The following is a 288358-nucleotide window of genomic DNA, read 5'->3' on the forward strand; positions in this document are numbered from 1 at the left end:
GCAATGGGCATTTTTTCAATTTACCCCCCTCCCCAAATTTCTACTGGATTATTACTGCCACATGGTATATGTCAGAAGGCATCAACATGTAAATTGACGTGAAGCTAAAGCTTCCTTTGTGAAATTACAGCTCAACAATAGCTGCTGCTGTTGTTGTTTTAATAATGTGGCATTTCGTAGAATGTAAATCTCCAGTCTGTGCAGAATACACCTGAAGGATAAGTTCTTTACAGAATGACACTTGGCTCCTCATTTGGGGCATTATAAACAGCAGTGCTTGTAGCATCTGAGTTGATTTACTAAACTCATCTTCAATTTCTAACAAGTCAATTTTAGCTTTGCGAATGATGTTAATTACCCGAATGTGTCGAATCTTTTGTTCCAGATGGTATAAGCACCATCTTGCAGTGTCCACATTGCATAATGAAAACCACTGTTCCTTATGTTCACTGTGCATGTTTGTGCAGTTTAATTGTTATAGTTCAATGGGATATTCTGTGCACTCTTTGTTATTTACCATCTGCTCTCAAAAGATCTTGTTCATTATCTCCAATGATAAATAAGGAATGAAACGTGATTGGGAATACTACAACGGCCGCAGATAAAATTGGTCATTCACAGGAACATAGGAACAGGAGTAGACTATTCAGGCCCTCGAGCCTGCTCGGCCATTCAATTAGATCTGTATTTCAACTAATCCTGTCAATTCCAATTTCCCGCTTTCTCCCCATATCCCTTGAAACCCTGATCTACCAAAATCTATCAACCTCACTCTTGAAGGTATGGATGGATCCAGCATCCACTGCCTTTTGGGGGAGAGAATTCCAGATTTCTACCACCCTTTGAATGAAAAAATGCTTCCTGATTTCACTCTTAAATGGCCTAGTTCTAATTTTAAGACTATGCCTCTGTTTTGGATTCCCCACCAGAGAAAATAGCTCCTCTGTATCTACTCTATCAAATCCCTTTATCATCTTAAACACCTCACTCAAATCACCCCTCAACCTTTGAAGCTCAAGGGAATAGAATCCAAGTTTATGCAGCCTTTCCTCATAACTTAACCCTTTAAGGCCTGGTAACATTCTGCTGAACATTCACTTCATGGCTGGACTTACTTAAAAAACAGCTTGATGCTTTAATGGGTGGACATTAGGGTAGATATTCTGGAGGGATGAGATCAAATGGGCTGAATGGCTTTCTTCACAAATCTTATGATCATGTGATCTTGTGACATGGAATTACGGAATACTGCAAGTTAGATCCCACCTTCCAGTCTTATTTCAGGTTTTCAATATTTGGTGGAGAACTGAAATAAAACAGCATTGCCTCTAAATCGCCACTGCCTTCCAACTTTAAAAGTCTACCTCAGCTCTTTGGAACATCTTCCCATTGTGAAAGGCACTAAATATATGCAAATTGTATTGTATTTTCAGTTTTTCCATTTACTGCACCTCAGAAAAAAGATCACAAATCTTGTTTAAAATTAAGCAAACTATTATTCTGATTAACTATGTAGTTGGAAATAGTTTATATTGATTAATCATATGTACACCAACCATCACATTCTGCAAGGACCCTTCTTACCTAATGTCAGAGAAGCTTTAAGTAAATGTCAGTACACAAAGCTACAGAGAGAAGTCCTTTGAAATGAGTTACTCTTCAAACTTGTCAAAAATCCCTGTAAAGCTGATTATTTCATGGTGATTTAAGAGTGCATGTTAATGCATGTTAATATGAAGGCAGGGCTTTTATTTATTCACCTCTGCATAATTAATGAACAGGTGTAGTACATAATTGTTGTATTCCACTTTGACAATAACTTGTTGGGAAAATGCTGCACGCTGTAAAACCCACAAAAGATTATTGGGTTAGCTGAGAATTTCTAAAAGAAGAGGTAACATTGCTGCACTTGTATATTTGACTAAATAGAATGCAACTTCCTATACCGATCTTCACATTTACCACTACTTTTACAAATAATCCTTGCATTTGATAATATAGTTTCTTTCATATCAGGAGAACATTTCAAAAGTATAGTGATTGTATATTTTGTAGTCAGCCAATATGTGCATAACAATGTCCCACAACGAGTCATGAAGCGAGTTACCAATTTATTTGGGGATTGTTGACTAGGCCTCATACTGTTCATGTGTTGTACTTTTAAGCTCTACAGATCACTTGTTGTCTTCACTGTAGATCTTAGAGGTGAAAAGCACACCACTTTTTTGACAGCCTGGTGATAATAATAATCCTTGCATTTGATATAGCGCATTTCACGTCTTCGAGACATCTCAAAGCTCTTCACAGAATATACTGTAAAGTGAATTGACTGTATATTTGTGGGTGAATCACAGCAGCCAATTGCGCACAGCAGTGTCCCACAAACAGTCGTAGATTGAAGTGACCAATTTATTATTGTTTTATTTTCTTTAGGGATTATTTGTGTCAATCATGTGCTACACTTTATAAGTTGAGTTAATATGGCATTCAGAGACATAGCACTGAAATGCTGACTTTTGTTTTGCTTTGCTTCAACAACAACAACAAGATTACATTTGTATACTGCCTTTCACGTTGGGAGGACATCCCAAGGCGCTGGATAGAGTATAGCATTTCAGACCCGAGCTGGGGTCAGGGGGGCAGAAGGGACGGGAGGGGAAGAGGGGTGGCCAATGGCATGGTCGAAGAGGAGGGTCTTGAGGCGGGACTTGAAGGAGGCAAAGGAGGGGGCAAGGTGGAGTGACAGGGGGATGGAATTCCAGAGGTTGGGGGCAGAGTGGCTGAAGGCTTTTACGCCAATGGTGGGGCGTGTGGATCGGGGGATGTGGAGCAGGCTGGAGCCGGCTGAGCGGAAGGAACGGGCGGGTTGGTAGGGGGTTAGGAGGTCGCAGAGGTAGGGTGGGGCGAGGCCATGAAGGGCTTTGTAGGTGAGGACCAGGCTCCTGAACTGGATCCTCTGAAGCATAGGGAGCCAATGGAGTCGGGCGAGAGTGGGGGAGATGGGGTCACGGAGTTTGGTGCGAGAGAGGACATGGGCTGCAGAGTCCTGGATTATCTGCAGCCTATGGAGGGAGGAGTTGGGAAGGCCGACAAGCAGGGAGTTTGCATAGTTGAGCCTGGAGGTGATGAAGGCATAACAAGAGTTTCAGTGGCCTGAGGGGTGAGGTAGTGGCAAAGTCGGGAGATGTTACGGAGGTGAGGGAAGGCAGAGCGAGTCATGGCTTGGATGTGGGGAAGAAAAGACAGTTGAAGGTCGAACAAGACACCTGACTGGCTTGGTGAGTTATAGTGTGCAACCATGGAGATCGATGCCCCCAGAGCCTGAGGTGCTGAGGCGCTGGCACGCCCAATCAGGAGGACCTCAGTCTTGTTCACACTGAACTGTAGGAAATTTGCCCTCATCCAGGACTTGATGTCCGACAGGCAGTCTGTCAGGACAGCAGTGGTCCTGGAGTTGAGGTGGAGGCTGAAAGATAGTGTTGGGTGTCATCCGCATACATGTGGAAGTTGACCCCATGTCTGCGGATGATGTCACACTTCAGCTTCGATAGCACTGAGGTTTGCCATAAGAAGATTTCGGGGTGGGTGGGGAAGTTGTTCAATCATCAACTAGATCAGGGATGCCCAACATGTGGCCCGTGGGCCGCATGCAGGCCACTTTATGCATGCAAAAATTGTCACGCATGTCGCAATTTGGCCATCTCTGATCCATAATCTGATAATAATACTCCTTGCATTTGATATAGCGCCTTAGCACGTCTTCGAGACATCTCAAAGCGCTTCACAGAATATACTGTCAAATGAATTGACTATATTTTGTGGGCAATATGCGGCCACCAATTGCACAAGGCAATGTCCCACAAACAACAAGAACAAGAACTTGCACTTATATAGCGCCCTCCACGCTGAGCGGCGTCTCGGAGCGCTTAACAATTGTGGAGCCCGAGGCTGAACCAGGGGGAGGGTGAAGGGGACACGGTCGAAAAGGAAGGTTATCAGGCACGACTTGAAGATATTATAATATAATCCTTGCATTTGATATAGCGCTTTTCACATCTCGACATCTCAAAGCGCTTCACAGAATAGACTGTAAAGTGAATTGAATATATATTTGTGGGAGAAACGTGGCAGCCAATTGTGCACAGCAGTGTCCCACAGACAGTCGGGGATTGAAAATGACTAATTATTGTTTTGTTTTTTGGAGGGATTATTATTAGGTGTGTGGACTAAGGAAACCTTGCTCAAGGTTTCGCCCTGCCTGGAATTGAACCTTGCAAGGCGAGTGCTCTAACCACTGAGCTCCAGGACTCCAAATGGGGAAGGAGGGGGCGAGGCAAATGGGTTGAGGGAGGGAGTTCCAAAGTTTTGGGGCGTGTTGGCTGAAGGCACGGCCACCAATGGTGGAGCGGAGGATTAGGGGAACACGGAGGATGCTGGACCTAGTAGAGCGGAGGCAGTGGATATTGCTGTGAGGAGAGAGGTTAGAAAGATAAGGGGAGTGCCGAGGAATGGAGGGATTTAAACACTAGAGTGAGGATTTTGAAGTCTATCCACTCTGTGACAGGGAACCAGTGGAGTTTGGCAAGGATTGGAGTAATCGGGGTACGAAGTTTGTACTCAAACAGTTGTGGATTGAGTGCCAAATTTATTATTATGTTATATTTTTCGAAGGAATTAAAAGACTTTTAAAGGTTCAGCGTCAACAGCCATTCATTGTAAGGCATTCTACATTCTAACCTCTTGTAAAAAAAATCCATTAGCTGCAAAGTCAGATTTTTCCTGCCACTATATCCCAGTGCATCTGCCAGTGGCTGGTACATATGTATTTATACCACTATGTCACCTCACATCTAGTTTAAATGCACATGTACAAAGATCAGCAACAAACAGAGTCATTTCTATTTAAACCCATCCATTTGCATCTGTAATAAAACTTCAAAGTATCCATTCATTGTAAGCTACTATGATTATTCTTTTCAATGTTCCATTCATCTTCCGGACTGAAGAGAGCGATCAAAACATCAGACACAAAATAAGGGAAGCTTCAGATGTATGGTACAAAGAAAAACAAGCTGTCATATAAAAGTTTTAAAAACATGTCATTTTCTCTGACTAAACTGCAACATTTCAGATTGCACGGTTTATATTTAGGTCAGCTTTAATTAATGAAATGACGTTAGGTGGTGGAAACCTTTTCATCTCTTCTTCCTTTCTCCAGAAACAAACAAAAAAATACATTAGCTTTTCATTTAGACCATACTTAGAATGAAAATTCACCAATTTACCTCCAGGTTATATTATACTTTGAAGTACAACTAGAATTAACTCTGATTCAATCTTGAACAGAGTTGATGACAAGTGAAACCTGATTGAGAAACCCATTTAGGATGTAGGCAGAGAGCTTCAGTTTTGCCTGTGGCATTAATGCTGAAATTAATAATTCTGCTTCTTTCTGCAGGAATATATTTGACTTCTGCGCTGGACTGTTCACTTGTTAAATCGTAAAAAGAATGTTCAGTGATTGTGACAAATTTCTGAATTGAATGCCATCTCAAACTAATTTAACAATCGATAGGCATGATTTATTTTTCTGGACTGTTTGAATAGTTCTGATGCACATCTGGAAAATGGGAAGGGGTCAGAGATTCTCCCCACTCAGCTCCTCTTAGCCCTGCAAGCCAAAGCCCTGACAGGTATTTCTAGCTAGACAAGAGGTGGGGAGCTTGCTAGACAGCGCTATCAATTTGCAAACTTACCTGGTTAATTCCAGTAATACCTCAATGCATACTCTGGAGTCCCCAAACCTTGGCTCTTGCTAACCTGAGCCTGATATCTCCCTATATGCATTCCATTTCAGACACAGGGACATTTCCAAGTGTAGACGGCATACATTTGTTGAACTCTCAGTCTGCTTGGGATACTCTTAAACATAGTGATGGGTTTCTGCTTCTGTGTCAGACCTGACTGACCAAACGGAAATCCTCTGGAAAACTGGATGGGTTTTAATATTTATTTTGCAGAAATACACTTAAAGCTGTAATTCTCCCAACTGTTTAATTGAATTGTTTGACTGCAATCCAAACTGATGGCTGTTAATAAACCTCATAAAATGTCCTATATTTTATTAATATCTTTTATAAAACATCATTTATGTTTCATATAGTGCCTATTACATCAAGAAAGCCTCAGATTGCTTCACACGTTTTTACTATACAATGAAGTGTCAAAAAACAGCTGTCATCATCCCCACCCTCAAAAATCTTCCCTTGACACAACTCTTCCCTTCACAAACTGCAGATTATTTAGAACTCTGCAGCTCTTGTCCTCTCCCCCACCAAGCTCTGTGAGACGATTACTCCCATTCTCACCTGACTTCTCTGCCTCCCCATCCCCCAGAATATCGAGTTCAAGATCCTTGTCCTCACCTTTAAAGCCCTCTGTAGTCTTGCCTCCCCCTACCTATGTGACCTGCTAAGACCCTACCATTCTGTCTGCAACCTCCGCTTGGCCTGCTCCATGTCCCCCACTCTGCCCACTCCACTAGAGGCGGTTGTGCCATCAGCCTTTGGAACTTCGTCCCGGTGGCCCTTCACCTCACTCCCTCCCTTGCCTCCTTCAAGGCCCGTCTCAAGACCTTCATCTTTGACAGGGTCTTTGGTCACCCCACCCCCTTTCCTTCCACCCTTCTTGATTCCAACCCCCAGCTCGGTTGCAAACCCTTGACTGCCTAACACCTTGAGGCATCCTCCTACAAGAAAGGCACTATATAAATGTAGTTTGTTGTTATTGTTGGTATTGTACTGTACTGTAAGGTGTCTAAACCCATTGTTATAGCTTAAGCTGAGAGTGGACGGTATTCAGCCTCGGCAGCAGAGTTTTTCTTATACACAGAAAATTGTTAGAATATTGGAATGCTCCACCTAGATTGATGATTGAAGCAAAATCAATATCCGTGTTTCAGAAAGAGGGAGTTAGATAATTATCTGAATTATCAACATAGAAGGGCATGGAGAATAAAACAGCAGAATAGGCCAATTACAGGCATGCTGAGCTGAATAGATTCCTTGTATGCTCTAAATGTCTCTGGCTCTATGATTGCTTGAGCTTCAGAAGCAAGAAAATGAGACTTCAGTTTTGGAGGTATGCAGCAACAAAATAGCCCTGAACATTACTAAACCTTCCTGTCCTAAAGAAAATATATCCCATCAGAAATACTTCAGAACAATGAAGCTGGTATGAAATACTGGTAGATGCCATGGATTGAAGAGTTTCAGTGTCACTAAACAGCACACCAGAGGCAGGCTGGGATCTCAGGAAATGACATTGAAATGCTTAGCTCCATAGTGAAAATAGTGGCAGCCACTAGTTGTATATGCCAGCTATGTGCCAAACGTTCAACACACTGAATCCAGGAGTGGAATTTCACGACCAAAGAGCAGAGTTCCAAACTAACCTGCTGAAACCTGCCGAAGCTGCATGATCTGCTTTGGTCATTCCACACGCCTCTGTTTATCTCACGGTAAATAGAAATGCGTTTGTTAGTTGATTGGCAGATCTCTTCCTAAAGGTAATAACCGCTCCAAAAAAAAATTGGTCACTCGCTCCATGACCGTTTGTGGGACACTTCTGTGCACAATTAGCTGCTGCATTTCATCCACAAAATACAGTCAAATTCCCTTCCAATATATTCTGTGAAGTGTTTTGAGACGTCTCAACGACGTGATGACAATCTATCAAATGCAAGAATTATTATTATTAAATTAATTTCATGGCTGTTTGTGTGTCATTGCTTTGTGTAAAGGGATATGGTGTTTGCCTACAAAATACACAGCCACCAAACTTTACAGTAAATCTTACAAAGCGCTTTGAGACACCTGCGAAGCGCTTTGAGGATGACAGGTTCTATATCAAATTAAAAGATTATTATAGTATTATATAGGAAAAATAACTACAATGTTTAGGTTACAAATTATAAATTATATGACTGAGCCCAAACGTAATCAATACTTTCTCTAAAATCTTGTCTGTAAGGCCTGTTTGTGGAGTCTCTCTGAATGGATGTGATTAACAGGAGAGTTTGCTTTGAGAGGTTTGAGCTAAGACAAAAATCCACAGCATGCAGTCAGAATCAAATCAGTCACCGATGCCAATGCAGCTTGGTTCAAGAGTAATGTAATCTTTCCTCTTGTTCAGAAAATATAAGACATCTGCCAAGACAGGAGAAAGTGATTAATGCACCTCAGTTTCAACAGACTGGATCACTATTAACAGAAAAAAATCAATCCATGGGTATGAAAGATAGAGTGGTTTAAGATTATTTATTTGTTACTTTGAGACCAGCTGGATGGACCAGTTAGTTTCAGTAGTGAACAGGAATTAATTTGAAGGTTGATTCCATGAATATGGACTCAAAATACCATTCTCAGAAGCTCCCACTGACCAGTCCACATCACGTAAATCCATCACATAAATCCATCTTCTAAAGCACGAGCATATATTTTAACATGAACTATTTCTTAGCTTTAAAATAGCTTGTGTTATTTTATTGCATTCATCTTTTCTGGTTCAATGCATTACTGTATCCTCTGTTAATGTGCTATACCACAGTAAATTAACTCAAAGAAAGATTTGGTGAATTGGATCTGCATATTTTCAGATGAAGCCAAATCCAACTTTACAGAGCTGTAAAATAACCCAGCAAGTTAGATATGAGAGATCAGCGGAGCTCGAAACCATCCATCACTGAAAGCTTTAAATTTGTCTAAGTTATAGAAGAATTTGAGATTCAGGACAGTACATAAGTCTCTGGAAGTCTTGGGAATCACTATCGAACAGCTTAACCAACCTGTACAAGTCAAATGAAGCACATGTTTCATAGTACCAGAACTGAGACTCTTCAATACATTACTTAAAATCCAGGAACTACTTGAAGATGCTGTATGTACAGGTGATGTGATTGAATATCTGTGTAAGGGAAGAGAATTCTGAGCCCTTTGGGATCAAAATGAAGCTTGGACCATTTCTCAACTATGAAAAGTGCTAAAGCTTTCAGTGTATGTTCAAGTATGTCTAGTAAACCTATTAAATATTCACATGTGATCCATATATCAAATCAGTTCCATACATCTCATTCATAAAATGGAGCATTTTTGAGTGGTAAGATCAATAGACTACAATAAAGAGTGTTAGAGAGTATCTGGCAGAGCTAATTGAACATAGGTGTCCAATGTATACCTGATGGAGCTAAAATGGAAAGGATGAGTGACATTCTAGAAGCAATTAGGCTTCTCCAGAGAAGAAAGAGAAATCCATTATAAAATTGTTGCACAGGGAAATATTTTCAGCAAGCAGTGGAAACAGTGGGACACTGCTGTGTGCAAAGTAACTACCACATTGAACCACAAAGTGCAGAAATTGTACAATTGATACTAAATCCTGTGAAGCGCTTTGTGATGTCCTCCTTACTTAAAAGGCACTAAATCAAGTGCAAGAAGTTTTATCAAAACTGTTGTTTACACATTAAGTTGGCTTACAGAAAGCATGATATGAGCATCACTTTTAAATCGTTGAGTATGATTGTCTCTTACTACTGGGACCTTGGAAATATCACCTGTGAAAAGCAAACATTATAAAAACCTGAAAGTTAGAAATCTGTAACGAAACTTGAAAGCTTTAGAAATGCAGAGACAATAAATTGGCATGTGTAAGAAAATGGTACGTCAATGCTACAGCTGTGACCCTTTTTCAAGAACTGGCAGTGAGACAGTTGGAAAGCAACTAGAATAAATAAATATGTAAAAGTAGTTTAATCTGGGTAGCTGTAGTGAATAGAGCTGCAAAGTATGGACTGGGAGCTAGCCGGTTCAAATCCAGGTCCGTGTTGAGTTTGGTGGTCTCAAGCAGCTGCAATAGGGAGGCTAAATTGGTCCAAAGTTTCCCATAGTTAGGGAAGGGAAAATGAGCGAGGGGCCTGGTCCCTTTACCTAGATACCAAAAGTTCAACACGCTCTAACAGCAGTGTGGCAGCTAAGGGAGGTCAGGCTCTGCTGTGCTGCTCTCTTCAGACAAGTGGTCTACTGACACTCAGTGCCATGGTCCACACGTGAAGACTGGAGTCCAGGAGCAGAGACGTGTGCTAAGGAGAAGAAAATTAGAAAAATTCTNAAAAGAAAAAAAAGATAGTTTCATGCTTTGGAAATATTTTTGACTGCTGCATGTGATAACCATGTGATTTAAGAGGAAAACTCTGCAGAACTTTTCCTCAGGTTAAATGTGTTTTTTTCAATAGTTGCTCATTTACGTGGAATAGGAACAATTTGCAAAACAGTCCTGTAATATGTTCCCATGCAATGTCCCAGCTGCCACATATATTGTGACCATTTCTACCCTATCCAGACAGTATATATCCGACACTAATCCACCAGGTCAGAACCACAAAACCATATAAATTTGTGACAAGAAGAATTTGTGACACATGCAGCCCATCATATCTGTGTCGGCTCCCTCAAGAGCAATCCTTTCAATCTATTTTACCTGCCTTTCCGGAAACCCCTGTAGCTGACACTTCTTAAGGTATTTGTCTTGTTCCCTCTTGAAGGCCAATATGGCCATTTAGGTTAGAGGAATTCCTCTTATATAGCAGAAACTATGCAAAAAAAACACTTACCTTCACTCCTGTGATGTAGGCTAGGGAAATCTGAACTCTGAATAGTATAAATTAGACCAATTTCAGATCTTAGCAAAAAATAACTTGAACATGTTTTATTTCTTGGTTCGGCACTTATCCATTAAGCCTGACAGTGTTCAGGGGTATGATTTTCTGGGTAATGATAAATTTACCCATTGGTGGAAAATCAGACACTCACAATCACTTCATACCAATGAGCACAGAATTCCCTTTAAAATCTTTCAATCAATTTTGTACCTCTGAAAGTATACAACTCACAAATAATTTACGTTTGATCAGTTTATTGCAAACTATATATTATTGTATTACTGATTTGATTAACACTGAATAATGTGTATGCAGTAACGTAGAGGTGAACTGTATATAATGTAGTAATTGTATTTCTGATCACCATACGAAGAAGAAATATTTTTGTTTTTTGTTTTTTGTTGCTTTTATATTACAAGCAGCTTTGATCTAGGAAAGAGTAGGAAAAGTCTTCTTTCTGTTACCTGCTGTCTATCTAATATCATATACCAGGCCTTTAATAATAAAATAACATTTGTCTTAGATTTCAAAACTCTGATAATTATAAAATACGTTGTTTGCAATTTTGTGAATAGAAGAAAAATATTTTTGCAGCCTTCCATTTAAAATCTATACATTACTTTCTTAGGTTTACTCTGTTTATCTGTAAAGCAAAACAAAAAACAAATTCTGCTTGCAAACAATAATATGCAATTAGTTGCATAATGAGTACACTAAGATCTTCAAACGACTGCTAAATGAGGGATAACAATGACTATAAAAATACAAAACTTAAAAATGTAATTAAAGTGCTTTGCTTGTCAATTGCTGTGCATCCTTTCTGAATTCAGGGCTCACTTCTTTTATAAAGCCTGCAGATCACATTTACAAACAATAAACGCAGTTCGTATAACCTTGACGACCAATGTATCTTTTAAATCACTGGTACAGTTAATGTGTGTCAGAATGCCGCATTGATTTTCTCCCTTAGTAATCAATGCTTTCCATACCGTACATAATCGGATTTGTAATGAAAAGGAGAGATAAATATTTTGTTCATTTGTCCACTGTGCAGTTTTTTGAATCTTCCTTTTGTCTCATGAGGGTGGTGAAGGGGATGAGGCAATTTTTTTTAATAGATTCAACCCGCTGGGGTTGAAGACAAGTGCAAATCATCATATTCCTCAGTTGGTAAAGCTCAGCAAGATTCTGCATATTTGGTTGCAGATCTCAAGAGGCTATCTGTGCAAGTAACTACACACATCATTACCCTGAATGAAAGTGACAGTGCAAATATTAGAAGAGAATTGAGATGCAGTTTCTGAGCATCTGCAACAGCTGTGTGTCCTTGGATTTTCGTCTGATATGATGACAAGGGGAGTCGGGAGTCATAATCACCATGAGGCCTGATGCTTTTATCTGCTATGGCTTAAATACATTTGGTGAGGACAAGAGATATCATCCTTCTTTGTGAACAATCAACAGTTTCCATCACTTCTCAACATTTCTTGATACGTAGAATTTATTTTGCTGCCTTGTAAACATTTCCTCTGTTCCTCATGGGGCTACGCACACGTAATCTGTCCCTTATGGGATTTAGCTTGAGTTTTCAATATTGTTATCGATTTTTCTCAAAGTGAGGGCAGGAGGAGTGGGAAGGGAGGGGAGTTCGGTGAGAAGTGGCAGAGGCTGGGGTAGATTCATGATGAATTGTGTGTCAAGGCTCTTTGAGACTGTTTGCAAACACTGATTTTCTCTAGCACTATCTTGACACAAATGATTTCGGGAAGAAGGAGAAACAGAAGTGGAGAGGGGAAAGAAAATCAGAGAGATTAATTTGTTTGCTGTTTAGGAGCAAATTGAACCATGGATTGGAGCATTTGCTCAGGATAAGCTTTAGGCCGTATGGAGCTGCTAGAGATGATCTGTTGCAGATTATACTGGTATTAGTCATGCTGTGGATCCACAGAGTCATTCGTTTTGCATTTTTGGAGGTCAGGGGTTTTGTTTGCCGAAGTCGCAATGTGGTGTTGACCAAATCTGGAATAATATCTTCGAATGTTGATTTACCTTCCAGCTTTAAGGAGCTGCAGAGAGAAAGAAAAAGACAAATTGTACTAGAGTCATGACATGTCAGAAGTAAAATAGCACAACACAAAGAATATAAACTGTGACAAGATGTCCTGTTAATGAACAGAGGCATTTGTGGTATTTATCTTAGCTCACAATTCAGTGCTATATATAATATGTTGATTTATTTGGTGAACTTTTTGTGCTCATCGAGGTGAGAGATGTCAGTGGTAGGGCTGCCAACTGTTGCAATTGACACAAACTCATAACACCAGCAGGGTCAGGGCCAAAACTAAATTGTTCTTACTGTATCTCAGAATGTGAATGTTAACAGCCCATCATTTAATACCCATCCCTGGTACGTTGATAAAGTGATGGTGGGTGTTCTCTTTAAACTTCTGATGTTGGTCATCTTGTTTCTTTAGGGCCCTCTACAGTCTTGCTCCTTCCTACCTCTGTGATCTGGTAACCCCATACTCCCATAATCCCTCACTTGCCTCCTTCAACGCACATCTCAAGATCCTCCTCTATCCTCCCTGCCCTCCAACCCCACGTCCCCCACAACCCCGATCCCAACCTCCTGCTCCTCAGGTCCAAATCCATGACTGTCCAACATCTTCCAGGCAGGGCGAAACCTTGGGCAAGTTTCCTTACTCCACACGCCTAATAATAATCCCTCCAAAAAAACAAAAAACAATAATAAAATTGGTCATTTTCAATCTACGACTGTTTGTGGGACATTGCTGTGCGCAATTGGCTGCCGCGTTCGCCCACAAATATACAGTCAATTCACTTTACAGTGTGTTCTGTGAAGCGCTTTGGGACGTCCTCCCGACGTGAAAAGCGCTATATCAAATGCAAGGATTATTATTATTATTATTATAATATTATTATTATTATTATTATATCTTGGGATGCCTCCCAACATGAAAGGCACTATAAAAATGTCATTTGTTGTTGTGCTCTTCCTCAATCCATCTTGCTGTGTCATTTATCACTTTTCATGTGCTCCTCTTGCTCATACCCTAGCTGCCCATTGCCAGTTGTTAGCCTCCATCACTCTTGCTTTATTTTGTTTATGGTTTATGCCAGTCTATTATTCCTCCCCTTACCTGTTCTTCTCCAACATCCACTCCCTCAGGCCTCCCTTGATCCACTCCTATCCCTCTTCAGGTGGTTCACTCCTTCATCTCCTTGACCCTTTATGGTCTCATTTTACATTTCAAGCTTTCTCCTGGCTCTGCCGTTCCCTGTCTCTGGACTCCAGTCCCAACCAGCCATCAACTAAGTTTTAGCTTGCCCAAGCACTGTGCCTTCAACCGATGGAAGCAGAACAGACTTAGACTGGGGAAACTGGCTGCTATTGACGACCTCATTTGCACAGTTCCACTCAGTTGATTGTGACTTAGTACTACTAGTAATAATAATAATCCTTGCCTTTGATATAGCTCCTATTGATGTCAAATTATCTCAAACAATTCACAGATTTTACTATACAGTGTGGTGACTGCACACTTGCAGGCAAATGTGGCAACCAATTTTGCGCAAAGCAAAGTCATACAAAGAGCAATCCTAGGGTATTGGGACATTCTCCTGACATGAAAGACACTATGTCAACTTAAAATTGTTGTTGCTGGTGTTGATTAGTGCGCAGAGCACTGGAATAAACTCCCTTCTATTTTTGAATAATGTCATGGAATCTTTACCGTCCATCTGAACAGGCAGACGGGACCTTGGGTTCATGTCTCATCTGAAGCATGGCAATGCAGTGCTCACCTCTCTTCACCATGCACTAGAGCGGCAACACAATCTCAATATGGGGCTTGAACCTGTAACCGGAGGCGAGAATGCTAGCAACTGACTCAGGCTGATTCCGGAACATTTGCAATGTGAAGGAAATAACAAAGCAGCTCCGTTCACTGTGCATGACAGTCAGGCCCATAAGAAGTTTCTTTTAGATAAAGGGAGTTCATTTAAGATGATGACTAAATATATATAAGTTCCCTATATATTTAAAATAGATTTCCTGTTTTTAAGTGTTGTTGAAAGGCCGCTATTTTTAGCAATTAGTAAAGTTAGACCTCACTATTGTTCTCTAAATATGGAGGGTCATGCCTTCAAACAGCAGAGGATTCCTGCATTGAATTGGTTTCCGTGTATGTCAAGCACACAGCTGACCTCCAGTTGCAATGTCATTGCTATTTCTCCTCAATTTTCCCCCAGTGCCACCTGAAGATGTTGATCTATGCTAGTGCTTGGGCACTGCCCAGCCTCTAGAATATCACCCAAGTCATCTTTGTCTTTGTTTAAGTCAAGACAGAGTGGATTGATTACTTTAGGAAAAGTGATACAGACAAGCTGAGTCTGATTCTGTCGTCATAGACTTTCCAGAGATATCACTGGGGTGAAATTTGAGATTCTCCTGATATTGATCACATGGAATGAGGCTGATGGCCATCTCTGTTGATGTTATTCTCAGTGGAGATGTGGAAAGAGCCAGATCCCTGGTACTGGATGTCCAGTTTGTGGCCAGTTAGCAGGATACCAGCATTTTAGCAAAAAAAACTCAAACAATCCTTTATCCCTCTAATTTGACATTTCGGCGACATGATAAGGTGCTACAGCAATCAAATGTAAGTATTATTAACCAAAGTTCACAATTTTCAAGCCAGCAATCCAATGCTACAACTTTGCTTTGTGCACTTCACCAATTAGAACAGTGAGGGAGTGGGGAGTGGGTGGGAAAATAAGTGTTGGGTTCCACTTCTATTCGATGTGATGAATATCATTCACCCAAATAATAGAAAATCATATGCCTCGCTTGGGGAAACTGTGGTTGCCGAAACCCCACTGGTTCCCTCAGTATGGCATGCGATGGCTCAGCAACAACAACAACAAATCACATTTGTATAGCGCCTTTCACATCAGGAGAACGTCCCAAGATGCTGGCACAGATCAGGATTGAATCTGGGGTCCTCTCCTGATCTGTATGGGAAAAAACACAGTTAGTTTACCATTCACCTCTAACTGATATTTGTATTGAAAAAAAGGCTTAAAATCCCGCTAGCATTTTATTATTTGGATGAATGCTGAATTTAGGTTATTTAACAACAATGACAGGAGTAAAAAGGCTGTTTGTTGCCAGCGCACAGGGAAATAATTCAAATGAGTCTCTGCAGCCAGAAAAGGAGACTAGCTGCAATAGTAACCATAATTAATTTGTACAGGCAGTAAGTACCAGCATTCACTGAGCAGTGAATTCAGCTTCATGCTTTCTCAATTTATTAGAGTGGTTCTAAGGGGTCCTGTAAAACCAAACATGTTCGCAATAAAAAATATATTTGTATTGTTTGTGAGCAGCCCAACAGTGCTGTTATTTTTACACCTCCTCTTACTGTTTTAATTACAGAACTATGCGGTACAGAAAAAAACGCCTCTTTACAAAAAATGTATACTGTAACATGTACTGAGATAATTGCTGTGGAGGGTGGACACCCTAACACAAAACCATACAAATTTACATTTATATTTATACAGCGCCTTTCACATCAGGAAGACATCCAAGGTACAAAAGAATACTGGCCTGACAGCCAAGTTAATGCTGAAGCCAAGGGAGATTGGGAGGGTGGTGATGACTGAAAACATAGTCAGAGGTAGGTCTTGAGACAGACACAAGGTAGCAGAGCTAGTCACCCATGGTTGGACCAAACTGCAGAGCCCAGGGAGATGGCAACAGTGTCCTAAGGGAGGGCTCCAAGATATTGGATACTCCTGGCAGCAGGAGATTGTAACCAGATTGAAACTCATGATCGAGAGAAACATCCACGTCACACGTATCCCTGTAAGTTGTTGTGACTGTGTACTTGTAGGCGAATGCAAGAGCCAGTTTGCACACAGCAATGTTCCACAAACAGTTAACATGAAGTTAATAACCAATTGTATCTGAGTGATTTCTGGTCAGAATATGGAAAGAACCTCCCTTCTCTTTTTCAATATTACCACGGAAGCTTTAATGTCCACCTGACAGGCAGACAGGACCTTGCTTTAACATTTCATCTGAGGTTCGGCACCTCCGACACTGCAGATCTCCGCGAAACCACTTTATTCAGTAATAGCTGTGCGCAATTGATTGCCGCGTTTTATCCACAAAATCCACAGTCACTCCACTTTATATTATATTCTGTGAAGTGCTTTGAGACGTCTTGATGACGTGCTGAGGCGCTACATCAAATGCAAGGATTATTATTATTATTGTTTCAGCCCTGTGAGCCCAAACTGCAGAGAGTTTATCTGGTCCATGGGTGGAGTTATGTAACTTCATAGCCCATTGTTTTATACCTCAACTGACTCGGGCAAAGAGCTGCTAAGTAGCCTGACATCTCTAGAGCTGTGTTCCTTTATCATATGTTCAATTTATTTTCAATTAAACTCTTCATGTCTTACTGAGGATGGAAGTTAACACTATCTTAAACACCACATCCTACAACAATGCTAAATGGTAACTGTTAGTCACATACTTCAGGTAACAGGTTTTAAAATTGCATAAAATCTGAAATGAAACTAAGAAGAAACCTGGACAACCTGGTAAGTACAGTGCTCGAACAGTGATCTATCAAACAATATCAAAGGTGCAGTACAATGAAAATTTTTCAATTAACTGAATTCAGTTGCTCATATTCACACTGAATTGCAAGTCCCACTCGACCTGCAAGCACATGTATTTATAATATTTTCAGAATTGTATTTAATTGTTGATTGACAAAGGACCAAGCCTGGTGAATGTCCACATGTAACTCATTCACCACTAGGTTGGACTTACTGAAAAAAAACACATCTAATTCAGAAACAAGATGGTCGGGTTATTTCTGGTAGAATAAGATGAAATTTTGCAATAGATCCAAACTCCGTTTTGTCACCAAATCCAAACCTGACCTTAATCCCTGACTCCAGTTAACAATTACTCTTTAGCTTCCATGTATATCTTGCTTATATCTAGGTCCAGTGCTATATGTAATCTGGGCTCAGCAAACTCATTGCATCCATGTTGATATCAATGGAGCTTCTTTGTTCTCACGGGTTGGCAACTCCACTGATAGTTGTACGTGTGCTTCTTAAAAATATGTACAGTAACTACATCTTCTTGCACTTTTTGCTGGTATAAACTTTGGCAAACATTAGGGGCCACTCATTATACAGAAGGGCAGACTCAAATAAATACTTCTGTTTTATACACAGCAACATGTAATTTATTGGTAAGACTGCTACCTATCACAGATACTAAACATCACCATCATTAAATATGTCTCAATTAATGTTTCTCCATTGGCCAAGTGGGTAAAGGCACTATATGTTGCACCATACAGATTTATGCTGTATATCAAGAAATATTCCATCAAGAAAAAACTAAAAACACACTACCGATCGAACATAATAATTATAATAATCCTTGCATTTGATATAGTGCTTTTGACGTTGGGAGGACGCCCCAAAGCGCTTCACAGAACACACTGTAAAGTGAATTGATTGTATATTTGTGGGCGAACGCGGCAGCCAATTGCGCACAGCAATGTCCCACAAACAGTCGTGGATTGAAAATGACCAGTTTATTCTTATTGTTTTGTTTTTTTGGAGGGATTATTATTAGCCGTGTGGAGTAAGGAAACTTGCCCAAGGTTTCGCCCTGCCTGGAATTGAACTCAGGTCTCTCACTTGCAAAGCGAGTGCTCTAACCACTGAGCTACAGGACTCCACAATCATGCACTTACCTAGAATTGTCCAAAGGTTCGGGGGGAGGGGGAGGTGGGGGGCGGGGGAGCACTTCTGGACCCAGAGCCATAGGTTGACCACCACTGACCTAGATGGTTGCCAGTTTTGAATCTCAGTCTGTGCTGAGTTAGCTATAAATGACCATAGACACAGCTGGATTACAGAGGGGATAATGAGTCTGGGTTTCTGTTTGATTGTTATCTGCCTATTCAGGGAGACATTAAAGATTCCATGTCAGTAGTCAAAAAGAGAAGGGAATTTCTCCCATTGTCCAATATGCAACTGATCATTCAGTTTTTGACTATTTGTGGAATAATGCTGTACATAAATTAGCTGCAGTGTCAAAGTACAGTCTCTACACTTCACAGTAAACTGAAGTGCTTTGCGATGTTCTCCAATGTGAAAGATGCTGTATCAAATGCAAGCAAATTAATTATTATTGTCATTTAATTTCCTCTCCATTCACTAGACAGTAGATAGACTAAGGAGTAACGGATGGATTTGATTTTAGGCAAATATAAAGGTGTTAATATACTGGATCAGAAGCATGTGGCCTGATAATGTATGGAAGGAAAGGGTTTCGGGTGTAAGTGTGAAGCTTTAATTGGATGTGTCCAGTTGACATGAAACTGTTTGATAATAGTAATAATCCTTGCATTTGATAAGCGGCTTATCACGCCTTCAAGACATCTGAAAGTGCTTCACAGAATATATTGTAAAGTGAATTCACTGGATATTTAGTGGCTGACAGGGTATGTATCTGAAGGCCACCTGACGATAACACGCTTTGGTCTAACATTTAGGCAGTTTGACTCTGAAAGGATATTGCAGCATTGGAAGTTTAGCAAAGAACAACAAAGATAGTTATTGAAACTAAGGCTTTAAGCTATGAAGGCATATGGATAGGATTGAACTTGTTCTCACTAAAGGTTGAAAGGAGACACAATCCTGTCTGTTTCTTAAATTGCTGAGAGAAATGGACAATAAAAATGCAGATAGGTTGTTTATCTTGGATGGCGAGTGCAGATTTAGGAGAAATGAGCATAATGTTGTGTTTATAGTGCATGCTTGGTGACAAATCACTGCAATTGTGGAAGCCACCAAACAGTATAAGCTGTTTCAGGCGATGCGTATGAATCACCCTGGAGCTCTGCTCCTCACGCTGCCACTTGTAACTGAGTCACCACTGTCAAAAACAGGTGGTTCAAAGTGATTCCCAACCATCCATAATAAACATAGCAGGAGTAACTCACACTGCTCTCTACCCCCACCCCTCTCCACTGGCTCCCACCCACTCGTTCTCCCTCTGATTTATTTTCCAGCCAACTTGAAAGCAATGTGGAGCTGGTAGTAATATATTAATCTTCCCACTTCATTACTACCAGAATAAAAATAGTATAAAAAATTGTGTTTAGATAGCATCTTTCGTATCAAAGCACATTACAGACATTGTACAGGACAGCAAGCAGGTAGAGTGGGGAGTGAGTAAGATGGAGATGAATGTAGGCATGGTTGAAGAAGTAGGATTTTAGAAGGCTTTTAAAGATGGATATAGGGGCCAAAGTAGAGTAGGGTCTAGAATAGTATAGTTGCTCCATCATTGATGGTGAGTGGAGAGGGTGAAGAACTTGAAGCAGATACTGAGCGGAGCTTGAAAGTAGGAATATTTTAATAAGTTTCAAGGTAAAAATAATGTTTCCCATCGAGAAGTGAATTTGTAGAATCAACTCACAGCAAAATCATCCTGCACTCAGATGAGAAAAAACCTGGATGAATATCAGTAAAATAAAATTTACACTTTATGCAGAAATTTCAAAGCGCTTATCTGGCTAGTAACAGGATTGAAGCTGCTATGGATAAATACAGATTTAGATGATAAAACCTTTTGCAGAACAAGTTGAATCCTGAGTTACTGGGATCTTGGAAACACCACAGATGTACAGAAGGCTATAAAATTAGGTTATTCGGGAGATTTGGGGCACTTACATTTGAAGGGAAAGAGGGAAACCTTTCTGAATGTTTCCTTTGCAGGTTAAAGGGGTCGAAGTTCCCGGAGAAAAGCGTTGCTAGAGTAAATTACCATTTGGTTGCGGATTTGGTCAGAGATTGTGTAGTATAATCAAATTCGGTGCATTGCATACTTTACTGAATGCAGCATGTGGCAAGTCAGTGGCTGCTGAGCCAATCAGGGGATCAGAACCAGCTCAACAAGCCCTTTAGTCATAACAACCAAAAAGAGGAGAGCGACTACGGCAGGTTAGAGAGCAGAGACATCAAGCAGATCTGGGAATGCCTGCCTCATTATATCACAAACATGGGCACATAGGGGGTGGGGCATTCTTAGACTCACAGACCCACACCTTGTAGAGTTCCGACCTCATTCAATGTGATGCATCTCAAAAACAGTCCTAACCCCCAGCAAAGCCTGTGCAACTCATGCTGGTTTCCAGAGCAGAATAGTAACCCATCCTATGAGAAAGATGAGACAGTTTGGTGCAGTGTATTGATCTTTTATCAGAGCAAAGGTCAACATAAATAAGTCAGGACATGAACTATTATTGTGTTTTATTGGATGTCCAACAGTTTTAAGTTAAGCTAGCAGCCTCAAATCATTAGCAGTTCAGTAGGCATATAAGCAAATGAAACACTGCTAGTGGTTGAGTGCAAAAGAACATAACAGATTAAGAGGTTTATCCAGACATATATCGAAGTTTAAGCCTCATTGGCCCCAATCCCACTAAACAGCATGATACCTACAGTAAATACATATATGACCACAAACGGACATTTGGAAAACTGTAAACACAAGCCCTGATCTGCTTAGCTGAAGGCAAATCTAGTTATAGATATACGTTCTTTGGTTACCTTAAATTAATTAAAGCATCTTAAAGAAAAGAAATAAGGTTACACTCTCACATACCAAAGTAAAACCCTGCAGGCCATTATTACAATCTAGACAAAGTTCAGCTAGTCCGTTTAAACAATGGGATCTACACTCTCAGGAAACCTTCTTCTAATGTAGGTGAGGGTCACCATCATCAGGTGGGCATTTGAAGTCATCATTTCTGGAAAGATCACTCAATTATAGACATGAGTCACACATGCCTGAGCATGCTGCAGGGAAAATCAAGATTGACGGGCTTGTGGCATCTGTCTATCAGTTGTGCTTCAAGCTGTTGGCTAATGTTGCAATGCAGCTGCAGTAAAGCCTAAGAAGTGGAGGCACTACAGGAACGGCGATGTACCTTAAGCCATATAGTCCTTGCCAGCTGTTATTCAAAACATTTTGTACCAGCATCTCAGGGCCTAGCATTCTTCAGAGTAATTTAAGAAGAATAGTCATGGCATTCACCTCAATGATGGTAAATATCTGGCTTGTCATGGCTGCATACAGCATTGTCTTTCTTTGTGCAGATGAAACATTGAAGTTAAAATTTCTACATGTGTTTATTTCCTAGTATCATCCTCTGCATTTTACTCCATTTCATTTACAGTTGAAGGCCACAACAAACTCATCAGTTAATAACAACAACAACAACTTGGATTAATATAGCACCCTCCACGCTGGACAGAGTCTCAGAGCGCTTCACAGTAATGGATCCCGAGGCCAAGCCTGGGGGAGGGAGAGGAAGGTGACCAAAGGCACAGTCGAAAAGAAAGGTCTTCAGCCAAGACCTGAAAATAGGAAGAGAGGAGACGAGGCGAAGGGAGTGAGGAAGGGAGTTCCAGAGCCTCAGGGCATAGTGGCTGAAGGCACGGCCGCCGAGGGTGGAGTGGAGGATTCGGGGGAAAAGGAGGAGGCCAGTCTCGGTGGAACAAAGGCAACGGGCATTGTTTTGAGAAGAGAGTAGGTCAGAGAGGGAGGGTTTGCAGAGGAGTGGAGGGATTTGAATACAAGGGTGAGGATCTTGAAAACTTGCATTGTTCTCCACTTGGAGGAGAAAAGTATAAAAGTGCTTTACAAAGAGAGCTGTTCACTTGCTTCAAACCTATCATAGAGAAGGAGGAACAGAAGGAGGAAATTCAGCCAATTAAGTCTGTTCCACTAGTTGACTACATCTTGCCAGATCTATAATCCCAATGCCCTAATCATTTACCATATCCTTTAATACCTCTACTGCTCAAATAGCTAAGCATTTGTCAACAAATGCTTCTGGGTAGATGCTGTATGAATAATGTATTCTTCACTTTCTTTGGCCCTTAGCTGCAGTCTCTTGCTGCATCCTTGAGAAGAGTTGAAGATATTGCACAGAGCTAATATGAGCAGCTGCTTTGATAACTCCTGATCTGCTCCTGAGCTACATAAACCTAATGCTATCGGTTCCTGGAAAAAGTTTCTGCGTAGTTTTGCTGCATTGTGCTTTTACAGGGTCTTCCAGGGCCTCACTGTATGGCATCTTAGCCTGCAGTAAACATTATGGACATAGCAATAGAAACAGAATTTAAGGAATCCAGGAACTTTCAAGAATTGCTCCTAGTTTAGACATGATGGGCCAAATGGCCTCCTTCTGTGCTGTAAATTTCTATGGTTGAAGGGCGCAGTATAAATGCAAGTTTTTGTTGTTGGTTCTGGGTTTAATTAAGGGTTTCAGTGCTGCTACCTTACATTGTTGCGGGGGTGGGCGTGGGGGCGAAAAAAGCAAGTTTGACTTTCCAATTGAATTAACACAGTGCATCACAAGTGCAATCCCCACATTAAAGGCCATACTCTAATAATAATAATAATAATAATCCTTGCATTTGATATAGCGCTTTTCACGTTGGGAGGACGTCCCAAAGCGCTTCACAGAACACACTGTAAAGTGAATTGACTGTATATTTGTGGGCGAACGCGGCAGTCAATTGTGCACAGCAATGTCCCACAAACAGTCGTGGATTGAAAATGACCAATTTATTATTGTTTTGGGTTTTTGGAGGGATTATTATTAGGCGTGTGGCGTAAGGAAACTTTCCCAAGGTTTCACCCTGCCTGGAATTGAACTCAGGTCTCTCACTCTCATACTCTATCAGCTTAACAGCAGAAAATTAATCCCCAAGTGAGTTAGATGTAATTCAACAATGAGCAAGTGAGGAAGACTCATTTTTTGGATCCCTTCTGACTAAATGAATAAGACTCACTTGCTGGACTCCATCCATGAGGGAGATTCACTTGAGAATGAGGGAGATTCACTTGTTGGTTTTATAGAGCTACAATATTTTATGAATACCCACAACGTAGGACAGCCAAAGCTCAAATGTTCATTTAATCGCCACTCATCTGAGTAGATCAAAATAACTCTTAATAAGATGTGAAAGGCTTAGTTGATAAACAAGCTGTATTTCATACACTACGTACACATTGAAGCTGTGCATCTCATACAAGTCACACAAGTCATGTGCAGTGTGAAAATAACAGCATCTGAATTATTACTGTAAATTAATTTTGTCATCTTAAGTACAATTATAATCAGAAGTGTTACTGTAATCCGCTAATAACATTTTACTTTGGTATTTATATTTAATTATGTGATTTATGTGATTACTTCTGACACTGAAAAACACTTATATATAATCTCATTTTCTAATTAATACTGTAGCCAGTGGGCTTCAAAAGGATGGTTCACAATTGCAGTTTTGATAATTACTGACATCTTCCAGCTTCTAAAGGCTACTCTTCATTAAATGCCTCAAATGTTCACTGAAGTTGTGCTTTGCTGATCAAACCATTCCAGTACTGTAGCTCTTTGATAAACAATTCAATCTGCCATCATTCCAATTGGGTTTCTCCTTTCCAGCTAATGTTTTAATTTGAGTAGTACCTGGCAGCGTTTGACGCCAAGCATGACACTGAGGACAGCAGGAATGCAGAGCCACTGGCAAAATCTAATTTGTCTGTGGAGGAGCAGTAGGGATTGCAACATAATAAAATTTATATGCAACAGTTCTGGGTGAATTGCTAGCCCTCACATATCAATAATATTTTTCAATATATCAATAATAATCCTTACATTTGACATAGCACCTATCATGAAAGGAGGACGTCTCAAGATGCTTCATTGGATATACTGCAAAGTGTACCTTTGTAGGCAAACACGGGAACCAATTTGTATACAACATTGTCTCACAAACAGCCATAAAATGAATGATTAACCAATTTTATTTTATTTGTTGGCCAGGTCACTGTGAGAAACTGCCTTCTTATCTCACATAGTGCCATGGGATCTTTAATGTCCACCTGAACAGACAGGTGGGCAGATGAGCTGCCCTCACTGTTGTAATAGGCACCAGATGCTGCTGGGTATTGAGGATTTGCTACTGGAATTAAAATATTAGCTGGAAAAGAGAAACCCAATTGGAATGATGGCAGATTGAACAGTTCATTAACGAGCCACAGTATGATAATGGTTTAGAACCACAGAACATTAGAAATTTACTGCAAAGAAGAAGGCTGTTTGACCCACTGTGTCCGTGTTGGCTCTTTTAGCTCAGTGGTTAGAGCACTCGCTTTGCAAGTGAGAGACCTGAGTTCAATTCCAGGCAGGGCGAAACCTTGGGCAAGTTTCCTTACTCCACACACCTAATAATAATCCCTCCAAAAACCAAAACAATAATAAATTGGTCATTTTCAATCTACGACTGTTTGTGGGACATTGCTGTGCGCAATTGGCTGCCGCGTTCGCCCACAAATATACAGTCAATTCACTTTACAGTGTGTTCTGTGAAGCGCTTTGGGACATCCTCCCGACGTGAAAAGCGCTATATCAAATGCAAGGATTATTATGATTATTATTATAATACTCTCAGTTCCATTAGCTGCTCTATCCCCATATCCCTGTACAGCAAAGTACTACTATGAGCGACTGCTCATCTAAGTGGGTGAGTTGTCTGCTTCCCAGGGAACTGCACCTCCTAACATGAGCCACCACTTCAAGGAGAAAAGACCAAACAAACTTAGATCAAAATCCTCAACAAAGGATCAAACTGAATTATTATTTTTGAAGTCCTGGGATATTTTGATGAATGATACTCATGGAAGAAGCAGTATAACTAAAATTGTAATCTTGGGATTTATGGACCTGGACGTTTAAAATAAAAACTCCGTCATTGGTTTGAGATCATTTACTTTGAGATCACCTGCTTCAAACCCACCCCTTATAATTCATGATATGCTGTCTACATGCTGGCCTGATATTGACCATCGATTCCGGAAACCTGTACGTGCTGCCATACATTACTGGAAAAAAACATATATTTCAGAAAGGACAACTTTGAACACCAGGGAGTGATTGTAAAAAGACAGGACTGGCAACGCCACAATATCACACTGTTCACCATTGAAATAACAATGTAGTCTAGCCCTCAGCTTGTAACACGGCAGTTATGTACTCCAGAGCACACTAGCCTCTTTTTATAACAGAGGACTTATGCAATGCTATGTTTAAAACACTCCAGGACATCAAAGGGCAGAAGAGGCCCTCTATGGTGATGCATTTTGAACACCGTAGGGTATCTAACAGGAATAAAGGAGCTAAGTAATGTTACAGTTAACCTCCAGGGTATAGAATGGTAATGAAGAACCTATGTGATGTTATGATTTGAACACTCCAGAGTATCTTATGTAATGGCTCATGTGCACAAAAACATGTTTTTGGTCAGTGTTTGATTCCCATGGGTCGAGAGAAAGATTTTATGGTTTTATCCAGATGTAAAATAGTCATATCTCCCTCAACTAGAGTAAACACCTCTCTATGGCATGCAACCCCTTTCAATATAATAAAAGTCAATATACAAGTTCAACTAAGTTTCATTACAAAATCAACTTGAAATTTGACATAAGGATGTTTATTGGGAGCCACAAAGCCTAATTTGATTGAAAAATATTGTAGCTAATAATAATTATTGCATTTGGCAAAGCGCCTTTAATGTCAGAAGGATGTTTCAAAGCGCTTGACAGGATTTATGTAAAGTTTAGTGATTGCATTTTGAAGGCAAATGAGGCATCAATTGTGCACAGCAATGTTCCACAAACAACCATGAAGTGAATTTTTATCAAAATTAAATGCATGTCACTCTTAAAAAAATAATCCTAGTCACAGATCTTTAAATGAATTTACAATCTGGGTCACTCCAGCTGATCAGAATTCTCATTCCGAATATATCCCAGATATAGCCGGCTCTAGGTTTTCTCATGTAACTCAAAATTAGTCCTACATTTTTAAATCTTAAGGGAAGACTTATTGTTCTTTTGGTCAGCTGGGTCAACTTCATGCGGAACCCATCACCATGTTTAAGAATATCCAAACTAAACTGAGAGTTCAATGCATCCCACTTATACATGAAAATTCCAAAGATATTTATTGGAATGGAACACATATTCTCACTTTGGAGGGATGCATCCTGCTTACCTAATTCCGGAGAGTATTAGGTGCAGGTTGGAAAGAGCCAAAGCTGGGTTACTGCTAGAATTTAACAGGTTAATGCTGCATATCACTCCCCGTCACACCAGTCCTTTCAGGCTCCACTGGCCCGCAATTTCTGAACGGATGAATTTTAAGATCCTATCACTTGTTTTCAAATCCTTTCATGCCCTCGGACCTCCCTATCTATTTGATTTGCTTAGCCCCTACTCCCCCACCCGCTGCCTCTGCTCAGCTGGCTCCCACCTCCTGTTCATCCCTTTCTCTCTCCGCTCCACCATCAGTGACTATGCCTTCAGCCACTACGCCCCAAAACTCTGGAACTTCCCTCAATCCCTCCAGCTTCCCATTCCCCTTCCCGCCCCTCTTTCAAATCCCATCTAAAACCCTTCCTTTTTGATCGTGCTGATGGACGCCTCTCGCCTTCCACTCCCCCTGGCTGGTTGTCAGACTCCACCACTGTCAAGCACTCCGGGACGCTACCCTGAATGAAATAATAATCCCTCCAAACAAAACAATAATAAATTGGTAATTTTCAATCCACGACTGTGGGACACTGCTGTGTGCAATTGGTTGCTGCGTCTCGCCCACAAATATACGGTCAATTCACTTTACAGTCTATTCTGTGAAACGCTTTGAGACGGCGAGAAGACGTGAAAAGCGCTATATCAAATGCAAGGATTATTATTATTATATAAGGGCATTATATAAATGCAAGTTGGTGGTGTTGTTGCCTAGCTTGCCATTCTCTTCCCACAGCACTACCCGCTGCCTCCCTCTACTAGGTCTGGCCTCCTCCGCATCCCCCGAATCCTCCGCTCCACCATTGGCAGCCGTGCCTTCAGCCACCACGCCCCGAACCTTTGGTACTCCCTCCTTCAACCCCTTTGCCTCGCCCCCTCCTTCCCCATCTTCAAGTTGGACCTGAAGACCTTCCTTTTCGACCGCACTACGGTCACCATCCCACTCCCCCTGGCTCGGCCTTGGGCTCCACCATTGTTAAGCCCTCTGAGATGCCGCCCAGCGTGGAGGTCGCTATATAAGTGCAAATTGTTGTTGTTGTTGGCATTAAAAGCACTGTCAAACAAGCTTACCCACTGCTCATCCATTTAGGAACACCCTATCTGCAAAGGCTTTGGCTTGCATGGTTCACAGGAGCTGAGTGGGCAGAATTCTCAGCTCCTTTCATTGTTACCATGGAAGCCTAATTTATTAAAGTAAAATACAAAATGAACCTCATTCAACACTTTCAAATACCAATTATTTGTTACCATAGTTCCAGTTTTTATTAAATACAGCAATGGAATCACATTTTATAACACATAATGACGTGTTTTTTTTAAACAAATCAAAATCGATGGGGAAGAAATCCTGTCCATGTCTCATTTTACGGAGAGATCAGAGATTGGAGAAGCTGGGTCTATTTTCATTAAACTGGTGGGCTGGGGAGGGAGTGTGGAATCTCATAGTATATACAAAATTATGAAGAGTTTTGACAGGGTAAATAGGGAGAAGTTATTTCCTTTGATAGTGGAGTCAATGATTAGGGGACATATTTATAAGAGAGCCACAAGAACAGTGAAAGAGAGCTTAGGAGGATTTTTTTCACCCAGAGTGTTATTGGGAGTGTTGTGTCCTTGCTTCCCCACATCCGGTCCCTGACCAGGACCACTTTCCTCCACCTCTGCCACATTGCCGATTCTGACTGTACCTTATGCAGAAGCAGCCGAAACACTCGTCACCTCTCAACTCGACTTCTCAAATGTCCTCTTTGCTGGTCTCCCCATTTCCACAATGCACAACATCTAGCTGATCCAAAACTTCACCCCCCCACCCACATACTCACCCACACTAAAATCTGTACCCCTATCACATCAGTTCTGGGCAGACTCCACTGACTCCCTATTGCCGAATGGATTGATTTCAAGATCCTCACACTCGTTTTCAAATCCTTTCAGGCCCTGGCACCTCCCTACCTCTCCGACCTGCTTACCCCACAACCACTGCCTCTGCTCAACTGGCTCCTGCCTCCTGCATGCCCCTCGTGTTATCTGTTCCACCACTATGCCCCGAAACTCTGGAACACTCTTCCTCTATCACTCCACCTTGCCCCTTTCCCCATCTTCAGATTATCCCTGAAGACCTTCCTATTCAACCGTGCCTACGGTCACCTTCCTCTCCCCCCAGCTCGGCATCTTGCTCCACCACTGTCAACCACTCTGGGATGCTGCCCTGCATAAGAGTGCTATAGAAATCCAAGTTGTTATTGTTGTTGTTGGAATGTGGAAAGCCCTACCTCTCCGGTCTCCCCAGCTCCATTATTCAAAAGATCCAGCTCATTCAGAACTCTGCCTTCCGCATACTTACCTCCTGGACCAAACTCTGTACCTGCTCGTCCCTTACACCCTCCGCCCCATTATCAGAGTTCGCGCTTTCAGCCACTACACCCCAAAACTCTGGAACACACTCCCTCAATGCCTCCGCCTTGCCCCCTCTCTCCCTTCTTTCAAGTCCCACCTGAAACCTTTCATCTTCGACTGTACTTATGGCCACCTCCTCCCCCAGCTCAGAGTCAGGCTCTACCACTGTTAAGTGCTCTGAGACGCTACCCTGCATTGAGGGTGCTATATAAGTGCAAGCTGGTATTATTGAGTACAGTGATGGAGCTACAGTCCATTGTAGTTTTCAAGAGCAAAGTAGACAGGTATATGAAAGAGAGGGACTTGAGGGGTTGGGGACAGTGGGGGAAGGGGGTCTCTGTGAGCCAGTGTGGACTTAATGGGCTTCTGCGCTGTAAATTTCTTTGTTTCTATGTTTCTACTCTATTTTGTATTTTAGAGCTTCCAAAACATGGCAAAATCTTAAATACAGCTTTAATTTTGAGGCTGGTTTATTGTAAGTTCTTTTAAGAGCTGCATAATAAGTGAACCTATTTAGTTCAATAAACAGTTTAACTGCTTGCGTGTCCCCATTTAGATTTGTTCCGCACAAGGTAGATTTTTGTAAGACAAAGTCAAATGAGTGAGAACCTGGACGTAGAGCATGAAGAACAAGTGTGTGGGAGGGCTCGAACAAGAAATCTTTATTTCATGCTGGCTCTGTGACATAGAGTGTCTATGTGTGCAAATCAATGCATTCAGAGTCTGAGGTGAGAAGGCGCTGACGGGAGTTGAGCAGCAGAGTCTCAAATATCTTATTAACATTTAGCTGAAGAAAATTCAGGAATCTGTCAAATACACCAAAGAGGTTGAAGAAAGGGAGAAAGAAAGCCCTGGTCACAGAAATGTAGCCTGTATGATATTCATTGCCATACTTTTCCATGATGCCATCAGTTGAGAAGCACAATTCTAACATTATTATTCCACTTATTTATTACTGTAGTAATCCTCTGTGGACTGAGTGTCCTTTTCCTGTTTTTTAACTGACAAGGATGTGTTCTATTATATAATTACAGAAAATGCACAAAGGATTTATGAGTCCATTGAAAGCAAACTATTAAAAGCAGAACGTGAATGACATACAATTGTAGGCAGAACATGTCTTTTTTTTCTATTTTGGTGCATAAATGTTACTGCAGTCCCCAGAGGAACACAAATTAATTTAAAACAGAAACAACTGCAGACTGACTCAAAAATAAGCAATGTCTATGTTGAACATCTGTTTAGAACATGGATTTATATTTGATTCATCATTCAGCTGCCTAACATAAATGTTTCCTTCTACATATTTCTTGTGCCATCAGCTCCCGAGTTTGCCTTCTCACATTCTCTAATGCCTTTTCATATTCCTCTACTGCAAAGAAAATCATTCTATGTTGTACTTTCTTTTCTCTTGGCTCAGTGAAAGACACATCTCCTGTGGGCAAAACAGTAGATATGTGATCTACTGCTAGATTCTTGTTAATGCCACTCCTGGAGCTAGCTGTTAAGAAGTGTGCAAGAGAGGTCATTGCAACTTTTTATGCTTGTGGTACAGTTTCTACTTCTTCCTGTTGTCATTCCTTGCTATCTCCTGGAGTCCTGTAGCTCAGTGATTAGAGCACTCGCCTCACAAGTGAGAGACCTGGGTTCTATTCCCAACAGGGCGAAATGTTGGGAAAGTTTCCTTACTCCACATGTCTCTGTTTACCTAGCAGTAAGTAGGAACCCGTTTTTTAGTCGATTGGCGGATCACTTTTCTGGGGATAATAATCCCTCAAAAAAAACAATAACAATTTGGTCAGTCAATCCACTACTGATGTGGGACACTGCTGTGCACAAATGGCGGGTGTTTCGCCCACAAATACACAGTCAATTAACTTTACAATATATTCTGTGAAGCGTTTTGAGACATTTCGAAGACATGGTAAGGCGCTATATCAAATGCAAGGATTATTATTGTAATAATTGCTGTTGCTGTTGTATTCAAACCAAACTGAGGTTTCCATGTATCCCACTTACACATGGAAATATGTATTGGAATGCAATCAGATGTGAGCAGGCATCTACGAGGCATCGTAAAAGAGGAGCAGACTGGAGAGAGTGCTCATGGGAGCTGAGTTTAGAGCAGTCAGAGCGGAGACCTCAGGTGAGCCAAAGAGGCAGTAACGAGGCAGTATTCCTTTTTATTTTGATTCCTCACCTCTTCTCTGACCTCCTCCTTTACCTCTGTACACCATCCCTCTCCCTCTTTGGCTTTGGACCAAACATAGCCATAAGCACCATCCTCCCTCTCTCCCTCTGTGCTCTCTCCCTTAGCCCCTGCCATGCCTGCGGGTTGAGGATGCCCCCCTGACCGTTCTGCTCTGGGGTGCTGCTGGAGTCTAACCAGCTAAAACTAGGTTATCATTGAAAGCAGCAAGCTTTCTTGCTGCTTGTCCAGATAGGACCATCCTAACTTTAGCGCTTTGGCTTGCAGGGTTAAGGGGAGCTGAGTGGGAAGAGTCCCTGCTCCCAATAACTGGTCTGTCCTTCTAAGTCTTGCTGATAATCCAAGCTGGCTGGACTGTCATTAGCAGTGCCCGGGAGTACTGTGGGGTCATCTGCTCAGGAATGGACTACCAAGAACTCCACAGAGGGTTGTCTCACTTCTGAAATTCTACCTGGCTTTGCCAGGAAGACTATTTTGTCTTAAAATTTAATATCTTTCAGAATTGTGGAAAATTAATAAAATTAATTTGGAAGCTAGTTGTCTGCAGTTCTTAAAAATAACTAGCTTCCAAATTAATACTGATCTGAAGAATTTGTCACAATTCTGCACTTTCTTAAATTTCCAAACAAATGGACTAAAATTGGATTGATTCAGGCCTATGCAGCTTTTGTTTGCTTGTATAAGGATATAAGGGAGTTCCTGTACAGGACATCCTCTTGGGATGTAGATGGTTGGCTTTGGAGTTTGTGGACGGTGTGGACTTGGTGGATTAAACAGATTTCTTCATCCGAAACCTCTCTTGTACATCACATTTATTGTTGTGCGAACTACAGTATGTAAGAAAAACTAACTTGGTAGAGATTTTCTCATAAAAATACAATGGGGTTGATTTTGCAGTATTTCCTAACATATTTCTTATGAAGAAATCTGCAAGTGCATGTTGCTGACTTGTGGAAGGGCTGCTCCAGCTTAATCTATTTCCAGAGCAGGATTCCCTTGAGTCAGAGTCATGTGTGTGACATAGTCCAGTTAGCAACATAGATTTCATCTTGACACATCCAGCTGACCAGCATAAATGTTTCCCCTCTATATTTTTTGTCTCATCAGATGCTGAGTTTGCAAACAGCTTTTTTATATTCCTCTTCTACAAAGAAAATCATTGTATCTGAAATATTCAAACCAGGGAAATGGATATACATCAGATCCAGTTACCAGAAGGAGCCCCACTCTAATGTAATTAAGAAATCTATTAGATAATACAGCAGCTGCTGGTTTGGCTTGGTTGGTAGCACTCTTTCCTCTGGGCCAAAGATTCTGTGAGATCATAATCTAGGGCAATCACACCAACACAGTGCTAGGAGAGCATTGCATTATTGAAGGTACCTTCTTTCAGATGAAAGATAGCAATTTTATATAAATCCAATATAATAGAATTCTACAAAAGTAAATATTTTCAAGGATTGCATACAAAGCGATGAATACTATGGATTACAGTGACTTTGTGTAAGTGTGTATGTATGGGTGATGTGTATGTGTGTGCGTACGTTTTATGTGTGTGTAAGATTTATAAGAAGGATGGTTTGCACGTAATTAAATTTCAGGACAGATACCAAGTATTTCTTTACAAATCATGCCATAATTGGCCACTGGAATGGATTATTAAGATGGATAGTTGAGGCTACATTGCTGAACTAATTTAAGAAATAGCTTGATGCTATGATGGGAGGACAGAAAGGTGGCTATTATGAAAGCATGAAATCAAATGGGCTAAACAGCTTTCTTCATCCAAAACCTCTCTTGTACATCACAAGTATTGTTGCGCGAACTACAGCATGTAAGAAAAACTAACTAAACATTGGCAAAATAAGCAGCACTACCTGCATGAGCAGTTATTTTTGGCACATGATCGATCATAAGGAGCCAGTCCGGAGGTGGGGGTGGGGTGGGGGGGGTTTTAAAAACTAATTCTCTTTTTAATATTCAAGTTATATGAAATGACTGCTTACAGAAGCAAAACAGGGAAAGCATAGGGTTGGATCCTTTCTGGATGACTAATCATAAAACACTTCTGAGATTGCCTACACTGTAAATCATGTTAAATCTAATGCTCATGAACCATCCTAGATTCCTTGAAGAACTCTGGTAAGTTAAATGCATAATCCGGTGGCTGACTCAGTATTGGGAAAACAGATATTAATTCCATCGATCTGATAGGAATATTGAAATCCAGCAGCAAAGCTTGGAGTTCTCACATAATATCAGTGAAATGTCTTACACTTGTTGTGGGACTAGTAATTTGACTGCTAAATTTCGCCCACAAAATATAGTCAATTCACTTTACACTATATTCCGTGAAGCGTTTTGAGATGTCTCAAAGATGTGATAAGGCACTATATCAAATGTAAGGATTATTATTAGTAGTAATACCATGAGTGCTGCAGCCAGCACCAATTGACAACCACATTAAACAGCCACTACATCTGTGACTCGCATGATATTGCAGCAGATAGGCTAAAATAAGAATGGATATTTAATAGCAAATGGAAACCATTCAAGAAGATACCAAAGGGAGTTCAATAAGTGTGATACTATGTGGGCTGATAGACATTGATGGCAATTAGGAAGGGGGAGAGCAATTAAAGGCTGACAGACGGGAATGAAAGTTGAAAATTCCTAATTACAGGCACTTAGAAACAAAGCTAGTTACAAGGTTAATGTCACATTGCCAAAATCAAGACTGCGATGGCTGTTGAGAGATCATAGTGGCATCGCCCCAGAGACCCGGGGGAAGTGAGAGATTCAGATGGTCTGACTTCTTCTAGTCAGAATATTCATAATAACAATTGGTCAACCAAGCAGAAAATAGAAGGAAAACAATAAAGTGTCTTTCATAAGCTCACTTCTAACTGACCTTATCGGTGGCATCCCGGCTGTATAAAGAAAACATTTCACTATTACAGTGCCTATCAAGTTAAAACATCTTATAATACTTCACAAGTAATTACCACCACATGTAAAGACTGTTTTCGTATGAAAATGTGGCAGTCATTTGCACAAAAAAGCTCCAACAAACAGCCTGAGATGAATGAATAGTTAATCTGGAAGATTGTTGGCTAGGACACTACGGGAAACTAACTCACTTCTCCTTTTGATTTTTTTTTGGCCAGCTGGGTGTCTGACAATGTGGAAACCAATAGCCATGCTTATGAGTGTCCAAACCAAACCATGCATTCCATCTACCCATGGAAATCCCAGAGATAGATTGTTGGAATGGAATGCACACTCTCTCCCTGGAGAGGTGTATCCTGCTTACCTAATTCCAGATAGTATTAGGTACAGGTTGTCAAGAGCCAAGGTTTGGGAACCCCAGAGTTGGGGTACTGCTGGAATGTAACCAGCTAAAACTGCAAAGCTTGCCATTGATATCACTGTCCAGAAAGCTTTCCCGCTACTTGTCCAGCTAAGACCACCTGTTAAGGCTTTGGCTTACAGGGTTTAACAGGAGTTGAGCAGGATCACTCCCTGCCCAGAGTGACTGGTCTGTCATTCCAGGTCCTGCCAATAAGCTAGTCTGGCTGTGCTGTCATCAACATTGCCCTGGAATACTGCAGACCGACCTGGCTCATGAGCTGCACTACCGAGACCGCGAGAGAGGGCTGCCTCGATACCGTAATTCCATTGTGAAGCATGTCCCCTTGGAGCCAGTTCAGCTTCATGGAGACACTGCTTACCTCCTGCCCCCCGCCAGGAGGATAGTCACTAGTTGGTCGTCTGACATCCAGCAAGTGCTGGTTTGAGCCTCACTAGACGGATGTTAGGTACAAGGAACTCCCTGCGAGCTTCCCGGTGGGCAATACATCACAGCATGAAATGCATGAGAGCATTGCCACCATCTTCCTATCTGCAGCTCTCCTTTTGAATAATGTCATTGTACCTTTAAAATCTACCCGAAGAAAGGAAGATAGAATCTTGGTTTAACACCTCATTTGAAGTACAGACTATGACAAAGCAGTGTGCCCCTCCACACTGAACTGGACTGTCAGCCTAGGCTAACTTCTGATGTTCAGTTGTGGGACTGAGAATGTTTCTAACGTGTAAGTACGTCTTTGTAATAAGAAATCCAATTAATGAAAATAGTGACTTTGAAAAACAGAAATTTACAGCACAGAAAAAGGCTATTTTGATTAATCATGTCTCTCTCTTTTAAGAACAACCCTCTCATTCCTATTTATTTGGTCTTTCTTCATACTCCTGTAGTTTATTCCTTTTTAGGTATATATCTAGTTCCCTTTTGAAAGCTAATATGGATTTTGCCTCATTCACTACTCCAAGGAGAATTTTGCATATCCCACCAACTCTTGTGTAAAAAAAATCTCCCGACTTCCCTGTTTGCTTATTTGCTAACTATCTTAAACTGATGCATCTGTGATCGATTGAAATGCTAATGGTAAACAAAAATATGTTGCATCAATCCAAGGGAACATTGCACTAACATGAGTAGAGTTCCAGTTGGTTACCAGGAATTTAATAGGATTCCTGAGTAAGGCATCTTATGGATAAATGCTGCATATTAGATCTCTATACTAAATGCAAATAAGGTAAATGAAAATAAGGATTGTGATCCTATCGGTAATGTTCCCCACAGATCCAGCTGCTGATAGGTAATGATTGTTTGTAAAACAGCTCTTATTGAGCTCAGTAATGGAGCTGGTGTGGTGCATTTTACTGACAAAACTGTTATACTGCGGTCTTCAACTTTATTTACATTCTTCAGAATATTTTAACTGGTAACAAGTCATAGAGTTGGAAATTTAAACTAGAACTATTCTATTTATCAATCATATTTAACTGCTGGCTATGGCACTTATTCATCCATCCATATCTCTCTCTCTCTCTTACATGGCTATTTACTCTAACAGCTATTCATCTCTCACTCTCATTTCCAGTAAAATACCAATTATCTGTACCAGGGCAATTCTCTCCACTTGAAATAGTATTCTCCGATAAATAGCACAGCGCTACACATTCAGTGTTTATTGAACTTCTGTTTAACTGAGGCTGGCTGCTAACTCTATCATGTGATTGAACTCTAATGTGCTGCTGCTGTTTAACAGTACAAGATCAGTACAGCACATGTATGGCGTAATAATGAGCTGACAGAGTATAGCATCATGCCATGTTAAAGTATAACACTGAGAAGACTGAGTACAGCCTGTCTTAATGACATAATAAGGTGCTTTATCAAATGCAATGATTATTATTATCCCAGCACAATGCCAGGCATGTACAGTGGGGAGACTGAGTACAGCACAGTATCTCACATGTACTGTATAACAATGTACTCAGTACAATGCCAATGCCAGACATGCACAGTATAACGCTAAGCAGACTCAGTACTGGGAGGAAGAGTTTTAATTAAACTTGCTTTTGGAGCCACCTTTCTACATCATCATGGTTTAATACTATGTTTTACTGCCAGATTTAAGATGTGATTGACATTCTCCTAGTTACAAATCAATCATTTAACACTTGTCTTTGGAATAAGTAATTTCCCTGTCCCTTTAGTCCATCAAAAGCAGGATTGCCAGGGTAGCTCACTAATACCAGCTGGAGTTCATATATAATGTGAACCACAATATCAGAGGAGCTTTAACCCTTCCCCTGGGCTGGCAAACTCATGGCAGTAACTAACATTGAGAGCATGTGTGGTCCATCAAAAAAGACCACACAGTGTGAATGCTTCAATTTCCTCTGTACAGCAACATCAGACAAATGAAACAAATTGTATTTTTATAGTGCCTTATCACATCAAAACATTTAAAAGCATTTCACAAGTAGTTCCTGCCAAGTACAGTGAGTGTTTTTAGGCAAATGTTTTTACAATTTGCAGCAGCAATGATCTCCAAATAGCCATGAAGTGAATGACCAGTTTGGAAGGCTCTTGAACTACAATTATCAGAAGAAACTCCCTTTTCTTTCTGAATGGTGTCATGGGATCTTCAACGTCTTTGAATTAATATTTCATCCCAAAAGATTCCATATAGATTTAACCATTTATCAAGGAGATATTACTATCCATGGTGTATATCCACAGATTGGATTTGCTGCAATTGTAAGTTATCCCTTCACACTTGCCAGAGGACTGAGACAGATAAATGGCAACTGTTAAATGTGAAGAAAAATTTTGCTCTCGACTATTTTAACGTGAGTACGGTTCAAGTATTTTAACATGAGCACTGTTCACCGTTTGTCTTGCCACCATTAAAAGGGCAAGACAAGTTAAAGTGACGCAAAAAGCCTTCAGTAACTGATATTCAATTTATTGTTCTTTGAGCTGCTCACAAAGAAAAAGTCTGCAAGAAAACACAAGTGACCCACCAGCTCTTTATGCTACCCCACCAATGTTTGTGGTGTTAAGCGCTATTTCAAATGCAAAGATTATGATCAATTTGCACATAGCAAAGTCTCACAAACAGCTTGAGGTGAATGATCAATCTATCTGGAGATGGTAGGTCCAGAAACTGGGAGTTTCTCCCAGTACTTTTAAAAGACAGGACTACAGCAATTTATAGCACCCTTCATGTAGGGTAACATTTGAGAGTTCTTTACGGACAGGGTTAGGCGCCGGGGAGAGCCAGTCGCCTTAGGTGTGTTCACAGAGTTAGGATTGGGGGTGGGACTTAAAGACACAAAGAGAGGAGTGAGATGGAGCGATAGAGAGAGGGAGATCCATAGGTTGGTGGCATAGTTTTAATGGCCCATTTGAGTTTTCACAGCTACTCGTTGAATTAACTGATTGAGTATTCAAGGACAAGGGGAGAGTTTGGTTCTTGACTCCAAGCAATGGAAAGTCATGCTATCTTTAAGATAAGACTATTGAAATGAGGAATTCTATTGCTCTCCCTGTTACAGTATTTAGTATTTCAAGTACTCCTGGCAATGCCCAGCTATTTGTAATCACATCAGCAATAGCCAGCAGGGTTTTGTCAACTAGACTACGCAACACCAATGAACTCCCACATCTGTTCTCCCTCTGATGATTGGAAATTATAAAATCAGCCTGCTGCAAAGATAAAACTTGATTCAATCGCAGCCCAATACTGAACTGAATTATGAAACTGAATCAATGGAAACATTTACAAATGATGTGAACATGAGTGACAAGCAGGCTCCTCCATAATGTCTTTCCTTGTTACAGATTGATGGGAATGCGAGACGTAGTCTACTGGTGCCTCAAACCTCATGTCTGCTCTGTTTCCTTCATGTTCCTTGCCAAACTGTGGGTGCCCAGAAACTCTTGGTAAGGCAGGAAATATGAGGCCTGGTAATTTATAGAGAAATGAATCACAGCTGTTTTGCCCGCAGTTTAAACACAGAGCTTTCATTGAGCGCAGGAAAATCAGACGCTGTAGCAGTACAAATTATAAGATGCTGCAATTCATGAGGCATTTTGTTAAGATCTATATATAGCTTTGTGGCATGGGGATGGGAAAGGAAAACAAGTGGAATATATCTTTTGTGAAAGGTATTCTAAGTTAAAACTGTTCCATGTGTCCAGTGTGCACCACAATACCTGTAGTGTTTTGCTTCAGTATAATAGATATGACCTTTCTAACTAAAATGTATGTATGATAGTGGGTTGCTGTGAGGAACCATTGAGGAAACATTTTCCTCTCAGCAGAATGGAACAACTATGTTCTAACAGCAGAATGAATAGGTCTCTCAGTATAGTCGGTAAATCCTCCCTCTCCCTCCGAGAAGCAATGCATTGAGATGGGCTTTGGATTTTGTGATTCATAATAATAATCTTTACATTTAGTAGAGTGCCTTAACATGTAATTGAGATGTCTCAAAGCCCTTCACAGGATATACTGTAAAGTGGATTAACTGTATTTTGTGGACGAAATAATAAAAATCATCCTTGCAATTAACATAGTGCCTTTCATGTTGGAAGAAGTTCTCAAAACACTTCACTGGATTTATTCTAAGGGATTGTTGGTCAGGATACTGGGAGAAGATCTCTTCTGTTTTTGAATAGTGAAGGATCTTTAACATCCCCATCGCTGAGTGCAAGATCAGATTTTGGTTCATCTTCTCATTCAAGGACAGCACTTTCGACAATGCAGCATTCCTCCTGGAGTATCAGCCTACTAAGCTGTGATTGCCTTGTTTGCCTACAATGCAGTCAATACTTGAGATCTATTCCTTGTGAAGAGTTTTAAGACATTGCAAAATTGTAGATGCCATAAAAAAAATACAAGGGTTATTATACAGATCTGCAGGAAGGTTCGAGTTTCCTGTTCGTGCTGAGTTGATGTCAGCTAGGGGATGCTAAAATTAGTCTCAGTCTCTAGAGTTAAGCAAAGGAAAAATAGCTCAAATTCCTGCTCCTGGGCAACTTTTTAGGAACAACAACAACTTGCATTTATATAGAGTCATCCATGCCGGGCAGGGTCGTGGAGCACTTAGAGCCAAACCCTCCTAAAATCCCCTCTCCCCTAGCTCAATGTTTCATTTCACTGCCATTGACACTCTCCCAAATCATCAAAGAGGTATCAATGAATTGCTAAGCAAATTTTGATGAGACAATTGTTGGCGGTTGGGATCAGGAGGGGTGGAGGACGGGGAGGGTAGGGATAAGAGGGTGATCAAAGGCACGGATGAAGAAGAGGGTCTTGAAATGGGTCTTGAAAGAAGCAAGGGAGGGGGCAAAGCAGAGGGATTGTGGGATGAAGTTCCAGAGTGTGGTGGCAGAAAGGCTGAAGGCCCACCAACAGTGGGATGGACAAGGCAGGGGACGTGAAGCAGACCGGAGCCCGCAGAGCGGAGGGAGCGGACAGTTTGGTAGGGGGTTAGGAGGTCACAGAGGTAGGGAGGAGCAACGCCCATGGAGGGCTTTGAAGGTGACAACCAGGATATTAAATTGTATCCTCTGAAACGTTAAACCAAGGTTTTTGTTTTCTTACAATTTGAATCCATCTGGAACACCCTGCTTTATTATGGTAAAGAATGTTAAGCAGCAGGTTACCAAAGACCACTGAGAAAAGCATTTGCTATTGTTCCAGCAGACCTGATATAAACCATTGTCATGCATTCTATCCAGTTTATCTCTTGAGAGAGGAAGACATTGAGAGAAGATAAGGTTGTGCCGTTTCTTCTGTACTCCCAAATGTAATCAAGCTAAAAAGGTTCAGGAAATTGAACTATTATTATAAATGACATTATTCAACTTGGATCAGTCTGTTCTTTAGATGACATTTCCATTATCCTGGCAAGACAGAATTCAGCATTCTACAGAGAATTTCTGCCTCTACCTTGTCTTATCATTTTCATGTCATTCTTAACTAGTAAGTCATCCAGCTCCTCTTTAAATAATTACTTCACAAAAGATGAACTGCTGTTGAGGGCTCTCTATTCCAAATACCAACTTCTTGGCCCCACCCTCTGGAATTCCATCCCACAGTCCCTGCACCTCACCCCCTGCCTCGCCACCTTCAAGACCCATCTCAAGCCCCTCCTCTTCGACCGTGCTCTCAATCTCCCTGCTTCCCCCCCTGCCCTCCATCCTACCCGACCCCAGCCCCCAGCTCAGGTCCGAAACTCTGTCTGTCCAGCACCTTGAGACGTCTTCCTGATGTGAAAGGTGCTATACAAATATAATTTTTTTGTTGTTGTTCTTTTCGAGAGAGTTAACAAAAAAATCGAGATTCTAGTCTTGCTCAACACTTGACCGTTTTACAATTTAGCGTTGTTCCCAAATCCATTTGTTTTATTGTCAATAAATGAGGTCAGGCTAAATGGTCTGTAGTTGCCAAGTATGGCTCTCTCATTTTTCTTGAATATAATCACAGGATCACAAGACTTGTGACTTTGTGCGCATATCCTGTGATGATATTCAAGAAAGGTGACACAGCCATAATAATTAACCATTATAGACCATTTAGTACAGATTGAATCAATCAGTGGAAGTGAAATAGAAGATTATCTATGCAGAAAATAAGCTAATGAATGATAGGTAATAAAACATCAGAAGGGGAAGACCTTGTTTGACCAAACTCATAGGACAGTGTTGAGGCAGTGGCGTCATAATTTGACAGAGAGAAGCCAGGTGATTTAGTATATCTATACTTCTGAAATGCTTTGAAGACATACCACATGAGAGTCTGCTTTACGTATCACTGTGTACAGGTAATAAGTGTAAGACCTTAATGTGGACAAGTAACCAGTCAAATTGAAGGAAGTAGAGAGAGATTATAAGTGGAACATGATCAAAATGAGGAGAGAAGTTGAATATGCTGAGCCTCAAAGGATCCGTGTTGTGATTCTTCCTATTACCAATATATACAAATGATCAGGATTTGTAGACCTTGTGCAAGACATTTAAATTCTAATCTCCTGATTGCTGGTAGGTCTATGGGGACTCCCGTCCTGTGTGCTGCCGGATTCTGACAATTTTCTGCTCACAAACTGCTGCTGAAAACAATATCAATATTATAGTAATGAGTTACTCAAACATCAGGATGGCTTTTTTTTTACTGAAACATAAACCCTAACCCATAAAAAAAACGCATTCTCAGCATGAGAGAGAGAGGCCCAAGAGTGGAGGAGAGAGAAAAAAATACAAAATCAGGATCAAAGTGTTATGGAGTTAAAGGAAATATGGAATTGGTGTTCAGAGAACCTATGCAGCATTGGAATTTCAATGCAGTGTACAATATGGTAGTGTTGATAACTTTATGCAGAATTCATGACCATGACAGTCAGTTGGAAGCACCTAATAAGCCTTACAATTGCACCTAATCTTAGCCTTAAAACCATTTTGTCTTAAGATTGAAGAACATGCTTCAAAGTGCAAATTTTTAAATTAACAATAATAAGTATTATATTTGATATAGCCCCTTCCATGTTAGGAGAATGTCTCAACGTACTTTATATGATTTACTGTATTGTAAAGTCTAGTCAGTGTGTATTTTGTAGGTGAATGTGGCAGCAAGTTTGCAGCAACATCTCACAAACAGCTATGAAGTGAATGATCAATTTTATTACATTTTGTTCTAACTAGAAAACCAGTTCTCTGAAGTTCTTCAAATTAAGACTAAATATAGGAGTTTTCCATAATTCTACGCAATCTGAAATTTTAAAACAAAATTTTCTGAACAGGTTAAGACTCGGACAAAGAATATCCACCTGGGTCTGGGTAGATTCTATTTACGTAGCATTTCAGAGAAACCAGAATTTGTTAAATTCTTAAATACAGTCTTAATTTTGAAGCTGGTTTTCTGTAAGTTCTTTTAAGAAGTACAGGTAACCAACTACAAACTTCAGACTAAATTCAACAATTTGCCAAAAATTTGGACCGAGTTTACATTTCTCCCCCTTAGAGCACTAAATGGCAGGAAAGAAAGGAGCAGCTCTGTAGCTTAAAGTCTCCCTGGTAATGGCAATGACAAAGGTCCAGATGTAACGGTTTTATCTAACCAGTTAGTCAGGGAATGGAGTGGAACGTGTGCAACACAGAGAGAAAAATGATAAAAGAATTGGCAAAGAATAAAGTTTGGAATTTGGTTGTTATTCAGCTCTGTTTGCTGTTTGCAACATCAAAGATTTTCTAAAACCCCCTGTTTTGCTGGCAGCAGTCCTCTGCTTCCAAGCAAACACATTTCAGACAAAGCAATGGAAAATTTTCTACACAGTCAAGATGATGGGACTGTGCTCAAAACACGTTATTGTTCAGTTATCACACGGACAGACACAGAAGTGCTCATCTTCAATCTATTTGGAAGCTATTATCTGAACAACTGTCAGCTGCATTGGTGGAATAAGTCATTCAATGTACACATGACTGCATGAGATCATCACTGGTCTACATTGATCCATCACAGCAGCCTGAAAACAAATGTTGAATGTTGTAAAGAATTTTTACAAATATTTTTTTCCCCACAAATGATTGATAGGAAACTTTCTGATGGCTGTCAAGACATTTAGGATATTGGGATTGAAAAAAAACACTCATTGGGTCTATGGATGTGTAAATAGTACCACACCACTGAAAAAATCAGCTAAGGACATAATGTGTTTACGTTTACAGTATTTGGGCTTCTAAGCATTTTGAGGCTTTAAATCATATCAATCTTCAATCTTCTTTTTTCAAGGAAAATATGTTCAACTCTCACAATTTAAGACCTTAAATGCTAAAATCATCCTTTTTTGAATCCCAATGCAATGTTGAATAGTAGATCTGTGGTACAGGCTCCCTAGGGAGATGGTTGAAGCAGGAAGTGTTGATTCTTTCATACACAGATTGGATAGATTTCTTTTAGGAAATAACATTACGGGTTATAATACATAGGTAGTTTGGGACATGTGAGCACCAGGAAGGTGGAAGGCGAACTAAATGGACCTTGGTCTTTTTTCATCTAGTATTTCTTATGTTCTTGTGCTAATGTCCTTTTGAATGTAGTGTCCTCAAAATTTGTCATCCTGGAACCAAACAACAATCCAAATCCGCAGTTTTTCCACCATCCGTCAACTCCTTCGTGCAACCCTCTATCTTCACATCAAATGACAAGTGCGAAGACCTAGACGTCTTTGCCTCAAAGATTGAAAACGTCTGCTTGGCTGCATCGTCCTCCACCCCCCCCACCCATGTCCTCTTCCACCCACCCAGACCATCCACACCGCTTTCTCCCTCTGCCTCGGCTCCTGCCACTCCCCCCTCCTTACACTCCCTTTCCCCCATTTCTCCCTCCTCCCTCTCAACCACAAACACACGCATTAAATTCACCACCTGCTGCATCGACCCACTCCCCATCCAGCTGCTGGTCACTCAACTCCTCCTCCTCTCCCTACCGCTTGCCCACATGGTCAACCAGTTTCTCTCCTCAGGCTCTGTTCTACTCACTGAAAACTGCTGCTATCACACCACTCCTCAAAAATCCCATCTTCAATCCCTCTAATCTCTCAAACTGGCTTCCTATTTTCAACCTACCCTTCCTTGCCAAAGTCCTGGAACGCATTGTTGCAGGTCAACTTCGGTCACACCTCTCCCTCCACTCCCTCCTCGAGCTGCTGCAATCTGGTTTTCACCCACAGCACAAAGACAGCGCTTGTCAAAGTCACAAATTGCATTCTCTCTATCTGTGACCAGGGCTCCCTCTGTCTCCTCGTCCTCCTGGATCTCTCTGCAGCGTTCGACACAGTCAACAACACCATCCTCTTCCACTACCATTCCTCCCTCATCCACCTTAGAGGGACCGCTTTTCACATAATTCGAGTCCTACTTAACCAAACGCCACCATTTCATCTCGGCAAATAGTTTCTCTTCCGCCCCCACCCGGTTACTTACCGGGTACCCCAGGGCTCCATCCTTGGCCCTCTTCTTTTTCTTATCTATAAACTCCCGCTGGGTGATGTCATCCTCAGACATGGGGTAAACTTCCATATGTATGCGGATGACACACAAATCTATTTTGCCTCTTCCAATACCGACTCCAGGCCCGTGAATGTTCTATCAGCTTGTCTGGCAGACACCAGGGCAAACTCTCTACATCTGAATGTGGACAAGACAGAAGCCATACCCCCTGGCTCCCGTCAACGTCTTCACTCCCGTGGATCTAAACTCCTCAACCTCCCTGGGCTCTCCCTCACACTCACCGAACCAGTGCGCAATCTAGGTATCCGGTTCGACCCCCAGCTGTCTTTCCTCCCCCACATCAGGTCCCTGACCAGGACCACTTTCTTCCACGTCTGCCACACTACAGGGCTCTGACTGTACCTTACCCCAAATGCAGCTGAAATCCTTGTGCATCCGTTTTCAAATGCACTCCTCGCCGGTCTCCCCAGCTCCAATATCCAAAAGATCCAGCTCATTCAGAATTCTCCTGCCCGCATACTTACCCACATCTTACCAGTTCTGGCCAGGCTCCACTGACTCCCCATCACCGAACAGATTGACTTCAAGATCCTCACATTTGTGCTCAAATCCCTTCACTCTCTGGCATCTCCATACCTCTCCGACCTCCTCAATCCACCACCCGATGCCTCCGTTCAACTGACACCGGCCTTCTGCTCATCCCTCGCAACCTCCACCCCACCATCGGAGATTGGGCTTTCAGCAACTACCCCCCAAAACTCTGGAACACTGTCCCTCAATCCCCCCACTTTGCCGCCTCTCACCCCTTTTTCAAGTCCTGCCTGACTTTGGCCGTGTATTAGGCATTAAGTAAGTGGGGTATAATCCATGGTTGGGTTGATTGCACATCATGTGCAAAAGGAACAATCTTTGTTAGCCGTTGGAACTTCATTTGTTCCATGTTTTCTTATGTCCTGTAACTTCAATCTGTGGCGGTTTCTCAACCACCTTTGTGTTAATCTACACGTATGGTACAGAAATCAGGCAGCAGATGCTTATGCAGATAGCCTGAAGCCATATCAAATACATTGTGGGATACAATTTGCAGTGCTGCTTATTCAATGCCAGCAAACTAACCATGGCTCACTAGATAGTGGCGCACCCCTCCGGCTGCTTTCTTTTTAGCTACCAGTTCCATAATAATAAATATTTCATGTTGAATAATGGTCAGCCATTATTCAAGCTCTAAGATCATTCCTCTAAAACTTTAATTAACGCAGATATTAATTCCAAAGGAGCTGATAGATTGTGTGTCAGCTTAGTGCAATGGTAGCACTCTCGCTTCTGATTCAGAAGGTCGTGGATTCAAGCCCACCTTGGGACTTGGAATCATATAGTTTGAACTGATGCTCCACTGCAGTGCTGGGGGTGTGCTGCATTATTGGAGGTGCCATCCTTCGGGTGAAATGTTAAACTGAGGTCCCATCTGCCTGTTCAGGTGGATGTTAAAGATTCCTATTCAAAAAGAGAAGGGCGTTTCTCCCGTTGTCCTGAGCCAACACTTCCCCAAATAAAATTCATCATCTTTTCATGGCTGTTTGTGTGAAATGATGTGCACAACTGGCTGCTGCGTTTTGTCCACAAAATGCACAGTCACTCCGCTTTACAGTATATCGTGTGAAGCCCTTTGTGATGTCTCAATGACGATATAAGGTGCTACATCAATGCAATCATTATTATTATTATTATTATTATATGCAAAGAAGAGTCACCAAAATAAAACAATTAGAAAAAAAACAGATTCAACGCCAGTCAATTTGATTGCACATTCAATATGTATCATATCCAATCTACCTGGATTATGACAGAAATAGCAATGGCCTCAACACAATTCTCAATGGGGAGGTCTGTAAAGCAGACTCATGGTATTGGACTTCTGGCTCGAAGATCGTAGCTCTCCCCAATGGGTTAGCTGTGTATTATTGGCATACCAGAATTTTATTAAACAAAAACCCACAGTAGCTAATATCGGCTAACCAGAAAAAAAGACATTTTCCACACCCCAATTGAGTATAGCATCAGGGGTTCATCTCCAGCATATTAAATGTGATAAATATTGAATGAGCCATTAAATCAACTCCAGTAACCATTTGTAGCCTGAACCTAAATGAGCCATAAAAGGCAGGGAGCAACACTGCTCTTGAAAGCATGCCCAGGCATTTCCTGTTGTTGTGCAGCTTTCTCTGTGTGAGTCCCTAGTTAGTTCCTGTGTAATCCAATCGTAAGTGAAAATGACCAGAAAAAGTATGGGGACAATTAAACCGCTGATTACTAAAAGCATGTAATATAATAAGTTTGTTCCAAAAAAATTGAGTGGTTCCTGCAGTTTTTAAAGTTTCTTTACAGCTGCGTTGGAATTGGACATAATTGAACTATAATGTTATTGATTTATGTTAGCATTAGTTTTATTCCTACATCCATATCACAAATGTGAGGGAATGGATGGTAGCCATGCTGGAAACAATTAATGAGCAGCACTATTCTCAAGCCCATATGATTTCATGTAATTCTACCTGAGATCACAGGACCTTGACACCAGTGGGTAAACAGTTTGGTTTAATTGGCAGAAGTCTGCGTCAGATCGCAACACTTCATCTCTGAGAGAGACCAGGAACATAGCCGGAGATTAAGCAGAGGCATACTTATTATAAAGGATTCTATTGCTAAGTCCTTATTAAAGAATCCCATTGAAAAAATACTGCAAATTATCAGTATCAATTTATTATTAACTATTCTCTCTACACCACATCAGTGCCATGACCCACTCTGCCTTCCCCACCTCTGCAATATTGCTCGGCTCCGCCACTGTCTCACACCACAGGCCGCTGAAACCCTCATACACGCATTCATAATACCGAGGCTTGATAATGCAAACTCCCTGCTTGTCGGCCTCCCCAACTCCTCCCTCCATAGGCTGCAGATCATCTGGAACTCTGCAGCCTGTGTCCTCTCCCACACCAGGCTCTATGACCCTATCATCCCCATCCTCGCCCAACTCCACTGGTTTCCCATCACACAGAGGATACAGTTCAAAATCCTGGTCCTCACCTTCAAAGCCCGCCATGGCTTGCTCCCCACTACCCTGCGACCTCCTAACCCCTACCATCTTGCCCGATCCCTCCACTCAGCAGGCTCTGGTCTGCTTCACGTGCCCCACCTCCCAGCCCCACCATTGGCCGGCCGGGCCTTCAGCCTCCCTGACCCCCACCTTCTGGAACTCTACAGGCTCATTGGTGATCTTTAACATGAATAACCCACATTTTATTTTTACTAGACTGAGTAATAGTCAGATAGATTTCAACTAGCAACCATCACAAGGGTAGCAAATTGATCCAGAACAAAGGAACGTGTTACACATGTACAGATGAAATGTTAGGGTGAAAATTGTGAGGTGTGAAAGTTGATGAAATTTGCAGTCAAAGCTCCCCTTCCCCATCCAACATTGGCAAAGCTATTGGATTAGAATTCTCCATTAGAGTTACTGGTGTGCAGAGTTACTGTTTTGATGTGGCTCAACAAAAGACCTGAGTTAAGCCAGTATCCTGGAACTGGGAGTGAATTGTCATATTCCCACCCTGTAACTCCAAACGTGGCTCTGCATGGCTTTGGATCCAATCACTATAACTTGAAGAGTGGGTGGGCGGGAAGCCAGACGGAAACAAGGGGCTACCCACATGGATTGTGGACAACCATGTGGTAATCACATCTCACAATTTTCATCCTGTTATTCCTTTACGAGGAAAGCAGGCCAACAGCATGTTGTTAAGAATAAACCAAAAATGACCAAGTTTCAGTTAACTTCAGGTTGATATATATACAATATACATACTGATTTATGCAAAACTGATATACCTTGCCTGGGATAAGTCGTTAACACCACATAATGCGTCACTCACTGAATATCCCAGCTGTTTCCCATAAGTAATATTAATTATGATCCTCTGATAACTAATCACCTGGATGTCTCATAATGTCAGATTTTTGCACTTTTACGATGGTGTTTCTATGTAAAATACCTCTGATAACTCGTTAATTTATTGAGTCTTCAAATCAAGCTATTTTCCTTCCCTTAATGAGTCTCACTACAAATACATTTGTTCGGCAATTAAATAACCTGCAGAGAAACTTCTTTTAGAAATCATCTTTAAGGTTCATACTTCTGAGAAACCCATGAAAACATAGACAAGTTCACAAATATACATTGAGTGTTCATTGAATGAAATTTTAAACATTTCACAATGTGTTTTCTGTGATCACAAGTAACATGAAAGACTGCAAATTTCATCCCTATAAGAATCAATCCAGGTTTGAGTGGCACACTTGAGAACCAGAGATGTTCATGCCTTCATCATCTCCAGGCTCGACTATGCAAACGCCCTGCTTGTCGGCCTTCCCAACTCCTCCCTCCACAGGCTGCAGGTGATCCAGAACTCTGTAGCCTGTGTCCTCTCCCGCACCAAACTCCGTGACCCCATCTCCCCCATTCTCACCCAAATCCATTGGCTCCCTATCCTTCAGAGGATCCAGTTCAAGATCTTGGTCCTCACATACAAAGCCCTCGATGGCGTCACCCCACCCTACCTCTGTGACCTCCTAACCCCTTACCAACTCACCCGTTCCCTCTGCTCAGCTGGCTCCGGCCTGCTCCACGTCCCCCGACCCAACCGCCCCACAATTGGCGGGAGAGCCTTCAGCCATTCTGCGCCCAACCTCTGTAATTCCATCCCCCAGTCACTCCGCCTCGCCCCCTCCTTAGCCTCCTTCAAGTCCCGCCTCAAGACCCTCCTCTTCGACCATGCCATCGGCCACCCACTTTCCCCTCCCCTCCCTTCTCCCCCACTGACCCCAGCTCGGGTCTGAAATGCTGTACACTGTCCAGAGCCTTGGGACGTCCTCCCGACGTGAAAGGCGCTATACAAATGTAATTTTGTTGTTGTTTTTGAAACAACAATTTATTAAAATTGGATTGCCGTCTATAGCTTGATTGGAGTCCACCAATCCCCGTATATATTTTTAAAAAAGCTCATTAATAATGATAAAATAAGTTAACCTCCATTTAAAGCAAACAGTAAGACCCCACCAAATACGTACACATCCAGGCAGCGGACTAAACTACTGTACAACTGCACACAAGACTGTTTCAAACAGCCAGAATCATACAATGCATGCAAACTCGAAACAAGGAATTGAAGCATTTTTGTACACCAGAGAAATCCTTGCATCCACAGAAATGCCTTCACATAAGCACAAGGTCAAGGAATTCTATCATTTTTTCCTTGGATTTTTTTTTGCACAGGATATTTATAGGGAACATGTCATGGACTTCACTGAGATATGTGTGGCTGACAGCATGTCAGGACATAGCCCTGATAAACACCTCCATAAATGAAACTGATGGAAAACTCATGAATGGCAGTTTCAACAGGTTTTTTGTCAACTCCATGAGTGAAAATGTTTATTATATCACACAGCAGACCATTCCATATTTTATAATAACGTAAAGCTTACTGAGGACGGAAAAAGGAGACTTGCCTAACAAGCCTGTTCTGTTTGATGAATCTCAACCCGACCTGTCTGCCTTCTCAACATATCAGTCAAACTGTTCGCTTCCTTCACACAACACATCTAGTTTGTTTTTGAACTCACTGTCTGTTTCATATATTCTGTTGCTCTTCTTTTCAATAAGTCTTTTTTTCTTTGCTTCCTTTACTATCACACTAATTATTGTCCATATCTTTCAGACTAAATCAGATATAATAATAATTATCCTCTTGCATTGATATAGTGTCTTCAAGTTGGGAGGCTGCCTTAAAACGCTTGCCAGATTCACTGTAAAGTGTAGTGACTGCATATTTTGTAGGCGAGTGTAAATCTAATAAGACTTACAATGGTTTCCATTAAAAAAACATAAAATCTTAATGTATATTCTTTCAATGCTCATTACTAAGATTGACTTTTCCACCTCCAGAACATTGCTCACTTATATACCTTTCTCATCTCCTCTCCTGAGGAATTCCTCGATCGTGAATTTGCTACCTTAAGGAAATATCTCCTTGCTCTCCTCAGCATTCTCTCTATTCCCCTCACTGGCTTCTACACTCTCCACGGCCATCTCAGTTAATACAATTTGGAGCCAGGAGGGTCTACATTATTCCAGGGTACTGCTGATGACAGTCCAGCCAGCCTGACTCATTGTCAGGACTTAGAAAGGCAGACCAGTCACTGAGAGCAGGGATTCCACTCACTCAGCTCGTGTTAACCCTGCAAACCAAGTGGGGTGGTCCTAGCTGGATCAGCAATGGAACACCAGCCGGATAGCAATATTGATGGTAAGCAGTGCAGTTTTAGTTCCTTAAACTCAAGCAGTACACCAACGCGCATTGTGGTGTCCCCAAGCCTTGATTCTTGCATCCTGTACCTAACATTCTCCAGAATTAGATAAGCAACAACAACAAATTCCATTTATATAGCACCTTTTGCATGGCGAGGACGTCCAAGGCGCTGAAAGCACTTAGCAAAGTGTGCATTCCATTCCAGACAAAGGGAAATTTCCATCATTTCCATGGTGCTGGGATTGTTCATTTGTCAGACCAAAAACGGCAAAAATGTTGTCACAAAACTCATTATCATCAGGTTGAAGGCACGACCGCTGATAGCGGGGCGAGCCGGGCGGTACATGGAGCAGGCCAGAGCCTGCTGAGTGGAGACTGATGAATCTTTGAGATGTCAGTCTGTGTTTGCAAGTTCAGATCTTATTAAAGTTAGGTTCAAGATGTATAATGCCGTGGAGTACTTTGTACATTCTGGTAGCCTTGACATAAGGGACAGCACAGCTCCCAGAAAAAATGCAGATGACAGCATCAAGGCTGATACCTTGTTGTTAGATGGATACGTTCTTTCCTTATACTCTCTATATTTTCTCAAGTATCCAATTATTTTATAAATGCTGTTATGAACTACGCGTCAGAAGTCATTTGTGGTAAAGCATTATATATTTTTTGTAAAATCATTTGTTTTAACCTCTTCCCCTCCATTTATATTCCGGTAAGAATCATTTATCCTCATTCCGTTTGTTACTGACTCGCCAATCAGTGGAAATAGTTTCTCTCTTGTTATACGATGAAGCCTTCTGTTACATTTCCCCTTAACCTCCTCTGCTCCAGTGCAAACAGTGCCAAATTTTCAAGTTTCTCAACGCAAACAATAATCTTTCATTCCTTGTACCCTTTCCACTAATGCAAAATATTTTCTACAATGAGGTGCCTGAAACTCAATGCAATTCCCCTGTAGACAAACCAATTTCTTATATAAATTTAACATTACTTTCTTGCTTTGTATTTAATGCCCCAGTATATAAAACGGAGAATTACATTTCTGTTTTGATTTTCAAATCTGTCAATCTTTTACTAAAGTCTGGGCAGTGGTGAAAACACACTGCAGCAGAAGCAAATCTGAAGATTTTCATCAGTTCCGTTACTGTTCTGTCCAGTGGCCACGGTTATTGTTGCCCGGTTGTTTCATTGTCAATCCATGGGGTATTCACTCCACTGCTGTTTGTGGGACACTGCTGTGCACAAAGTGGCTGCTGCATTTCACCCACAAAATACACAGTCCAAATCCACTTTACAGTATATCCTATGAAGCGCTTTGAGATGCCTCAATGACGTGATAAGGCTCTATAACAAATGCAAGGATTATTATTATTACTGTCTTAATTCAATCGTTAAACTGGTATCACAGGAACATGCCTGAAACCATCTGCTCTGGCATGAGCAACAACAACAACAAAAGCAGGAACCAAAATAGCGGCAATAAAAATGGGGCCTTATCATTGTGCTGAAATTGCAGGGAGCGAGTGGCCTGGGGTTGGGGGTTGAACAGGGATGGATTCCATACTCATGCACGATTTTAGTAAAATATTCAGAATTGATCCAATAATCCTTGGATTTGATATAGTGCCTTTCATGTTGAGAGGGCATCTCAAAGCACATTGTGATGTTTCTTAATAAACTTCACACATTTTTTTTCATATTTTTAGAGGATTCTTCACCCATTTTGTATTTTTTCCTGTTTTTAGAAGTTCTGATTCTTTGCATCAGAGAAAGCATGGAATGTGTTTTTTTGTTCAGGGTGTTATTCTTTTGACTAATTTTTTTCTGTTGATTTTGTGCCTGAGCTTGTGCTCTATTTTTATTGTTTCTTTTCATCAGTACCCACCCCCCCTCCCTCATGTCAGTATTTTTCTGTCAAAAAGTTTTGCTTCTATAAGTTTCCCCTCCCTTTCACTGCTTATTCGGATTTATCTACATTTTCTTTTAACCGTTGTTAACTCTCTATGAAAATATTATTTTGCTTGCAATATGTTTCTATGAAAGTATTTTTCCTTCTCAAGATTTTCTCTTCCAATCCATCTGTTTCGTTTGCCCTTTAAAGGCATTTTGTTATTTATAGCTGATATCGTTATCCTGTCAAAACTATTTTTTTGCTTCCAAATTTATTTTTAAACTTTTTTTTCCATTTCTCTTTCATTCCTGTCCCAACTAAATATTTTTCTTTCAGAATGTCCCCATCAAGTATTTTGTCTATTCCTCTTTTGGTTGTCTCTCTGACAAAACATATTTTGCTTTCAGACTATTTTGTCTTCTTTTCTAGTTCAGTTTCTGCAAGCTTTCTGTTGAATTTCTTGCCTTATTCATCAATACTATTCTGTTTCTCTGTACCATTTTTTAAAGATTAATGAAACTCCATCATGCTCCACATACTTCACACTGCCACACACTCCCCATCACATGCTTGCATGCAGTGATCAAATGGTTTATTAAATATTTTAAAGCATGTGTCAGCCTGGCTCAGTTAGCAGCACCCACGCCCCCAAGTCAGAAAGTTGGACGTTCAAACCCAACATTGAAACATAGAACTCTTGTACCTCAGGTGGACATGGCAATTCAATGCTGGGGAACGAGGATGATCCCCAGTGTTGGAAGAATGAGCTAAGAGCAACAAAGTGGAGCTCTTTGGTCTTAAGAGAAGGCGAATCAGAGAGGCATCATAGAGATGTACAAAATTTTAAACGAGATTGAAAAAATAAACCCAGATCAATACTTTAGGATGCAGCAAGACAGTGGAATATGACGACACAGGTTTCGAGTTGTAAATGGTAATTTCAGACAGACATCAGGAAGTTTTTCTTTACGCAGAGCAGGAAAAAAACCAAAATTAATTACCAGGAAAAGTGATAAAGGCCAGGACACTGGAGTCATTTAAAAAAACAGCTTGACACAGTGATGGGGGGATGGTAAGGTGGGTTTTCAAAAGGGATGAGATTCCATGGCCCAAAGGTCTTCTTCATCCAGACTAATCTTGTGATCTTGTAATCTTGTGATCTTGTAACCTTGTGATCTTGTGAGTGGCTGCATTGTTGGAGGTGCTCTCCTTCAGATAAGACATTAAACCTGTCTGTTTGTTCAGGTGAACATTAAAGATTCTATAGCACGATTCAAAAGGAAAAGGGAATTTCTCTCAGTTGCAAAAGAGAAGTGAGTTTCTCCCAATGTCCTGGCTAACAATGTCCCAGATAAAATTATTTATTCACTTCATGGCTGTTCGTGGCATATATTTCCACCTAGAAATACACAGTCACTACAGTTTACAGTAACATCCTGTGAACCACTATGAGATGCTTTAACAATGCGATCAGGCACTATATCAAATGCAAGGATTATTTATTATATAATACCTAATTACATCATCAAAACATCTCAAAATGCTTCACAAGTATTACTGTAAAATATAATAATGTGGATTTGTAAGAGAAACATAACAGCCAATTTACGCATTGCGATATCAAACAAACAACAACAACAACAAAATTGCATTTGTATGCGCCTTTCACATTGGGAGATGTCCCAAGGCACTGGACAGTCAGTATTTTAGACCCGAGCTGAGGGTGTAGGGCAGGGGGAGACGGAGAGTAATCGAAAGCACAGTCAAAGAGGAGGGTCTTGAGATGGGTCTTCAAGGAGACAAGGGAAGGAGTGTGGCGGAGGGACTGTTGGATGGAGTTCCAGAGGGTGGGGGCAGAGTGGGTGAAGGCTCGCCCGCCAATGGTGCAGGGGACATGAAGCAGGCCGGAGTCCGCTGAGCCAAAGGAGCAGGCGGGTTGGCAGCGGTTTAAGAGGTCGCAGATGTACGGGGGAGCAAGGCCAATCAGGGCTTTGAATATGAGGACCAGGATCTTGAACTATAATAATAATAATAATCCTTGCATTTGATATGGCGCTTTTCATGTCTTCTCGACGTCTCAAAGTGCTTCACAGAGCAGACTGTAAAGTGAATCGACTGTATGTCAAAATGTATGGAACTCACTACCCCAACAACAACAACAACAAGATTCCATTTATTGAGCGCCTTTCACATCGGGAGGACGTCCCAAGGCGCTGTACAGTTGGGTCAGGACCCGAGCAGGGGGGAAATGGTCAGGGGGAGGGAAGGGAGGGAGTGAGGAGGGGGTAGAGAGTCGAGAGGGGAGCTGAAGGCACGGTCAAAGAGAAAGGTCTTGAGACCGGCCTTGAAGGAGGAGAGGGAGGAAGCAAGGCGAAGGCACTGGGGGATAGAGTTCCAGAGCCTAGGGGTTGAGAGGCTGAAGGCCCGGCCACCGATGGTAGGGCGGTTGGGGCGGGGGATGTGGAGCAGACCGGAGCCAGAGGAACGGAGGGTACGGGCAGGTAGGTAGGGGGATAGTAGGTCAGAGAGGTAGGAGGGAGCAAGGCCGTGAATGGCCTTGTAGGTGAGGATGAGGATCTTGAATTCGATCCTCTGGGGGATGGGGAGCCAGTGGAGGCGAGCGAGGGTGGGAGTGATGTGGTCGCGAAGCCTGGTGCGGGACAGTACACGAGCTGCAGAGTTCTGAATGACCTGCAGCTTGTGGAGGGAGGTGGCGGGAAGGCCGGCGAGGAGAGAGTTCCCATAGTCCAGCCTTGAGGTGATAAAGGCGTGGACCAGTTTCAGCAGCGTGAGGGGTGAGGTAGTGCCATAGTCTGGCGACATTCCGGAGGTGATGGAAGGCGGTGCCAGTTGTGGTGCGGATATGAGGGAGAAAGGACAGCTCAGGGTCGAACAGAACCCCGAGGTTCCTGACCGGCTTTGAGAGGTGGAGAGTGCAGCCTTGGATGCTGATGCTGTCAGCACCTGAGGTGCGGAGGCGCTGATGTGAGCCAATCAGGAGGGCCTCAGTTTTGCGCACGTTGAGCTGGAGAAAGTTATCTCTCGTCCAGGACTCGATGTCGGACAGGCAGCTGTCAGGACATCGGTGGTCGTGGAGTTGAGGGTAGACGAGGAAAGGTAGAGTTGGGTGTCATCTGCATACATGTGGAAGTTAACCCCATGTCTGCGGATGATGTCACCAAGGGGGAGCATATAGAAGGTGAAGAGGAGGGGACCCAAAGGGCTGTTGATGCTCAGTCCTTGAACATATTCAAGACTGAGATAGATAGATTTCTTATTGCAAAAGGGATTAAAAGATATGGGGATAAGGCAGGGTTAGGTTATTAGCTGGAGTTAGATTGGAAGATCAGCCATGATTGAATGGCAGGGCAGGCTCGAAGGTCTGAATGGCCTACTCCTGATCCTACATGTTGTGTATATTTATGGGTGAAACACAGCAACAATGTGCACAGCAGTGTCCCACAAACAGTCGTGGATTGAAAATGATCAATTTATTATTTTATTTTTTTTTGGAAGGATTATTATCAGGCGTGTGGAGTAAGGAAATTTGCCCAAGGTTTCACCCTTCCTGGAATTGAACCCAGGTATCTTGCTTGCAAGGCGAGTGCTTTAACCACTGAGCTACAGGACTCCACAATCCTCTGTATTCTCTGTGCGATGGGAAGCCAGTGGAGTCGGACGAGAATGGGGTTGATAGGGTCAAGGAGCCTGGTGTGGGGGGAGGGGGTGCATGGGCTGCAGAGTTCTGGATAATCTGCAGCCTATGGAGGGAGGAAACAGCAATGAAGTGAATGACCAATGGCAAATGGAACGTAAGAATATGAAATAGTGGTTCACTGATACCACACTTGGGTTTTAAAAGCCGGTCAATTGTACGAGAAAGGAAAGACGTGGGAGGTAGAGATATCCACAATTTTGAAGTACTAGAACAGACTGAGTTGGAAGCAGTTGATGTGACCTAATCATTGGGTAGAATAGTTTAACATAACATTTTAGAGAGTTCAAATGTAAAATTCCTAAATACAGCCTTTACTTTTAAAGCTGCTGTGTTGCAAGTTATTTTAAGAAACTACAGAAAACTTCAAAGTTAAAACTGAATGCAACCATTTGCCAAGGTCTGCACAATCTGAAATGCTATGTTTAATGGAGTAAATCCAGAGCTGGGTGGAATTTTACCTACACGGTTTTAAGTGTTTTCACAAAAAAATACATCAGTGTAAAAAATACAATGACTGAACATTGCAATCCAAAACAGTCTGTAATTATCAAACCCTCTGAGACTTTGGCACAGTGTCTGAAACAGCTGGTGGTTGCCATTGATGTTGTTGCCTGAATAGTACATTGGTTAAGTGCAATTGTACGGATAACTCTAAGTTAACTAAGACTATGTTCGTCTTCACATCAGATGAAGCACTTCCCTACAGGCGGCAACAACAATGATGATCACCAGCAGCTTTGGGTCAAAACAGAATGTTGAAGTCATGGTAGTGAGGTGTCCACACTCAAACAATAATTAAAGACCATTTCAGACAAATACGTTCATTGCCGGGGTAATTTATAATTACCTCATTATGTATCACATTTTGAACCCCATCTATTTGAAATACTTTTTGATAAAGACCATTCAGATTCATCCCAGCAGCTCAGCAAAATCTTAATGAACAATATGAACAGTCCTCACTACGGGTCAATTTGACCTTTTTTATTATTATTATCCTTGCATTTGATATAGTGCTTTTCACGTCTTCTAGACGTCTCAAAGCACTTCACAGAATATACTGTAAAGTGAATTGACTTTCTTGACTGACAAACAGACATCTCCACTGCATCCACTCAGCAAACTGCAAGTGTCTCCTGCAGCTCGACTTTAGTCTTCACTATTGGGAAGCTTTGGTGCTAGCAGCATTAAAGAGAACCAACCAGCCAGACCACCGACTGGAGGAATCAAGTTAAGACATTCCATATAAATAAGTAAAGTATCCTTACATTTGTTATAGCACACCAGGAGGGTCTCAAAGTACTTCACACACAGGAGATAGCGTAAAGGAGAGAGACTGTAAGCAAACACAGCAGCCAATATTTACACAGCAAAGTCCCACAAACAGCCAGGAAGTGAATAATCAATTTTATATGGGGAATTGTTGGCCAGCACATTAGGAGAAACTCCCATTTGTTTTCAAATAGCAACACAGCAAAGCAGTAAACACAGCAGCTACAGCACTAACAGTTTGTTTCACATTAATGAGACCAGATTAGGGTTAATAGCTTCAGTTGCACTCACATTATAGGTGACTTTCAAGTCACATTGTGCCTGGGGTCTTACAAACCAGAAGTGTATCCTTCCTTGATGGGTTTGAATAAGCAAAGATTCATTTGATTCCGTACAGCTAGTTGTTGGAATGAATATTAAATCAATTTATTCCACATGTAAAAATTTTAGCCAATCCATCATGTACTGGATGCCGAATCAACCATGAAACAGCAATTCACTGAACCCATTCAATGATCTCAAAAAAAACCCAAGCTGATAGATCCAAAATAGAACAAAAACATATTTTAGACAGAACACAGTTTCAATTTTATTCAATGGGGAACATCAGCATTTGAAATCATATAATAGCATGTATTAACTCCAATATAAATTTTATGTGATTCATTTTCGTTCACCCCCTTTGTGGGATTGTCTCAGGTTTTTGTTTACACAGCTCTCTGTTTGTGTCCAGAGGATTTCTATTTCAGTGGAACACCAGTGATGCAGGGTGAGGGATTCCCATCACAGTGAATCTGTTGGTGACAATGGGCTGTCCACCTCTTTCCCATGTGCATGCTGGATGAGATAGAACTTGATAAGGGAAAAGTTGAAAGAGACCTAGGGCTATTAGTAGGTAACTTTAGGCATGCCATGAAGAAGGATATGAGAGCAATGGTTCAGGGTTGTGAAAGGCAATATTTTGACAGACATTAAGAAAAATTTCTTTACATAGCGGATAATTAACAGCTGATTACCAGATAGTTTGAAGGAGCCTGTGTCATTTGACTCATTTGCGAAATAGCTTAATAATATTAATAATACTTTTATTTGATTTAGCACCTTAATATGTCAGCGAGATGTCTCGGNAAAAAAACTATGCAGAATACATGTTAAAATATTTATACAGTGTATTTTGTGGGTGAACATGGCAGCCAAATTGTGCACAACAGTGTCTCACAGCCATGGAGTGACTGACTAATTTTATTTATGAGATTGTTAGCCAGGACACCAGGAGAAACTCTCTTCTCTTTTCAAATGGTGCCATGGGATCTTCAATGTCCCCCTAAACAGGCAGATGGGAACTTGGTTTAACGGCATCTCCTACACCCCACCCTGAGATAGTACTTCACCCTATATCAAACTGTAAAAGGGATCTATAACTCAGGACTTAAAAAACAACAACAAAGGAAACAAAAAATGTAATGACGCAGCATTTATGTTGGGATACTGTTTCCATTGGAACATGAATCCAACAAATGTTAGCCTCTAAAATTCATTACAAAATGCTGCACACTTGTCAAATACAATATTGATACAGCTCTTTATGGAAGCCGTTAATGCTCTGTTGGTTGACTTCTTAAAAAAGATGTTTGGTTTGGATGGATTGAAGATTACAGGAACAACATTTGACAGATATCATCAAAATTCTCCAATGACCATTTGGAGGAATACATGTTGCTGGATAAGAATCATTTAAGGGACCCACAGCTGTATTTCTATTTGCACTCAGATGACTGAAAGATCCCGTGATACCATGATAAGGGACTTTCTCCCTGTGATCTTGGTCAACAATCTTCCAGATTTATGAACGATTTACATCATTGTTATCTGTCAGATCTTTGTGGTGCAAGTGACTTACCTACAAAAACGTCACTACACTCAACAGCAGTTATTTGTGAAGTACTTTGAGACATTTCAATGTTTTAAGGCACAATAAGAATGCAAGTTTTTAATTATGCAGAAATTTATTGATCTGTATAATGCTTACGAAAGGTCATTATTGCCCTACAAATACATCACCACACTTTGCAGAAAAATCTCTATGATCCACTTTGAGCCTTTTCAATGTGATAAAGAGCTATGTCAAATGCAAGGATTACTATTATTACATTTACAGATGGCAATCTGGTGCAATGATACTGGGGTGTGGATGGTTTCTTATATAGACACATAAATTCTCCTGATTTATCAGAAGTCCACAAATAACTGGGTTGAATAGACTTTAGAATATTTACCTTAATGTTTCCAAGAACGTTTCCAGCAATGAATAAAGGAAATATATTTCATTTTACTGACACAAATTCAGAAAAGTTTCAAGTACATTATCTTGTTCCACTGCTCTGATAGTGAATGGGCCTTAATCTAATGCACAAAAGATTCCAAGGCATTTTTTATTGGTTGTCTGTTATCTGGTGAAATAGCACTCGATTTGTTTTTGCTTCAGATCCTCTCAACTGAATTTAGAGTGAAGTGTATAAAATACATTCAACTGAGATTTAGGAAAAACTGCTATTGTTTTGCATCACTATTAACCAACAAGTTCCTCCCATTTGCTTCTCTCCTGAAGGTCTTGACTCTTTCCTGGACTCTGATTCCATAGGAAATTCTCCAGTGTCTTGCCAATGTATCAATTCTTCATGTCTGAGTCTTGATAGTTGTGCAGGTATTTGACTGCCAGTAATGGGAAATCACAATGGAACTCAATTCTGTCCTTACTATATTGTTCACAATTGTTACAGAAGTTAATGTATTGTGATCAGGAGTAGGAATTCTCTTCTCCTTAATCCTTAATTAGATAATTATTTGGGGAGGACAAGTTTGCAGGGTTATGGAGAGCGCAGGGGAATGAGATTGATTTGGATAGCTCTTTTCAAAGAGCCGGCACAGATACGATGGGCCGAATGGGCTCCTTCTGTGCTGTATAATTCTATGATTCTATGATAGTTCAAGGGCACTAATACCAGTGACATAGTCTCGACCAGAGTCCCAGCTAAAATCAGCTAGCTAACTAACACCTGGCTGTGATTCAAACTTGAAACACTTTCGAATTTAGAAATTCCACTTGGTCTTAGCCTGTTAAGACAATTTTGGCTTCAAATTTAAGATCACTCGGAATTGTACCAAATTCCTCAATTCAGTCTTGATTTGGAAACTAGCGGTTTGCAATTATTAAACGGAATTTACAATTTTGTGCTATCTCAAATTTTAAAACAAAATAGTCCTAAAGATTAAATTTGGGGCTAGTCTGCGCTAGTTCTATATTGCTCAGTTATAAATTGGGTGTTGACTTTAGCAACTCAGTCATCAGGACAGCAGTGGATTCTATTTGATTTTGTGGTGGGAAAATCAAACATTATTTATATTTCGGTTAAAGGAAAACGTCCCTTTTGTTCTGTATCCTTCAGATATAAAGCTGCAGGTATATACTTCTATACAAAGTTATGTTTAAACTGTGTAGAATCAGGCAATTTAATTGAATAAAGAGAGAGTTTCTCATAGTGTCCTGGCTAACATTTCCCCGGATACAAAATTGATCATTTACTTCATGGCTGTTTTGTGGGACAACGCTGTGTGCAAATTGACTGCTGAGTCCACCTATAAAATACACATCCAGTGCACTCTACACTAAATCTTTTGAGATGTTTTCAAGACATAATAATAAGTTTGCTTTATCAAATGCAGTGATTATTTTTATCAGAAAATAATATCCATCAAGAAAAAATATCCACAATATAGCAATATATTGGTGGGGTGAGGACAGCTCTGATATATTGTGAAATGTAAAAAAAGAATCCCTTTAGCAATTGTATTTTGACCTTTCAACTCGATTTGACATCACCCCAGACTGAGGAGATCAATTGTCTGTAAGGAACCTACGAGAATATAGTTTAGGAAATTTCAACCCAGTACCCAATGGCCTTGGAGTCACAAGACAAAACTACTAGATTGTCAATATCGCCCATTGGCAGGTCATGGCAGGAAATTGAAATAGGAGGGTGTTTTTCTGTGATTGGGGATGAAACATATCGTTGGGGTACAGTTGACAAGAGCTTCATTCTGCATCTAACTGTACAGCACCTGAGCATTTGGTGCTAACCCTGGGTGCTAGGAATCAGATGATTGTACATCCTTCACCTCAGTGAGAAAGAAACTCTGTTTTTTTAATTAAAATAGAGCAATAATCTCCATGGAATGATGAGTTTAGTGCACTTTAATGCTCTTGCAATGGGATTTCCCATTATCCACACATCAAAGTGTTATTACAGTTTGCTGAATTTCCTGCCATGTGGAACATCCACTTCCATGTGCTTAGACAGCTTCATCATCCTGAATGAGGGTTAACAGCATGTGGAGTCAAAGATGTTTTTCAGTGCTACTATGTCATTTCACATCATATCTAAGTACAATCAGTAATTCTCCATTTACAGTAGCTGACAGGCTAACAAACATCTTAAAGGATAGACGCTTTCTTGGTCATTTTCCAAAAGTCAGATGAAAGTAAAAGAGAATCCCTCCTATTTCAGAGCATTGCATAGCACACCATTTTCATACACTATACCTCAGTAGTGCACAAGTATTCCCGAAAGACTAATTTGTTTTCAATAATGAGGTGAAAATGGAGCCTGTCAATAACTAAAGACATTAATTGAACTGTGGGAGTGATGCCTCCCAATTCTGTAACAATGGTTGGATCCAAGCCAGACCTTGGTACCCATCGCATTTCCATCTACAGATGGATTTGAATAATAAATAATCCTTACATTTGCTATGGTACTTTACCAAACTGTCGGAACATCTCAAAGCTCTTCCCAAGTTTTGTTTTAAAGTGTAGGGACTATGTATTCAAGTAATAATAATAATCTTTACATTTCATACAGCACCATTCAAGTTGGGAGGATATCCCAAAGCATGTCACAGGATATACTGTAAAATGCATTGACAGTGTTTTTTGTAAGTGAAAAGTAGCAGCCAATTTGCACACAGCAATGTCCCACAGATAGTCATGGCATGAATGACCATGTTTTTTTCATTTGGGAGACTGTTGGTCAGGATCGCGGAAGAAACTCCTTCCTCTTTTCGAAGAGTGCCACAGAATCTTTATCGTCAACCTAAACAGGCAGATCGGGCTTCATAGGCAAATGAGCAGGATATTACCTTTACTGAACAAAAACAAATTTTCCCCTCTAACTCACAATCCAGTGTGCACTGCAGGCCAGCTTCAGGCCCAACCATTGTGGTGGAGTTGGGGGAGACGAAAGGCAGTAGCTGTTCGAATCAATTTCAAGATAACATTTTCAATGGTATGTTAATTATTACATCACAGTTTTCAACCTTTACCCAAATAACTCTTCAGTACAAATTTAGTGGGTTGGACATCCAATAAAACATCCACATGAGAATTTCCTTTTCTTTCCCTTACAAAGACAAAGATACTATCAATACAATTTGCATTACATTTATTTATGCTGGGAGGACTCACACTCGTGTTCAAATCCCTTCACTCTTTGGCACCTCCCTACTTCTCCGACCGCCTCACTCTCCAAACCACCACCCAGCGCCTCCGCTCGACTGGCATCGGCCTCCTGCTCATCCCTCGCACCCTCTGCCCCACCATCAGAGGTCACACTTTCAGCCACTATGCCCTGAATCTCTGGAACACTCTCCCTCAATCCGCCTTGCCCCCTGTCGCCCCTTTTCAAGTTCAACCTGAAAACTTTCCTCTTTGGCCATGCTTACGGCCACCTCCCCCCTACCCGGGTCGGATTCAGGCTCCACCACTATTAAGTACTCTGAGACACTACCCTGCATGGAGGGCACTATATAAGTGCAAGTTGTTGTTGTTGGGTACGTCTCAAAGCGATGTTGGCTGGGCACCGGAGCTGGGGTGGAAATCAAAGGGGGAATGCAGGAAAAAGACAACCAAGGGCATGGTAAAAGAGGTACATGTTGAGTTTGTCCTTGAATAGATGAGGGAGAGAGTGAGTCAGAAGGACTCCAAAATGGAATTGCAAAGTGGTGGCAGCAAAGCTGAAAGCTCACCCACTGATGGTGGTGTGGATTGGGCGGGGGATGAAGCAGGCCAGTGTTCCCTGTGTGAAGAGAGCAGCTAGAATGGTAGGGTTGAAGGAGGTCACGGATGTAGGATGGGGCTTGAGGGATTTGAAGGTGAGAGCAAGGATCTTGAATTCAATTTGCTGGAGGTTGGGGAGCCAATGGAGCCAAGAATGATAGGCTCACAGAACTAACATCAAGCAGAAGATAGTCATAAAGATGTAAAAGCCAAAAAGGAATGTAGTAACTATGGCAATGGATAGAATACAAAGTAAAGTACATTTCCAGACCACAATAATAGATTATACTCTGAGCCTTGAATGTTTTAGATTCTTTTTGCCTCATGATTATTGTCTGTAATTGAAAATAGTTTTTATAATCCTTGTATTTGAAAATAGTTTTCAAAGGAATATTTAGACTGCATCCAAACTAATGCTGTGAAGCTATTGAGGTGGCAGTAGAGCAAGTTAAATGACTCATCTAATTATTGCTTTGATAGACTTTATTACAAATCATTCAACTCTGGATCATTTAATCCGCTTCGACCTGTCATCTTTAAATTGCATATGAACTGTTTGTTTCAATCAATATGCTTCTGTAATGTTATTACTATTATATAAAAATATATGCTGTAAAAGGTGGCAGGATATAAGTCACATCTTCATGTTTGTTTTTATATCCTCCAAAGACACAGTTGTAAATATCGAAAATCCAGGCATAAAAATAAAGGAGTATTATGTACTTGCATTATTTTGTGTTTATTTTCTATGTTTTGTAAACGGATAGCATTACATGTAAAATACTTAAATACAGAATTGTAGCAGACGAGTCACAATATTTAAAAATGGTGGGATGGGGGAGCAATGGTGAACTAAAATCCACAGTGAGTGCAGTTATCTTTAGAATGGATTTTGTCTTATGAACTTTAAATGTCTGTGAAAGCCGAAGGAAAGCTGCGCTGCAGCATTGATACATTAATACGTACGGTTGTCACAGCACTAATACAATGTACGAGACAGAAACTGATGTGCGCAATTGCAACCCTGATAATGCAAAAAAATTGAAGAGTTCTAAGCAGTAACTAAAGGCACTTACCATGATTTGTTCTGTGTCACTTCACTGCAGAACACTGGGTATAATGTGTTTTGGCTCTTTATTGCTTGAGTAGAAAGTGCTCAATTCATTCGGATACAAAACAGTTTTCAAGATCTTAGCATCAAACTGTTGTGGTGGTCGACTTCCTCAGAATAGTTTTTTGGGGTTTTGGAGCTGTTGGTGGAGGTGTGTTTGTGGCTTTTAATGTTGGAAAACTATTGGTAAAGTTACTCCCTGATCCTCCATTTTCGAGAGGAGGACACTGATGAGGTGGCTTTCGTTTTGTAAAGCTCACTTCCCCATGCAAATGCACGTCTCTGTTTCTCATATCATATTGAACATCACAGTCAGGGCAATAGCCATGATACTGAACCTCTTCATTGAATCGAACCCTTTCCCGCGTGACCTGGCCACATTTGTCTTTATCAACTCTCGACACCACTGGCTGCTTGGGCAATCTTTCTGGATTGCTACCAGGGAGATTACACACATCTCCATTTGGCATTTTTTCTGTTTTACACAATAGTGCTCCATTGCGAAGCAAGGCCCCATTGGTCTTCATGGAGTTTACGCAGTAAGGGGGTCTCTTGGGCTCCTCACATCGAACAGGGGTCAGCCGTGGAGGGGGAGGTGGGGGGTTGGTCCTCTTTAGCACAGTAAGGATAGCCGAAGAAGTCAAAGTTGTCTTGGTAATACATCCATCTGAGGATACTTTGACCTTGTCCAGACTTGAGGCAGTTGTACTGCTGGAGGTGCTGTTTAAAGTGTCAGTCTTAGAACTGTCCGTCATTTCCTCCTCCAGCTGCAGGTCACAGGTCAGATTGTCTATTTGATCAACTACCTGCACGGAACAGGAAACAGCAGTGAGCATCTTATAAACAGGGCGGATTAGTAAGCATTGTAGCAAGGCAGCTGAGCCATCAATCAACAAGCGCACCACACACACACACACACACACACTCAGCAAGCAACATATATGTCTTGAGACAGCAACCCACTGTGCAAGTGTGGCCATTCAAAAATAAAACACTAAATGGAAATGACTCATTGATCTTTCAAAGTGTTTCAAAATGTTAACAGGCTCAACATTTAAACTTGTCTTTCATTCCGCTTCCAGTCCAGTCCTGCACTGCATCTTCCTGATAAAACACAATTCCTGCAGTAAAGAGCAGCATTAAAATGAGCTTTATTCAGCAGGTTGTGCCAGGGAGTCGTGGCATCTCATTCAATGGATGGGCTTAACAGAAGCCACACACAAGACCTCAGTCTTTTATCTCTACCTTATGTCTATATAATATATGTATCCAAGTGCCTCACCAGAAATCTCTCCCAATATTTTGCTCCAAAAAAATCCACATCAGAAAGAGCAAGGCCAAAATTGAAAATGTACCATTAAAACATTCTTTATGAGCGAAACATTCTTTATCAGCATCAGTGCTACTGTATTTCTTCGTAAATTCCTTTGCAAAGGATTGGATGTTGGGGAGGGAGGGAATGTAAAATTTGCCCCCATTGTCAGTCAGTTTTTAAAGATATGTAAATTAAGTGGTAGTTTGTGCAGAAGCACAGCTGTGCATTGATGGGAGGTTTTGGAATCCGACCTATGTGCCACTCTCCGTTGCTCATTTTAAAGTGGTATTTGTGGACTCCTGTATCACCTGGGATATGTTTGGGATATCACTTTGCTAGGTTTTTGTTACCATTATGTTTCAGAAGCTCCAGCTCTCAGCTGCTCTTATCCAAATGCTGCAAACTAAGAGGTAAATCAACCCTACAGTTTCTCAGTAAAGTGACTCGAAAAAGGCCCATCTGCCCCTATTAGAATATAAGACTTCTTCAAAGGCCCCAAGTCTCTTAGCTCAACTTCGAACTGCCAATGACATAAAATACATGAGCTCCTACTGAGCCAAATAGCCAGTTTGTACCAACAACAGGGCTTTGCTAAGTACAAGTTTTTAAAACAGCTTCTCTTTCTCCCTATAATAATAATCCTTGCATTTGATATAGCGCTTTTCACGTCGGGAGGATGTCCCAAAGCGCTTCACAGAACACACTGTAAAGTAAATTGACTGTACATTTATGGGCGAACGCGGCAGCCAATTGCGCACAGCAATGTCCCACAAGCGGTCATGGATTGAAAATGACCAATTTATTATTGTTTGGGGTTTTGGAGGGATTATTATTAGGCGTGTGGAGTAAGAAAAGGTTTCGCCCTGCCTGGAATTGAATTCAGGTCTCTCACTTGCAAAGTGAGTGCTCTAACCACTGAGCTACAGGACTCTTGCAAGCACTATCTTATGTGTCAGCTTGGCTTAGTGTTAACACTCTCATCTCTGAGTCAGAAGGCTCCATGTCAGGACTTTGAACTCACAATCTAGGCTGACACTCTACTTCAGTGTGCTGTATTGTTGGAGGTGCCATCCTTCAGATGAGACATTAACCCGTGGCCCTGTCTGCATGTTCTTGGGGATGTTAATGATCCCATCAGCACTATTTGGAAAGAGAAGGGAGTTTCTCCTGCTGTCCTCCAGATAACATTAGTCATTCACTTCATGGCAATTTGTGGGATATTGCTGTAGGTAAATCAGTTACCATGTTCACCTACAAAATACGCAGTCCCTACACTTTACAATAAATCCTGTGAAGCACTTTGAAGCATCCTCCTGGTGTGAAAGGCATTATGTCAACGCAGGGAATAGTATTAATACAACTGCCCAAATAATATCAACTAATTCAGAGTAGATCTGAGACTTAACCTGGTACTCACTAACTCTGTATGATTCCTTTTCAAACTAAGTAGTAATTTTACCAAACAGCTATATACAGAATTTACCCAATATTTCATGGAAAACAGAAGCATTAGAAGTCAACTGAATAAAAGAGAACCTATTATTGTCATAATTAATTTTATATAAATCACATTCAGAAATGAACAGTCATGGCACATCATAATTAATGTGGTAATAGCCACCAGGAGTGCCTTCACAATACAATAATAATTACATGATAACGTTTACATCAGGAGAATATCTCAAAGCATTTCACAGTGCTGGATGGGCAGCCAAGCAGGGGATTGGAACCAAGTGAAATAGTGAGGGGCAAGATAACCAAAAGCGCTATTCTTCCTTTATTGAAATCAAAAACTGATTATCCATTTTAGCCGATCATCCATGGATTTAGCTGTTAGGTCCACTCATCTAATCAAGTCTAAATGAGTGGACCTAATAGTCCACTACTGCAAAATACCTATCCACATATCTTGAGTTGTTTCTTTGTGAACTGGTGCCTAGAGTAGTTGAAAGAACACCTAAGAAAATTCACTGCACGTGTGTGATTTCACAGGAGGCTCCTTGGATTTCTGAACACCTTGGACTTCAGCTTCGCAAACACTCTGCTAAGTACTTGTAACTACTTGCAAACCATTGTGTGAATAGAATTGTACACTGACTCATTTATCAAGGTGTGATTGCATAATCGCTAACCAAAAACAATTCTCGATGTACTATTTCTAATGAAGATCATTATTAAAATTGGCAAGGGGGATGCTGTTAGCAAGAGCTTCCTGTTCACCACATATAGCAGCACAGAGCTTCCTGTCACTATCAAACAATCACCTCTGAAAGCAAAACTATTCCCTTTGTGTTTCAGATTCTGGTACATTAAACTTTTCATTTGCTGAGTATTGCAATTATATTCAGGTGGCCTCATAAACTAACTGTAGAGGAAATTAGGATTTTTTAAACTTCATTCAAATGGTGTTGGTGCTGAGTGAATTCATTATATCTGCAGTTTCTGCAAATTCAGCACCTTGACACAACAATAGGCACATTTATGACCCATGGGGGGGACTGCTGTTTGCTTCAATTTTCCAAAGCTCAGTGGAAAACAATTATACTCAGCAGTCTCCAACAATTTCTACTTGACTTAGGTTATACAAAAGCATTGAATTTGAAGTATATACATTGTTGACTTTTTCCACAGATGTGGCATACAAAACTGAGTCTACCCATTACCCTTGTTATAAGGGAACAGAAAATTGAACTTTGCAAAGAGCAAAGAGAAATAAAAGTGTGATGTAGAGGAAGTGTGGAAGAAGTCTTTAAATATATCCCTCTACAGCGCTTAAACAGAAAATCCATCCCATCCCAACCTTACCTACCCTCCCTTTCAAAATTCCCCTGAATCCCTTCTCTCCAAAACATAGAAATTCCATCTGGCATTAGACTTAAGAATTTTCTGCTTAAGATTTTAGCATGTATACATCCTGACATTTTTGAAATTCAGTCTTAAGTTTGAAATCAGTCTTCTGTAACTCTTAAAAGAACCACCGACTTCCTAAGTAGTCAAATTTAAGAATTTTCGACAATCTGCACATTCTTAAAATGCTTTACAGCATATCCTGTGAAGTGCTTTGAAATGTCCAAAGTACTACATCAAAGCAAGGATTATTATTATAATTTCTGATTTTATCATTCTTTGTTCCCAAACTGATATATCAAGGGCCCATTATATCATGTCATCTCAGCTTGCCAAACCATTTTCTCCCAAAATTAAAGGTGGCACAGAATTGTGGAAAATTCTCAACAAGACTCAGCATCCAAAATGAAACTGAAATTAAGAATCCTCTACAATTTGATGGACCTTAAATTGTATGGCAAAATAGTCTGACAGGCTATGACTGTATGGCTTCCTGCTTTAAAGTAATTTAAAGTAAAATTTGCAGGAGGACACAATCATTTACCGCATCCTTGGTATTGTACTTTTTCAACTAAAAATATGGGAGACTGCTAGCAAATCTTCAATTGATGCCAGTTCAATAGAGCAGTGTTGGAAAATAGGGTTCAGAAAAATGAGATAGAAATAAAGTGTTTACTTCTCTTATCTCTTGTTAACAGTGTGCTCTTTACCATCACTAAATCCAGATTCCAACAATGCTGAATGCAGTTTCTCACGCTCAAATTCCTTTTTAATCCTAATACAACCCTGTAATAAAGTGTTCTTTACAAACACATCACACTGAATACCAGTTTCACACTCAGTGCTAAAGTATCAAACCTCTCTTCTCCTGACTAGTGAATCAATACTGTCAGCTATTAGATATAAAACTACAGTATGATGCTAATTATCTGAATGACTGAAATAATGGGTTGAGCTTTTCCTAAAACTAAGGTGCCGAGTGTAAAATATTTATTTTGGGATCTTTAGCAACTTGCCATCAACACTGGAAAACAAGGTCAATATATGTTAATGTGGGTATTAAGCTCTCGATTCTAAGAGTTTCACAAGAGAATATCCTTGATTTGAAGGTGATGAGACTGTCAGTTGACGTAGGTAAGACTTTAAAGATCCCTTCTTGGTAAATGTACTAGGATTAACATGAGTCACAAAAGAGAGATAAGGATTTTCTTACTTCAGCCCTTTTGCCATTAGGAATTACTTTTTTTCTCTCTCCTTTTATGTTACTGTGACCAGGATAAAAGGTTGAGAAGATTAGACCTTTCTTGTTAGAATCTGTATAGATACCAATGCAGTGAGAAGACCCTAGCATTGCACTGGAGTGTCAGCCTCGACTATGGGTTTGAAGTCCCCCAGTAGGGGTGGAACCCACAACCTTCTGACTCAGAGGCAAGAATGCTACCAACTAAGCCAGGTCAGACTTAATTGTGTAAAACAAAAACAGAAGTCACTGGGAACACTCAGCAGGTCAGGCAGCATCTATGGAGAAAGGAAAATGAGTCAACATTTCGGGTCCACGACCCTTCATTAGAACATTCTTGGATGAGTCCAGCATTCTGACCTCAGCTACCTTCCAGTATCCTGTTTCACTTGTTATTTACCCTTTGGGTAAACAAATACTTCTTAATGTCTGAAATTGAACCTGTGACCTCAGCTGCCTTGGCTTATCTGAAAATATTGTTCTGGATTATTTTCTTAATCCCATTTAGAATCGTATGTGACTCTCGGAGGTCTCCTCTGGCATGGCTTTTCAAAGCTGAAGAGCCCAATCTTATCTACTTGTTTCTCATAGCTCACCATCTAACACAAAGGATTATCCTTATTGTTATGATTATCCTGTGATCTAGGGCCTAGGCAGCTACCTTGTGTTGTAGCAAACTAACAAGACTGACGCCCGCACCCCTCCTGCCTGGCTCCCATCAACGCTTCCATACCTCGGGCCCTGACAACAACATCCTCCATGGATACACTCTACACCTCACAGAGCCAATACAAAACCTTGACATCCTGTTCGACCCTCAACTGTCCTTCATCCCCTACATCCATGCCATGACCCGCTCTGTCTTTCCCCACCTCCACAGCATTGCCAGGCTCCACCATTGTCTTTCACCGCAGACCATCCTCATCAATGTATTCATCATATCCAGGCTCAACTACTCAAACTCCCTGCTTGTCATCCTCCCGAACTCCTCCTTCCACGCTGCAGATCATCCAGAACTCTGCAGCCTGTGTCCTCTCCTGCACCAGGCTCTGCGACCCTATCACACCATCCACGCCTGGTTCCACTGGCTTTCCATCACTCAGAGGACCCAGATCAAGATTCTGTTCCTCACCTTCAAAGCCCTCCATGGCCTTGCTCCTCCCTATCTCTGTGATCTCTTAACCCCCTACCAACTTGTTCGCTTCCTTCGCTCAGTGGGCTCTGGCCTGCATCACGTCCCCGCCTTGCCGGTCCTATCATTGGTGGGCCGGCCTTCAGCCATTCTGCACAACCCTCTAGAATTGCATCCCACAGTGCCTCTGCCTCGCCCCCTCCCTTGCCTCCTTCAAAACTCGTTTCAAGACTCTCCTCTTCGACCATGCCTTCGGTCACCCTCCTACTCCTACCCTCCCTGCCTTCCACCCTTCCTGATCCCAACCACCAGCTTGAGTGCGGATCCCTGACTGTCCAGGGCTTTGGGATGTTCACCTGACATGAAAGGCACTATACAAATATAATTTGTTGTTATTGTACACAGCATTCTAGGTGTGGCCTGACCAAACCATTGAAGGGCTTCTGTGTATCTGAACAACAACAAATTTTATTTATATAGTGCCTTTCTCTTCAGGAGGACACTCAATTAAACTCAAATGATTTGGCAATTTAGCCCAATATTTTGCTTGCCTTGGTTATTGAGGTCTCACGCCATTTTAATATAGTAAGTGAGAGTCAACTCATATTCCTAAAATTCTTTAAGATTTCAACCTGGCAAGCTACACTTCATTCATAAAGTACATCTACCTCCTATTATATATCTTATATGCAATACCTTGCAATTATCTGCATTGAATTTTAGTTAACTTTGTTACCCTCTCTTTCTAAGACCTTTGCTGCCTCTGCTGATTCCACATTCGCCCCCCACCCTCCACACACACACACACACACACTTTGATTCGACACCTGAGAAGTATTATATTGCAACTACAACAAGGTTCATTTAAATAGTACCCTTCAAGCAGGGTAGTGTCTTGGAGCACCTAACAATGGCATAGTTTGACACTGAGCCACCGAGAGAGGAGAAATGACCCTGAAGCACAGTTGAAGAGGAAAGACTTCAGGTGTGGTCTGAAGACAAGCACAGAGGGAACAAGGAAGGGAGTCTCAGAGAGTTGGAGTCCTGTAGCTCAGTGGTTAGAGCACTCGCTTTGCAAGCGAGAGACCTGAGTTCAATTCCAGGCAGGGCGAAACCTTGGGTAAGTTTCCTTACTCCACACGTCTAATAATAGTGCCTCCAAAAACAAAACAATAATAAATTGTTCATTTTCAATCTACGACTGTTTGTGGGAAACTACTGTGCGCAATTGGCTGCCGCATTCACCTTACAGTATATTCTGTGAAGCGCTTTGAGACATCTAGAAGACGTGAAAAGCACCATATCAAATGCAAGGATTATTATTATTATTATAATGGCTGAAAGCATGCCTGCCAATGATGGAATGATGGGGTGTGAGCAGGTCAAAGAGGTAGACAGGTGTCAGGGTATGAACTGAATTATAGGTGAATGTGAGGATCATTAAATCAATCTGTTCTGCGACAAGGAGCCAGTGGAGCCTGACAAGGACTGGTTGATGAGGGTCCAGAGTTTTGGTGCAGGTGAGGATACGGGCAGCAGAGTTTTGAATTATTTGGACTGTACCAATGTAATTCAGTGTCTCCCCCCATCCCGCCCCCCACCCGAACATCCACATCATCCAGGCAAGCCTGCACCAAACAAATGTGTTATTTCCAGTAGCTATGGAGCCATGATATCCATGGCTAGAAAAAATCAACAAAGAAATATTTATTTTGTATATATATATTGTGCTAGAAGGGTTATTAAGGGTTATGTGGAAAAAATGGAAAGTGTGACTAAAACATATAAGACAACTCAATGAAACAAATACAAGTTGCAATGACATGATGGGTCAAATGGCTTCCTTCTGTGTTGGAAATTTCTATTTGTTCCTCTGGGGGAATTGCTCCAAATTTACTTGAACTGTGTGGCAGTCATTATAATCTGACTCTTGTCAATTGTAATGGCAGGACAGGTAGTGTACAGAGGGAATGCAAATCAAGATGCTTCCATTCAGATGATGCCAGTTCCACATCATGAAATATACACATATCATGTATCAGTGACATAGCTAGCAATAGAAATTCAGGCGGGCTCCAATTTATGGTAGACAATAACCAAAGAGTGAATAGGTCTCATAGATCCCACAATTGATAGATTGTGTTTGGTCTGCAGATAATAATATAATAATAATAATAATCCTTGCATTTGATATTGTGCTTTTCACGTCGGGAGGATGTCCCAAAGCGCTTCACAGAACACACTGTAAAGTGAATTGACTGTATATTTGTGGGCGAACGCGGCAGCCAATTGCGCACAGCAATGTCCCACAAACAGTCGTAGATTGAAATGACCAATTTATTATTGGGTTTTTTTGCTTTTGGAGGGATTATTATTAGGCGTGTGGAGTAAGGAAACTTGCCCAAGGTTTCGCCCTGCCTGGAATTGAACTCAGGTCTCTTGCTTGCAAAGCGAGTGCTCTAACCACTGAGCTACAGGACTCCACGATGTGCACTCTTCCCATTGCACTCCGCTGTACCTCAGACCTCCTACTTCAGGCTCTCTTCCCATTGTTCAATGAAGCAGTATGGAGAGCGACAGGAAGAGAACCAGAACAGAGGTATGAGGCAGAAAAGAGGGCGACAGGTGAGCCTGGGTGCTAATTAGGTGGGCCATGGCCCACCCAGATCCTCAAATGTCAACACCCCTGCTACGTATTGCATTAATATCAACATTAGTCTTAAATCCATCATCTTGAAAATTATGGCTGTGCAGAGTTTTGGAAAATTCTAAAATTCTGTCTCTATTTGGAAGCTGGTTTAAAGCCATTCTAAAAAGCAGAGGGTCAAGAATTTAGGTTTTATTGCTGTTCAGTTTGACATTCTGCCCACAGTCCATAGAGTTCAATGGGAGACTGTTCTTGCATTAATATCAAAAGGACAATCTGAAAGAATCTTGAAGTATGAGCAGTCTTTTCTCTCCTTCGCTTGAGGGATGGCTCATCACTGTTACACTGCTGTTAGCAAATAGAGAAGATCCAGCCCAATGTCTTGTGGAAAAGCCAAAATGGCTAAGTGAAAAGTTTTTATTTCCATTTATTTTAAATAATGGATTCCAGTCTACGGAAATTTCTAATATGATTTGTTTATTTAGTGAGTGAAGGCTCCTTCTGGTAACCAGAGATATACCATACACATCACACTGACCTTCCCAGTCCTTCAATAAATAAGGAATCCCATTAGAAATTGCTATAAGATTCAATAAGCTAATTGTGCATTGTGAAACTAGGCAAATTGGTCTCACTACTGCAAAAATCCAGTTTCTCAAGTCATCTAACCTGTGTGAGGGTACAGCTGGCGCATTAGCTTTTATAGCCTTTATTTCATTGCACTGTTTATTATTGCTCTCGCAAGTATTGTTCAACTTGCAAAGCTTCAAAATCATAAGATTGTATGATTGTAAATAAATGAGTTCTCCTTGAATCAGAAAGAAAAACTCTCAGCAGTCAGAACCTTTTATCTCCCAGTGCTCTCAACTTCTGTTTTATTCAAGACTCGTTCACTGTCATGCATTCTTTGGGTGGCAGCCAGGCAGTATGTTATGGCAAAGTGTGCAAACCCCCTTAAGTTTGGTATTGTGTGCAGCTTCCGTTGTCTACCCGGCTTTGCAAATATTTGTAACAAGTCTGAAAGTACAGAGTATATTGATTGGATGTGGGGATGGTTAATTCTAACTTGATTCTTTGGAATGAATGCATGATTGTGAGGTTTATTATGTACGTAAAGTAATATCTTCAACCAAGGACATTTGCTTTGAGCTTTCAATTTACCATCAAAATCTATGTGCAATTTTCATGCTGAAAGACTGTGCTTAAGTTTAAGCTTTTCTATCTTGTAAGATTTCCCCTTGAAATTTACAGTTAATGCCGTTCCATTTTGTTGATACTGTTTTTATCTTCAGCATCTTCTAGGTTCAGATTTAAGGGCATTAAAAATCCAATGAGAGACTTGAGGAAAGAAGATATAAAAGATTATGGGGAAGAGCAAGGAAATAAGATTAGTAAGCTCCAGTAAAATAGGATTAGTTCAGCATAAGTACAGTTCTGTACTGTCCCATCCACAACAACAACTTGCATTTCTATAGCAGCCTTCACAGGGGGTAGTATCCCGCAGCACTTGATCCATGATTTATTTGAAGGAATACAATGCTCTTGCACATAAAATGATTCTTTTGCACATATGTTCTCTTAATAAATGTTATTTCTTTAATTAATCTTGTTTCTTCCACATTGTCTGATATCTTTCTAGACCGCAAATGCAGAGAATGACATCAAGCAGAGGAGGAGATTATAGCCCACTTGAGAAATTTCCAACATTTCAACAGACTTTGCCATTTTGGGATTCACGATTCTCCGTCTAGCAAATCTCACAATTCATGTTGCTCACCTGGAAGTCACAAATTTTGGTTTATGAATCAATTTTCAACCCAAGTTTAAAAGGATATGGGAAAAGAGCAGGAAATGAAAGTAATAATCCTGCACCTTTAATGTTGGTTGGGAGGACCATTCAAAGCGCAGGATTTACTGTGCAGTGTAGTGACTGCATATTCCATAGGCAAACGCAGAAGCCAATTTTTCCACAGCTATGTCCCACAAACATTGATGAAATAAATGACTTTTTTATTGAAGGGATTGTTGGATAAGACATCAGGAGAAATTGTCTTCTTTTTCAAATAGAACCATGGGATCTTTAATGTCTACCTGAACAGGTAGACAGAACTTCAGTTTAAGGACAGCATCTCCAGCAATGCAGCACAATCCCAGTACTCCATTATAGTGTCAGGCTGACTGTGTGAGTTCAAAGTCTTGACGTGGGGCTTGAACCCACAACCTTTTAACTTAAGAGGCACGAGCTAGGCTAACACCTAATATGTCAGCTCCAATGGAAGAGTTAGCACCATTATCGACCAAAATGTTTCCTTCTGTGCTGCAATTTCTATGATTCTATTGTTCATCCTACCAGAGTGCTGCTTCTACAATGTTCATCATGTTGACAATATTATATTACAGTAATTATTTGCTGGATTATCTGGTCTATCCAGAGATGACTGATGCCTTATCATTCAGAAGAAATGAAACAGTACTATCTGATTTTGTCTCTTTCATGAAAAAGCCCAAAACAGAAACATCTTCATGTCTGTGTCACCAAAGCCAATCCATGGGCATTTGCAATATCATCAAAACGCATTGTGCTTTTTTAAAAAAAAATCTAAGTCTCAGTTTTGCACTTTACAGCTAACTTTTTGGGAGAGGTCATCCTGTGTGCAGTGATGATTATTCACTGATAGCACTTAGCAGAAAATTGGCTTGGGTGTTAAGTCTATTTTGTCCATTATTGCTGCTAAACTGGATTTGCACTGAAAATTAATCGTAGTCATAAAATGTCACTGGCCAAGTAGAAAGTCAGCAATTAAACTGATAATTAAGCATTGGAATAAAACAAGTAAAATTCTGCATTACTTTCTTGAACACCACACATGTGGGTAAATGAGGTGAAATCCAAGTAAGGTTTAATTCATCCCTGGGTGCGAGTAATGCAAAGGGATTCAAATCAGCTGTATTCTGTTTTTGATAAGCTCGTCGGTTTCTAATTTTAACTGATCAAAGCTGAGATAATTTGGGTTTTTCAATTCTAATTGAATAAAATGGATTGCGTTAAACTTTTCAATGTATTTGTTTATGATTTTGAACTACAAAAATGGCGAACTGAATTGCAAGGTCCCCTATTGACTTCACCATGGACATCACTTCATGTAGGAATATTTAGGATCCATAGGATCTTTAGCATCCAACAGAACAGGCAAATGGGACATTTGTACAATTTCTCATCCAAAGGATGGTAATTCTGACAATGCAGCCCCAGCATTGCACTGCAATGTCAACCTAGACTACGGACAAAGCTCAGTTGCATAATAATAATTCTTGCATTTGATATAGCATTTTATCATGTAGTTGAGACAACGCAAAGCTCTTCACAGAATATCCTGTAAAGTGAATTGACTGTATTTTGTGGGTGAAACATAGCTATTTCCAAATCAAACCAAATCCCAGACTATCCAGTGGTTTGGGAAGTCTTTTGTGAAAATCGCTATACAAATGTAATTTTGTATTGTATTGTATTTAAGGGAGTTTCTTCCGGTGTCCTGGCCAACATACCCAAAATAAAATTGATCATTCATCTCATGGCTGTTTGTGGGGCAAAAATGACTGCTGTGTTTGCCCACAAAAATACACAGTCACTTCAATTTACAATATAATTTGTGAAGGATTTGGAGACATTCCCCCGATGTGAAAGGCGACAAATCAAATGTAATGATTATTATTATTATATAATTGTTAGTCTGCCAGGTGGTGTATAGAAACATCTGATTTTGTGGGGTGACCAGATCTACATTTATTTACTTAACAATTTAATGCTGAGTATAATATTATTACAGTATATTAATTCCCAGTTGACATGGAAAAGTGCCTTTTTGACCGAATGAAATCTTTTTCATATTCATATATTTTTTCACTAAAATATTAAGTTCATGTTCATGAGCTGTGGTTTATTGTTTAATAGTGTTTTGCAAGCTATTGCTGCCAGTGGAAATAAAAGTTGGGATATAACAAAGGTTGACTCAGTCCTTTCCTATTCTTCAGCAGATTAATTTGCATGATTACATCTGCGATTCCATTGCCACCAATAAAGCAAATCATTAGCAGGGTAAATTAAGTTTGAGAGTTCAAGTAATACTGTGATAGGGTATACTAATATGCTGGATTGAACATCCAAATACTCTGAATGCCTTCATATTGCTCAATCCCATCCCAAAAAGTCCCATCAGTTTACAAACGACAGTAATCAGTGAAAGTCCACTAACTCAGAAAAAAAATCTTCTTTTCTCTACTCTTTCAACCATCTAGAGCAGTGGTGGCCAACTTGTGGCCCATAGGCCAGAAGTGGCCCACGGGCTCGTCAAGAAGTAACCCCCCCCCATCCCCGAATCCCCAAATATTCACATTAGTCTAGGAATGCCCGTGTTCGATCATAAAATTTGGCCACCACTGATCTAGACATCAACTTTAATTCCAGATTGTTCACTTTTACATTGATTCTCTGACCCTCACCCAACTCCCCTTTCTCATCGGAAGTGAGTCATTCTTTGTTTATGTGGACTTTTTCTAAGAACAGGATAAATTAGCGCATGGGACAGCAGTGCCTCTGACAACAAGGGAATATTGGTTTTCGTTTGTTGCTATCAGGAAGGCAGAGAGAAAACATATCATTAGCTTTCACATCTGAGGATAGCAGCTTGTTCTCCCACTCCCAACAGATGTCTAGGGATGATGATATAAAGCCAAAACGGATGCTAAAAGTTCACCTTTCCACAGCTGTTGCACTTTTATTCAGCAGGTCCTGGAAATCCAGAAGACCTTCTCTTGATTTGTCTGCCACAAACAGTTGCTCCCCTCTTTATTAAAAAGTCTGAAAGTCAGAGTCTCAGGTTAAGGTCATAGTTGTCTGCAGTTCTTAGCAACTGTACCTTGTCCATGTGTCTATTTTTCTTGTATGATCCTAGACAATAAGTGCCAGCAAGCTATCAGAATGATTTGGGGCAAGAAAGCTGATCCTAACCCTATCTTCTCCTGCACACGTTCCAGCATGATTCATTGGATAGTGATCAGGAGCAAGAACTCCTCACTCATACTTCTCCCATCCCCAACCAGAGAATACTCACAAGATCATGAGATAATATAAATTATATTATTTATTATAATATCATGAGATCACAAGATCAGCTTGGATAAAGACTCCTATCTTATCCGTCCAGAACACTTATCTTACTATCCCTCACTCCCCTACCCTTCCTCCCACCCCCCATAACAACATCAAGCTGCTTTTTAAATGAGCCTAGTGTCTTGGCTTCAACTATCCTTCCTGGCAACCTGTTGCAGTCGTTTATTACCATCTGAGTAAAGAAAAGCTTTACAACTCTAAACCTTCGTTCTTTTGCTTCCTCCTACCTCTCCGACCTACTATCCCCTTACTTACCTGCCCGTACCCTCCGTTCCTCTGGCTCCGGTCTGCTCCACATCCCCTGCCCTAACCGCCCTACCATCGTTGGCCGGGCTTTCAGCCTCTCAGCCCCTAGGCTCTGGAACTCCATGCCCCAGTGCCTTCGCCTTGCTTCCTCCCTTTCTTCCTTCAAGGCCGGTCTCAAGACCTTTCTCTTCAACCGTGCCTTCATCTCCCCTCTCGACTCTCTACCCCCTCCTCGCTCCCTCCCTTCCCTCCCCTCACCCTGACCATTTCCCCCTGCTCGGGTCCCGACCCAACTGTCCAGCGCCTTAGGATATCCTCCCGACGTGAAAGGCGCTCTATAAATGCAATCTTGTTGTTGTTGTTGTTGTTGTTTTATTCTAGTTTCTGTGTGCATCCTACAGTAGTGTGAGGGTTTTCATTTTGAATCTATTTAAAATTTTATACACTTGAGGCCAATCATAGTACCCAACTCCAAACCCAGCTGAGATCAGCTAACTTACACAGAAAACAATAAAACCTAGGTCCTTCCTGCTTTATGGCTTTGTTTCACGATAGATAGTGACTTTACCAATTTAAATCATCATTTCAGCCAATCAGTTATAACATTTGGTAGATCTTGTTCTCATAGTCAAAAGTCCATGAGTAAATCTTTAATGTGAAGCAGAACATATGACATTTTGGAATGACCTAATAGTTAGATGTATCCTCAGCCTAGTTGAGTTGGTGGTAGTTGTGTTATTAACAATAAAAATAATAATCATAATGATCCTTGCATTTGATATAGCACCTGTCTTGTCGATGAGACGTCTCAAAGGATTTATTGTAAAGTGTATTGTACACCTGCAGGATGTGTAAACTCTCTGCTGCTGAATGTGGACAAGATGGAAGCCATACTCCTTGGCTCCCGTCAACGTCTTCACTCCTGCGGATCTAAACTCCCCAACCTCCCTGGGATCTCCCTCAGACTCACCGAATCAGTGCACAATCTAGGCCTCCAGTTCAACCCCCAGCTTTCCTTCCTCCCCCCATCTGGTCCCTGACCAGGACCACCTTTTTCCACCTCAGCCACATTGCCCACCTCAGACCGTACTTACCCAAAATGCAGCCGAAACCCTTGTGCATGCGTTTGTCACCTCCTGCCTGGATTACTCAAATGCACTCCTCACCGGTATTCAAAACATCCAGCTCATTCAGAACTGTGCCGCTCGCATACTTACCCTGACCAGACTCTGTACCCACATCTCACCAGTTCTGGCCAGGCTCCACTGGCTCCACATCACCGAACAGATAAGACTTCAAGATCCTCACACTCGTGTTCAAATCCCTTCACACTCCAGCACCTCCCTTCCTCTCCGACCTTCTCATTCCCTAATGCACCACCAGCGCCTCGGCTCGACTGACACTGGCCCCCTACTCGTCCCTTGCATCCTCCACCCCACCATCGGAGGTCGCACTTTCAGCTACTATGCCCCGAAACTCTGGAACACTCTCCCTCAATCCTTCAGCCTTGACCCCTCTCTCCCCTTTTTCAAGTTCTGCCTGAAAACTTTCCTCTTCGACCATGATTACAGCCACCTCCCCCCCAACACCTCCCACCCCCCGCATCCTCTGGGTTGGAGTTAGGCTCCGACACTGTTAAGCACTCTGAGATGCTACCCTGCATGGAGGGCACTATATAAGTGCAAGTTGTTATTATTGTAGTGATTGTCTTTTCGTAGGTGAAAGTAGCAGCCAATTTGTCCACAGGAAAGTCCTGCAAATAGCCATGAAGTGAATAAACAATTTTAATTGGGGGAACGTTGGCCAAGACACCAGGAGAAACTCCCTTTTATTTCGAATAGTGCCCTGGGATGGTATTGCCTTCAAAACTATTGCCTTACTCACTGCCCTGCCATTGAGCTCTTCATTTCAGCTGTAATTCATGAGGAGACAACCACCAGGAAGACTCCTTACAGCAATTCAAGCCTGAAGTCTCTACCAAACTATTCTTGTAAAGCTACTAAGGACCATAGTCTGAAAGCAGCCACTCAACCACACAAGCTCCATGGCCTAAAAGAGGAAAACAGCAAATGGGAAAAAGAAGGATTGTACCCTTAAGGGTTGTATTCCATAGAGTTTCAAACCAAAGACAGATCTGAGATCGGCTAAGCCCATCATAACATAAGAACATACTGCATTCAGTGAAGACACTTACTGCTAATTCACTTTTTAATTACCATACTGCAGCGAAATACCATGATGCAGAACATTTGAAAAGTGTGCTTAGGAAATCTGACACTACAGCATTAACCATTTCTTAAAATCAAATCACCATGTAAAAGGTTCTAGATGTTTAGAATTTCAGGACTATGCCCAAGTATCAATGATGTGTCTCTTTCTTCTACTATTGTATGATTGTATTTGCGGAAATAGGCAAACTGTTGTTTTCAGGGGTTTGGTGCAATTTTTTATTATAGAATTATAATGATGTGTTCATCTTAATGGGAGGTGGAAAGCATTTTCTCTCTAACATATATAATAAATGCAATAAGCTCCAGAAGAACTGGGAAAGCTGCAGCAAATCCCACAGAGTGAATGCTGAATCCCCAGCAGTGATGGATTTAGTCAAATATGTGAAAATCACTAAATATGATCCAATTAATTCTTAATATCGAAATTCACCACCCAATCCATTTGGGTTATTTGCAGAGTCAATGGGAGCTGAGTGGGAAGAATGCTTGACCAAGTGACTAGTCTGCCAATGAGACAGATTGGCTTGTCCGTTACCATTATTGTTGTTATCAGCAGTGCCTTGGAGCCCTGTGTACCTGCCTGGCTCATAAAACAAACAACCGCCACAGAGCATTGACTTGATTCTGGCATTCTGTTGGGCTTGGAGCCAGCTTAGCTCCAAGGAGACCCGCTTACCTCCCCCCAAGAAGCATATTGCTTTTTTAGTCACTGACTGGGAGATAAACAAATGTAAGGCAAAATGTGCTTGAGCAAGTCCAGATTTTTATAGCATGATCAATGGCTTTTGCACCACATGCCAGCAAATTTTATATCTTATGTTGTGTTCCTAGCCTGGGTCATACCCCACCATGTATACTGTTGAATTTTCAGATGTGAGAAAACTTGCATTGCAGATGTGAAGGTTCTATTCCCACATTATCTTGATTCATGTTATTATATTTTACAATCATAGAAAGTACAGCACAGGAAACCGTTCAGCCAATTAAACCTTTGCAATGCTAAACCTTTTTCTGGAGCTCCATATTCTATTCACAATTTCCTACTCTGTCCTTGCACCCTTTTATATCCAGTTACTTATTCAATTCCTTTTGAAATGTTGTTATGGTTTTGGTTTCAATTTCTTAATAATAATAATCCTTTCATTTGGTGTAGCACCTATCAATTCAGGAGGATAGTTACAGAATATATTTCTAAAGTGGAGTGACTCTTTGTTTTGTGGGTGAGTACAGCAGCCAACTTGTACACAGCAATGTTCCACAACAGCCATGGATTAAAAGACCAATTTTATTTAGGGGTTTGTTGGCCAGAACACCGGGAGAAAATCCCTTCTCTTTTCAGACAGTAGTGAATAGAAGTGATTGTAAAGGGCGGCCTGAGAGCACTCTGTTCCACATTTCAGTCTCAAGGTATGAAAAGAAAACAAGGTGCCTCGCTCCAGCAATGGAAGTGGAAAAGAAAATCAGGTTGACTCATTCCCACATACGTCCTAAGTATTGACTGAAGTCTCTGTGTGCCTGCCTGCCCTTTCCAGCTTTTAGAGATATTTATTATCCTTGTTTGACCCAGTTACCTTTTTCGCACATGGAAGTGAGGAGGAGTACAGCTTGCCATGGACTATTAGTTAGAATTAAATGAGGATTTGAGGCTCAGTATTATCTATAAGGACAGAAGCAACTAACAAAAAATGTTTTTTAAGCACTGGTCTGATAAATTTAAAGGGGCACTATCCTCTGCATGATACATGATAGACTACACTTTAGTATACATGCATTCTTAAAATAGAGTCATGGGTGTCTATTTTAAAATGGAGTGATAGGTGATATTTTACACATTGTGTAAACTTGACTTACAAGTATTTGCGCAACGTGCACAATGGAGCCATTTTCCTTGTCAGAATTCTATGACAGATTGTATGTACAACAACAACTTGCATTTATATAGTGCCCTTCACAAGGGGTAGCATCCCGGAGTGCTTCATGCATATATCATTATAAGATGTAAGCCTAGTTGTTAGGACTCTTGCCTCTGTGTCAAAACATTGTGGGTTCAAGCCTCGCACTGGGGCTTTGAGCTCATAGTTCAGGCAGATACTCAATACAGTGTTGGGGGAATGCTGCCTTGATAGAGGTGCCATCTTTCAGATGAGACATTAAACCGAGGACTTAACTGCCTGTTCAGATAGTCTGTTAAAGGTTCTGGGATACTATTCAGAAAAGAGAAGTGAGCTTTTCATGGTTTCCCAAACAACAAACAGCCAAATAAAGTTGGTCATTCATTCCATGATTGTCTGTGAGATATTGCTGTGTGCAAATTAGCTGTTGCAATTATTTACAATGACAAGGATTATTATTATATGAACTTGAGGTCTTATTTTGATTCTCTCATCTGCTCCTTTAAGCTCCCAATATCATGCATCATCCTTACTCCCGGTCTCTAATAATACTATGTTGAAGCTTGGACATTAGAAAATATGCATAAGAAAGCTGATTTCTCCTCTCAATGTTTAAAGTGTTTGTGCGCTACCCACTGTCTCCCCACAGTGAAAATCAGTTTGTATGGGCCATGAACTCACGTTCTACTAATGCATGGGAATCTGCAACACTACATCACCCTTACAGTTAGACACCTTAACCAAATTGATAAAATGACCAGAAGATAAAGGACCTACTTTGGAAATTACAAAGAGATTACAAGTCCACAAGATTTGTCTGGATGAAGAAAGCCCTTCAGCCCATCCGATCTCATCTCTCCAGAGCACCCTCCCTACTATCCTCCCCATCACTACATGCCTTTTAAGTCAATGTATTTAACTTAAAAAGATAATTTAATAAATACGTAAAGACCATGATGAACCAAATGACCTCCTTTTGTGCTGCAAACATTGCTTGGATCTATGACTATTGTGATGACTGCTTAAGGGACAATGACGTGCGCAAATTGGCATTAGCCTACAAATACAGCACACTTTACAGTCACTACACTTTTCAGTAAATAATGTGAAGCGATTTGATGTCTCGACGACATGATATACCATTTAATATTATTATTATCAAGAATTATTACTATGTTTCTATGTTACTATATTACTATCATGTGTATTACTTGCTGCATTACTTTTTCAGCAGCGTAATTCCGGTGCGGAAACTGCTGCCCCCCCGCCCCACCCCATTATGCCACATTATTTTGACACAGGCTCACAATAATCCATATCTTGCATTTTCTCAGTCACCTTGTGCCTCTTGTTGGGAGGACCAAGGTAAGAGCCTGAAAAGAAAGGAAGCCTGGAAAAAAAAACAGGGGTAGGGCCCCTCAACCAGAGGAGATAGTAGGGGTTAATATGTGCTGTTCAGTGACACCTGTTAACCTATTGTTCCACATTGTAATGAGATTTTCCATTATAAGTGAGGAACGAAATGTTCAGAATTACAAAAGAGTGGCTTATACTGCACTAATAGAGTGCAAATAAATTACAAAAATAATCAACCAGCAAAACAGAATAGTCAGCAAATGAATGCTGACACATCTAGAAAAAAACACTGTATCACTGCCAAACTCCTCTTCAGCCAGTTTCTGAAAAACTCTAAAACACTTGTTTTTTAACAATAAATATTTTAAAAATGAAGTTTGTACTTGTTGTGGTTGAAATAAGATATAAGAAATGATCTCATTTCTGAAACATCAACTGTACTGAGGAAATGTTTCCAAATTATATCCAACAAACTACAAAAGAAAAATATTTAAAAAATCAGAATGAGATATTAGAAAGAAATCACCTAAACAATATTAAAGCTAACAGAGCCTCTTTTTAATCAGTTACGTCTACAGAACAGCTTCTCATAGTAAGACTTTCTTTTTAATAATATAATTTCACAAGTTAGGCAGAGCGTATAAATCATTTGAAATTCTCAGGGGTTTTGTTGAGGGTTTGCTGTTGGGGAAACTGCAGTTTCACAAAGCAGCTGGAACATGGAAAAACATTTTTTTAAACATTAATTTTATCCTTAAAACATTAAGAACCAAGCTAAGCTGTTAACAATGCAATTCATCCTTGCCAATGAGAGATGTTCAGTCACAGCCCATGGTGAGGTGTTTACTGCTGAATGCTTGTTCAAAGAATGTTTACAGCACATAGGAAGGACATTTGCCCCATTCCATCTTCGCTGTCACTCACTCCCCCAAATAAGATGGGTTTGAACCAACAGTCAGTGAGGACAACAACTAACCATTACATAGTGCCTTCCAAATAGAAAAATGTCTGAAAGTACTTTGCAGACATGAAGTGGGAGCCTGAACAGAATAGCAAATGGAGGTTGGAGAGAGGCGACTGAAAGCAGAGAGGTAGGATTTTAGAAGTGTTTTGAAAGCTGAGAGAGAGGGTGTGAGATGGAGTTCTTTAGGGAAAGAGTTCCAGTGAGCGAGATAAATTGGATGAAAACTCACACATCAATAGTGGGTTGAGGGGACAGGGGATTTGAAGCAGACCTGAGTTATCAGATCAGAGTTGTTGGTGGGAGTAGACCTCAAGAGACAGAATAGATCATAGAATTTTATAGTATGGAAAGAAGTCAGTCACCCATCAAGTCGGCACCTGCTCTCAGAGCAAGCTGTATTTTCAATCCTGCTGTCCTGCCCTATCCCCATATCCTTCAAGCCTCTAACTTTCATATACCTGCCTACTTCTCCCTTGAAGTTCACAATAAACTCTTCCTCTACCATCTTACTTGGCAGGGCATTCCACATTCCAACATGTCTCTGTGCCATTGTAGGCAAGGGTGGGCAAGGCCATGAAGGCATTTGAAAGATAGAATAAAAATCTTGGAGTCACTCCGCCAAAGGAACATTACCAAATGTAAAGATTATTATTATTATTATTATTATTAAAAGGGCAGACCAGCTAAGCCAAGAATTTGTCCCCAATTCTCCAGCAGTGGGTTTCACTGTAAAAGGAGAAGGGTGGGAATTAAAATATCAAAACAAAACTACAGGCTTGAAAACTAACTTTCAATGCAAGGCAAGTTCTGAATGCTCACTTGCAATGCAAATAGCTAAGGCAATGATAGGAATAAACTTGATCACTATTTTAAATGTCAAAACATATTATTCTTCCCAACTAATCTGCTGAGAATTAATATCAATGTAAAGCCTGGTCTATCTAGAGGGAAGAAGAACAAGGACATCTGGAATGCACATTTTTAGAGATGGATTTGCACACAAGGAATGGTTTCAGAAAGCTTGATTCATTACAAAGGGAACTTAGCTGCTCAACAAATAATTTAAACAGCTTGATAAAGATCCAGGAAGCTGCTTGAATGCTGAGAAATGAGGTTGGCCACAATAGCAATTTCTTTATATAAACCACTCTTGTTGGTCTTGCTTTATAGTTAGAATAATCCACAGAGTACTTCTCCTAACAAACATTCAATAAATGCAAATACTAATTTAATATTGGTGCCAAGCATCCAATAATCTATATTTCAAATCAGAAAAATGCTTCATTTACTCCCCAAACTTGAGTTTAAACATGTCTTGAGTTCATTGTCTGCTTGACAAGCTACTCTCCCTATGACCCCCCACGTTTCTCAAACAAATGTAACTGGTGACATCGTGCTCCTCTCCGTTAAGCACATATCCCGTGCTTTGCCTTTTTTATATTTTGGTACATGAGGAAGATGTTACAGCATTCTGGAAAATATTGTTTTAAACTTGATGCCACAAAATTACATTTGGATTAGAATTAGACTAGTTTAAGATCATGCATATAGAATCCAGCTGCCTCAGTTGATAGCAGACTTGCCTCTGATTCAGATGGATGTGGATCCAAGCCCTACCTCAGGAGTTTGAGCTTATAATAATAATAATCCTTGCATTTGATATAGTGCCTTATCACGTCTTCGAGACGTCTCAAAGCGCTTCACAGAATATACAGGTAAAATGAATTGACTGTATATTTCATAATTCAATCCAGTGCAGGGCGAGCACTGATTGCCTGAGGTGCTGTCCTTTGGATGAGATGAGTCCTGTAGCTCAGTGGTTAGAGCACTCGCTTTGCAAGTGAGAGACCTGAGTTCAATTCCCGGCAGAGGGCGAAATCTTGGGCAAGTTTCCTTACTCCACACAGAGCCTAATAATAATCCCTCCAAAACCAAAAACAATAATAAATTGGCCATTTTCAATCTACGACTGTTTGTGGGACATTGCTGTGCGCAATTAGCTGCCGCGTTTGCCCACAAATATACAGTCAATTCACTTTACAGTGTGTTCTGTGAAGCGCTTTGGGACGTCCTCCTGACATGAAAAGCGCTATATCAAATGCAAGGATTATTATTATTATTATGAGGGTACATCAAGGTTCAGTTTGCCTGTTCAGGTGGGCATTACAGATCACATGGCCCCTTCGAAAAGAGCAGGGATATCCTGCAAAGTGCAATGACTGAATATTTGGAGAGTATTCTTTCCAAACGCAGTGATTTTGAACAACGGACTGGGAACAACAATGAATGGGGCAGAAAATGCAACATTTCACAACAGGTTTGGTGAAATGATTATCACATTCAATGAGTATTGAATTGTCACATTTTGTATCCAAAATGTTTTAATTAAATTTTCACTAGCAAAAGGTAATGTATCCCCTTAAATAAGTCTGTAAATGATTTATTTATTTACTTCAGGAATGATAAATGTTTTGTCAAAATCTTCACTGGACCTATCCCTCTTTCTAATTACCAGCCCATCTCCAACTTCCCTTTTCCAAGGTCCTTGAAAGAGTCATCGTTTCTCAGCTTCGCTTCTTACTATCCTACTACTCCCTTCACAACTCCCTCCAATTGGGTTTCCGAACAGCTCACAGCATGGAAACTGCTCTGGTCAAGGTCACAAACAACATTCTGTCCATCTGTGACCAGGGTTCCCTCTGCCTCCTCGTCCTCCTCTCTGCTGTTTTCGATACCGTAGACTTCTCCATCCTCCTCCACAGAAATTTCCTCCTTGTCGGCCTCCCCAACATTTCCCTCCATGAGCTGCAGATCACTCAGAACTAGCTGGTGTCCTCTCCTGCACCAGGCTCCATAACCCCATTAGTCCCACCCTCGCCCGGCTCCACTGGCTTCCCATCCCTCAGAGGATAGAATTCATAATCCTCGTCCTCTCTTTCAAAGCACTCCATGGCCTTGTCCCTTCCTACCTCTCTGACCTGCTAACCGCCTATCAATCTGTCCACTCCCTCCGTTCAGCAGGCTCTGGCCTTCTCCATGTCTCCCACACACCCTACCATCGGCAGCAAGGCTTTCAGCCTCTGCCTCCACCCTTTGGAACTTCATTCCTTGCCTCCTTCAGGGCCAGACTCAAGATCCTCCTTTTCGACCGTGCCTTCAGCCGCCCTTCTATCTCTCTGCCCTTTCTCATCCCAATCCTGCCTCCACACACTCAGGTCCTGATCCCCGACTGTTCAGCACCTCGGGACATCTTCCCGATGGAAAGGTGCTTTACAAATGTAATTTTGTTGTTGTATGAACAAATATCATTATGCATGAAATTTGTATAAATTTATTAAGGACAATGTCATTGCAGAAGACTTAATGAGAATTGCCACAATGGAAGTTCTTATGTGTGAATAATTTAATAATATGTATGTGCCATTCACTTACTAGAGGTAGAAGTGGAATGGAGACATTGGCTTTTTCACTTTGAAGACTAAAAGGATTTGGAATATTTTTTCTGGCTCAATAAAGATTATTTTTGTTGGAATGCCACACTGCTATGTTTCCCTTGTCCCCTGTCTGCCTGCTCAGATGGATGTTAAAGATCTCATGCCTCTATTTGAAAAGAGAAGGGAATTTCTCTTGCTGTCCTGACCAAGAATACCCCAGATAAAATTGGTCATTCACTTCATGACTGTTTGTGGGAATATTGCGGTGTGCAAATTGACTGATACATTTGTTTACAAATACACAGTCACTACATTTCACATTAAATCCTGTTTTGACAATATGATAATGCAGGGATTATTATAAATTATCATTGCACTTTCTTCAGTCTTTAGCATTTTTAAATATGTCCATAGGTTTGAGCATCTATTTCACAATGATTCACAGCTGAAGCATTTTGATGGGTCCCAGTTATGAGTGTTCCTGCTTTGCTTCCAAAATATACTACGGGGAAGCTTCATTACAATCCAATGGGTTGGGCTCAATATCTGAACTGATGGCCAGTGCACAAAGTCAGTGAGTCAGTGCTGGAAGCTTAGTGTACCAGTTAGCATGGATACACAGTAGACTTACAAGTATAAGTCAGACAACCTGACAGAAGGGCAGTGTATTGTTTAGTTTAATATATAGCTCCATTAAAACATGCAGTTTGGTCTGAATGACTCATGGTATGCACTGTATCTTTTCTTTAGTCATCATTTTCCATTCTTCTTTCAGTGGGCTATAAGCATAATCGTTTGCACAGATCAAGTGACTCATCATTACCCCTTGTCAGAGAAGTAACTTTGAACAATTTCAACTGTTTTCCTGTTTGTGACTCAGCTTACTGTCAGTGTAAAGCAATAGTACATTACAATGGCATTAGCAGCTCCACAGTAAATGTAGATGGTTAACACCCAACAGTTCAAACATAGGCAATCTGAACATAGAAGCTATAATCACTGTCCCTCTCTATCTCTCTCTCTCCCTCCCCCTCCCGCCACCCCCTCTAGAATTCGGGGTTCAAACATAAAAAATCACAACTGTTCATACAGTGTCCACAAACATGCCTTTGTTTACCTGGTGGTAAGTAGCAACCCAGTTGTGAATCGATTAGCGGATCGCTTTATGAAGTAAAAATCCCCCCCCCCAAAGAAATCAGTCACTCAATCCACGACTGTTTGTGGGACACTGCTGTGTCCAATTGGCTGCCATGTTTCATCCACAAAATACACAGTCAATACACTTAACAATATATTCTGTGAAGCGCTTTGAGACGTCTCAACAACATGATAAGGCGCTTTATCAAATGTAAGGATTATTTTGATTATCATTATTTCTGTGTTAGCCACACTCAGAACAAGAAGCGTAGAAATTTATAGCATAGTAAAAGGCTGTGTGAATCATTGTGCCTGTGCTACCTCTTTGAAGGAGCAATCCATTCATTTTCAACAACAACAAGATTCCATTTATAGAGCTCCTTTCACGTCGGGAGGACGTCCCAAGGTGCTGGACAGTTGGGTCATGACCCGAACAGGTGAGGGGAGGGAAGGGAGGGAGCAAGAGAGGGGAGCTGAAGGCACGGTCAAAGAGAAAGGTCTTGAGACCGGCCTTGAAGGAGGAAAGGGAGGAGGCGGCGAAGGCACTGGGGGATAGAGTTCCAGAGCCTGGGGGCTGAGAGGCTGAAGGCCCGCCACCTATGGAAGGGCGGTTGGGGCGGGGGATGTGGAGCAGACCGGAGCCAAAGGAACGGAGGATACGGGCAGGTAGATAGGGGGATAGTAAGTCGTAGAGGTAGGAGGGAGCAAGGCCGTGAATGGCCTTGTAGGCGAGGATGAGGATCTTGAATTCGATCCTCTGGGGGATGGGGAGCCAGTGGAGGCGAGCGAGGGTGGGAGTGATGTGGTCCCGAAGCCTGGTGCGGGACAGTACACGAGGTGCAGAGTTCTGAATGACCTGCAGCTTGTGGAGGGAGGTGCCAGGAAGGCCGGAGAGGAGAGAGTTCCCATAGTCCAGCCTTGAGGTGATAAAGGCATGGACCAGAGTTTCAGCAGCGTGAGGGGTGAGGTAGTGCCGTAGTCTGGCGATGTTTCGGAAGTGATGGAAGGGGGTGCCAGTTAGGGCGCGGATGTGGGGAAGAAAGGACAACTCAGGGTCGAACAGAACCCCGAGGTTCCTGACTGGTTTTGAGAGGTGAGGAGTGCAGCCTTGGAGGCTGATGCAGTCAGCGCCTGAGGTGCGGAGACGCTGACGTGAGCCAATCAGGAGGGCCTCAGTTTTACGTACGTTGAGCTGAAGAAAGTTGTCTCTCGTCCAGGACTCGATATCAGACAGGCAGCTGTCAGGACATCGGTGGTCGTGGAGTTGAGGGTAGAGGAGGAAAGGTAGAGTTGGGTGTCATCCGCATACATGTGGAAGTTAACCCCATGTTTGTGGATGATGTCACCAAGGGGGAGCATATAGAGGGTGAAGAGGAGGGGACCGAGGACAGAGCCCTGAGGGACACCGCACGAGACAGTGCGGGGGCTGGAGGAAAAGCAGTTTGTAGAAACAAAATGAAGACGGTGGGAGAGGTACGAACTAAACCACTCAAGGTTGTGCTTTTTCCCCATTTCCCTGTAAATGCCTCTTTAGATATCCCGAATCATGGAAAGAAAAGAGAAACTGCAAAACTACAGCTAATCAAAGCATAGTACTATCTGATATGGATTTGGTATGAACTGTAGGATTAAAGTTAAAATTTCAATCTGACTTTGTTGAATTGGAATCTGAGAAAGCATATTTTTAGTGCAACATTTTTAGAATAAAAGTAAGAATTTTTTTTACACGCTGAAAGAATTGAATAATGAAATTGAGACAAAAACAATAGATTGACATCTGGTGATGAGTTGCAACCATTCCTTCCTCCTCCACTGTGAGACAGATACCAATACCCAGGATCCAGAAATCAGTTTCAAGATAAGGCTTACTACCCTCCTCTTCCACTTCAGGGTTGGCCCACAGGCCGTTCCACTGCTTACCCTTCTCTCCTCACAGTCTGGGCTGACACTCCAATACAGTGTTGGAGGAGTGCTGCATTGTTGAAGGTACCGTCCTTCAGATGAGACATTAAATTAAGGTCCTGCTGCTAACTCAGGTGGACATTAAAGATCTCATGACACTATTCGACAAGAGAAGGCAGGTACAAGGAACTCCTTATGAGCTACCTGTTGGGCACCACAGCTCAGCATGAAATGCATGAGAGCATTGCCACCACAGTGACCACAGTTCAGATGCACATCCCTTCACATTGAATGATGGTTTCACCAGTTGGAGGTGCAGAGCTTGAGCAGCAGCAGCTGTTTAATTCCATCCATAAGAACAGGAGTAGTCCATTCAGCCACTTGAACCTGTTCCGCCATTCTATTCTGTTCAGCCATTCATGGCTGATCTGTACGTCCAACTCCAATTACACGCCTTTGCCCCATATCCCTTGATACCCCTACCTAACAAAAATCTATCCATCTCAGTCTTGAAAATTTTAGTGGATCCAGCATTCCACAGCCTTTAGGTGGGGAGAGTTCCAGATTTCCCCTAGCCTTTGGGTGAAAAAAATGTTTTCTGATTTCACTCCTAAATGGCCTAGCTCTAATTTTGAGATTATACCCCCTTGTTCTGGACTCCCCACCAGAGGACATAGTTTCTCTCATTCCAACACAAGGAAATTTCCATCAGTATCTTATGTAATTGATAGTTATTTTTAATTGTGCTTAAAACATCGCAAAGGATTTTACACGTAATTACTGTCAAGTGCATCAATTGTTTTTATCGCCAGATTTGTGCACAGCAAAGTCCAGCAGATGGCCATAAGGTTCATGGGCACTTGTTCAAGGTACCAGATGGTTGCTGGCATCCATAGAACCAAACTTCAGAATGAATCATCATCTTAAAGAGAGAACAGAGGAGAAAATTGAAGAGAAAGGTTGCAGTAAAGAGAGCATCTACAGGATAATGTCTTGCCCTTGAGTTAAATTTTGGAGGGTGTTATTGACCTCAAAGTGTGTTTGGGAATCTTTTGCATTGTGCAGCATTCGAGGGTTTAGCCAAAGAGGCCTGTAGTTAGGATTCTAGATCTGGAACCTGATCTGTATGATGGTGCCACGGGGTTCATTTCTATTCCATTAGGATTTTTCCCACAAAGATGAAAGAGAATTATCAAGGCTGGTAAAACATTCTCTGATCAGAGAGGAGAGCAAGGGTTAATGGGTGTAAGGAAAGAATGCAGATTATCTTGTTCGTATCGTTACATGTTTCTTTCTTTCTTCAGAGCTGAGACACCTTGTTGTTTGAGAGTGTCCCAGATGGATTCACTGTTACACTAGCTGTAGAAGGTAATCTTATCCTTGTTTTAGTATTGCAAGGCAGTTGAGAGGATTAGGGATGTAATCAGCCAACAAATCATCTTAAAACAATGGCGGTACTGTCTAATTTACTGTAGCATTTTCAGTGAAGCTCAAAGGCATATTTTTAGAAATGTTGTATTTTCCATTTTACTTTTCATTAGAAAAAGAAAACCCCACCCATCCTGCATGAATGTTAATTATCTGTCATCTAATCCACATTTCTTCCATGCTTTGTGGTTTCTTTTCTAATCCTCTCTGTGTTAAATACAAAACAGTTTCCTGCCCAACAATCCCCCAGATACAATTGATGATTCACTCGGTGGCTGTTTTTTGTGTGTTGCTGAATGCAAATTGGCTGCGGGATTTTCCTCCAAATACACAATCATTACACTTTACAGTAAATCCTTAAAGATGTTTTTGGTAACTATGTCAAATGCAAGGATTGTTATAATAAAATAATAATAATCATTGTGTTTGATATCAGCGTCTTTCACATTGGGTAGCTGTTGCAAAGCGTTTGACAGGATATACCTGAAGTGTAGTGTTTTGTGAGCGAACGGACAATCTTAACTATACTATCTACATTTCACACACAGATGAAGCAAATAATTCCACTTTAGTCATGTGATAATATTTAATCTTGTTAGTATAATGTGGCTACTCAAATAGTCAGTGTCACTGATCAGTAAACTTAGCAACCTAAATAACAATAGCGACAACAACTTTGCATTTATATAGTGCCTTTCATACAAATGGGATTTGCCAAATGGTGGATGAAATGGTCTCTTTCACAGGGAAAAGGGCTTCACAGGCAAATTCTCTAAAATCTAACAATAGTGTATTTGTAGCAAATGCAGCCAATTTGCTCACAGGAACGGCCTACAGACTTCCGTGAAGTGAAAGATTAATTTATCTGAAGAATTGTTTTCTTTTCCTATAGTATTACGAGAGCTTAAAATCTATTTGAGCAAGCCAACAGGATCTTGGCTTAAGGTCTCATCTAAAGGATGCAACACAAACAATGTAGCGCTCCATAAAATCAGCCTAAACTGTGATCTTAATGAATGGTTATGGCTTGAACCCATACACTTCTGATCCAGAGACAAGAGTGCTGCCAACTGAGGTAAGATGATATTCACTCTAATTAGCCCATAATAAACTATAAGCATAGGTGGTAGAACAAGAAAGTGCAAAGGGCTCTGGAAACATTCAAACAATTTCTCTAATTGTGTCTGTTAAAACACTGGCTATGTTAATTCAGCAGGTGTCACTCCATTCAGGTTGTTGGGAACTTAAGGTTATTAGAATTGAATGGATGGGCTGGCTATCCAAACACAAACACTCTGATGAAGAGCGTAAAATCTCAGGGGCAGCCAAACTAATCTGATGCCTCTGTCCCCTAAATTCTGGAACTAAACTAGTAGCTAACACATGCTCTCTCCAACAACTGAATACAGTAAGTACCCTTGTTAAAATAGGGAGAACAAAACTGTATATAGCACTCTAGACTTCTCTTAAGACTCATCAAGGCCATATATCATTTTAAAATCACTTCTCAATTGTGTTTGTTACATCCTGAGCTATATGATTTTTCAGTGATCAAAACAACACATTTTAGATATAACTTTTCAAATTTTCCACATAATTCAGCAACACTGCTTTGGTCAAGCTACATAGTTTGTAAAATAGGCAGAATAATCAAAGTTATTCAAGATTTTTCTGCATAGTTCCGGGGCATTCAGAAAATATTGGGAAAGCTATCGACCTGGCTCTAAAACATTGAACGTACCTTTTCAATTCAAAAATAAATTGCTGTAAAAATGACAGAAATTACAATCACTGCACTTTATTCAATAAAATGGGAGCCCATGCAACAGCTGATGAGCAAGTGTATTTAATTTTGTCAATTTCACAGATGCAACTGATCATTGCATGTTGATAAACAACATGTAATTAGCTTCTGCCGTAGCATTCCTAAGCATTCAGGATGTTACAAAAGGTGGATTTAAAAGCGTTAGTTACAGAAAGTACACAAACTATATCTCCTATTAATAGCATCTGCTAATGGGCATCCAGCTGTGGGGTAGGGAACCTCAGAGTGGAGGAGGATAGATTTAGGCTCCCTGAATGCAAGTAGTTAGGACACTCTGTGAAGGGGAAGGGAGGAGGAGGAAGTATATACGATCTGCACAATAAGTAAAGTGTTTGGCAAAAAATGATGGGAACTGTCAATTGAAACAATTTCAGGACAGTAATGTCCATATTAAGTGGCATGGTTTGAAACATTAAAACAAAGTTAAAATCCAAATGTTGTTCCTCATTTTGTACTCACCCCCTTTTCACTTCTTTTGCCCATAAAATACACAGTCAATCCACTTTACCGTATATGCTGTGAATTGCTTTGAAATGTCTCAATGACATAATAAAGTGTTATATCAAATGCAAGGATTATTATTATTGATAGGGCTGCGTTCCTCAATAATCTTCAATGTATCTGTCTGAATACATTTTCAATCCCTGAGTTTCATATACTGTTTGCAACTAAGCCTACATTCTACAACTTGTTGGATGTAAAATCATTCCATTTTGATGAAAACACAACATGCTCTTAACCTAAAACTCCCTTCAGACATCATTTACTGAAATTGAGTGAGTGTTGCATAAGCAGGGATTCATGACCCCTGTGGTGCTATAAGTTATCACTATCACATATCGATTAGGATTAATGATTAGTTTCTAAAAATGAATCATCCTACAGGAAGACTTTTGTTCCAGTGCACAATCCAATAATTATTTACATGCATAATTTACAGTAGGTAACTTATTGGAATCTTTAAGAAACATGCTGAACCAAATATGTGCATGGACAGCTGGTCTGCTTTAGGTTTACAGCTTTGTACTTTCCTTTTTCCAAGGAGAAACTTGCGTGTGACAAGCCAACAACAACAACAACAAAATTACATTTGTATAGTGGCTTTCACGTCGGGAGGATGTCCCAAGGTGCTGGACAGACATAGTTACTGACCCGAGCTTGGGGTCGGGGTGGGGGAGGGTGGAAGGCATGGGGGGAAGGAGGGAGATCGAATCACAGTCGAAGAGAAGGGACTTCAGGTGGGTCTTGAAGGTGGCGAGGGATGGGGTGAGACAGAGGGACTGTGGAATGGAATTCTAGAGGTTGGGTGCAGAATGGCAGAAGGCCCGCCCATCAATAGTGGGGCGAGCAAGGCGGGGACGTGAAGCAGGCTGGAGCTCGCTGAGTGGATGGAGCGAACAGGGTGGTAGGGGGTTGGGAGGTCAGAGAGGTAGTGGGGAGCAAGACTGTGGAGGGCTTTGAAGGTGACGACCAGGATCGTGAACTGTATCCTCTGTGTGATGGGAAGCCAGTAGAGTTGGGCAAGGATGGGGTGATAGGGTCACGAAGCCTCGTGTGGGAGAGGACATGGGCTGCAGAGTTCTGGATGATTTGCATCCTGTGGAGGGAGGAGTTGGGGAGGCCAACATGCAGTGAGTTTGCATAGTCGAGCCTCGATCAAATGAAGGCGTGTATGAGGGTTTTGGCCTGCGGTGTGAGACAATGGTGGAGCCAGGTGACGTTGCGGAGGTGGAGGAAGGCAGAGTGGGTCATGACGCAGATGTGGGGTAGAAAGGATAGTTGAGGGTCAAACAAGATTCCAGAGTTCTGGACTGGCTTTGCAAGGTGGAGTGTGCAACCATGGAGGGTGATTCTGTCAGCGCCTGATGTGAGGAGGCACTGACGGGAGTCAATCAGGAGAGCCTCGGTCTTATTGACGTTCAACTGAAGTAAGTTAGCTCTCACCCAGGACTTGATGTCTGACAGACATTCTGTCAGGACAGCAGTGGTCCTGGTGTCAAGGGTGGAGGCAAAGAGGTAGAGTTGGGTGTCATCCGCATACATGTGGAAGTTGACCCCATGTCTGCAGATGATGTCACCAAGAGGGAGCATGTAGATGTTGAAGAGGAGGGGACCAAGGACAGAACCTTGAGGAATGCCGAATGAGACGGTCCGGGAGCTAGAGGAGAAGCTGTTTGAGGAGATGAAGTGCAGGTGGTGTGAGACGTATAATCTGAACCAATCAAGGACAGCACCATGGAGGTTGAGGTGAGAGGAGAGGTGGTGGATGAGGATAGAGTGGTCGATGGTGTTGAAAGCAGCAGAGAGGTCAAGGAGGATGAGGAGGCAGAGGGAGCCCTGGTCACAGATGGACAGAATGTCATTTGGCACTTTGACCAGGGCTGTTTCTGTGCTGTGGGCGGCATGGAAACCCGATTGGAGGGGTTTGAGAAGGGAATGGCAGGAGAGCAAAGCTGAGAAGCAACAACTCATTCCAGGACCTTGGAGAGGAAGGGGAGGTTAGAGAAGGGGCGGTAGTTAGGGAGTAGAGAAGGGTCCATGGAGGGTTTTTTAAGGATATGAGTGATGACAACGGTTATTAAAGGGGTGTGAACAGTACCAGAGGACAGGGAGAGATTAACAATATCGGTGAGTACAGGGGTAAGGAGGTGGAGCTGGGAGGTAAGGAGAGGGGTAGGGATGGGGTCGAGGGAGCGGGTGGTGAGTTTCATACAGGTTATGGTGGTGATGAGAGAGGAGGGGGAGACAGGTTCAAAGGTGTGGACGGTGGGATGGGTAGGGGCCAGAGTGGGAGGAGGCGATGGGGAGTGGGAAGCAGATGCAGTGGCAGAGGCAGTTGAGCGGATTCCCTCGATTTTGGATTCGAAGAAGTCCAGCATTGACTTACAGTTGGCATTTGAGGTAAGGATGGGTGAGGCGTGAGAGGGTGGGCGGAGGAGCTGGTTCATGATGGAGAAGAGGAGCCTAGGGTTGTCCTTAGCCTCTAAGATTGTTTTGGAGTAGAACAACGATTTAGCAGAGGCGAGGGCAGAATGGTAGGATTTGACATGGTCCAGCCAAATCTGCCGATGCACAGTTAGGTTTGATTTAAGCCAGGTGCTCTCAGCAGAATGCGCCTGGGCTTTAAGGGAGTGGAGGTGGCTGGTGTACCAAGGTGATTTCCGTGAGTAGGAGATGGTCCGGGAAGAGAGGGGAGCGAGGGAATCGAGAGTGGAGGAGAGAGAACTGTGGAGAAGAGTAACCGAGGAGGATAGGTCATTGCGGGAGGACGCCCCAAGGGAAGGAGTTCAGATGACTCCAAGGCAGCAGAGAGAAAAAAACATGCTGAACCAAATATGTGTATGGACTGTTGTTCTGCTTTTGGTTTACAGCTTTGTACTTTCCTTTTTCCAAGGAGAAATTAGTGTGCGACAAGCCAGCCTGGTTGATGGGGTTGTGAGGTACAGGGTGGGCTCCCAGACCTAAAACAGTTAACACTCCCTGAAGAGGAACAATTGGCTTGCTTACAGTGGGGGAATGTCAGGGTTGAGGGATGCCATTTTTGGCAACACATAGAATGGGCAATCGTCAATCAGATGCATTCACTACTGCAGAAATAATAATAATCTTTGCATTTGATATAGCGTTTTTCACGTCAGGAGGACATCCCAAAGCGCTTCACAGAACACACTGTAAAGTGAATTGACTGTATATTTGTGGGAAAACGCGGCAGCCAATTGCACACAGCAATGTCCCACAAACAGTCGTAGATTGAAAATGACCAATTATTATTGTTTTGGGTTTTGGAGGGGATTATTAAATGTACTGAGATATGTGTAATTTGGGGGGTTATTTCCTGCTGAAAGTATATTACAACTGTCTGCTCTATTCACAAGGAGTGATGAGAAGATTCAAAGGTTTTGAGACATCCTCCTGATGTGAAAGGTGATATATAAATGTAAATTGTAACAATCTCCAATCAGGCATACTCCACCTTTGTGAGGAGCAACCCATAAGTAACCCAGCACTCACACAAGAGAAGTGTTCAGGTTGCAAAAGGCAAGAGAAATCACATCGCACAGCAGGCGCTATCTCTGTTGCATGCTGCACAGTATTAATAAATGATGGATCTCCAGAAAGTAATCTATTTTTGTGATTTGTTTAGTCTCCCATAAGTCAGAAGTGATAAATGTAGAGGAAAAGTAAAAGGCTTTGCTGAGCAATAGAACAACACAAATATTGGGTAGCAATGGTGATAGTCCATGGAGAGTGCCATGTTTGAAGGTCAATGAAATGTTTGACAAGATGCTTGCGGATGTGCTGACTTCTACTGCTGAAGCTGTTCATTTTCTTATAGCTCTGTACCCTCAGACTCTCCTTGTAAAATCAGGCTTTAGTGTGCATCCCCTTGCATTTCTATAGTAAGATCATTGACATTGGTGTGCAATGCACAGCACACTAGACCAATTGTGATGACCTTTATAACAACAACATGGATTTGTATAGTGCCCTTCACGCAGGGTAGTGTCTTGGAGTGGTTAAGAGTAGCAGAGCTTGACACCGAACATCAGAATGATCCAGGCAATGAACATCACAGTCTAAAACACAATTGGGTAAAACCTGGACCTAAACATTTTTAGAAACATATTAAGGATCACCAATATGTGGTGCCCACTCCACTGCAGGTACGCAAGAAATAAGTTCTACTCAAGGTCTGAGCACTGCTACATGAAACTACCCCGCATGAGGAATGTTTCCTCGTCCCCTCCGCTCCATTATCGGCAGCCGTGCTTTCAACCACTACACCCCGAATCTCTGCATCTCTCTGTCTCAATCGCTCCACCTTGCCCTCCTTGCCTGTCTTCAGATCACATCTGAAGACTTTCCTATTTGATCGTGCCTTCAGTCACATCCCTGTAGCTTGGCAACAAACTGTGCCTCTGTTAAACACTCTGAGATGATGCCTGTGTAAAGGACGATGTATAAGTGCAAGTTGTTGTTTTTACCTTGAGGTGAGTAATCCTGCTTATAAATTTTAGGTCCCATTTTGGGCTCTATATTATTTGTTTGGCTAATATTATTTATTAAGGTTGAAATAGCAGGGATTTCGGGCTTCCTGAGGTTAATGAACCTTAGAGAAACTGATATTAAACACAAAAAATAGAGTCTGATTATAACGGCTTAAAGTTTTCACAATTGGATTGCTTGACTCAGGGTAAAAATAAAATGACAGCAAGCAGATCCAAATTAGCATAAACCTCTTATATGGGTAGGGGCACCATCTTACAGTGTTCCTAAGTTTATTGTAAATGTTGCCCACTATTCAAAACAGGGGTCACAAAGAGCAATTCCTGCTTACCGAAACTGAATCATGCTAACCTATGGAACTCCGCTCCATTGCAATCTACAATCGATAGCCATGTAACCCCCATGCCTCCGATTGGCATGTCCACTTATATACATTATTGATGCTGCAGTGAAGTCAGGCTGCAAAGTTGGCAAATGAAATTGGTTACACATGTGGGCAGAAATTAACTGAGTGCTACAATGTAGAGATCTGATCTACCTAAATTTAGGATTAGAGAGAGGGATACACACACAAAGGCAGAAAAAGTGACGCACACATATCAATCAACACCGCCAGTCAGGAAAGCGGAGCGAGACAACCATACAAACAATTAGAAAGGCAGAGAGAGCCACCACAGATGAATGACAGAGAAAGAGACACACAAAACCACACAGAGCTGCTAGATGGCAAAGAGAGAGAAAGTGATTCATACAGAGTGAAAGAAAAGACACACAAACAAAAATAGAGAGTTAGAGAGAACACACAAACACATAGTTTGAGACGACACACACACAAATAGAGAGAACCACACACATTTAGAGAGAACATACAAGCAAACAGGCAGAGTTAGAGAGAACACACATACACATACAAACATGGCATGGAGTTTCCTCGGTGTCTGGATGTGCTTTCCTTCTACACCAAATAAATGAAACCAGCTCCCATTGTCTTTATGTTCAAAAATAATAATAATCCTTGCATTTGATACTGCGCCTCATTATGTCTTCAAGTGCTTGTGCAGCAAGAAAATAAATGTTTTCCTAGCATTAGATCTGTTGATCAGAACCTTAGTGTAAAACAATCTGAACATTGGAAATAAAACGTGTGCTAAGCATAAACTATCTTGAGTACATTATTGCACGTGGCTTCACTAATTGCTTGTGACCTGGAGTCAACAAGTTTCGATTGCTTCTATCAATTTTTGGGGCTTCAAACATTAGCACTTTTATGCAGAATATTGAAGTTAATTGAAAGAACAAAAGTACTAACTGTTGTCAAATGTTATGCCTCAGGTGACAACCTGGCTCAGTTAGTATCATACTCATCTTTAAGTAAGAAGATTGTAGATTCAAGCCCCGTGCTTTGAACTCACAGTCTAAGATGACACAGTGTTGAGAGATCGGTGCATTGCTAGAGTTGACATCCATTGAATGAGATATTAAGCCAAGTCAGATCCCATCAGGGAGACATTAAAGATCCTCTGGCACTACTTCAAAGGAGAAAGGAATTGATCCCATTATCAGGTTTACAATCCCCCAAATAAAAATCACTTCATGACAGTTTGTGGGGTACTGCTGTAGCACAAATTGGCTATCGTCTTTGCCTTCAAAGACATAGTCACTATACTTCAGAGTCAAACCCTGTGAAGCACTTTAAAATGTAAGGATTATTATAAGTGGAATTGTTTCTCTGTAAGTTACAGTTAATACACAAGCATCAAGAATATCAGAGCCAAAGTAACAGATGCAACACTTGTTCTCTTTAGTCAGTTTTTGTGAAATACCCCTTTCAATTTGTGGAGACTGATCAGTACAGTATTTGGCAGATATGGAAAAACACTTAATAATAACAACTTACATTTATATAGTGCCTTTCACGTCCCCCATATGGCATGCCCCACCATCAGTGGTCGGGCCTTCAGTCTGTCTGCCTCCACCCTTTCAAAATCCATCCCACAGTCTCTTCGGTTCACTCCCTCCGTTGCCTCCTTCAAGGCATGTCTCAAGAGGCTCCTCTTTGACTGAGCCTTCAGTCACCCTCCTACCTCCCTGCCCTGCACCTCTCCTAATCTCAACCGTCTTCTTGGGTCCAAATCCCTGACTGTTCAGTACCTTGGACCACCTTCCCGACATGAAAGGAGTTTTACAAATATAATTTATTGTTGCTGTTATCGTGTCGGAGGTGCTGTCCTTTGGATAAGATGTTAAACAAGGTCTCATCTGCCTGTTCCGGTGGACGATAAAGATCCTACGGCACTTTTTAAAAACAGAAGGGGCTTCAGTGTCCTGGCCAACAATCCCCCAAATAAAATTGATCATTCACTTCAATGCTGTTTGTGGGACACTGCTGTACACGAATGTATTGCCAAGTTTGCCTACAAATACAGTCACCCCATTTCATAGTAAATCCAGCGAAGAGCTTTAAGACTTCTTCTGACATCAAAATGCAGAGACTATGTGCAAGGTAAGCTGCTGCTTGTTTTTTGTTCTCGCGAGCCCTGTAGCAACCCCAGAGTGAAGAACTGAAGACAGTACCAAGGATGGAAACTGAATTTACCACCAGACGGTGTCAAACTGAATATTTTATACCTCAGGTCAAATCATTGTTAAAAGCCAAAATGAGAATAACATTTCTTCAAGACAGATAGTTATCACTGATATGTAGTGCATACCAAAGCCCCCTAAGAGCACAATTTGTGGGATTTCTGTAAGTTACATGCCCTCCTTATTTAATAGTAACATACAGTAAAATCCAAGAGAAGGGTGGTGGGAAGGTAAAATGCAGCATGTGATAGTAATACATCAAAAATTTGGTCAAGAACAATCAGTAGGTATCTCTGGCATCAGACTAATGGAAGGGAAGAGCTTCACTCCTGACGAGCGATAACTGCATGTTTAGTCACTGTTTTAATATCACCGGTGATTACAACAACAACAAAATGACATTTGTATAGTGTCTTTCACATCGGGAGGATGTCCCAAGGCGCTGGACAGGCAGAGTTACGGACCCAAACCGAGGGTCGGGGTGGGGGAGAATGGAGGGCAGGGGTGGAAGCAGGGAGATTGAAAGCATGGTCGAAGAGGAGGGTCTTGAGGTGGGTCTTGAAGGTGGCGAGGGAGGAGGCAAGATGAAGGGACTGGGGGATGGATTCCACAGGGTTGTTGCAGAATGGCGGAAGGCCCGCCCGCCGATATTGGGGCGAGCAAGGTTGGGGACGTGCAGCAGACCGGAGCCTGCTGAGCAGAGGGAGCGAACAGGGTGGTAGGGGGTAGCAAGACTGTGGAGGGCTTTGAAGGTGAGGACAAGGATCTTGAGCTGTATCCTCTGTGTGATGGGAAGCCAGGTGTGATAGGGTCGTGGAGCCTAGTGTGGGAGAGGACACGGGCTGCAGAGTTCTGGATGATCTGCAGCCTGTGAAGGGAGGAGTTGGGGAGGCCAACAATTGGTGAGTTTGCATAGTCAAGCCTGGATGTATTGAAGGTGTGTATGAGGGCTTCGGTGGCCTGCGGTGTGAGACAGTGTCGGAGCCAGGCGACATTGCGGAGGTGGAGGAAGGCAGAACAGTTCATGGTGCCGATGTGGGGTAGAAAGGATAGTTGAGGGTCAAAAAAGACCCCAAGGTTCTGGACTGGCTTAGCAAGGTAGAGTGTGCAACCATGGATGGTGATGCTGTCAGCGCCTGATGTGAGGAGGCGCTGACGGGAGCCAATCAGGAGAGCCTCGGTCTTATTGACGTTCAACTGAAGAAAGAAATTGTTTAAAATACTGCATCCACCATGCCCACTCTCCTCCATTTTAATAAATAGAACTCCTTAGAATAAAACACTTCTATTGTTTCAGTTATTAAATGTCTTCAGTTAGAGATGTTAATCCAGGATAAGGAAGCTGCACTACAATTGGAATATTTTAGGATCATTAAGGTGATTGATATTAATGCTCAGAAATAGAATATGGTACTTTTAGAGACATCCATTGTCAGGGTCAAAGACTCCAAGGTCAGGTACAGTTCATTGAAGAATGCAGCTCCCTCTGTCATGGCCCAACTTCAGAAGATGATCCTCAATTCAACTTGTAACATTTTCCCATTTTCTCGACAGCTATTGTGGCCTCTCTGAGTAAGACTGTAATGAAATGCCAAATTTGGGTCACTTTCCTGCTGTGGTTTTCTGCAGTGACACTTTTCTCCTGTGTCAACCAGAGACCAGTTTGCAATTGCTCAAAGTCACTTGATATATGACTTACTGCTATCAGCTAGAGAAGACATCAGGGTGGGTTGGATTCAAAGCCTAGAGATACCATATCACAATGCAATTCACGCTTAAAGCTTTTAATCACCATCACAATTGTGTTCTTTATTCTAAAGCCTTCAGCAATGTGTTCCAGATAGAATCTAAAGTCTGTCCTAGTTTCATGAAGGCAGATTTTTTCAAATATTCTCTTTAAATAATCATTTCGTACATATGTCATTGTCACATGGACTTGAAAAAAATCGCAGCTGAACTTTGTTACTTTTTGCCACAGTTTCTTCTCAAGATTTTGATCCCAGAAGGTTACCAGATGGCATCTTTATTTATAGACCAGCGAGTTTCCGTAGATGCCATGTATTTCCTGTTATAAAATATGCATTTTAAAAATGATTGACAAATCAGAATTAGAAATGTATCTAAGAAATTCATCAATTAGCATAAGTTCTTAATATTTATGAGATATGTTTTAAATACACGGTGTCTATAAGATTGTTATGGAGGGCAATTGGGCAGAGTGGTCTCAGGTCATGAGGTATCAACTTAATACAGTACAGAACAAATACCACAAGTAACCATGATTTGCATAAAATTTTAATATGTATGAGTTTTGCTTTAAATACAAGTGTGATTGAATCTGGAAAGATTGGAAGTGTGCTTAACGCGCTCAAATATTTAGTAAGCAACTTAAGACAGAATAAGTACTTATTGGGACATGATTTTACATTAGAATAGATTAGAAAATATTAGACTATACAGCACAGAAACAGGCCATTCGGCCCAATTGGTCTATGCCGGTGTTTATGTTCCATGTGAGCCTCTTCTTACCCTTCTTCAACTAAGCTTTCAAGCATAACCTTCCATTCATTTCTCCCTCATGTACCTATCTAGCTTTCCCTTAAATACATCTATGCTATTTTCTTCAACAACAATAATTTATTTTCCTAGCAAGTTCCACATTCCCACTATTCGCTGTGAAAAGAAATTTCTTCTAACTTCCCTATTTGATCTAATTGTAACTATTTTATATTGATGGCCCCTGGTTTTGGTCTTCCCCACAAGTGGAAACATCTTCCCTATTATCTACCCTATCAAAACCTTTCATAATTTTAAAGACCTCTATCAGGTTACTCCTTACCCTCCTCTTTTCAAGAGAAAAGAGTACAAGCACGTTCAGCCTTTCCTGATAGATATAAACTCTCAGTTCTGGGATCATCTTTGTGAATCTCCTTTGCACCCTCTCCAGTGCCTCTACATCCCTTCTATAATGTGGGGATCAGAACTGCACACAGTATTCTATGTGTGGTCTAACCAAGCTTCTATAGAAGTTTACCATAACTTCCCTGGTTTTCATTTCTTTCCCTCTAGAAATGAACCCCAATGCCTGGTTTGCCTTTTTTATGGTCTTATTAACCTGCGTTGCTACTTTTAGTGAATTGTGTATGTGTACTTTTAGATCCCTTTGCTCCTCTACTCCACTTACATCTTTATTTTCTAGGATATATGTGACTTATTCCTTCTACCAAAATGTACCACCTCACACATTTCTACATTGAAATGCATTTGCCATTTAAATACCCATTCAGCAAGTTTATTAATGTCTTGCTGTAATTTGTGGCAGTCCTCCTCTGTATTAACCACTCCCCCCAATTTGGTGTCGTCTGCAAATTTTGAAATTGTACTGCTGATTCTCGAGTCCAAATCATTAATGTATATTGTGAACAACAGTGGTCCCAATATTGATCCTTGTGGAACACCACTGCCCACCTCCTGCCAGTCTGAGTAGCTACCCTTTACCCCTACTTTCTGTTTTCTATTTTGTAGCCAGCTTGCTATCCATTTGTTATTTTTCTCCTGACTCCACATGCTCTGACCTTATTCATTAATCTATTATGTGGTACCTTATCGAACGTCTTTTGGAAATCTAAATACATTACATCTACTTTTTAATATATAATCCCTTGTCTACTCTTTCTGTTACCCCTTCAAAGAATTCAATGAGGTTGATCAAGCATGACCTTCATTTTTGAAATCTGTGCTGACTATTCTTTAACATGTTTTCCGTTTCTAGATGTTTTTCTATTACCTCCTGCAGGAAGGATTCCACTATCTTTCCTACCACCGATGTCTATAGTTCCCTGGGCTTGTTCTGTCTCCCTTTTTAAATATAGGTATATTAGTTATCCTCCAGTCCTCTGGCACTACTCCCTTTTCTAATGAGCTGTTGAGTCCTATAGCTCAGTGGTTAGAGCACTTGCTTTGCAAGCTACCTCTGTCATAGCCCAACTTTCATGGCATTTCGCCCACAAATAATAATGATAATAATCCTTGCATTTGATATAGCGCTTTTCACGTCTTCTAGATGTCCCAAAGCGCTTCACAGAATATACTGTAAAGTGAATTGACTGTATATTTGTGGGCGAACGCGGCAGCCAATTGCGCACAGCTGTGTCCCACAAACAGTCGTAGATTGAAAATGACCGATTTATTATTGTTTTGTTTTTTGGAGGGGTTATTATTAGGCGTGTGGAGTAAGGAAACTTGCCCAAGGTTTCGCCCTGCCTGGAATTGAACTCAGGTCTCTCGCTTGCAAAGCGAGTGCTCTAACCACTGAGCTACAGGACTCCAAATGTACAGTCAATTCATTTTACAGTCTATTCTGTGAAGCGCATCGAGACGTCTAGAAGACGTGAAAGCTGTATATCAAAATGCAAGGATTATTATTATTATATATGTGTGATAGCGTCTCTGCTATCTCTTCCCTTGATTCTTTTAATATACGCAGATGCAATCTATCTGGACCGGCGTTTTATCCTCTCTGAGTTTCGCTAGTTTTTTGATTATATTATCCCCTTTGTATTTATATTATTTTCAATCTCTTCTTCTACTGTCATGTCCACCTGATCCATCTTCCTGGTGAATACTGAAGCAAAATAATTATTTAATATTTCTGCCATTTCGCTGTCGCGGTCTGTGAGCTTATCGTGTCCATCCCTTAGTTGCCCTATTCCTATTTAGATTTTTCTTTTGTTATTTATATGTCTTTGGAATATTTTGGTTGATTTGTAGCACAGTATGGGGTAGGTGATGCTAATTGGTGGGAACACAGCCGAGGGAAGGAATAGTGAAGATATGAGGATGTCCTCCAAACGTGAAAGGCGCTCTATAAATGAAATCTTCTTGTTCTTGTTGTTTTTTATCTTTGGGGGTCTGTATCTATAAAGACCCTGCTACACCACTAATAACAATGTCAGTCTTTCACATTTAGGCTGTCTATCTATAGCTGCCAACCCTCTCTTCTTGGGAGAAATTTGGCCACATCTACATGCATCCTGAGCACAAGCTCACCTCTCTCGGACTCCAATCTTGCAGGTTCATGTGCCAGGAGCTCAGAACCACAAAAGAGAACAGATCTTATATGCCACAAGCTTGAACTACATAGGGACCTCGCTGACATTGAAGGGAGACAAGCATGATAAGATTTCCTTTTGCCCTTCTCTGCAAGGTCCTTCAGGACATTTTCCAAGCAATAGTTGGTGTCCACTTCAACACCCAGGTACTGATAAGAAACAACAATTGGCACCAAAGTTCCTTGTATCTTCGAATTAACACCTGTGATATTTTTTTGAGCCATGCAGAACAATGATTTTATATTTGGGAGCAGCCACCACCATGTCCAACTAGGTGACCCAGTGTTCAAGAGGATAAATGGAGTGCAAAAGATTCCCAGGTGAGTCTGCCAGCAGCATAATATCATCCCATGACACATACACAGCCTTTCCACTTGGCTCTATATCCTGTGAAGCACTTTAAGATTTCCTCCTGATGTCAAAGATGGCAAATCAAATGTAAGAATTATTATTTATTATTTGGTGTTATGATTATGTGCTAAGCTTGCTCAGGTGCTGAGTTGTCGCTCTGTGGCATCACCTTAAGGCAACGGAAATCTCTTTCTGAAACATGTTACCAACTGGCCGGAACTGCTAGTTGATTTCATATTGTGTACCTGAAATCTCTTTTATGATGCTCATTCAATACTAATTTTCTATTGATCAACAATAAAAACTCAGAACTTAAAATCTTATCAGAAGCCAAATTGTTTGTGGAAGAGTTTTAGAATGAAAGGCAATACGCTTGTTCAGTGTTACATGGTGATTGTAAGATAAAAGTTAATTATAAATTAAGTTCAAATTATATTGTCATTGCATTTTCCCCAAATTTCTTTCCAAACATTGAGAACATATGAATGTCGAATAGAACATTCAATCCAGTTTGCTACATCATGTGGGTAGGATCTAATCTGTTCAATTACACAATCATCTTCATCCTAAACCAGATTCATTCCTATTTTCTCCCTCAAAGACCCTCTGGCTTTTGCCAATTTGCACCCAATACTCTCTGGAATTAGATAAAAGGGTGTACCTTCAAGAGAGAGTGTGCATTTCCAGTCCAGACACTTTTCATGTGTTGGTTGCATGCATATGTGGAACTATTAAACTGGTTTAGATACTCTTAAGCGATTGGTTTCTGCATGTATCAGATGCCCGGCTGACCAAAAGAAAAACTTCAGAATATAGTAGGTGGTCAACAAAATTGGGATTTAAAGTCAAATTTTCCTGTCAAATATCTATCTTCATCATCAGAGTGGGACAAATTGGTTTTGTGTGAAGTGAACTGGAGTCTTACTAAGTTGTGTGTTTCTTTTACCCCATTCATAGCCATGAAAGGTGCAATATTAGTAGAAAATATTAACAGAGAATTTTAAATTGAGGTAGAACAGCCAAATTAGTTTTGGCATGGTTTCATTGGCAGTAAAATAGCTGTTTTATTTCTACTAAGTCTTATTCCTGCCTCTTTAAATAGTACAGTTTAGCAGTTCCCGCATAAACTAGCAATAGCAACAGTTCATGCCAGCAGTGGACCATTGGATCATCTGGCCAACCCATCTGATTTCTCAAGAGGTTCCTTCATTGCCCATTTTTCAGCAGTTTTAACACCTGACCTTTTGAATTCCCAGCAACACGTTTATTTTTTGAACCACTTTATAGTTGTTCATTCTATGCTTTGAGTTTTTACTTTGTTTTCTATGCAATGAAGGTGCAACAATAGTGGGGAATGTTCTTAACTTGCTTGTCACATCATTTTTTAAATGATGCATAATTGCAGAATGATTTTCTTTACAAAAATAACTGATCAGGTTAAAACAATTTATTTGAGATGTATAAGCCAGGCTAGTCCCAGTTTTAATTCATGGTTTGTCTTGGTAAATCTTACACCGCCAACACCCAACCCACTTGAACAAAAAACTGGGTTAGGGATGGGGGGTTTGAGAAACACCTGGATTTCCATTCCTGATCATAATCATAATCCTTGCTGGAAAGTATGTGTACGTGAGAATGTGCGGACATTGGGTGAGGACAACAGACTATCAGGCTTGGCTGGGATGCCTCAGCAGATAAACAGAGTGCTGACACTCGCTGTCTGGACTTACACATAAAGAATGGTGACTTTGGTAGTGTTGCCAGAAGACAGCCCTGGAAGCCAGCATTTTAGGAGGGGAGAAACTATATTTTTTGAGGGGAGGAGGAGAATTCTTTTATATGTAAAAATAGTGTTGGAGGGGAAGGAGCTAAGAGAAACAAAGCAAGAAGTTCAGTTTTCAGCAGAAATAACTGCAGCTTTTAAAGAAAACTGAAAAACAGGGTTGAAATTAGCAATGTGCCAAATCTGGAATTCCATCTCGCCCAAGCTTTGTATATTTTTCAAAGTGACAAAAGAAAATAAGCATTTATATAGGCCTAGCAACACACCAATTGTGGCATTGTGGTCTTGAAACCTTCTGGTTTGCAGTTAATTATCCTCTTGCGAGTTCATTCTCCTTTATCATAAAATACAGTGCCCCCAAATTTCTATTAAAAATACTGCGTGTGGATTCATTGAGAGTAAAACACATTTTTGCAATGAAAATAGTTTCTTTATACATGAGGAAAGAAACCCTTTCTAAAACACCCTCGCTTTCTCTAAAGAAAGGGATTGGACTGGGCTCAGTTAGGATATACAGTACGTAACTAATGCACAAAGCGCAACGGTATGATGTCATTGCAGCTGTAAAAACAAAATGAAGCCCACACGTTGGGTGAGAGTTTCCTTTTGCCAGTGGCTTTTACATCAAGCTACACAGTCACTATGCCCACTGCAGTTTGATGTCATCATTTCCCCTCGTGGGTCTACCACAATACGACAAGTAAACCTGCAGCCCAATCTGAGGTCTCCACTTAATTTAGCAGCTGTTTTTCCTCAGCCACCATCACGGAGCAGGGCAAAATGACTGGCAGGCATTTTCAGTCAGCTCCATGTGCAATTACGCAGAGATGACATCAGGTTAGCCCATCCATCCAATTTCCCACAAGACTTCCTCCAATGCAGGCATTTCTAAAGCAATAACCCTAAATCATTTTATTTACCGTTTTATTTCTCCGGTCCTTTCTGAAAACCTCACATAGTATCTTCTTCCAAAACTTCTGCTGGTTGTGTGTTCTGCATTCCTATCAGTCTTCTACCAAACAAAATCCATTGGGCATTTCAAATTCATTTTTTTTGGTCTTTCTTTGATCATAGAATCATAGAATCTTACAGCACAAAAAGAGGCCATTCGGCCCATCGAGTTTGTGCCGGCTCTTTGAATAGAGCAATTAATGTCAATCCCACTCCCCAGCCTTTTCCCCATACCCTGCAAACCCGTCCTCTTCAAATACCCATCCACCGCGTTTTTAAAAGTAGTTATCGAATCGGCCTGGACCATCCTTTCAGGCAATGCGTTCCAGATTCGAACAACTCGCTGCATGAAAAAATTTCTTCTCACCTCCACTCTGCTTCTTTTGGAGACTGTTTTAAATCTGTGACCTCGAGTCACCGACACACCCACCAATGGAAACAGTTTTTCCCTTTCTAACCTATCAAATCCCCTCATGATTTTGAAGACCTCTATTAGGTCTCCTCGTAACCTTCTCTGCTCCAATGAGAATAATCCCAGCCTCTCCAGTCTTTCCTCATAATCAAGGTCCCTCATTCCTGGTACCATCCTTGTAAATCTCCTCTGCACCCTTTCCAATGCCTTAACATCCTTCCTATAGTGTGGTGCCCAGAACTGGGCGCAGTATTCCAACTGAGGCCTAACCAGTTTTTTATATAGGTTAATCATAACCTCCTGACTCTTGTACTCTATGTCCCTATTCATAAAGCCTATAAAGCATATCTGTCAATTCATAAAGGTTTTCCACAAATATAGAATCTTGTAAGTAATGAGACATTTCTTACAGTCTCGTCCTGGTCTTCTGTTGAACTCCAATCTTGCTCAATCTCCTGCTGGGTACCAGAATCCTCCTTTGAAAGCAATCTAGTTTCACAGGCGTTGTAAATAAAATTGGTGTCTGAATGGACCGTAATTTGGTATAGGTCTTTCACATCATGAGGATGTCCCAAAGTACTTCACAGGATACAATGCAAAGTGCAGTGACTTTTCTTTTTGTGGGCCAGCACAACAGGCAATTTGTACACAGCAAAGTCCCATAAACAGTCATGAAGTGAATGAACAATTTTTTTGGGGGGGGGATTGTTGGTCACCAGGAGAAACTCACTTCTCGTTTTGAATAGTGCCATGTGCTCCTCCAACAATGCAGCACACCTCAGCACTGCACTGGAGTGTCAGCTTAGATTATGTGAGTTGCAAATCCCAATATAGCTATTCAACAGTAAGGTTATCAAGTTATTAAGGTGCTAGCTGTACCTATTGTAGCTACACTTGCAACCAAAGGATCCAATATGGAATGCAGATTTCAGTGATACCACTTACAAATCATTTGACATGTTATAAACACTGTGTGTACACCTTAAGCAAAACAATTGTAGATACTGACTCCATAATGTTTGTATGCTTGTTCATAGAGATGGCGTTTTCAGTGATACTACTCACAAACCATTGAAGATGAACATGCCATAAAGCCTGTGTGCACACCTTCAGCGAAATTATATACATAAGAGGAGGAAAAGGGGGAGGGGCAAAAGCCTCAGTTCTGGGTGAGGCCCCAACTCAAGCCCCAGGCTGCTAGGCTGTGGCATGGAGCAACCGCGGCCTTACTGAGTCAACCATCACCTGTCACTGGCCCAACCTCGGCGTGGCACCGCCCAGCCCGGGGTCACCCAGGAGCAGCAGGAAAAGCAGCGAACGTCTACCGTCAACACCGCTCAAGGCAACTTCAATGCTGCCATCTTGTTTCCTCCACTGGCTTCATATGAGTGCATGCGTGGTGCATGCCACAGCGCCACTAGGTGTTGACACGGCCACCAGGGTAACTGCAGCGTACATGTAACTGCCATCATGTGTGATGAGCTTGTTTAGATCATAACTCATCAACGATAGGAGATAACCCCCAAACTATATGCCCCTGACATTCCTCCATGCAAGACCTTTCCGATGAGGTATAAATCATGTCTTTATGTCAATCGGTTATTGAGTTCTTGGCAATCACACATACAGACAGACTTACATCTTTATTAATATAGAAGAAGATATCAAGGGCCATCTGTTGGTAACCAAACCTGATCTTATCCATACCCGACATCTACATGTGTGATAACCTTAGTCAATTAATGTACTATAATTTAGAATGTTTATATCTATTATTACCACGACTCATGTAAACAGGGCATCATGTTTCCGGTGTTCTTAATATACCAATGAACAACAAATATTACACACCCAGCATAAAATGCTTATAAAATCTCTGATTTCTTCTGAAGTCCAGAATTGCAGACTGCGGCTCAATTTGATTATTCTGTTGATTGTATAGAAAACCAATGCCTGGGGACATATACCTCACAATCTCTTCTTTGAGCCTAATAAATTCTGGAAGTACATTATTGGGTGTGTGGAGTAAGGAAACTTGCCAAAGGATGGTGCAAAATGTGAAAAAGTTTTCAAGTCTTCAATTGGAAGCCGGTTTTCTGTAGTTCTTAAATAAAACAACCTAAATTAAGCCTGAACTGAAGATCTGTTTCCACAATTAGAAGTGGTTTAAATTTAGGTCTCATACTCTTTGTGCATTCATCCTGACAATTTCACTTTGATTAGTGAAGTCTTAAAGTTTCAGCCTGATCAATCTGACCTTTCTCAGAAAGTATCTCTTCTCAGAAGCGCAATTTAAAGGTAAAGCTGGTGGTTGTGGAGTTTCAGTAGTGGGAAGGGAAATATCAGGTACAACTGGAGGTTTGTAACAGCAAAAAAATTATCATAACTGTTAAGAGATTACCCTTACGCCTTCTTCCAACTGTATAAGAAGTTGTAAAATTGTTTTCAAAAGACCTGAGTTGCAACTGAACCTCATCATAACCCGCTTCAGTGGCTCAGCAGCAACATTATAAGCAAAGCGTGAAAAATACTTGACTTTTAGGCTTTCAGGTTAATGCTATCACTTCCAGTGTGTTGAGCACAATAAAGGAACTGATATGGCTTCTTGCACATAAAATGGATGCCAGGTATACCATGCTTCCAGTTAGTGCTGGTATATAGGACACCAGCATTATAAGGGAGGCTGTGCTACACTGGATGGTTGTTATAATGGTGTTACCTTGTGTTCTGCTTATTCTGCTTTGTGTCCTCAATGTGATGAACCTGTTGATATCAGTTAAATGGTATTCTGCCCAGTTCGCTCTATCTAGTGCCTTTGCCCCTGTATATGTATATATATGATAGTAATGTGATTTTAAATTATAAATAACATTACATTGTGCAAGTCAAATTAAATTATACATATAAAATTCCATTAATGCTTTGGGCTAACAAGCTCAAACTCATTGCACTTGAAACAACTGACAGCCTTTATAGAGAGAGAGAGAAGCATTTCATCCCGTTAGAACAGGCAAGATTTATGTGCAGTCTGAAAAGAGATAATCCAGCACTCTTACTCCTAATGCCATCTCTTCCTTTATCTTGATTCTGAATGACATTTGCTGGTGGGAAAGAAGTTTAGTCAGTCATGATTAAAGAGACAGCATCTTCAGCTTTAAAATGTGTTTAGTGAACTTTTTACCTCAGATTCATGAGCAAAACAATACCAAAGAGGTTATGTTGTATCGAATCTCATTTTATGCAATATCCTTTGTGTTGAATCCAATGGAAGTGTCTTCTTGCCTTTCTCCGTCCAATCAAACAAAAAGTTTAACAAAACAATTATCACAAGACTAGCATCCCTTTAACGCTACAAGAAATGACCATTTCTTGAAAGCATCCTTTAAAAGCAATTCTTAAGAAATTGATGAGTTTCCTTTAACATTGATAATTGGATGTCAGCCTGGCTCGCTTGGTAGCACTCTCGCCTCTGAGTCAGAAGTTTGTGGGTTCCAGCTCCAGTAAATGTTAAAATTGCTCTCAGCAACATGATAACAAATGCAAGGATCAATGTTATTGTTTAATAAATCTATATCAAGCATGAAAATAATACATTGCCAACAATAAATTTTTTTGAATAATTTCAGTATAAATGAGATGCACACCCTCTCAACTGTTACACTTAAAAGAACAACATTCATTACAACGGATTGCGGCAGTCATATGGAAAAGGAAATAAGTTTTAAGAATTGGAATGATGAATTTGTTCACCACAACAACAGCTTGTATTTGTAGTGTTTCACCGCCTGAACAATGACATGGCTTGATACCAAGCCGGAGAGAAACGGAGATGATCATAGGCTTGGTTGAAGATGAAAGTCTTCAGGTGCAATTTAAAGACAGGCAAAGAGGGGGCAAGGCAGAAGAATTGAAGCAAGGAGTTCCAGAGGTTTGGGGCTGCCAATGGTAAAACAGAGTAGATAAGAGACATGCAGAAGGATGGAACTAACTGAGCGAAGTGGACATATAGAGAAGTTTTAAATCAATTAGATTTTTATGAATGATGGAGAAAGGGAGAATGACAAGGAATGCACTGGAGAAATCGAGGCTTGAGGTGATGAAAGCATGGATAGGGTTTCAGCTAAATTGGATGTAAGTTATGATAGAAAGCTGGCGTAGGTAGAGGAAAGTGGTCCTGGTCGGGGACTGGAATGGGGTTGGAAGGACAGCTGGGGATTCATTCTGATGCTTAGGTTGTGCACAGGTTCGGTGAGTCTGAAGGACAAGCTGGGGAGGATATGGAGGTCAGAGTTGCAGCTGAAAAAAATGTTACAGGAGCCAAGGAAGATGGCTGCCATCTTATCCATCCAAATATTCCTCAGGAATGCTTGAATGGCAAGAAAGGTTTGGATGAAGAAGGCGCTTCGACCCGTTTTATCTTTCTTCCAAGAATACCAACGATACCATCTTCCATTATGACATCTATTTGATTCTGATATGAGACCAGTGTCCTGGCCTCTACCAAACCTTCTGGTAATCCCATTTTGCTGTTGAATACTTTTAGCTGTAAATAAATGTCTGGTGTCTGTTTTAAAATTGCCCTTTGGCTATAGACAAATGTCAGATTGATCAGTCTTAAACATATTCACAGACTTCAATAATGAAAGTGAAGTGGGCAGGTTTGATGCAGGACAACGACAACTTACAATTGTATAGCTGTTAGATTATATTTGAGATGTCTACTGTTTTTTAAAGCTTTTAATTAATCTATATATACGTTTAGAATGTAACCTACCCGTAATCTTTCAATAAGATTTGTTTGATTTAATGACTAGCTTAGCAGGGGTTAACAGTAGCTTTGCTGGACGGGCTGAGGTTAGCTTCTGATTACATTTTATACTTTCCTGGGAAGATGTTCACTCCTCTGAGATATTGAGCAATTGGGTCCTTGAGCACAGATGTAAGAACAATGGACCACGGAAAGAAAAGGCTGCAGCCTCAGGCACTGCCTATCTCAAGGCTGAGAAACAAGCAGGCTGTGGAAGACTACCCAGACGTTTGTCAATATCTCTCTCTGTAAAGCAGCCTGCGAAGGTTTGGGGGGCTATCACTGTGACAAGAGGAGGTGGAGTTAGAAACACATAAAAGAAAGTTGTAACTTTGGAATAGTTGGAGTTGTGTAGAGGGTCAGCAAAGTTACCAATGGAATCAATATCAATCCTACTGTATCTATGTATATGTACAGGGGTGAGGGAATTTACCTCCAGTAAGAAAATGACCATTAAAAGTGAAAGAGGCAGAGAATAACAGTAGTTCAAGAAGTAGCGAAGGATAAACAGATCCAGGCGCCATGTCATCTACTGTCCAGAGTCCGAGAAACGGGTAACATGGTCTTAATTCTGTAATTATTGCTTAAGATACATTTTGTATTGTTAATTTTGCTTATGTTACAAAAATCTTATGTTACGATAAACCCATTTGGGATTGTCAGATTGTTCATTGATTCGGTATTTATAAAGGGAAGCCTTTCCTAAATACCAAAATAGTCCCTTTTATGTTCATGAGGATGCCCAAGGTGCTGGACAGGCAGGGATTTGGCCCTGAGCAAGGGGTTGGGAGGTGGATAGCAGGGAGGGTAGGGGTAAGAGGGCATCCGAAGGTACAGTCAAAGATACAGAATCATATCAAGACCCATACAGTATCATACCAGGACCCATACGGCATCCTATTTGTAAACCAATCTACTCTGAACACATCAAAAATTGTTTCTGATACCTCATATGCAATTAGAGATAAATTCAGTAAAGATTTGCGAGTTAAAAATTTGTACTTTGCAGCTTTTGTACCTCTGACCCACAGATCAACAGAAACTCAAAGAAACTAGCTCGCACTCTGTTCCTATCATCATGCTTTCATTTTGGTCAGCCTGACACATGTGTAAACCCATCACAATGTTTAAGAGTACCCAAACCACCTCAAGAATATCATAAATGATAAAGAATATCATAATGTTAAACCTGAGTTGCTAACAGCTTCCTTTGTTTATCGTAATTAAGTACAGAGGAATACTACACATCAGTAAGATAGCCAAGCATTAACCAGTCATATTCACTTGTAGGGTTAGATAAATACATTGTGATCCTATGAAAAATTTCTTACAGCTTCACTGTGCTCTCTGATCGGACAACTCAGAACATCTACCAAGTGCTTTCAATGGCAAATGTAACCTTCGAAGTAACCCAAAGTAACAATTTTGTAGTTACAGATAATATATCATGTAAAATATATTTGAAGACAGATAAGGTAAAATATAACTTTGCAAGATTTGCAAGAGGTATAGCAAGTCCTTTGCTGCATCTTCTGAATTCCACAACTCCCCCCAACTTGGTGTCATTTGTAAATGTAACTATCTTACACTGGATCTGTGAATCCAAGTCATTAATATATATAAGGAACAGGAGCATCTTGGTATAGACTCCCCAAAGGATCCCACTTAATACCTCCCCCATGTTAATCCAGCCCCCCTGATAAAGGCTCTCTACTTCTTCCCTTCAGCCAATTCTGAATCCATGTCCATCTCTTGAGACACAATGATATCAGTTTGTGAAGGAAACTTCCATGTGGATCTCTGCCAAACACTTTTGGAAATTTAGGTATAATATCATATGCTTTTCTCAGTCAATTTGTGATGGCACCTCCTCATAAAAGTCTATGAGATTGCTCAGACAAAATCCATAGCATAGATGTGTTCAAGGGAAAGCTAGATAGGAACATGAAGGAGAAAGGAATAGAAGGTTATGCTTGAAGGCTTAGTTGAGGAAGGGCAGGAGGAGGCGTATGTGGAGCATAAACACCGGCATAGACCAGTTGGGCCGAATGGCCTGTTTCTGGGCTATATATTCTAATGTATTCTAATGTATCCCTTCTGAATCCATGTTGGCCTTCATTTATTACATTATTTTATGCAAGTAATCTTCCATTTCCTTTTTGATGATTGACTCCATAATTTTTCCAATTATTATATTAATGGTTCTGTCACTTTTCACGAACATAGGAACTACATTTGTTTGCTTCCAGTCTGTTGGAACCTCACCAGTTGTGATTGACTCCTCAAAGTGTCTGTCAATGCTACACAAATCTTATGACCACTATGTCATCTTACTATGAATCAAAGAGTTCAAGCAGCATCTGGACAGTGGATTGAGTCAGTCTCCACAGCTTCCTTCACACAAGGGGAAGGAGGAAAACTACACAGATGGATACACACCATGCAAAGGAACAAACAGGACACTTTTACTGCAACACAAATGTAGGATTGAGCCTGATGTACTGTAACCATAAACTCAGATGAGCCACTGAACCAGCCATGACATACCATTTTCCAGTTCCAGTAATCCTACGGTTCCTGTGAATAGCATTCCTTAATTTGCACCATTAATGTTGAATAATTGGAAGTTTTGTGGGGAAACTCATGTCCATTGGGAATATTTAAACTACTTCACCGAAGTCCCTTAATAATAGTCAATCAGTCAACGGTTCTATTATTTGAACAAATAAAAGAACAAAAGTTCCAATTCAGAGTATAGTCAGGGAACAGCCCACATAATGTATAGGGTTGCCACCTTCCATGATGATAAAGCACTTCAATCAAATCCAGTAGAATTTGTACCTTTTGCTTTCAGTCACAAAAGTAATCACCTAGAGCATTGGGTGACAAAAATTAGCTACAGAACAAATTAAACAGTGCCACTGTCCATTACTTTATGGAATCTGTACCCCATATTCCACCTGCACCTAGAATTCAATGTTCTGCCATCTGGTATATGGTGAAGGAGATCATTACACATTAATACTGACAGTAAACAATAGATTAATGTATTTTTTAATCACACTTGTGAGATTTTTATAAAGGCAAAGTGAATGAGTATCAAATATTTGGAGACTCAGCTGGGAAGCTCCAATTGGCCTAAGTGTCCTTGGTTTAAGGAGGGGAAAATTAGCTGAAATTCTTGCTCCTGGTCACAATACAGCAATCGCTGTGGGAAGTCAGATGGTGAAGACAGGATGAGGACAGGATGCAGTGCCTCCAGCAGTCAAATGGCCAGCAGACACTATCAAGGCTTAAGGATCAGTATCATCTATTTTGGCAAAGTATTGTAAAGCATCCTTGGGACTGGACACTACCATGAGTCACAGTTTCAAGAGAGGTTNAAAAAAAAATGGTAATTTAAAACAAATGAGATGTCACAATAAAGAGTGGATTTAATCATTGAGTAAATTCATAAATTGAATGAATGAGCAATGGAAATCCTGATAGTTTAAAATAATGGGATCAATTCCTGACTGGATTTGAACAAATATTTAATACACACACAAATACACACAGGCATGCTTTTAATTGCTACTCTATTTACAATACTGAATCATCTCACTAAATAGTTGTTTTATCAAGTATTGGTAAATAATTAAGTACTTATTGAACACACTGAATGTGTTTGCTGAATGTGTGTTATAAAATAGTGAGTACCTGGTGAAAATTAATGAATGAAATTAATGAGTCCTTTGATCAATTACTTGAGGTGAACTGATGTGAACCTCAATGTCCTCAGGCCATTTGCAAAGCTGCGTCAGTTGCTTCTGTTTTTTATATTCCTTCTCCTGGGTTCCTTTCCACTGATCCAATGGCTAATATATCACTGAAACCTGCTCTGAATGGTGCTGATGGGGTAATGGGAAGTTTACTCAGGTCCTAATACTCTTTTATCCACTATCCTGGCTCCTCCCTCACATTTTCCAGTTACCAGAACAGAACAATTAGAACCCCTCCCCCCACACCCCGCTCCTGTACTTAGACTAACTTGTTCCCTTCCCTTCTCAGCAAAGAAAAAGTTACACTAAGCTCTTGATAACTCATCACTCGAAGTTAAAATGGCTCAGGAACGAGTTATCCGGAGTGGCGAGTTAGGCATGGGTCCTCCCTGGACACAAGGGGGCGCTGTGAGTATGTATTGTGCATACCAACACACACTGCCAGAGCGAGCAGCTGTCAGTATGATGGAGCAGCCCCAGCCCCCGTGACTCTCAGTTCATTTGTTAAAACCTGTTTAAGTATAATTATATATATATATAGGCATGTGTGTCTATTAATGTGCTTATTTTCTGTTTCCTCTCGCTTATTTCTGTTACTGTATTTGAACCTGTGTACTTCTCGGGAGATGTACTAAAGAACAAAGATACTGTACTTCCAGGTTATATGTGAAAACAAAATATCTTCATGTTTGCTTTGGGTCATAGCAAGTTATTTCATCTATTTTACATTGAGTGTAATTACGAAAATTTCTACTGGAATGTAACCAACTAAAACTACATAGCTTTCAAATTCTCTCCTGCAGTGGTACCGCTTTGCTCATGCTTCCCCTTTTCAGATCACGCCTGAAGACCTTCCCCTTCCCCTGTGGTACAGACACCGTTTACCATTACTCGACATCAGGCTCCACCACTGTTAAGTGCTCAGAGGTGCTTCTCTGCATGAAGGGCGCCATATTAATGCAAGTTGTTGTTGTTGCTGTACCTTGCCATTAAAAGCACTGTCTGGTAAATGTCCAGTTCCTTGTTCTTTGACAACCCGATCCATTATGGGCTTGGCAACTCTTCATAAGAATCTTCCTTGAGGTAGTCTCGCAGTTCTTGCCATCATTTACACATCCATAGCTTCAAACCAAACATACTACATTTATGGATCAACGTCCTGGGAGAACTCCCGATTAACAGAAAAATCTCAGCGTAATTGCCGATTAAGTGAAGCTCTCAATTGATGCAAGGTGGGAGATTTGTGGGCAGTTCACAATTCTTTATTGTTTTTCTAATTAGCTTGAATTCAGGAGGTGTAAAAAACCATTTTATACTTCAAGTAGCAAGTACCATCTTGCCAAGATAATATAATTCATTTCTGCTCAAAGGTGATAAAAGAGGTGTTTAACACTGAGAACCAAGGTTGAAATCCACGATTGGCACTGAAGCTGCAGATACAAACCCAGCCAATTCTTCAAATCATCACTCTTCATAGAGCCTCACACAGGGAAGGCGACACTGACACTCCCTGATTATATCCACTTTACTCCTCCCCTGACTCATGTTGCCAACAACATTTAGCACTTTGCTAACATGTCCATTATTCACATGTTGGTCTGAACAGTGAGTGTAAGCCAGCTGGTCTACTGTAGAGGGCGGCACAACTGAGCCCAATCGGGCACCCATCCAATATTTACACCCATGCACCTTACAGCAGGAGTCAACTGGATAGTAATCAAAAGCAGCAGGAATGATGGCTGCTGATCCTTACACCCCACACCAAAATGGTTTTGTTTAAACAGCAGCTGAAAGAGATAGCCAACAGAATGGGACAGATGCAGTAGCAGATATGAATGAATCATTGCTGTGTGAGCGGTATGGAAAGGAGAGGTACAGACAGTCCTACCTCATTTATACTAACTTGACTGAATTGCCACCAACATAAAATCTTCCCCTGAAGTTCATCGAGTTGATTGTAACATCAGCTCAGTGCATGCAAATTTATGTCACCATCAAAAGTTGAAAGAATGTTAATTTGAGGTCCAATTTTGCATCATAACGAAGAGAACTTGAGTTTTAGACTCTGCAATAAATGGTTTCCAATGCAGCCACTTACTTTCTGACAGCTACACATAAAAGGCTGATCCATCTGTATCTGTTCTCTTTGTTATTTTAGACATGCCTAATAAAGCAACGGATTGTAATAGTTTTCAACTTGTGAATTCACACCAAGCAATAATTCTACAACAATAACAACTTGCACTTATATAGCGCCCTCCACGCAGGGTAGTGTCTCAGAGCACTTAACAGTGGCGAAGCCTGACTCCAAGACAGGGGGAGGGGGGAGGTGGCCGTAAGCACGGTCGATCAGGAAAGTTTTCAAGTGGGACTTGAAAGAGGGGAGAGAGGGGGTAAGGTGGAGGGATTGAGGGAGAGTGTTCCAGGGTTTGGGGCCGTAGTGGCTGAAAGCACAATCTCCGATGGTAGGGCGGAAGGTGTGAGGGACGAGCAGGAGGCCAGTGCTTAATGCTGTAGTTTAAGCCAGTTTTAATAAATAAAATGCATAGTATATGTTACATTTGCCAATTTCCTGTATTGAGCCTCTGACATACATTCAATAAATTGCAACATTTGGCACTTTCCTCCTTTTTGCCCTGAGCTAACACACATTCTCACATGAGGATCAAAACCAAGGAGTGAGGGGGATATTACATGCAGACCGTACTGTAACAGGCATCACAGTAAGTGAAAAACATTGCAGCCTTCGCCAAGATACCACCCTTTATGTGAACCCTTTTCATTAGATCTAATGTCAGAAGGGGCCACAAAAAGTTATCTCTATTCTAAATAAAATCCTAGAACAAGGCACAAGCAGGTTTCCAATTATCTCTTCCTACTCTCCATTCATTGCTAATTGTCCGTTTTTGCTGTTGTTCTAAGACTCAGTTTCTCAGGAAACTGCTCAAACTGCACAGAAATGTTTGATTTCTTCACAAAAATAGTATATGTATGTATATTGTATCTCTGACCTGTCCAAAAATACTGTATGGTTGACAGAATCATCTTGATTTAAAAAAAAACTTGAAATAGAAGCATGTCATAACATGTTAAAACAAATAAATCACGTTAAATGTGGGTAGAATTTAGGGGATTAATACTGCTGAAAGGAATACTATATCTCCATCTAAAAGACACATGTCAGCTTGGCTCAATTGGTAGTACTCTCACCACTAAATCTGAAAGTTGTGGTTGAAGCCCCATGTTGGGACTTGGAATGCTATCATCTAAGGCGACACTCCAATGTAGTGCTGGGCCTGCTCTGCATCGTTGGAGGTGCCGCCCTTCAGACAAGCTACTAAACCAAGGTCACATTTGCCTGTTCAGATGCACATTAAAGATTCCATGGCACTATTTGAGAAGAGAAGGACTTTCTCTTGGTGTCCTGGCCAATAATCCCCCAAATGAAATTGATCACACACTTCATTTGGAGAGGGGAGGTGAGGAGAAATTGATGGGAGGTGAGGAGAAATGTTTTCTCACGACGACTTGTTTGGATCTGGAATGCATTACCTGAAAGGGTGGTGGAAGCCGATTTGATAACAACTTTTAAGAGAGAAGTATATAATTATTTGTGGAGGACAAGTTTGCAGGGCTATGGGGAGAGAGCGGAGGAGTGGGATTGATTTGAATAGCTCTTTTCAAAGAGCTGGCACAGACACAATGGGCCGAATGGCCTCCTTCTGTGCTGTATAATTCTATGATTCTATGATTCATGGTGGTTTGGGGACATTGCTTTGCACAAATTGGCTGCCACGTTTGCCTACAAATACACAGTCTCTACACCTCACTGTATATCCTGTAAAACACTTTGAGACATACTCCTGATGTGAAAGGCTATATATGAGATGTAAGGAAGATTATTATTATTGTAAGACATGTGGCATAAGAATAAAATACAAGAACTACATAATTTCACCTACTGCACGTCAGACACTGAAGCTCAACTAAGGATGTTAATAAATTTCACAAAGTTTTTGAAGAATGTTTCATTTCCAAGAAAAATTAGAAAATTTAAATATTTTGCAACATTGTTTTTAACAGTTTAAACAGTTTACTATTTTTCCCAACTTTCTTCTCCATCCTTGTCCTCCTCTCCTAAAGCTGGTGACTCCTATGTGGATACTGTTTCACTATTGTCACTATCCTCTCCAGCACCTCATCAACATGTCCATTCTACAAGTGTAACCCTGGACTGTGAGAATCAGCATGTTGCTTGACTCAGTGTGTGCATGTTATGTGGGAGCAGGGGTATGCTGCATTTTCAGAGGTAACATCTTTTAGATGAGATGTTAAGCCAAGGTCCTGTCTGCTTATCGACGATGTTAAAGATACTATGGCACTAATTGAAAAGAGAAGGGAGTATGTCCAGTGTCCTGGCCAGTAATCCCCAAATAAAAATGTGTCACTCACTACATGGCTGTTTGTGGGCACTTCTGTGCGTTTCGCCCACAAAATACATACAGTCACATCACTTTACAGTATATCTTGCTTTCAGACGTCTTGGCAATGTGATAAGGCACTGTATCAAAGAGTTATTATAGGATTATTTATAACATGGCACGACCACTGCGATAGAGATCAACTAACTCAGCATCGAACAGGGATCAAATCTGGGACTTTACTTATCGATATGACTTAGTAACACAACACACAAGCAATTTCCCCACAAATCAGGAGCCAATGCTTAATGATTTTAATAGGTTTTTTGCAAGATTATAATGTAACATTTTCACACATACATACAGTCTATATATTTAAAATGCCTGAAACTCGAATTGAGCTAGTTTTCGAAGAACAAAGGAAAAACCTGCATTCTCTATAATAATAAAATAATCCTTGCATTTAATATATAAATTTGATGTATTAAAAAACATTAAAGTAATAGTAATAATAATTTGGTCACTCAATCCATGATTGTTTGTGGCACACCGCTGTGCGTAATCGGCTGCCACGTTTTACCCACAAAACAAAACACACAGTCACTACACTTTACAGTATATTCTGTGAAGCACTTTGAGACGTCTCAAAGATGTGATAAGGTGCTATAATAAATGCAAGTATTATTATTATAGCGGCTTATCACGTCGTTGAGACATCTTTATGCTCTAACTGCTGATTAGCTCCTAAAAGGTGTGTTTATATTTACAGCAATACCAAACAATAAATCAGAGGGTACTGCAATCTGTCATTTCCCTATATTTTACAGTTTGGAGCATGTCCATATTTCTCATTATGTGTATTTGAAAGCAATATTTTCCAGCACTAGAAATGGAAATACACAGAATGCACAAAACCATAATGCCAGAGAGCAGACAACATCCTCTCTCTCTCTCTAAAATATATGACCTTCACAAGAGCAAAATTGCTGTCTTATACAATCACAATAACCAGACTTAGGGCTCCAATTCCACTGAGGAGAACCAAGGTTAGAGAGCATTCCACATTGCAGCACTTTGAACAAAAGCAGCAGCCTTGACAAAACCTCTATTTACTATTTGAACTGTGCAGCAGTCAACCACAATGGACAATAGCCAACAATGCATATAACATTCTAACCTCTGACAACCTTCCCTTTTTAGAAAACATTTTTTTAAAAAAACAGAAACAATTTTCCCCTATTTTCTACCTTTGAAGCTTCCTGTCTCTATGCTGTCTTCCTTGTTTCTAAGGAGAAGGTAAGCTTTCCGTGATATCCATTGGTGGTATCAATGCTGCTCTTTGATAAACTTCCTAGGAGATGGAGTAGATCAATATGGTTGATTGCTAAGGAAAATGGACCTCATCAGGCAGTTTTTTCCTCCATCTTTTCTCTGAATAGACGACCAAGAATGGCAATTAACTCCACAGACACAGTCAGAGAATGAGTGCTGATTGAGATTAAAATTCAAATTTGCTAGCTGAGAATTTGTCCCTCAGGTAAGAATATGGATTTTTCATTAAACAATAAAACAAAACATAACCAAACAAATACTGAGGCCTTTGAAAAATAAGCTGTGCATACGTGGGGGTAACATCAGAATCAACCATTAATAGAATAGGCTCCAGGCTGCAGATTAACAATGACACAACCAGCACACAGCAATAACTCATGCAAGATGATGAAGCCTCAAGTCTTTGTTCTCTGTATGAATTATTTATAATAGTAATCTTTACATTTGATATAGTGGCTTTCACATTATAAAGATGTCTCAAAGCGCTTCACAGGATATACTGTAAAATGTAGTCACTGCAGTTGCAAGCAAACACCTGATCAAACCTTCATCACATAGTGAACTCCACTTGCTAACGCAGGCCTGCTGTCCCCGTCCCCCCCGACTCCTGTGCGCTATCATTGGTGGCCGTGTCTTCAGCCACTATGCCCTAACCTCTGGAACTCCATGCCTCAATCCATTCGCCTTAACCCCCTCTATCTTTAAATACCATTTTAAAACCTAGCTCTTTGACCATGCTTATGGTCACCTCCCCTTCTCACTTGCTCAGCATCGAACCATGCCATTATGCAGCATTCAGAGATGCTGTCCTGTGTGAAGGGCGCTGTATAAATGTAAGTTGTTTTTGCAAAGTGTATGCAGTGGTCACTGCTATCAGCTGTGCTTCTTTGTAAGTTATCAGATTCAAAATGACCATTCAAAATGACATGCTGTGTTTGCAGACTGCCCCAACTGGTTTCACATGATGAGTTTACAGACTGCCCCAACTAGTTCCACATAGGATCATTATAACAACTTGCTAAACCTACCCTTCAGCTTCTTGGAGCACTTAACAGTGGCAGAGCATGACATTACAGCTGACAGACAGAGGAGACTTTCAATTCATCAATCACAGGATTCAAACTCAGGACCCATAGTTGAAAAGGCAGAGCATCAACTCAGTGCACCACTCAATCCCCACCAAATATATTTATTGTGTGAGTTGAAAGAATAAACAAGTATTCAGAATACAAAAACAGAAGTCACTGGGAACACTCAGAAGGTCAGGCAGCATCTATGAAGAAAGTGAGTCAATGTTTCCGGTCCATGACCCTTCGTCAGCATTCAGAATACCTGGCAAAACTACTTGCAAGTTCTATGTGTTTGATTTTTCACATGAAGCCTAGCATAATCCTTGAAGGGCTAATATAATATATTTGCAGAACCATCAAACAGACAGTAGGTAATAGAGCTCATTCCATCAAATCATTCCAAAGATAATTTACCTGAACTTTTCATTCACACTGTTATTTTATTTATGGAATAACCTGTCAGCCCAAGGTTAATAATCCAAGAAAAATAGAATAAAATCACTGGGCTCATAAAAAGAACGTCCATTGTTGAAGCAGAAACCATGAATTATTTTAAGAGGAAATGAGATAGATGCTTGAAAAGGAATAACTTCAATGGTGTGGAGAAGTGAGAGATTAGACTAGCTGAATTGTATGGAGAAATACACTAGTGCAGCACTAATGAACTGGACAGTCTGTGCTTGGTCCTAAATTTCCCATGTTTTGTGATGTATTATTCCTTGTGTTGAACATGGACAAGATGGAAACCATTCTCCTTAGCTCCTGTCAATGCCTTCTAAGTGTCTGGGCTCTGGGACTCTACACTGGGTGAGGACTGCTGTACAAATGCAAGTTGTTGTTGTATCAGTTTCGATCCCCAGTTGTCCCTGTCTCAATCTCTCCTCCTTGCCTGCTCTTTGCTTGTCTTCACATCACATCTTCAAGTTATTTGCATTACGAAAATTGCAATATAAGCGGCTAAAATATTATTCAATTACCTTAGCAGAATTCAGTGAATTAAAACATAAAGTGAGGATAGAACCAATACAAGCTTGAAGCTCTGTAATGCCTTTTCACAACATGGTTAAATGTTCCTTAGCGTAATGTATAAAATATTCAATTTATTTATGGTATGATGAAATGAAACCCGAAGCTTGGAGCAAAACATGTAAAATGCATTGGCTGTAAATGATCTGACGAAGCACAATGACAAACTGAGAACTCCACAGGTTATGATAAATTTATAATCTTTTGTAAGCGAAATTACACTTTGAACCTCTGCAACAAATCCTAAACATTTTCATTCAAACCGTGCAGTTGTTTTTATACAGAGATAAAACCTAAAATTTCATGTCAGCATTTATGAGTTCAGAGCAATAGATATATGCTGTACACAGCATGAACCCTGTATACATCTCAGGGAATTGCACAATTACATGCCCACGTAATTTCACGCATAATACATTTCACTATGCTCAGGCGTGTAATATTGCATATGTTCGAACTGGCTTCTTTCTTCTGCTCCAGTTTTCTTGACATCGCTCTCTTCACTACCTCGTATCGCCAGCTCTGGCTCTCTTCCCGTGGCTCTCCATGCCCCCCTCACACGGTTGTGCGAGGCACAAGACAGCGCAGAGAACAATGGGAAGAGAGCCAAACCGGAAGGTACGAGCAGCGCAGAGAGAAACAGGAAGAGAGCTGGAACGGGAGGTATAAGCTAGAAATATAAAAATGTGCTATATAAATAAATTTGCTACTGGATGACACAGTTTGTTTATTTTTGATGCTAAATAAAATACTTCATTTTCTTTTGAACATCGTTGCTGGGGTATTAACCTATTGTAAACAACGTATAAATAAGGATCTGCTGGTTTCGTCCATAACCTACACAGACAATTCACTTTACAGTGTGTGAAGTGCTTTGAGACGTCTCGAAGATTTGATAAGTCACTATATCAACTGCAAGGATTATTACTGTTATTAACCTCCCTCCAGAAGTACGATCTTAGTTCTTTCCAGTGTTCTTTTTACTTTTGCCTTTAGTAGCATACATTAAAGTGAAATGCGGATGATGTCTTCAAACCGGTACACCAGCTTTATGATGGATTCACAGTCCCTCACACCAGCACAATTCACAGTGGGTTTCCACGTACAATGTAGCACCATGGGGGTACCGCCTAACTCAATCGGTAGCACTCTCACCTCTGAGTCAGAAGGTCATGGGTTCAAGCCCCACATTGGAACTTTAAATTCAACAACAACAACAATAAGGTTATGCCAGTGTGATAAATTGCTATATCAAATGCAAGGATTATTATTATTATTATTATTATTTGTGCAAGGATCAAAGTGAGAGACATGAATACTAGGAAATGGAACCATGTATCTCAGGTCAGGTGTAGCACGGTCAGATGCAATATAATGCTATCCCAACAATGCCCTTAATTGCACCAATGTGACATTTTCCATTTCTTGCCTGGACATGCTTTAGCAGCTTTTGAAGATTTTGGTGACAGTCTTATTCTCAGCTGGTCAGAGACTAACAAACCAAATGGAGAAGCCGAATGGAATGGAGATAATAATGTGCTCATCTACAATTTACTGGTAGTCAGGAAATCGCTGAGGAGGATGCCAATTTAGTGCCAAACCAAGGGTAGCTTTATGCTGTGGATTAAATAATACTTGTATTTTTGCATTTGATGGAGCGCCTTTTGATAACAACAACTTGCATTTATATTGCGTCCCTCACGCAGGGTAGAGTGACTGTGGAGGAGCACAACTCCGAGCTAGGGAGAGGTGGAGGTGACCCGTAGTCACTGTCGAATAAGAAGGTCTTCATGCAAGACCAGAAAATGGGGAAGGAAAGGGCAAGGTGGAGGGATAGACGAAGAGCGTTCCAGAGTTCGGCCGCAGTGCCTGAAAGTGCAGTCACCAATGGTGGAACAGAGAACACGGGGAACATGCAGAAGGCCGGAACCAATTGAGTGGAAGCAGCTGGTTGTGAGTTGGGGGCTAAGTAGGTCGGGCATGAAAGGATTTGAAAACGAGTATGAGGATCTTGAAATCGACCCATTCCAGGATAGGGAGCCAGCGGAGCTTGGCAGAACTAGTGTGATGGGGTACGGAGTTTAGTACGGTTGAGTGTGCAGCTGGTGGAGTTTTGGTTCAGTGGGCTTCAATGCATGGTGGAGCTGGGGAGACCGGTAAAGAGGGCATTTGAGAAGTCCAGTCGGGAAGCGATAAATGCATGGACGAGTTTTTCGGCTGCATCCGGGGTAAGGTACGGTCAGAGGCGGGCAATGTGGTGTAGGTGGAGGAAGGTGATGCTGGTCAGGGACTGGATGTGGGATAGGAAGGACAGTTGTGTGTCGAACATGATGCCTAGGTTGCGCACTGGTTCAGTAAGTCTGAGGGATAGGCCAGGGAGGTTGAGGAGGTCAGAGCCACAGGATGGAAGTCGTTGATGGGAGCCAATGAGTATGGCTTCTGTCTTGTCAACATTGAGTTGTAAGAAGTTTTCACTCATCCAGGCCTGTGTCTGCCAGATAAACTGAAAGAACATCAGCAGACCTGGAATCGCAACGGGAGGACATTCTGTCAGGACAGGAGTAGTCCTCGAGTCGACAGTGGAGGCAGAGAGATAGATTTGTGTGTCATCCACATACATATGGAAGTTTACCCGATGTCTGTGGATGATATCGCCAAGAGGGAGCATGTAGATGAGGAAGAGGAGTTGGCCAAGATGGAGATCTGGGGTGCACTCAGGTGACCTGGCGGGGAATGGGAGGAGAAATTGTTTGTGGAGATAAAGTGAAAGTGGTTTGTTAGGTAGGAGTTGAACCAGGATAATCTGGTCCCACTGTGGTGGATGAGGGAGGAGAGGCGGTGGAGGAGAATGGCGTGATCGACTGTGTCAAACACGGTGAAGAAGTCCAGAAGGACGAGGAGACAGATGGAGCCCTGGTGAAAGAGAGAGAGGACGTTGTTTGTGATCTTGACAAGTGCCGTCTTTGTGCTATGGGCAGGGCGAAAACCAGACTAGAAGGGCTTGAGAAGGGAGTGGAGGGAGAAGTGAGAGCAAAGCTGGTTAGTAATAGTGCTTTCCAGATGTCTCAAAGCACTTCCCAGAATATACTGTAAAGTGAATTGACTGTATATTTTGTGGGCGAAACGCAGTAGCCAATTGCGCACAGCAGTCAATTCATCACCGCTATGAAATAGTTTGAGGAAGCCCAGTTCTCTCAAATCTCAACTTCATTGACTCATTCTCACACTCTCACATTTGCCCTTCTCCTTATCCCATTCTTTTACCCTAAGAAAGGAGCCTGCAGATCCAGTCTCCTCCTATTGTATATAGACAATATTTAGAGCAAGCATGTGTTTGAGTTTGAAATTGGTACCCATCAGGTCATGCAGCTCTGATCAACTTCACCACTTGTTTATTGATGATTGTTAATTGAGCTGGCTGTTATTTGGCACTTATATGGCAATCCTCAAGTCTGTTCCTTTAGTAGCCCATTAATAATAATAATTATTATCCATATATTTGGCGAACCATCTTTCATTTCAGGAGGATGTCTCCTTGATGTGAATGATCAATTTTATTTGAAGGGTTGCTGGACAGGACAAGGAGAAACTAACTTCCTTCTTTTATGTTCTACCAACTGAGCCTAGCTTTGAAGGCAAAAAATTTAGATAAAATATTTGTGTTTTTATAATCCACCCTGGTTTACATTCTTCAGTGTGCATTGAATGCACAAAATATTTGAGCAATGTTATGTGAAATCAATAATCCCAGAGCTATTAAGATACCCTTGGGTATTATTGTCAGATGATGATATGCGAATCATTTTATTTTCAGATTAATACTGAGGAACTAATAAGAACAGCAATTGTTGTGGCCGATTTCAATGAACTAAATACGTTAGTGTTAATAACAAATCCCAGTTCTCTTTATTATTTTTGTCAAAGTATGGATATAAAATATAATGCTGATTAATATGAAATGAAAATAAAGTAGAGGCTGGATATTAGCAAGCCCTCTGTGAATAGAAATATCTTGCTAATAATCGCAATGAAGGAAATGAAGACAATGAGCATCATCAGCTGATGTACTAATTGTGGAAAAGCACAGCAACAAACCTCTGCTGAAAACATCTCAAAGTATTTTGAAAACTTAGTACACTATGGGAACATTCCTGAACGGCAACTGTTAACAATGATACTAAAAATCTTTACATTTAATACGGTGACTTTCACATCAGGAAGACGTCTCAAAGCGTGCTACAGGATTTACTGTAAAGTGTAGTGACTGGATATTTTTAGGTAAATTAAATTAAGAATAACAACTTGCAACTTGCCCTCAAAAAAAAAAAAAATTGGTCATTTCAATCCACGACTATTTATGGGACACCACTGTGTGCAATCGGCTGCCGCATTTTGTCCACAAACATACAGTCAATTCACTTTACAGTCTATTCTCTGAAGCGCTTTGAGATGTCTAGAAGATGTGAAAAGTGCTATATCAAAGGTAAGGATTATTATTACTATTATTTATGTAGTATCCTTCATGTAGGATAACATCTCCGTGCACTTCAAAATGCTACAGTAAAATTAAAATATAAAAAATAAATTTCTAAAAAGAAATTCCACCTATCTAGATTTGCTCTGTTTATCTAGCATTTTAGAATACTTAACATTTAGCAAATTGTTGAATTAAGGGTTATTAATTGTAATAATCAATTCATTTGATACAGCAACTTAATACGTTGTCAAAATATCTCAAAGCACTTCAAAGAAAGGTACTGTACACTGTAGTGACTGTATTTTGTAGACAAACAATTTGCACGTAGCAATATCCCACAATATTTTAATTTTGAAGTCTGAACTTAAAATTATTTCCAGCTTCAAAATTAAGCATTTATTTAACAATTTGTCAAATTGTGAACGTTCTAAAATGCAACAGATTATTATCCAGACCCAGGTGGAATTTCAATACTGTATTTCTTTGCTGTAGGGTCCTTTGAATAATAATACAACACAAAAATTACATTTGTAAAGCGCCTTTCACATAGGGAGGACATCCCAAGGCACTGAACATGACCCGAGCATGAGGGTGCAAGGTTGGGGTCGAGAGGACAGAGAGGTAGGAGGGGGGCTGAAAGCACGGTGGAAAGGAGGGCCTTGAGTTGTGCCTTGAAGAGGCCACAGAGGGAGGAAGGCAAAGGGATTGCCAGAGCCTGCTGAGCAGAGGGAGTGAACACATTGATAGGGGTCAGCAGGTCAGAGATGTAGGAGGGGGTAAGGCTGTGGAGGGCCTTGAAGGTGACGACGAGGATTTTGAATTCTATCCTCTGAGGAATGGGGATCCAGTGGAGCCGGGGGAGGGTGGGTAGATGGGTTCATGAAGCCTGGTGCGGGAGAGGACACAAGCTGCAGCGTTCTGGATGATCTGCAGCTTGTGGAGGGAAGAGTCGGGGAGGCCAACAAGGAGGGAGTTTTATAGTCAAGCTTTGAGGTGACGAATGCATGTACGAGGGTTTCAGCGGCCTGAGGGGTGAGGCAGTGATGGAGTCGGCCTATGTTGTGGAGGTGGGGGAAGACAGAGTGGGTCATGGCACGGATATGGGGGAGAAAGGATAGTTCAGGTTTGAACAAGACGCCCAGGTTCCTGACTGGCTTGGTGAGGTGGAGTTGCATTCATCGATGTTGATGCTGCCTGAGGTGAGGAGGCGCTGGCTTGAGCCAATCAGGGAAGTCTCGGCTTTGCTGATATTCAACTGTAGAAAGTTGGCTCTCATCCAGGACTTGATGTCTGACAGGCAGTCTGTCAAGACGTCAGTTGTCTTGGAATCAAGGGTGGATTCAGAGAGATAGAGTTGGGTTCATCCGTGTTTATGTGGAAGTTGACCTCATGTCTGTGGATGATCTCACCAAGTGGGAGCATGTAGAGGTTGAAGAGGAGGGGACGGGGACAGAGCCCTGAGGAACACCGCACTAGACTGTGCGAGGGCTGGAAGAGAAACTGTTGGCAGAGGCAAATTGGAGATGGTGTGAGAGATAAAACCTAAACCATTCAACGACAGAAGCTTGAAGGTTGAGGTGAGAGGAGAGGCTGTGGAGGAGGATGGAGTGGTCCACAGTATCGAAGGCAGCAGAGATGTCAAGGAGGACGAGGAAACAGAGGGAGCCCTGATCACAGATAGACAGGATGTTGTTTGTCACCTTGACCAGAGCAGTTTCCGTGCTGTGAGCAGCTCAGAAACCCAACTGGAGGGGTTTGTGAAGGGAGTGGTAGGAGAGGAATGACCGAAGCTAGGAAGCAACGACTCTTTTAAGGACCTTGGAAAGCAAAGGGAGATGGGCTGGTAGTTAGAAAGCAGGGATCGGTTCAGGGAAGGTTTTTTCAGGATGGGGGTAATTATAGCTCTTTTTAGGGCAATGGAACGGTGGCAGATGATAAGGAGAGATTGATGGTGTCGGAGAGCAGAGGGGCGAGGAGGTGGAGCTGGGAGGTAAGGAGACAGGTGGGGATGAGTTCAAGGGAGCATGTGATGTGTTAATAATCCTTGCATTTGACATAGCACCTTTCACATTGTTGAGCCTTCTCAAACCGCTTCACAGGATATACTATAAAGTGGACTGACTGTCTATTTTGTGATCAAAATCAGCAATGTTCCACAAACAGGCATGGAGTGGGTGACCATTTTTTTTAGTTGGTGGATTGTTGGCCAGGACACCAGAAGAAACTCCCTTCTCTTTTCTGATAATGCCAAGCGATCTTTAACAGGCAGATGGGATTCTGGTTTAACTTCTCATCCAAAGGATGGCACCTCCAACAATGCAACACTCCCCCAGCACTGCATTGGAGTGTCACTTTAGACTACTCGGAAACAATCTAAACTATTATTTTGAAATAATGATTTATTTTAACACCATATCTAAAGGTTAAACATAAATATAACATAAATTGGAGTTCCACCAACACCTTTGTTGGCCAGTACATTACTAAAACATAGAGTCAGGGTATGTCCCAGGCATAATTCCTGGTCTGTGCTGTGTTAGCTCATCTCAGTTGGAGGTGCTACAACTAACCTCAGCCATCTGAGCTATGGAAGGGAAAATCTGCCAGACTTTCTCCTCATGATCAGGTAAGGTGGGTATTCTGAAAGGGTAAAATTAAATGGGCCGAAAGACCTTCTTTATCCAAAACTCTTTTGTGATATTGTGTCCGCTAACTAGTGTCCTCTGCTGGACAATGTACGCATATGGACATAGAGCAAGGAGAGCATCAAGTTAGTGTATGTTGTTGTGATACCTTTTGATTCAAACAAGGCAACTGATGTCCAAAAAACTGCAACCCAGAGATTAAAAAGAAGATGAATATGTTATGCTCTGTTCATTTTCTAAAAATATTTATCAAATAATTTGTCAATAATTTCTCGACTTTAGATTATTATTGGCACTTTTCTGCTTAGCTACTCATAAGGGTCACTCTATTATGTGAGTTAAGACTGACTCAGTTGGTAGCATTCTCACATCTGAATCAGAAGATTGTGGGTTCAACCCCCATGTTGGGACTTGGAACTCATACAGTCAAAGCTAATATTCCAATGCAGTGTCTGGTTCAAGTTGTTGATGATTTGCGTTGCATTCATAACATTGAGGCTTAACTATGAAAACTTCTTGCTTGTTGGCCTCCCCACCTCTTCCCTCCATAGGCTGCAGATCATCCAGAGCTCTGCAGCTCGTATTCTCTCCTGCACCAGGCTCTGTAACCCCATCACCTCCATCCTGGCCCGACTCCACTGGTTTCCCATCACACAAAGGATACAGTTCAAGATCCTGGTCCTCACCTTCAAAGCCCTCCATGGCTTTGCTCCCCCCTACCTTTGCGACCTTCTAACCCCCTACCAATCTGCCTGTTTGCTCCGCTCAGCGGGCTCCGGCCTGCTTCATGTCCCCCGCCTCACCCGTCCCACCCATCCCACCATTGGCAGGTGGGCCTTCTGCCACTCTGCCCCTATCTTCTCGAACTCCATCTCGCAGTCCCTCCTCTTCACCCCCTGCCTAGCCTCCTTCAAGATCCATCTCAAGACCCTCCTCTTCAACCGGGCTTTTGACCACACTGCTTCCCTCACTTCCCTCCATCGTCCCCAATTCCGACCCCCAGCTCGGGTCCAAAACACTGACTGTCCAGCACCAATTGGGGCGTCGTGAAAGGTGTTATAGAAATGTAATTGTGTTGTTGTTGCTGTTGTTTTGTGCTGCATTGTTGGAGATGCTGTCCTTCGGAAAAGACATTAACCCGAGGCTCTGTCTGCCTGTTCAGGTGGATGTTAACAATCCCATGTCGCTATTCAAAAAGATAAGAGAGCTTCTCCCAGTGTCCTGATCAAAAATCTCCCAAATAAAATTGGTTAATCACATGTTAGATGTTTGTGGGACATTACTGGGTGCAAATTGGCTACTGCATTTCACTCACAAAACATACAGTCACTGCACCTTACAGTATATTTTGTGAAACCCCTTGGGGCATCCTTCCAACATGAAAAGTGCTATACCAAATGTAAGGATTATTATTATTATAACTTTAATCAAGTGCTCTGCTTGATCATCCCAACTTGCCCCATCTTTCTTCATGTTTTACGTCTTTTCTGGATTCTTCAGTGGGTTTCAGCTGATCACCATTTATAGAATTATTTCATCATTCCATCACAACAATGAACTGAACCACCTCAGATCTTTCTGACCGCACTTTCTGTCATCATTCTCCTATCCACCATCTTCGGCTTGACTCTGCAGCATGAAGCAGCTTGAAATGTCCTCCCAATGTGAAAGGCTCTGTAGAAATGTGGATTGTAACTTATTTTCTTGATGGGACTGCTCAATTGCTTTGCTATCTATCAAGGTCTCCTCATTTTGGACTTGAAACATATAGGTAGGCTTGAAGAAAGCATTGGCTATATAAAGCCTTGGGGTTGTTTGCTTCTGTCAATCAGTCTTAAGACACCTTCAGTGCATCAGCACTGTTGAAGCTCAATGATGATGGCTTCAGGGAGATTTTGATGTCTTATTTCTCACAAATATTGAAGAACATTAAATGTCTCTGCTACCTTTCTATTTCCTAAAGCAATTTAATTCCAGCAGTATAGCTCCTATCTTTACTAACTTTTATTTAAAAAATTACCTCTTTAAATCCAAGTCCATGTAAATGGTATCCTTCACAAGAAGCATCCTTCCAGTCCTCTTAGATGTTTTTTGCATAATGACTTTTTATGGCAATATTAAAGCAGTGACAAGATCAGAAGAAAAGACTAAACGAAAAAAGACCCTCACCCCACTTGATCTCATTCTATCATCTTTCCAATATAATACCAAGCTGTTTCTTAAATGGGTCTAATGTCCTGACCTCAACCTTAATTCCTGGTAACCTAATCCAGCCACTAATTACTCTCTGTATAACTAAATACTTCCTGGGGTCTAAAATTGCCTTCTGTAACCTGAACTTGTGTTGTGTTGCTTTGGCTTGTCACTTTCAGCTTTATTTTTTTTTAAATCACCTATCACCTATATTACTTATCACTGATCACCCCCATCCTCGCCCGACTCCACTGACCTTTCACCACACAGAGGATATACATCAAGATTGTGGTGCTCACCTTCAAATCCCTCCATGGCATTGCTTCGCCTTACCTCTGCGACCTCCTAACCCCCTACCATCCTGCTCGCTCCCTCCGCTCAGCAGGTTCCGGCCTGCTTCACATCCCCTGCTTCGCTCGCCCCCAATTAGTGGGCAGGTCTTCTGCCACTCTGCCCCCACCCTCTGGAACTTCATCCCGCAGTCCCTCTGCCTCACCCCCTCCCTTGCCTCCTTCAAGACCCATCTCAAGACTCTCTTCTTCAACTGTGCTTTCAATCTCCCTGCTTCCCCACCTGCCTTCCACCCTCCCCGACCCCAGCCCCCAGCTCGGGTCCGAAACTCTGTCCGCCCAGGGCCTTGGGACGTCCTCCCAACGTGAAAGGCGCTATACAAGTGTAATTTTGTTGTTGTTTGAGCAGAAGAACAAATAATAATAATAATAACAAAAATAATATTATTATTATTATTATTATTAAGAACAAAAGAAACAAAAATCATGTTCATCTTGTTTTCTACTAAAGCATTACACACTTTTTTTTGTCAAAGGCTCTAATCACTTACTTTTTCTCTCTAACCATGTCCAGTAATATCCTAGGGCTGTTAGATTGTGCACAGATGCACAAAGATATTGAAGAGGTGGGCTATAAGGAGTCACATTATGAATACCACTTGTATATTAAACCAATATAATGGTATGCAAAGTGAATATAGTCTTTTCAATTTTTTTTGAATTGCTTAATTTTCAAAGCAATTTTACTTATTTCATATTCCACCAACAAAGGCCACAGATTGCTAAACATTCAAAAAGGTTATCGCTCTACACAGACTTGTAGATCTGGATTCAATGCCTAGCAAATTACCCATCATATTGAGTGCATAATGTGCCAGTGGGAAAGATTGTTTTAATAGATTATGAGTTACGGTGTAAGCAGCACACGACTTTGGCATAAGACTGGATCATTATTGATTTTGATTCTTGTAATAACTCAAGTTATGAATTTCCATTTTTTATGCCAGCTACTGTCATTGCTAACCAGCTTGTGCTCTCTGGGATTCAGTTCAAACTACTGTGATCCACAAGAAGCATCTTACATGGTAATTCTTAAACAGTAAATCTCACTTAATCATGAGCTACCAGTGTACCAAGATTAAACCCTTAAGCAGAATTGCAAATGTGCTTTTAATCTGGACAATAGGATTTCAGTATTTGAACAACAACAACAAAATTACATCTGTATAGTGCCTTTCACATCGGGAGCACGTCCCAAAGTGCTGGTCAATCAGTGTTTCGGACCCGAGCTGGGGGTCGGGATCGGGGAGTTTGGAAAGCAAGGGGTGGGGTAGGGGGTTAGAAGGTCACAAAGGTAGAGGGGAGCAAAGCCATGGAGGGCTTTGAAGGTGAGGACCAGGATCTTGAACTGTATCCTCTGTGTGATGGGAAACCAGTGGAGTCGGGCAGGATGGGGGTGATGGGATCACAGAGCCTGGTGCGGGAGAGGACACGAGCTGCAGAGTTCTGGATGAGCTGCAGCGTATGGAGATAGGAGTTGGGGAGGCCGATAAGCAGGGAGTTTCTGTAATCAGGCCTGGATGTTATGAATGCATGTAAGAGGGTCTCGGCAGCCTATGGCATGAGACGATATTGTGTAGATGGGGGAAGGCAGAGCGGGACATGGCACGGATGTGGGGTAGGAAGGATAGTTGAGGGTCCATCAAGATGCCAAGGTTCTGGACTGGCTTAGTAAGGTGGAGTGTGTCTCCTTGGATGGTGATGCTGACAGTACCTGACGTGTAGAGGCACTGACAGGAGCCAATCAGGAGACCCTCGGTCTTGTTGACGTTCAACTGAAGAAAGTTAGCTCTCATCCAGGACTTGATGTCTGACAGACAGACATTCTGTCAGCACAGCAGTGGTCCTGGAGTCAAGGATGGAGGCAGAGAGGTAGAATTGGGTGTCATCTACAAACATGTGGAAATTGACCCCATGTCTGCAGATGATGTCACCAAGAGGGAGCATATCACTATTGAAAAGGAGGGGACCAAGGACAGAGCCCTGAGGAACTCCGCACAAGATGGTTCTGGGGCCTAGAGGAGAAGCCATTTGTGGAGACAGTGTGAGAGGTAGGATCTGAATCATTCATGGACAGAACCATATAGGTTGAGGTGAGAGGAGAGGCAGTGGAGGAGGATAGCACTCTGAGATGCCATCCGGGGTGGAGGGCGCTATATAAATCCAAGTTGTTGTTGTTGAAAGAGTGGTCAACGTTATCGAAGGCAATAGAGAGGTCAAGGATGATGTTTCATTTCAGTATCAAACACAATACCTGATGTAAAGTGAAGAATGAAGGGATGCTGCTCTCTGCTATGTGTTTTCAAAAGAGAAAACCCAAAGGTGAAACCGAAAAACCCAACAAACTAAAGAGTAGCACATGGAGAAATTAACATTATTGAAAAGTAGAACATGCACTGATCACATGTTTTTGTTTTAACTATCAAGTGGTTTAACTGTGTCGTGTGTCAAGCTATTTGATTCACAGTGAAGGATGATCAAAAAGATATCCTCTAGTCTGGATCCCAATATTACATTCCATCACACTTTGGATCTGTGCCAGTATGATATTGGTAAATGAGTGTGTGATTAGTGGAAGCTAGGTTGAGAATTAAAAATAAACCTTGTTTGTAAAACTGAGAGTCTACTAGACTCTTGAAGTGAAGCACTGGAGTCCAAAGTGGAAATACCAGTGATACACTGCAGTCCCAAAGCAACAGCAGCTTTGGACATGCATATTAAATGCTTGCAATGGTTTCCCTCGGTGTAAGATGTTGAATGGAGACACGACTGTGGAATTATAAACTGCTTTTGGCAGTCTTAATTGATGTTTCTCTATTCTCTTTGCGAGATATTTGTTGACTAATGCACTTTGAACAAATTAATAATTCAATTTGCTAAATCAACACATTAAAAGCTACATGATTGAATTAAGCATTTGTGTTGATGAACAGAAGTGAGTTTCAGCCGTAAACAAAATACCAGCTTCCATTTTCATTTTATGACATTTTGTCCTATAATAAGCATAAAAAATTTTTACAACCAAAGATCATAGAAGCTTTGAAACTGGGATTAAAAATAATTAAAACTGTTTAACTTTCTTCAGTTGAACGTGAACAAGACTGAGGTTCTCCTGATTGGCTCCCGTCAGCGCCTCCTCACCACAGGCGCTGACAGCATCACCGTCCATGGTTGCATACTCCACCGTACTAAGCGAGTCCGGAACCTTGGGGTCTTGTTTGACCCTCAACTATCCTTTCTACCCTACATTTGTGCTATGACCCACTCTGCCTTCCCCCATCTCCGCCACATCGCCCGGCTCCACCACTGTCTCACACAGCAGGCCGCTGAAACACTCATACACACCTTCAATACATCGAGGCTTGACTATGCAAACTCCTTGCTTGTCAGCCTCCCCAACTCCTCCCTCCATAGGCTGCAGATCATCCAGAACTCTGCAGCCCATGTCCTCTCCCGCACCGGCTCTGTGATCCTATCACCCCAACCTCGCCCGACTCCACTGGCTTCCCTCAGATGATACAGTTCAAGATCCTGGCCCTTCCCTTCAAAGCCCTCCATGGCCTTGCTCCCTTCTATCTCCGCGACCTCCTAACCCCCTACCATCCTGCCCGCTCCCTCCACTCAGTGGGCTCTGGTCTGTTTCACAACCCTCGCCTCACCCGCCCTACCATTGGTGGGCAGGGCTTCTGCCATTCTGCCCCTTCCCTCTGGAACTCCATCCTGCAGTCCCTCTGCCTCGATCCCTCCCTTGCCTCCTTCAAGACGCATCTCAAGACCCTTCTCTTCGACTGTTCTTTCGATCACTCTGCTTCCCCCCCCTGACTTCCACCTTCCCCAATCCTGACCCCCAGCTCGGATCCAAAACACTGACTGTCCAGCGCCTTGGGACGTCCTGCCGATGTGAAAAGCACAATACAAAGGTAATTTTGTTGTTGTTGTCTAAAAGCTCTTAATGATCATTAAAATGCACTAAATCCTTGGAAATAACATAGCAAATTGTTCTATCTTTAAAAGTGAAATTTAAAAGGTATGATTGATTACTTGAATTTATTTAGAAGTATTTTAGTTGATTCTCCTGCAAACAATTTAGGTGACTGCAGGTACAAGGCAGCAAGAATTTGACAATGTTGCGACAGGAACACAATGTACTGTGACATGAAATCCCACAGAAATCACACTATTTACTTATCTTCCATTGTGATAACTTGAAAATGATGTTAGGGTAATTCAAAGGGTGCAGTGACTACTGCTATGCTTTTGTTTTTATTTGTACAATGAAGGAATTATTTCTAAGAAACAAATAGATTTAGTTATGGATGACTACATTTTCTGATACTTCGGAGTCTTTTTACATAATTTGGGGGGGTCAAAAAATATTGCTGCAAACCCAAAAAAGACAGTGCAGTTAATATAAATTCTTCATAAATACAACAATACTGTTATCATATAACCATAGAAAATTACATCGCAGAAGGAGGCCAATCCTGTCGAAGCATGAGATCCTGAATCAAGGCCATGCCTGCGTATTCAGGGGTTATGACACTACTCAAAGAGAAATGGGTGTTTCTCCTCATATCCTGGCCAACAATCCTCCAGATTAATCTGCCACTCATCTTCCTGGGTGTTTGTGGGTTCTTGATGTGCACAAAAAAGCTGCTGTGTTGACTACAGAAAAGAGCCACCGCACTTGCAGCAATTACTATGAAGAGCTTTTGACATTATTAGGGCTACAAAATGCAAGTTCTTGGTTTCTTTTGATCTTTCAATAATTACAATTTAATCAACCAGTAGGAAGTCCAGAACATTAGGATATATGGATTTCCAAGTAATGATATTGTACAGTACTATGTGAATTCCCAAGCAGTGATATTGTGTTGTGTGATTTCACAAAAAGTGATATTGTTCCAATGCAAAATTTTAAAAATCAGAGAGCTAGGCATTGCAAGTTGAAATACAGGTGAATTCAGCAGAAATCAGATTCACACAAACAAGCACCCAGCAATATATCACATACAGTGGAACCTTTTCTGGCAGATAAAATAAGGCATCAAAATTCACAGCAGAAAAGTAAAAAATGCAGGTCAGATTACTAACCACATCAGAACAAAGATAATGTCTCTTCCTAGCACCATGTACACTCTGATGAATTAATTCTGGGCTCTGGATTCCAATTATAAGTTTAGATTCTGGAAGACAAGACTTCTTCCACTGGTTGATAGATCGTGTGAGGTCGACCTTCTTGGAGGAACCATGGTAATCTGCTGCTCTCAACCTGCAGTAGATACAAAATATTGATTCTAGAATCCAGGAGAACTTTCCCATCCTCTCCACCTTTGGCCCGGAACTGATCTATCTTTGCCTGTAATTCACTGGTGACCATCTTATCTGATTTAACTAGGCTTCATCCCATTTTTTTTGTATGGGTGGGGGGAGGTCTGCTACATGCGGAAAACCATCACCATGACTAAGAGTATCTAAACCAGACACAGTTCCCTGTATGCCACCCATAAATGAAAACGTCCATGCCGGGATTGGAATGTGCACACTCTATCTAGAGGGACACCCTTTTTAACTAATTCTGGAGAGTATTAGGTGCGGGTGGCAAAAGTGAAGGGCTGTAGCATTGGGAGACTACTGGAGTTTTCCCAGTTAAAACTGTATAACTTGGCATTGAAAGTATTGTCACTGCTTATCCAACTAGGACCATGACATAGTGTGTTCTGTAGGGCACACGTTTGGATGTCATGGCAAGGACACTGGGATGCCTGCCATTTTAGGATAAGAAAAAATTCCTGTGGCTGCATGAACATTAAAATATCATATCACGTGAATTCACAAACTGATTTTGTACCATTGATTTTCCAAGCAGTGATGTACCATATGATTTGACAAACATTGATATACCACATGATTTCACAATCAGCAATATTGCATCACATGATTTCCCAAGCAGCGATGAATTGACATGAATTGACAAGCAACAATTTTGTCCTATGTGTCCTATGTGATTTTACAAGCACTGATACTATATCACATGATTTTCCAAGCAGTGATTTGCACCATATAATTCCACAAACATGAATATTTCACTACATGATTTCACAAGTACTGTAACAATAATGTACTACATGATTTCCCAAGCAGTGTTATTTGTCCACATGTTTTCCCAAGCAGCGATGATGTAACATGATTTCAGAAGCTTTGATACTGATTTTTTTCCTGCCTGATTTAAAAGACTATAACAACTCCTATCTATTATAAAGCAAATATTGCCTTACGGAAAACCAGATCACTAAGTCAGAATATTATAACAAGTTTAAAATAACTTTGAAAATACTTAAAACATATTCTTGTTGAAATCATATGTTTTTGCTATACTTATTTCACATAAACCAGCCAACTAACCTGGTTTCAGCATTGGCCGACCCTCACCTAATGTGGTTCTGCCAACCCCGCTATCCCCCACCCCTTACCAGATCTTGCCTTGTGAATTTATTTAGTTATTTAAAGTACTAAAATTCCTGTTCTTTTTTCAGACACAGAACAAGTTATTTTTTACTAAATATTTGGTAACCTCATCCCAAAACTACCCCAAAACATTCAAAAACAGAAACTACCCCAAATGAATCAGGTATTCTGTCTGAATGGATTATGAGCACATAAGAGCATATAGGAGCCACCTGCCTCTTTGGCAAGTCCAACATCTTTTGCATATTGGACCAACTGCAGGGAAACCTTGTCATAATGAAGATGACTGAATCCAATGTCTCACCAAGTGAGGCATAAAAAATTGACCAACTTCCGGGTCATCAGATGAGCATGCTAGAACCATCCTGGCTGGGTCATCAGGAAGCACTGCCAATGTCACTGCCATGGTTTAGAATGGGAAGCCAGTTAGAGTTAGTCAGCACTGCAAGAAGAGTTTACTGGACTTCAAGTTAACACATGTCATCAGTAGAACCAAGCTAAAGATGAGGCAGTGAGATATTGAAAGGGGTTCCAAGTTATAATGAGCCCGAAAGTGCCCTTCTACCTTGGTGGGGTTGTTAACAGGATCTCGGGGCTAAATTAGCTCCAAAGTGTCTTGCTTGGCTATGGAATATCAGAATTCAATCAATCTTCTGGGACTAAGGAATTCCTCAGATAAATGCATCCTGCTTCGTTAATCCCAGGGAATGCACATGATTTACCAGACAATTCAAAGCCACCTATATGTGGAACACTCAGTGGTTTGGTTGGATATGCTTAATTCTGGTGATGGATGTCTGCTTGTGTCAGAAAACAATTACTCATTTATTTGCAACATATTGTTTGGTTCCTTGTATTTTCTTCAAATTAACATTCTTGGCACAGTATCTGCACGAAGGGCTCACCCATGATTTTTGAATGATCCTCGTTAAAAATAATATCCCCAACCATCCACCGGTATAAACAATGGCTGGGAACCAAGGGACCATTAACCCATCTCTGAGGAGGACCCAGAGTGTCAGTGGTAACGCTTACATTCTGCAGTTTAACGTTTAAATTTAAACTTTGCAAAACTTTGAGCCAGAACTTTCCCGTGTAACCTCTGAGTGAATCCAGTTCCCGCCAATTCATAGAAAGTTTATTTTTATATATTTAAAAAAAAAGCCCCATACCTTGGCTCCACATGCACAGCAGATTTTCACTAACGTGTTTGAAGTGGGGCGTTTGTCCTAGTTGGCCGATCGCCCTATTTATCTTTCCCTTAAATCTGGGAAACAAGCAGATCATATGAAGATCTCAGCGTGTTCAGGATCCCCACCTTGTTCTCCCATTGCAACATCAGATTATTCTGTGCTCTTTGCCTTTAACCCCCCCCCCCCCCCCACAGCTGATGTACATTGGACAACACGGGCTCTACTATGGTTGGTCTCCTCACCTGCAACCAATGCACTGAGACCTGGTGCCAGCTGTTTCCAACAAATATTGGGTAATAGGGCGGGGGAAGGGATTAAATTGATCTTGCTATTAGACATCTTACGCACATTTTCCACTAGAACAGATGACCAGGGGTAATGGAATGCAGATGTTTTGGGTCCAACATTTCTGCATGTGCATGAACAGCACCCAAGCTAACTCAGGCACCAAGCTAACTCACTCACTGCATTGCACGCCAGCACTTGACTCATCGCTTCCTCTATATTTATCCCTCGAGTTATTTTCTGGGATCAGATCAAACGAGGTAACTGCATTAGATTACAAATAACATCGATCTGGAACTCTCCCATCCTGGTGTGGAACCGCATGGGTAATACTTTCAACAGCAATCTCCAAGCAAGTACAGAAACACAACCTTAATTCCATATGACATATGTTTTATGTGGTGATGTAAACATGAAACACAAGCAGATAATAATATCAATCGTTGCCTGTGATATGTGTGGAAATAAATAAAATGCATTTATAAAGTACAGTAGTTATCAAATGCTAACACGTTAGTTGAAGATTATAGCAATTAATGGAGCAAAATGACTGATAGTTTCCAGCTCATCGAATTTGTAGCTAATAATAATAATATTACATGACCAACTTTAAACCGAATTGAAATCAAACCGATTCCCTTAACGTTGAGGTGACAATTTGCATCAAAGTGTAATGTGACTCAGAGACCTTTCAGGCACTGCTTCGGTGTACGTGAAAGTGAAGGGAGGAAGAAAGTGGAGCCATTCCTACATAATCCCACGTCGAAGAATGTGTCCCGTCGACTGTGATCTGAATTGTCATTTTCTGCAATGTTAAACCACTTAAAGAAACCATTATAAATCTTACATCGCATGTATATATACATATATATATATACCCCACACACACACATGCAAAGCATGTTCCCACGTTTAACTAATGCGAATTACAGATACCTCGTGGGCTGAATTTGGACAGAAACCCTCTCTATGGCACTGACCAGCTTTATCCACTGGTTGGGGACTTTTCTTAATGGAATCGTAGAAACGGTGCTATATGTTCAGGTCATATATATAGTGATTTTGTAAAGTGAATGCTTCAATCCCGTGCTGGAGAATGAGAGAGAAAGCACTATCTTCTCATTCAGACAGCATTGAAGTCTAAGCTCCTTCTCCCTCCCCCCAAGTAGTGTTGCTCGACTGACAGTAGCTGTGACATTGAATCAGACTCGCGTTTGGTACTCAGTCCAGTTGGGGAAGGGAGGCTGCTGCCAACCCTGGGCTCCCATGAAAGAACATGGTTTTAGTAGAAAATGACATGGGTGTATTTATTTCTCTTTGCCACGTCAGCTTGCAGTGGAGGTGGTGGTGGTGGGGGGAGTGGAGTGGTGGTGGTGGGGGGAGTGGAGTGGTGGTGGTGGGGGGGGGGGGGGAGTGGTGGGGGGGGGGATCTTTACAAGTGGTAGCAGAAAAATATGCCATAGAGTACAATCCGATGGAGTTAACTCGAGTTAACTGTTTGCCAGACGCCGCTAGAATTGCTGCTGATGGCTGGAGAGAATATCCTGGTTCACTCGAGAGTGTGTTCATCAGGAGAAGTTTTCCCAATGCAATGCGTTGCCTTTCACGAACTGATATTTTAACAGGGGGGGTGGGTTGGTTTTTTTTTGTTTTGGAGGGTGGGGGGGGGGGATGGGGGGGGGAAGAATTCCTTACCTCTTTAAGTTCTTTAGCCACGTCCTTTAAATCGCCCAGGACTAACTCCAAATCCTCTACAATAGTCTTGATCTGCTGTTTTACCTTTGCCTTGCAGGCTGCGCTCTCCTTTGGTTTCCCTGACATTATTGGGGGGCGGCGATCAGACAACACTGACCATCACCATCTCACGGCTTTGCCCATCACCCTCCTCCTGCTGCTGCTGCTGCTGCTGCCTCCTCCTCCTCCTCCTCTCCGGCTCGGTCTCTCCCCGCCGATTGCCATCAACTCAGAAATAACTGCGGGATCCCAGGACTGCAGAAATCTGGCCAGTGTACGCCTGCGTCAGTGTGCATGGCAAATTAAGCGGGGTGGGGGTGGGGGGGGGGGGGGGGAATGTAAGTAAATATTATGGCAGCCTGGCTTTGGTTAAAACCTTCCCGCACATGCTGACTAACACCCCTCTCGCCTCCTCGCCACTGTGCAATCGCAGGCTGCCTTCAGTGGCAACTCTCCCTGACTTGAAACCAGGCGATCAGCTCCCAGTTTGTGCACATCCATAATCTTGAGCGATCTTAGCAGCTCCCTTCTCCCTCTCCAGCTTCTCTTCTCTCTCTCTCTCTCTCTTTCTCTTTCTCTCCAGATAACTGCAGACTCCCGGAATCCAAATGCACAAGTGAAGATGTCAGGGATTTTTTTTTTTCTCTTTTTTTTTTGCTTTCTCCCCCACCCACACCCCACACACGTTAAAAAAAAAAACTTGTCTCTGAAAGTTGTGACAGTGCGCGAGGCGAGGCTCACAGCACAGCACAGCACAGCCCGGGTGTCAGTCAATGCATAAGAGCAAATCGGTCCAGTCACTGTCATCAGATGGTCCTGAGTGAGAGAGAGAGAGAGAGAGAAGGGAAACCAGCGCCTCTTCCCCAGTCAGTCAGTCAGTCAGATCGTCCACTGCTAAATCTGCTCCGAGTCAATGAACAAGTAATGGTTTAATAACCCTAAGCTTGTGCCAGCCCTCCCTTTAATAACCAAGAGAGGTGTAAGCCTTCCTGACGACTTGTAATCGCTGCTGGCCTCATTCATATTAGGTTCACCCCCCCCACACACACACTTTCTTCTCTCTCTGTTTCACCATCACCAAAAACACAGCAGCAAAGCACTACTCACGTCTGAATGGAAATAAACGCAGATCTGTTAACGGGACTGAGCTTTGCGCAACTTGTTTCCGGATCTGCTTTGAGGTGTTAGATGTCAGCAATCGGCTGCCGAGAGTCTGTAAACTGAGCCTCACCTGGTCAGAGCTTTCTCACTTTGGAGGCATTGAGAGGCAATGTGTGTGCGGGGCGGACAAGGTAACCATCGTATTATTTCTCCCTCTCTCTCTCTCTCTCTCTCCCAGACAGTGTTTCAGTCATCTATCGAGGTATGCAACTTGTGAATGAAAATTCCTCCCTCTGCCCCCGAGGGTCAGAGCAGATACCTGGAGATTTCCATGGCATTTCATGTTGTTGTGAGTGTCCTGACCAACAACCCCCCCTCAATAACATTGGTCACTCAGTTCCTGGCTGTTTGTGGGCACTGCTGTGCACAAACTGGCTGCCACCGTCGTCTATAAAACACAGTCACTACACTTTACAGTAAAGTTCTACGAAGCGCCTTGAGACCATCTCGGGATTTGAATAGGCGCTCTATTAAATGCAAAGATTATTATCCTCTGTAACCCATCCCCCCCACCCCCACTTCTTGTTTTTAAAGCCATCCCGGGTGTGTCTGCAATTGACATGCCACAGATTTCTAACCCAGGAGGTTACGGTGAAAAAAAACATGTTACATCTTAAATAGCAATTTTTTAAAAAGAACAAATTGGATTTAACTCCTTCCCCCCCACCTCTCCTCTGTCCCCCTTCCCATTGTGGATGTGAGTGCGCATAATGTACAACGCCAATGGAAAGCAACGGTTGTGTGTGAATTGCAGCACTTTGAATAAATATCGTTAACGCAAATTAAATAAAATGAGGGCTCCCTCCCATCTGTTTAACTCCCATCTCTGAGCAACATGCAGGTTTATTTCCCTGCACACTCACCTGCCCCTTCACTGAAATCCGGGTAGGACGTCCAGCAGACTTAGCAACGCACAGTAAGCATTTGTTGCATGTTTGCATCAACGCGGTTGTTAAATCATGTGCTCGGAAATATATTCGGGAACGAGAGCCCGTAAACCCATTTATGTTTATTAGCGGCGATTGACTCGGGCGACCGATGCCAAAATGCCTTGTTCTTTAATAATACAGTACTTCCTTCACCCCGTGAGTCATGAAACCAACTGTGTTATTGTGTACATATGCAATCTGCTCGTGGAGTAAAAGACAGCTTTCCCATTGAATGCCAGTGGTCTTTAGTTTATAATAATAATAATAGTTTTGCTTGCTTTTCGCGAGACATTATTCACCAGAAAGTTGACTTCAAACAAACAAATGACTTCCAAACCCCCACCAGCAGTTTTGCGATTGCAAAAACCAAAAGGTGGGGAGCAGGGACAAGCAGGTAGAATAAACCTGCGAGTGCATTATTTATTTGCATCTTTCGGGGTTGTGGGCTGTCCACGGGGTATTTGTGAGTAACAAGGTGACATCTGCAACCCTTCAGACAGAAAGTAACCCCAAACCTTGATGTTGCAACTTATGCACCGGTTAGTAAATAAGTAAAGCAGGTAATGCAACCACCACAGTACCAGCAGCTCACACACAGCAGCTCAAACATACTAATAGATCCGGACCTTTGCTTTTGATTTCTGTGAATATAGTAAACACCACCCAGTGAGTGCAATTTACAGGGAAGTGGGTGGCTCACCATCAGGCAGATTGATTGTTTTACAGGTTGAATATACTGCCCCTTCCTCCCCCCCCCACCCCCTGTTTGGCCGATCTCCCTTTCAATGCAGCAAACATTCTGTGTGGGGAAAAGCTCACTCAGTTTCCAGTCAACCAGGCGGGTTGCTTTAAACGTTTTAAAGCAATAACGCCTCCCCTCCCACTTCGAAAACACTAAGACTAAGTGAACATACGCTGTTGGTTTTCTGTTTTTATTAATCTTACCAACAGTATCTTGTTGAAAATATTGAGAATTTGCTACCAACTGAAAACAAGATTCAGACATCTCAGGGACTTGAACAGGCGCTGTATTGAATGTGTGTGTATATATATATATATATAGATGGTTAGTATAGCTTTAAAAAACAGATTTGCAAAGTGATGAAGGGGTTGGGGGATTCCAATACACTTTCGCTCATGAAACCCCATATAAACGTTAAGACTGGGAAAGCGATCCTTTTACGAGAAGTTATCCCGCGAGCAGGAAATTGTATTTTACTCGTATTTCAACCCAGTGAGCAGCAGACGCTTGAGGAAAGCGACTGAACGTGATAATCACAACCAGATGGGTTTTTTTAAAAAAAAGTGATTTGCATGGAGGGGTTTTTTTTTGCAAGAAAAGGCTCTCCCTACTGATTGATTCCAGTGCCGTGTTACAATAACAGACGTGAACAGCGTGTGTAGAAATGCTTCCCCCGATCTCAGCTTCACAGCACATCAATAAATACCAACAGATCAACAACAGGTCTGGTTGCAATGCATTAGATGTTTGCTGGACTCGGATGCAACATCAGTAACTTGGCATTTCATCAGCATCTAATCACAGGAGACTGGGAGGGGGGCTGTGTGATTGCTGATACAGGAGCCACACCACTGAGCAGGTTAACAGGCTTGTGGCAATGGAGAGAAAGCCACCCCCCTCCAGCCCTTAAAGGGTATATCACCAGTGGAGGAGAATTCAGGCTCGATCGACTGACTGACTGACTGACTGCAGGCAGCAATGAAGTCGCATCGCTTTCCAGCTGGAGGGAAATAACGCATTAAATCCTTAAAAGGGTTATATGTACCGTTCACATCCTGCCTTAGATTGAAAACAAAAGCAGCCCCAAAAGGCACCCGATCTTTTAGGAAACCGAAGTGCACTTAAATGATACATTAGAGCAGGTAAAGGGGAGGGTTTTGTTTTTACAATTGAGCAAATCCTATCGAGTACTGTATGTTTGAAAAGGGGATGGAGTGTGTTAGGGTTTGAGTTGTGCAATCCAGGAAAACTATTGTTATGTTGTAAAGCCTGGAGTCCTGGCCTGTGTTGTGTGTGAATTGTGTTTGTGCAACGGTTGTTTGTGAATTGCAGCACTTTGAATAAACATCGTTAATGCAAGTTGAACGGGGTTGGGAGGATGGATAGATGTGCTCTATGCCAACTCGGCCACATTGCCCGTTTCCAACAATATCTCACCCCAAAAGCTGCTGAAACCCTTGTTTGTGCCTTTGTCACCTCTCGGCCGGACTACCCTAATGCCCTCCTCACCGGTCTCCCCTCCTCCACTATTCTCAAAATTCAGCTCATTCAAAACTCCTCTGCATCCCCCGAATCCTCTGCTCCTCCATTGGCGGCCGTGCCTTCAGCCACTTCGCCCCGAAACTTTGGAACTCCCTCCTTCAAACCCTTCGCCTCATCCCCTCTTTCCCCAACTTCAAGTCGCACCTGAAGACCTTCCTCTATGACCGCCCCTACAGTCACCTTCCCCCTACCCCTGGCTCGGCCTTGGGCTCCACCATTGATAAGCGCTCTGAGACACTGCCGGAGTGGAGGGGGTTATATAGGTGCAAGTTGTTGCTGTTGCCACACATGTTCCTTGAATATTTGCCAGTAAAATGGCCAAGTATTCCTCCAGATTAATTGAACATTTCCCTATTGATTGTGGAATAATCATTACACCCCAGAGTAAAGATATTTTGTTGTGAGAAGGCAGTACAAATATTCAAATACTCATCTGTCCTTTGGATGACAAGTTAAACCAAGGTTCTGTCTGTTCAAATGGATATTAAAGAACCCATGGCACTGGTCAAAAAGTTTAGGAGAACAGTCCCACAAATAAAATGTGTACTTTGGTTCATGGCTGTTCATGGGAAGTTGCTGTGCACACATTGGTTGCTGTGTTTGCCTACAAAATCCACAGCTGCTACCCTTTTTTAGTATATCCTATGAAGTGCTTTGAGATGTCCTTGAGATGTGAAAGATGCTGTGTCAAATGTAAGGACTATTATTAATTTTATTAAATTCTTTCTTTGTGAAATGTTTGATGATTTAACCTTTGATGAACACAATCACTTTTTGGATGTTTGCGATCCATAAAGCGAATCTCTTGGAGTACACGATTATTTCCATTTTTGATTGTCTCTCTCTCTGATCTACTTGGTAACTGCCCTGTGTTCATTGCGGCACAGCAAGCATATGTTTCTCTAAGGGCTGATAGCTTTGAAGAAATAATAACTCTTCCATTCCTTGCCCTGGAAAAAAAATAACAGTTCAGGCAGGCATTTAACCATTTTAGTTGACAAAATATTAGATTTATTTTACCTAATTTTTGTAATATACTGCCTACAAAAATTATATGTCAAAGCGTTTAACTGTGGATTTCACAAATCGCCACTCTATGCAGTGAAATCTAATTAACGGCTGTTCTACCCCCCCAGTGTTCCACCTGAGGGCAGTAATGAGCAAAGCATGAGTTTTGCAACACAGTGTGGACTCTCAGATTTCTAAAATGAGAGAAAAAAATTGGGGTGTGCATTTTGATAACGATAATCCCAATGTAGATTTTGTAGAAATTTATCAAAATAGTGACACAGGGAGAAACATAATCTTAAAATTGAAACTAGGACAATTAGGTGTGACAGCAAAAACAATTCTTCACATAAAGGCCTGTTTGTTAAAATATGATTTGCATTGTCCCAGAAGATTGTGCAGGTAGAATCAGTTGATTGTTTGATTTAAAAGGGATACAAATGGATAGTTGGGAAGTAAGGGTGTTACTTGCTATGGCAAAAAATGATAAATGCAAAGATTGCCATGATCAGACGTTTTGACGATGTGATAAGGCATTATACCAAATGCATGGATTATTGTTATCTAATAACCTGGTACAACAGGTTAGACAGGATGAATAGCCTACTCCTGTTCCTATCATCCCAACTGTAGATTTAATCTGTTAGATAATTGGTAAATTCTTAAAAATATATATCATTTCTATAAAGCAAAAACATGTGGTTGTGAATAGTATTAGCTTTGGTTAAAAAAATCAAGTGAGTGTGAGAAGAAGATCAAAGAGCAGAACGTTTGCCAGTGGTTGCCCTTTAGGTATTGCATCCATGGTGAACATTGCATTTTATAAGACTAACATAAAACAGTATTGAGATGTGTCGCTTTTAGCAAGCAGTCCAAAAGCATGGTAAATTTCCTTCCCTTACTGCCCCTCACTGAAGCACAGGAGCAACTCTGATGATGTCAGCTATTAGAACTTGCATAGATGGCTGATACTCCATCTATTAGTGGGATGAACTGCATTCCTGAAATGAGATGTTAAACCAAGGTCGTGTCTGCCTGCAACAAAAACAGAAGTTGTTGGGAACACTCAGCAGGTCAGGCACCATCTATGGAGAAAGGAAAGTGAGTCAATGTTTCGGGTCCACGACCCTTCATTAGAACTCGGGCATGTTGGGAGGGAGAGACTTTTAAGGGCTAACGGAGAGGGGGGGCAGGGCAAGGAAGACAGAAGAGAAAATGGGGTAGAAGACAGGGGATGATGGGTTAAAGTCTTTGACTGTGTCTGCTCTATTACCCGCACCTCTGCCCTCACCTTCCCCCTCAGAACCATGATAGGGACCCCTAGACCTCACCTTCCACCCCACCAGCCTCAACAACCAACAAATAATTCTCCACCATTTCCGGCACCTCCAGCATGATCCAACCACTAAACATAACTTTCCCTCCCCTTCCTTCTCAGCATTCTGAAGGGACCGTTCCCTCTGTGACTCCTGGTTCATTCCTCCATCACCACCAATAGTTGCTCTCGTCCCCCTAGGACCTTCCCATGCCAGCGTAATACCTGGTCTTTCACCTCCTAACATAATATTGCCCAGGTCTCAAACACAGATTTCAAATGAGACAGCGATTTACATGTACTACTACCGATGTGGTTTACTGCATTCGCTGCTCATGATGTGGTCTCTGCATTGGGGAGACGAAACGCAGATTGACTAACCGATTTGCTGAACACCTCCATTCTGTCCGCAAGCAGGAGTCCTGTAGCTCAGTGGTTAGAGCACTCGCTTTGCAAGTGAGAGACTTGAGTTCAATTCCCAGCAGAGGGTGAAACCTTGGGCAAGTTTCCTTACGCCACACGCCTAATAATAATCCCTCCAAAACCAAAAATAATAATAAATTGGTCATTTTCAATCCATGACTGTTTGTGGGACATTGCTGTGCACAATCGGCTGCCACGTTCGCCCACAAATATACAGTCAATTCACTTTACAATATATTCTGTGAAGCACTTTGGGACGTCCTCCAGACGTGAAAAGCGCTATATCAAATGCAAGGATTATTATTATTATTATAAGCACAACCCTGAGTTGCCGGTTTCTTCCCACTTCAACTCTGTCTCCCACTCTGACCCCTCCATCTACGGTCTCCTACGCTGTTCCAATGAGCCACAGTACAAGCTCAAGGAACAGCACCTCATTTATCTGCTGGGGACCTTACAGCCCTCTGGCCTCAATATTGATTTCAACAATTTCAGAGCATAATAGCTCACCTCTCCCTCTTCTGTGATACACATCATCTGGGTCCCAGACACACCTTTTCTCTCCCTGGTCTGCCTATTTTGTTGAAATCTCCCCATCCCCTTTGTTTTGCATTATTAACTCCTCTATTCCCCTGTTTTGTTGCAACACCATCAACACCTCTTTAACCCATCATCCCCTGTCCTCTACCCATTTTCTCCTTTGTCTTCCTTGCCCTGCCTCCCCCCTCTCTATTAGTCCAGAAAAGCCTCATAGGAACATAGGAATTAAGAGCAGGAGTAAATCATTTGGCCCCTCGAGCCTGCCCCACCATTCAATAAGATCATGGCTAATCTTCTAATTTAACTCCATTTGCCCACTTTATCCCCATATTCCTTAATCTCTCTATGCTTTAGAAATGTATCAAGCTCAGTCTTGAATATGTTCAAGGACTGAGCATCCACAGCCTTCTAGGGTAGAGAATTCCACAAATTCACTACCCTCTGAGTGAAGAAGTGTTTCCTCAATTCTGTTCGAAAGGGTGTCCCTTGATCTTAAGACTGTGACCCGTAGTTCTAGATTCTCCTACCAGAGGAAAAAGTCTCACACTGTCTACTCTGTCAAGCCCCATAAGAATCTATTTTTATAAGATCACCCCTTATTCTTCTATATTCTAGCGAATATAGGCCTAGTTTACTCAACCTATCCTCATAGTCAACCCCTTCATCCCAGGAACTAACCTAGAGAATCTACGCTGCACCCCCTCTAAAGCAAGTATGTCCTTTTTTAAATAAAGAGACCAAAATGGCACACAATATTCTATGTGGAGTCCTGTAGCTCAGTGGTTAGAGCACTCGCTTTGCAAGCGAGACACCTGGGTTCAATTCCAGGCAGGGTGAAACCTTAGGCAAGTTTCCTTACTCCACACACCTAATAATAATCCCTCCAAAAGAATAATAAATGGGTAATTTTCAATCCACGACTGTTTTTGGGACACTGCTGTGCGCGATTGGCTGCCACGTTTCGCCCACAAATATACAGTCAATTCACTTTACATTATATTCTGTGAAGCACTTTTAGATGTCCAGAAAATGTGAAAAGCGCTATATCAAATGCAAGGATTATTATTATTATTAGGTGCGGTCTCACCTAGGCCCTATACAGTTGCAGCAAGACTTCCCTACTCTTGTATTCTAACCCTTTGCAATAAACGCCAACATGCCATTAGCTTTCCTAGTTGCTTGCTGTACCTGCATACAAACTTTTTGTGACTGGTGTACAAGGACACCCAAATCCCTCTGAACACTAGCACTATCTAGTCTCTCCCTTTTTAGAAAACAATGTGCTTTTCTCTCCCTCCCAACATGCCCCAGTTCCGACGAAGGGTCATGGACTCAAAGCGTTGACTCACTTTCCTTTCTCCATAGATGCTGCCTGGCCTGCTGAGTAGTTCCCAGCGACTTCTGTTTTTGTTTCAGATTTTCAGCATCTGCAGTATTTTGCATTTGGTCATGTCTGCCTGTTCAGGTGGATTTAAACAAACCCCACATTCGAAAAAAATATATTCATGGCACTTTAATAATAATAATCCTTGCATTTGATATAGCGCTTTTCACGTCGGGAGGACGTCCCAAAGCGCTTCACAGAATATACTGTAAAGTGAATTGACTGTATATTTGTGGGCGAACTTTGTGAGACATTGGTGTGTGCAAATGGGTTGTCTACCTAAATCTGTGACGTGTTTTGAGACACTATACCGAATTATTATCATGAGTGTGTTGGAAAGGACACAGAAGGCAAAAAAGATAACTTGTGAACTGTGCTTTAATGGCAACTGAAAGGAATGAATGCATGCACAATTGGTTGTTGCATTTCGCCCACAAATATACAGTCAATTCACTTTACAGGATATTCTGTGAAGCGGTTAGAGACATCTAGAAGATGTAAAAAGTATTTTATCAAATGCAAGGATTATTATTACTATTATTATAATCTTCTTTAGAAAATTGAGCAAACATAGAATTTTGTTTTAAAAGCAATAAGACCAGTGGATAAAAGTATAAACTGGTCCTTTTTTAAGTTCCTGAGTAAGCAGAGATGTTTCCTCGGTTTCAAACTTAAGAATGCAAAAACCTGACTTCCAAATTGAGACTGAATGCAGAAATTGGATTGCATTGGAATAGGGAGGGTTGCCCCACTGCATGGAGGAGTGGGCAACTGGTATGGCTCTTCAGCTGTTCCCATTCATTTCCATTCAAGATAAGGTCTCCCTTCTCGCCTATTCTAGAGAGGTGCTTAACGGAAGCCAGGAGCTCTCACATAATCAAGAAGGCAAAGCTAAAGGGATTCTTCACATTTATTTCTGATCCTGGTTACTGACTCCAGCACTCGAAGCCTCAAGAACCTCAACATTTTGTTCATCCCTCAACCCTTCTGACGATATTTGCTTTCTTCCATCTCCACAACATTGCCCGCCTCCATCACTATTTCACCCCTATCGCAACCGAGCCACTAAGCCACATGTTTTGTCACCTCCAGAATCAACATTTCTAATGAAGTGCTTTGAGGCACAATGCCAAATGCAAGGATTATTATTAGTGTATTGGAAAGGGCACAGAAGGCAAAAAAGATAACCTGTGAACTGTGCTTTAACGGCAACTAAAAGTAGTGAATGTATGTACAATTGGCTGCCGCGTTTTGCCCACAAATATGACTCACTGACTTCCTTAGCTCACTGACACAGCATAAACTCCAGAGCATCCAGAACTCCACAGCCCATGGTCTCTTCCTCATTAGATTCTGCAAGATCACCAACTCCATCTTCACCCAAAGGGTAGTGGAAATCTGGAATTCTCTCCCCAAAAGGCTGTAGATGCTGGGTCCATTCAAATTTTCAAGACTGAGATGGATAGATTTTTTTTTAGGTAAGAATATCAAGGGATATGAGGCAAAGGTGGGTAATTGGAGGTACATAGAAGCCATGATCCAGTAGAATGGTGGAACAGGCTCGAAGGGGTGAAAGGCCTACTCCTATTCCTATGTTCTTCTAAAGATCTATCTCCTTATCCAGCCTTCCCCTCCCTAGCTCCTTCCCAGCTTTGATTCCCACTCAATCTTTGAGACATTACCCGATGTGAAAGTGTGTAGCTTATCGGTTAGAACACTCACCTCGCAAGTGAGAGGACCGGGATTTGATTCCCAGGCAGAGCAAAACCTTAGGTAAGTTTCTGTACTCACACGCTGTAAGTAGGAACCTGGTTGTTAATCGATTGGCAGATTGCTTTCCAGGGGGTACTAATCCCTTCAAACAATTAATAATAATTTGGTCACTTAATCTACGACTCTTTGTGGTTAACTGCTGTGCACAATTGGCTGCCGCGTTTTGCCACAAAATATACAGTCAATTCACGTTACAGTATATTCTGTGAAGCACTTTGAGACGTCTCAATAATGTGATAAGGCGCTATAGCAAATGCAAGTATTATTATTAAAGGTATTGTATAAATGTAAATTGTCATGGTTATCCTTCTGTCCTTTCTCCACTGGTACTGTTTGAGATTAACATATAGTGTGGTTCGATCTGGAATGCTAAACAGTACACTTTTCAACAAGATATAAAAAATACACAGTGGGACGAGGAGATACTTTGAATGGAATATTGTATCCTGCACAAAGAAAATTAAAGTCCTATTGTGATTTTGTCAAAACATCTCAAAGCATTTCCCATAATGAGTTGCTGCTGGCATGTAGATAACTAATCTACCTGTAATATTCCCATAAAAGCAATGAGGTAAATGACCAATTAGCTTTTTTCTTGAATATTGATGAATGAGCAATTTTAGCAAAGAGCAACAACAGAAACCTGCAATGCCTATCACTTTATACCAAAATATTTGTAATACTCAATTGAAGATTTATTCAGTCTTTCACAAGAAGCAATTGCAGCTAATAATAATAGTGCCTGCCACACAGTTATTGCAATTCTACTGTTACTGTATTGTAATTCTAACAGTAAGTATTCATAACCTTTGGCAGCACATTTTTGCTGCATATAAATAATATTGAAATAAAATATACCTTTTTAAGGCATGTCTCAAAATGTATTTCTTTAATTACATTTTCAGTCATCTTTCCATTCAGCCCCTATTGGCTGCCGCATTTCACCCACAAAATATACAGTCAATTCACTTTCCAATGTATTCTGTGAAGCGCTGATCTACTGAATTGCAATTTGAAACTCATTTCAGCGCCTTGGGACGTCCTCCCAATGTGAAAGGCGCTATGCAAATGTAATTTTGTTGTTGTTCATATCTGACTTCCTTGACCATGCAAAGTTCTAGAAGGTCAGTCATGACACATCTAGGGTTTACTAGTTATAAATCCTTTCACAAATCCCACACTCTAGATCCTTCCATTTCCCCCACTGTACTCGTACTTAACCAGTATAACATAATGAGTCACATTCCTTCATCCATCAAGATGATAACTAGCAGAGCACCCCTTGGGAAGTCTCAGAGTTCTGCAAAGCTTTTTCTGTATTGTCCCATACTGTGATAATTCTTGCATTTGATATAGCGCCTTATCACGTCTCCAAGACATCTCAAAGCACTTCACAGAATATACTGTAAAGTAAATTGACTGTATATTTTGTGGCCAAAAAACAGCAGCCAATTGCGAACAGATAAGAAGGGGGATGCAGCTTTACAAGAGCCAAATCCTATACTGATGTAAATGGACAGTTCATTCTGAGGACACGGCAATTAATATGTAATAACATTTGCTTCATGGTATACGGAATAACATCTTGTTCCAATTATTCCTTACGTACATTACATACATTATACCTTATCATACATTTTGGTATCATGCAGCAACATGCATATGAATCATACAACAGCATTCGAGTATGCTATTGTGTAGAGCTTAAATGTGCTTTTGTGGCCAGAATGCAGCACTTTATGCTTTAGTGAGGACCAACCTACTTGTTAGGGCTTGCTATGCAGGGCTGTGAAAAACATGTTATTGCATATATAATCTATTCCATGCATTTAATGTGCTGTGGAATTTCACCCTGAAGAGCTTTGTCATAAATATCAGGGAACATTAGGGGCATGGGATTGATCAACAGCAGCATTTCAAGGTAAAATCAGATACTCTTGTGTTAATAAAAGCAGCTCTGGCTGAAAATAGAGCCTCATTTAACCTTTTTTATTAGTAAAAAGTAAATAATATAATAATCTTTGTATTTTATATTGTGTCTTATTGGGTCATCGAGATGCCTCAAAGGATTTTACTTTAAAGTGCAGTGACTGTATTTTGTGGGCAAACATGGCAGACACACATCAATTTACACACAAACAGCCATGGAGTGAATGATCAATTTTATCTGGGGAGTTGTTGGCCAGGATGTTGGAAGACATTCTCTTCTATTTTTAAATAGTGCCATGGGATCTCCGGAACAGACAGACTGGACTTTGGTTTAATGGCTCATCCAAAGAATAGCACCTCTGATTGAGACGTCACACTAGATAATCAGGATCAAAGGCCTGATTTTCCTGCCTTTCTCTTGCACTCTCTTAAAGCCCATGCTTGATGTCACCAAGCCATGATTAATTAATTCAAACTGTTCTTCCTTCTCACTCTATTCAACCTTGGTGCCATACTGTGCTATGGATAAGGAGCGTTAAAAGTTGCTTTTAATCCACAAAATGTTGTTGGGGGAGGCTGAGATCTTTTTTTCTTCCAAAAAGGTGGGAGAAAATTGTGTGTGGGGAGCGGGAGAAATTGAATTTAAAAAGGGTAAATTTTGATGAAAACTGGGATTTATTTTGGAATATCTAAATCCCCAAACTCATCTCTCTGCAATCCCACTGAAAGGTCGGTTCCAGCAATCTGACTTTTTCCAATCGACTTTCACTGGAAAAAAAGTGGATATTAATGAAAATGCATATAATGGCTTTAATGATGTTTAACTATGGAGCATGGCCTTTTAGCTAAGTTTTTCAATAAAAACAAAGTATACCTTCAGTGACTTTAGCATTGAGGCAGCAAAGTCTTAAAACTGCTCCCACCAACTACTTCAAAACTATATATTTTTACAGGGTTTTCCAACTGAGGTGATTAATTTTTATCGCTATGGTTATAGTGAAGTCTGGAACCTCTTACATCAAGTCAGGCACTTTATAACAGGAAGCTAAAAAAAATGTAAGAATGAGAAGCATCTGTTCAAAGGCACATAGTGAATCTTAGCCATTAGTTAATCACCGATTCCTGGCTCCTGGACTTAAAAAGGTATAAAAAGTTAACAAAAGTCTACAACCCTTTTGTTAACTTTTATACATTTTTAAAAAATTGCTTTTAATTTATTTGGGGGGGATTTTCCTCCTTAGTAAAAATGTCCATGCAAATAAGTGAAATCACTCTTCTGTTTTGGTCCTCCAAGTGTTTGATATTTGTGGAAACCCATCACCCTGCTTAAGAGTATCCAACCAGAATGACATTTGCAGGCAACTTGCAATGGAGCTTTCCTTGTGTCTGGAATGGAATGAGCACTCCCCACCTTATCTGGTGTGTTTTCGTTATGTCATGTCGTATCCTCAATAGGTGGCATCAACTTCTACGTTCAGAAATCATCAACAGAAATACCTTGATTTTAACCTTGTCCCCGGAAAACATATAATTCTTATATTTTCAACATAAAGGTACAAACATCTGAATGGAATTATTCTAGTAGTCACTGCACCTGTGCTGGGCATAACATATACCAAATCTGCTGGTATCATATAAGAGGAGGCTGGGTGAAAGACACTCTGTCCATTTTATCTCATCTTTCCAGAACAACTAACTTCCTAGTACAGTGTCAGGCTGCTTCTTAAATGAGTCCAGTGACCTGGCCTCCACTACCCTTCCTGGTAACCTATGGTTTCTAAATCCTTTGTAGATTTTTGAGCCATTTTAACTCACACATACATTGGAAACTCACTAATAAATTTAGCAAACAGACTGAACAAGTTTGACTACTGGGAGTTGGCATCCCTTGTCAGACATGACTTAAAGAAATTCAGAACATCACAAATTACCAAGTATCCAGTATTTGATCATTGCCCTCAATCCCATATGTCCTGGGCATCAGTGCCGGAGAAGCTATCCAAAATAACAAAGCAGTTTGCAGTTATATAGCACCTTTCACTTAGCACATCTTAAAATTCTTTACAGTGACTTTTCAATATTTCAATATTCAATATTTGTTCTTTACCAGCATGCCTATATGTCAGTGGATTAGCACTTAGGAAGCCATTGAAAAGAACACAAGTTGTTATTATAATAATTATTACATTTGACATAGTGTCTTTCATGTCAGGGGCACGTTTCATTTTACACATATTTAGTGTCTTTGGGGCATGATTTGATATTAAATTGTTGAACATGTGTCAAAAATCATCAAATTCAAGCCAAGGAAAATAAATTGGCAGTTTCAAAATAGACTGGGTCATTCTTTTCTCTTGTTATTGAAGGAGGCAATTCTGGGACCTCAGCCAATGAAATTTGTCAATAGAGTTGTGCAATCCTAAAATGCTTTATCCAATGCTGTTTGTCATTTTGATCACGTGATATAAAGGCCAATTTACCAACTTGGATGTCCACTTAAATAAGTTACAATATATTAGAAATATGATACAATAATAATATAATTCTTGCGTTTCATATAACGCTTTATCATGTCATCAATCAGTCTCAAAGTGCTTCACGGGATATTCTGTAAAGTATCGTGTAGATAAACACAACAGCCAATTTGCGCTCAGCAAAATCCCACAAACAGCAATGAAGTGAATGATTGATTTTTATCTGGTATTATAATATGCCAAAAAAACTGGAAGAAACTGCCCACATTACTAGGATGGAAGTTGATCACGTTAGTGAAGGTGACCTTAAGGTAAGTTTCCACTGTATTGTAATAAATGTTACAAACAATGAAATGATAAATTGTGATTATCTTTCTTTTAACATCTATGATTAGCTAGGATCCTTTGGTTGGCTATTTTTCCTGTATTTTATTCCCTGTAGTTTAGAATAATCAGTTATCCCTTTAGCCTGTAATCTAGGAAATTGAGCCAAATTAGAGCATTGATCAATGTAATCCATACAAACCAAATTCAATCTTTAAGCATTCCCAAGTACCTTTTTCAATTACTGTCTATTTCATTCATTTTAGTTCCTATGTAACTACACAGTTCATCAATTTTGTTAGGTAGAACTGGATCAATCAGCTGCAGTGTGTTTTCAGCATACTGAAACTACTGATGGTAACATGCAAAGTTAGTTTCTCAAACTTTTTTTCTTGTGGTAGGTCTAAGGAGAGGGGTTGCACATAAGTTTGATAGAATGAAACCGACCATGCTGAGTTGGAATGTGTTAACCAATGCACTGGATTTCTAGTACCCTGCAACATGGACTGCTTGGATATCACAAGGCTCAGGATTAGTTTGGATGAAGAAAGCCCTTCGGCCCATCTGATCTCTTCCTTTTCGATTCTAGAATACTCACTCTACAATCCTCTCATCACAGGATCAAACTGCTTTATAACTGAATCCAGTGTCCTAGCCTCATCCACACTTCCTGGTAAGCTATTCCAGTCATCAATCAACCTCTGGATAAAGTAAAAACCTCCTGGTATCTTGATATTGCTCTTTGCAATTCTAAACCAATTTCCTCTTGTTCTGTTGTCTTGGTGAATCCTAAGGTATTGAGCTGCGTTTACTTTTTAAATCCTATTTTAAAAATTACACACTTCTATAATGTCCCTGTTGAGTTATCTTCTCTCAAGACTAAAGAGCCCTGTCTTATCTAATCTTCTAATTCCTTTAACCTGGTGATTTTCCTTATTATTTTCCCTTCAATGTTTCTAGGGTCTAGGCCAGGCCCTTATGTCTGTGCCCAGAACTGAGTGATTTTTGGGGTTTAGATGCTCTTAAGCAGTGTGATGGGTTTCCGGTGATGGCCGAAACCCTTGTCCACACCTTTGTCACGTCCTTGCTGGACTATTCCAATGGCCTCATTGCTGGTCTCGTGTCGCCTGGATACACACGCACAAACTCTACAGCCACATCACACAACAACAACAAGATTCCATTTATAGAGCGCCTTTCACGTCGGGAGGACGTCCCAAAGCGCTGGACAGTTGGGTCAGGACCCGAGCAGGGGGGAAATGGTCAGGGTGAGGAGAGGGAAGGGAGGGAGCGAGGAGGGGGGAAATGGTCAGGGTGAGGAGAGGGAAGGGAGGAAGCGAGGAGGGGGGAAATGGTCAGGGTGAAGGGAGGGAGCGAGGAGGGGTTAGAGAGTCGAGAGGGGAGCTGAAGGTACGATCAAAGAGAAAGGTCTTGAGACCGGCCTTGAAGGAGGAAAGGGAGGAGGCGGCGAAGGCACTGGGGGATGGAGTTCCAGAGTCTGGGGGCTGAGAGGCTGAAGGCCCGGCCAACGATGGTAGGGTGGTTGGGGCGGGGGATGTGGAGCAGACTGGAGCCAGAGGAACGGAGGATACGGGCAGGTAGATAGGGGGATAGTAAGTCGTAGAGGTAGGAGGGAGCAAGGCCGTGAATGGCCTTGTAGGCGAGGATGAGGATCTTGAATTCGATCCTCTGGGGGATGGGGAGCCAGTGGAGGCGAGCGAGGGTGGGAGTGATGTGGTCCCGAAGCCTGGTGCGGGACAGTACACGAGCTGCAGAGTTCTGAATGACCTGCAGCTTGTGGAGGGAGGTGCCGGGAAGGCCGGAGAGGAGAGAGTTCCCATAGTCCAGCCTTGAGGTGATAAAGGCGTGGACCAGAGTTTCAGCAGCGTGAGCGGTGAGGTAGTGCCGTAGTCTGGCGATGTTTCGGAGGTGATGGAAGACGGTGCCAGTTGTGGCGCGGATGTGGGGAAGAAAGGACAACTCAGGGTCGAACAGAACCCCGGGGTTCCTGACTGGCTTTGAGAGGTGAGGAGTGCAGCCTTGGATGCTGATGTTGTCAGTGCCTGAGGTGCGGAGGCGCTGACGCGAGCCAATCAGGAGGGCCTCAGTTTTGCGCACGTTGAGCTGGAGAAAGTTATCTCTCGTCCAGGACTCGATGTCGGACAGGCAGCTGTCAGGACATCGGTGGTCGTGGAGTTGAGGGTAGAGGAGGAAAGGTAGAGTTGGATGTCATCCGCATACATGTGGAAGTTAACCCCATGTCTGCGGATGATGTCACCAAGGGGGAGCATATAGAGGGTGAAGAGGAGGGCACCGAGGCCAGAGACACCAGTATTTGTCAGGCTCCACTGGCTCCCAATTACTGAACAGATCGATTTCAAGAAGCTCTCAATCATTTTTAAATCCCTTCATACCCTCACACCTCCCTAACTGTCCGATCTGCTTAACCCCCACTCCACCACTCGCTGCCTCCGCTCGGCTGGCTCTGGCCTCCTGTTTGTCCCTCATCCCCTACACTCCACAATCAGTGGCTGTGCCTTCAGCCACTATGCCCCAAAACTCTTGAACTCTCTCCCTCAATCCCTCTACCTTGCCCCCTCCCTCCCCACTTTCAAATCTTGCCTAAACACCTTCCATTTTGATCGTGCTTACAGTCATCTTCCCCTTCCTCTCCCCTTGGCTCAGTGTCAGACTCCGCCACTGTCAAGGTTTCAGGATGCTACCCCGCGTGAAGGGTGCTATTGAAATGCAAGTTGTTGTCGTTGTTGTTTCGGCATACTGGGTGTCCAACACGTGCAGAAAGCCATCACCATCACCAGTATCCAAACCAAACTGAGAGTTTCATGCATCCTACCTACATATGTGAAATTCCAGAGATATTTATTGAAATGTAATGCGCACTCTTTCCCTGGAGGGGCACATCCTGCTTACCTAATTCTGGAAAGTATTAGGTCAGATGTGATTCCACTCGGGTCTAGATTTATTTTATTTACGTAACTTTTCAAAATGGTTAGAATTTGGAAAACTCTCAAATCCAGCTTAATTTTGAAGTTGGTTTCCTTTAAGTTCTTTTAAGAACAACAGAAGACCAACTTCAAACTGAAGACTGAATTCCATAATTTGCCAAATTCTGGAATGCTACATAAATAGAGTAAATTCAGAGCCAGGTGGAATTTCTGCCACCCTGTCAATGCAATGCATTTTCTGACCTTGTCCATTGCCTCAAAAGGCGATGTGAGCCTCTTTGCTACAAAAACGGAAGGGAAATCAGCCTGACAACTGGAACAGTCTTGGGAGCAGCTTGACAGATCGACCTGTTTGTGGACATTGCCTTGCGCAACTCAACTGCTTTGCTTGCACACAAAACACAGTTACTCCACATATATAGTATATTCAGTGAAGAGTTTGGGACATCCCCCAATGTGAAAGGTGCTAGGTCAAATGTAAAGATTATTATTATTCTAGAAAGTCCTAGTCCTAGTAAACAATGAAGCAAGATGTATATTTTTGTCGTAACCAATTCTTATAAATGATCTGAGTGACACAGTTATTAATGCGGAATTGCAGATGAAAACTGCTTTGTTGGGAATGTTTCAGTTATTTATAGTCAGATCCAGGACAGATATGTTCTATTTGTTCTTCAGTGTGTTTTATCAGGTCAGTTCCTTCACTGCAGACTGCAGTTTGATATGGAGTGATATTCCCTTTGTGAAATGTTACAATTTAATGAACCAATGTTCCCTTTAATAAACAAAGAACATAACTAATAATAAATAGCAGCCACATCATATTATTTTAAGTTACTATAGAATTCTCTTCATGATGACTGAGATTTCCCTGTTCCTTTGGACATGAGTTTAAACATAGGTCGAGTTTGCCTGTTTAGGTGGATATTTAAGACACAATATTATCTAAAGAGTGAAGGGAGTTTCTCCCAATAACCCTTCAGATAAATAGATCATTCAATTCATGGCTGTTTGAGAGATTTCTCTTGCACAAATTGCCTGCCTCCATCCGTACATTACATTCAACACAGACCAAACCCTCATACACACTTTTCTTACCTCCTACTTCGATTATTTGAATGCTCTCCTTGCCAGTCTCCCCAGCTCTACTATCCACAAAAAACAATGAATTTAAAACTCCACCGCCCATATACTCAAGCACTCTAAACTATGTCCCATCACACTAGGCCTTGCCAGTCCTGTCACAAAATGAATTGCGTCTACAAATCCCTTCAACCCATGGCATATCCCTACTTCCCTGACCCGCTTATTCCCCACTACTAACCGCTACCTCCACTCAGCTGGCTCCGGCTCTTCGGCATGTCCCTCATGCCCTCTTCTCCAACATCGGCAGGCGTGCCTTCAGCCACTACACCCAAAACTTTGGAACTCTCTCCCTCAATCCCTCCACCTTGTTTCCTCCTTCCCATTTTCAGATAATGACCAAAGATATTCCTCTTCAATCCCTATGGTCACCTCCCCCCTTTCCAACGTCTCAATAGTGATAGGCTCCATGATTGTTAAGCACTCTGAGACAATATCCTGGGTGAAGGGTGCTATATAAATGCAAGTTGTTTTTTGTTGTTGTCGCTGACTGATGGGTTCACCTTCAACAACAACAACAAAATGACATTTGTATAGCGCCTTTCACGTCGGGAGGACGCCCCAAGGCACTGGACAGACAGAGTTACGGACCCGAGCTGAGGGTCAGGGTGTGGGAGGGTGGAGGACAGGGGGGAAGCAGGGAGATTGAAAGCACGATCAAAGAGGTCTTGACTAGGGAGGGGGTGAAACGGAGGGACGGTGGGATGGAGTTCCAGAAGTTGGGTGCAGAATGGCGGAAGGCCCGCCCGCCAATAGTGGGGCGAACAGGACAGGAAACGTGAAGTAGGCCGGAGCCCGCTGAGCAGAGGGAGCAAACAGGGTGATAGGGGTTTGGGAGGTCGGAGAAGTAGGGGGGAGCAAGACCCTGGAGAGCTTTGAAGGTGAGGACCAGGATCTTGAACTGTATCCTCTATGTGATGGGAAGCCAGTGGAGTTGGGCAAGGATGGAGGTGATAGGGTCGTGGAGCCTAGTGGGGAGAGGACACATACTGGAGAGTTCTGGATGATCTGTAGCCTGTGGAGGGAGGAGTTGGGGAGGCTGAAAAGCAGTGAGTTTGCATAGTTGAGCTTCGATGTAATGAAGGCGTGTATGAGGGTTTCGGCGGCCTGCGGTGTGAGACAGTGTAGGAGCCGTGAGACATTGCGGAGGTGGGGGAAGGCATAGCGGGTCATGGCGCAGATGTGAGGTAGAAAGGATAGTTGAGGGTCAAACAAGACTCCAAGGTTCCGGACTGGCTTAGCAAGGTGGAGTGCGCAACCATGGATAGTGATGCTGTCAGCGCCTGAGGTGAGGAGGCTCTGAAGGGAGCCAATCAGGAGAGTATTTATTTACAAATACAGTCATTATAGCAAGCAATTACCTGTGTAGTGCTATGAGAATTTTTTTATATTTTCCGTTCATCTACTGAAGCTTTACAATGCTCACAACGCTTTAAATTAAAATTTGTGAAGTGTATTGATATGACTCCTGACTTGACAGACGCCACATCAAATGCAAGAATTATTATATTATTGAATCAAACATAAGGATTATTATTGTCACTGATAATTAGGGTTGCCAGAAATCGATGAAAATCATTATATGTCATTTTTTGTGATCTGACTTAAAAATCTATTTTTATTATTAAAAATAGATTTTTATGTTAGATCACAAAAACTCAATCAATAAAAATAGATTTTAACTGATTGTTATCATTTAATGATTGGACGAGTTAGGGCTCTTCACATTTGAGAGAAGACAACTCAGTAAGGATGTAGAGGTTTATCAAATGTTTTGTGGGATTGAACAGTAAATGCAGATTAATACTTTAGGATGCAATAACAGGACGGTGGTTTAGAGTTTGTAAAGGGCATTTTCAAACAGATACCAGGAGGTTTCCTTAACGCATAAGATAACCAATGACTGGAACAGGTTGCTTGATGTGGTTATAGGGATACTGTAGGGTGGGTGTTATGGAAGTTAGAGATTGGATGGACCGCATTGCCTTCTTCATCCAAACCAATCATATGATCTTTAGACCACAAAATGGTTGACATTTGGGTCAAAAGGAAGTGACATCCATGGTGACATGAAAACCTGTAAGTCAATCAATTTTACAGTTGAAATAAATTGTAAAATTCAAATACTGAAATGCATCATTAAAAATAGGAAAACATGATTTTCACCGATCCTACATATAATTAAAGCCTTGAAATATGAACAGTAAAATTTAAAGTAGACTCAAATAGGTTCCTAATATGACTCACTCACAGCATAATCTGAAGACTATTCTCTAAGAATATTCCTTGGGATGTCCTCCTGACGTGAAAGGACCTATACAAATTGTATTGTATTGTAAGGATAATGTTCTGTAAGCAACCATCTAGGCTAGATTCATACATACATGTGGAGTCCTGTAGCTCAGTGGTTAGAGCACTCGCTTTGCAAGCGAGACACCTGGGTTCAATTCCAGGCAGGGCGAAACCTTGGGCAAGTTTCCTTACTCCACACAGAGCCTAATAATAACCCCTCCAAAACCCAAAACAATAATAAGTTGATCATTTTCAATCTACGACTGTTTGTGGGACATTGCTGTGCGCAATTGGCTGCCGCATTCGCCCACAAATATACAATCAATTCACTTTACAGTATATTCTGTGAAGCGCTTTGGGACGTCCTCCCGACGTGAAAAGCGCTATATCAAATGCAAGGATTATTACTATTATTATTATTACATGTGAATCACTTATATACATAACTGCGAGTCAGGGATATATTGAGCAAGTCCTCATAGGGAAAAAAAATGCTTTCTGCCATAATTTTAAGAAAACTCCTAATCTTTATTATATTAATATCAGATCAAATTTACAAGACTCGCTTCTATTCAGGTAATCTGTTCCCATGGGTAATTAATGGACTTTACATAATCTGGATTAGAGACTTTGTATTAATCAGTCCTATATGCAGGTAGTTGTACCACAATCGGGAATTACAGCAAGATGCCTTTATAATAGTTTATCTAGATCATCAATATTTAAACTGGAACGTTTCTTAACTAATTCCACAAAACATGTCTTCCCTGGTTGTAAATTAGCTTTAAGCTGTCTGCTGGCAGCAGCAATTTGTTTATGAAATAAATGCATCTGTGACCATTTAAAATCTTATTTACTACCTCAGTGGAGTACTGTAGCTCAGTGGTTAGAGCACTCGCCTTGCAAGCGAGAGACCTGGATTTGATTGCCAGCAGGGCGAAACATTGGGGAAGTTTCCTTACTCCACATTCCTCTGTTTACCATGCAGTAAGTAGGAACCCGGTGGTTAGTCGATTGGCAGATCGCTTTTTCGGGGAAAATAATTCCTTCAAAAACTAAAATAATGATAAATTGGTCACTTCAATCCAAGACTGTTTGTGGGACACTGGTGTGCGCAATTGGCTGCCACGTTTCGCCCACAAAATATACCATCAATTCACTTTACAGTATATTCTGTGAAGTGCTTTGAGACGTCTAGAAGATGTGAAAAGCGCTATATCAAATGCAAGGATTATTATGATTATTATGCCTATTATTTAACTAATGTAATTGGAAAATACTCAGGTTGTGAGGTATTATTGATGTTTTTTACCATAAATGCTGAGAATGCAAAACAAAATCTCTATGTGTGAATTGTTTGTTCCGGGCCAACGTGAGCTGGTCTTTTGTAGCCACAAGATATGAATACACTCACAATTTATTTTCATGTGTTTATGAAGTTGAATGTTGTGTCTATGAAGTACTTCTCTATTAAGTGTAATGTTGAAGTTTAATGGTCACAGTCTTAAGATTGGGGATGTAAAAAATGTTTTCAGTGTTGAAATATGGAGCGTATTGTTTTTTAATACTGATGGAGACAATTATTGTAGGTTTTTGTTTAGAAGCTTGGGCTGAGCACTGCACAGAGTATTCACAACGACATGTTACCTCTATGTGTTTTTTGTATAGTGCACTGACTAACAACTGAACAAAAACATTTGGAAGAAAGATAATAGCTTTATTTAGAAGTACTTTATTGTATTCAGTAAAAGTGTTTAACTATATTTAGACTTGCAACAACAAGAACAAAAAAATTACATTTGTATTGTACCTTTCACATTGGGAGGATGTCCCAAGGCACTGGACAATCAGTGTTTCGGACCCAATCTGGTGGTCGGGATCAGGGAGGATGGACGGCAGAGTTCTGGATTATCTGCAGTTTATGGAGGGAAGACTTGGGGAGGCTGACAAGCAGGGAGTTTGCATAGTCAAGCCTGGATGTTCTAAATGCATGTATGAGGGTTTCGGCGGCCTGCAGTGTGAGCCAGTGGCAGTGCCAGGTAATCTTTCGTAGGGGGGGGAAGGCAGAGCAGGTCTTGGCATGGATGTGGGGTAGAAAGGATAGATGAGGGTCAAACAAGATACCAAGTTTCCGGACTGATTTAATGAGGTGGTGTGTGCATCTTTGGATGGTGATGCTGGTAGCGCCTGAGGACTGAAGGCGTTGATGGGAGCCAATCAGGAGAGCTTCGGTTTTGTTGACATTCAACTGTAGAAAGTTAGCTCTCATCCAGGACTTGATGTCTGACACACATTTTGTCAAGACAGCAGTTGTCCTGGAGTCAAGGGTGGAGGCAGAGAGATATAGTTGTGTGTCATCCGCATACATGGCGAAGTTGATCCCATGTCTACGGATGATGTCACCACCAACAACAACAAAACTACATTTATAGAGCTCCTTTCACATTGGGAGGACGTCCCAAGGCGCTGGACGGTCAGGGATCAGGACCCAAGCATGGGGGAGGGCTGGGGAAGGGGTTAGGAAAGGCAGAGAGATGGGAGGAAGACTGAAGGCACGATTGAAGAGGAGGGTCTTGAGACCGGCTTTGAAGGAGGCAAGGGAGGAGGTGAGGTGAAGGGACTGTGGGATGGTGTTCCAGAGTGTGGGGCTAGAGAGGCTGAAAGCCCGGCCACCGATGGTAGGGCAGGTCGGGCAGAGACATGGAGCAGGCCGGAGCCCGCTGAACAGAGGGAGTGGGCAGGTTGGTAGGGAGTCAGCAGGTCAGAGAGGTAGGAGTGGGCAAGGCCACGGATGGCCTTGAAAGTGAGGATGAGGATCTTGAATTCGATCCTTTGGGGGATGAGGAGCCAGTGGAATCAGACGAGGGTGGGAGTGATGGGGTCACGGAGCCTGGTGCGCGAGAGTACATGAGCTGCAGAGTTTTGGATGATCTGCAGCTTGTGAAGGGAAGAGTTAGGAAGGCCGATGAGGAGGGACTTTCCATAATCGAGCCTTGATGTAACAAATGCGTTGGTAAGGGTTTCAGCAGCCTGAGGGGTGAGGCAGTGGTGGAATCTGGCAATATTGCGGAGGTGGTCGTTGGCAGTGCCGGTCATGGCGCGGATGTGGGGGAGAAAGGTCAGTTCATGGTCAAACAAGACACCCAGTTTTCTGACTGGCTTAGTAAGCTTGGGTGTGCAGCCATGAATGCTGATGCTGCCAGTGCCCGAGGTGCGGAGGCGCTGGCGCGAGCCAATCAGGAGGACCTTGGTCTTGCTGACGTTTAGTTGGAGAAAGTTGTTCCTCATCCAGGACTTGATGTCAGACAGGCAGTCGGTCAGGATGCCAGTAGTCCTGGAGTTGAGGGTGGAGGCAGAGAGATAGTGGAGTTGGGTGTCATTTGCATACATGTGGAAATTTACCCCATGTCTGCGGATGATGTCATCAAGGAGGAGGTGGGAGGAGAGGAGGATTGAGTGGTCCACAGTATCAAAGGTAGTGGAGAGGTTGAGGAGGATGAGGAGGCAGAGGGAGCCCTGGTCACACACAGTCAGGATGTCATTTGTGACCTTGACCAGAGTGGTTTCCGTGATGTGGGCAACACAGAAACCCAATTGGAGGGGCTCATGAAGGGAGTGGGAGGAGAGAAAAGTGTGAAGCTGGGAGGCGATGGCTCTCTCAAGGACTTAGACAGAAAAGGAAGGTGGGAGATGGGTCGGTAGCTGGATAGATGTGATGGGTCAAGGGAAGGTTTCTTCAAGGTGAGTGTGATAGTGGCTGTTTTGAGGGGGTAATGAACAGTGCCAGATGACAGGGAGAGGTTGATGATGTCGGCGAGAAGTGGGGCAAGGAGGTGGAGCTGGGATTTAAGGAGAGGGGTGGGGATAGGGTCCATAGAGCAGGTGATGAGCTTCATGGAGGATATGGTGGTGATGACAGAGGAGGGGGTGACATGTTCAAAGGTGTGGAAGGAATGGGAAGTGGTCAGAGTGTGGGTGTGGGGTAGAGAGGTGGTGGAAGTTGGGAGTTGAGCGGATTCCCTTGATTTTGGACTCGAGGAAGTCCAGTATTTCCTCATAGTGGGAATCAGAGGAAAGAATCTGCGAGGTGTGGCATGGAGGGCGGAGGAGCTGGTTGGTGGTGGAGAACAGGAGCCTGCAGTTACCCTTCGCCTCCAGGATTAACCTGGGATAGAAGGACGATTTGACCAAGGCAAGAGCGGAGCGGTAGGTTTTGATGAGGTCCAGCCAGATGTGCTGGTGGACCGTTAGGCCAGATTTGAGCCAAGTGTGTTCGGCAGCCCACACCTGGCCCTTGAGCGAGCGGAGGTGACTGGTGAACCAGGATGAGGATCAGGAATAGGAGGCACTTCAGGAGGTGAGGGGGGCAAGGGCATCGAGTGTGGTGGAGAGGGTGCAGTGGAAGAGAGTAAACACAGAGGATGGGTTGGTGTGGGAGGTGGGCCAGAGGGGGAGGAGTTCAGAGAACTCCAGGGCAATGGAAAGGGATTGTGGGGAGATCTTCTTCCATGAGCGGTAGAAGATGGTGGTAGGTTTGGTGGCAGTGGAGAGAGGGATATATGAGTTGAGGGAGATGAAATGATGATCATAGATGGCCTTGTCGGTGATGGTGATATCCGAGACGCTGAGGCCCCAGGTGATCACTAGGTCAAGCGGATCGCCATGAACTTGGGTAGCAGAATGGATGTGGAGGGAAAGGCGGAGAGAGGAGAAGTCTGAGGAGGTGGAGCAGAAGGGAGTGAAGTGGAGTTTGAAGTCACCTAGAATGATGAGGCGGTTAGAGCAGAGGCAGAGGGAAGCTAGAAGGGTGGAGATGTCAGAGATGAAGATGGGGGAGGATTTTGGGGGGTAGTAAATTAGAAGAATTTTTAGTGAGAGATGGGAAGGATGGCAGAGTGTAAGATGTTCAAAAAAGGGGAATAGGGGGATAGGGCAAGTGATGCCCTGGAGATGAGGGCCACACTACCGCCATGGTGGTTGGGGCATGGGGCATGGTGGTAGGTATAGCTGGGTGGTGTGGGCTCAGTAGGGGGAAGATGTCACCTGGGGTGATCCAGGTTTTCGTGAGGGCCATAATATCAACGTTCTCATCGAGGATGAGATCATTGATGCCCAGGGTCTTATTGCAGATGGAGCAGACATTTTGAAGGCCAAAGTGGATGGACAGTTGGCAGGGAGATGTGTGGGATGGGAGGGGGTAGTGGATTGGTTGACAGGGAGGATGGGGATAAGGACGAGGGAGGAGAGGTTAGCCACCAGAGGTTGGGTCCGGGGTGGCTTGGGGAGGTATTGGGAAATGGGGCAGTCGGTGTGGCTGTTGCTGGGCAGCCAATGCTGAGTGCCACAATGAGCCCAGTGGAGGATTCCCAGCAGGAGCAGAGGGAGGCAGTGGGGTGTCAAGCAGAGAGGAGGCAGGGAGGGCAGAGAGAGATCAGGATAGAGCGGGAGAGTTGCAGGGAGGGGGGCATGAGGAGGAGGAGGTGGCTCCATGAGGAGGCACCAAGAGGCAGCATGTAGATATTGAAGAGAAGGGGACCAAGAACAGAGCCCCGAGGAATGCCACATGAGACGGTGTGGGGGCTAGAGGAGAAACTGTTTGTGGAGATGGTGTGAGAGGTATGATCTGAACAATTCAAGGACAGAACCATGAAAGTTGAGGTGAGGGGAGGGGCAGCGGAGGACGCTAGAGTGGTCAACAGTATCAAAGGCAACAGAGAGGTCAAGGAGGACAAGGAGGCAGAAGGAGCCCTGGAGCAGATGGACAGAATATCATTTGCTATTTTGACCAGAGCTGTTTCTGCACTGTGGGCTGCACGGAAACACAATTGGAGGTGTTTGAAGGGATTAGCAAGAGAGGAAGGAGCGAAGCTGGGAAGCAACGACTCATTCCTGGACCTTGGAAAGGAAAGGGAGGTTGGAGATGGGCGGTGGTTTAAAAGCAGGGATGGATCCAGAGAGAATTTTTTTAAGGATAGGAGTGATGACGCCCATTTTTAAAGAGGTGGAAACAGTGCCAGTGGACAGGGAGAGGTTTATGATGTCTGTGAGTACCGGGGGGTAAGGAGGTGTAGCTGGGAGGTAAGGAGTGGGGTAGGGATGGGGTCGAGGGAGCTGGTCGTTGGTTTCAGACATCCAGAGGATCGGTGTGAGCACCATCATTTTCGTGGTAGATAATGATCCGTCACCATATTCGATGCAACATCTTCCATAATATGATGGAGTGACGAAGTGAAATGCATCTCTGACGGCTTGTTTCAGCTCCTCCATAGTCTCATATAGCTGTTTTGTAACAGAGGTTAACATGACTGTGTGGACACCCTGTACAATTCTTCACTTTGTGCAAGTGAATGATTCTGGGAGTGTGACATTTCTATCAATCGTCAGAGTGGAAATTGGGAATGGGACCGAGTCAAATTGTGGGATTGCCTATGAGGGAGTTTAATTGACAGTTCTTTTAGGGTTTCTCACCAAATTTCTATTATCAATTTTTTTTCCTAATTGGAATTTTTTCTGTGAATTATAGTTCCATAATTTATAAGTTTTGACCCAATTTTTGTTGTAATAATAATTCTTGCATTTAATACAGTGCCTTTCATGTTTCAATGCATTTCACAGGATACACAATACTGTAGATTGTAGTTACTGTGTATTTTGCAGTCAAATGTTGTTGGTAGAGAGAAAATTCAGAAACGCGGTTGTCAACCTCTACCAAAATTATTAAATTATTATTTAGAGAATAGCAAAATTATGATAGGATAATTTAGAGATATCAAACATCTGCACAATCTTAAATTTTAAGAGAAAATGGTCTTTCAGGCTAGGATTAAGAGGAATTTCCAGCCTCTGGTCTCCAGATGTGAATCAAAGGTCAGATGTCAGACCATATAATATATTCTGTAGTGCATATCCTGGGACTGTGGGAGAAGAGATGAAGAAATGTCACTTGTGAATTATACTTCATGCAATCTTTTTATCTGTTTTTGGTCTGTGAGGAATATTTACACACACTGGCAATGCACTGAATGTCCTGTCTAATTATTAACTGCTGAGAGCTCAGTATAAGTGTTGCTGGGTTTCTGTGTGGTCATTGTGAGTCAACATTGTCCAAGAAATCCCTGGGTGAAAATTATAAACTATATCGGTTAGTGAATGGATAAAGAAATGGAAGACAGACAGTTTGGTATTATTTGCATTTCAGTATCTCTACAGTAAACAAGATAATAGGAGCTCATTAAATGAACCCAATTTCTTGGTTACACTCACCCGAGGTTATTAAAGAAACTCCTGAATGTTACAGATAGCAAAATTGCTGGACAGCTGAGAAGGAAGAAAGGGAGAAATAAATCTGGAATAATAATCCTTGCATTTCACGTCATATAGATATCTCAAAGCATGCTACCTCATCACAGGAGTTTACTGTGTAGTCACTGTGTATTTGTAGGTGAACAAGGCAGTCAATTACAGCAAAGCAATTTCCCACAAAGAACGATGATGTTAATGACCAGTAGAAACTCCCTTATCTTTTTCATTAGTGCCATGGGAACTTTAACATCCAGCTGAATAGGCAGATGGGACTTTAGTTTAGTGTGTCACGCAAAAGACGCCCTAGACTATGAGCTTGAAATCTAATGTGGAATTCAAAGCCACAACCTTCTGTCTCAGAGGCGAGAGTGCTACAATTGAGGCAGGTTAACCTAAAATAAACCTAAAAGCCTTGCAAGAGAAAATGAAAAATACAACACAACTTGTACTTATATGGCTTCCTCCATAGAGTGGAGCATCTCAGAGTGCTTAACAGTGGGGGAGCCTGACTCTGACGCAGGGGGATGGGGGGGTGGCCATACACACGGTCGAAGAGGAAACTTTTCAGGTGGAACTGGAAAGAGTCTTGAAAGATAGAGGGGGCAAGTTGGAGGGATTGAGGGAGAGTTTTCCAGAGTTTTGGGGTATAGTGGCTGAAAGCATAATCTCCGATTGTGGAGAGTGCGAGGGACGAGCAGGAGGTGCCGGGTGGTGGAATCGGGAGTGAGGAGGTCAGATAGGTAGGGAGGTGCCTGAGAGCAAAGGGATTTGAACACAAGCATGAGGATCTTGATGATGATGGGGACCAGTGGAGCCTGGCCGGAACACGTGAGATGTGGGTATGGCATTCGATCCAGGTCAGTATAGGGCCAGCAGAGTTTTGAATGAGCTGCAACTTTTGAATAGTAGAGCTGGGGAGACTGTCGAGGAGTACGTTGGAGTAATCCAAGCGGGCGGTGACAAATGCATGCATGCAGGTTTCGGCTGCATTTGGGGTAAGGTATGGTCGGAGGCGGACAATGTGGCAGAGGTGGAAGAAGGTGTTCCTGGTCAGGGACTGGATATGGGGGAGGAAGGACAGCTGCGGGTCAAACTGGATGCTTAGATTGGGCACTGGTTTGGTGAGTCTGAGGGAGATCCCAAGGAGGTTGAGGAGTTTAGATCCGCAGGAGTGAAGACATTGACGGGATCCAAGGAGTATGGCTTTCATCATCTCCATATTCAGTTGCAGGAAGTTTACACTCATCCAGGCCTGGATGTCTGCCAGACAAGCTGACAGAACACTGATTGTATGATTTCTGGAAAATGTTTTACTTTTTTATTTAAACGATTATCTCTCCAACTTGAATAATATTTAACAAAATGTACAGTTATACTCCGTTTCTGGGACTCTTCTACTTTAATTTTAACTTGAAAGTTCCAGGCATTGTGTGTTGAAGAGATGGTTGATAGCTACGAATTTTGTTGGTTATTCAGCAGTTTTATCATTTTGTATGCCAGTGATGGATCTCTTTTTACTGCTCATTCACAAAATCCACACTTGGCTAGCAGATGGTGCTGAAAAGATTCTCTTGTGCACTTTGGAAATCAGATAAGGTCAGTGTGGAGTAAAACCAAGCATGCAGATTAATTCTAGTTTATTGCTTTCATAAATTAGAATTTACTGTCACCAGCTGAAAGCTTCCAAGGATATAGCAGAAGCTGCTTCAAGCACTATCAAGAAGCAATATAGCTCTTCCATTGACCGGATCAGTCATGTGTCATTGAAGGGTAAATTGCTTGTTGATTTCTATATACATCAGGAACTAGCAATAAATACAAGTATGCCACTATTAATCACATGCATTTCTAAATTATTTGGGTATTAATCTGGCACCAAAATACTGTTATTTTGTATTTAATTAAATATATTTATTTGCTGCTCTTCACTCCACGTATTATTCTCATAATTTGCTCATAATCTTTCAAAGCTTTTGTATTATAATAATATTAGTATTTGGCTGAAATAATAATTTATGATAAATAGTAACACTGAGCATCTTAAAGTATAGGATAATAATAATAATAATAATAATCGTCATCATCCTTGCATTTGATATAGTGCCTTATCATGTCTTCAGGTGGCTGGGGAGGGGGGGGTGGGGGAAGCTTTGTGACATTCAGTGTAAGAATTACCATGACTGGTAATATTACATGGTTGGAAAATCTGCCTCTCTTGATGTCACAGATGATGTTTGGCCAAAGGTTAACATTTACATTCCCCTGACTTTGTGAAAATGGTTCAAGCTGAAGCTATTATGGAGGACATTGAACCTGACGCCCATGGCCGCGCAGCATTTCAATGCCAGTTTGCAGTATCAACAATGAGGGGGCATATATCCAGGCTCAAACTTTTTTTTCACTGACTCTAGGGGGTGTGGGGGGTGATGGTAGGAAAGACAGACATTGACTGAGAAATCAACATGGCTGACATTTCTGGTGATAAGATAATATCACTGATGACATTTATTATATTGAATGGCACAATTTTCATCCTCAGACTGACTGACTAATTAACTAACTAAAGAAGGAAGGAAGGATATAGGAAGAAGCAGGGAAATGGAATTAGGTAAAACAAGCTCAATAGATCAAATGACTTACTCCTGTTTCTGCTGACTAGGTATGCAGAGATATTGCATCTCAGTGTTCAAAGTGCTATCTCACAAAGTAGCAGGATGCTGATTCCTCACTCCCCATGTTCTTAATCTCAAGCTTGTTTTCAGTGGTGCTGCAGTGTCAAGACCAAATGTTATCTCTCAGTGAAGAATGGATAATCAAAGAATAGGTTATTTTGGACCAATTCTGTTGACTTCCTGGCTGTCAGATTGAAATGAGGATTGGTAGTGAAGTGACAGCACAGATTGGAACTGAGATTGGGAAATGATTTAAAATTAGAGCTAAATCTGTTAGATGTGAATTCAAAAAACATTCACATGGAGAGTTCTGAGAATGCAGAATGCAGAGAGCAATCAATACTACAAGTGGGAAGACTGGCTTTTATCACAAGAAGTCTAGAAAATAAAGGTAATGTGCTCCAGTTATATAGAGTTTTGGTCATATCTCACACTGTGTTTAGTTTTGGGCTCTGAATCTTAGAAAGGATATAATAATAATAATAATCCCTGTATTTGATATAGCACTTTCATAACATTGCCCAAACACTTGCAAGCATTCCACGGGTTTTAAGGTTAAGTATGATAACTATGCACTTGTACGGTTTCCAGCAACGGTTTAAGAGAATAAATCGTAAAGTCCTGTAGCGTATTTTTTAGAGCACTCGCCTTGCAAGTGAGAGGAACCGGGTTTGATTCCCGGTCAGAGCAAAACGTTAGGCAAATTTCCTTACTCTACATACCTCTGTTTACCTAACAGTAAGCACAAACTTGGTTGTTAGTCGATTGGTGGATCGCTTTTCTGGACGTAATAATCCTTCGTCCCAAAAAATAATAATTTGGTCACTCAATCTATGACTGTTTGTGGGACACTGTTGTGTACAATTGGCTGCCGCATTTGCCCACAAAATATACAGTCAACTCACTTTACAGTATATTCTATGAAGCTTTGGAATGTCTCGAAGACGTAGTAAGGGCTAAATCAAATACAAGGATTATTGTTATTTTTATAATGCCTGGTTGGAAATTGCTTAGCTTTGATGAGAGGTTAGGTGTACTTGGTTCATATTCCTTAGAGCAGTGGAGGTAATGAGATGATTTAATTGAGGTATTTAAAGTGTTTAAAGGAATTGACAGGTTAGATTCTGGATGACTTACAAGGAGGTATAGAATTAAAATGAGAACCAACATGGCTGGAACTGAGGTCAGGAAGCATTTCTTCATACATAAGATTGTGAACGTGTAAAATACTCAGCCCAAGAAAGCTGTAGAAATGGAATCAATAGGAATATTTAAAAAGAGATGAATAGATACTTGAGTAGTAGAGATAGATATTAGGGGAATGGTGAAAGGGAGGCACATTGGGATTAAACGATCTGCTAAATTCCAATAAACTGGTGAAACAGGCTCGATGGGCAGAATGGCCACAATGTGTTCCTGTATTTTCTATATGCCTATCCCCAGAAGATTGTAAAGGCACAATCAATTAGGATATTTATAAATTACTGATTACCCTGTGTAGCCCCTTCTAAGGAGACTGTCTCTTTCCAGTCACACCCAAAACTTCTGGAAGAGCCAGTACTAGCTTGTTTTGATTCATTTATGTGCAAATGATGGCCCAGACCTGATTGGACAATAAACGTTTTGATTCTTAATTTAGGAGATTAAATGTTATTAATCCCTCTCTTGGAATGTCACTTGTTTGTGCAATTACATTTCTTTAATTCTTACAATTAAATAACTAAATTGCTTTAAAGGATAGGAGTTCCTAGAATGAAGTAACACAAAATAGCAAAAAGGAAAAAGTATAACAGGGAGCTGCATAAATACTTGAAAAGACAGACTATTAAGGATCATGCAGAAAAGGTGGAGAGATAGGATTAAAAGATCTCCCATGATCTAACAAACTAGCAGAGCTGGTTTAGATGCTCTGAATGGTCTCCTTTTTCTTATATGTTACACACTTGATCTTTTAGTTTGGGAATGTTTTTAGCTGGTTAAACTTCAAAAGTCACCCCAACACATACTGGAGTCCCAAGCCATGCATTTGTGGAACTCTCAGCCTAGTTTGGAACCCCCTAAGCATGGTAATGAGTTTGCACATGTCACACACATCAAAAAATAGTTCAGGAAGGATGGAAAAATGTAAGAGAAAAATATAATTTGAAAAAATATGACTGAAAAATTATGGCTGACATTATTCACATAATACCAATACATCATATTGCTGCTCAACTGCAGGTCATAACATTGTATGCAAAGCAGTAGATAAAATAGCGAAGAGGACAAATTAAAATGGCTGACAGAATTTTGGGGTTTCACTAGAGGGAGAATAATCATGCTGGAGAAACAAGTATTTGTATCCCAGCAATTGCAATCTTGCTTGTTCAAAACACTGTGAACAAATATAGATTGCATATTACGATTTTGGGGTGAATCAAGTGCGACACTGTGAATCCTGCTGTGAAAATCAAATCTTATCCAGAATCTGAAAAGACAACCGTTGGAACATTTCATAATTTTGCTCAGACCCCAGTGAATTTGAGCCTAATCATTACTCCCTCATTAATTATTACACCCCTAATCTTTCTGAAATTCCCTGCCTCAATAATAATAATAATCCTTGCATTTGATATAGCGCTTTTCACGGCTTCTAGACGTCCCAAAGCGCTTCACAGAATATACTGTAAAGTGAATTGACTGTATATTTGTGGGCGAATGCGGCAGCCAGTTGCGCACAGCAATGTCTCACCAACAGTCATGGATTGAAAATGATCAACTTATTATTGTTTTGGGTTTTGGAGGGATTATTATTAGGCGTGTGGAGTAAGGAAACTTGCCCAAGGTTTCGCCCTGCCTGGAATTGAACTCAGGTCTCTCACTTACAAAGCGAGTGCTCTACCACTGAGCTACAGGACCCCCCACCCTGCCCTCCCCCCTGCACCACCCCCCCCCCACACACACACACACTTTATCTTTAAATTCCACCTGAAAATCTACCTCTTCGACTATGCCTCTTTTTCCTCCCCCTGCTTTGTTGCTTGGCATCCATCTCCACCATAGCACTCCGAGATATTATCCTATGTGAGGGTCGCTATATAATAATAATCCTTGAATTTGATGCAGCGTCTTATCATGTTGTTGAGACATCTCAAAGCTCTTCACAGAATATATTGTAAAATGAATTGACTGTGTATTTTGTGGACGAAACACAGCAGCTAATCACACGCAGCAATGTCCCATAATCAGTTGTGGATTGAGTGACCAAATTTTTTTTTTTGAGGGGTTATTATCCTGGGAAAGCAATTTACCAATCGGATAACAAACTGGTACATAGATGCAAGTTGGAGGAAATATATAAATCTTTGTATTTTGAGTCTCTTTATTTGGAAGCTCAGAGAAATAATTGCAGATAAATCTTCCTGTTACAATCGAAAGGTCTGTACAAAATTAACTTTGATCCAAACCATGTAAAGCTGCTTAGCTCAGTTAGGAGCAGCACTTTCACCTCTGTGTCTGAAAGTTCAAGATTTGTAACTCATAGAGGCTAAGATGGCTTTGCAATGCACCGCTGGTGGGGGGAGGTGTTGCATTGTTGGAGGTGCCATCCTTCAGATAAGACATTAAAACTGAAGCCTAGTCCACCTGTTCAGGTGGATGCTAACAATCCATTGGAGCTATTCAAAAAGAGAACATAGTTTCTCCCGGCAATCCCCCAAATAAAATAAAATAAAACACGGCTGTTTGTGGACATTGCTGTGTGCAGGTTGACTGCCATTTTCAATCACAAGGATGTCAGGGTGGCTGTTCTGGAAGGATGAGATACAAATTAACCAAAGGGCCTTCTTCAATCGAACCTCTCTTGTGATCTTTACCCAGTATGTATAAACTTTCATGGAAACACATCAAATCCATCTGCCACTCCTTGGTCTATTTTTTAATGGGTTCCTATTTTGTTGAGGATGGCTCATTTCTTATATATTTGTCATCTGGCTTTGCATTATCAAAACATGTTTAATTGAACCAAGTTGGTTATATGAGTGTGCTAATAGCTGGCAAACCAAAGCAGACCCCTTCAAAACTCTACTTAGTCCCAGCCCCAAACAGCTTTGCCCTTTATCATTACCTTTTGCTTTCTAATATAAGACTAAACCAGTTTTCAAACCACTTGCTGATTAATTTGGAAACCGGTAAAACACTTTAAAAATCTTCTTTAAAAGTCTTACAACCTCTGAAAATATAAATAATTGACATCATTGAATAATCTTCATCCACTGGTTTAGTTACTTGTTCAAAATATCCAGCAGTTTACTGAAGCATGACCAAATGCTTTTAAATCCATTTGACTGCTTTTTATAGCCTCTATGCTCTTTAATAGGGATAGGACAACTGAGTAGTTAAAAGAGTGTGTACATAATACACATAAAGCTTTCCAATATACACTGACATTCAGTACATGAATGATGGATGCCATGCAGGTGCATTGCTATGTAAGTATGAGAAGTTGTTGAGTTTCGTATTTCTGAATAAGTAGGTAAGAAATTACCTTTACGGAGAAAGTGTCATTTCTGAATTGCAACCATAAATTGCGTGGAAATTTTAGCTAGTTTGAAACATGAATAAAAGAAAGATGATCCCAAATGTTTTGAAGCATAATATAGCAAATTGAGCAGAACATCAGATCCAAATGATGGGATAGGATAACATCCCTCCAGTCCTCCAGTTGCATTGGATAAACAGCCGGCAGGAGTGCGAGAGGCCCGGGTGGTTTTTAGTCGTTTTATAGCGGATGACCCTTTCTATAGTGAATTCTGTGGCAAAATTGTGGCCATACTTTTCTATTGGTCCAGGTTATGAACAATAATCAGACAAGCTAGGGATCGTCAGTCTGGAAAACTCAGAGGGCTCATAATGATGTACAAAATATTAAATGGAATTGAAAAAGTAAACCCAGATCAATAATTTAGCATGTATCATGACAGTAGAACAAGAGGACAAAGGTTTACAGTTGTCAATAGCAACTTCAGGACAGATACCAGGAAGTTTTCTTTACACAGAGGGTAATCAACGACTGGAACAGGTTGCCAGGAAAGGTGGTAGAGACCAGGACACTGACCTCATTTTAAAAAGCAGCTTAACGCAATGATTGGGGAATAATAATAATTTTTGAATTTGATATAGCGCTTTTCACGTCTTTGAGATGTCCCAAAGTGCTTCACAGAATATACTGTAAATTGAATTGACTATATATTTGTGGGCACAACGCGGCAGCCAATTGAGCACAGCAGTGTTCCACAAATAGTCGTGGATTGAGTGACCAAATTATTATTGTTTTTTTTTCTTGAGGGATTATTATCGGGCGTGTGGAGTAAGGAAACTTGCCTAAGGTTTTGCCCTGCCGGGAATGAACCCAGATCTCTCACTTGCAAGGCGAGTGCTCTAACCACTGAGCTACAGGACTCCACGATGGTACAGGTTGGTAGAGTGGGTGTTCTGGAGGAATGAGATTAGATGCCTTAAAGGGCCTCTTCATTCAGACCAATCTTGTCATCTTGTGATATGTCATCTGGTTTTACTGCCTTGCAGATATTTAGGGTGAGAAATTCCTCAGCTCATGTGGCTAGCAACCTTGTTCCAATACTCATTGGCGGTCTCATTTGTGATGTTCACAAAAGTGATGGAAAGGATTCATTTCAGCGCGCCAACTGGCCTGAGTGGTAAGATTTCCACTTGGTGATTTCTGAAAACCACTGAAGTGCTAAAAAATGAAGGCTCTTAGAGCAAAGTGGACGGCTGTGGTAGATAGTGCTTTACTCTCTGACCTTTTCCACTGGCTTCTGGAATTTACACTTAGCACTTCCCACTTCATTTACTAATATTGCAAATTAGATCCTAGTGAGGTGCAGATTATTAGATAATTAGCACTTATGAATGGTACAGCTCTGTTCCTGATATTTCTCTCCTTCAAAGCCCAGCATAAGACTCACTGCTTCATTCACTCATTCATTCCAAAAAGAGAACACAGACCTGAGATACAGATAATGGGATGTCAGAGAAGTCCAGAAAGATAATCAATTAGAAATATTTTGAGAAAATCTAGTGTGGCGAGATTAACCTGTTTTAAATAAGGCCATATGATTTTGTAATGTTTTTAGTGTGGGTTTGGTAACTATGTAGGATAGAGACTTAAACTATGCGTATGGTCATCTCCTCTCTCTCCCCGACTTGGTATCAAGCTCCTTCACTGTTAAATACTCCGAGATACTATCCCACATGCAAGGCGCTATAGAAATGAAATCTGTTGTTGAATTCTTTTACATTTACTGCAATCCATTACCATTTTCATATTGCCTAGCACCAGAGATTGCAAGTGTCATTATCAGGTCCAGGTGATTAGGAGCAGATAGAATATCTTTAATTTTTATTTTGAATCAGATGTTGTTTTTGAATTGGTACAAATCTTGCCCAGCCCTGTAATCTGTTGTTGAGAATGATATCCAGCACAATAATACTAATAATCCTTGCATTTTATATAGAACCTTATCACATTATTGAGATGTCTCAAAGCCCTTCACAGAATATACTGTAAAGTGGAATGACTGTGTATTTTGTGAGTGAATTCTACTTCCTACAGGCCTTCTTGACTTTGCATCTGCAGTTAAATTTAATGTTTTTTTTGCATTGTCACAATAAAAAATAAATCATAACAAAGAAAAATGCCATGGCAACATTCCCAAATGAAGTAAGATTAAGGTTACTGAAGGTAAAAACAAAACATTCCAAGCTATTTCCTACAGATCCATTGACGACAAGACAAGATGGCAATAACCTTGTCCCCACAGTCATGCTGCTAACACTCAATGGGGTTTATTTACCATGATACAAGAGTAGAGAAAATGTTTCTAGGGTCAATTTTGTGTTTATCACATTTAGAATGTGGAATATAGTTACCTTCTCTCTCTCCCTGACTTGATGTCAAGCTCCTTCACTGTTAAGCGCTCCGAGACATTATTCCCATGCAAGGCTCTATAGTAGTGAAAGTTGTTGTTGGATTCTTTTGCATTTACTTCAATCCATCACTATTCTGCAGTTTTACCTTTGGGGACCATCAAGTGTCTATGTAGAACTTTTCCAAAAAGTAACAAAGTGAAGTCCATGGTAAGGTTGGTTTTCCCGATCTGGGGAAGGAGTAGGATTGATGGACTCAATTGTCCTTTTTTCCATTTGTTCTCATGATATAATCCAAATACATTCTTCATCACATTCAATATTTTAGAATTTAAAAATTCCACATTTCTTATGAAGATACCAGCTAAAATGTTCCGTATATTATACTTCATTATAAGTTATCATTATCCAAAATAATAATAAAGTAAATCTATGTTTACATTCTGAGCCATTTTAGAGTATTAACATTTTGGCAAATTCTTAAATACATCTGGTTTTAAAGCCGGTTTTTGTAAATTATTTTACGAACTGCAGAAAACAATTTTCAAAGTTAAGACTCAATTTATCAATTTTCTAAATTGTGGACACTTTAAAATGCTATTTAAATAGAGCAAAGAGCCAGGTGGAATTTCTCCCCAGAAGTCTCCATATATTTAATGTAAGCTACTTAATGTATATTAAAAATAACATTTCTGAAATTCCATAAGTCATTCACAAATCGGATAGTTTCATGATGGATTACAGAAATCAATAAACATGTTCAACCTGGTTTCATCTTCGATAGTGCAGCAAGAACTGCTGCTATTTATTCATGACATATGAATGCTGTCCTGTTGCTCAATCCTATCATGACACCAGCAAATTACAGCAAGTTAATTAATAAGCTGTAAAACAGCACATGTTTATCTGAGAGGTCCATTGATTGTGTCAAAACAGCAGCTGATGCACACTGCAGACTCTTTCCCTGGATCCCTATTTCTCGAATGCTGAATAGAAGAAATATTTAGCTGGACTGTGAATTATCCTAACGAAACAGTTCTTCTCGGAACCCCAAGAGTGTTGTGGAATGACAATAAGGAGAAACCGTTCTGTCACATGGTGTTCTGGTGCAAGAGACTGGAAGATATAACTCTCTAGCAGTTTGATGCATTCATCTAATATGACAGAGTAGTCCCTCCCTCATCAGTCAGTCTTTTTCAAGGACATGTTTCAGTTTCTGCCAATCTCCATATGTTTTCTCAAAGACACAGACAAAAAGCTGACTGCACTTCTTAACTCAGAGAGATTGAAAGTTTCTTTTTTTTAAATTGAACATTTTTTTAGACTGATTCAACATTTTTTCTCCACTGAGAACTGGAACCTCATTTAACACAATTTAGTTTTTATCACTGGATTCATTTCCCTCAGCTTTCATCGCCTTGTGCTGCTAAAAGTAATAAAACTCCAAATAAGATGGTCTGATCTAGACAGTAGCAAATTTCATTAAACACAAAAGCACATGGGTGATATTAACTCTTCCTAAGGTTATTGTAAAATGAAACACTCAAGTGGCAGCTGCATTAGTTGAGTTAGAATTACTGTGGTCATACAGTGGAACCTGATGGTTATTGCTGTTAGGATCAACTCATGGGGTAGACAGTGGGTTGAAATGTCCTAGAAACAGCCTTGAAATGAGTTACCAATTTTATCTAGGGTTTTTTTAGACAGGAAACCAAGAGAGACTCCCTGCTCTTTTTTCGAATAGTGTCTTGGGAATCCAATAAGTACCAAGACAAGCAAATAATAAAAACAAATTCTTCCATTTGCTACAGGGCCTTTCATGTCAAGAGTATGTCTCAAGGATATATTGTAAACTGTTATGACTGTATTTTGTAGGTAAATGCAGCAGCCAAATTTGCATACAGCAATGCCCTGAGAAACAGCCTTGAAATGAGTTACCAATTTTATCTAGGGTTTTTTTAGACAGGAAACCAAGAGAAACTCCCTGCTCTTTTTTCGAATAGTGTCTTGGGAATCCTGAACAGGCAGATGGGACTTCAGTTTCACTTCTTATGTGAAGGATGACACTTCCAACAATTGCAGAATCCCACCCCCCCCTCCCCCCCCCGCCCCCACCCAGCACTGCATTGGAGTGCCAGCCTCAACTAAATGAGTTGCAAGACCCTACGTGATGCTTAAACTCACAGCCTTCTGACTCACAGGTGAAAGTGTTACCAACAGAAGGTAGGCTGACACACCAATCTGGTGGATTCAATTCAATACCCAGTATACACTGCTAGCTGATTTCAGACCGGCATGGATTAGGACAATACAAATGATCTTAATATCCTCAGGTTAGGAAGAGAAAAATCTCCCTGGTTGTCCATTCCTGATCCCTATCCACTGACACCTGAAGCCAGTGGGCAGTGTGAATGTCAGAATCGGATGATGCAGGAAGCAGATGTTTTCAATCTTTGAGGCAAAGAAGTCTAAGACCTCTTCGCACTTGGCGTTTGATGTGAGGATAAAGGGGGCTTGAGGGGATGCACAGAGGAGGTGATGGATGGTGGAAAACAATGTCTTTGGATTGTTGTTTGCCTCCAGGATAACTTTGGAATAAAAGTCAGTTGTGGCCTGTGAAAGGGAGAGGCGGTAGGTGCGTGGATGCTCGAGCCACAGCTGGCAGTGAATCGTGAGGCCAGATTTCTGCCATTTGCGCTCGAGCGTCTGGGTTTGGCTTTTAAGTGAGTGGAGATGATTATTGTACCGGGGGAGCGGGTGGCTTTGGAAACAGCTCTGGATTTCAGGGGAGCCAGGGAATTAAAGATTGTGAAGAGACGGTCATTCAGCAGCTTGACGGCTTCATCAGGATCGCTGCGAATAGAGCACCAGAGGGAGAGGAGGTCCAAGAAAGAGAGGGCATTTGTGAGGGACTCAGAGGGAATCTTTTTTCAGGGGTAGAAAAAGACGGTGGAAGCTTGGAAGAAGGGAGGGGGATGTGGGAGGAGAGGGAGTTGTGGAAGTGGTCTGAGATGGCCTTGTCCTTGATGGATAAGTCAGAAATGTCAAAGCCATGTGTGATGACGAGGTTGAGGGGGTGGTGCCGCAGTTGTGGATTGGCAGTTGATGTGGAGGGTGAGGTTTAGGGTGGAGAGGAGGGCAGTGAAATCCAAGGAGGTGCTGCAAGGGGAGTTTAGGTGGAGTTTGAAATCACCTGATATGAGCAGGTGTTCAGTGTAGAGGGACAGGGATGAGAGGAAATAGGAGATATCAGTGAGGAAGGAGCGAGGAGGTTTGGGGTGGGGGAGGTGGTAAATGAGGACAATTTTGTGGGAGACAGAGGAGGGATGGTAGAGGGTGAGGTGCTCAAAGGAGGAGAAACAGCCAGAGGTATAGAGGGATAAACCAAGGGAAGTTTGGGAGATTCGGGCTACCCTGCCGCCACATTGGTTGTGGCATTGGGGGGGTTGGGGGTGGGTTGTGGTGGAAAGTGTAGCCAAGAGGGGAGGCTTGAATGAGAGGGACGGAGTCACAGGGGGAGAGCCAGATTTCTGTAGGGCCAAGAATATCGATGTGCTCACCTAGGATGAGGCCATGGATAGTAAACGCTTTATTGGAGCGGCAGCAGACATTTTGGAGGGAGAGATTTGTTGATGGGGAGTGGGATTAAGGAGATATGGTATAAAGAGGTATGTGTTCTGCTGAAGGATCGTGCCCGAAATGTTGACTCACTCTCCTTTCTCCATAGATGCTGCCTGACCTGTTGAGTTTTACCAGCAGCTTCTGTTTTTGTTTCAGATTTCCAGCATCTGCAGTATTTTGCATTTACAGAGGGTTTGGGGTTGTGGGGGAGAAATGCCCATGGAGTTTGAGGAGGTGGGAGAGTTGGAGAGTGTATGGGATGAGGGAGAGGAAAGGGGTGTTTGCCTTTCGGAGGCGTTTGGTGCGGAGAAAGTGAGCGATGGGATAGTTGGGGTGGCTGAATTGGGACAACCAGTGTCAGGAGCCATGATGGGCCTGGCAGAGGATACTCAGACTAGAGCAGAGGAAGGTAATGGTGGATCCAGAATAGGGAGAAGGCGAGGATGGCAGTGGGAGAGAACGACAGAGAGGGAGTAGCGGAGTGTGGGGGTAGGAGGATAAACATCTTCAGAGGGAGCGGCTCAGGTTGGGGCAGAATATAAGCATAAATTAGTAAAAAGTAAATTTAGAATAGATATCAGAAATTAATTTTTACTCAAAAGAAGGAGTCCTGTAGTTTAGTGGTTGGAGCACTCACCTCGCAAGTGAGAGACCTGGGTTCGATTTCCAGTAGGGCGAAATGTTGGGCCAGTTTTCTTACTGCACATACCTCTGTATACCTACCAGTAAGTAGGAACCCAGATGTTAGTCGATTGGCTGATTGCTATTCTGGGGGGTAATAATCCCTTATAAAAAATATTGGTCATTCAATCCATGACTTTGTGGGACACTGTGTGCAATTGGCTGTCGCGTTTCGTCCACAAAATATACAGTCAATTCACTTTACAGTATATTCTGTGAAGCGTTTTGTTATGTCTCGAAGATGTGATAAGGTACTATAACAAATGCAAGGATATTTATTATAAATGTTTGGAATAATCTATCCAGGAAGGTTATAAAGGCAAAACCTTGGCATTAGTTATTGTGGGAGAGTTAACGTATCAGCAGGGTAAGGATTGTTTCACCCCCCACCGCCCCCTCCCACCACCATGTTCTTATGCCCATGGAATTTTGGATGCAGATTGCCAATAAAAGAACATTTCAATCAGATAAGATATAATACTGCTTCCGATACGAACTGTATTCCTCTGGTGGTAAACCCATGCCATACATCCATTGTATAGTCGTAAGATCAAAAAGAGAAGCCAGATAAAGAGGCCAATTCAATCCATTTGATCTCATCTTTCCAGAATACCCAGCTAACTATCCTGCCATTAGAGCATCAAGATACAATGGGAGGACCTAACCTCAACCACCTTCCTGATAAAATGTTTCAGTTGTCATGTACTCTATGAATACAACAATATTGGTGATGTTGTTGCATGTTATTTTAGGACTTGCTAGCTAATAGCTTTCTAGTCGATCAAAGAGCACTTAAGGATCTAGAGCATAAGCAGCTTTGTGCTTATACTCTGGATCCTTGAGTGCTTAGGGACTCTACCCCACAAGAAGGGCCCTATATAAATGCAAGTTGTTGTTGTTGTTGTTCTTGTTGTTATGTGGACTGTTGATCCAGATTCTACAAACTATTAATCTACACGTGCTTCAACAACAACAACAAATTACATTTGTATAGCGCCTTTCACATCGGGAGGACATCCCAAGGTGCCGAAATCTCCTTCCTATCACTTTGGGCAAGAGGTGGAAATTTCTAATAATTGAAGAGTAAAGTATTAAATGCAGAATGCACACAAATTGTCTATAACATCTTTAGTCAATCTTAGATTTGTGCCTGAATGCTCATGACTAAAAGATTGTAAATACTGAACCCAAGCCATAGACTGTGAGAAAAAAGAACAAGAGTTTTGTTGTTACTGGAACACTGTCTACCAACAGAGACTGTAGTGAAATAAATTCAATGCTAGTCTTCCTGCCTGGCTGGCATGTTGTCTTTCTTTTGAAGATTAGAACACCTATGTAGAAAAACAGTAGGATGTATGCCAGTTAGATATCAAGCAGTGCTTCACAGACATTTCTCATTTTCTTTATTTTTACAAGATAATGGACTACAACAGTGGAAGAGTGAGTGGGGTTCAGCAGAAATCCAAGATTTCATCAGAACATGCAAGGCTCAGATTTTCTACAAATGTGAAATTTGGGCTTTGGCTTCAATTCAGCCCTTATTCATAACAATCATAACAACAACAACTTGCATTTATACAGCACCCCTCAGGCAGGGTAGCATGCCTCAGCACTTGACAGTGACGGGGCACAACGCAGAGCTGGAGGGAGGGGGAGGTGACCATAGGCACAGTCAAATAGGAAGGTCTTTAGGCACGACCTGAAGATGGGGAAGGAAGAGACAAGATGGAGGGATGGCAGAAGAGTATTCCAGAGTTTTGGGGCATAGAAGCCAAAAGCGTGGCCACTGATTGTGGAACAGAGGGCACGAGGGACACGCAGAAGGTCGGAGCCCTCGAGTGGAGGTAGCAGTTTGTGGGATGGGGGTAAGCAAGTCGGAGAGGTAGTGAGGTGCTAGGGAATGAAGGGAATTCAAAACGAGTGTGAGGATCTTGAAATCAATCCGTTTAGCGATAGGGAGCCAGTGGAGCCTGGCTAGAACTGTTTTCATGGGGGTGCGGAGTTTAGTGCAGGTGAGTATGCTGTTGGCAGAGTTTTGGATCAGCTGCATCCTGTGCATGGTGGATCTGGGGAGACCAGCAAAAGGGCAATTGAGAAGTTGAGTTGGGAGGCGATGAACTCATAGCCGAGTGTTTTGGCTGCGTCTGGGATAAGGTACCGTCAGAGGTGGGAAATGTGGTGGAGGTGGATGAAGATGGTCCTGGTCAGGGATTGGATGTGGAGAAGGAAGGACAGCTGTGGGTCAAACCTGATGCCTAAGTTCCGCACTGGTTCAATAAGTCTGAGGGATAGGCCGGGGAGGTTGAGGAGGTCAGAGCCACAGGATAGAAGACTTTGATCGGAGCCAATGAGTATGGCTTCCATCTTGTCAACATCTAGTTGTAGGAAGTTTTCACTCGTCCAGGCCCTGATACCCACCAGACAAACTGAGAGAACATCAGGGGATGAAGTCGCAGTTGGAGAAGGAAAAGTAGATTTGTGTGTCATCCACATACATGTGTAAATTTACCCTATGTCTGTGGAATGCATTGCCAAGAGGGAACATATATATGAGGAAGAGGAGGGGGCCAAGGATTTGGGGTGCACCACAGGTGACCGGGTGGGGGGAAGGAGAAACTGTTTGAGGAGATAAAGTGAAGGCCATCCGGCGTGGAGAGTGCTATATAAATCCAAGTTGTTGTTGTTATGTAGGACTTAAATAATAAAATAATAATAATCCTTGCATTTAATATAGCGCTTTTCACGTCGGGAGGACGTCCCAAAGCGCTTCACAGAATACACTGAAAAGTGAATTGACTGTATATTTGTGGGCGAACGCGGCAGCCAATTGTGCACAGCAATGTCCCACAAACAGTCGTAGATTGAAAATGACCAATTTATTATTGTTTTTGGTTTTTTGGAGGGATTATTATTAGGCGTGTGGAGTAAGGAAACCTGCCCAAGGTTTCACCCTGCCTGGAATTGAACTCAGGTCTCTCGCTTGCAAAGCGAGTGCGCTAACCACTGAGCTGCAGGACTCCACCAGGAGTGAGGTCCAGGCTAGTGAGGTCCCATTGAGGTGGATGAGGGACGAGAGGCAGAGGATAGGATGGTGTGATCGACTGTGTCAAATGCAGCAGAGGGATCCAGGAGGATGAGGAGATAGAGGAAGCCCTGGTCACACAGAGAGAGAACATCATTAGTCACCTTGATAAGTGCCATCTCTGTACTATGGACTGCGTGGAAACCAAACTGGAAGTGCTTGAGGAGGACGAAGAGGAAGAGATAAGAGCAAAGCTGGTTGGCGATAAGACATTCCAGAGCTTTTGCAAGGAAGGGCAGGTTGGAAATGGGTTGGTAATTAGTAAGGATTGAGGGGGTCAAGGGTGTTTTTTTTGAGGAGGGGAGTGATGACAGCAGTTTTAAGGGGGAGAGGAACAGAACCTGAGTAGAACAACTGCACGGTGCAGGGTGGTGGCAAACAAGAGCAAAGAAACAACAAGCATTTTATATAATGCTTATTAGATATAAAGCAGTGCTTTACTGACATTTCAATGTTAAATAAGGCCCCATCTGTCCGGTTCAGGTGAGCGTTAAGATCCCATTGTACCTTTCAAAAAGAAAAGGGAGTTTCTTCTGGTGTCTTGGCCCAACAATTAGAACAAATGAGAACATACAATACAATACAAAAGTACATTTGTAAGAATTTACTAGGCAAAAGAAGACCAAGGTCTATGCAATTTGCCATCCTGGCAGTCGTTTGATATATCGTTTCCCCTAGATAAAATTGGTTATTCACTTAATGGCTGTTTTGTGGACTTCAAACATGAAAGGCACTATTTCAAAAAAGAATATTATTTTTATTATAACAGCAAAATTCAACAAAGCACATTTTGACTCCATTACATGCTATGGTAAGGTGGAAGTGTATTGCACTTCTGGTATACAATGGTTCTATGATACACCCACACTATAAGCATGCCCTACACTGAAGCACATTATTACAGGGTCTGACAGTATCCAAAATATCCCTTGCACTTTGAAAAAATGAGTGCAAAGATTTTCAGTTGAATATTAGGATTTTTTTACAGGGTGATTTTCTTTCTGACAATAAAATTAATGCATGACTGTTGATAAGAGGGAACTCAGAATTGTAACTTTTGTGAAATTTTGTGGGTTAAAAGCAGAAGTTGACATTTTTCTCCTGACTGGACATGTGGCTGATAGGAGTTTGCAAACATACTGTTGAAAAAGCAATTAAAACACTTAATTAATGATAGAAACCAATTAAGCCAGGGAATCTAAACATTTTCCACTGTCACTGAAGCATACTGAACATGAAAGTGTTTAATTATGATCTGAATAGACATAAAGTCTCGAGCAGCTCACAAAGAGCTGTAGTTTAGGCATTGTGTGTGACCATGTCTTCCTGCTTTGCCTGGTGACCTCAAGGTTGATCATTAATCAACTCATGGAATCTTGTTGTGTGTAAAATAGCTGCCTAAGATGCCTGTATAAAATAGTCATAACACTTGACAAAGATTCTGCAGGACAACACATCTGTAGGATGTCACACAAGAAAGCCATTTGCCTTGTCCTTCCAGAATGCCCACCCTCCCATCCTTTCATTACTGCATCAAACTATTTCACATAATTAATCCAGTAACCTGACCTCAACCATCTTCCTTGTAACTTGTTCCAGTTGTTAGTTACCCTCTGGGTAAATAAATATTTCCTAGTGTCTGTCATAGAATTGCCATTTTACAACCCTCAACCTGTGTCGATTTGTTTTTGGCACCTTCTAAAGGACTGTTCTGGGATTATTTGCTCAATCCAATTTAAAATCCTTCACTCTACTATGAAGTCTCCTCAGAGATATCAACTTTTTAAAACGCGGTGGATGGCTATTTGAGGAGGACGGGTTTGCAAGTTATGGGGAAAGGGCTGGAGATTGGATTTGACGTTACATTGCTCTTTTCAAAGAGCTGGCACAGACTCAAAGGGCCGAATGGCCTCTTTTTGTGCTGTACGATTCTATGATTCTATGATATGTTTTTACAAGACTCAAGAGCCCGAGCTTGTCCAAACATTACCCTTAGCTCATTGCTCTGTCACTGTGGATAATCCTCTTTGTTTTTCTCTGTACTGCCTCACCTTTTCTCTGTACTGCTCTTCTGTGTGCTGGTTTCACTGGTTGTAACACATCAATGATATTGCACTGGCCTAGATTGAATGCCCTCCAGAGATTGATTTTGGTCAAAAGTAATTTTCTTTGATTGCGGAGAGAGATTTGAGTTCCCTTATAAGGCATGGGTTCCCATCCAGGAATTACTACCATTTCAAAAGACCATTTATAAAGTCCTGCAAGGTTAAATTCCTGTATTTCCTCTCTTTAACGAGTAAAATAAATTGTAGATATTGATAATGGTTCCAACCTGCGCAAGAACACTGATGCAATCTAGTTTCAGTGGCACTTATATTTCCTACATTCAGTGACTGGCCTGAACAGCAGACCCATTTATCACTACCTATAAATGGTGTGCAACATCGCAGGGTTATCTCTCATTCTTTGCACCTTTGAGTTGCACCTAAATGCTCGCTCAATTCTCTTTGGATATCATCTGAGAACCAATTATAAGTCACCCTAGCCCCCTTATTATATTCTGCTAAATGGCTTTTTACACAATCTCCCTGGAAGTAAGGACTCAGGAGACAAACTCAGGTCAAGAAGCCTTATAAAGTTCTTTCAAGGTCACCAATGCACGTTTTTCCAACTGAAAATCTTAGCACTTCTCTGAATGCTGCAAAGATAAAATCATTCATCTATAAAAAGGTGAGACTGAGGAGTTTTAAACTGGTGAACTGAGTCAGAAAAACATTTGAAGGAAGGGTCAATGTGCATTGGGTCAGAATAAATACATTGTCCACACGGTGATCCAAATTCATGATATCTCAGACGTGCTTTTTTTAAAAAGAAAAATCTCAAACTGCATAAAAAGCCTGAAATAAAAATCGGAGTCTGTGAAATTTGACAAAGAATGCTGAGTAATACCTGCAGGAAATCAGCTTTACAGCTTTAGTTTTTCATCAAAAGGCCCTTTAAATAACTGGTTCAGGTTTAAGGCAAAGTGTTCCCTCTTTGTGTGTGTTTTGTTACAACTTGCATCGTTTGTGTCAGGAAAAAAAATGGTTGACTTGTAAATGCTGAAAGGGGTTGAGTCATTGATGATATTTCACTTGGAATGTAAATCCTCCTCTTTACAAAATATCCTGACATCAATATTTATTGCCATTAGCAAATCAATAACATCAACATGATTATTCAGAGACCAGACGGAGCACCACAAGGAAATGTTGTTGCTCTGGTAACTGTTCCAACCACTCCACCTCCTTCCCACACACTGCACATACACACACACATACACATATATACATGCACATGCATGCAAACACACACACATATACAGAAGAACAGAATTACAGAACAGACTCTATAGTATATTATCGCATCACATATATCACACATTTTCCATAGGTGGCAGATGAAAATATTCTTTGAGGGAGCTGAGTTCAGCTGCATTCTGCTCATATATCCTGAAGACTGTGGAGTACGTGTGTGTCTGTGTGATGTGTGTGTGTGTGTGTCTGTTTGTATGAAGCGAAACGTGTCTTTGAGTCAGGGTTAAAATTGGTTAATGGCTGAAAAGGAGTGTTTATCAGTTGCCATGTCTATGCTAAAATTTCCTACTGACACCAGCACTACCGAAAGAGCAGCTGGCATCCATGGAACTCTACCCCACACAAGTCAGACCATTCAGGAGAGACGTCAAGAAAATTAGTAGAGACAAATGAATAGTGGTATCATGTTATTGATATGGTACAAAATGCAACTTTGCTTTAAACCATGGTGGGCATTCCAATCTAAACAGCCATCCTGAGGTTCGAATGACACAAAAGTACACATATGAAAAGCTTAAGTGCAGGTCCCCTGTGGTTTTAATTCCGTGAATGAATGTGCCTTTGATTAAAACAGACAAGCTTCAGCATTGATGTAAGAGTGCAGTAGTGCTGCACAACAAGGAATAGAATGAACAAGAAAATCAGTGTTAACCCGTTGAATCTTATGGCTTGGAGCCACTCACTGAACACAACTCAGTGTTTCCAATCACTGATTGGATCGCATCCATCATTTCCAAATCTTTTTTGATATCCCAATGGAATGATTTACTCTTTTCATGAAGGGTTGTGTCCATTTTTGTCTAAATGACCCTAAATTGGATGGACTGGTAAATTGTGAGACATTGTGACAAGTGGCAGATGTAGTTTGACACAGATTAATGTGAGGTGCTGCATTTTGGGAATAAGAAGTAGTTGTATAGCCTAAAGAATAAAACACACAATGCAATACAATTCACAAAGTACTGTGCCCTTCATGTCGACAGGACATCCCAAAACACTTGACGATTCTGGCTTGGCACCAAACCTGAGGGTGGGAGCTGAGAGGGGTGAGGAAGGGAAAGATGACCAAAAGCATAGCCAATGAGGTATATTTTGAGATGGACTTTGAAAGAAGGAAGGGAGGGAACAAATTGGAGGGCAGAGGGATCTGGGGGTACAAACACATAAATCGCTACACGTGGAACAGAATATTATCAAAAAGGAAAATGGAGTTCTGAGATTTGTCAATTAAGGTATTGATTTTAAAATTAGAGACGTTATGATGCACATTGATTAGGCTACATTTGGAATATTGTGTTCAGTTTAGGACTCCCCATGACAGAAGAGATGTTATAGAGATGGAGAGGGTATATCACAGATTCACTGAGATGGTACGGAGTATGAGACCATATGCATATGAAGAAGGACTGGCTGAATTAGGGCCTTCCCACTAGAGTAGAAGAACTTGTTAGGGGACATGGCAGATGTGTTTAAGATATTAAACAACAACAAACAACAACAACAAAATTATATTTTTAAAGGGTCTTTTATGTCGGGAGGACATCCCAAAGTGCTGAAGAGATGGGGGATCAAGATCTAAGCATTGGGGTGCAGGGTTGGGATGAGGGAAGGCAGAGAGGTAGGAGGGTGGCTGAAGGCATGGTCGAAAAGGAGGATCTTGAGTGCTGCCTTGAGGGAGACAAGGGAGGGAGCAAGGCAGAGGGACAGTGGGATGAAGTTCCAAATGGTGTGGGCAGAGAGGTTGAAAGCCTGGCCGCCAATGGTAGGGCGAGTCGGGTGGGAGACATGGAGCAGGCTAGAGCCTGCCGGAGGGAGCGGACAGGTTGATAGTGAGTTAGCAGGTCAGAGAGGTAGGAGGGGGCAAGGCCATGGGAGGGCCTTGAAAGTGAGGACGAGGATTTTAATTTTATTCTCTGAGGGATGGGGAGCCAATGGAACCGGGGGAGGATAGGGGTGATGGGGTCATGGAGCCTAGTGTGGGAGAAGAAACAAGCTGCAGGGTACTGCAATGAACTGCAGCTTGAGGAGGGAAGAGTTGGGGAGGCCGACAAGGAGGGAATTTCCGTAGTCGAGCCTTGAGGTGACAAATGTGTGTATGAGGGTTTTGGTGGCTTGAGGGGTGAGGCAGTGGCAGAGTTGGGCAATGTTGCAGAGGTGGGGGAAGGCAGAGTGAGTCATGGCATGGATATGGGGAACAAAGGACAATTGAGGGTCGACAAGACGCCAAGGTTCCTGACTGGCTTCAGGAGATGGAATGTGCATCTGTGGATACTGATCCGTGACTTGATGTCTGATGGACAGTCTGTCAGGACATCAGTTTTGTCCTGGAATTGAGGGTGGAGGCAGAGAGATAGAGTTGGGTGTCATCCGCGTACATGTGGAAGTTGACCCCATGTCTGCGGATGATGGCCTAAGGGGGAACATGTAGAGGTTGAAGAGGAGGGGACCAGGAACAGAGCCCTGAGGAACACTGCACAAGACTGTGTGGGGTCTGGAAGAGAAACCATTGGCAGAGATAAATTGGAGATGGCGTGAGAGATAAGACCTGAACCATTCAAGGACAGAAACTTAAAGGTTGAGGTGAGCGGAGAGGTGATGGAGGAGGATGGAGTGGTCTGCAGTATCGAACGCAGCAGAGAGATCGAGGAGGACAAGGACACAGAGGGAGCCCTGATTATAGATGGACAGGATATCGTTTGTGACCTTGACCACAGCAGTTTCCATGCTGTGAGCAACAACAGCAACAACAACAACAAGATTACATTTGTATAGCGCCTTTCACGTTGGGAGGACGTCCCAAGGTGCTGGACAGAGTACAGCATTTCAGACTGGGGTTGGGGGGGAAGGGAGGGGAGGGGTGGGGGCTGGCATTGTCGAAGAAGAGGGTCTTGAGGTGGGACTTGAAGGAGACTAAGGAGGGAGTGAGGCGGAGTGACTGGGGGATGGAATTCTAGAGGTTAGGGGCAGAGTGGCTGAAGGCTCTCCCGCCAATGGTGGGGAGGGTGGGTCGGGGGACATGGGGCAGGCCAGAGCCGGCTGAGTGGAGGGAATGGGCAGGTTGGTAGGGGGTTAGGAGGTCACAGAGGTAGGGTGGGATGAGGCCTGGAGGGCTTTGTATGTGAGGACCAGGATTTTGAACTGGATCCTCTGAAGGATAGGGAGTCAATGGAGTCGAGCAAGAGTGGGGGAGATGGGATCACAGAGTTTGGTGCGGGAGAGGACACGGGCTGCAGAGTTCTGGATTATCTGCAGCCTGTGGAGGGAGAAGTTGGGAAGGCTGACAAGCAGATTGGAAACCCAATTCGAAGGGCTCATGAAGGGAGTGGTAGGAGAGAAAGGAGTGAAGCTAGGAAGGAACAACTCCATCAAGGACCTTGGAAAGAAAAGGAGGTTGGAGATGGCCTGTAGTTAGAAAGCAGGGATGGGTCCAGGGAAGGTTTTTTTCAGGATGGGGGAGATTATAGTTATTTTTAGGGGGATGGGAATGGTGCCAGATGATAGGGAGAGATTGATGGTGTTGGAGAGTAGAGAGGCGAGGAGGTGGAGCTGGGAGGTAAGGAGAGGGGTGGGAAAGGGGTCATTGGGAGCAGGTGATGTGTTTCATGCTGGATATGGTGGTAATGAGAGAGGAGGGGGAGACAGGTTTAAAGATGTGGAGAGAGGTATGGGTAAGGGTCAGAATGTGGTGGAAGATGGGGAGGGAGTGGGGGTTGGGAGAGAGGTGGCAGCTGATTGTATCCCCTTGATTTTGGACTTAAGGAGATCCAGCATCTCCTCACAGTCAGAGTTTGAGGAGAGAATGGGGAATGGAAAATGGGTAAAGGAGCAAGAAGGGGTAGATAGGGAAAACAATTTTCTTTAATCAGGGAATTAGTGACAAGAGGTTATTGTCTTGGGATTGTCAGCAAAGAAATTAGGGGAGAGGTCAGGAGGGTAAACAACAACAACTTGGATTTATATCGCGCCCTCCACAGATGGCGTCTCAGAGCGCTTTACAGTAACATTAAAAAGTTTTAATTGTAAACTTAATGAAAACACATTTGGCCCACCATTTTTAAAAGAATTAATCTGGCAACAAATTTAAATGATTGAATTAGTGTTATTTAGGCTTTGGACCACAAAAAAAAGCTTGTGTGGGTTTCACATTAGGCATGTGCATTTGTGTGCAGAATTCTAATCCTGCATACCCTGAGATACAGAAAATACTGAAGAAGTTCTCTACATAAACTGATCTTACTCAATCGAAACAGATAATAAACATTGCCATGGTACAGAAAATAATGGTCCAACTCATCTGCAATCCTTCACATGCATATAATTGTTTTGTCTGACAGAAACACTTTCTATAAGGAGCAATCTTGTGTAACTTGGAGGGAAATTATTACTATTGCAATTTTAATATTATGTGTCACGATGATCCTACTTTGGCTTCCGTGCCACTCTGGTCTATTGATTTACTTACCAGAGTGATTTAGAAATGCCTTGTACAAATAATAATGATAATAAGTAATGCTTGCAGTTGATATAGAGCCTTTCATGTTAGCAAGATGTCTGAAAGCGCCTCACAGGATATAGTGTAAAGTAGATTGACTGTGTATTTTGTGACCTAAACACAGCAGCCAGTTATGCACAGCAATGTTTCACAAACAACCATGCAGTGAGTGAACAATTTTTTTTATTTGTGGGAATGTTGGCCAGGACCCCTGATTGGCTTGTGCCAGCGCCTCAACACCTCAGGCACTGGCAGCATCAGCATCCATGGTTGCACGCTACACCTCACCAAGCCAGTTTGGAACTTGGGCGTCTTGGTCAATCCTCAACAGTCCTTTCTCCTCCATATCTGTGCCATGACCCGCTCTGCCTTCCCCCATCTCCGCAACATTGCCCGATTCCGCTAAGGTGTCACCCCTCAGGCCTCCAAAACCCTCATACATGCATTCGTCACCTCAAGGCCCGACTACGGAAACTCCCTCCTTGTCGGCCTCCCCAACTCTTCCATCCACAAACTGCAGATCATCCAGAATTCTGCAGCTCATGTCCTCTCCCGCACCAGGCTCCGTGACCTCATCCACCCTCACCCGGCTCCCATCCCTCAGAGGATAGAGGATAGAATTCAAAATCCTCGTCCTCACTTTCAAAGCCCTCCATGGCCTTACCTCCTCCCACATCTCTGACCTGCTGATCCCCTATCAATCTGTCTCCTCCCTCCACTCAGCAGGCTCTGGCCTGCTCCAAGTCTTCCGCCTGACTCTCAGTGGCCGGGTTTTTTAGCCTCTCTGCCCCCACTCTTTGGAACTCCATCCCACAATCCCTTCACCTCGCTTCCTCTCTTGCCTCCTTCAAGTCAAGACTGAAGACTCTCCATTTTGACTGTGCCTTCTGCCGCTCTCCTACACCCTCTGCCCTCCCTCATACCAATACTGCCCCCCACGCTCGAGGCCTGATCCCTGACTGCCCAGCGCCTTGGGACGTCCTCCTGACGTAAAAGGCACTTTACAAATGTAATTTTGTTGTTGTTGTTTTCAAATAGTGCGTGGAATCTTTAACATCCACCAGAATAGGCAGATGGGACCTTAGTTAACGTTTCATCCAAATGACAGCATCTCCGACAATCCAATACACCTCCAGGACTGCATTGGAATGTCAACAACAACAACTGAATTACATTTGTATATCGCCTTTCACATCAGGATGACGTCAGGTTAGACTGTGTGATTCCAAGTCCCGTTGTGGGGCTTGAACCCACAACATTCTGACACGGGGGCAAGAGTGCTACCACTGCGCCAGGCTGACACACACAAATCACTTTAAATGATGTCAGTCTGCTAGCTGATGCATTTGTAAACAGCCATCAAATCATACTGTGTTACAACACAATTCAGTCAATTGAACCTCTGCAGCTTCTCAGAAAGAGCTCTCATTTATTCTGACTCTCCTGTCCTTTACCCAAACCCTAGCATGCAATATTTTTCATTTTCAAATATTTACCTAATTCCCTTTTTAAAATAGTAAACAGAGGAGTTACAACCATCTGTTTTCGAAGCATCTCTATGAAATTAAATTAATTTTAACGGTGTTCTTTTGATTGGATCATTAAACATTTCAGCAGTTTTTCCCTCCAGTTCCAGGCTAACAGTGCTGAATTTCAGATTGTGTTCAGAACGTGACTTTAGAAGCATGAGCTCTGCTGGTTTGACCTGCACATTCACTGCACCCTTGATGAGGATTTGTTTGCAGCATTATTTTGCTAATCTGGAAACAGGCAAAAAGCACATGCCTCATTAATATTTAAATGAGGCATTGATGATATGAATGGCACAAAAGTCATCTGCATCACTCCCACTACACTGGGGGAGCTTGGAAGGACAGCATAGTTTGTGGATTATGCAACTTCCCTTCAATTTCCCTATTGTGTCTAGAAAAGGCTGTTTATATATCGCTTTCTTTATGCATTTTAATTTTGCATGGGCCTCTCCCCCTTTTATACCAATTCATTCCTCTTTATAATCCTTGTGGTGTCCTGTAGCTTAGTGGTTAGAGCACTCGCCTCGCAAGCGAGAAGATCTGGGATGGATTCCCGGGCAGGGCGAAAAATTGGGCAAGTGTCCTTACTCAGCACATCTCTATTTACCCAGCAGTAAGTAGGAATCCGGTTGTTAGATGACTGGCAGATCGGATTTCCAGGGGGAATATTCCCTTCAAAATAAATAAATAATTTGGTCACTCAAAACACGACTGTTTGTGTGACATTGCTGTTCGCAATTGGCTGCCACATTTTACCCACAAAATATAGAGTCAATTCACTTTGCAGTATATTCTGTGAAGTGCTTTGAGAAATCTCGAAGATGTGATAAGACAATTCATCAAATGCAAGGAATATTATTATTAGTATACTAAACTGAGCATCAGGAAAACTCTGGATTGATATCTTTTAAAACATAACTTAACCTCTTTTGCCCTGCTCTTAGTAATATTTTTTGCATTTGACACAATACTTCATCACATCATCAAGACATCTAAAAGCACTTCACAGGATATTATTGTAAACTGATGTGACTGGGCATTTTTTGTGCAAAGGCAGCAGACAATTTTCTCACAGCAAAGTCTCACAAACAGCCATGGCGTGAATGACCAATTATATTTGGGGGATTGTTGCCCAATACACTGGACAAAACTTTCTTTTCAAATACTGCCGTGGGATCTTTGATGTTCACCTGGACAGGCAAATAGGATCTGAATTTAATGTCTCATCCAAGTTTGAACCCATAACCTTCTGACTCAGAGGCAAGATATTAACTGACCAACTCATGAAACTGCTGGATACCCTTGTGGCTTTGCAATATCAAGCTTCAAAACTATTGTGCATCACAGTCATACCTTTGTATTTTTTCCCTGAAAAATGAAATCCCCAAGAAAAATAGAAATTGTTTCATATAAGAAACTGGTTGAGAATAATAAATATTTTCTTAATTTGAGACTTTGTTGATCAAATTATTTTGCTGCAACTGTAGCAATGTTAATTTTTAAAGGAAAATTCCCGTCATAAACACATTTCAACATTGTGACTTCAGTTAATTGGATCAGAAATTCTTGCCCATTGGGGGTGACTTTACAGTACAGTTGAACATGGCTTATCTGCATGCTAGATAACTGCCTACTTCCTTATCCATGTCAGATCACAGATATGCACGTGAAGCCAGACTGCATTGCAATTAGTTGTGCACATGCACATTGAAATAAGATATACAATTTTACTGGAGCAGTGCCAAGTGGAAAGATCTGTAAAAGGAAAAGAACACACATACAAATATACAGAGGCAGTTAGACAGGCAGAGAGAAAGAGAGAGAGAGACATACAGACACGCACATACCTGGCATTCATAGTGTTCTCATAAACACAATAGGATCAGTCCTTGTTAGTAAATATATTGGACTATCCATTGTATTTGTTAATGGATTTTTTAATTAGAAATCTGTTACACTGACTTGCGGAAACCTCATTCCAAATTTATATTCAGAGTGAGGTTCTTTTGACTACCAGATATCATCTGAAACCTATTCATATATCGCTTTGCAAGGTCATACAGTCACATTTTGAAATGAATTATTTTATGTGCATATATAAAAGGAAATTACACAATCCTGCATTAGCAGAGGCATTCAACCATTGCTGACAGAATATTGGCAGGCACTAGCTGTTTCACGTCCCCTAACCTGCCCATCCCATCATCACGGTCAGACTTTCAGTCTATCTGACCCCACTCTCTGGACTGCCATACGGAATCCCTTTACCTTGCCCTTTCCATCACTTCCTTCAAAGTCCAAAAGATCACGCCTACAGTCATCTTCCCACCCCCACTTGGTCCTCACCTTTCCTGAATCTAACTCGAGTGCAAACCCTTGACTGTCAGTGCTTTAGGGTATCTCCTGATGTGAAAGGCACGTATAAATCCAATTTGTTGTTGTTGTTTTGTCCTTGATTGTTATCATCGAGATTTATCATGTCACATTGTTTCATGTGGATGACACTGCATAGACTGAAAGCTAAGAAAGTGATTTGGGTTCATTATCCTTTGTAATGTTACACATGCATTTTTTAATTTTAAACCTTTATTATAACATTCGGTACTATAATGTAATGTAACTAATATATTCAAACTGCATTGCTGCATTTGTAATTGCAACATTAACAGTTCACTAACAGTTCATTTGCAACTCTAACTATAATAGATGCTTTGCCAGCAGTTGATAAGTACCAATGCAATAATAATAATCCTTGCATTTAATATAGCGCCGTTTCTCAAATAGGGAATCCAGCCCTCAGCAGCCAAAGACTGGACTACCCTGCACTACACCATCAGGGCTGCCCCTAAAGATTTAGCTCTTTGACTGCCTTCGATCATATCTCCTCTATTGCTCACCCAATCTCTACAGCACCCTTGTCCCTATCTCTACTTGAGCTGGAGAGTCCCTGAAGTTTGTGTGGAGGCCCTCTATAGATCAAAAACCTCTACAGTGCATTTGAGCATGAGCTCAGCCATTCAACCCTTCGAGTCTGTTCCACCATTTAATTAGATCATGGCTGATCTGTACCTCAATTAATCCTTTCACTTCCAATTTTCACTTCCTGCTTTCTCCCCATATCCCTTGATGCCCTGACCTACCAAAAGTCTATCAACCTCACTTTTGAAGGTGTGGATGGATCCAGGATCCACAGCCTTTTGGGAGAGAGAATTCCAGATTTCTACCACCCTTTGAGTGAAAAAATGCTTCCTGATTTCACTCTTAAATGGCTTGGTTCTAATTTTAAGACTATGCCCTCTGTTTTGGATTCCCCCACCAGAGGAAATAGCTTCTTTGTATTTACTCTATCAAATCCCTTTATCATCTTAAATACTTCTATCAAATCACCCCTCAAACTTCTAAACTCAAGGGAATATAATCCAAGTTGATGCAGCCTTTTCTCGTAACTTAACCCTTTTAGGCCTGGTAACATTCTGATGAACCTGCGCTGCACCGCCTCCAGGGCCAATTTATCTTTCCTGAGATGTGGTGTCCAAAACTGAATGCAGTACTCCAGATGGGGTCTGACTAATACTCTATGCAGCTGAAGCATCATTTTGTTTTCCAGGCCCCTTGAGATAAAAGCCAATATTCCATTCGCCTTTTTGATTACTTTTTGCACCTGGGAAATAGATTTTAGTGATTTATGGATATGGACTTCCAAATCTCTTTACTCCTCCACAGTTCTTAATTTCTTCCCATTAAGAAAATATTCTGCTTTATCTTTTTGGATGGATGACCTTCCACTTCTCTACATTGAACTCCATCTGCCACAGCTTTGCCCACACACTTAATCTGTCTAAGTCCCTTTGTAACTTCCTACTCCCATCTACACAACTTACTCAGCCTCCTAGCTTAGTGTAGTCTGCAAACTTGGATATAAAACTTTCTATTCCTTCATTCAAGACATTTATATATATATGGAGAATAGCTGAGGTTCCAGTACAGGAGTCCTGTAGCTCAGTGGTTAGAGCACTCGCTTTGCAAGTGAGACACCTGGGTTCAATTCCAGGCAGGGTGAAACCTTGGGCAAGCTTCCTTACTCCACACGCCTAATAATAATCCCTCCAAAACAAAGCAATAATAAATTGGTCATTTTCAATCCATGACTGTTTGTGGGACATTGCTGTGCGCAATTGGCTGCCGCGTTCGCCCACAAATATACAGTTAATTCACTTTACAGTGTGTTCTGTGAAGTGCTTTGGGACGTCCTCCCGACGTGAAAGGTGCTCTATAAATGGAATCGTGTTGTTGTTGTTGTCCTCCCGACGTGAAAAGCGCTATATCAAATGCAAGGATTATTATTATTATTATTAGAACCCTGGGGGACACCACTTGTCACATCCCGCCAAATAGAGAATGTTCCCTTTATCCCTACTCTTTGTTTCCTACCTCCCAACCAATTACCAAGTCCCATCACAACATTATCTCCGACTTTTTGTATTGGGAAGCCATCGGGATATTAACAGCATGGCAACTTAGGTGGTAATGGCTAGTTAAGCCAGTATCTTGCTACCAGGAGTTTACCATACACTAATTTTTGTACTTTAAATGTGAAATCATGAATGTAAAATGATGGATTTACACAGTATTGAATGAAATATATGATAATAGTTTCATTCTGAATTGAGCAGAACTTTATATTTCCTGGGATAAGTTCATTTTTTAAAGGTTAACATGTCTGTGAAGTGTTTGATTAAATCAGACAGGACAGGGTGGGAAGTTGATGAGACGGGTGAGAGGGACAATGAAAAAAATGTTCATTCAGACTACTGAACCATTACATGTCATTTTGAACCATTAAAACAATGGTAGATCATCTAATAAATTAACATATGAAATTATGTTCCATGAAAACCTATTAAGTTGGTCCTCCTCCTCTAACATGTCTGATTAGAAAAATGTTGGCCTGAGATTACAGTAATACAGTACCTATGCTCACTTAAGGTGGATGGTCTGTGTTCCAGAAGGAGTCATCATCATCTGTTAAGTAGTTAAGATCCTTCTCCCAGGTGGACTAGAATGAATTTATATCACCTTTAGTGGTATCAATGAATAAATGAATACTCTGGTTACAAGCAATTCACAGTGATAAACTGGTTAATGAAAGAGTTGATCTCTCCAGTCACGATTACCCTTTTGTAAAATGAAATAAGGTCATAAATGCTGGGGGAAAAAGACGTGTGCGATTAACATTTCCTAATAGCTATTCAAATGATTCTAAATAAGTTATTAGAAATATATATATCATATTCTTACCATAATTCACTGAGGGGTCTGGGTTAGTTTAAATGTCTAACATTGACAATAAGAGCTTTCTAATGGCAAGTGTGCTCATATATCCTCCCACTGTGGGCTGCTGTTGGCATTAAACACCATAGATGCTAAAACTCATTGAGGAGGTTGCATCTATGCTGAGGAAATTGAGCACCTGAGGAGCTCCATTGTTATTTGTAGCTTTGCAGTGTTGTCTGAATTTATAACATTATATATGATCAGTGTCTCATAGCAAGAAATGTAAATGAAACATTTTACGTAGAGAAACACTGGAACTTACTTGCAACTGGACTTCTTCCTTTCAACATTCGCTGGTTACTTGTTTGGAGGTCCTGATGCCCTGCCCTGGACAAGAATGATTCAGTCAGACTTCAAAGACAAGGTTAGATAATCATTGGTGTGAATCATATCCAATCACTCCATTGGGAACCATGTTACTGATATCACCATGCTGGTAATGAGTGCAAATGACATCTTGTATCAGATCACTTCCTTGACTATAATCAGTGCACAATCATTGGTGAAACATGATGTGATGATGAAACTGTCTTTTGACTTCTCTTAGGGATAAAAACATGTTTACCTCTTTCTCCGTTGGACTCATTTCTACAGATCAGTATATATTTTTTAGGCTGTTTCACTAAAAAGCTTCTCAATCTACTTTACAAAAGATGTTGCTACACTGTGGAACTGGAAATATAAGGTTTGAGTTGCTGGTTGAATAGAATCTTGTCTTACACACAATAGAAATAGTACTAGGAATGATCTTGCCACTGACTAAATGGTATGAAAGGAACTGAGCAGATCTCAAAGATAATAATAATAATATTCTTTGCATTTGATATATTGTCTTATGTTGTTGAGATGTCTCAAAGTGTTTCACAGAATATACTGTTAAGTGAATTGGATACACATTTTTCTGGGCAAAATACATTAGCAGTGGCCCACAAACAGTCGTGGATTGAGTGACCAAATTTTTTATTATTTATTTATTTTTATTGACGGGATTGTTACCCCTGGAAAGCAATCCACCAATCAACTAACAACCGGGTTCCTACATATTGCCAGGTAAACAGAGGTGTGTGGAGTAGGGAAACATGCCTGTTTCACCTGCCAGGGTTCTAAATCTATCTCTTGGAACAGGAAATGTTTTTTCAATAGGGCAAGGGATTAAGTTTGTGGTATTTTGGTATTTGTTAATATTCCTGCTAGGTGAATGTTGAAGATCGAATGACACTATTCGAAAAGACAAGAGAATTTCTCATGGTGCCCTGGATAACAATCCTTCAGTTAAATTGATCATTCACTTCATGGCTATTTATTTGTAAGACCTTACTAATTTTCAAATTGGCTGTAGTCTTTGACTAGAATTAAACACTCAAAGTATTTGACAGCAATTCCCAGTGAAGCATTTGAGATGTTTCAACATCGGAGGTATTGTATCAAATGCAAGTTTTATTCCATTATAAGGAGCCCTTTTATACAATTCCTGTCAATCTGCACAAGCTCCACTCCAGAAGTAGGTCACATAGGAGTGGAGTTACCATGGATCAGCTTAATGTACCTTCAGTTAGTCTATGGAGTATCTATTTGCATGACTGAAATCTCTTGAGGAATCCTACTGATATGGTGAATCACATTAGCACCATCCAAATCTGTTGCTGACCAGGGAAAAGAAGCTTGAACAATTTTTTTTTAGAAGCTGATGACTAGTTTTGAAATCAGCTCAGCTACACTGAGAATTAACTACCAGAATAGGAAACCATACAGCTACAGAAATAATCATTTATTAGCCTATCCAGTCTATTCAGGGTCATTGCTTTTTCATTCAAGAGGATGGGCTAAGCACTGGAAAGAGACCTGTTTGGTCTATAAACCAGCTCAAAGGACCTTGGCAGCCTAACCACATGAAAGTTGGGGCTAATTTATAATAATAATAATCCTTGCATTTGATAAAGCACCTTATCACATCTTTGAGATGACTCAAAGTGCTTCACAGAATATACTGTAAAGAACAACAACAACAAGATTCCATTTATAAAGCGCCTTTCACGTCAGGAGGACGTCCCAAGGCGCTGCACAGTTGGGTCATGACCCGAGCAGGGGGGAAATGGTCAGGGTGAGGGGAGGGAAGGGAGGAAGCGAGGAAGGGGAAGAGAGTCGAGAGGGGAGCTGAAGGCACGGTCAAAGAGAAAGGTTTTGAGACCGGCCTTGACGGAGGAAAGGGAAGAAGCAAGGCGAAGGCACTGGGGGATGGAGTTCCAGAGCCTGGGGCTGAGAGGCTGAAGGCCCGACCACCGACGGTAGGGCGGTTGGGGCGGGGGACGTGGAGCAGACCGGAGCCAGAGGAACGGAGGGTACGGGCAGGTAGGTAGGGGGATAGTAGGTTGGAGAGGTAGGAGGGAGCAAGGCCGTGAATGGCCTTGTAGGTGAGGATGAGGATCTTGAAATCAATCCTCTGGGGGATGGGGAGCCAGTGGAGGCGAGCGAGGGTGGGAGTGATGTGGTCCCGAAGCCTGGTGCGGGACAGTACACGAGCTGCAGAGTTCTGAATGACCTGCAGCTTGTGGAGGGAGGTGGCGGGAAGGCCGGCGAGGAGAGAGTTCCCATAGTCCAGCCTTGAGGTGACAAAGGCGTGAACCAGGGTTTCAGCAGCGTGAGGGGTGAGGTAATGCCGTAGTCTGGCGATGTTCCGGAGGTGATGGAAGGCGGTGCCAGTTGTGGTGCGGATGTGAGGGAGAAAGGACAGCTCAGGGTCGAACAAAACGCCGAGGTTCCTGACTGGCTTTGAGAGGTGGAGAGTGCAGCCTTGGATGCTGATGGTGTCAGCGCCTGAGGTGCGGAGGCGCTGACGTGAGCCAATCAGGAGGGCCTCGGTTTTTCGCACGTTGAGCTGAAGAAAGTTGTCTCTCGTCCAGGACTCGATGTCGGACAGGCAGCTGTCAGGACATCGGTGGTCGTGGAGTTGAGAGTAGAGGAGGAAAGGTAGAGTTGGGTGTCATCCGCATACATGTGGAAGTTAACTCCATGTCTGCGGATGATGTCACCAAGGGGGAGCATATAGAGGGTGAAGAGGAGGGGACCGAGGACAGAGCCCTGAGGGACACCACATGAGACAGTGCGGGGGGTGGAGGAGAAGCCATTCGTCGAGACAAAGTGAAGACGGTGAGAAAGGTACGACCTAAACCATTCAAGGACAGTGCCTTGAAGGTTGAGGTGGGAGGACAAGCGGTGGAGTAGGATAGCGTGGTCGACCGTATCGAATGCTGCCGATAGGTCGAGGAGGACGAGGAGACAGAGGGAGCCCTGGTCACAGATGGTCAGGATATCATTGGTGACCTTGACCAGGGCAGTTTCTGTGCTATGGGCAGCACGGAAACCTGACTGAAGGGGTTCGAAAAGAGAATGGGTGGAAAGGAAAGAGCGCAGTTGGGAGGCGACAACTCTTTCCAAGACCTTGGAGAGAAAGGGGAGGTTGGAGATGGGCCGGTAACTTGATAGCTGCGACGCATCAAGGGAGGGTTTTTTCAGGGTGGGCGTGATGATGGCAGTTTTTAATGGAATGGGGACAGAGCCAGAGGAGAGGGACAGGTTGATGATGTCAGTGATGTGTGGGGCAAGAAAGTGGAGCTGAGAGATAAGGAGTGGAGTGGGGATGGGGTCAAGGGAGCAGGTGGTTGGTTTTAAAGTGAATTGACTATATTTTATGGGCAAAACACAGCAGTCAATTGCGCACAGCAGTGTCCCACAATTGAGTGACCAATTTGTTATTTTTTTTTGAAGGAATTATTACCCCCGGAAAAGGGATCTGACAATCGACCAACAAATGGGTTTCTACTTCCTGCTAGGTAATCAGAGGCATGTGGAATAAGGAAACTTGCCCAACATTTCACTCTGCCGGGATTCAAACCCAGGTCTCTCACTTGCCAGGCAAGAGACCTGGGTTTGTATGATTTGTTATAAAAGATTAACAACTCCATTCTCTTCTGCTCACTCAGATCATGAATCAGCTGATTGTATTCAGATTGAACTCCTGCCCCAATGTTTCTTGCATAATAATAATCTTTGCATTTGATACAGCGCCATTCATGTCTGGAGGATGTCTCAAAGTGCTTCACAGGATTCACTTTAAAGTGTAGTCACTGTGTATATTTTGTAGCCAACCATGTATAGAATCATGCATTACATTTTTACCTCATTTTGCGCTCACGCCATGAGTTATATGATGTTAATTGGTAGAACACACTGTTATTGCCAAAACTCTTCTCTGAGCATCATAACTGCATGAATGCTAGTTGAACCATTGCTCACGTCAAAACTACATACAGACACTCACACACACACAATACCAAGATATGAGCAAAATTCTTCACCTGTCTTTTTTGACTTGGCTCATTTGGTAGCCCTCTCAACTATGAATCAGAAAGGCATGGCTTCAAGTCCCACTTTGGGATTTTGAGCCAAAGGCCGGCACAACATTCTAAAGCAGTGCAGGGAGGTGTGTTGATTTGACAGATCTTTTGTCATTCAGATGAGATGTTAAATCAAGGTGCCAACTGTCTATTCAGGTGGCTGTTAAACATCCCAAGACACTATTTGGAAAGAGAAAGGAGTTTCTTCTGATGTTCTCATGAACAGTCCTCCAGATAAAAGTTGGTCATTCAGTCATTCACTTCATGGCTGTTGTGGGACATTGCTATATTCAAAATTATTGTTTTGTATAAATGCAAAGTAGGCAAAGTCCTCACTTTAACTCAATGAAGTGTTTTGATGTTATATGCATTATACCAAGTGCAAATGTTCTTATTACTGGCCACAATTTTTTAAACATCTTATTGTATTGTAACTGTGTCTGCTCTACTTTGGTCACATTTACCTTGGTTCTCAACATGTGCACAGATATCCCCAGTGATTACCTTTGCAGAGTATCCATTGTATATTTGTGTGTGTTTCCCTTGCATTGTTACATAAAAAGCACAGATGGACATTCCAGAAGAGAAAACACTTGTCAGGAATCCAACAACTTAAGTGGGGTCTCAATATGAGAGAAAGTAAAGTGGGAAGCAAAGTGTATCTCCTGCAGTGACCCCATGTAAGTCACACTGACTGCCAAGAATTGGATTATTGTTCCTCCTAGGTTTCAAACACTGCAATCACTACATGTTCTGCCTCCAGGTGGAGTAATGCTGTCAGCGTCCTGCACTATGGTCCGAGGTGAAATTCTGCTCTTCAACTCAGAAGGAATTTTTAAAAATCTAATGTATTTATTTCAAATATGCTTTAATCTTTTTTTCTTCCCTCTAATGTTTATTCCTTGGATACCTCAGTCAAATAGCTATTATTCATGAGCTATTCTAGACAGTGCGTGTCTGCAGGCTAGTCATCCATGAGATGTCACACACAAGCTCAATATTGTGCTCATCCAATGAACTAGATGAACTTTATGGAGTGCAAGGAATCAATGGATAACAGTTTTTAGTTCCTTTTCCAAATCCAAGGTCACCAGACTGATTGAGGTAAGTCATCTATTATAATATAGTTCATGTTTAAGAAAATATTGAATTTGCCAGAAAGAAGAACAAGCCAAAAAATAGAAGGCAAGTATAGATTTTGTGTGTCAACCCGGTTCAGTTGGTCGCAATCTCACTTCTGAGTCAGAAGGTTGTGGGTTCAAGCTCCAGGTCAGGACTTGGTACTCATGTAGTCTAAGCTAACACTCCAATGCAGTGCTGGAGATGTGCTGCATTGTTGCAGGTACTACCCTTCAGATGAGATTTTAAACCGAGGCCCATCTGTCTGGTCAGGTGAACATTAAAAATCCCATTGGACTATTCGAAAAAGAGCAGAACATCTCTCTCAGAGTCCTGGCCAACAACCCCCAAATAAAATTAATTATTCACTCCATGGCTGTTTGTTAGCACATTGATGTGCACAAATTGACTGCCACATTGGCCCACCAAATACACAGTAACTCCAGTTCAGAATATAATCTGTGAAATGCTTTGGGAAATCCTCCTGATGTGAAAGGTGCTATATCAAATGCTAGGATTTCTTTCTTTATTTTTGTCCTATCTAAAAAAAATGCAACGGCCTACCTTCATTAAGTATATCAAAGAAAAAGACCACACTGATCCCTGAGACAACAATATCTCATATTTTTGTTCAAAACCATAACAGCTTCTCCACCATATGTTATTGCCTCCACGACAATCCAAGTGCCAGTAAATAAGTCCTTTAGAACACCTACAGCTATTAACACTTCTTACGCTGTCGATTGTTCCATACATTACAAATGTGTGACCCATCTGGATTCCTACCAATTGGTTATTATTATTCTCCACCACCACTGTGTTCAGCTCCACCTTCATGGTTCTGTTCTTGCCTTGTTTCTTTCTTACATTTCCTATCGTCTCCACTTTGTATCCACAAATAACTTCTCCTCCAGCCCCATACCATCATGTGCAGCGTTCCTCAGGGCTCTGTCCTTGCTCCTCTTCTCTTTAATATTTATGTGCTCCCTCCTTTAAATATCATCCACAGGCATGGGTTAAACCTCCACATGTATGTGGATGACACCTAATTCTATCTCTCTGTTTCCACTTTGGATTCCAGGACAACTGCTGTCCTGACAGATTGTCTGCCAGCCATTAAGTCTTGGATAAGAGCCAATTTTCTCCAGATGAATGTTGACAAGACAGAGTCCCTCCTGATGGCTCCAGTCACCTCACCTCAGGTGCTGACGACATCACTATTCATGATTGCAATTTCCACCTCCCAGATCCAATATGGACGCTTGGTGTCTTGTTCGACCTTCAACTGTCTTTCAAACCCCACAACCATGCCATGACCCATTCTGCCTTCCCCCACCTCTGCAACATTGCCCAACTCCACCTCATCTCAGCTGCTGAAACCCTCATACATGCTTTCATTATGCCCAGACTTGTTCATGCTAACTCCCTGCTCGCCAGACTTCCCAACTCTTCCCTCCATAAGCTACAAGTTATTCAGAATTATGTAGCTTGTATCCTCTCTTGCACTAAAGCTCCATGATCCAATAACTTCTCTCTTCATCCAGCTTCACAGGCTCCCCATCCCCCAAATGATTGATATCAAGATCCACGTCCTCACTTTCAAAACCCTCCCTACCTCTGCAACCTACTGAAACAGGAGTCAATCAGGAGGGCCTCTAACCGTTCCCTCTTCTTAATGGGCACTATCCTGCTCCATGTCCCCGATCCTGCCCACCCCACTATCAGTTGCCGTTCAACCTTTATGCCCCCATCTTCTGGAACTCCATCCCAGAGACCCTCCACCTTACCTCCACAAGGCCCAACTCAAGACTTTCCTTTTTGACCAGGCCTTCAGTCATCCTCCCACCTCCAAACCCCTTGAATCCAAACCCCATCTTGGGATACAAGCCCTCCACTGTACAGAGCCTTGGGATGTTTTTCCGACATGAAAGGCGCTATATAAATCCAATTTATTGTTGTTAATGGTGCTGATGAACTGTAAACAGAAAGGCATTTACAGGAAAATAAGGTGCTTGTCGAGGTAAAAAATCTGCACTCCCATGCGACGGTTCTCACCCCTGTGTAACCCCCGAAGTTTAGTAACACAAAGTGTACGAAATAACCTCTGTTTTCAGTTCTATCTCTGTAAGTGCAAATCCCTACTCTTGTAGAACTTCACTATATATTGCATTTTACAACCCATTGGTTTAGGAATAAATTGAAGACTGAAGGGCACTTTGCAAGCAGCGAGCATATCTTAGAGGGATGGAGAAACATCATGAAAGTGCTGACCTGTATTGGTCAGCAAAGGGCACCTCTTGTCAACTGAACACAATAACATTGGCAGTGCTAGTACTATCCTGATACATTGTACAATACAATACAAATTAAATTTTTATAGTACCTTTCACATCGGGAGGACGTCACAAAGTGCTTTACAATGCTGGCTGTGCACCCGAGCTGGGGGTGAGAGCTGAGGGGGGTTGGGAAGGGTGTCCAAAAGTTGATTGAAAGTGCAGTCAAAATGGTAAGTTTTGAGACAAGGCTTTAGTGGGAGTGAATCTGAGGAACTCGGGGATGGTTCCTGAGAGCAGGGGCAGAATGGCTGAAAGCATGTCTGCCGATGGTGGGGTTACGGTGTTCTTTCAATGTATTGAGAGTTAGTGTTCCATTAACCTAAATGATTGCTGGTTAATAATTATCTTAATAATAATAATCCTTCCATTTGATAGAGTGCCTTATCACATCGGTGAGACATCACAAAGAGCTTCATAGAATATACTGTAAAGCGAATTGACTATATATTTTGTGGGCAAAACATGGCAGCCAATTGCACACAACAATGTCCCACAAACAGTTGTGGATTGAGTGACCAATTATTATTATTTATTTTATTTATTTTTGATGGGTTTATTACCCCCCGAAAAGCGATCGGCCAATCGAATAACAATCGGGTTACTAGTTACTGCTGGTAAATACAATACAAAATTATATTTGTATAGCGCCTTTCACGTTGGGAGGATGTCCGAAGGCACTGGACAGTCAGGGATTTGGACCTGAGCGGGGGGTGGATGGGATTGGGGTAAGGGAGGGAAGAGAGGGCGGAGGGCAGGGATGGTGGCCGAAGGCACGATCAAAGAGAAGGGTCTTGAGACATTCTTTGGAGGAGGCAAGGGAGGGAGCGAGGTGTAGGGAATGTGGGATAGAGTTCCAGAGGTTGGGGATGGAGAGGCTGAACGTCCAACCGCCGATGGTGAGGCGGACTGGGTAGGGCAAGTGGAACAGGCCAGAGCCTACTGAGTTGAGGGAGCAGACAGGTTGATAAGAGGTTATTAGGTCACAGAGATAGGAAGGGGCAAGGCTGTGGAGGGCCTTGAAGGTGAGGACAAGGGTTTTGAACTCTATTTTCTGAGGAATGGGGAGCCAGTGAAGCCGGGCGAGGGTGGGGGGTGATGGGATCATGGAGCCTAGTGCGGGAGAGGACGCAAGCTGCAGAGTTCTGGATGATCTGCAGCTTGTGGAGGGAAGAATTGGGAAGGATGACAAGCAGGGAGCCGGTGTAGCTGAGTCTAGATGTGATTAATGAGGGTTTCAGCGGCCTGAGGGGTGAGGCAGTGGCAGAGTCAGGCAACATTGAGGAGGTGGGGAAAAGCAGAGCGGATCAAATAGAGGACTGTGGAGAAAGGAAACTTGCCTATGATTTTGCGCTGCTCGAGAATCAAACCCAGGTCCTCTCGCTTGTGAGGCAAGTGCTCTAACCAATACGCTAAAGGACTCCACTTAACTCTCAATGCATCTCAATAGGTCAGGGTTGTAAATGGAGGTATAAAAATGTGATATTGGATGCTGCTGTGAAGTAAAGTGGAGATGAGGATCAATATAAAGAAACAAAATGTGGACTTTTTTCTTGTTATTATTTCCCTTTATTATTTTTCATTGTTGTTTTGTTGTCACTCCTAGCTTTATATTAAAGCTGAGTATTTTTCCTTCAAATTAAGTTAACAGTACAGTAAATCTTCAAAGCATTAACTCTGTTTTGGGACACCAGAGAAAACAAAAACAGCTACAGGAATTATAACTGAATCCAGGGAAGTGAGTTCAGGACTGATGAAACCCAGAGTGTGGGTGGGAAATTTATTTAGGTTGAGGGAATGAGATAGATCAAGCAGGAAAGTGCAAGATTAAGATAAGGGCATAAGAAGCATAAAGCAACCAGCACTGAGGCTTCAAGATTGTTATACCTTAGTGGGTTCATATGTTTGAGTGTCTTACTAAAACTGATATCCTGTTGCCTTTTTCATAAATCGCATCCAAAGACAGATGATAGATAGGATGTTTTTTCTTTTTAGGTTAAGATGCCTTTGAAAAGGCTAGAGTTTGAAGGACGCTTCAATAGACAATTGCCTTCAAATGGAAGATTTTGGTTCAGCTTTGTTATTTGAAGAGCCTGCACAAAATATATTGGCATCAACTGTTTTTCCTATTTTAAATCTTTAATTTGTAATTAAGTAAGTTTGAGAGGAATAAAATCCATGTTCAATAACAGTAACATATCCTAAGTGGGTGTGCAGCATCAAAGGTACCTCAGCTGTCACCAGTGTTTGATAAATAATTATCTAGGCTTCCTCAGGAGGCTCAGCATCATACACACTCATTTCATGTCAATCTACACCAGAACCATCTGCATTTCACAGTTATCAGTGAACAGCTGTTGACATTAACCCTCGTTCTCTTACTGATAATAATAATAATAATAATCCTTGCATTTGATATCGTGCTTTTCACGTCTTCTAGACATCTCAAAGCGCTTCACAGAATATACTGTAAAGTGAATTGATTGTATATTTGTGGGCGAATGCGGCAGCCAATTGCGCACAGCAATGTCCGACAAACAGTCGTAGATTGAAAATGACCAATTTATTATTTTGTTTTGTTTTGGAGGGATTATTAGTAGGCGTGTGGAGTAAGGCAACTTGCCCAAGGTTTCGCCCTGCCTGGAATTGAACTCGGGTCTCTCGCTTGCAAAGCGAGTGCTCTAACCACTGAGCTACAGGACGCCATGTACTGTGCAATTTGTTTGTGTTTTACGTCAAAGAAACTGAATTAACTGAAACTATCTCACACTCTCTCGGGTAAACTATATAATGGCTACAAAAATATCCATATTGGACACTCAAAATCAAACCAATTTAGTGCTTTGTAAGTCATTTACTATCTTTGTTAAAAAAATCCCAATTGAATCTAAAATGACATACATAACAAGAATTGTCAGCTATTTTCACTCTTATTCGCCTACTCCTATTCTATGCATCTTAAAATTGTATATTTTAATCCTTAATCCTTGCATTTGATATAGCGCTTTTCACGTCGGGAGGACGTCCCAAAGCGCTTCACAGAACACACTGTAAAGTGAATTGACTGTATATTTGTGGGCGAACGCAGCAGCCAATTGCGCACAGCAATGTCCTACAAACAGTCGTAGATTGAAAATGACCAATTTATTATTGTTTTTTTTTTGGAGGGGTTATTATTAGGCGTGTGGAGTAAGGAAACTTGCCCAAGGTTTCGCCCTCTGCCTGGAATTGAACTCAGGTCTCTCACTTGCAAAGCGAGTGCTCTAACCACTGAGCTACAGGACTGAATGTTGCCAGGCAATCGTTGCTCCAGGCAATCACACTCCACTTATAAAAGAATCAGCACCATTTCACACCTGATTGCTTAAAAAATATAACGGTTGAAATCAGAAGAGTTTGTCGATCTTTGCTTTGCCTGGAATGTTACATTACATATTTTGACAAAGGTAGTAAATGTATTGGAATGGACTCAAGTAGTTTGATTTTGAGTGTTCAATATGGATTTATTTTTGTAGCCATTTATCTGAAATAGTGTGACAATTTTACTTAATATAGTTGCTTTGATGTAAAACTTGTCCACAAAAAAATTGCACGCCAAAAAACTCAGATACATCTGTTGTTGATATGAGAATCAGGAATCAGGAATGAATGAACTATTTGAAGCTGAGTGACGTTTATAAAATCTGTTGATTAGCAGATTTTCCACAAGTCTTTTTGTCAATATTGCAAAGATCAGTATTTGAAAGCAGCAAAGCATTCAGGTTTAGAATAAAATCAATAAAAAACAAAAGGTTATTTTCTACCCATTTTTCCCTTCCCTTTTTCTCCAAAAGGCATTGATGTTTTTGTTCCTTCCACTGGCTCCAGGCATCCTCCAGTACTTTTTCTGAACAATTTCTGAGTCTTGATGGTGATTGTCAGCAAAGTAGAGTATCTTAGTTTATAAATCTCAGTTTTATAGGCTGATGCAATCCTCTCGTCACTGTTGCCCTGATATTTGCATTCCCAGCAACGATTGCCTGGCAACATTCAGAAGCAGAAACCTTGGTTGATTTTTCACTACCCAAACCATGCGTGCTGGAGGCATTTGCAGGATCCTTGTTGCTATCCTGGCTGCGAGAAGTTAATTCATTGCAGACCAACAACAATAATTTGCATATATATATATATAGTGCTCTTCATGTGGTCTTGGAGCGCTCAACAGTAGTTGATACCAGGCCAGGGAGAAAAGAGACGTGACCATAGGTACAGTCAAAGAAGAAAGTCCCAGGTGCAATCTGAAGATGGGAAGAGGGGTCAAAGTGGAGGAATTAAGGCAGGAAGTAAATCACAATCAATCCCCAGGGAATTTGTCCAGGCAAGTGCTGTTCTCTGTCATCCTACACTCCCCCCACCTACCCCACACCCCCCCCCCCCCCCTCCCCCCTGTACAATTATAAACTGACATTTACTGCTACATTTTATATACTTTAGAACTGAGGAAAGAGTAGTCTTGAGACTATTTTGATAGGGAGGAGCAATTTTGCATGTTGCTAATTATTCCATTAAATCAACAGGGCATAATTCATCAGAGTTGCTCCAGTGGTTAATCCTGCCAATCCACTTAGCTCAACGAATTTCATGTTTGATTCTGTTATTTTCCAATGAATCTTGATACATCATTGACCCATTATGATGGGTCAGCTCTGATGTTAATTCGTGCCAGCAACATCACCAGACTATGTCTTATGTTTCATTGACTTGTTTGCATTCCACCACAGGTGTGGTGATGTGATAATTAGCAACAACTTGCATTTATATAGCACACTTCATGCAGGTTAGCGTCCCGTAGCGCTTGACAGTGGCAGAGTCTGACCCTGAGCCAGGGGGAGAGGAAGAGGGGAGGTGACCGTAAGCACGATCAAAAAAGAAGGTCTTATCACATTGCGCCCTGAGTTCTCCCCCTCCACCCCATTTTTCAACTGATTTGAAATGCCCCATTCTTCACCTGTTCCTAAAGAAAGAGCTATTTGTGTTCGAACAAACGACACTAGTCATATGCAGAAGGCAGCAAAAACTGAAAAGAGATGCCCCAGACAATTCTGTGGCTGTGAATGTGCTTGTTTGGAAATAATGGAGGTCATTGGCAGAGCCCATTGGAACAAATGGGCAATGTGGCAATATCTATCTCCCTAGACTCAGTGACTGGTCTAATGCTAATAGCTTGCCGGGTACCTGTAGCGCTGTGTCTGGTAGACAGCAATACTTCATTTAGTATCTCTTAATATTGTAGGTAAAAAAACATATGTTAAATTATGTACATTTTTCACAAGCATTTCAAATGACTTGCTGAAGAACATTTGGAAGACCCATCACTTGAAGCATTCTCCACAAGGCAGCATTCTGGTTCCAGAGACATGACATCCTCAAACCCAGCAAAGGAGTTTTAGACGACTCTCCAGAGAAGTGAATGGTGGCAACCTAGAGATATGGAGAAGAAACCTTCTATTTTCATACATGTACGGTGAGCAGATTGATTCAACAATTAATCTACTTTACCAAATAGACCCAGCCAATTAGATAGTGTTAGACAATTATCCCATCTGCTGTACATCCTCTGCCTTGAGACCACACAGGGGTACATTTTGGTCAATCAAATCTGCTGGTGATTTTCTCCACATGAATCACCTGATCTAATCCCTGTGCTAATCCTGCTTGCTGCTCATATGGAGAAGGTAGATGCCTGTAGTGCTGTGTATAGTAGACAACAATGCTTCATATAACATCTTTTAGTAGTCTTCTTTTTCAGTTATGGGTCTGCTTCAATGACGGTTTGTGGCAGACAATTGCAGGGTCGAACCATCCTCTGGCTAAAGATTAAACACTCTGGGACTGAGGCAGAGGCACAGGAAGGTCCCACCTGCTGTTCCACAAGTAAACCTATGGCTTGCGGTAGTCAATGAGTATGTACTAAAGAAAATCTGACATGGAGGCTTCCTGTTGCTCAATGTAATAGTCCCCCAGCGGGAATTTGGATACAATACCGATTCTCTGCTTGGTACCTTTTCTACTCTGACACAAACTACTATACAGAAGGAAAATAATAGAAATCAAAAAAGTGAAGACAGAATGAACCACATACTTCTCTTATGCATTTTCTAGCAGACGGTCACACATACCCACTGGCATAAGCTTGAGAGCAAGTCACCTGATTACATTTACATATGTTTACGAGCTTTTGTATGATATGACCCAACAAACAATGAAATCATAAGGATTGGAATATTTAACTATCATCCTTTCTATAGAAAGAATTCACAGATCACTAGAAGCCTTTTTCATTGACTTCATTCAGGAAGAACTGGGTGTGGCAGGGGCAGTTTTTCTACAGAAAAAACTAACTTGTATTTAACTCTGTTAAGTGTGTTCCCATATTGTATTCAATCACTTCCCACTTATAGATTTCTATACAAAAATGTGTATTCACTCCTCTTATATGTGCTTATTTGTGAAGCCTAATGTATTTCATTTAACATTCCTCCATTCGATGAAGGATCTTCCTGTGTAACTGAAAAGGATGAACACCCAATTTACCACATGCTGTTTACCCATCTTGTAAAAGAATTGCCCAATAAATTGTTTTTTTTCTTTCTTTCGCTCTCTTGCATTTTGAAGTCTATTATTGGCTGGTACCTGTTGATTCTGAAGCAAACTACGGCTGTAGAAAAATAGTACTTCTCCATCTAGCAATACAGCCATCCATCATCTGGGCTCTGTCCCAGCCATGCTAGTTTGTTGCCAGATTTGAAGAGGTTGCAGGGCCATCAATTCTCTGACAAAGATTTTATTGCTATGCGAGAAATGACATAAATCCTTGTATATCTGGACACAGAACTATACTCTAGGGAGGCGCTGAGCTGAAGTCTATTCTTTGTTTACAACAACAACAACAACAAGATTCCATTTATAAAGCGCCTTTCACGTCAGGAGGACGTCCCAAGGCGCTGCACAGTTGGGTCAGGACCCGAGCAGGGGGGGAAATGGTCAGTTTACAACAACAACAACAAAATATGCCATTTATATTGTGCCTTTCACATCGGCGCTGGGCTGGGCAGTCAAGAGTTTGCACCTGATCTGTGGATTGGATTCAGAAGGGGTAGGTCCGAACGGGGGTGGAGCAAGACCATGGAGGGTTTTAAAAGGGATGACGAAGATCCTGAAATCAATCCTGGCAAATGTGGAGTCAATGAAACTGGGTGAGGATGGGGGTGATAGTAATAATTATTTCAACTCACAATACCCTCCTTGCAAAGAAAGGAGGGTACATCCTAAAGTTTGAATTCGTAGTTGGCAAAAAAATCGTGTTAAATCAAATCATTAAGTTGCTAGTCATAAATACTGGACCTCAGTTTGGAGGAATGGCACTTCGGACAATGCAGTATCCCTCCCCCCTCCTTCAGTAATGGAATGTCAGTCTAGACTATGAACTCAATGTCTCCCACATGGTATTTGAACTCACAATCTTCTGACCAGAAGTGGAAGTTTTGCCAACTGGGTCCTACCAAATCATCCACATTTTGAAAACAAAATTAGTCACCTTTTCCCTTTGAACTTCATCTATGCTTTTATCATGTCTAGGCTTGACTATGGCAACAGTCTGCTCACTGGACTTCCCAGATCTTCCCTACACCAGCTGCAAACTATCCAGAACTCTGCAGCCCGTGCCCTCTCCTGCACCCGGCTCCAGAACACGACCACCTCTATCCTTGCTCAATTCCATTGACTCCCCACACCCCAGTAGACTGAGTTCTAATTATTACCTTTAGATCCCTCCACAGTCTCTCCAACCTCTGTGATCTCCTTCAACTATACCAACCTGGCCGCTCCCTTCACTCACCGAACACTAGCCTTCTTCATATCCCCTGCCTATCCATCCCACTATCAGTTGCTTTCAGCCATTCTGTCCCTGCTCTTTGGAACTCCATCCTGAAGTCCCTCTGACTCACTCCCTCCTTCACCTCTTTCAAGTAATGTCTCAAAACGTACCTCCTTCACTTTGCATTCAGTCATCTTTTGCCTCCCCTCCTACCTCTTCTCCCCAGCCAGCAGTGTGAGTGCACTTTGGGATATCCTCCCAATGTGAAAAGTGCTATATAAATGTAAATATATTATAATTGTATATAACATATTAAAGCAACAAACAAACAGTTTAACTACTAGGTCTGATATTCAGTACAACATAGAAAAAATTACCCTACGAATAAGCCTATGAAAACAGAATTATTTAAGGTGTACAAATAAAGAGAGAATACATGCTTTCATACCAATGATGAGGTCATGAGAGTGGAAGTGTTAGGCAGGTTGAAAAGGATTGAAATGAGACTTTAAACATTAATCATAGAGTGGGAGCTTAACATGCATTTTCAGGAAGAAAGTTTAAGGAATTAATATGGTCTGTTGAAATAAAGGAGTGCCCCAAAGGTCGTTGGAAGCATTGGTGAGCGTAAGAATCTGACGTTAGATAGAGAAGGTGAAGTCATAGTGAATTGGGGAATGGACATTCATGATGTCAAAGGAGATCAATAGACTGAGTTAGAGCCAGCACGTCATAAGAGAGAGAGGAGCTAATTGTCAGTAGCATGTGAAGGTTTGACAACTAGTATCCAGGATATGTTGGCCTCAAGTATTAAGTAAGGTTGCCACACAGAACTGTAGTCTGGTTGCAAGGAAATAAGGCACTTTTACTGGACATAGTAAAAGGGGACATGTTACAAAAGAGATTTGGGAATATAAAAAACATTCTGATTTCAAGTGATTTTGAAATAATGATATATGGGGTGGACCTGGATAAATTGTCACAAACAATTGTTTTATTTTACTTCATTTTTAACGAGATTTGTTCAATTACTCTGGAGTTTATAAAGAGCTTAATACATCTTTGTGCATAGGAGATCATCAGTTTTTTTTTCATCTTACTGATACTGATCAAAAACCAATGTAATAGAACGTCCTTTTCCAAGTGATGAATGTTTTGATCCTTTGGTGACTGCAGTTTGGATGCTATTAAAGGGAAAGATTCACTGCATCACTCATAAATACAACAAACAAAACGGGTCCAAATGAAACCATGCAGTTTGACACTGGAGGAAATTAAACATATTGTCAAACAGTTCATTTGTGAGGAAGCATTGAAACTAGTTTAATAGTTACAGGGAAAAGCTAGAACATGAGCCCATTAATAGTTATTTGATCAAAGGCCTGTGACAAGCCAAGGATAGAGAAAATAAATTCAATACTTAGCATTAATATAATTGCCAGTCAAAGTCGCAGCAAGAGGAGTTTACTGTCCTGGGGAAAACTAAATTGGTGTTTGTGGACAAAGGAAACTATTGACTTCAAAGGGATGAGAGCTTCTGCAATGTGCAGAGTTTCAAGAGATTTACTGATGGGTCAGTAATTACTGTATGTAGGTTGAATTACAAATTTTGAGGCAGATTTATATAACAGTGATGGAGCACATTTCTATTCTACCAGGATATTTTGTATTGTAATGCAAAGGGGAAAGAGAACTGTCAGGGGTGAGAAACTGAATGAGAAGTAGGTTTAATCATATGTCAATTGATCCTATTTGATCACTGACTATAACTTCTAATTTGCGTTCTTATTGTAAAGTGGAGTTAAAACGGAAGGTGTGCAATCATTGGAGTAAAATTAACACTGATAATTTATTACAGTGAAACATCTCAAAAACGTGATAAGGCTCTATATCAAATATAATTATTATTATCATTACACATAGCTGATTGTTTTCTTACAATAGTGAACAATGAAGTCTAAAATTCAATATTCATAAACCAAATCATTGCCATTATTCGCGATTTCTAGAATGTGAGCATAGAGCTAAAGGGAGTTCAGCCTCTTCACCCCCCCAAATCTATCTCCCAGCTCACCAAAGATTCTCCAGGTGGACTAATGATATGTTGCAGCCAGAAAGGATACTTCTCTCAGCATATAACAAGATATGAAGTAAACCAAGTGAAGCATTCAATGAAGTGAATGAGCGGTTCGATTCTGTGCCAGGATACACACACACATACTCGATTGGTGGATTTCTTTCTGAGGTAATAATCCCTTTAAAAAATTCATATAGATAATAATAATTTAGTCACTCAACCTACAACTGTTTGTGGGACACTGTTGTGCGCAATTGACTGCCACGATTTGCCCACAAAATATACAGTCAATTCATTTTACAGTATATTCTGTGAAGCGCTTTGAGACGTCTCAAAGACGTGATAAGGCGCTATATCAAATGCAAGGATTATTATATATTATTATATAACAAGAGAGGGGAGGTGACTGTAAATACAGTTGAAGGGGAAGGTCTTTACTTTGTCTCCACAAACAGCTTTTCCTCCAGCCCCCACACAGGCTTGTGAGGTGTTTCTCAGGGCTTTGTCTTTGATCCTCTCCTCTTCAATTTGTACGTGCTCCCTCTTGGTGACATCATCTGCAGACATCCACAAACTTCCACATGTATGCGGATGACACCCAACTCTATCTCTCTGCCTCCACTCTCGATTCCAGGACCACTATTGTCCTGACAGAATGTCTGTCAGACATTAAGTCAACCATACCCAGGCCCTCCTGCTTGGCTCCCATCAGCGCCTCCACGCCTCAGGCACTGGCAGCATCACCATCCAAGGATGCACACTACACCTCACTGAGCCAGTCCAGAATCTTGCAGTCTTGTTGACCATTAACTGTCCTTTCTACCCCGCATCCATGCTATGACCCACTCGGCCTTTCCCCACCTCTGCAACATCGCCCGGATCCGCCACTGTCCCCTCCTCCTCAGGCTGTCGAAACCTCTTGAAGATGTGATAAGGCACTATCTCATTTGCAAGGATTGTTATTATTATTATTATTATTATTATTATTATTATTATTACCACTTCTGATGAGTTCCAGTAAAAGACCTTTGTTAAGCCGTTTTAAGGTTTAGGCCTCACTTCAAGCAGGGTAGATTCATATGGATCAGCACAACAACAACTTGCACCTATATAGTGCCCTCCATTCAGGGTAGCGTCTGAGAGCACTTAACAGTGGTTGAGCATGACTCTGAGCTGGGGGGATTTGGAGTGAGGTAGCCGTAAGCACGGCCGAAGAGGAGACTTGAAAAAGGGAAAAGAGGGGGCAAGGCAGAGGGATTGAGGGAGAGTGTTTCAGAGTTTCGAGGCGTAGTGGCTGAAAGCACGACCTCCAATGGCAGGGCGGAGAGTGCAAGGGACAAGCAGGAGGCTAGTGCCAGTTGAGTGGAGGTGCCAGGCGGTGGATTGGTGAGTGAGGAGTTCGGAGAGGTAGGGAGGTGCCAAAGCGTGAAGGGATTTGAACACAAGTGTGAAGATCTTGAAGTCAATCCATTTAGTGATAGGGGTCAGTGGAGCCTGGCCAGAACTGGTGAGATGTGGGTACGGAGTTTGGTCTGGGTCAGTAAGTGGGTGACAGAGTTCTGAACGAGCTGGATCTTTTGAATAGTGGAGCAGGGGAGATCGTCAAGGAGTGCATTTGAGTAATCCAAGTGGGAGGTGACAAACGCATGCACGAGGGTTTCGACTGCATTTGGGATCAATATTATTCAAACCATATGTGTTTATACACTTAGAGTAAAGAATGTGTCAATAGTCATCATTTAAGGAAGGGGATTAAAAATATGAATTAAAAAGTGAGAAGCACATTATGTATATCCCATATATTTTTGCACATTTATTGCTGTGACCTCAACAGACTCCACTATCTTCCAGCAATTGCAGATTGACATTACAATCCTTTGTCTTAGCTTTTAAATTCCTTCAGGTCCTTGCCCCTTTTTATTCCTGCAAGCCCTATACTCCTGCTCGTACCCTCCACTTATCTGCTTCTAGTCTATTCTTCATTCCTCACTCCTCCATCCCACCACTGTGGACCACATCCACAAAGTACCCATGGCTCTAGAAATCTGTTTCATAATCTCTGCTTTACTTATTCTTTATTTGCCTGTAAAACCCTCTCAAAATCATAACCTCTCTTCGATTGTGGTTTTCGTTAACATCTTCAATTTCCCCTTCTCACCAACTCTATCATATCTGTTCAGCGCTTAAAGTCATTCATCCTATGTGATAAATGGTACATAAGAACACATTGTCCTTCCTACGCCATTGTTATTAACACTTTCAGCACCACATCCTTGTAACACAAGTCTTAACATTATGCATAACAATTGCATTGTTAATCATAACAGAGTGTGTAAAAAAAACTCCAGAATTTACAACATCCATATCCAAATTAGTTTAAAAAAAAGGTGGGAAAAGGGTAGAAAAAATTTATTTTAAAGTGAAATAATTAGATTATTTATTGAAAATAGACAAGATATACTGAGTTTTGATGTGGCCACATTGGCAAGCTTATTTTCATGTGACTATGCCAGCTAGAATCTGAACGATACTTTATTTGGAGAGAAGACCAAATGTTATTGAGGTCGACAAGGTATTTATTTTTGAATTTCTAATTTCTCGCACCACTGAGATACAGTCATTTGTTTGTTCCCTGGTGATATGGGATCTCCTTTCTGTGCCGTGTGGGAGCACAGTTGCTCTGTCAGATTAATAGGTCAACATCCCAATTCAAACAGAAAATATTAGAGCTACATTTCATTATCATTTAGAAAATGATGTTTCTATTTAATGCACAAAAAACATAAATAGCATCACAGTAGGAGATGCTTGTGATATGATACAATGATGATAATCAAATTCTTGTTTATTCTCGATTAACTTTTCTAAGTGCCACTTCTTCTCCTATATAAAAAAAGGTCCTAAATGCCCTGCCTCTGAGTAATGACTACAATACAAAATTACATTTGCATAATGCCTTTCACATAGGGAGGACTTCCCAAGGCGCTGAAAATGATTGCATATATTTATTATTGAACAAAGTAGAACCACATGAGCAAATATTTCCTTTTTGAAGTTCCATGGCTTCTGATACTACACAAGAAAATAATTAAAAGTGCACAGGAACATTTTGTTAAAATATTGACCAGCAGCAGCTCTGAATTTGTACAGGAGAGTATTTGATATTTGACAGAGCATCAAGGATAAGTCATGACCACAAAATATACAGTCAATCCGCTTTACAATATATTCAGTGAAGCGATTTTAGACTCTCAATGACGTTGTGTGGTACTATAGCAAATGCAAGGTTTGTTTATTATTTATTATTGATGACAGTAATTAGCAACTGGATGAAAAGAAGGAAACAAGCTAATTGGACAGGGAGTAAAGTTGAAATGGGGGAGCTACTGAGTGGGTACATCAGCGGTCTTTATTATGACCCCTTCTGTTTCTACTATACATTTGTAGACTCAATGTGGAGCAGTTGAATTTGTAGATGATTAGGGGATTTAACGGTTCTAGTCAAGATCTTACAAAGAAAGATTGATAGGATATGAATTGGCAATTGAAGTTCTGTATAGGTAAATTTATGCAAAACTAAAGAGACACAGGCATTGCATGGATGGGATAGAAACTGCCAATGGATAAATTCTTGAAAGAGAATCTAGGTATTGCAAGGAATCCAAATGCAAAAAAAATTATATTTATTATTCATTGCTCACTTTGTGCAAACAGTGTAAGGCAGAAATGTATGAGGAGAACAAGTTGATGGGCTTCAATCCCTAATCAGATGAGTTCATATCCCCAAAAGCCTTGCTGCACAGTGTTTAGGTTAGGCCACACTGTATGCAGCTTTAATTGCTACATTTATAATGGGGCCCATCAAAGTACTAGAGACACCACAGAGGAAAGCAATCAGGGTGGTCTCTAGTGAGTATCACAAGTTATGAAGAGTGACTAGATAAGTAAGGCTTCTTTCAATCTCAAAAAAAATCATCTAGGAGGAGACCTCTAAGATGCTAAATGAGATAAAGAAAGGAAGCCCATTAGAATACTTTCTAATACTTCAAAGACAGGAAGGCATAGGCTCAGGATTAAGAAAGGTTACTTTAGGCCAGATACCAGAACATATTACGTACAACAGGTAGAATGGGTTATCAGGAAGGTAGAGGCAATGACATTTAAGAAATGGTTTGTTACTGAAATGGGAAGAGACTAGGGTGAGTATGCTGGAAGGATGAGATCAGTTGTTATGATTTTGGCAATGGCACTGGCAATGTTTTACATTGAGATCCTGGAATAAGAAACATTCAGTAATAGTTCCTAAAACTGCTAACATTTGGTTTTCTAATGGGAAATGTCATCATAAGCATACACTTGCAAACTCATACATTTACTACCAAAGGGCGAGTAACTCCGCTTATATACAGTGTGAGTGTGAAACGTTGGGGAAAGTTTCCTTACTCCACACGCCTCTGTTTACCTAGCAGTAAGTAGGAACCATGTTGTTAGTCGGTTGGAGGATCGATTTTCCAGGGGTAATACTTTCTTTAAAAAAATTGGTCACTCAATCCACGACTGTTTGTGGCACACTGCTATGTGCAATTGGCTGCTGCGTTTCGCCCACAAAATATACAGCCAATTAACTTTACAGTATATTCTGCGAAGCGCTTTGAGTCATCTCGAAGACATGATAAGGCGCTACATCAAATGCAAGGATTATTATGAAATTTTACCAGTCATGGTCTGTAACTCAATTTTGTCTTAAAACTTAAGATTGTGCAGAACTGGGTAAAAATGCTTCAATTCATTCTTAATTTGGTAGTCAGTTTTCCATAGTTCTATTTAAAAAAAGGCTAAAGTTCAGATTTTTCCACAATCCTGCAGCAATTTTAAATGCTAAGGCAAAATCGTCATTCGGGCTAAGACTAAACAGATTACAGGTATATGATGTTCCCCATATATTACATATAAACTTATAATTTTCAATGTGTGTTAAGCTTATGTTAATTTGGGCTATCTTTCTATAAGCTTTTTATATGCCGGAAATGAACTATGTTGATATTATTGCAATTTGGAGAGCATTTACAAAGGTAAATATTTAAGAACACACGCTTTAAAAATTTTCACATTTACCAATATGGACTCATTTAAAAAGCTCCTTGTTGCTGTAATGTGAAGATGAAATGATGGACATTTTGGAAGGATGCATTGTGCTTGATATGTGAGAATAGGAGTCAGGTAGATATAGGTACCATACTATTCAGATATTATATAAAATGCACAATATAGGAAAAACATAATGAATGTAAACAAGTGCATTACAGTACATGGAATGAAACTCTACAATTCGTGTTAGGACATTAAGCTAACTGCTTGACTAGGCCTTGTGCATTGATTAGTTTTGTCCTCTGTCACACAGAAAACTCACTGTGATGCTCATTATTTCTATTTTAAAATGTGGCAGTGACACTAATGCTGCATTAATAATAGATGTTTAGTGGCAATTCATCACTGAGTGTGCTTCATAACTGGGGCTACAACAACAACAACAAGATTTCATTTATAGAGCGCCTTTCACGTCGGGAGGACGTCCCAAGGCGCTGGACAGTTGGGTCAGGACCCAAGCAGGGGGGAAATGGTCAGGGTGAGGGGAAGGAAGGGAGAGAGCGAGGAGGGGATAGAAAGTCGAGAGGGAAGCTGAAGGCATGGTCAAAGAGAAAGGTCTTGAGACAGGCCTTGAAGGAGGAAAGGGAGGAAGCGGTGAAGGCACTGGGGGATGGAGTTTCAGAGCCTAGGGGCTGAGAGGCCAAAGGCCCGGCCACCGATGGTAGGGCGGTTGGGGCAGGGGATGCGGAGCAGACCGGAGCCAGAGGAACGGAGGATACGGGCAGGTAAGTAGGGGGATAGTAGGTCGGAGAGATAGGAGGGAGCAAGGCCATGAATGGCCTTGTAGGTGAGAGTGAGGATCTTGAATTCGATCCTCTGGGGGATGGGGAGCCAGTGGAAGTGAGCGAGGGTGGGAGTGATGTGGTCGCGAAGCCTGGTGCAGGACAGTACAGGAGCTGCGGTGTTCTGAATGACCTGCAGCTTGTGGAGGGAGGTGCCAGGAAGGTGGGCGAAGAGAGAGTTCCCATAGTCCAGCCTCGAGGTGATAAAGGCATGGACCAGAGTTTCAGCAGCGTGAGGGGTGAGGTAGTGCCGTAGTCTGGCGATATTACGGAGGTGGTGGAAGGCGGTGCCAGTTGTGGCGCGGATGTAGGGAAGGAAGGACAGCTCAGGGTCGAACAGAACTTCAAGGTTCCAGACTGGCTTTGAGAGGTGGAGAGTGCAGCCTTGGATGCTGATGCTGTCAGCGCCTGAGGTGCGGAGGCGCTGACGTGAGCCAATTAGGAGGGCCTCAGTTTTGCGCATGTTGAGCTGAAGAAAGTTGTCTCTCGTCCAGGACTCGATGTCAGACAGGCAGCTGTCAGGACATCGGTGGTCGTGGAGTTGAGGGTAGAGGAGGAAAGGTAGAGTTGGTGTCATCCGCATACATGTGGAAGTTAACCCCATGTCTGCGTATGATGTCACCAAGTGGGAGCACATAGAGGGTGAAGAGGAGGGGACTGAGGACAGAGCCCTGAGGGACACCACATGAGACAGTGCGGGGACCGGAGGAAAAGCCGTTTTGGAAACAAAATAATAACGGTGGGAGAGGTACGACCTAAACCACTCAAGGACAGGGCCTTGAAGGTTGAGGTGGGAGGACAAGTGGTGGAGGAGGATAGCGTGGTCGACCGTATCGAATGCTGCTGATAGGTCGAGGAAGACGAGGCTAAGACTGTCATGCTCCTCAGACCACCTGGAGGAGGTGGTTTCAAAAGCAATATGATTTGCAGTACAGTATAATGGATGGCCTTGAAAGGGAGGATCAGGATCTTGAATTCGATCCTCTGAGGGATGGGGAGCCAGTGGAGTAAAGTGAGGATGGGAGTGATGGGGTCACAGAGCCTGGTGCGCGAGAGTACATGAGCTGCAGAGTTTGGGATGCTTTGTAACTTGTGAAGGGAAGAGTTGGGAAGGCTGATGAGGAGGGAATTTCCATAATCGAGTCTTGGTGTGACGAATGCATGGGTGAGGGTTTTGGCAGCCTGAGGGATGAGGCAGGGGTGAGGCACCACCTCCGCAACATTGCAGGGTCTGGCAATGTTGCGGAGGTGGTGGTAGGCAGTGCTGGTCATGGTGCGGATGTGGGGGTGAAACGACAGTTCAGGCTCAAACAAGACACCCAGGTTCCTAACTGGCTTAGTGAGGTTGAGTGTGCAGCCATGGATGCTGATGCTGCCAGCGCCTGAGGTGCGGAGGCGCTGGAGCGAGCCAATCAGGAGGGCCTCGGTCTTGGTGACGTTCAGCTGGAGAAAGTTGTCCCTCATCCAGGACTTGATGTCGGACAGGCAGTCGGTCAAGTTGCCAGTAGTCCTGGAGTTGAGGGTGGAGGCAAAGAGATAGAGTTGGGGGGCATCTACATACATGTGGAAATTTACTCCATGTCTGTGGATGATGTCACCAAGGGGGAGCATGTAGAGGGTGAAGAGGAGAGGACCGAGGACAGAGTCCTGAGCAACGCCACATGAGACGGTTAAACAAAGACTTGTGGAGTAAGTAAACTTGCCTAAGGTTTCACCCTTCCAGGGAATCAAATCTGGGTCATCTCGCTTGCGAGACGAGCGTGCTAGCCACTACGCCACAGGAATCCATATCCAGATCGAAGAATAGACATTTAAATATATTTAGAAACACCACAAAAAGAGGAGCGAAAATTGCATTCTGATGCAAATATAAAAACTATGGAATAAATGTTGAATTGGATTCAGAAAGAGCTTTTATTCTTTTATTCAAAGACCTATGAAAGATATAGAACTTTTGGAGTGATCTGAATGTAAGTTTCAAAGCACCTGACTATTAACATATAATTGTACCAGTGTTTGTAGGTAATATTTGGATACTTATGCAACACAAGAACTTATCCTGGGAATTTGGATAAAATGGCACCTAACAGTTGTTGTATGAGTTACAGTATTTGCAGTCCCATATTTTATTTACTGCTGTTGCCTTGTGTGTCAGTGCACACCAATGCCTCTCTCCTGCCATCATTATAAGGAGGCTCAGGAGAGACAAGCTGGTTATGCATATTCCTGGATTGATGCCATCAAAGTTCGTCTCTGTACAGCTGGCCAGGCAAATAGTAAATGCCAATGCAGCAGATGGCAGGAGATGATGATTTAGTATCAAAGATGGAATTCCAAAGCAATTCCAGTCATAAAGATCAACATTATATAACATCTACACTTCATAAATAACATTTCACATGTCGCAATCTGGTGTAAGTGAATATTGGCCTTAAGACCAAAGAGCACAGTGACTGGAAGGCATCAATTTAAGATAGTTAGCAAATGAGCATCTGGGAAGATTAGTTAGGAGAAATTGTTTTCATACACAAAATGGTTAGGATATGGAATGCTCTGCCAGGAGTGACGGTTGAGACAGAATTCATAATAGTTTTCAAAAGAGAAGTATACATTTAACTAAAAAGGAATAAACTACAGGGATATGGGGACAGGGCAGGTCATTGTAATATAATAACAGCAGATCAGGCAAAATATGCTTGAATAATCACCGTCAATTCAACTGATATGGAAAAATCTCAGAATTCAGAAGCGGTTCTAATGCATGATTAATGGCACACAAACTATTGAATGCCTTTAACCTGCTCACCTCCTCATACCTCAGGCCTCTACCACCCCTTTGTTTGACTGGCTTAGCCTTCTGCTTATCCCTCAACCCCTCTTCTCCACCATCAATGCTCATGCTTTCAATCACTATGACCTGAACCTCTGGAACTCCCTGCCTCAATCCCTCTGCCTTGCCCCCTCTTTGCCTATCTTCAGATTTTACCTGAAGACTTTCCTCTTTGACTGTGTCTAGGAAAAGGTAGATGATAGGTCTGCTGCACATAGTGGAGACCACGCAGTACAAAAATAAGGACAGGAGTGAGATGTATGGCTGTAACAAAGTAAGGCACCTTCAGAACAGGATGTCTCGAGTGCAGTGGCAGTGTTCTTGGAGTGAGTGGTTGATTGATGTCCATCTCCTCCTTGTACTCCTCCACCTTGAGAACAAATGAGATGAGGGTCCCACACACCATGGAATACCGTAAATCAGGTAATGAGCACTTAAGGAGTTTGGAAGCAAGGAACAAGTAGACACAGAATCTTTTACTAATGACAGGCACACTGTTAGGTTTTACATGAGTTTTTTTAATTGTAAATTAATTATTTGAGCAGTAAAGTTTTGTCCTGAGTCATTGGTTCATTACATCTATTCATATTTCATTCACAGATGCATTTCTACAACTTCATCTGTGGGCACCACCAACACAATATACATCTGTGCTGTTCCATATATGATATATGATCTTGATGTCACAGATAAAATAAGGCTATTTCCACATTAGAAAACAAAACTCATTGATATCGCAAGACCTTTCATGAGCTGGACACAGACACCTATCCAGAAAAAGAGTGGTTTCAAGAACTTTAATGGGCCATAATGTAATGTTATTAAAAGAAGCTAGATTGAAATCCAGTGCATCCAGTGGCACTTGCATAGATCTCCAATATTGGGTGCAATTTTATTTTAAAACATTATCTCCTCAGCCCCCAGTCAAAGCAATAAGGAGTGGAAAGTATAAATCAGCCTTTCCACTCCTCACCGCTCTACTGCTGGAAGCGATATCACTTTCAAATTAGACTCATCCCCTTTCCTATTACATCTACCGAACTGATTTTCTGAAGATGAATGTTGTGAAGTAAAATTGAAAAACTGTGCAAACCCAAAGAACATGTCTTAACCCTACCCACACCACAGGTGAGGTATCTCATCCAGCTACAATGGCTCTAGTGGCAGCCCAAGGGACGGTAAAGATGACAGAATTCATTCAGACACAGCTCTGTCCTGGTCTGATACATTATTATATGACAGATTGGTTTTGGACGTGTTTTGAGATAATCTTTTATGTGAAAGGTGCAATACAATAGCAAGTTGTTATTGTTTCTAAATTCATATTGGTCTTTCAGTGGCTAAAGCAAACAACGTTTGGAGTGTTTTTTTCAGTCAATCACAGGCCAATCGATTGAAGGTTCTCTCGGTGCCAGACTAGATAGAGGGAGCCAGGAAGAGGAAAAACAAAGAGGGAAAGTTTTCTAATGATTTATTAGAGGAAAAATTGTAAGAACTAACAAATAAGGTAAGATTAGCCAGACAAACGATTCAAATAATTATATGAAGCGAGAGATTGAGGACGAAAAAAATATTTGTTAAAAACGAGAAGAGAAATTAAACAGAGGTAAATGTTTACAATTGTACATTTTAACAAAATTCTTCTTAAAAATTGAATTTTGTATGATAATGATTATTACAATCATTGAGCCCCCTTTGATATCTAGGTGACTTTATTACTGAAATATATTTTTTATTACGTATTGTCACAGTGTACAGTGTTGAGGCGTTAAACCCAAATCCCATCTCCCTGTTGAAGTAGACATTAAACATGCAATAGCACTATTTGAAAAGAGAAGTATGTCCTGGCCAACAATCCTCCAAATGAAATTAACCATTCACTCCATGGCTGTTTAAGGAATATTGCTGTGTGCAAATTGGGTGCTTTGTTTGCCTACAAAATACACAGTCACTATACTTTGCAGTCAATCCAGTGAAGCCCTTTGACATATTTCAGTAATGTGATAAGGCTCTTTATCAAATGCTAGAATTATATTATCAGAAATTCTACTCTTGTTCATATAAGGCATCTAGGCCCGACTACACCATCCAGAATTCTGCAGCTCATGTCCTCTCCCAGACCAGGCTCCATGATCCAATCACCCCCACTCTCGCCTAGTTCCACTGGTCCCCAGTTCCTATAGAATAGAGCTCAAAATCTTTGTCCTAGCCTTCAAGGCCTTCCCCGGCTTTGTTCCATAAGACCATAAGACGTAGGAGCAGGAGTAGACCATTCGGCCCCTCGAGCCTGGCCCGCCATTTAATAAAATCATGGCTGATCTTCTAACCTAATCCCATTTACCCACTCTATCCCCATATCCCTTAATCCCGCTATCCTTTAGAATATCCCTTTAGAAGATGATCCTTCCTACCTCTGTGACTGGCTGAGCCCACATCAACCTATCCGCTCCTTCTGCTCAGCAGGCTCTGGCCTGCTCCAAGTCCCCCGCCCGGCCCACAGCAGTCGGGCCTTCAGCCTCTCTGCCCCAACCCTTTTGAACTCCATCCCACATTCCTTTTGTCTCGCTCCCTCCCTTGCCTTCTTCAAGGCACATCTCAAGACCTCCTCTTCAACCGCGACTCAAAGTCATTGAGCCTGCCAGCCCTTTCCTATTCACTGTATATTTATGTTCCAATGGGCTGTAACTATATGGTTTACTTTAGATTTATCAGTGTTATTTGCCAGATGTATGCCCAGTTAGATGCTGATATAAATGCTTTTACAATTCTCAGTTGGAGAATGGGTTAAAATATTGGGGTCAAATGGCATTTGATATTATCACCAGTGATATATTGATCACATCCACTTAAAAAAAGTATCGAGGGTCTTGGGGATAAATACCCACTCTCTCACACCTCATAAGAGATATTTTTGTGGTCAAAGAAATGATTGTTTTTGACCACTTTTTGATTACATGTTAACTGCCGATAATGTCACATTCTACAATTTTGACCCCATTGTCCTTCTCCCATTGTGAATAGGGTTAACCCCAGATCAGGTGAACAAGATAAAGCTCTTCACTCTCTCATTTAATTTAAAGTTGTATTGATTTTCCAGATAAGACACACTGGACAAAGGCATCAATAGATAGAAAAATAAAGGGACATATTAAGAATTACAGCCATAGATCTCTGTCACAGAATCTGTGTTATGGTATTAGAAACAGCAACATGTTTGCGTGCAAGACATTGTTAATGAGTAAGGAAACTGTTGAATCTTGTCTGAGAAGCGAACTCTTGAAAAAGCAAATATCTTTAAACAAGGAACACAATACAGATTGGGAAGGGAATTAAAGAGAATTTGGGTCTTGGGCCAGGAGCATTCAATCACTCATTCCCAAAGGAAATAACTTGTGGGGTGACTCAGTCATAATGGCAAAACGTAAGTGTTCTGCTTCTTATAAAGATAAGTTCAGATGAAAAGAACACCTGTCCAGAGAAGTGATCTCTAACATCTATTTTGTACAATGAATACTCAGGGACTATTAATAATTTGGACTTATTAATGTGTAATAAATGAGTGGGTGAAAATTGTACCTTGCTTGGACCAAGCAAGTCTTCTGACACAAGTAGCAATGTAAATCTTAGGCCAGAAATCCCACCTATTGCTAGCTGTGAAACAATAACATTTATATAGCACCCTTCATGTAGGGTAGCATCTCAGAGCACTTGAATGCCATGTTGTCTTAAAATTTAAGGAGTCTAGAAAATTCTTCAATGAATTCTTAATTTGGAGGGTAGTTCTTTTCATGTTCTGCATAAAATAGTTTCAAATTAACACTAAAATTAAGATTTTTCACGATTCCGCATGACCTTAAATTTTAAGGCAAACAATGTTACAGGCTAAAACTAGGCGGAATTACCAGCCTTCTTGGGGGTTCTATGTTGTAAAATGTAATCGTTGCCCAAAAAATGAGTTGTAAAATGTCATACTTTCCAAAATGTCTGATAATTATTGACCAGGACACTGGGAAAAAACATTTACTTTAGTGTCCACCTGAGCATTTAAACAGACAGACACAACTTTGGTCTAACATCTTATCCAAAAGACAACACCTCTCACAATGCAGCACACATCAACCACTGCAATGGAGTATTAGTAATACATTGACTATATGAGTTCCAAGTCCTGACATGTGGCTTCAATCCTTAACCTTCTGACTTAGAGGTGGGAACACTACCAACTGAGCTAGGCTGACACCCAGCAGTAAATCCAAGCCTCTTCTTTCTGATCTCTGGAATTCTCTTCCAAAATCTCTCTGCTTTACATCTTATCCTCCTGCTTTCAAATCCTTTTTAAAAATACATCTCTTTGACTGTGCCTTTGATCAAGATCCTTATTTCTTCCATCTTTCTTCCTGCTCAGTGATGCATATCCTATCTGTTAAGCACATTTAGACATTTGTGCTAAGTGATAGGTGTTGTTCATGCCAATTGCTGGTGTGATCTTATGATCCTGTAACCTTATCAGCATATTTAATATAGTGTGTGGTATGGATAAGATAAACATTGACTCTTTCTTCTCATTCAAGAATGTTGGACCAATGGACAGAAATTAAATTTAGTTCAAAGGACATCAAATAGTTAACTAAAATGTTTTGAAAATGTTTGAAATAATTTACAAACCAAGGAAATGGAGGCAGAACATTGGGGTTAGTTGTTAAATGCCATAATGTGTTAATCTGCTGGAAAGTGAGCTAGAGTAAGTTGAATTGTCATTTTGTATTATTAACTTTTCCAATGTTTTACATAGGAACAGTGTAACCTATTCAGCCCCTCAAACCTGTTTCACCGTTCTATTAGATCATTTAAACGCAGTGTGCTTTTTGAGACTCTCTGGAATGCAGTGACTGAAAAGCTCACTAATGTTATTTCTATTTTCACAGAATCGTAGAAATGTCTAAATTGTATGATCTCAGTAGATTGCTTATCACTTCACAAGATCAATCCCGTTCCTATGGTACCCAGCATTTTATTTTTCACTAAACGACTGCAACAAATTGTTCAATGCGGAGAGAATGGTTGAAAACAAGAGCGATTTTCGTTTCTGGGAAAGGATGATCGTCAAGGTACAGACCTAGAGAGGACAGGATGATTAGAAATGCCAAAACTGCACAAGAAATATTTGTTTAAGAAAAAGGACAAGGCCCAGGGGGCAGATAGGAAAATATCAAATATAGGGTCAGTAAATCTCAATGTTAAAACCTTTTTCATCTTGGCAGCCCAGGTATACAAATGTTACAAATAACAATCTATAGTCGCCAATTTGGAATTAGCAAGGGACAAAAGCAAAATTCTACGCTTGGTAGATTGACTGATAGTGAGGAAAATAGCTTTCTAAATTTATTGTAAGGAGGAACATAAATTAAATGGACGAGGAATATTTTAGGAACGTATGACCAAAGGAAGAGAAGGAGGCCATTCAGCCTGTTTCACCAGTTTATTAGTTATTAGCAGATCTTTTAGTCCCAATGACCTACCTTATTATCTCCACTGTTTCAAACATCCCTGCTGATTCCGCCTCTACATTATTCTGAGGCAGAGAATTCCACATCTTTACAATCCCATGTATAAAGAAATGTTTCCTGACCTTGGTTCTAACTTTCAATAGCTTTATTTGAAAAGAATAAGCTATATATTTTTTTAAAAACTCAATGTTCTCCAGACACAACAACAACAACAAGATTTCATTTATAGAGCGCCTTTCACGTTGGGAGGATGTCCCAAGGCGCTGGACAGTTGGATCAGGATCCGAGCAGGGGGGAAATGGACAGGGGGAGGGAAGGGAGGGAGCGAGGAGGGGGTAGAGAGTCGAGAGGGGAGCTGAAGGCATGGTTGAAGAGACACAAAACTAAGATGAATATACAGGGTTAATCAAAAATTTGATGGCACCCTAAACACTGTGAGTTTAAAAAAAATTAATTTACCATCAGAGCTTTCAACAAGAGGTTAAATAAATGAATCCTAAGGAGTGTAACTGTCAGTGAAGAAGACTGTAACTTCAGAGGGACATAGACAGATTAGTTGACTGGGCAGAGAAACAGCAAATTAAATTTAATGTGGACAAGTGTGAGGTTATGCATTTTGAGAGGAAGAATAGGAGAGCAGGTATATGTTAGGTTGTATAATATTGAAAGGAGTGGAAAAGCAGAGGGACAATGTACATAAATCCTTAAAGATGGGAAGACAGATGGACAAGGCTGTTAAGAAAGCAAATGGTATCTTGGGTTTTATAAATGGAGTACTAATACACAAGCAAAGAGGTATTGCTAAACTTACATAAATTGTTACTTAGACCACAGTTAGAATACTGTGTCTCGTACTGATCAATTCACTTTAGGAAAGACAACAGAGGGAGTGCAGTAGAGATTTATTAGGATGATACTGGGGATGAGTGATTTGGCCTGTGAGTGGAGACTGGTGGTAAGTGGACTTTACTGGGAGAAATTATTTCCATTGATCAGTTAATCAGTGACTCACTTTAAGATGGCTAGCAAACAAGCAAATTGGGAGGTTAGGAGAATTTTTCTATGGAAGGCCCTGCCTGAGGTGATGGTGAGGCTGTACATTTCTAAGGATTTTTCACAGAAGGAAAGAAATCCCATTAGAAGGATTGGAATTGGAGTACATTAGCTAGCAAAACAACAACAACATTATATATTTATATAGAGCCTTTCACGGAACATCAACCACAAATTACACTTGTATAGCACCCTTCACATTAGAAACACGTTGCAGGATAGGATCCTGGAGCAATCTGCACATGAATTTATATTTCCATTACTAGAAGTGTGTAGTCACTATATAATACTAATGCCACAAAGATAAGAGTAGGCAAATTGAAATATCAATATAGGAGTCACTAACTCTCAATATTAAAGCATTTTCAATCATCTCACTGTATAAATGCTGGACAAAGAAATCAATAGTCTCAATTTAGAAATAACAAGGTACAAAAGCAAAATTCGACACTTGGTAGATTGACTGATAGTTAGGAAAATAACTTTCTAAATGTATTGTGTATGGGGACATAAATTTAACTTTCTGCTGGAGACAAGTGAAACAGTTTAAGGAGATACTAATTGTTGAATTTAATAATGCTGTCAAAATGTCTCAAAGATCTTCACAGATAATTGCTGTCAAGTGTAGTGGACTGTGTATTTGTAGTCAAACCAAGCTTTTAATTTACACACTGCATGGTCCCACAAATAACAATGAACTAAATGTAAGTTATATATCCTTTATGTCCTGTACTTTCTATCCATTTCTTGGAACTGTGTGGTAATTGTTACATGCAGGAAGAAAATGGACGTAAGTGCTGGAATGAAACTTTCTCATCCAAAGTCTGCAGAGTTCCTGTCTTTGTTTTCTTTTTGTTTGTTCTTATATCTCTACAGATAAATCATCCACATTCTCTTCCTTGCATCAGATCAGCAGAAGGGCATAATTTCAAAGGCAAAGAAGGAGATCTCCACTCAGCATGAAAAATCAGTGTGGTTGAAAAATACATGCAACAAAATTTTCCCTCTCTGACTCTTCCCGGCCTTGATGTCCTGCTATACAGGCTTCATGCAGTGCTACAGGGATGAAATTTGAGTCCCGCGCAACAGATTCAATGTATTAACCATCACACCGAATCAGTTATGAAGCATTGCTACAAGCAGCTATTCCTAAAATTGACCATAGAACTAACCGTTCCCTCCCTCCCAAGTTAACCACTGGCTTCTTCACTTCAGATACAATATATTACAAAATTACATTTGTACAGCGCCTTTCACGTCGGGAAGAACAGTCAGAGATTAGGACCCGAATGGGGGTGGTTGCGATCAGGGAGGGTGGGGGTAGGAGGGTGACCAAAGGCATGGAAGATAGCTTCCATTCACACTTTGATAAAAATCAACATCAGTTGGATGTAAGAAATTGCCTAGAATTTGTTTATAAATCCTGGAGGCCTTAAACTATGGTGTTGTCTGCCTGTTCATCTTGATGTTAAAGATCTCATGGCACTATTCAGAATAGGAGAGAGTTTTCGCTCGAGTGCTTGCCAATGCGACCTGGCCAAATAAAATTGGTCATTCACTTTGTGGTTGTTCGTGGAAAATTGCTACATGCAAATTGATTGGCTGCTATGTCTGCTACAAATACAATACATTCACAAAACGTCATAATGAATCCCATGAAATCTTTGGAGACATCCTCCTGACATGTATCAAATGTAAGGATTATTATTTTATTATATTTGATTATATTGACTGAGTTAAATCTGAACCCAGTTTTAAACGGCCTCAAATCAATCTCCGTGATTGGGAGCTGCACTGGAGCAAAAAATACTTGAATGGGGCTATAATGTCAAGTTCAGAGTGGGTGGGAAAGGAATTACTCCTCCTCCCTTACTCTGGAACCTTGGAACAAAGATTACTCTTCAGAACCCTTCAGGCCACAGGGCTGACCATCACCTCTTTACATCGAATATCTCCTAAAATTACGTATCTCCTCTATTTTCCTTTTTTATCATCTTTTATGTGTGTATTTTACAGCAACTACAACAAGTTGGATTATATGGCACCCTTCACTCAGGTAGGCATCGGGGGAATAGAGGGTAGAAGGATAGAGAAAATTGTATTCTCTCTTCCTTTAGTTTCTCTGGCCTCTATGGATATTTGATATCTTTTACTTCTGTCTCATCTGCTTTTGTCTTTTTCCTCATTCTCCCAACACTCCCGATTTGATGTAGGGTCAAGTCCAAAAACAGCAAGATGTCTCTCTTTCTGAGATGTCAATTGACATGCTGCAAACTCCAGTTTTATTTCAGATTTTCAGCGGGGTTGATATCACACACCTTGGACATTTTAATTTTAAACACAATATATTTGACCGAATACCACAATCTTACTTGTGTCATTATTTGCTTGCTTGTTATGTAAGTCTTTTTGTATCATCAACATGGGAAGGCACGATAAACCTTCCAGTTTATTCTTCTGCAAAGACACAGGAGTCTTTCCTAAAAATGCATTATTTTGATGAATAATTAACACTGGTTAATGTAGTGACCTTATGATAATGAACACATCCACTGGTACCCGGCAGGGCTGGAGATAATCCTTCCACCCAGTAAACCTTTCTGAATGCCTGTGCCTGACAAGCTAACTTCACTGCACATTGCAATTTCAGCTTGCAGCACAGGACTACCATTTAACTCAGATTTCGTCTCAACTGAACAAAATGTCAGAGCAAAGAAGCTATCCTTAAGGCAGAAGTCTAATATCTTTGCAGAGAGTGAGGGTGAGCACTCAGGAGGGTGTTTGGGGTGATGGCCAGTCCATTTGCTAATTATTGTAAGGTTGCTAAATTGATTGCCAGTGTTAACAAGCACATCTGGAGTCCTGTAGCTCAGTGGTTAGAGCACTCGCCTTGCAAGCAAGACACCTGGGTTCAATTCCAGGCAGGGCGAAACCTTGGGCAAGTTTCCTTACTCCACACACCTAATAATAATCCCTCCAAAATAAAACAATCCATGACTGTTTGTTGGACACTGCTGTGCGCAATTGGCAGCCACGTTTTGCCCACAAATATACGGTCAATTCACTTTACAGTCTATTCTGTGAAGCGCTTTGAGACATCAAGAAGACGTGAAAAGCGCTATATCAAATGCAAGGTTTATTATTATTATTGTTACAGCATTGTAAAATCTAAATTTCTTGCAAACAAATATTTTGTTCAGCTACAAAATTACATATTCAGCATATTTTACAAGAAAATTCTGTGAAGCTCTTTGAGACATTCTCCCGACATGAAAGGTGGTATATGAAACATAAGGATTATTATTATAAATATTTTATTAGATGTATTTTCCGTGAAGGATAACACAAGTCCGTTTCAGCTCCATATTTAAATATCACTATCGATCTGAGATTTGTGTGGATTACTGAGGAGGCCATAGAATTTTGAAGACACTTCATTCATTGGCACAGTTAAACAAACCAAATGTTCCAGTAAGTAAGATTCAATGTGAACTATCAAGCACAATTAGGAAAATATCATCAGTTGTCCAGGGAGTCTTAGTTGAATCACACATTCCAGTTGTGAAGTTCTAGTTCAGTTGAAGAGGATATAAGGTTTGATATCAATTCTGATACAAGAATTTTTGAAAAAATAAAACTTTGCTACAATTGAGTTCCCAAATTTTTGCTGACTGATTTTCCAGACAGATGATTGGAGTTTGATTCAGACATAAATAGGTTTCAATTTTATGTTCCGCAGCTGTCCTTCCTTCTCACATTGGGTCCCTGAATAGAATTGCTCTCCTCCACCTCACCCGCCATGTCACTTGCCTCCGATTTTCTTTTCTCCATAGATGCTGCCTGACCTGCTGAGTGTTCCCAGCGACTTCTGTTTATTTTTCAGATTTCCAGCATGTGGAGTATTTTGCATTTTGTTTTAAATAAAAACTCTGCCACCCATATCCTTACCACTCCTGCCTGTCCCTTGCCCTCTCCACTCTACCATCAGTGGCTGTGCTTTCAGCCACTACACACCAAATCTCTGGACTCTGGCTCAATCTCACAGCCTTGCTGCCTTTTCGCCCATCTTCAGATCATACCTGAAGACCTTCCTCTTCGACCGTACCTACTGTCACCTCCCTCTCTCCCTGGCTAGGCATCAAGCTTTGCCACTGTTAAGCGCTATGAGATCCTACAGAGATGCTGTTGTTTTCTAGGTTGAAACTGACACTGAAGACCCAAATGGAATTTTATTAGGTAATCCTATGTCTTAAGCCTGGAGGCACAGCACTTGGTGCTATGTATGTGGAGAACACTGTATTTGTTAAGCTAGATAAAGTTTAATTATGTGACTACCAGGGCAGCAAAGAAGATAGACATTTCTATTAAATTTAAGACTTATTCTCTCAGGTATTGTGAATTTGTAGTTATCCTCTAACTGGCTGAGCTGTCCTGTTGGCCAGCATTTACAGTGTGCTTTTCCGTAAATGCTCACTTCAGTTCAGCATCAGTTCTTCTCAAATATCATTGACTGGACAATATAATCGGTGGGGGTATTTATCTGTAGATTCTTCATTAGCTCGATACATTTCCTGATTGAGTCAGTCTGTTGACAATGCTACTCATCCACTTTTCTATTAGCTTTCAGTTCACTGCTATTATTCTTGTCACATCACAGGCTGAGTTGTATTGTAGACAGTGCTACTGATGGACTTTTTTCTTAAGATCTATAGGACTAATGTTCCCATCTCATTGCTTGAATTACTCTGGTATTCAACCCACTATTTCATTCACTATCTCAGTCATTTCAACAGAGGAATTATCTCAGTGATCAATGTTAATGACAATCTTTCTGCTTTTTTTAAACTCTTTTGTAAATGATCTAGATTGATTGCTCATGTGTGACTGCAAATGTACTCTGAAGTGAGCTATGCTGTTAATATCCTGGACAGAGTATCCTTTCAGTGTAAAATTGCAGTGTTCAATTCTTTCTCTATGGCATATTGTATTTTATCCTTGAATGTATAGTGCACTTAATAAGCCAATAAATAAATCTCACAACCATTAATTTTAATCATGTACTGTAGTGCAACTATAAAAGGGGGAGAGATGGGGGGCAGAAATACTGCCCCCCCAGAGTTTATGAAAAAGAGGGTGAAGGTAAAAACTGGGGTGAAGTTTGCTATGTGCCAAAAAGTGTTCCATTACTTAATAATTACTGGCATAGCATTTAGTAATGGTTATAAGTTTGTGATGAATACTGAGGCCCTGACCTTGATAAATAACATAATATTTCTTGGGCCATATGTGTGATTTTTACAGTAAACTAAAGACGCAGCACAGAAAATAAGTATTACAACAAAATTGATATTTACTGGACTGTATAAGAGCCCAAAAACCAAATTGATTAATCTGTTCCCTTAACCCAATTTTGCTATGGATTCGTTTGATAATCGGAGCCACTCTGTGGGGGAAGGAGGGGACATACCACCAGCGACCATGTTAACCCTAAAACTATTGCAATTGTGCTAACTTTATACCAGTGGTAATTGAGGAAAAGATGGGGTCACATTCCACCCAGTCCAGATTTATTCCATTAACATATGTATTTTGTGCATAAAACACAAGTCACTGTACTTCACTGCACTGTGTAGTTCTTAAAATAATTTGCAGAAAACTGGCTTCAACGTTAAAGACTGCATTGAAGAATTTGACAAATTTAAGAATTTGATTGAACACGTTGAAATAATAATAATCCATGAAAGATGTTATATCAAATATAAGTATTATTATTATTTCAAAGTGTTCAGTCAAATTCTTACATTTGTCAATTTTTTAAATGCAGTCTTTAATGTTGAAGACAGTTTTCTGTAAATTCTCTTAAGAACTACAGAACTACAGAAAACCAACTTCAAAGTTAAGACCGAATTCCAGAATTTACCAAATCCTGCATATTTTAAAATGTTACGTGAATAGAATAAATCTAGATCTAGGTGGAATTTCTACCCCAGAATGCATTTAGGGATGCTGTACTTTATTCAATGTTTCAAAATAACTAACTAAAAGATCAGAGGTGTACAGTAATGCAGGTCAGAAGTAGAGTTTTATCTGACCAAAGCTGCTTTGACCAGGCAAGTCAGCAATCACATTTCTTTGATTTTTGCCAATAAACACAAGCACACTACTTTACAGTTTGATTTGAAGTATATTCTGAGGAGAACTTTAAGGCATCTCAACAACATGATAAGGCACTATATCAAACGCAAAGGTTATTATAATATAAATATGAGTTGCAAAATAAAAAGCTAAAATGCAAAAAATATAAATATTCAAAAATGTATTTGTTTTTATGAATGAAGAATTATATGGAAGAATTAGATCTTACTACTTAATGAAGCAACTTTGATGATGTGCTTACAATTGGAAACATTCAATTATAAACATACCTTGCTAAAGTTGCTGCTAAATTTACACCTTTAGCCTGAGGGAAAACCTGATGGTTATTCTGGACAACAGAACTTGGTCTTCATGTCTGCTCTTCATAGATATCTGAACAGTAACAGTGAAATGCAATGAAATGCAAGCATTTCACTCAATAGCCAACTTTCTCAATGTCCTGTAGCTAATCATTTGGATATAACAGCCTAACTCAGAGTACAAGTCTCCTCACCTATAAAGTGAAAAGATCTTTCAGAAAACAACACTATTCCTTACACAGGAAGTGTAAAATCAATCTTTCAACCAAACCTTTGCCACGTGCAGAAAAAATCAGATTTTAATAAGTCATCAATTCCATGCCCTATTCCTGAAATTTGCTGCAGAAGGTATTGGTCTGGCTTAGTTGGTAATACTCTCACGAATCTTGAGTCTGAAGCTTGTGTTTTAAGACTCACGTCGGGACTTCAAGCATAGTCTTGGCTGACACAGCAGTGCAGTGCTGGTGAGTGCTGCATTGTTGGTGGTGCCGTCCCTCAGATGAGATGTTGAGCTGAGGTCCAGTCTGCCTGTTCAGGTAGACATTAAAGATCCCAAGGCACTATTCAAAAAGAGAAGGTTTCATGACCAACGATCCCCAAAATTGGTGATTCACTTGATGGCTGTTTTGGGGATATTGTTGTACACAAATTGACTGCTACATTTCCCACAAGATACAGAGTCATTGCATATAGTAATCCCTGTGAGGCACTTTGTGAGGCGATCTTGAGATTGATGCCTTTGGCTACAATATTAATCTGGTCACTCTGCCACCAATTACATAAAAGGTTTATTAGTATATTTTTTACTAACTTCACGCTTACGAGTCATCAATAAGATTTTTTTTTCAAAAACACAGCCAGTTGTCAGTATCCATTAAGCAAACTGTGCACATTCACATAACTATGCTGGTTCAGAGTTCTGCTAAACCATTCATGAGAGCAATTTACAGCAGTTTAGCATAAATCAGGTATCCTGTTCTGCATAGACAACTGCTGGAAGCAATGTCAGATTGCTCTGGGAGCATACACAGGGCATTTGGAAGATCTTTTGCACCATATATTCTATCTTTTGTGCTCACCTTTGAAATAGTGCAATTTTATTGTACCCCATACTTCTCTGCAAAACAAAACATTTTTTCTTTTGTATCTTGCTTCTGCTATACCACTTCACTTTATTTCCTTTAGTTCTCTTCTTACTTAGGCAACCATGTCACCATGTTTACCTTTCATACATTTTTACCAAACCCTATCTCCTTGAGATTGTGAAACTGAAATACTGTAAAGCATTTATTACAAGATCACAATACTAAAGTCACTCAGGAAGTCATCCTGTAGTTTTGTGGCTTTATTATAAGCCCTTACAGCATTGCAGACGTGGTCATTTGTCCTGATTCTATCATTCATTTCAAGTTACTGAGGAGGTTCATTTTTTTTTCGACACTGATATTGCATTAGGATACCACTAGCTATAAAATTGACTTGTAAATTTTGTTTTCAACAAACGTAAAGCTTTTTTTTAAGAAAGTTGCTCTCATCTGCCAAAATTTACATTTTGTGTCAGCCTGGCTCAGTTGGTAGTACTCCTATGGGTCATAAAGTTGTGATTCAAGACCTACATTGAGATTTTGAGCTCATAGTCTAGGCTGATACTCCTCTGCAGTGCTTGTAGAGAGCTGTATTGTCGAAGGTTCAGATTACCATTCTTCAGATGAGATGTTCAAACAAGGTCTCTTCTGTCTGTTCAGGTGGACATTCGAGATCTCGTGACTCTATTCAAAAAGAGAAGGGAATTTCTCCTAATGTCCTGGCCAATAACCCTTCAGATAAAATTGTTCTTTCAATTCATAGTTGTTGCTGTGCACAAATTCATGGAACGTTGCTGTGAACAAATTGGCTGCTGAGTTCACCCGCAAAATACATAATCACTGCACTTTTAGTATATTTGGTGAAATGCTTTGAGATGACGATGTGATATATAGTATTTTATCAAATGCAAGGATTATTATGATCAAAAGTAAAATCACAATAATCTGGGACACACAAGTGTATACAGATAGAACAGTAATGTGTAATACCAGATATCATCATAAAAAGCAAGATTGTACATGCAGTAACATTGCTGTGGCCATTCAAAGTGATTACAATGTATGAAATAAGGAATTAGAGAAGATCAGGAAGTATGTAGATTTACAAATTGAATGCACGTACGTGTGGAGTACAAGACAAGCATAATTCATATAATCATTGGTGCAACTGAGACTGTTAATAAGACAATTCAGAAATGGCTTGACAAGATACCGGTGCACAAAATCTGCATCTGCTACAGAACGTAAATATTTTGGGAAGTTCAAATATACCAAGAAAGTAATATCCATTAAAGTGTAACATGGCAGTATTATTGGTCTGGCTGACCTATTACTGAAAACCACACATTTTTATAGCATACGTCACATCAGGAGAACTTCCTAAAGTGCTTCACAGGATATGTTGTAAAGTTCAGTGACTGTGTATTTTGTGTATGAACGAGCATTTTATTTTATTGTTCTAGATTAAACCTAGAATTAGATTTTTTTTCTGTTGATAACAGCTCCAAGTATTAGTCTAAACCTTCAGTGAATGATTAATAACAACATCTAGTGTTTGGTTGTTGGCTCATCTTAATTGTTAAATAACTGGGTTTTCTATTTACAACATTTTACAATGTTAGTGTGGTTCATTTGCTGTGTTGTTCAGTAAAAAGAGTATACAGTATTATAAACAGTTATAGCAGTTCAACAACTAAGATTAACATCTGCCTTAGGGTATTTTTAAGGCCTATAAAATTCCTTTAAGTATTTATATTAAATAAGTGTATTCTGTTGTGTGCACATTGTTTTATTCAACTGAGGTACTGTGAAATAATGACCTGTTGGGTTTGCCTTTGAGAATTGAACTAATAGATTCGTAGAAGCATTAGAAACATGTTGTTGTTTAACCTGCTGCTGATTTGAACAGAAGGAGATTTATGTTAGCATCTGAGCAATGTCTACTGGGAAATTTTTGGAACATATACCAAGAAATTTAAAGAAAGTACTATTTAGTCAAATCCCATTAGGAGAATACCTCTCAAAGCACTTCACAGAATACTGTAAAGTGAATTGACTGTATATTTTGTGGGCGAAACGCTGCAGCTAATTGCACACAGCAATGTCCCACAAACAGTCATGGATTGAGTGAACAAATTATCATTTAAAAAAAGAATTTGAAGGGATTATTATCCCCGGAAAAGCGACCCTCCAATCAACTAACAATCAGATTCCTATTTACTGCTAGGTAAACAGAGGTGTGTGGAGTAAGGAAACTTGCCTAATGTTTCGCCCAGGTCCTCTCGCTTGCAAGTAGAGTGGTCTAACCAATATGCTACAGGACTCCACAAAGCATCTGAAATGCTTTTGTCTGTGATCACCATTGGTAGAAATTCCTCTTCACTTGACAGGATATAACGTAAATTGGAGTGCCTGTGTGTATTCACATCAGTCAAGTTGCATACAGCAATGTCCCACAAACAGCTCTGAAGTGAATGACCAATTTTATTTGCTGTCCAGGACAATGGGAGAGACTCTTATTTTTTCAAATAGTGCAATGGGATCTTTAATGTTCATCTGAACGGCCAGACAGGACTTCAGTTCAATGCCCTATCCAAAGACAGCACCTCCAACAATGCAGCATACCCTAGCATTGCACTGAAGTGCCAGCCAAGACGATATAAATACTAAGTCCCGAGGTGGGGCTTGAACCCATAACCTTCTGACTCAGAGGTGAGAGTACTACCAACTGAGCCAGGCTGACACAGCCTGCATCAAGCATTTGTAAAGCAAGATTTTTCCAGGAATGTAAATCAGAATTAAGTTTATTTCATTCGCCGAGCAGAGAATTCTGCATTCCTGGGCAAATATACCTCAAGAAATTAATTTTAAGTGGGAGGGTGGATTAACAACAACAACAACTTGGAGTTAAATAGCGTCCTCCACACCGGACGGCGTCTCAAAGCGCTTCACAGTAACGGATTCCGGGACCGAGCCAGGGGGAGGGGGAGGAAGGTGACCAAATGTGCGGTCGAAAAGAAAGGTCTTCAGCCGAGACCTGAAAATAGGAAGAAAGGGGACGAGGCGAAGGGAGTGAGGAAAGGAGTTCCAGAGCCTTGGGGCGTAGTGGCTGAAGGCACGGATGCCGAGGGTGGAGCAGAAGTTTTGGGGGACAAGGAGGAGGCCAGACTCGGCGGAGCGAAGGCAACGGGTACTGTTGTGAGGAGAGAGGAGGTCAGAGAGGTGGGGGTGCAGAGGAGTGGAGGGGTTTGAAGACAAGAGTGAGGATCTTGAAGTCGATCCTCTCTGGGACAGGCAGTCAGTGCAGTCTGGCAAGGACTGGGGTAATCAGGGAGCGGAGTTCTGTGCGGGTAAGATTGCAGGTGGCAGAGTTTTGGATGGCCTGGATTTTATGGATGGTAGTGGAGGGGAGGCTGGCGAGGAGGGCATTTGAATAATCCAGCCGAGAGGTGACAAAGGCATAGACCAGGGTTTCAGCGGCTTTTGAAGTGAAGCATTGGCGGAGACCGGCGATGGGTCGGAGGTGGAAGAAAGCTGTACTGGTGAGGGAACGGCTGTGGGGGAGGAAGGATAATTGGGGGTCGAACCTGATGCCTAGGTTGCATATGGGTTTGAAGAGTTTTAGGGGGAGGTCGGGTAGGTGAGGAGGTGAGAAGCATGTGATTTTAGACGTTGACAAGAGCCAAAGTGTATGGCTTCCGTCTTGTCAACATTTAGCTGAAGGAAATTTGCGCTCATACAGCTCCTGATGTCTGACAGGCAGGCTGAACAACAACAACAACAACAACAAAATTACATTTATAGAGCGGTTTTCACATCGGGAGGACATCCCAAAGTGCTGAACAGTCAGGTGTGGGGGCCCGAGCACGGGTGGGGTGGGGGGAGTGGTACAGGGGTGAGGGAAGGCAGAGAGGTGGGAGGAAGACCAAACGCACGGTCGAAGAGAAGGGTCTTAAGACCGGCCTTGAAGGAGGCAAGGGAGGAAGGGGGCGAAGGGACCGTGGGATGGAATTCCAGAGTGTGGGGGCAGAGAGGCTGAAAGCCCGGCCACCGATGGTAGGGCCAGTCGAGCGGGAGACATGGAGCAGGCCGGAGCCCGATGAATGGAGGGAACGGGTAGGTTGGTAATAATAATAATAATAATTCTTGCATTTGATATAGCGCTTTTCACGTCAGGAGGACGTCCCAAAGCGCTTCACAGAACACACTGTAAAGTGAATTGACTGTATAAATGTGGGCGAACGCAGCAGCCAATTGCACATAGCAGTGTCCCAATCGTAGATTGAAAATGACCAATTTATTATTGTTTTTGGTTTTGGAGGGATTATTATTAGGTGTGTGGAATAAGGAAACTTGTCCAAGGTTTCGCCCTGCCTGGAATTGAACTCAGGTCTCTCGCTTGCAAAGCGAGTGCTCTAACCACTGAGCTACAGGACTAGCAGTGAGTCAGCAGGTCAGAGAGGTAGGAGGGGGCAAGGCCATGGGTGGCCTTAAAGGTGAGGATGAGGATCTTGAACTCGATCCTCCGGGGGATGGGGAGCCAGTGGAGTCGGGCGAGGGTGGGAGTGATGGGGTTGCGGAGCCTGGTGCGTGAGAGTACACGAGCTGCAGAGTTTGGGATGATCTGCAGCTTGTGAAAAGAAGAGTTAGGAAGGCCGATGGGGAGGGAGTTCCTGTAATCGAGCCTTGAGGTGACGAATGTGTGGGTGAAAGTTTCGACAGCCTGAGGGGTGAGGCAGTGGCGGAGTCTGGCAATGTTGCGGAGGTGGTGGTAGGCAATGCCGGTCATGGTGCGGATGTGGGGGAGAAAGGACAGTTCAGGGTCAAACAAGACACCCAGGTTCCTGACTGGCTTAGTGAAGCTGAGTGTGCAGCCATGGAGGTTGATGCTGCCAGCGCCTGAGGTGCGGAGGCACTGGCGCGAGACCAATCGGTCTTGCTGACGTTGAGTTGGAGATGATTGGCCCTTGTCCAGGACTTGATGTCGGACAGGCAGTCGGTCAGGATGCAACCCAACAAAGAGCCTGCATTTCCATTTTATGGGTCTCTCACCTCAGAATGGAATGAAAATGGCAGCATTCAGACCCTGAGTGGAGTAAACCTCTAACCCGCAAAGTGATTTATCTGCCTGTGTTCCAAAAGGTGTTCGAGAAAAAAGGAACATATTTAGGAATGCTACAAATATTTTCCAATATTCCCTGAATAACTCAGTGATGGTAATAGAGCCAGCAATAAGTGCTAGGTGTTTGAAAGGTTTGATTTCTGTACTATTGCTGATAATTACTGTAATGTCCCCAAAAGCAGGACACAAATCTCAAGAGTTAATTAGCTTTTGAAAAGACATATGACAGATTCTGTCAACAGAATCCATTTTTTACAATAGATTTAGCAACACGTCCTATTGGTAACTGAATAGGAATTTTCACCAACACGGATAAAAGCATCAGTCACGTATGCTGCACAAACAAAAAACCACACAGCTATGCTTTTATCTACTTATCTGAAAAACATTGTAATTATGCAATGGAGCAGTTTACTTCAAACCACATTAAATGACTACCAAGAATGAAGACAGAAATTTAGGCTCTTTTAGGACAAAATCCTTGACATTTCATAAGTTTGTGAATGGCCAACTTCAACTGTCGTAGAATCATACAGCACAGAAAGAGGCCATTCGGCCCATCGTGTCTGCGCCAGCTCCGAAAAGAGCAATCCAACTCAATCTCACTGGTCCGCTTTCCCTCCATAGCCCTGCAATCCCGTCCTCCCCAAATACCCATCTACTTCCCTCTTAAAAGTTGTTATCGAATCGGCTTCCACTATCGTTTCAGGTAATGCATTCCAAATCTGAACAACTCGCTGGGTTAAAAAAAAAATTCCTAATACCTCCCCTCTGTTTCTTTTAACAATTATCTTAAATTGGTATCCTCGAGTTAGTGACCCACATGCCAGTGGAAACAGCTTTTCCTGGTTCAACCTATCAAATCCTTTCATGATCTTGAAAACATCTATTAAATCCCTTCTTAATCTTCTCTGATCTAAGGAGAATAATCCTAGTTTTGCTAACCTTTCCTCATAACTAATCTCCTTCATTCCTGGTACCATCCTGGTAAACCTCCTTTACACCCTTTCCAATGCCCTAACCTCTTTCCTAAAGTGCGGTGCCCAGAACTGAACGCAGTACTCCAACTGAGGCCTAACCAGCATTTTATAAATATTCAATATAACCTCATGACTTTTGTAGGCTATGCCCCTATTTATAAAGCCTAGTATCCTGTATGCTTTTTTAAAAGCTTTATCTACCTGTCCTGCCTCCTTCAGAGATTTGCTTATGTGGACCCTCAGGTCTCTCTGTTCATTTGTCCTCTTTAAAATTGTACCATCTAGCTTATACTTATACTTATAGTTCATCAGGTTCCAGCCTGCTCCATGTTTCCCGCCTGACCCACCCTACCATCGGTAGCCGGGCTTTCAGCCTCTCTACCCCCACATTCTGGAACTCCATCCCACGATCCGTTCTCCTCGCTTCCTCCCTTGCCTCCTTCAAGGCCGGTCTCAAGACCTTTCCCTTTAACTGTGCCTTTGGTCTCCCACCCACCTCTCTGCCTTTCCTCACCTCTACACCACCCCTCTCCCATGCTCGGGCCCCGACATCTGACTGTTCAGTTCTTTGGGACATCCTCCCGACATGAAAGGCGCTCTATAAAAGTCATTTTATTGTTGTTGTAGCTTACACTGCCTCTCCTCATTCTTCCTACCAAAATGCAACACTTCGCATTTCTCCACATTAAACCTCATCTGCCATGTTTCTGCCCATTTTACCAACCTGTCTAAGTCCTCTTGAAGTCTTGTGCTATCCTCCTCACCATTAATTACTTTTCCTTGCTTAATATCCTCTGCAAATTTGGAAATTGTGTTCCCTATATCCATTAATATAGATCAGAAAGATTATTAATATAGATCAGAAAGAGCAGTGGTCCCGACCCCTGAGGGACACCACTACACACCTCCCTCCAGTCAGAAAAGCAACTGTTTACTACCACTCTCTGCTTTCTGTCTCCGAGCCAGTTCCGGATCCATGTTGCCACAGTCCCTTTAATACCATGGGCTTCTATTTTATTTATAAGTCTCTTATGTAGCACTTTGTTAACTGCCTTTGAAAATCTAGATAAACTGCGTCTACTGCACTACCTTCATCCACCCTCTCAGTTACTTCATCAAAAAATTCTATTAGGTTTGTCAGACACAATCTGTCTTTAACAAATCTGTGTTGACTGTCCTTTATTAAACCATATTTTTCTAAGTGAGAATTTATATTATCCCGGATTATAGTCTCCAGAAGTTTTCCTACTACTGATGTTAGGCTGATTGGCCTGTAGTTCTCAGGTTTATCCTTCTGCCCCTTTTTGTACAGGGGAGTAACATTTGCAACCTTCCAGTCCTCTGGCACCACTCCAGTGTCCAAAGAGGATTGAAAGATTGTGGTCAGAGCCTCCACTATTTTTAGTATCTCCTCTCTGTTGATTTTTAATGAACCTTAAAAAAGAGTAAGGCTCTTTCAGCTTTACGGTTCCTCCCATTTTTACAAAATCAAACAAGTGCTAATTTTTCCATTCCGATTACTTTAGAGGTCCCAAACTTCTCACAGCATTAGCCCTAAAACTATTGACCAAATCAGCTTCCAAATTGAGCCTGATTGTAAGAATTCTTCAAAATTTTATGCATGATTTTAAATTTTGCAACAATGTAATCAAGATTAAGATCATGATAGATTTCAGACCTTTGATATTTTCATGCTCATTATGACCTTTTTTTCATAAAACAAGCTTATCACAACAACATTACTTCTTTGACCATGCTTTTGATTATCTTTCCTCTACTTTTAAAGGAAATTCTATTTTTATGATGAAACCATCTGAAATAGTGGTGAAAAATCTCACTGATCCTAATTTTATTTATTATTCTTTCAAGAGAAAGTTTCTTTAATTTTCTTAGAGGCATTTTAGTGGTGAGATTTGCTTTCCTACTATAATTTAAAACGTGATCTTACATTCTGTTAATTCTATTATCAGAGCTGCTAAACTGAGTTCCCTTCTGCTTGTTCAGGTGGATTTTAAAGATCCAGTGATCTGACAACCAATCATCAGTTGAGTTAATCGTTCACTTCATAGGTGTTTGTGGGAATTTCGGACCATAACAGCTTATCTTCCTTTTTCCTTTTCTTCTGTGACCATTAGCACATCATCTGGGTCCAGACACACCTTCTCTATCTGTCTATTTTGTTGCAATTTTTCCTCCCTTTGTTTTGCATCATTATAACCTCTTTAACCCATCATCTCCTGTCCTCTACCCCATTTTCTTATTTGTCTTCCTTGCCCTACCTCCCGCTCTCTGTTAGCCCTCAAAAGCCTCTCCCTCCCAACACTGACCCACTTTCCTTTCTCCATAGATGCTGCCTGACCTGCTGAGTGTTCCCAGCGACTTCTGTTTTGGTTTCACTTTACAGCAATGACCTGTGGAACATTTTGCAACATAATGATATTATAGGTACAATATCAATAGCAAGATTATTATTATGAAAAAAAGTTGCTGGAACAATAATGGACAAGAAGACAGCTCTGTGATGTACAGCCCAGAATTAAATGTTTTTCAATTATTATTGAAATGGGGCTGATTCAGTCTCACGAGCCCCTGATTTTGCCTGTGTTCGCCATGACTAGATCCCCAATAAATAAATAAATACAATACAATAAATACAGTGCTTTATTTTACCTGGTGGATGGAGTCCTAGACTTGACAGGTAGAAGTAAAGGAGCTTATTGCAGGAAGCAACAAATGAAGATTATGCAGTGCTCAGCCTGCAGTATCAGAGCAACGCTTTGCACAACCCATGAAGGGCAATATATTTCTTCTTAACCGCGTTTTCAGCAATCTTTCCCCTCTCCATCCCCATTCGACTTTCACCCCCAGCTCAGGTGTCCTTCCTGTGAAGTTCTTTGAGACGCAATATAAATGTAAATTGTATTGTAACCAACCATAAAAGCACACGGCCACTTTTTTTTGAGTTGTACTATCTGTGCAATAAGTAAAAAGAGAAAGTAGAAGTGGAGAAAGAAACACAAGTTGGGTGAGAGAAAGAAAGACATTCACATAGAGATTTTATCTCCAATTTGACCTTGTCAAACAAAATGTAGCTCAGTGCCACCAATTTTATGACCATCTCCTTACAGCTCACCTCAATACCACCTTCAAATTATTGTACTCAACCCAATTCACGGGAGAAGATTTGCTGCTGCTACTTTTGGAATGGTCTCTTGAAGTGTTAATAGAACAATTCGCACTTAACCAAAGACTGGAAGCAAACACCTAAATACTATTTCAACCCATTATATGTTTAACTCTTTCCACTCCATCCAGTCCCTGCACTGTGCTCGTTACAATTCATAACCAATATCCTGCACATCAGCAAGCTTTTTTTTCATAACTAAAAACCTGAAGGATTTATGATTTGGAAGCTGATAAAATTAAGGTTGTGGGTGAGGAGCATATCAATGGATGAGCACTTAATAAACAAATAACTCATATTAAAATGTATGAAATAAATGAATAAACTAGTTCTGTATCTAATAAATTAGTATTTCCTTCTAATTGGCTTATTGTTACAACAAAGTCATTTGAAACTTACCAATTGATACGTCCTGTAGCTCCTGTAAGAAAGGTCATCCATGTAAGTGGTGGGAAACTGCTCACTAATGGGAACTGTTCTCACCAGCTGGAATCATGCTGTCATTACAGTCATTCATACATGACCTAGAGAAATTTAAGAGAGAAAACAAGAAATAATCTGTAAAAGAAAGCCTGTATACTATAACATATATGAAATGGTGTGTGTGGCATTTTAAGCAATTTTAAAAGACTGCCCCCTTGTAAATTTCAATTAATGTGATTTAATAATCACTGCATTTATTAGATTCTAAAAATAATCACCCAACATGAAATCATCAATCGCTTGAACGAATGGTTTTGTAATTGACATTCATTCATTTGTAAGTCATGCTTATCACACCTACGTGTAAGACCTGGAAGGTTCAGACAGGAGTCCTTTTCTATGTCAGAGACATTAAAGTGTCATGTATCATGACATACATTCACAAAGCATTGTTAAAAATTTAATTAAAGAAGAGGGTGGCTACATGGACAAATTGGACGTTGTGAGTAGTGTTGGGTTGTGCATAAATCCTTCTTAGTTTTAATGCTACAAATGATTCACTGAGTTGTTTAAATCAGAACCAGGCTGATTAAAACATTCAGCACCAAAGTACAAAAACTGAAGATGATTTTGTACTTTCTAAAATGATTCAGTTTTGTAACTTCAAAGAGTACCAATGTACTGTGATGCTACGAAAGAAGGAAGGGAGGGAGGGAGGGAGAGAGAGAGGGAGGGAGAAAGAGAGAAAGGGAAGGAGGGAAGGAAGGACCAAGGGAAGGATCCACACAGTCCGTCCAGAGGATTCATACTATTCAAGCTCTTAAAGGTCTTAACATGCAAAAATATCTTAAAGAGCTTCGTACATAGCTTATTGAATGCCCTCAATACAGCGGCTTGGGATGACTTCTGACGCGAAAGGCACTATACAAATGTAATTATTTGTTGCTGTTGTTGTTGTAGTGCCTTATTTTTGTAAGCAGATAATCTCCACCCAAAAATGCCAGCTGTCAATCCCCTAAGCAATCATAACCTTCCCATCCATTCAAATGATTGCTCACATGGCCTGGATCAGACAACAGAGACAGGAAGAATTGTTCGCAATCTCTTTATTATGAGATGATGTACTGATAAACAAAACATTTCAAAGCAAAACATTTTGAGCAACAGCAACTTGCATTTATATAAAACCCTTCATAAGGGGTAGCATCTTGGAGCACTTAACAATGGCATAGTTTGATGCCAAGCCAGTGGGGGCACGGGGAGGGGAGGCACAGTCAAAAAGTAAAGTCTTCAGGAAAAGTGCACAATAGGGGGGAAATGATCAGCCCATGAAAGCAACGTCTATTCAATTTAAAATGCTGGAACGGGTATTGATACAATGAGGGGAGACAGTCTGGTTAGAGTAAATCCAAATAATAACCTCAAAGGAATTCCATTTTCCTTTGAAACCAGGCTGAGACATTTGTTTTGTATGAGTATAGGGGGGGTGGGGGGGCTAGAAAAAAATTGCAAAAGTGTTTTATTTGAGAGAGTTTCAGAGAGCCAGCAAAAACATGATAGGCTGAATGGCCTCCTTCTTTATTGTAAATTTCTACAGTTCTATGTAGTATGTTTTTTTAGGGCACATGTGAAAAAATTACCTATGAAATACACTTTTCAGTAAATCCTGTGAAACACTTTGAGACATTCTCTTGATATATCAATTCCAAGGATTATTATTAATAAAATATTTTATCCTAGTGTTGACATGTCACCGGAATTTAATTTCATTGCCATTTGACTTTCCAGCAGATTTATTTCAATGTAACATGAGGCTTAATACTTCAATTAATTTAATTCAGCTTGATTACATCTTCATCATTGTGTAGCTATCAATTCACCTCATGCCCATTTGCTGTGATTCCAAATGCAATTTATCTGTTACTATGCTTGCCATCTCTATATTGTACGGTGACATATTTCACATCCTCCACGGAATCAGACTTTCACCTTTACATTGTGGATCTGCCCTTTACCCATTCTGCAAAACTTGCTACAGTGCAGTGGCATTTAGGAATGAATGTATTTCTTGAAAGTCATTGCTGCCAGTATTCAGTGAAGTGTAAGAGAAGAAGCAACAATTGAAGTATATAAGACCCAAAATCTAATAGAGAATGCGAACCCAGAACTGTAGGTTCAGATATGCTAAGACAAGAGCTCATAGGTTTAGCACTGTGAAGGGCAATCTAGAATGCACAACAAACCATACACAGTCTTTGCACCAAGAGAAATTAACAGTTGGATAGAATTTTAGTGGATTTACCAACAAAAACACCATCACTACACTGCAAAGCACTTTGAGACATCCTGCTGACATGATAAGGCATTATATCAAATGCAAGGATTATTATTACCTTTTTTTATTATTTTTACAAGAATGAGTGGTACAGACAAGGTCATGTGGATTCACTTAAGAAACAGCTTGATGTTGCAATCTGAAGATGGTGGGGTGGTTATTCTGGAAGGATGAGATGAAGTAGGCCAAAGGGCTTTTAGCAATCCATATCTCTCTTGTGACCCTGTGAAGTTATCTTTACTCCATAGCTGTACTTTCTGAAGAGACACAGCATTACACTTAACACTGCACATCATCACTAACCAGGGTTGTCTATTCTATTAAAAATAGAATCAAATACCACCTCAGCATATCTTCGGCTTTATGTTGAATGAGGTTTGTTTGCCCATATATTGCTGGCCTGAACAATTTCCAAACTGCAGATCTTTGAAAGGATAACTTAGCTTCTTTGTTTTCTTCTGGCAACTTGCCTTTTCCTTAGCTCATAGCATCACTTATCACTAAACACTGGGACCATTATTCTCACTAGCCTTTTTGTTTTGACAACCATTGCGTTTTCTGGATATTTTTTTCTCCTGTATTCTTCAAGCTGCTAGATTTTGTTTTATTTCCTGAACTTCCAGTGACCACATGTACAGGCAGTTTTTAAAGTTTATTGCCCGTGAGAGGTTCATAGCAAATCATCTTAAATTCAGAAATATTCTAATTGGAAATGAACCTCAGTAGGTTTCCATTTCAAAGGACTCTGACTTGAAAACCATTCAACAGTAGTTGACTGATTCTGGCAAATAACATGTTAATTGATCTCCAACACCCGTCAGCCAACTCCACTATCAATTTTAGACTCAGTGTATCAGCAAAGCCACCCTGCTAGGTATGTATAAAATAATAACTGTGGGACCCATAGGGGAACTTGGGAAAACAGGAAGAGGTCATTCAGCTCATCAAGCCTGTTCCCCTACAGGCTCAATGAACAGGACTTTTCAAATTATCAATTTTTTTTGTTTTTATTCTTCGGACCTGTGATGCGTTAAATATAAACCAAGTTCTCTTTTTTATAGACTTCACCTCAATCACCACACACAAACCATTTTTGCAGCCATCATAAAAAATTCCTCTATGATTTCTTCCAGAATCTCCTGACTGTATTTCTGCTTTGAGAAGCCTGTCATTACCTCCAAAGAAATGTGCTGACGGAGTTGTTAGGTTTTACTTTAGGGGAAGTCTTGGGATCTCAGGGCTTCTGGGACTGAAAGGATAGCTCTTTAAAAGAGCCAGCATAAAGACATAATAGGGCTGAATGCACTTTAAGACATCCTGCTGACATGATAAGGCATTATATCAAATGCAAGGATTATTATTGCAATATAAATTTGTATGGTTGTTAATATTCCTTGCATTCGGTATATGATTTCAAATTTGGAGGATGTCCTAAAGCAGTGTGGAGTCCTGTAGCTCAGTGGTTAGAGCACTCGCTTTGCAAGTGAGAGACCTGAGTCCAATTCCAGGCAGGGCGAAACCTTGGGCAAGTTTCTTTACTCCACACGCCTAATAATAATCCTTCCAAAAAAACAAAAACAATAATAAAATTGGTCATTTTCAATCTACGACTGTTTGTGGGACATTGCTGTGCGCAATTGACTGCCGCATTCGCCCACAAATATACAGTCAATTCACTTTACAGTGTATTCTGTGAAGTGCTTTGGGACGTCCTCCTGACATGAAAAGCGCTATATCAAATTCAAGGATTATTAAAGCATTTTACAGGATTTACTGGATTTTAGCAACAGTCCTCACATTCCCCAAATAGGTTAGGCCCACACTGAATAAAAACACCAATTTAACCAATTATAAGGGGCAGATATTATTAACATAAGTGATTCTTCAAATTCCAATTTTGTAGAGGGATCTCATGGAACTATAATGTCAGTCATACGTGGAGCAGTTCTTAATACGACTAAAACTCTGGGTCACAGCTACTGTTATTGCTATCTGAGAAAGCGCAGGAAGAATGAGTGACAATATATTACCTGCCAGTTCAAAAATGCGAGTTTAGTAAGATCTTCCCTGGAGTATTCTTTAACCTTTCAAACATTCTGGAGTAATGCACACTCATGTCTGAAACTCAAATAGTTGGCTGGAATATTTTAAATCATCTGCTTACCTCACCTACATTCCCTATTTTATTTCACAATATAGAGTCATGTAAGATCCATCCAAATTAAATATTCATGAAATGGAAATACTCTACAGCAAAACAACCCCAGAAAAATTGTGTTTAAATGCATTATTCATAATAATGGAACATTTATAGGTCAGCATTCCATATTTTTAGAGTGGGTGGGAAACCTTGGTTTCATTTTAACCGAAATGTAGTACATTCTCAGACCATTTTAAAATCTTACTTTCATTAAAAGTAAATTACCCAAGATCAGTAGGATTTTAGACCTAATTTTATGTTTGTTGCTGGTGTTGAGCTGCTCTGAATGAGATTTCATTTGCTTTGTAATATCCCCACATAGTGCTTATAACCACAATGCTGTTTATATACATCTAACTGCAATGACCTAGATAGATCATAGGTGTTAATAGTATAAGCAAGCTTAGATTTCAGAAATATTACATTTGCAAAATGTACAAATTTGCTCTCTGGAAAAATGAGGAGAGCCTGCCTGTGGTCCAAGAGAGTGAAATGAAAATAAACACTGCAACAGATGGGTTAAGATGATGGTACTGTGAATTGTGATGGCAACACCTGATAATGAAGCAACTTTATTATTCCAATAATAATTCATAGAATCATAGACTTTTACAGCACAGGAGACAATTCGGCTGCTCAAGTCTGCCCGGCCTATTTATTTCAGTGCACAAAATATAAAAACATTGAACATAAAAAGGCAGTTAATCCTTTGGACCTTCAGGTAGTTTAATGGTTAAGTCATCTGCTCCACATTCCCAAGAGGGTTTTTAAGAAAACTGAAAAAGACATGATACTTCAAGGATAAATATTCATAGGAAGTACTCAACCAGAAAAATCCTACCTAAAGATATGTCTTTGAATACATTATTCATTCATGGTCCTGCCATGTGGCTTTGGTGAAGAAGTTATATGACATCTGGCAGAGATCAGTAAAATGCTGGAATCTTTATGAAAATCAAGAATGCTAAAGTAGCATTTATGCAAGTGTTGAGATAATGTGTTCAGCATGGAGGAACTGGATGGTCTTATTCATATATGGCATTGTATCATTTACTGAGTGCAGATCTCAGTTACATCTCATTTCTAATATAGCAATTGTCAAGTAGTTAAAGATATTATTCACATGTTGCTTTGTTTCAAACTGAGAAATTTTGGGAGAAAGAAACGCAGAACACCACTCAGATTGAAAATCAGTGGGAGAAAAAGTACAATTTTACACAGAATTACAACAACATCAACTTGCATTTATATAGCCTCATACAGGATAGTATTCTAGAATTTTTACACGATTGAAACAGGCCATTCGGGCCTAAGCGAGAGACCTGGGTTCAATTCCCGGCAGGGCGAAACCTTGGGCAAGTTTCCTTACTCCACATGCCTGATAATAATCCTTCAAAAATAACAATAATAAAATCGGTCACTTCAATCCACAACTGTTTGTGGGACACTGCTGTGCACAATTGGCTGCTGTGTTTCACCCACGAATATACAGTCAATTCACTTTACAGTCTATTCTGTGAAGCGCTTTGAGACGTCTAGAACACGTGAAAAAGCGCGATATCAAATACAAGGATTATTATTATTATCACTAGCAGGTACTGGTGTTTGCACTCTAATAATCCTCCAACTATCCTAACCTCCTACCCACTTTCACTCTCATACCCCTCCATTGGTTTCTCCCTTGTGTGGTAAATAAATTCCCAAACATTGGTTGGTTGATAATAATAATAATCTTCGCATTTGATATAGCGCCTTATCACATAATCAAGACATCTCAAAATGCTTACAGAATATACTGTAAAGTGGTGTGAAGGTGTATTTTGTGAGCAAACTATCGGCATCTAATTTACAGTGTTTCTTAAAGGCCTTCTTTATTGAGTTGTGGCAATGGAAACTCCTTTTGATAATCTGTATGATGTCATGCTAGCCCATGGGAATGCACTATCTGTGGTCTATTTGTAGAGTGAAGTTCCTGTGGATCGATAGAAATTCTATCAGGATTGTTTATTAATCAGCACTCTGTTTCTCCTTCTGTTTTTTATAATGTACTGCTTATATTATTCAGCTGCATCCAGCATGACTAAAGTATTTTGCAGGCTACTCTCAATGACATAAATTGCTGAGACAGAGCTGGCTCCCATCTGAAAATCGCAGTGATGTAGTTCGTCCCCTCTCTGAGTTTGTGCAAGACTTCTGCGTCGCACTAAGGTGAAAGAGGCAATGACAGTACTGCATGGAACTGGACCTGAGACTGGTGATGCTCATAGAGGTGAGCCGATATATATGTTTTATAAAATCATATAAAGAGTCCCACATTGTTCACTTAATATTTTTATTGTTCATTGTCCAGTTGGAGAATGGTCACTTGAAGAAGTAGAACTGTGTGGGGCCAATCCTCTGCTGTGATTCAATCCAAATTGTAGTGGGAAATGGGAGGGAGAGGGGTGATATGCTGTGCTTTTAGTAAAGTGGTGCTGTGCATTATATAGGTGAATACTATTAAACACAGCCAAGGTCAGTAAACTTGGCCACAAGTGAAGAATAATTATAGGTTTTACACTGAGTTTATTTCAGCCAATACCCACAGTGATAACAGGGAGGTAAGGTAACTGTTACTCTACCTCTGAGATGGTGTTATGTTAATTGCTAGTTAAGGACTTTGCACTTTCCCCCATCTGCCACTTGAAAGAGATGGAAGATAAATGGTTCAGTTTCCAACATTTAACTTGATAAAAGAAAGAAGATATAAAATGCATGAATCTGCCACAATGAGATCCATACACTGAACTTACTTGGTCAATTACTTTAATAAAACAGAGCTGTAGGTTTTTTAAACAAAGACAACATAGGTTGCACAGATCAATGCTGGAAATTTTATTCTTTCCCTATAATCACTTTAAACTACAGAGTCAAATCAAACAGGAGAAATAATTCCCTTAAATCGATATTTGTGTTTCTGATTTGCTTTTTATAGCTACTTAAATCTCTAATAAATTAATCTTTCAGTACAGCGCGAATACAGTATTTTCTTATTCCCTTCACAAATGATTGAGTTCTTAAGTGATTTCAAACATGTTGAGTAGGCTCTTATATATCTATGGCAGCCTGGCTCAGTTGGTATCACTCACATCTCTGAGTCAGAAGGTTGTGGGTTCAAACCCTATGGATCCCATATAATCTAAGCCGACACTACAATGCAGCACTGGGGGATGTTGCATTGTTGGAGGTGCCGTCCTTTGGATGAAACGTTAAACCAAGGCTTTGTCCGCCTATTCAGGTGGACGTTAAAGTACCCATGGCATTATTTGAAAAGAAAAGGTAGTTTCTCTTGGTGTCCTGGCCAACAATCCCCCAAATAAAATTGGTCATTCACTCCATGGCTTGTTTGCCAGACTCCATAAGCTGTGCGTAATTGGGCTGCCACATTTGGCACAGTCGCTGTACACTATATCCTGTGAAGTACTTTGGGACGTCCTACCATGTGAAAGGTGCTATACCAAATGTAAGGATTATCATTAACAATAGTTGTTTGCTATTATTTTGTAGTAGAAAAATTGTTTTAAAACTATTTATTTTTACAATGTACAACAAATTCTAACAAAATCAACAGCAGCAAAACTGCAACTTTCGAACAAATTCTAAAAAAAATTACTTTTAAAATTTGTTAAAGGTGTAACTGGTGATATTTAATATCTGCCCGCAACTCAATATCAATTTAAAAACAGAGCGGTGAACCACCTTCTCCCATCTTCTCAGCGCTAAAGATGCTGACTATGAATTGAACTTAGTGTAGCATTAGTACCTGCTTTGAAAAAGTAGCAGCAGAACACAGTTGTTGTCAACTACAATTCCAGAATATGTGGTTCACCTCTGAAGTAACCATTCTTCTTTCAACATTTAATTTTTCATGTTCTTCTTCAAATCCTCAAGCACACATGTCAAACATTTTTGGAGAAATTGAAACTGTAAACCATTTTCCCCCTTAGATGTACACATAAACAAACATGGACCTGCTTTGCCAGACATGTCCATAAGCTTGGAACAATCCAGACTAGAGTCACGCATTAGGTTTTTGTATAATTGTCAAATTCCAACTCACCTTAGTCTTTCAGTATTTGGTCCATAGGCGCCAACTTCGTAATCCAATATGTGTGCATTAGTTCACTGTCAGATGTTAGTTATTGTATATAATGGGACACACTTTAGTTTCACTGTTTGCAATTGGACACTTCCAATACTAAACCAATTTCAGTTTGCTCAGGTCTCAGCTTTGTTATGCTGCATTGCTGATTGAAGGTATTTTTTCTCAGCTATGCTCTTGTGCACATCTCAATTGTGTGCAATATGCAAGACTAATGGAAATACATGTTAATAATAGATTCAATGCAATACAGTAAATGGTTACATTTTACCTGCACCATAAAAATCCAATATAAAGGGCTAACAACCAGGGCAAACATTCCAAAAGTTAAGTTCAGTGCATGGCTTGTCAATCATGAGGTTTTTTCATTAACTTTATTTTTTTCTTGGTGAATCCGTTTGCCAATCCAAGTGTCATGTGTCACTTTTAGATAATGTAGCACTTTCCACTTTTAGAACTTAAAGGTGAATATGCCTCTTGGCGCTAGGTGTAGCACTTTTGATATACTGTCTGCTTATAATAGAAAAATCCCATTATAAGTGCACTTTGTCTAAGTCAGCACACCATTAAGAGTCATCTCACTCCAACTTAACTCCAACCAAGGACGATTGGATGCCCTCTCACCTTTTGTGGCAGAACATTTTCAGCTCGATTTCAAAATGTGAAAGCCACTTGTCAACAGTAACATTAAAAGATTAGTCATGATCCAACAGAAACTTCTCTTGCCATTTTGTTTCTTGTAAATCTCAAATTTTTTCCTAATAAGATTAACCGGTATAATAGTGGCAGAAAATTAAATTGTGTTGTGGCCCTCCGTAGAATCAATAGTTTGGATGTGACAATGTTGAAAGGGGTTGAGAATACTCGAAGTCCACAGAAACAATGAATTAGTGGCAAATATCAGATTTAACACCTACCAAAGCTGTGCAATGATATTCCTTTTCTTTACCCCAAGGAGATCAATATAAATACTCCTTCCATTTGATATAGTGTCTATAACATCAAAACATCACAGTCTTCTAATCCAGAGGGAGAGTGCTATGGACTAAGCCAAACTGAAGCAACTGCTATGCCTCATTATCATTCAAACCTGAGATCATCAAGTCTGATGCTAATTATTTTCATATTAATGGTGAATTGCATGACATTTGAGAATCCTTCCTGGTTTATGCCAGCAGTATTGGGAAAATGGACTAATAATGTCAAGCACATATTACTAAATCTTTATGTCGGAAAGAAGTTGAGGATGTCATCATTCATAGACACTTAGAGCAGCTCTGTAAGGCTGGTAAGTTCTCCCAATTAATGCATAAACACAAGAGTTTGATATTAATGAAAACCACTGATAAGGCAATGAAAAAATATTTAATTGGATCAGACAAAAATGTCATAATAGCTGCTCTGGGCCACAGATATGCAATAATGATCCTTGCATTTGATACAGTGTCTTATCATGTCAAGAGATCTTAATGCGCTTCACATGATATACTGTAAAGTGATGTGAATGTGTGTATTTTGTGGGTGAATTTACCGAAAATTACACCTGCAAATGAAATAAACAAGGACATCAAAAGTTTGAAAACTCCACACCCTAATGGATTAGTTATGCCAATTTAGAAGCTGCTTAATCTGATTGTTTAATGGTCAAAAAATAAAGTCATTCGTTAAAGGTGGTTATTTGGTCCAGTGAATAAATTACAATATTCATAGCAGCATATAAATTTAGGAGGGGATAAATGTCTTTGCAATTTTAATACTCCCTCTTCAACTTAAAGCGCTCTGAGATGCCATCCGGCGTGGAGGGCGATATATAAATCCAAGTTGTTGTTCTTGTTATCTGGGCATATTCACTTGTGCAGGAAGGACGTAGTTCTTCACCAGATCAAACAATGCACTTTGATGGGTAAAAGAAATTTGCTTTCCAAACGGCATTATACATGCATTTGTCATCACTCGTTACCATTCGATCAACAGCACCTTTCCTTGTCAAAGGAACTAAGCAGTATCCTTTTACCATCTCTAAAGACTACACCATGTCATAGTTGCCAAAGAGAAAGTTCAACACTCTTAAAACCCACGTGTGTTAGCATATTGGACAAGTGGACAAATCAATTGTTCACTGTTACCAGAAGCAACCATAACTATACACAAATTGCTTTGTTTACTACCAGCTTCAGAGGTCAGATGCATTGATGCAGTACCATTGATTGAAGGAGTGGGATTCTGCTATGTTAATGTCATCTGAAGCTACTTATGCCAGCTTAAATATAGCAGATGGCCGTTTTTGTTTATGCTGATGTTATTACCATCTATAACTATATTGTTTCATAATGTTCCATACATGTCAAATAAATTAGCTTTGTTTAGTGGTATATGATGTGTCATGTCAGATTCCTGATGTTGCTAATTTTAGACTACAGCTAATGGGTGGCTCTTGTCAAGGCTGCATTAGATGTTGTTAAGGTCTGCGGGCTGTAATTTTACTTCTTAATCAAGTCATTTTTATGTCAGAGCCATTGTGCTAAATTATAATTCACCATAAAATAATTAACTCTAGCCATAAATCCAAAATCAATTTCTTCTACAGTCCTGATAATTATACTAATAAGCTGCAATTTTTGCTGGATAATATTCTCCCACCCGCAAAGCTATCTCACTGTCAGCAATTATTACTATCATTTGTTCAATCAGACTGGTAGGATGTTAGTCAACACCATACAATCTAATCATGAAATCATAAATATTTCAACATAATAGGAGGCCAGTTAACCCCTATGTGCCCATGAGGGACTTACTCGCACACGGTAGTGCTCACATTTTTGGTTGTACAAAGAATTGTGGCTTTTTTATGGTGAATTATAATTTTAGCACACTGGCTCCTACATAAAAATGACTTGATTATGGCTTTGTGATTCATTTTACAAACTGAAAGCTTCATCAGATCAAACAATGCACTTTGATGGGTAAAATAAATTTGCTTTGCAAATAGCATTGAATGTGAATTTGTTATCACTTGTTGTCAACCATTAAGTTAGAAGCATCCTATAACTTAGTGGTTAGAGCACTCGCCTCATAAGTGAGAAAACATGGGTTAGTTTTCCAGGCAGGCAAGGTTCCTTAGTCCACGAGCCTATGTTTGCCTAGCAGTAAATAGGCACCTAGCTGTTAGTCGATTGGCAGATCACTTTTCTGGGGCTAATGATCCCTTCAAAATTAAAAAAAAAATAATAATGTGGTCACTCAATCCACAAATGTGTGTGGGACACTGCTGTGTGCAATTGGCTGTCGCGTTTCGCCCACAAAATATACAATCACTTCACTTTACAGTATAATTTGTGAAGCTTTTTGAGATGTCTCGAAGATGTGACAAGGCACTTTATCAAATGCAAAGATTATTATTAGTATTTCCACCGAATCCCTTCTGTACTGGGCTCATCCTTTGGGGACCAAGGATTTCTGGCAATGTACAAGCCTGTGTAATGCTCATTTATAGGAGGATGAAGATGCCTTTCCCTGCTCTAGCAGTTCCCTACTCCCATCGTAAAAATGTGATCTCCAAACACCGGAACTGCTGTACAAATGATGTTGCAATGGGAGGAAGGTAGGGCAGGTAATCTGGAAGGATGAGAACAAATGCGCCAAAGTGCCTCCTTCATCAGAACTCTCTTTCGTGATCTTTTATGCTGACATTTATGTCAATAGACACATTGCTTTCCTTTTTACAAAACTGAAAGCAAATGTAATTGGCAAACCACTGCACAATTCTGAAATAAAATTTTCCCAAGAAAACTCTCCCTGAACTGCAGTTTATTTAATCAAAGTTCAACCCCATTTTTGCTTGCTAGACATCATCATTGTTCATGAGCCTATATTATCATTCCAGGTCATTAAATCAATTCAAAATTGCCATATTGTTGCTTGTTTCTGTCTTAAAATGTAATGAGGCAAATCTCTCATTGCATGCTTGAAGGTTTCCCTTGAATTTGAGTCCATTAGACCTATGCTAATATTCTGGAAATAATCAATTTCTTTATTTATGATCTGCAAACTTCCCTATCCTGAAGAAATTAATTATTAAAATTTTACCTCTGGGTTTTAAACATCTTAGAGCAATTGAAACCTGGCTTGGATTGTATGAAATTGTCTGAAATATTGATTGATCTAGTTTAGCTTTGAGGTGGGAGAGGGGGGTGGTGTGTGGCAGCCAGGTACCTGATACATGCAGAAACCCATCACAGCAAACATTGCCAGGCTCCACTGCCTCACTGTATCCAAATCGATTGACTTCAGGATCCTTACTCTCACATACAAATTCACACACTAATTCTCCAACCTTCTCGTACCCCAGTCTCTGTTCGTCCCTCCGATCATTCCTTGCCACACTTGGTGGCCGTGCTTTCAGCCACTATGCTCCTAATTCCAGCCTCAATCCCTCCACCTTGCTCCATATTTATCCATCTTTAAATCCAACCTGAAAAACTATCTCTTCAACCATGTATATTGTTATCCCCTTTTCTCTTTGCTCGGCATCCAACCCCATGACTGTACAGCGTTCCTGAGTTATTATCCCAAGTGAACAGTATAAATGCAAGTTATTAAGATTATCCAAACCAGACTGAGAATTGCACCTTTATCTGGCACCTATAAACTGAAATGTTCCTGTGTCAGGATAGAATGTGCATTAACTGTAGGGAAGCATGCTCTTTGCTTAATTCTGGAGAGAATTAAACACAAGTTGGCAAGAGCTGAAGTTTAACCAGCTAAAACCGGAGCTCGCCATTGAAAGCATTGTCTGGTAAACTTTCTGCTGCTTGTTCAGACCATCCCATTAATTAATTAATTGATTGATTGATTGACCATCCCGCCCATTAAGGCTATGCCCTGTAGGGTTAACAGGAGCTGACTGGAAAGCCCTGCTTTTTTTTATTTTGTTTATATACAACCTTAGAGTGACAAACTCTCCGGCTTGCAAAACATGAGTCAGTAATTATACTTTTCCCCTTGCACTTCCCATAACTTGCAGTGTAGGGAAGCAACCACTATCTCCTGTTATTTTCCACATTTCTCTTTTTCTCTTCATGGCTGTTTGTGGGATATTGCTGTGCGCAAAATTGGCTGTCACATTTGCCCACAAAACACACAGTCACTACTTTGGATGTCTTCGCGATGTGAAAGACACAGTACTAAATGTAAAGATTATTTTTACTATTATTATGCATGACACAAATTCAAGTTAATTCTCCTTTTTTCCTCTAGTTTCAAATGTACATACCTGAGAATAACTGTGTACAAGATGTACATAAACCACTCTGATTATGGATAGGGGGAGAAATATAGGTTAATTATCACATTATGGGATATTCCGCTCCTGAAGAACCTCAATGTCTAAAGCAATGTCTGAAGCTTTTTCCCACTGACATTGTTTCCCAAGCTGGTTGTTAAGCCAATAAGACATTACAAAATTAGGTTTTAAGATCCTTTTTTTATATGCTGTTGCATATTATTGTGCATCTTTGTTTTAATTAGGAATATTGCGATTTTCAAATAATATTCAAGCGTGAATAATTTTATCAGAGTACTTCAAAGATAAAGGGATTCTATAGTATGTAAGAAAATTAGTTCAGTTCATCCCAACAATTGTTCAAATATAAGAAAATAAAGCAAATGGACATATATTTAATACAGCCTTACTGATCCTAAAAGATGAAATGTTTCCAGAATTGTGATATATTCAGAATGTGGAGTCCTGTAGCTCAGTGGTTAGAGCACTTGCCTCGCAAGCGAGAGACCTGGGTTCTATTCTCAGCAGGGTGAAATGTTGGGCAAGTTTCCTTACTCCACACGCCTTTGTTTACCTAGCAGTAAGTAGGAACCTGGTTGTTAGTCAATTAGCAGATCGCTTTTCCAAGGATAATAATCCCTAAATTTTTTTTTAATAATTTGGTCACTCAATCCACGACTGTTTGTGGGACACTGCTGTGCGCAATTGACTGCCACATTTCACCCACAAATATACAGTCAATTCACTTTACAGTATATTCTGTGAAGTACTTTAAGATGTCAAGAAGACATAATAAGGCGCTATATCAAATGTAAGAATTATTATTATATTGCCTAGGGAGATCCTTTGAATATCTAAAAGATGATATCATTCTAAAATTTCTGAAAGTGGCTCTAAACTGTTTTTCATCACCCACAAAACATAGTCACTCCGCTTTACAGTATATCCAGAAGTACTTTGAGATGTCCTCCTGATTGGAAACATACTGTATCAAATGCAAGTATTATTATTTTTGCATCATATTCCAATTTAGATTTAATGTTTTATCAATCAATTGGGTAATTTGCCCAAACAGTCAAACAATTTGCCAGTTACTCCTCTGGTTGTCAATTACATAGCATGGCTCTTTACAAGACTCCGACTGTGGAGAAATTGACAGCAGTTTTTCTTCAGAAGCCAGCAAATTAATTCACAGATCTAACAGACGACCAAGATGAAACCAAGGACTTTGACAATACAACATATTTGTCTTTTCAGTTATTTATTCACTGGAAGTTATAATAAAGTTGTTAACGCCAAACAAATGATCATACAGCATATAGCTGGGCTCTGACCTAAATCAGAGAAGTCAAGAATTTCAGTTAGAGTTAAAGTATTTTACAACAATGTACATTAAGATTATAAAGGCTTGCAAACAATACAATCTTTTATTATTTTTGGTTTGGTCTTGTCGGTATCGTCTCTCCCACTAGAAAGCCGTGAAGCCTTGAGTCATCACTCACTTTGACTGTCATTTTCTTACATTCTAACAAATTAGATAGATTTCTGCTAGAAAATAATATCTCAGGATACAGTATAAAGTTTGGAACACAACATGTCAAGCATCTGCCTGGAAGGTGGAAGGCAAACTAGATGGACCTCGGTCTTCTTTCGCCTAGCAAATTCTTATGTTCTTATGCCTTTGGTTGTATTGGGCCTTCCTGACCTGTTACTGATCTTTATTAGTTGACTGGTAACTAACCCTTAGGTAACAGACTCTCTAGTCTTTTATTTCTATTTAATAAAGTTTTTCAAGAGTCTTCCTTTCTTCCTCTCATTGGAGAGTTGCTATCGGAGTTTAGTCTGTCTTTAGTTCTCTCGACAGAACCCTCTCTCACAGATTCAGTCTTTCCTTTCTTTTTGAGTGTCTCCTTTGAAACTCTTTTCAAATTCCCCTTCACATTTTCCTTTCTGAACACAACTCTCATTGAATTACTTGTTAGACTTCGCCAGATTGGATATTCTGTTGGTGGAAGTGGGCTGAGATAGTTAAATGCTTGCAATCAGATGGCACCCCTTGTTTAATAAGCAGTTGGCTATCTTTAGATGCATTTTCTTTTTAATTATTCGGAACCATTCATCTTTGAGATGGGTGGCTCGTTAGGCTAGGAATGTGGATTTATGATCTCAAATCTTTACTCTCCCTGATCAAATATCTGTGTTAGAAACTCCTCTTCCATATGCCAGCACCAAATAAGCAATTAATCCCACTTGTTATGATGTTGCATGTGAAAGTTACTGCCCTTGTGTGAATGTTCCTTCTAGTTAATTGTTTTATTTTCCCTATTACAAATAGATTTTGACTGCTTTTTACTGTCTGCCTGGTTAACATCAAACTGACCTCCTTATAAGCCTACTAAACTGACAGATATCTTGACCAAACCACCATTTTATACAGCTTGAATTGAGCTGTTCAGAGTCACTGATTTGAGAAGGATTTTTCCTATAAACATCTTCCATAAGATCCGTATTGTCTGAAAGTATAGCAATGAGCATATGTACAGTACTGCCCATAGGTTGATTTCCAAACCAGCGCAAGATGCTTATCTACCATTGTTATCATCTGAGTTGAAGAATCCTTGCCAAATTGTGTGGGAAACTAAATAGAGTTCTAGAGATCCTCCCACAACCACGATACATTAAGTAATGCTGTAGTAGCAATTATGTTAACTGTTTCTTTCAATGTTAATAGCGCTATTATGGTTTCTGGTCATGGGAGACATTCATCCATTTACAAATGTACTAACCAGGTTATGGTGGGATTTTTCAAGAGGTCAGTTAGTCAGGAGGGATTACCAACCTTGACAATGACTTTATGATTGGACACTTATGCTCCCATTGCCAAGGTCTGAGAATCACCTCTCTTGCATTTGAATGCCATAGAGGCAATCAGCCACATGTACATAGCCTTTCAATATATTGTAACTGAATGAGGATTAAAATAACAGAAAAATTGAGACATTTCAGGTTTATTTGAAAACTTGTCTTGTTTTATGGCACTTTTAGTTTAAATGCTTGTGCCCCTTTAAAACAAATGATAGAAAGACCAAGTGAATACCTTTCTTTGTAAATGAAATGTAATCGTTTTTATAAATCTGTGCACCCTGGTGATGACTCTGGTGAAAAATTTCTTCACTGAAGGACACAAAGGTGTAATGACGCACATCATTTTACTTCATCAGCCCTGAGAAGGGCAGTTAGGACTTTCAGCTGCCTCCATCATTTGTTGCAGTCTCCAAAAAAAAAGCATGCCTCGTCTTCACAACATTCTTCACGAGCGTTGAACTCTGAAACAAAACATTCCATCCAGCAATTTCGAAGGCCATTTCATTATCATTCGTAAACCTAGATGCATATTGTAGAGCCTCCACTTCTCCGAAAAGCATGCCACCAATTCATAAAGAGAAAAATGTGCAAACAACTTCCAACACTCCATTCACTTGTATGCTATCTCATCACTTTGATTTTTTGAGGGGCCCACTGTCCTATAGTATTTTATCAAAACCAAACATTGGTCCACAAAACATACACAGTCACTGGACTTTATGACATATCCTTGTGCAAGGTTTTGGGACAACTTCCTGATGTGAAAGATGCTATACCAAATGTTAGGATTATTATTGTTTACTATCAATAAAACCTCTTTTATTCTCCACAATGTCCAATTCAATTGCCCTTTTTATTTATCATCCCAGGTTATCGTTTAACTTTTATCTTTTTATCTATCTTTTACGTTGTCTCTCATTTCATTATAGAAAATATGGGGCACATATACACTTGAATAGTATATTTTCCAGTTTTCCATTTCCCATTGTTCCTTACATATGCCCATATTTTCCTTTTTTTGTACAACTCATTGAAGTCATGCGTTGGACATTAATCTTCTGCCCGGAAGAGAAAGAAAGGAAAAAGAAGGAAGAACTTCCTTCTCTTTTCAAATAGTACCATGGGATCTTTAATATCCACTTAGATAGGCAAACAGGTCCTCAGAATATCATCTTATCTGAAGGACGTTATCTCCAACAATACAGCACACTCCTGGCATTGCATTTTATTGGTGCTCTTTTGTTATTTGCCTGCTGCAATTTTGTTTCAACAGAGGAAAGACCTATATTATCCAGAATAGCAGTATCGTATAAAAAGTACTTTTCAATTATGAAAATCCTTTTTTATAGCTCTTGTACTGTCAAAGTGCTTCAAAAGGAATTTGTACGTGAATGCAGCAGCCAATTTGCACACTGCAGTGTTCATGAAGCCATTGCCCAATTTATCTGGAAGATTATCAGCCAGAACAACCCAAGATCACAGAAAAAATCACATGACAGGGTCAGATGAAGAAGACTCCTCAGCGCATTTGATCTCATCCTTTCTGAATACCCACCCTACTTTCTTCTCATCATATCATCAAGCTGTTTTTTAAATGTCCTAGCCTCAAACACCCTTCCTGGTGACCTGTTCCTGTCATTAATTAAAATCAGGGTCAAGAAATATTTCCTGGTGTTTGCTCCGAAATTACCCTTTGGAAATCTAGACACATGTCCTCTCATTCTGCTGTCTTGGTACACCTTAAATTATTGCTCTGAGTTTATTTTATCAATCCCGTTTAAAATTTTGTACACCACTCTGAGTGCACCTCATTTGAAGACTGAAGTGTTCTATATTGTCTAATCATTGCTCATAGCTCATGCCTCCAACATTGGGGTCATCCTCTTTGTTCTCTTCTACACTGCCTCGAGGACATGAGAGTCCATTTATACTGTGGAGACCCTGTGAATTGCTTTGTGATGTCCTCCTGATGTGAAACGCGCTAAGGCAAATGCAACAATTATTATTATTATAGTTCCAGAAACCAGGATGAGGCCTGGATATATGTCAGTTAGAAATGCATGCTCATTTATAAATTTTAGAATACTCATTACATCTTAAATTAATTGAATCGATACACTATTAATCTATTCAATTTTGGCTTTCATTTGACTCGATTAGTTCAAATGGTAGTAACTCTAGGGTGTTTGAGGCTAGGACATTTAAAAATCAGCTTGATGATATATGATAAGAAGAAAGTAGGGTAGGTATTCAGAAAGGATGAGATCAAATGCGCTGAGGAGTCTTCTTCATCTGACCCTGTCATGTGAATATATTCTGCATTCACCTGCAAATACAGTCACTTCACTTCACAATGGATCTAATAGTGCACTCAGAGACAACAGGATACAGCACTTATCAAGGATTATTATTATTAAGTGTCAGCCTGGCACAGTAGCACTTTTGCCTCTGAGTCATAACGTTGTGGGTTCAAGCCTCATGTGGTGTGCAAACTGTCTACCGCGTTTTGCTCATCAAATACACAGTTTATCGACTTATAGTATATCCTGTGAAGGACTTTAAGACGTCTCAACAATGCGATAAGGTGCAAAGTTATTATTTACATTATTATTATTGTATGTGGTAGATTTCTGCTATAAAAGGGAGACAGTAAAACCTACTGCAAACGTGTTTTAAATATGTCTAATTTTGGCATTGAAAATGTTGATATAAATCATTACTGACCTTATTGTAGTCTATATTGTCCCTTAATTGTTGGTTTAAATTGGTGATTTTCTGCTTGGATGATAATACCTAATGCTTGCAATTAATTCATAGCACAAAATGCATCTCAATAGTAATAGCACCCAAAGTGCAGTTAACATGCAAAAAAATAATTCAACTGCACTAAGAGCCAAAAAAAACACTTAATCTTTATCTAACAGACTTTAATTACCTCTTATTGGACTGATTGATCCTAAAGGGTAAATTAAGTCAAACAGCATTTTTCAGTGCAAGTAATAATAATATAATTTATCAAGTCCCCTTTTGCAGAGTTTGATGCAGTTATGATTTCAGTTACACATTTTTAAGTACATTTTACACATGTACAAATATGTTCCTGATGCATAAGGTTCTCACATACCACCTTATTGTCTGCCCCCTAAAATGTAGTCAAACACAATTGCACTTCTCCACCATCTAAAATAATATTTAAAAATGCAAAATATTTTAAGATGAGTCTAAAACTAGTTTGCATCACATTGCAATTAAGTATTATAGTTATGAAAGAACATTATACTATATTGGCCGAAAAGGTATGTTTATGGCCACTTGTCCAATATCCCTTGTAAATCAAAAAGGCAGAAGATTGTGACTTCAAACTCACATAGTCAAAGATGAAACTCCAATGTCTAGAGGTGTGCTACATTGCTGAAGGAGCCATCCTATAGATAAACTGAAATTATATCATCCCAATCACAGAGATTGAAAAGTGTACTTGTGCATGGCGTGAATGTTGGAAAAAGTATTTTGCGATGTATAAACTCTTTTTTCTGCAGTTAAATCCCTATCTCTGAGGTTTCGACTCCAGCCCTGAGATCTCAAAGGAGCCACAATTTGACAAGTTATGTGAAATATAGCAGATTACACGGAGAAAACACAGGTTTTGTCACAAAATGTTTTGTGCAGGAGTCGCACAGTTCGAACATTGTTTCATCCCTAGAGTTATTATTAACCTCATTTATTAACCTCATTTACTGCCCCCCCAAAACCTCTCCCACCTTTATTTCTGATGTCTCCACCCTCCTAGTTTCCCTCTGCCACTGTTCCGACCGCCTCCTCATCTTCGCAACTTCAACCTTTGCTTCACCCCCTCCTGCTCTATCACCTCGGACTTCTCTTCTCTCCTTTCCTCTTACAACCTCTCCCTCCACATCTGTTCTGCCACCTATGTTCATGGCTACCCACTCGAACTGGTAATTAACCAGGGTTTCAGTGTTTCGGATATCACAATGACCGACAAAGCCATCTCCGATCACCATTTCATCTCCTTCAAATCCTCAATCCCTCTCCCCACCACCACCAAACCCACCTCCATCTCCTACCACCCCTAGAAACAAATCTCCCCACAATCCCTTCCTGCTGCCCTGGAGTCATCTGAACTCCTCCCCTTCTGGCCTACCTCCCCCACTGATTTATCCTTCTCGCTCACTATCCTCCACAACTCCCACAATTTCGTCTCCACCACTCTTGATGCCCTTGGCCCCCTCACTTCCTGAACTGCCTCCTACTCACAAACCTCACTCTAGTACACCAGCCACCTCCGCTCCCTCAAGGGTCAAGTGCGGGCCGCCGAACGCACTGGGCTCAAGTCTGATCTAATGGTCCACCGGCAGATCTGGCTGGATCACATCAAAACATACTGTTCCACTCTCACCTCTGCCAAATTGTCCTACTCCAAGACAAGTGGAGGATGTTCTCCACCACCAACTTGCACTCCGTCCACCCTCCCATGCCTCACCCATTCTTTCCTCAAGCTCTGATAGTGAAGAGATGTTGGATTTCCTAGAGACCAAAATCAAGGAGATCCATTCAACTGCCTTCACCCTCCAAACTGCCTATTCCTCCCTTTCTCCCCCCACACTATGACCCCTAACCATCCCTCGCTCCACATTTTCGACACTGTCTCCCCCTCCTCTCTCATCACCACCATATCCAGCATGAAACACACAACCTGCTCTCTTGACCCCATCCCCACCCCTCTACTTACCTCCCAGCTCCACCCCCTCAGCCCTTTACTCTCCGACAACATCAATCTCTGCTTATTATCCGGCACCATTCCCATCCCCCTAAAAACAGACATAATCACCCCCATCCTGAATAAACCTTCCGTGGACCCATTCCTGCTTTCTAACTACCAGACATCTCCAACTTTCCTTTTCTTTCTAAGGTCCTTGAAAGAGCTGTTGTTTCCCAGTTTTGCTCATTACTCTCCTATAATCCCTTCATGACCCCCTCCAATCAAGTTTCCATGCTCCTCACAGCATGGAAACTTCTCTGGTCAAGGTAACAAACAACATCCTGTCCATCTGTGACCAGGGCTCCCTCTGCCTCCTCATCCTCCTCAACCTCTCTGCTGCCTTCGATACCATGGACCAATCCACCACCTCTCCTCTCACCTCAACCATCAAGGTTCGGTCCTTGAATGGTTCAGGTCTTATCTCTCATATCGTCTCCAATTTGTCTCCACCAATGGTTTCTCTTCCAGCCCCCACACATTCTAGTGTGGAGTTCCTCAGGGATCTGTCCTTGGACCTCTCCTCTTCAACCTCTACATGCTCCTACTTGGTGACATCATCTGCAGACATGCTGTCAACTTATACATGTATGCCAAGGACACCCAACTCTATCTCTCTGCCTCCACTCTTCAGGTCAACTGATGTCCTGACAGACTGCCTGTCAAACATCAAGTCCTGGATGAGAGCCAACTTTCTACAGCTGAGTGTCAGAAAGACTGAGGCCCTCCTGATTGACTCATGCCAGCACCTCCACACCTCAGGCACTGGCAGCATCAGCATCCATAGATGCACACTCCATCTCACCAAGCCAGTCAGGAACCTAGGCATCTTGTTCGACCCTCAACTCCTTTCTCCCCCATATCCGTGCCATGACCTGCTCTGCCTTCCCCCACCTCCGCAACATTGCCCAACTCTGCCACCACCACTCAGGACGCTGAAACTCTCGTACATGCATTCGTCACCTCAAGACTCGACTATGGAAACTCCCTCCTTGTCAGCCTCCCCAGCTCTTCCCTCCACAAGCTGCAGATTATCCAGAACTCTGCAACTCATGTTCTCTCCTGCACCAAGCTCCATGACCCCATCACCCCCACTTTCTCCCAGCTCCACTGGCTCCCCATCCCTCAGAGGATAGAATTCAAAATCCTGGTCCTCACCTTCAAGGCCCACCACAGTCTTGCCCCGTCCTACATCTCAGACATGCTGATGCCCTATCAACCTATCCACTCCTCTGCTCAGCAGGCTCCATAACTACTGCCCGATCCACCCTACCATCGGCGGCCAGGTTTTCTGCCCCCACCCTTTGTAACTCCATCCCACAATTCCTTTGTCTTGCTGCCTCCCTTGCCTTCAACCGTGCCTTCAGCTGCCCTCCGACCTCTCGCCAACTGTGCACCCCCACGCTCAGCTCCTGATCCACAATGGTTCAGCGTCTTGGAATGTCCTCCCGGTGTGAAAGGCTCTTTACAAATGTAATCTTGTTGTTGTTGTTATTAAGATTATTATTATAGAATACTATCATAGCCATGGTCTTGAAATATGAGCAACATTGAAATGCTAGAGAAAGTGCTTTGAAAATGTTATAAAAATATTAATCCCTACATAATATATAGTGCCTATTATGTCTTAAATGTTTGAAATGTGTCAAAGAGCTTCCTATATATTTGCTGTCACGTATGGACTATAAAGTTAGGCAAATATGGCAGCCAATATTGTGCTGAGGTCCTCCTGATTGGCTCGCGTCAGCACCTCCGCACCTCAGGCGCTGGCAGCATCAGCATCCAAGGCTGCACTCTCCACCTCTCAAAGTCAGTCAGGAACCTCGGGGTTCTGTTCGACCCTGAGCTGTCCTTTCTTCCCCACATCCGCACCACAACTGGCACCGCCTTCCACCACCTCCGGAGCATCGCCAGACTACGGCACTACCTCACCCCACACGCTGTTGAAACACTGGTCCACGCCTTAATCACCTCAAGGCTGGACTATGGGAACTCTCTCCTCGCCGGCCTTCCCGCCACCTCCCTCCACAAGCTGCAGGTCATTCAGAACTCTGCAGCTCGTGTACTGTCCCGCACCAGGCTTCGCGACCACATCACTCCCACCCTCGCTCGCCTCCACTGGCTCCCCATCGCCCAGAGGATCGAATTCAAGATCCTCATCCTCACCTACAAGGCCATTCACGGCTTTGCTCCCTCCTACCTCTCTGACCTACTATCCCCCTACCTACCCGCCCGTACCCTCCGTTCCTCTGGCTCCGGTCTGCTCCACATCCCCCGCCCCAACTGCCCTACCATCGGTGGCCGGGTCTTCAGCCTCTCAGCCCCCAGGCTCTGGAACTCTATCCCCCAGTGCCTTCGCCGCCTCCTCCCTTTCCTCCTTCAAGGCCGGTCTCAAGACCTTTCTCTTTGACCGTGCCTTCAGCTCCCCTCTTGACTCTCTACCCCCTCCTCACTCCCTCCCTTCCCTCCCCTCACCCTGACCATTTCCCCCCTGCTCGGGTCCCGACCCAACTGTACAGCGCCTTGGGACGTCCTCCCGACGTGAAAGGCGCTCTATAAATGAAATCTTGTTGTTGCTGCCCAGCAAGATTTCAAAATAACGATCAGGTGAATGATCAATTTGCAAAATTTAAAAATCAAGGATAGTTTCAACTTGTGTTTGGAGAAATGATAGCTTGTTGGGTCGTTAGGTCATCAACAGTTCACCACTGACACCAGTTTCTGCGCTCTGCATGGGGAGTCACTTCCTACGCGCTGCGCATCTGGGCTGTGCACAGAAAACACTGCTAACATCACTTCCACATGGACCATGTGCATGCTATATGCAGGAAGTATCACGAGCATCACTTTACAAAGGACAGGTCAGTGGTACTTGTTGTATGCGTGCTGGACAGGAATTGATGTCAGCAACAACTGCTACATGAAGCGCAAATGTACACAGGAAATGATGTCAGTGGAGACTGACAACTCAGAAGCAATGCAGAATCCACTGTTTTTCATAACCCAATTAAAGCAACAAATTGCATGTATATAGCGCCCTTCACTCGGGGTACTGTCTCGGAGCAATTACAACTTGATGTTGAATTTTGTGTAACAAGCTATAATGGGGATGTCCAAGTAACATAAGAAACAGGCATGCAGGGTTAGACCCTTATGTCTGGGATTGCTGATGGGACAGAGCCTAAAATATCTGAGGCTTTTAAAACCAACTTTGGCAAATTTCTGCCACATGTTGTCTGGGATATGTCTTCAAGGAGCAGCATATCCACAGGCTACTACCAGTAGTAGTGAAGGTTGTGACATCCTTGAACATCTTTTTCCCTGTGGATCTCTCCAATCCGCAGCAAGAGATATGAGTGGCATCAGCAGAGCTCACTTTTAAGATGCATAGAATATGCAACAGATGCCCATTGCCGTGGGTATCTATGCTTCGTTCATTTTTCAAGAAGCCCTGGAAGCAGATCATCAGTACAAGGAGCAATTCATTACTGTTGGAAACTGACTATAAAGTTGACAATTCTTGAGATATGTTTGTGTGGTGCAGCTAACTCTAGCTTCTCTGCATCCGCACTGACTTGTCTATTTTCATGCTTGTTAGGTTTATTCAGCTCATTATTACAATTGGCACAAGATAGGCAACTAGATATCAAATGATACTTTCAATGACAACCTATGCAATATTTGCTGGTTAAACTCCCGTACATATCCCAATACCCACTCTGGGATCCCCAAGCCTTGCCTCTTGCCAACCTCGCCTTAGGTAAGTGGGTCTGTCCATCCAAGGAGACTGAGTGTATTCCATTCCAGGAAATTTGCTATGATTAGGTGGCATATACATGTGGAACTCTGAGTCTGGTTTGGATGTTCTTGAGCATAGTGATGGATTTCCACATGTGTCAGACACCCGGCTGTCCAAAAAAAGGCTACTGAAAAGGATGCACACTTCTAGATCTTACTTAGAAATCGGCAGAGGTGAGTTCGATGAAGATCTATCAGTCTAAATGGAGCAGGAGCATAAGGCTAGCAAATGTACTTCACACAAACTTTAACTAACACACTGCTAAAATCTCAAGAAATTGAGTGAGGGGATCATTTTTCTTTTGTTTTATTTTTTAGCTTTGTTCTTATTTTATTTTATTGAGGGTGATGAAAATATGGAACTCCCCACAGGACATTATGGTTGAAACAAAAAACATTAGGAGGGGACTTGACGCATTCAATGCTGTGCCCAATTCGCTGCCACATTTCGCCCAAAAACTACAGTCAATTCACTTTACATTCTGTGAAGCGCTTTGAGACATCTCGAAGACGTGATAAGGCGCTCTATCAAATGCAAGGATAATTATTTATTATTATTATTCATGAGGGAGAAGGGAACTGAGGGATATTGGAGAGGGGATTAATAGGAATGGAGGCTCAGCTTGAGTCGAAATACCGACACGGACTACTGGTCTGAATACCTCTTGCAACGTTCTACGTAATTTGATGTATTTGTCCTTACAGTCTTAATCCTAGCAATTATTCATCTGTGTAGTTATTTTTGACTTCAGCTTTTAATGAAATATAAAATGGGGTGCTACAATAATTGCAACATAGGACCAGGAGTAGACCATGCAGCCCCTCGAGCCTGTTCCATTCTATTAGACCAGGGTGGTCCAAACTTTTGGCTGCCGAGGGCCGGATTCCCTATTTGAAAAAGGTCCCCAGGCCGCATCCTGCATGGGCCAGATAGTGACCTTTGCAACTGATTGGTAGAGAGAGGAATTGAGAGGGGGGGAAAGGGAGGAGGGGAGAAGGGGCATGAGAGATGGGAAGAAAGCAGGGAAATGGGGAGAGAGGTGAGAGAGGGGCGGGAGAGAGCAGAGAGAGAATGAGAGAGAGTGGGAAATTGTCTGCCCCCCCACCCTCTCTCTCCCCTCCCTCCCTCTTTCCCCCCCTCTTTGAGGTAGGAGGTGATGAATGTGTGCATGAGGTTTTCAGCTGCCTTGGGCTTGAGATATGGTTGGAGATGGTGATCTGGCGGAGATGGAGGACAGGACAGGTCAGGGACTAGATATGGGGAAGTTCGATCAATTGGGGATCAAACCTGAGGCCCATTGCGATGCTTCAGCATATTAAAACCAGACTACTAAGAGATTTTGATTGCAGGGAAAATATCTGGAAGAATAGCATTGCTGATGATACCAGAATGATACCATGGCTTAAAGGGCTCAATTATGAGGACAGGTTGCATAAACTTGGCCTGTATTTTCTTGAGTTTAGGAGGTTGACGGGTGATCTGACTAACATGTTTAAAATAATAAAGGGATTCGATAGGGTGGATACAGAGAAACTGTTTCTTCCGATGGGGGAATCCAGAACAAGGGTCATAATCTTAAAATTAGAGCTAAACCATTTAGGAATAATAATAATAATAATAATCCTTGCATTTGATATAGCGCTTTTCACTTCTTCTAGACGTCCCAAAGCGCTTCACAGAATATACTGTAAAGTGAATTGACTGTATATTTGTGGGCGATCGCGGCAGCCAATTGCGCACAGCAGTGTCCCACAAACAGTCGTGGATTGAAAATGACCAATGTATTATTGTTTTTTTTTGGAGGGATTATTATTAGGCGTGTGGAGTAAGGAAACTTGCCTAAGGTTTCACCCTGTCTGGAATTGAACTCAGGTCTCTCGCTTGCAAAGAAATCAGGAGGCAGTTTATCACCCAAAGGGTAGTGGAAATCTGGAATTCTCTCCCCCAAAAGGCTGTGGATGCTGGATCCATTCACATCTTCAAGACTGAGGTGGATAGATATTTGTTAGGTCAGGGTATCAAGGGATATGGGGCAAGGACAGGCAATTGGAATTGAGGTACAAATCAGCCATGATCTAATAGAATGACAGAGCAGGCTCAAAAAGCTGAATGGCCTACTCCTGTTCCTATGTTCATACGCTTTTGTTTGCCTTTCGGTAAAAGTATGTAAATTTATCTTCCAACAACTTGATTTGAAGTTTCAGCTACTGTGCCCTTAATCTCTGGAAATCCTTCCTTCTACCCTTCCATCTCATTCTCTATCTATATTTAAATCCTGCCTAAAAACCTACCTCTTTGACTGCACGTATTCCCCTCCTTCCTCACTTGGCACTAACTCTGTCTTTAGTGAATTACTTTGAGATATTATCCTACACAAAAGACACAATATAAATGCAAATTGTTTTTGTTTATTCTAGTTTCATTTCTTTCTTTACCATGGGCACCATCGTGTTCTTCCTCCCCTTAGTGAGCAATTATCTGCTATGTTTCTCAGAAGCCTAGCCTCTCCAGGGAATAAATCTAGTTCATGTAACTGAAGTGGCAGATTCTAATTTACTTGATATAAGTGGCACATCACTGGGTAATGGTCTCTTTGCTGGAACTGCGATCAACACATTTCTTATCAGACTTAACAACTAAGGAAGACAATCTATATTTCCTCTAGACTGGCTCATACAGTATCCTAGCTCTCAGAGATGAAGAAACCACGTCTGATTCTTAACAGAGTTTCCAAATGATGAATCTTGACCTGAAATAGACAATAAATTAATATTCTTTTTCTCCTTGCCTCCCTCTCCCTCGAATCCTGCACCCAATGCATGTTTGTGTGCACACGGAATTTAAGCCACAAACATTGTCATCATTAAAACTTTTTGTCTTTCTGTCATTCTCTACTCCCTTTCCCTCCCTAAAGAATCCTTTAACTGAAAACAATCAAATATGATTTTTTAAAAATGGTGTGTCTCCAGATAATTGAAATGTAAGCTCTCGGTTGTTCATAACTTGGGGGGAAGTTATTTCACTGTGCTTTTGATGTAGGATAATATTGCCCAGATGACTTTGCATTGCTGTGAAAGAAAACAAGATTGATTCAATGTACACATTGTAAAATATGTTTGGTACAAGTTTATTGCTTTCTTTCATGAAATCAGTGTGTGTAATTCAAAGGTAAAGTGCTGTATTCTACCTCTGGAAAACAGAATTGAATTCCCTTTTAGAGATGAGAACTAAAGATCACACTTCACACTGAAAAGGTCAATGTGATAAATTCAGGTCAAACATCTTTCACTTCCAGTGGAAAAAGACTCCAGTTAAAAAATAATGTTGAAATTTATACAGTGCTTTCTGCAGAATGGAATCCTAATGTAGAATCTGAAGCAGGTTGGGTCAGATTTTATTCATAACTAGATTTTCATTGCAACACAAATAAATAACAATACAGAATAAGTTGGCAGCAATTGCTTTTCATGACAATATGCTTTGAGTGAACATTGAATATATATTATTTTGGCTTTAGGAGGAATGAAATATAAGCTGCTGAA

At 41.3% G+C, this 288358-nt stretch overlaps 1 protein-coding gene across 1 annotated transcript; it reads right to left on the reverse strand.

Annotated features, from left to right (window-relative positions):
- Nucleotides 1–10971: 10971 nt before the first annotated feature.
- prr16 (proline rich 16) lies at nt 10972–148445 on the reverse strand. The gene is made up of 3 exons (XM_007899324.2): nt 148089–148445; nt 65367–66207; nt 10972–12780 (listed from the first exon to the last, which is right to left on the reverse strand). Exons 1-2 carry the CDS (start codon nt 148212–148214, stop codon nt 65488–65490), a joined length of 846 nt encoding a protein of 281 aa, XP_007897515.1. The 5' UTR covers nt 148215–148445; the 3' UTR covers nt 10972–12780; nt 65367–65487.
- Nucleotides 148446–288358: the final 139913 nt, after the last annotated feature.

Source organism: Callorhinchus milii, unplaced genomic scaffold (assembly GCF_018977255.1).
Source record: "Callorhinchus milii isolate IMCB2004 unplaced genomic scaffold, IMCB_Cmil_1.0 Scaffold1, whole genome shotgun sequence".
Lineage (NCBI taxonomy): Eukaryota > Metazoa > Chordata > Chondrichthyes > Chimaeriformes > Callorhinchidae > Callorhinchus > Callorhinchus milii.

Bases quoted from the DNA above. Each gene is read 5' to 3' on its own strand.
- prr16 (XM_007899324.2), bottom strand. From the start codon at position 148,214: ATGTCAGGGAAACCAAAGGAGAGCGCAGCCTGCAAGGCAAAGGTAAAA. The intron at 66,208-148,088 runs GTAAGGAATTCT...TGTTCCGTGCAG, and splicing joins TGGCTAAAGAACTTAAAGAG to GTAGTTGATCAAATAGACAA.